The 288,358-nt window shown below is 34.7% G+C and overlaps 16 protein-coding genes, 2 long non-coding RNA genes and 1 other non-coding gene across 35 annotated transcripts in view; 10 read left to right on the top strand and 9 right to left on the bottom strand.

The window, feature by feature from the left end:
- The window catches only part of LOC106669688 (disintegrin and metalloproteinase domain-containing protein 10), a 479,736-nt gene extending 422,428 nt beyond the window's left edge, over window positions 1-57,308 (bottom strand). The window contains exon 1 of one of the 2 annotated variants that reach the window (XM_024224684.1): window positions 57,095-57,308. In XM_024224684.1, coding sequence (XP_024080452.1) covers window positions 57,095-57,296 — 202 coding nt within the window. In that variant the 5' untranslated portion in view covers window positions 57,297-57,308. Of the gene's footprint in view, window positions 1-48,858; window positions 49,162-57,094 lie in introns of those variants that run through there. The other variant, XM_014399328.2, reaches the window with a different exon arrangement.
- Window positions 13,468-13,540, bottom strand: Trnae-uuc. Its single transcript has one exon. It is a non-coding gene; the product is annotated as a tRNA-Glu (tRNA).
- A 137-nt stretch (window positions 57,309-57,445) lies between the features above and the next one.
- LOC106669655 (vacuolar protein sorting-associated protein 13) lies at window positions 57,446-98,884 on the top strand. Of its 4 annotated transcripts, XM_014399281.2 has the most exons (64): window positions 57,446-57,637; window positions 57,726-57,812; window positions 62,565-62,762; window positions 62,817-63,046; window positions 63,112-63,253; window positions 63,331-63,450; window positions 63,514-63,640; window positions 63,702-63,936; window positions 64,019-64,133; window positions 64,197-64,437; window positions 64,494-64,602; window positions 64,674-64,822; window positions 64,885-65,037; window positions 65,100-65,277; window positions 65,334-65,508; window positions 65,573-65,658; window positions 65,725-65,872; window positions 70,451-70,671; window positions 70,733-70,897; window positions 70,974-71,070; window positions 71,128-71,354; window positions 71,458-71,460; window positions 71,523-71,678; window positions 71,750-71,884; window positions 71,946-72,118; window positions 74,276-74,426; window positions 74,486-74,675; window positions 74,750-74,859; window positions 74,939-75,239; window positions 76,611-76,759; window positions 76,825-76,941; window positions 76,998-77,120; window positions 77,179-77,281; window positions 77,343-77,489; window positions 77,550-77,740; window positions 77,794-77,934; window positions 79,540-79,647; window positions 79,733-79,909; window positions 79,962-80,117; window positions 80,179-80,340; window positions 81,410-81,567; window positions 81,629-81,746; window positions 81,810-82,049; window positions 87,090-87,305; window positions 87,429-87,467; window positions 89,262-89,462; window positions 89,523-89,660; window positions 89,722-89,865; window positions 89,930-90,078; window positions 90,134-90,236; window positions 92,388-92,620; window positions 92,679-92,841; window positions 92,912-93,128; window positions 93,186-93,364; window positions 96,078-96,197; window positions 96,256-96,383; window positions 96,438-96,633; window positions 96,689-96,806; window positions 96,862-96,983; window positions 97,039-97,208; window positions 97,266-97,380; window positions 97,441-97,584; window positions 97,639-97,797; window positions 98,019-98,884. In XM_014399281.2, the coding sequence occupies exons 1-64, from the start codon at window positions 57,538-57,540 to the stop codon at window positions 98,079-98,081; spliced, it is 9,729 nt and encodes a 3,242-aa protein (XP_014254767.1). In that variant the 5' UTR covers window positions 57,446-57,537; the 3' UTR covers window positions 98,082-98,884. The 4 variants fall into 4 exon arrangements, with proteins under 4 accessions (XP_014254767.1, XP_014254768.1, XP_014254769.1 ...); XM_014399282.2 differs by lacking the exon at window positions 71,458-71,460; XM_014399283.2 differs by lacking the exon at window positions 87,429-87,467.
- Window positions 98,885-102,458: 3,574 nt separating this feature from the next.
- On the bottom strand, window positions 102,459-108,995 carry LOC106669725 (DNA polymerase epsilon subunit 4-like). Its single transcript, XM_014399399.2, has 2 exons — window positions 108,577-108,995; window positions 102,459-102,746 (listed from the first exon to the last, which is right to left on the bottom strand). The coding sequence occupies exons 1-2, from the start codon at window positions 108,775-108,777 to the stop codon at window positions 102,603-102,605; spliced, it is 345 nt and encodes a 114-aa protein (XP_014254885.1). The 5' UTR covers window positions 108,778-108,995; the 3' UTR covers window positions 102,459-102,602.
- LOC106669724 (TBC1 domain family member 5) lies at window positions 104,713-117,897 on the top strand. Of its 5 annotated transcripts, none has more exons than XM_014399393.2 (15): window positions 104,713-104,850; window positions 107,747-107,803; window positions 113,018-113,098; window positions 113,159-113,423; window positions 115,164-115,337; window positions 115,404-115,492; window positions 115,764-115,814; window positions 115,877-115,979; window positions 116,040-116,167; window positions 116,229-116,371; window positions 116,445-116,551; window positions 116,621-116,712; window positions 116,933-117,023; window positions 117,083-117,232; window positions 117,288-117,897. In XM_014399393.2, exons 3-15 carry the CDS (start codon window positions 113,061-113,063, stop codon window positions 117,513-117,515), a joined length of 1,659 nt encoding a protein of 552 aa, XP_014254879.1. In that variant the 5' UTR covers window positions 104,713-104,850; window positions 107,747-107,803; window positions 113,018-113,060; the 3' UTR covers window positions 117,516-117,897. The 5 variants fall into 5 exon arrangements, with proteins under 5 accessions (XP_014254879.1, XP_014254883.1, XP_014254884.1 ...); XM_014399397.2 differs by having other exon boundaries at window positions 107,747-107,825; XM_014399395.2 differs by lacking the exon at window positions 104,713-104,850 and adding an exon at window positions 105,146-105,231.
- A 28,865-nt stretch (window positions 117,898-146,762) lies between these two features.
- On the bottom strand, window positions 146,763-195,297 carry LOC106669726. 5 transcript variants are annotated; one of them, XM_014399402.2, is made up of 3 exons: window positions 192,585-192,695; window positions 192,119-192,198; window positions 146,763-148,989 (listed from the first exon to the last, which is right to left on the bottom strand). In XM_014399402.2, exons 2-3 carry the CDS (start codon window positions 192,139-192,141, stop codon window positions 146,895-146,897), a joined length of 2,118 nt encoding a protein of 705 aa, XP_014254888.1. In that variant the 5' UTR covers window positions 192,142-192,198; window positions 192,585-192,695; the 3' UTR covers window positions 146,763-146,894. The 5 variants fall into 5 exon arrangements, with proteins under 5 accessions (XP_014254888.1, XP_024080448.1, XP_024080447.1 ...); XM_024224680.1 differs by lacking the exons at window positions 192,119-192,198; window positions 192,585-192,695 and adding an exon at window positions 195,179-195,297; XM_024224679.1 differs by lacking the exons at window positions 192,119-192,198; window positions 192,585-192,695 and adding an exon at window positions 171,192-171,382.
- LOC112126169 lies at window positions 184,649-185,497 on the top strand. Its single transcript, XR_002909820.1, has 3 exons — window positions 184,649-184,720; window positions 184,775-185,246; window positions 185,314-185,497. It is a non-coding gene; the product is annotated as an uncharacterized LOC112126169 (long non-coding RNA).
- A 6,326-nt stretch (window positions 195,298-201,623) lies between the features above and the next one.
- Window positions 201,624-206,078, top strand: LOC106669758 (thioredoxin domain-containing protein). Its single transcript, XM_014399455.2, has 6 exons — window positions 201,624-201,866; window positions 204,951-205,136; window positions 205,219-205,357; window positions 205,424-205,585; window positions 205,648-205,773; window positions 205,839-206,078. The coding sequence occupies exons 1-6, from the start codon at window positions 201,734-201,736 to the stop codon at window positions 206,038-206,040; spliced, it is 948 nt and encodes a 315-aa protein (XP_014254941.1). The 5' UTR covers window positions 201,624-201,733; the 3' UTR covers window positions 206,041-206,078.
- A 3,696-nt stretch (window positions 206,079-209,774) lies between these two features.
- On the bottom strand, window positions 209,775-218,425 carry LOC106669704 (pleckstrin homology domain-containing family G member 5). Its single transcript, XM_024224678.1, has 18 exons — window positions 218,091-218,425; window positions 215,154-215,254; window positions 214,987-215,091; window positions 214,676-214,773; window positions 214,461-214,600; window positions 214,318-214,394; window positions 214,108-214,248; window positions 213,943-214,039; window positions 213,736-213,881; window positions 213,473-213,673; window positions 213,310-213,420; window positions 213,100-213,249; window positions 212,842-212,952; window positions 211,691-211,837; window positions 210,429-210,647; window positions 210,270-210,364; window positions 210,099-210,215; window positions 209,775-210,031 (listed from the first exon to the last, which is right to left on the bottom strand). Exons 2-18 carry the CDS (start codon window positions 215,250-215,252, stop codon window positions 209,827-209,829), a joined length of 2,259 nt encoding a protein of 752 aa, XP_024080446.1. The 5' UTR covers window positions 215,253-215,254; window positions 218,091-218,425; the 3' UTR covers window positions 209,775-209,826.
- Window positions 218,426-220,102: 1,677 nt separating this feature from the next.
- On the top strand, window positions 220,103-223,656 carry LOC106669705 (inositol polyphosphate 1-phosphatase). The gene is made up of 5 exons (XM_014399362.2): window positions 220,103-220,591; window positions 221,948-222,200; window positions 222,254-222,416; window positions 222,472-222,556; window positions 223,116-223,656. The coding sequence occupies exons 1-5, from the start codon at window positions 220,376-220,378 to the stop codon at window positions 223,473-223,475; spliced, it is 1,077 nt and encodes a 358-aa protein (XP_014254848.1). The 5' UTR covers window positions 220,103-220,375; the 3' UTR covers window positions 223,476-223,656.
- A 4,048-nt stretch (window positions 223,657-227,704) lies between these two features.
- On the bottom strand, window positions 227,705-229,007 carry LOC106669750 (ELMO domain-containing protein 2). Its single transcript, XM_014399444.2, has one exon. The coding sequence runs from the start codon at window positions 228,835-228,837 to the stop codon at window positions 227,893-227,895; it is 945 nt and encodes a 314-aa protein (XP_014254930.1). The 5' UTR covers window positions 228,838-229,007; the 3' UTR covers window positions 227,705-227,892.
- A 1,132-nt stretch (window positions 229,008-230,139) lies between these two features.
- On the bottom strand, window positions 230,140-236,338 carry LOC106669734 (uncharacterized protein C05D11.1-like). 2 transcript variants are annotated; one of them, XR_001340978.2, is made up of 18 exons: window positions 235,811-236,338; window positions 235,617-235,757; window positions 234,306-234,406; window positions 234,036-234,242; window positions 233,863-233,982; window positions 233,517-233,677; window positions 233,351-233,450; window positions 233,033-233,296; window positions 232,722-232,976; window positions 232,269-232,436; window positions 231,972-232,208; window positions 231,712-231,892; window positions 231,413-231,656; window positions 231,183-231,357; window positions 230,991-231,128; window positions 230,591-230,747; window positions 230,382-230,534; window positions 230,140-230,310 (listed from the first exon to the last, which is right to left on the bottom strand). XR_001340978.2 is itself a non-coding variant. In XM_014399416.2 (18 exons), exons 1-18 carry the CDS (start codon window positions 236,118-236,120, stop codon window positions 230,250-230,252), a joined length of 3,177 nt encoding a protein of 1,058 aa, XP_014254902.1. In that variant the 5' UTR covers window positions 236,121-236,337; the 3' UTR covers window positions 230,140-230,249. The 2 variants fall into 2 exon arrangements, 1 of the variants encoding a protein (XP_014254902.1); XM_014399416.2 differs by having other exon boundaries at window positions 230,591-230,751; window positions 235,811-236,337.
- Window positions 236,339-238,252: 1,914 nt separating this feature from the next.
- Window positions 238,253-241,587, top strand: LOC106669760 (sorting nexin-4-like). Its single transcript, XM_014399457.2, has 11 exons — window positions 238,253-238,517; window positions 238,673-238,779; window positions 238,835-239,051; window positions 239,112-239,217; window positions 240,341-240,450; window positions 240,503-240,640; window positions 240,702-240,787; window positions 240,847-240,971; window positions 241,034-241,163; window positions 241,243-241,357; window positions 241,417-241,587. The coding sequence occupies exons 1-11, from the start codon at window positions 238,458-238,460 to the stop codon at window positions 241,471-241,473; spliced, it is 1,251 nt and encodes a 416-aa protein (XP_014254943.1). The 5' UTR covers window positions 238,253-238,457; the 3' UTR covers window positions 241,474-241,587.
- A 2,260-nt stretch (window positions 241,588-243,847) lies between these two features.
- Window positions 243,848-257,754, top strand: LOC106669667. Of its 4 annotated transcripts, none has more exons than XM_014399299.2 (6): window positions 243,848-243,972; window positions 249,581-249,834; window positions 255,200-255,363; window positions 256,732-256,971; window positions 257,031-257,187; window positions 257,322-257,754. In XM_014399299.2, exons 2-6 carry the CDS (start codon window positions 249,779-249,781, stop codon window positions 257,482-257,484), a joined length of 780 nt encoding a protein of 259 aa, XP_014254785.1. In that variant the 5' UTR covers window positions 243,848-243,972; window positions 249,581-249,778; the 3' UTR covers window positions 257,485-257,754. The 4 variants fall into 4 exon arrangements, with proteins under 4 accessions (XP_014254785.1, XP_014254788.1, XP_014254787.1 ...); XM_014399302.2 differs by having other exon boundaries at window positions 243,851-243,972; window positions 255,212-255,363; XM_014399301.2 differs by lacking the exons at window positions 243,848-243,972; window positions 249,581-249,834 and adding exons at window positions 250,883-250,957; window positions 253,402-253,681 and having other exon boundaries at window positions 255,212-255,363.
- On the bottom strand, window positions 256,890-261,505 carry LOC112126167. Its single transcript, XR_002909819.1, has 3 exons — window positions 261,284-261,505; window positions 257,025-257,171; window positions 256,890-256,967 (listed from the first exon to the last, which is right to left on the bottom strand). It is a non-coding gene; the product is annotated as an uncharacterized LOC112126167 (long non-coding RNA).
- LOC106669665 (methylthioribose-1-phosphate isomerase) lies at window positions 260,935-264,072 on the top strand. Its single transcript, XM_014399297.1, has 6 exons — window positions 260,935-261,163; window positions 262,585-262,820; window positions 262,884-263,092; window positions 263,145-263,353; window positions 263,399-263,555; window positions 263,631-264,072. The coding sequence occupies exons 1-6, from the start codon at window positions 261,032-261,034 to the stop codon at window positions 263,753-263,755; spliced, it is 1,068 nt and encodes a 355-aa protein (XP_014254783.1). The 5' UTR covers window positions 260,935-261,031; the 3' UTR covers window positions 263,756-264,072.
- Window positions 264,073-264,390: 318 nt separating this feature from the next.
- LOC106669664 lies at window positions 264,391-269,558 on the bottom strand. The gene is made up of 5 exons (XM_014399296.1): window positions 269,394-269,558; window positions 267,871-267,937; window positions 267,679-267,812; window positions 264,918-267,590; window positions 264,391-264,776 (listed from the first exon to the last, which is right to left on the bottom strand). Exons 2-5 carry the CDS (start codon window positions 267,908-267,910, stop codon window positions 264,642-264,644), a joined length of 2,982 nt encoding a protein of 993 aa, XP_014254782.1. The 5' UTR covers window positions 267,911-267,937; window positions 269,394-269,558; the 3' UTR covers window positions 264,391-264,641.
- Window positions 269,559-269,657: 99 nt separating this feature from the next.
- LOC106669668 lies at window positions 269,658-273,223 on the top strand. Its single transcript, XM_014399303.1, has 4 exons — window positions 269,658-270,212; window positions 270,275-270,373; window positions 270,656-270,763; window positions 272,610-273,223. Exons 1-4 carry the CDS (start codon window positions 270,152-270,154, stop codon window positions 272,822-272,824), a joined length of 483 nt encoding a protein of 160 aa, XP_014254789.1. The 5' UTR covers window positions 269,658-270,151; the 3' UTR covers window positions 272,825-273,223.
- A 6,003-nt stretch (window positions 273,224-279,226) lies between these two features.
- Window positions 279,227-287,503, top strand: LOC106669618. The gene is made up of 3 exons (XM_014399201.1): window positions 279,227-279,526; window positions 282,397-282,530; window positions 287,001-287,503. Exons 1-3 carry the CDS (start codon window positions 279,237-279,239, stop codon window positions 287,327-287,329), a joined length of 753 nt encoding a protein of 250 aa, XP_014254687.1. The 5' UTR covers window positions 279,227-279,236; the 3' UTR covers window positions 287,330-287,503.
- The last annotated feature ends 855 nt before the right edge of the window (window positions 287,504-288,358 follow it).

Raw genomic sequence — 288,358 nt, 5'->3', positions numbered from 1 at the left:
TAGCTACCTCGATCCACTCGGACATCAACTTCCTATCTCAACCCCACCTTTTGAATTTTCCCTCCTTTTTGCCTTTTTTTTTGGGGGGGGGGTTGAGATGGGAAGTCAGAATAGCTCAAGTGGTAGAGCAGCGGCGTATCTAGCCGAAGGTCGGGGATCGAATCCCGCTCGTAACATTGACTTTTATATCTCAACTAAAAACCATAACTACATGTTCATGTTGAACCTGTCTGGAAGGCCCAAAATAAAAAACTAAATCTCTTACTTCCATATTAGTCTTTATTTCAATTAATTATTCTTTTTATGTAAGCTCTTGGTTGAGATAAAAAAGTCAGCGTCATGAGCGGGATTCGAACCCACGACCTTCGGTTAATTCACCACTGCTCTAACCACTTGACCTATCGTGACTTCGATCCCCTCGGTCACTAACTTCCCATCTCAACCGCACCTTTTGAATTTCCCTCCTTTTTGCCATTTTTCAAATGTCGTGTAATCGGATTGGATTCTCGACGACATATAAAATAGCCACGGAGAGCTTTAATGAAGTATTCTTCATTTTAAATCATTAAAATCTCTAATTTCGTGGTCCGCTTGACCAATTAATATATTACAATTAATTAAGGTTTTTAGTTGAGATAAAAAAGTCAAAAAGGAGTTGAAAAATGGCAAAAAGGAGGGAAAACTCATAAGGTGGGGTTGAGATAGGAAGTTGATGTCAGAGTGGATCGAGGTCACGATAGCTCAAGTGGTAGAGTAGCGGCGTATCTAGCCGAAGATCGTGGGTTCGAATCCCGCTCGTGCCATTGACTTTTTTATCTCAACTAAAAACCTTAATTAATTGTAATAAATATACAAATTAAATAAAAATAAATATAAATATAAAAGTAATTAAATTTTTGTTTTTAGTTTATTTGAAAAGAGTAAAGTTCGAAGATTAGTAACTTGGGACAAAATTGGGACAAGATACTTCAAAAGACGGGCTTTATAAAAAAGATGGCCACTGTAAAGGAATGAATTATATCCGTCCTTTTCATATCCATTCTCTAAACTCTGATGTTTTTCTGAATCTGTTTCACATTTCTTTACTTTCGATTTGAATTATAATTCGTCATAAACTTATCCATAAGTCCAAACATTCAAAATAACAACTACAGCGTGATTAATACCAGGAGAACAAATGATGCCTTACATCCGTTAAAGGTTCTTCAAGGTTCCCATCTTTTATTTAATTTTAATTATGTGAAAATGTTTTTTTAAACCTTTTTTTCTTTGAGATTTCCCCAGTCAGACGCACATGTTCACTGGCGTATCATACCCGTTTGACTGGAGGCCGAGAAGGGAAAATACCAAATATTTTTTTTATATTGTAGGAATTCCTTTGAAAATTGTATCACTGGTGTTTCTGTTTTATATTGATTAGGTAGAAAAAAATATACCCTGAACAAATAACACACCGGATTTTCCTTAGATTGCCGGTTTTGTTGTTCGGATGAGGTCATTGGAATTGGACAATTTTCAGACGTGAGGCATTGTTTTCCGGCTAGACACCGAAACAGATTCGTTGAAGGAAAGTTTGTGTACCCGGCTAATCCAGGGTTTTAATCAAGAGGGCTAACGCCCATAATTACCGGACCATTGTTATGCTTCGTTCCTTGAGAATTGTATGAAGTCGGTATTGTCCCAACCTAATTGATAATGGCATTGAGGCCACAACTCCTCTTTTCAACTGCGGATTAATGCCCGCCCCGCCCTGCATTGTACATTCAAAATAATTAAATAGTTTCGGGGAGAGAAGGCTAATTTCCTGGAGATATCTCGTCAAATACAAAGGTCGAATATTTGAATTCAAAAATGATACAGCTTCGATACTTCATCCTATTCATCATTCAACCCTTCTTCCTATCTCAAACATCAAATTCCTCAGTGACACCTAAACCAAAGAAAAATATGTTTTCGATCAGAATATTCGAAATGGAGGAATTGTTAATTTCCCAATTTATTTATGCGATATTAAATAGATTTCCAGGTTCCACCTCGATTTAACGTTCCCATCGCTTCGGCAATTATACAGGACGAAGAAAGAGAAACTCTTGCATATATTCACTAATTGTGGTATGGAGAGTGTAAAAAACGGGATGATTTTTTCCTATTTACCATGGCATATACCACGATAACAAAAAATAACTGTTATTCAAATAAAAGAATTCTTTTTTAACCATGTGACCCTACTTAAAGCATAATGTGATATAACCATCCTAACCCGACTCCGAATTGGCCATACTTGGTTGACACACGGACACTTATTTTTGTGCCAAAGCCCGTGAACGTGCCCGGCATGAAGGTGTGCTCAAGTATCCCACTTATTGAAGGGTGTCATAGGAGCGAATAGGAAGGCTGCTCGATATGAGCACGGTAGCGAATCTTTGGGACCTCTTTCCGATTTCTGAAGAAAACTTGAATAATTCTGTACATATGTATAGATGTATAGATTTTTTTTTATTGCAGTCAATCTTAATGTGGTAAGTATCCTAAGTTTGGTGACACATGTTTTAACTGTTTCGTACGAAAGTATTTATATGTACGAATATGTATATAGCACAAGAGTTTCCTTGACGGAATATCAAGTACTTTCCAATTTTTCTGCAAAAACGGTTGAGAAGAAAAAGTAGTGTCACGAGCGGGACTCGAACCCGCGACCTTCGGCTAAATAAAGAGAGGGTTCGAGTCCAGCTCGTGACACTATTTTTTCTTCTAACCGTCTTTGCATAAAAATTGGAAATAATATTACCAATAAAAAGATAAATAATTAAATAAAACTAGGCATTCTACGTATAGTTGTCTATATATATATATATTTTTTTTTTTTTCGAGGGTGCGCAACAGCAGAGGTCATATAACCCCTCAGGGTGCCGGTGTTTTTGAAAAAAAGCCCATTTGTAAATATGTCGGGTTCGAATGCAGGGCCGCTGGATTCGAACCCGGGACTTCACCTTACAGTGATGAGAGACGTGACAACGCCTAAACCGTTACGGCCACCGACGCCCCCCTACAGTTGTCTATATGCGTGATAAAAGGTGATAGAGAAATATCTAATACTTCTGTCACAGAAGCGCCCGATTTGAGACGTACTTTGTACCCCTATATCTACAACCCCTATCTTCTGGAAATCCACCAATCTCCACCTCTGGAAATCCACCTCTCGGGCTCTCTTCTCCGCCAGCTCTCGGAGCGAGCACACGTCCTAACGCCCTATCTCGCTAAGTGTTGCGCCAAAGTAATTCACCTCCGTGTAAGATCGCCGCTTCTTAAAGTTTTCCTCGCCACGCGAATCCCCACGGATTCCCCTTCAAATCGCCAAACGATCTTCACCTCCGCGTGTGTCCCATTTCACGACCGCATGGTCCCCACACCTCTCATCGCTATTTTCCCTTAATATATCTCCTTCTTCCATCTACTATCATTATAATCCCGCGAACGAATCATTCTTTCATTATCCCCTCAATACTCCATCATCTCACTGGCTACTACCTGGATTGCATCGTCTCATTCTCATCGCCACTGGATTGCATCATCAACGACGCTGCAGGAACCAGGTCGGTATACCGGCCTAATCATCGCCGAACATCGCACGATATCGCATTCAGGAGACATTCATCGCTTCCCGGTCTTCATCGCCTTCAGAGGGATTCATCGCCTTTAGACCGTCATCGCCTTCACATCTCCAATACGATCATCTGACATCTTGTAAGCCATAGAAATTTCATTAAAAAGTGAGTCTTCAACTACTACTTTCGTTCATAATTTATTCCTTCATTTAACCATTCCTAAACTAACATCCCCTTTTCAATCGGGAATCTTCCATTCCCGTTGGTGCTGAAACAATCTTCTTATTAACTTCAACTCCTCTCTCCGGCGGTGTCGGCAGCATTTTGATTTGGCTGCTGGCGAACATACGCCAACATCCTAATCGAGTGAACGGTAATAAACAAGAGCGATTTTACTTAAGAATGAGTGATAAGAGAGAAGTTAAGTTTAAAATTGCATGGTTGGTTGCTGAAATGACCTTTTTGTCCTCGGCTACTTGAGCTTCCTCGTGTGTGTACACAGTGCATATATAGGCAAACCCGAGCCTACATAAATATTTCGAAAAATAATAAAATAACTTCCAGTACATCAAAGCCACAAAGTGACGTTAATAAAATTCAGCTACTCCATTAATTATACACAATTTTATCGAAATGAAAAATTTGTGTCACAGGCAGGATTCGAACCCACGACTTTCGTCTTGATACGCCGCTCCTCTACCACTTGAGCTACCGTGCGATTTCGATCGCCCGTGCCACACACTTCTCATTCGACTCTCCGTTTTATACCAATTGTAGTTATGTACATGTAAAATAATTAAAAAGCAAAATTCAGCTGCTTTAAATTTAAACTTCAATAAATCAGCCAATATAGAACCAGAGAGTGTCATTAGTCAAAATAGATCCTTTCAAGATTTAAAAAAAATGTTCAGCCATAAATCGTAAGTTTAACATGCTTAGAAGTCAGAATTATTTGTAATATATAATTATAATTTTGGAAGATCATTTGTACATCCAGAATCTAGAAAAGTATTTTGGTAAGCTAAAAACCCTAAAAGTATCATTGCAAAATGCACGATTTTTTTCCAAAATCTCAATTTCATTATCTCCTAAAATATGTGAGGGCAAGGTAACATTAGAACAAATCTGCACGGTAATTTTATTATTATTGTTAATTTAATTCGTCAAATAAACCAATATTGTACTAAAATCACGGGGAAAATTTTAACTTATTTTTGTTGTTCAGTGTGACTGCTACGGGTTTTTTTCTAAAGATTAAATCATAACCGATACGAGTTTCGTCAAATCCGTTTTGTTCATTACAACGAGATTAAAAGATATTTAGTTATTATATAACTATTGTTCTGAACAGTCGATTTCACACCGCAAGAACAAGGGAGGACAGAAGGACCATCAATACTGATCAAATCATAACTATCTAACTTCCATCAATCCCGTCTCATCTGTTGCTTTCTTGTCAAGACGTTATATATCTATTGTAAATTTATAACTCAAAAATTAAATTCGACTAGTGAAAAGGTTTTTAATTTTTTCGAAAATAGTTGAGAATGTAAGGTCAAATCCGCATAACGTGATGCGTAGATATTAAAAACATGTTAAAATACATGTTATATAAACGATTGCGCGTTTATTTCAATTGAATTAGATCAATAATAGAAAAAATGATTAAATAAATGGACAGGTAGGTCTCGAGGCTATCTTCGACTGAAGTGACAGCAGGTACTCGGGATGGGAATGTATGGTAGGGTTAGGGCAGTAGGGTGATAGGATGGATCGAGAGAATGGTGTGAAACATTTGGAATCGGGAACGAATCATTTCGTTGACAAAAGAAATGTTGAGGTCGTTGTGGATAGAAAGGTTAGTGACGTAGTAAGGAGTTTTGGCTATTTTCTGAGGACTTTGGATTGAAAGGATTGGATGCTCTAGATGTTGGTTGGTTTGACCCAGAGTTCAACTCCGTATGTACAAAGTGGTCGTATTAATCACTAGTGGTTGGTTTAGTTTTGACGGTCAAGGTAGAATTCGACCTAAAAGTATTCGTAGTTGTCTGTGTTGTGTTAAGTTGTGCGGGGATTCCATGACAGTTTGCTGTCTAGACATAGTCCTAAGTATTTGACTTGAATGGAAGTCGGTATCTGTTTGTTGTTGATGTACAGTGTACATACCGAAATTGCGGTATCGTCCGCGTAGGTGGTATGATTGGTATTGGGGTGGAAAGGTAGGCCAGCAATATAAATTATATAAAGGGTGGGACCAAGGATGCAGCCTTCTGGGGCGCCAGCTTGTATCGGTTAAAAAGGATTTCAGGGCAAGATAAAAAGGAGTGAGTGGGTAGGACGGGTTAATAAAATATATAAAATAAAGTCACAATTTTAAATGGAATACTACAGGCTTTTTTTTTAATTTTCAATTGATAGGATATAAGAGCCAAAATCTGTCAATACTAATTAAATCATAATTTATATTGCCTTATTTTTTACATTACAATTAATTAAGGTTTTTAGTTGAGATGAAAAAAAGTTAACGGCACGAGCGGGATTCGAACCCACGATCTTCGGCTAGTTTACGCCGCTGCTCTACCACTTGACTTATCGTGACCTCGATCCACTCGGACATCAACTTCCTATCTCAGCCCTACCATTTGAGTTTTCCCTCCTTATTTTTTACGTTGGTATTGTTAACCAAGACATACAATATATCACTACTATTACAATTTGACCTGAAGGTTTTTAAAAGCGTTTTCTTAAACCTAAAAAAATGATTCACAATAAATTATTTTCCATGTGCGAAATTTGAAGAAAAAATGTGCTGAATTGAGACACAGGTAGTAAATTTTAAGCAAACTGCCCGCCAGGTAGGGAAACATTATTTAAACAAATGCCACAATTGGATTATCCCTGTCTCATATTTCACATACTCTAAGAACACAGCGAGGACGGCGGACTCCGAGGTGATCAATTGTTGTCAAAGACATAGCTAGGATTCATTTTTTTTCCGCAGATCCTAACGTATATTGAGAAAAAAAAACAAGAAAGTACGATTCAAATAGTCAAAAACATAAGCTTTAATTTGACATGAAAGGAACTTTTCAACAATTAAGTAAATTTTAATAAAACGGTTCCCACAAAAAGTCTTCCAGCTCTATGTTAATTATATCAAAACATTTCGTTTGTGTAAGTACAATTATTAAAATAGGTTCATTGTTTATTGATTAAGTTGGGATAAAAAAAATTCCCTTCAGACATGACTTAAACCAGTGGATCTTTCCTTAGTCCTGATTTAATGAATCGCTGTTTAAACCAAAATTTAGATTAATTCATAGACAGAGTTAGTCTGAGGAATAAAACAATGCCTCATTACCGGCTGTGGGAGGCTGAAGAAATTTTCATTGGAAATTCATCCTTAATTGTATGAGAGAAAAAGGGGGAAATCAATTTATTTGCATTAGGTGGAGCACTCTCGTAAGTTTCATTCCTCCCCTTTTGTATAAATATTCATTGTATTCCATTGACGAACCAGTCGGAAAGGTAAATTCAGGTTTCGAGTAATGAGGAAAAGCTCAAGCACAAAGAAAAAAACCAGGGGGATCAATAGAATAACCGCAAGAGACTGAGTTTTTTGAGTTACCTGGAAAACACTATAAAACTAAGTGTGCAACTTTGACATCTAAAGAGTAAATTTTTATACATTTCTAAAAATAAAAGGTTTTTATTCAAAATTTTATCATCCCTGGTCCGCCTATTCTCGCTTTTCTTCATCAGCGATCATTAGTTTTTACCTCGTAGTCATTACATTCATTACAGACCACCCCTTTAAAAGTTTCAAAATAGAAAAAAATATATATTTGTTAAACGGAAAAATCATATTAAAAATTGTTAACAAAAACCTTTTATAATTTTTAAAACCCACCGGTCACAGATGCAAACAATATAAAATTTATTTTTGATCAGTGTATTAGAAAAACATAAAAAAGATTGTAGTTCGGTTGTTTCCCATTATTTATGGCTGCCGGACACTTTTTAACCTTTTAGTCATATCGTGTGGGCCTCACCCTGCTTATAACCCTGGCAAACAACCAGCGAACGACGACAAAGATGGACCAAAATGATAGAAAACGGCTCAATTATAATTTTATAAGCAAGCAGACCCAAAGAGAATATCTTTTTTTTTCTTTTACCCTTCCACCTCCCCGCCGTACCTAAGGGAGACCCCATACCGGCGGACCACGGCCACTAAACTAATTTAAATGGAATGCAAGTTTAGGAGATCTCATTGTGCTTAACGGCTTCCTTCAACCTTTCCCTGAAAGGGAAGACCCAAGGAAGAAGGGAAATATTTTTCTTATTATTAATTTATCTAATCTAATAGGTCTCCCCCCTGCTGGTTAATCCTTTTGAATACACTTTCTAATAAAGATATGTAAACAATATTTTAATAAATAACTAACAATTATGGGTACAAGGAGTAACCAGCTCGGAATTAAATGTTCAGGGAAACGCTAAGATCTAACAAGTAACTTATCATAGGAAGAAAAAAAAAGAAAAAAGAAAGAAAGAAAAAACTAGACTGGTACTTTATCGACTATAGCTCAGCTAACAGGCTTGAGGACCTCAAACGTCCTCTTTTCTTTAACCAGTTCGTTGAGTGTCGGTTGCCAAGTGTGGCGGAAGAGGAGCTTTACAGGTTCCCTCGCACTCTCAAGGAGGGAACAGTTGAATAGTCTGTGTTGGACACTGTCATCAACTCCGCAGTCGGGACACAGTGGACTGTTAGCTCTACGGAATCGGTGCAGGTAAGCGTTGAAATTTCCGTGACCTGTCATTATTTATGTGATCCAGAAATCTGGTTGAAACCACTTTGCTCTTGCTCGGTCCTCAATACTGGGTAGAAACTCGTGGGTTAACCTTCCCTTGGTGCTTCTGTCCCATCTTTCCAAACTGTAAGGATCTCCCGGAACTGCTTTCTAGGTGCAGTTCGTAGCCTTTCCCTATATGACGCATCCAAATTTACCATTGTTGACTTCTTTCCATCTTTTAGCTGCCGGATTGCAATTCTACTGTGGAGGACAACGTCTCTTGGTGCACCGGAATCCAGGACTTGGAGGGCGTGAGTAGGGGCTGTCCTATAAGCATTAGTCGTTCTCAGGAGCGCTATTCTTTGACTCTGCTCGAGGATGGCTCAAAGAGAATATCTCAACTTTTAATTTTAAATTATGAACTTGAATCAAACAATTTGGACAAAATTTTACCGGGCCTGGTCCGCCTAGACTTGTTTTTCTTCCCAATTGACTTTTAGAGTACATCACAGATCAGCTACCACAAAAATAAAATATTATTCCGCTACTTTTGAAAAAAAAAGTATATAAATTATTTTAAAGGTGTAAATTTTTATATATCCTATACTGTTCAATATCAACATAGTTCATATCAACTATAGCATAAAAACAGTCATTACGATATTATGTTGATATTGTGTGATAAGTTTTAAGTCATTTGGTCTAAATGGTTTACCCTGTCTCATCACCCCGCAATTTGGCGTTTATTATGAGCAATGATAGGTTTTCATCTTGTGATCAAAGAATTCATCAGAAACCAATAAGTACATTTCATTGTCGAAATTCTACTTTATAGATAAATGGAACTGGCCCATCATCATATCCATTATTGAAATTCCCCAGTTTAAAAGGGAAAATTGTTGAATCAATATTATTGCGTTAACAAAAACGATTGTTGGCAAAAATCCTTATCGACCGGAATATTTCTGCATTCATTGCCTTCGTCCCACCCTCCTCGGTTACTTTTGCCAAGTCGGGATCGGAAATTTTGCTACGAGGTCCTTTGATATTCAGCCTTATCTTCCAATAGGAGATGGGAAAATTATTTCTGTTTATTTATTGCCAACTTGTATGAATGCCAGGTCAAAAAGGCATTATGGAAATAGAACAGGAGATTGCTTGTAAAGACAAAAGGGATTATTTCAATAAGCAGCACAATTGAAAGAAGCCAAGGAAATAACCGAAGGACAAAAATTGGCCTTTCAACGGTGTAAATCATTAGATCATTGTGCTATTGTTGTATTTAATGTTCTAGGTCTCTTGTGGTATTTATAAATAAAAAATACCGTAAGAATATTAAGTTAATAAATATCGTTTGGGCCGATAGTAATTGATAATAGTAATCTAAAAGCGATTTTCGCATGTTCTAACCGCTAATTCCCTAACCGTTCGGAGGCCTCGGCCAATTGCACTGGTTTGTCGGATGCTGCTGCAATTTGGTTTAATCAGGGTCGTCTATTGATTTGATAGTCGTGTTGATATTGGGACGATTGATTTGTAGGAGGAATAGCAAACTGGATTACAATGTCCCAATGCTGATTTACTATTCACGATCAGGGAATTGTACGGTTGATTTATACAAGACGTCCAGCGAGTAAAACCCCTGGAATATTGTCCTCCGTGAAGCTCAAACTGGGGAGCTAACGGGACATAGTTATACATAGAGGTACCTTTTCAAATCTTAAATTTAATAATGTATTCTTTTATTAATAACATATCAAAATCCCGATGTTTCCTGACAATTAAGAATAGCGAGAAAAAAATTAACTTTTAAATTTATTCTACTTAAATTAGCCTACTGTCACACTAAGTCCACACTGCAAAATTAGCCTACTGTCACACTAAGTCCACACTGCAAAATTAGCCTACTGTCACACTAAGTCCACACTGCAAAATTGATCTAGAAAGCTTCTAAGCGCAACTAGCAAGACATCATACAAATTCCCTTCAAAATAATCACTTTTTCTAATAAGGAGATATGCGTCCTTGGAGCACGAAATTTAGTTTTATTTTAATAAAAGCTCTGCGATGTACAATAAAAAAAGATGTTACCATAAAATCAGAAAAGGAAAGAATCCTCGTTTCACCCGAGTTGGCGGACCACTTCCACTTTCGGTCAGGTCGTTTCCTTCGAGGCTAAACGGTTCAAACCTTGATGAAATTAAACCACGGAGAGCGACAATTTCAAGCACAATGTCGATGAAAAAGAAAAACTGTTGGAATAATTAATTGACGAGTAGTTTTTAACCAACAACGTGTTTTCAGCATGGTGATTCCGTAAATTCATCAGCTTCAATTTCCTAAGCCGTCAACAATAACAAATTCTACTATTTTGTAAACTGTAGTTGACTGCAACGGGGAATTCTATCGTTTTGTGACCTCTCGTTAACTTCAGTAATTATTTATATAATTTTGTCAAATATTTTTAACAGAAACGACCAATTCTATGATTTTGTAAACTGTAGTTGACTGCAACGGGGAATTCTATCGTTTTGTGACCTCTCGTTAACTTCAGTAATTATTTCTATAATTTTGTGAAATATTTTTTACAGAAACGACCAATTCTATGATTTTGTAAACTGTCGTTGACTGCAACGGCAAATTCTATCGTTTTATGACCTTTCGTTAACTTCAGTAATTATTTCTTGAATTTTGTGAAATATTTTAAACAGAAACGACCAATTCTATGATTTTGTAAACTGTAGTTGACTGCAACGGGAAATTCTATCATTTCAAATACTGTTTTCGTTCCCCCACGCATTTCTTTTGTTTAATAAATGTCATCAACCGTAAATTTTCAAATTTTGTAAACTGTTGTTTTTGAAACGCAGTTTCTTTGATATCGTATATTTCAGTTACTAGTACGTTATAGGATGGCGTGCAATATCAAATAACTAGCACAATAAATTAATTATTATATAATTTGGCAAAAACGCCTAACGAACTAGTCACTGATCGTTAATTTTGAGACTAATAATTAATATAATACAGATTATGTTATTATATTGTTTTCATGTATATTTAAAAGAAAAACGTCTAGGTTTTATTAACTTTAACTTGATTTATTAAATGACTTAGACTTTCCTGGACGAATGTGAATGGATCTAAGAGTTTTCGAGATCGATTTTTTTTCTTTTTATTGTATATTATAACTACATGCATTTTGGTATCTAGTAATAATATATGAATAATTAATTAAGAAAACAAGAGTGGAGAAATTACCCACTGGTAGTATTCCTAACTATTCTTTATTCAATTGTCACTGGATAGAAGATCCCGTGGCCGTCGTCTTTTTAGTCGGCGAAGAGGGTTGGATGGAATTCGTCGAGATGAGAGGATTTGAATTTGAGGATTTATAGTGGTTGGAAGGTTTGTGAAAAATTGTTGGTAACGGGAGTGGTTTACATCTTGGACAAAAGGAATATTTAGGTCTTTATGGGTAGTGTCGTTGGACATATAAAAGGGAACATTAAGGATTTTTCTGAGGATGATGGATTGTGGTCTTTGGATGCGTAGGATATTGGAATGTTTGGCTGAACCCCACACTTCCAGTGCATAAGTCCATATTGGCTTCACTAGGGTGATATAAAGTCTTTTGTTTAAGAGAGGAAGGTTAGAACGTCTGTCAAGAAGTCGTGAAAGTGCTCTGTAACGTTTCATAACTTCTTGTCGTTTCAGTCGTGTGTGGGGACTCCACGTCAGTCGTTTGTCAATGTATAGTCCTAGGTAGCGCACTTGTCCGCAATTGGGAAGGGTATTTGATTGAAGTAGACGGGAGGAGGGATCTTTTTACGGAGATCGCTTTTTAAAAAGAGACTTTCTGCCTCGTACATGATATTTCCCAACTTTTTGCCATATTTAATTGGCATCGTTATTAGTTTTGAATTCACAAACATGTTTACAAATTTAAGTTGACGATTGTAGGACAAGAAGCTAACTTTCTTCTTTCTTTAGCTGCTCTAGGAGCATTAATTTTTTTTTTTGTTTTAGGTTATTATTGATTAATTATGTTAATTTGTTATATATAGTTTATAATGAAAAGGGGGTTGATGGTAATTTATTCTATCTGGCACAGATGTCGTAAGAATATGGTAGATATTTATTGTAGTTTTTTAAATTATTTACTATCATCGAGACTATAATAAGGCAATAAATATTAATATTGTTCATGCTGAAAACAAAACTTATTTTAGTTTTTATGAATCTTTTATTTCGTCGTTAGCAATCCTGTTTGCCTGCCCATCCTCGCTGGTTTGATCTGTCAAACGCGTTTCCAAATTTTTCGTCATCTTCAGTGTGTCCGTGCATCTTTTACTATCTTACTTTTATCATTTCTATAAATTTTTAAATACTAAAGTGTCCAATCTGCAGTATATGTAACTAAAGTGCGCCCATTCAAAGCAAAAGGTGTTTCGAAATTGGCATTTGCCCAGAGTGGTCGAGAGTAATTACGCAAAACCAACGGGGGGAGGTCCTTTTTCCGTGATAAATCATGTAAAAACATTAATTCTATCACGGTCGGCGTTTTTTGTCGCAGATTTCCGTACAGCGGGCCGTTTAAAAGGGCCGGGACAAATTGCAGATTCTTTTTCTACGGAGAAATGTTCCGTATCATTTGATAAGAGTATCTTTCAGTACACATCACCCGCAGAAAAACGACATTAACCAAAATCCTCGGGCTCCAGAGGGTAAAAAATGTCAAAGTTTAAAGCCTATAGAAAGATCGTTTATACAAAAATTACACTCTGTATCGAATGTTTGCCATGTTTTAAATTCTCATTTATTGGATAAAATAATTAAAAACGTATGAATAACCTTCCTAACAAATTTAGAAATCAAAATCACGAAATATCGTTCTCTCTTCGTTGAACTAACTTAATAGCAATAATAACACATTTAACACAAGACCTCTCTCGCAGAGAAAAAATAGAAGCTTCTCATGGCTTGGTTCTTTACAGAAAGAGCATGCCGACGTTTTTAAGAATCTTTCAATTAATTAAGGTTTTTAGTTGAGATAAAAAAGTCAGTGTTACGAGTGGGATTCGAACCCACGACCTTCGGCTCGAAACGCCGCTGCTCTACCACTTGAGCTATCGTGCCTTCGACCACTCGGGCACTAACTTCCCATCTCAACCCCACCTTTTTGAATTTTCCCTCCTTTTTGCCATTTTTCAAATATCGTGTAATCAATTTGATTCTCGGCGACAAATGAAATGGTCACGGAGAGCTTTCATGAAGATATACTTCCGTTTAATTATTAAATCCATTGCAGTTCGTGGTCCGATTGACCAATTAACATTTTTCAATTAATTAATATTTATGGGAGGTATTGGTTGGGATAAAATAGATCCGAGCGGATTGTAGTCACGATAGCTCAAGTGGTAGAGTAGCGGCGTATCTAGCCGAAAGTCGTGGGTTCGAATCCCGCTCGTGACACTGACTTTTTTATGTCAACCATAACGCCCTAACATCTTTAGAAATCAAAATCCCAAAAGATCTTTCTCCCTTCGTTGTACTATCTAAATAGCAATAATAACACATTTAACACAAGACCTCTCTCGCAGAGAAAAAGTAGAAGCTTCTCATGACTTGGCTGTTTGCAGAGAGAGAGCATGCCGACGTTTTTAAGAATGACTCTCAAGCACAGTAGGGAGGGTCCTCTTTTTCCGCTTACGATGTGGGTTTTTTTATTGTATATAAATATTTTTTTTTAATGTTGTGTTTTGTCTGAGTGCGTGTATTTATTTGTGTATGTGTTTAAGACCGATGGAGGAATATTTACAAAGTATCCCATCGACCCTCATATAAATAAGCTTAGTACTATTGTATGTAGATCGATGGAGGAATATCGACCAACCAGAATGAGTGTAATATACATAGGTGTGAATGTATTTATTTGTGCGATTATAGGATAGTTTTTAGTTAGCTTGAGGCTAGGGTTATATTTTGCATACGTTGGGTGATGATATGAATCTAGCTGTAATAAGCCCTTGGAACCTAACCCAGGTTGGTCGGGAAGAGACAATCTCCTGAGCATCTGGCTTAAGAAGGATACTAGTGACCCACTCGCATAACGAAGTAGGTGAACACCCATGATGTACAGGACCCTAGGGTCAGCACATCGGGGAGAGACAATCCTTCGGATGGAAGTCCAACACATTACTACTACTGCGATTGAGTTCATCATTCAATCTATTAACTTATATTTATTCAACGGAAAAAAATTTCAAAAAGAATTGATCCTCGGTGATCGCTGATCAGCTCACAGACCAACACCTAAATCTCAAAATATTCAAGTATGTTCGTATTTATAAGCGTAAAATCCACGGTTACGTGAATACCCCATTTCTTTTGTGTCAATAGTGATTTTTGATATTTGACAGCAGTATCAGTCTATTGTGGTTTTGGGACGTTACGTAGGCTGTGGACCTTCCGAGACAAGAAAGCTGTTGCCCAACCGACTTTTACTCCGCCCCACCTTCGCAACACGGCCATGTCTAGCGGACCCCTCTCGCTCGACGAGCCCGTTGTGGGTGTATTTCGAAGGGATCACAAATGAAGGCAAGTCGCTGCCGCACGGACCCAATTTCATGCGCGGAAACAACCGTTGCTGATTTAGAAAGGTCTCCATCCCGCCCTCCTCGAAAGTTTAAGGATCCTTCGATAGAATCTTTAGCCCGTGAATGCACCTTTTACCTCTCACGATCCGTGAATAGTTCATGCGGAGGACGCAATCCAAAATCGGTTACGAAATAAAAAACCTGCCGACAGTGTATGGGAAAAAATACAATCAGAAAGGGAAAAAACAAAGTTGAAAAACGGAAAACTACAGAAAAACTAAGTGTTTTATGTAACATTTAACACCTCCCAATTATGACATATTAGTCGAACATTATTTTCTAAACCCTAAATAATACAACTTAAAAAATTTGTTAAATAAATGAAGTAATTACGAGAATTAGTCATCCAGTAAAACAAAAATCTTGCCTATTTTTAATTGGGCTCGCGGGGTGTCGCGGATTTTACATCATCATGCGCTGTGACGCAGAAACAAATCCTACTACGGCTTGACACAAAATATCATGACGTGACATGTGATCAGCGAGACAGCGTGCGTAAAAAAGAATAATGTGAGTACAGAATAGGAAGGAAAATTAAAAACTTAACTACCAAAGATTAGATTTTTGGTGAAATCTAATTACTAATTTTTTTAACTGATTAATAGCTTTAAATATTCAGCTAAATTGCTTGCTTATATCATATGGTATTTTTGATAAACCCTCTTAATAGAATATCTCTATTAATAAGTTTTACAACTTTTCCCGGGGTTGCAAAGCCAATTTATTTTTTTACAATTTAACTAACCTCGTGTGTAGTTTCTTTTTATTTGTATTTATTTTTAAAGTAAACTTGGCCGAGTCATTAGCCCGTATTCTTGACATTGTACCCGAGATAATTTGACAAAACAACGAGGCTCGTTAAACCCAGTATCTTGCAACAAAACAAATAACACAAAAAAGTCCAAGAACTCAACTTCAAACTATGGCAAGAGCGATAAAAAACTATAAAAACAACTTAAATAACCCAATATTTTACTGTAGTTTTTTCCTTTTGGCGGTTGTTTTATTTTCATTTGGCACTGGTGTTTTATTATTTATTGAACTTCTCAGCGTTTTTGTGAGAAAGGGTTAAAACACAGTCAAGTGAGCTCAGAAGAGCACGAGGCCTTCCCAGCCAAATGAAAAAAAGGAAGAATGTAAGAAGAAAGAATAACAAAACATCCAAATTAGCGAAAAAGAAGATGAGATGTGCTCGAAAAGACTTCGCAGCATAACGAAAAATAAAGAACGTAACGAGAAAGAATAAAAAATAGCTACATTTTATGTGAAGGACCTCAGAAGTAAAGAATGTACGGAAAAAGACTGTGACTGCATGGGAAGGAACTAAGAGAAGCTCCGAACCTTCCCAATCAAACGAAAATTAAAGAATATAACAAAAAGAGATAACAAGACCTCCTTATTTGCTGATAAGGAGCTCAGAAAAGCTCGGAAAGAGCCTTCCCAACCAAATTAAAAATAAATATAGTAGCAAGAATAACAAAGCAGGCAAAGTTGCTAAGAGAAGGCTCGTAAAGTTCTTTTCAACCAACTAAAAATAAATATGTAATACAAGGAGAAAGAATAACAAAACAATCCAATTTTATGTGAAGAAGCTCAGAAGTTCTCAAAAAGGCTTTCCCAATTAATAAATATAAAAAAGTAAGAACAAAGGATAACAAAACAGGCAAATTGGTTGACAAGATCTAAAACACTTTCCCTATCAAACGAAAAATTAAAAGCATAAGAATAAAGAATAACGAAACAGACAAATTGAATGAGACGGATCTCCGAAAGAAGTTTCCAACTAAAAGTACGTAAGGAGAAAGTTTTTTAAAAACCTCCAAATTTTCTAAGAGTGAGCTCAGAGGAGCTTGAATAGGCCTTCCCAATAAAAGAAAAAATAAAAAATGTAAGAAGAAATGGCAAGAAAGCAGCAACCTAATTTGCTGAGAAGCAGCACAGAGGTGCTCGAAAAGTACATCTCAATTAAACGAAAAATAAAGAATATAAGAAGATATAATAACAAAACGGCTAAGGAGTAGCTCGAAAAGGTCTTCCCAACCAAACTAAACATGAAGAATGTAAAAGGATAACAAAACAAACAAATTGAATGCGAAGCTCATCGGATTTCAGAAAGTTAGTCTTTCATTAAAACCTAAATTATAAAAAGACTTATAAAACGTATTATAATATAAATTTTAATAATCAGGATGATTGAAGAATCTTTAAATCCGACTGTGTCAGCAGCTAGCTCAATTTTAATGATTTCCGGATTGTCTTACAACCGAGAACGGCGTGAAGCGGAAATGAGCCTGGTTAAGAGTAAATAGCGAGAAAAGGCGGAGGCACTGATGATCTACTGTAACCACACAGCCTTTCCTTTCCCAACAATAATAAATGCCTACAGAATAGAAAACAAAATTACAATTAATTTCGAGAAAAAACCGTCTGTACCAAACTTTCTATATTTAGATTTAAAGAAATCACAGAAAGGACAAAGGTAAGCCATAACATATTACCATTAAATAGTGAACTCTATCTGGGAAAATATATTCGTACTGTAAAATACTGATATATTTGCGGTTTCTCTAATAGAAGGACACAATGAATCAGAAACAAAACTAAACTATACCAGAAAGAAACTAGCACAGATATATAACAATTACCTTGCTGAAATCTTCAAACCAAATGAAATCTCATCAATGGCAGCTTGAAGTAGCAACCACGCCACAAGAAGAAAATATAAAGTTAGTTTCACCTAAAGAAGTAGCACAAGAAATTAAAAATTTATCTTCTAAAAAGACTCCAGGATATGACCTTATATTTGGAGAAATACAAAAACAATTGTCAAAAAAGGGTATAGTTAAACTAACATACCTATTTAATGCTGCAATCAGACTGAAATATGTTCCCAGCATCTGGAAATTCGCAGAAGTCAGTATGATAAAAAAAAAACAGGAAAACCGGGGAACGAGGTCAAATCATATAGACCAATATCGCTACTACCAACAGTGCCTAAACTCTTCGAAAAGTTATTATTAAAACGAATAAAACAGAAAAAAAGAAAATCATTCCTGACCACCAATTTGGATTCCGAACAAGACATTCAATAATAGACCAAATTCACCGAGTAACGGACGTAATAGAAAAATCTCTTGAAGAGAAACAAATTTGTTCTGCTATCTTCCTTGATGTCTCACAAGCTTTTGACAAGGTCTGGCACGAAGGACTCATCAATAAACTAAAAGGTATGCTACCAAAGCAGTCAATATTATCAGTTCCTACCAACTGACAGACTATTTAGAGTCAAACAAGAAGATCAATATTCAAAATTAAAAACAATAAATTCAGGAGTGCCACAAGGTAGCATATTAGGTCCACTGCTTTATTTGTTATACACCAGAGATTTTCTGAAAATAGATGGAGTAAAAATTGCAACGTTTGCAGATGACACAGTGGTGATATCACTAGGACCGACTATCACCCATTCAACCAAAATCCTCCAAAATGCATTTAATAAGATAAACGAATGGACAAAAAAATGGAAAATCAAGCTAAATCAGCAGAAATCAGTATCTTTACAAACAAAAAGGTAAACCATGTTCCGTCGCTCACTATCGATTGAACTACTATGCCATACGGCGGTACAGCTTTTTTTTTTTTTTTTTTTTTTTTTAATTTNCACCTCATTCTGAAACAGCGGTCAGTTAGGTAGGATTTCATTAAAAGGTAATACAGCTAAATATCTGGGAATGATCTTAGATGCCAAGCTGAGATGGAAAGAACACGTGAAGAAAAAAAGGACAGAAATAGGTTTAACATATAGACAACTATACTGGTTGATAGGACGTGGCTCCAATCTTGCTATACGAAAAATATTATTATATAAACAAATCATAAAGCCTATGTGGACAAATGGTATTCAACTATGGAGTTGCACCAAACTTAGCAATATCAAAATCATACAAACACTCCAAAATAAAATCTTACGTAACATGGTCAATACACCTTCGTACATAAGGAATAAGGACTTACATACGGATCTTAAGATCCCTGAAGTCACGGCGATACAAAGATTTGCCGCCAAACACCAGGCTCGCCTCAGCCAGCACGAGAATGTGGAAGCGACCAAACTCTTACATTACCGAAACATGGTCAGAAGATTAAAAAGAACAAAGCCATATGAACTTGTGTAGTTAAAAATGAATAATGAATAATGAAATGTAAATCTTTTATACCAATGGGTTTATAAGAATGTAAACATTTATTTATTCTATAATATTATTGTAAAATTAATGGTTGGTCTAATAAGACCAGTGTTAATAAATAAATTTAATAAACAAAAAAATATATAACAAAATAATAAAAGAAAACGTAAAATGCGAACATGAGGATGCGAGACCTCAACAACAGATATTTTGATGCGAAATTCCGCCTTCATATGGACTTAAGAATTTGTAATCCTTGGGTGTTTTTTAAAGAACAGTTTTGTGCTTTGTGTTTAATTAATTGAATTAGACAGAAGTTCAAAATTTAGAACAATCTACTTAGGGAAAATATGTATAATAATACTGTCATATTTATATGATTTTTCCTCGATAATTTCAGAAGCTCTCCTGATTTGATTTCTGGTTTGGTTTTTTATCTTTTTTGAGGAAGATATTCGGTCCGAATCTTAACAATTGTGACCGGTAGAAGAGAAAGGCATCCTAGGAAGGACGGACGTAGGCTCGCGTGGGACGGGCGCACCTGGGGCTTTTTCTTCTGGGCAACACTTCTGAGGACCTTCACCTCTTTCGCTCAGGGCAATGTGATTTGGGGGGGGGAGCGGGTTTCCTTTTAGAAGAATAAAACTGCGATAGAAACGATAAACCTCCTCGTTGATTAAACAAATCTAGAAATTAATCAAATAACCCGGGCGAAAATTGCGTGACTTGTCAGATTAGTATGACTCTAATTCGGCAAATCTCTCGTGTCGCCTTGATTTTCAAGGTTTATTTTAGCTCGAATCGGACTGAATTTCACCAAATAATAAAACCGTTTGAATTAGACAATTTACAAAACAAATTCGCTTTTAAGACTAAGATTTTAAAAAATACTAGCATACATCAAAAAGATTGCAAAATGTTAAACTCACATTGAACTTTAAAGCTTTCTTTAAATCTTATATATTTTAACAAGTATATTATTTGTTAAAATATATTTAAAATACTCCTAGACGGAAGAGGCGTCAGGACGTGGGCAGGAGTTTATGTGGGAGGTCAAAATTGCGTACTTCGTTAAGTAAAAACATCGACCACCACAGGAAAATTAATTTTTATGACAAACTGGCATGACCAAAAATCAGTTGTACGTGTTATTTGACCGCTATGTTACTTTAACTCGTGATATTGGTCACAACCGTCCCATTATCCTCGGACCTATCCTAATTAAAAGTCCATCCTTCTTTAAAACAAGAATAAACCGTTGACTGATGATGACAAAACCCCACGAATGCAACTGATTTAATTGAAATAAGCCATTACATTTTATAATTTGCAATGGAATTTTTTAAGGTAGGGCTTTCGTTGTGTGCAATTTAGCGTTAAAAAGCTCCTAAAATGTTTTAATAGTATCAAATCCGCATGAATTAAAAACAAATTAGTATTCAGATATCGTGAGATGCGGTCGGGTGTGATGTAGGTTTCAGAAAAACATTTTCTTTATCGTGCCAACGTTTCGATCTTTATTGAGATCATCTTCAGGGCTCAATAAAGATCCTAACGTTGGCACGATAAAGAAAATGTTTTTCTGAAACCTACATCACACCCGACCGCATCTCACGATATCTGAATAACTATCGATTAACGGTCACTAATCTCTACACATAAAAACAAATTGTAGTTCAAAAATATCCACCAATTACTTTATTTTTACAATTCCTACAAAAATTGATAATACTATATAATCAACAGGTGATTTTAGGACGACCATCACTTAAAATTGTGAACGGTCAATAAAACAACATTTGGGTTATTTTTGTAAGCTCGTTGTGCGTGTATGGGTGAGTCTGAGAGAGAAAGGTGTGTGGAATGTGGAACGGTTCACGATTGCGCGTCACCCGAGTGTTGCAGGATCATCTCTAAACTGGTACGACCTTTGTATACAGCCCCACTGAAGGAATGTATAAATTTCTACATAAAAAATATTTATCTCAGGGGCTATTATACTATGAATAAATTTAGCCTTATGTTGAATTATTGTAATGTACCAACTAACATATTCAATTTGTCTTCACATTTACACTTATAAATACATTCTCCCAAAACAGTTAATACAAGATACATCTATCACCAAACATTTTATACAAACAATAGCAACATTATTTACAAAAATCGATATGAACAAAAACCTCTAAACATGGGAACAATACCGAACAAAAATTTTCGCCGCCGTACTGGAGTACAATTTTTATATCGCTCTCTATACGGAGCTAAGGAATGATACTAAGTGAAATTATTATTGTTTCAGTTGTATTATATAAGCATAACGAGACTTCAACACACACATAAACTCCCGAGCTTGTGCGCACTGAAAATATCAGACATTCCTTAATCAAAACTAGGAACTGGATTTATAGTTTACCATCTGGAAAAATAGCGCTAAGGATTATTTATGAAAGTATTTTTTTTATCTTAACTCACTCTATTCCACAGACCAACCAAAAACACATTTTCATTCTTGTCACAAAGTAGTCTTTATTTATTAACAAGTATCGTTTCCTCCTTTCGATTAATCTTAAAATAATATTCAAAACAAAAAATAAGCAAATAAAATAGAAATAAATAATAATTATAACCAGTAAATAATATTGTGAAAAAAATATATACATATAATGTATTAAAAACATATAAATAGATGGCCTCTCGAGAACCTGAGCCGGAAACAAGGAATCGTCCTTACGCGATTAAGAATAGGCAATACGCGGTGGACCCACGGACACCTCCTCTTCGGCCAAAGCCCGCGCAGGTGCCCCTTATGCAGAGGTTGCTCGATGTGTCCCACATACTGGAAACATGTCATGCCTTGGCTCCCTACATGGAGCGTGTAGGCATGCCATCCAATCTGAAGATGGTACTCGAGCACTGCGGCGAGTTTCAGTCCCCTGTTCCGCTTTTTAGGGGAAAGTGGCGTTTATTTTTTATTTGTCTTATGTGTTGTGTGTATATATGTTTTGTCTGAGTGCATGTATTTATTAGCGTGAATGGCGAGGGGTGAGCGTGAAATATAACATCATCGCCCCTCGAACGTTGAGAGCGTATAAGTGTGTGTTCGGGGTCGATGGCGGAATATTTATAAAAGTACTCCATCGACCCCAATCTAGATTAGTTTGAGTATAGCTCGGTGTAGGAATATCAAGTACCAAACGGAATGAGTGTATTGTACGGATGTATTTATGTGTATGAATGTATTTATTTGTATGAAAGTAGTGTTTGAAAGTGTAAATAGAATATAGACTTAGTTGGGGGCTGAAATTACCTACATGTCGGAAGCCCCAGTCAAAAAAATACTATATAAATAAATTATTAAAAATAAACATAATGTATTGGTATTGGATAACTTTTTGACGACGCATGTTATAAGAAAGTTCTACCCGAAAAGAGAGGGATAAAGAAAGAATTCTACCATACAACACCTAAAATCCAAGAAAGCTCCAGGTTTTGATCTTATTACCCCAAAAATTCTCCAACACCTTCCCAAAAAGGCCATCATATTCATTACATACCTATTTAATTCTTCGTACAACCTACTTCCCTATAGCTTGGAAGCACTAGTATATTCGAATGTTCCCTAAGCCAAAAAAAGCCAACACTGTACTACTTCATAAGGGCAATAAGTCTACTACCTATTTTGGGTAAAATTATAGAAAAACTATTGAAAAGATTTCTTCTGATTCAAAATTCTCAAAACATAATCCCAGACCATCAATTTGGTTTTCGCAACCGCCACTCGACTGTCCAGCAGTGTATCGCGTGGTAGACATTATTTCCTCCTCCTTTGAGATGGGACAGTACTGTTCCGGAGCCTTTCTTGACATAAGCCAAGCTTTTGATAGAGTTTGGGACCCGGGCCTGCTGTTCATGCTCAAGGGCATCCTTCCAACCACATACTATCTCGTACTGCACAGTTACCTCACTGACCGATTCTTCCAAGTCATCGAAGGCATTCCCTCTTCATATTTTCCTATCCATGCTGGTGTTCCTCAGGGAGCGTTCTGGCTTCCACACGATACCAGGTGTTCTCAGCTGACAAGCCATCTCATCCCGAAACCATCACATTCACATTTGCAGAAGATACAGCAATTCTCTCCAGCAACTCCGACCTTGTCATTCCACTCGAAACCTCCAACAACACCTCATACTACTAGAGTCTTGGTGTAAAAAGAAAAGGATAAAATTTAACGCAGATAAATCCACGTGCATTACCTTCACTCTTCGTAAAAAGATCCCCCCCTGTTTTCTTAAATAATATTCCCCTGCGGTACCTCGAACTGTACATTGATAAACGCCTGACGTGGAATCCTCACACACGACTGAAACGTCAGGAGGTTATGACACGATACAGAGTTCTTTTACAACTTCTTGACAAACGTTCTAATTTACCTCTCAAAAATAAAAGGCTGCTTTACAACACCATAGTTAAGCCGATTTGGACTTACGGACTGGAAGTGTGGGGTTCAGCCAAACATTCCAACATCCACCGCAATTAAACTCCCCAGTCTTTAATACTACGAAAAATACTAGATGCTCCATTTTATGTATCGAACCAAACTACACGTACAGATTTACATATCCCTTTCGTACAAGATGAAATACGTTTCCGTTTAACGTAAATTCATAAAAACCTCCCAACTAACGTAAATCAGCACATCAGAAACCTCGCATCCCGACGAATCCCTTCAAACCCTCCCCGCCGACTGAAAAGACAATGGCCGCGAGATCTCCTAGGAAGTCATGGTGATGACAGTGAAAGTGATAATGACACACGTATCAATTAAACAAACAATATTATTGTCACATTGGAGTAAAACCAACGGGTGTTTTCTCTACTCTTGGTTTTAATTTTGTATATACATATTGCCTTGCTCACTGTTACTTGTTACCTACTTTAAGGTAGTTGTAATGTACTACAAATTAAAATATATAAAAAAATAATAAAAAAAGTCATAACAGCTGAAGAGGGGAAGCCTGCAGCACTACGAAATCAATACTTGTTAATAAACAAAGACTACGTTTAATAAAATATGTATTTATTTATCGAAACATATTTTTTAATCCATTAAGTAATAACTTAGTATCCCTGACGTTATTTGTCCAAGGTGGGCTCTTTGTAGGAGAAAGGAAAAGTCCAAAAGAAATAAGGGAAAGAAAGAGAGAGAGAGAACAACAAAGCGAGAGAGAGAGAGAGAGAGAGAGAGAGAGAAAGAGCGTGAGAGAAAGGAAAAGAGAGCGATAGAGGGTGAGAGAGATAGAAAAAAACAAGAGAGTGAGAAAGAGGGGGAAGTGAGAGTGAGTGGGTGTAAGAGAGAAACAGAGAGAGAGAGAGAGAGAGAGAGAGAGAGAGAGAGAGAGAGAGAGAGAGAGAGAGAGAGAGTGAGAAAGAGGGGGAAGTGAGAGTGAGTGGGTGTAAGAGAGAAACAGAGAGAGAGAGAGAGAGAGAGAGAGAGAGAGAGAGAGAGAGAGAAAGGAACAGAGAGAAAGAGAAAGAAAGAGAGAAAAAGGAAGAGAGAGAAAGAGAGGAGAATGTGATGGATGAATAGATACACTAGACATAAACGATGATGTGTTCGTGTCTTTCCAACTGGTTCTATGTTTCTACTTTTAAATTTTTGATTGATTTAATTTTTCACTACTATGATTAAAAAGCCCATAAAGTTTTCAAATTGAAACTAAAAATTACCTTGATGTCTTTTTGCATGTAAACGTGTTAACGAGCAAGTGGAGTGTAATTTTACGGACGAAAAATTTGGTAAAATTAAAAAAAAACACCATTCAGACAATTCCTCAAAGCTCCACGACGAGTTAAAGGGGGAAAGGACAGGGAAAATTGTGATCAGGATAACTTTTACCTCGTTTCCTCGAAAAGCCACTGTCGATCGGTGATCTCGCCAAGGCGATTGCGAAAATTAAAATAAAAGAAGACAACGATTTGCAAACGGCCGATAAGAACGATTCGAACGACAACAACGAACTGTGCAAGGCGGAGAGGACCGAGCGTTAACATCGCCTGACCCCGGGCTCAAAGTTCACGAGAAAAACGAAAAAATGGCGTTAACACCCCCCGACCTGAAGCTCAGTCTTCAGCAAACGAACCTAAAGACAATCGAGTAAAAAAAAAAAAAATGGAAACGAAATAAATTTATCTTTAAAAAAAAATTAAAATAATGGCGTTAACAAAATGTGTACTGGTGTGGGTATATAGCAATTTCAGCCCCTTTTTTCTCTTTTTTTCACGACCAAGTTAACTAATTTATTAATTGTATCAGAACTGTCAGTATGTAGCCGATCTTCTTGAAACGAAATTCACTTTTTAGACTAGCTTTTGGAAATGTGAGAGAAGTCATACTGGGTGCCGTTTAAAATAAAACAAGTTGGGTACGATTTTGACCCTGTATAAATATCCTATTTCCTGGTTATATGCTGAAATAAAAATAAATAGGGGTCACCGTTTGAAATTTTTTCCTCGCTATAAAAATAAGGGAGAAAATTTAGAATGTATGGATGTTTTTAGCGTTTTACATAATTAAATCCTCGAATAGGTTGTCAGACGGCATGAGAAGTGTAAACGAATATGAAATACGAACGACGCTATTCGGGAAACTTTTTCATTTTACTTTTGCAAAGGAATTTCCCGACAGAAACGTAATTCGAGCATACTTTGTTTTAGAAAAGAGGACGGGAGTCCAGTTATGATGTGGGCCGCGGAGGCCTTGGATTCGCCCTGACCCCCATAACAGAAGCATAACGGGGAGGCCACCTTTCCTTTCTCAGTCAGCTTATCCCTCCAATCCAATCTAACCTTCCACACACGTTTTCCAGAGCTTTTAGCAAAAAAGGGAAATATCTTCTTTCCAGAGGCGTCGGCCACGAGAATAAGAACGACCGACGGCAATGCAGCCCCAACCGGAGTGGAATTCGTAAACGCATCGTCTCGAGTGTGGGCCGTCCGGAGAAAGGAGTTCTTCCAGACTTGGAATACCGTCGAATAACACGAGATGTGCTGAAATGTTAACTGCTACAACGACTCGCAACACAAACCTTCGCGTGTTACACATACAAAAAGCTATTAAACATCCAAGGGCGGAGACATTAATTAAAAACAAGGGAATAAAAGTCATATCAATAACATCCAGCTTTTATTGATAAAACCCTGAGATCTTTCAAGTAAAACCTGATATAGCAGGACTCACATAGAGGTCCACACGAAATATATTGGTGATGAACATGTTAGATTAGTAAATAAATACTCAAGGGTTGATATCCCTTAAAACCCATGTCAGATAAACAGTCAAGAGTAAGACAGGATTAAAGCCATCAAAGAACAATCTGTACCCAACAAAAGTAGCAAAAGGAATGCGCATAATTAACTATTTTCAATATAGAAATGTTTAAATTGTGGAACAAAAATTCAAAATTCTAACAAAAAAACAGGAATAAATTTTATATGTAATTTAAAATGGGATTTTTGCATACATTTGGCGTTCAAAATTAAAAATTTTAAATTAAAGCTTTGAACGGCAATAGGATAAATTAGTTCATGAGTGAATGCTTGGAGTCAGAGCTTTATAGCACTCAGAAGGGATATAGCTACCCAAAGATAGAAGGTTTGGATGTCAGGCCGTGAAATGACCTTAGCAGTTAAAACGTCCTTAAAAATTAATAATAATAACAACCGATGGGTCTAAAAATGAAATTGATGTAGGGTGTGGGATATTTGCTGATGAGTATAACCTCAGCTGGTCTCTATGAGGCATTCATGCAATCAGAAGATCATTGAACATTATAAACGAATCGCCAGGAATTTGTTATTATTTGCTCTGATTCGAAAAGTGGTCTCGAAGCAATCAAAAATAATTTCTCGGTTGAGCCTTACATCTTAGAAATTCTCAAATATCTCTATGAAATCAGAACACTCAACAAACATGTTGTATTTGTTTGGGTTCCTAGTCATGTCGGCATTTCTGGAAATGAAAAAGCTGATCAACAGGCAAGGAACGCCGCAAACCAGCCACAAAGAACAGATCAATTTCCTCTCCGTCCAGATGATATAGTCGTTTATGTTAAAAACATTATCAAACGAAAGTGGGCGGCAAGATGGAATGTCTGTAGAGATAGCATGAAAGAAATTAAGCCAGTTGTACATAAATGGCCAACTGAGGAACTTGAGAGAAAAGAACTTGTGATTCTCTCTAGATTGCGAATAGGACATATCAGGCTAATCCATAATAGGATTTTAATAGGCAACAACCTTCCAACCTCGATGTATGCGAAGTGGAGAACGCACCATTTTGACAGTAAAACATATTTTGGTCGACTGCCCCACTTTACAACCCTTTAGGCAAAGGCTCAACCTTTCGAGTGATTTACGGGAGTTACTGGGTCCCCAGTGTTTCTTTCGAAGAGCACTTTTCAGCTTTCTCAAATTTATTGAAATTTATAATGAGATTTAGGCCTATTCCCAAATTGTTATACCATTGACTGCCTGCTAATGTTTGAATGAGAGTTGCAAGATTTCTTTTTTCAGAAGTTTTTGAGGCTGCCGGAGCGGAAAAATGAAATGGAAGAAAATACAAATTGCGGGGTAATGAACTGCAATGCCTAAAATCGCAATTTAAATAAGAAAAATAGCTCCCTCAAAAAAAAAAAAAAAAAAAAAAAAAAAAAAAAAAAAAAAAAAAAAAAAAAAAAAAAAAAGTGTTATTGTGTTTTGTTTCTTATTATTGTTATGCAGAATTAGTTTATGTATCATATTTCAATGGAAGAATAAAAGGATAAGGATGAGCCTATACTCATGCTGAGACTGTTGCTAGTCTGACTCCATTATTATTATTATTAGCCACACAAGCCTATGAGAAATGTTTAAATTATGGAACAAAAATTCACAATTCTAATAAAAAAAGAAACAGAAATAAATTGTATGTGTAATTTAACGTGTGTATGTGCACTCTCAACACGACACGCAAGAATGGCACAATTACACAGAAAACAAACACTTTGAGCCCCGAAGATGATCTCAATAAAGATCGAAACGTTGGCACGGTAAAGAAAATGTTTTCTGAAACCTACAACACACCAGACCGCATCTCACGATTTCTGAATAATCATAATAACAAATTTCAAAAAGAGGAGAGAATTAATGATACGTAAATTACTTACTAATTACTTAAAAAAGGTTCCCTACAGCTTTTGTTTAAGGGGAGTAACCCACTAAACATTTTTTAAAAATCTGTTTTTATTTTTTATTTATTTATTTTTTTTTTTTTTTTGTTAGAAAAATGCTAGAAATCTTCCTGTACTTTAGGTTTAAATAAGTTGTATTTCTGATAAGTAGAAGTATTTTATTTTATGTTTTGAATTTGCATGTTTTAAACTTCTGATGAGACTGTTAACACATAGGGCCCGGTTTGAGATATGATCGTCATCCAGCTAAAAGGAAAATATTTCTGGTTGTCATTAGATTTAATACATTTTGTGACAAAGCCGACACATTTGGTTTCCCGATATTCGTTCTCTTTTTAAAAACGGTCTTTCACCTCGTCATTACAACAATTTATTGTCACAAATTGCCAAACGAAAGGGAAAAGAAAAGCTGACAATGATGGACTAAAATTTTTCACGAAAAATACCTCAAAAACACATCAAGAACGATAAAAACTTACTCTAAACCTTAGAAATTAATTTACATTGACGATAAAGGTTCTAATCGGTTGGACAATCATACAAGGGGACGACCAAGTTGGTGGGTCACGGATTTAGACTAAACTTTTTCTGGTGCTACACTCCAAAACATCGGACACATATCCCAACTTGTGAATAAGCCCCTGGTTTTGCAAAAAAAAAATTTTGAAATTTGAAATTTTCCGTTTTTTAATTATTTTATTTTGTCGTTCTATTACTCAAATCAACTAAGTGAATAGATCATTTTACAGTATGTTTTCTCAGCAACTGGTTGGCATATTTTTTTTCTTCTTTGTAGGTACATAAGACTACGGCGGGGTTTTTAAAAAAATTATTAGGAGCCGAGAAAAATTAAAACTACAGAAAAACGCTATTTTTTCAAAACATTTCTTTTTTCAATTAAATTGAGTTTCCTCCCGTCTATATGTTCAAATTTTTCAAAAACTTCTAAATTTTTTCTGTATGTGTAAATATTATTACGAAACCACCTCAAAAAATGTACCTTCCTAACATCTTACGGTCTTGGGAAATTGGACAAATATAAGAAAATACTTACGGTTCTGGGAAATTGGACAAATATAAGAAAAAACTTACGGTTTTGGGAAATTGGACAAATATAAGAAAATACTTACGGTTTTGGGAAATTGGACAAATATAAGAAAAAACTTACGGTTTTGGGAAATTGGACAAATATAAGAAAAAACTTACGGTTTTGGGAAATTGGACAAATATAAGAAAAAACATCATTTTTCCGGTGTTCGGAAGCAATAACCGACAATACAGTTACAATACAGTTTTTTTAAAGTATTTTAATTATGTCTAAAGTTTTAAAAACATTGAACAAAGGGTGTGAGAGTTATATAATTAAACAGATCCAAGGCGTTACGGCCGGTCGGCCGTTTCCAAGTGGGGCTACTCCCTAATATTTTTTATGCTTATTTTTCTTTATTCGTTCTTATTTTCTGCCTAAAATGCCTTTTTTTAGAGGAGTTGTTTACATTCAATACTTTTCATAATTCAGTTGACGAAATAGTTTTAAATGTGGAATATTAAATGTCTTAAGAGGTAAAATAACGTTTTATAAATTTATATTTTAAATTATTTATGAACCTGCCGTCGACCTGTTCTTAAATATTTGACATTTAGAAAAAGGAACATAATTTACATAAAAAGACCTCTTTAATTATGAATTTAAAAAAATTTAATAAAAACAGTAGATAGAATCAAAATATTTTTTGCACTTTTTTGTTTTTGAATCCCCACGAATCGCGCCAAATTGGACATTGCGTTAGAAGGTGCGAAAATGTGTACGTTGTAGCGCAAGGGTACGTACCAGACAACAACACAGAGATCACAATTCGAATTTAGTGAAGTTTTCGAGTGTTACGAGAACGAGAGAAATGAAATTATGGACACTTCGTTTGAAACTAATTACGCTAAATAAACAACAATTGGTAACAATTCTCTACTGTTCCACCTTTCGGTAGAGAGTACGTGAAAGAAGAAAAAATAAATAAATTCACTTACTTACCTTATCAAATATTTAAATTAAATTGATCTGTTTGAAAGATCTTTTTCAAAAGAAAAAAAGATCTTTTTCTTCCATCTCCAAATTTGAAACTTAAAAATGTTACACTTGTAGAAGACCAGAAAGAAGCTTTACAGAAAAACAACAAAGACGAGAGTCCTATTCAAAGATTTATTTACAAAATCCAATTGTAAACAAGTAGGATATTTTAGTTTTTATTTTATTTTATTATTTATAATTATTCAGAAATCGTGAGATGCGGTCTGGTGTGATGTAGATTTCAGAAAAACATTTTTCTTTATCGTGCCAACGTTTCGATCATTATTGAGATCATCTGCAGGGCTCAAAGCGTCTGTCTTCTGTGTAATTGTGCCATTCTTGCGAGTCGTGTTGAGAGTTTATTATTTATATTAATAATTTTCATTTTAATTTTATTAAATTATTAATTATTTATTTTATTAAGCTTCCCAACCGAATGAAATATCAGTTAAGTATTTATTTCCTCAACAAACCATACCAATACTTTTCTCATATCATTCTCAAGTAAAAAAACCATGGTCTGTCGGGATTCGAACTTAGCGTGGCAAATACGAGTCGGACGCCGAAACCACTCGGCCACCTAACATATCAGTAATTAATTTTAAAATTTACCAATAAACTATTTGAGAAAATAATCGATTTCCATAGATAATCATGCAAACTTCTTTCAGTGTAGTGATTTCATAACGTGTAAATACGCATAAAGCTATACACTTTTATTAATAAATACCCTTCCTTGACATTATTTGTTCAGGGCGACAAACTGTGATTCTAAAAGTTTAAATGAATTGGATATTTTTTATGTGTATATTCATTTTTCATCAGTTGTAAATTTCGAACATATCCGCTTATTAAAATGGCCCAAGCACAGGTCCTGGAAATAAATTCCAAAGATTTTTTTAACGTCGGGTCAAAATGGCTCTCTCGCCGAGGGCTCGTGAACCTTATCAACGCGGAATTGGTTGATAAATATTGATCAAGAGGTTTGTAGGTGTTCTGATGAAGTGCTCGACAAATATGGTGCGTTCAGAATTTCGCCACCCTCGCCTCCCTCACAGAAACGCTACGATTGAAGGGATTCCCGTTTAATTAATTGGCAGAAAAGATTTCCCCGAATTGCTCGTGTTATTATATTTTTAGCAGAAACTTTGCGGCCATGTTTTGAGCAAATTTAAATCGAGATAAAAGCTTTTTGTAAAGGACCTACAGAATCGACTTCGGCAAGCCTGTCTGCTGGAAAAAGAAAAACAAATCATAGCATAGAGAACCATGACGTACAGAAAGAAAACGGAAAATATAAGAAGACAACATCGTTGCAAATAAAGAAATATCTCCCAGGATAAAGAAATATTCAATAAAACAGAGGTATATGCAGAGAAGCAAATAAAAAGAAGCAAGACATAAAAAAATGATAATAAAGAATGTTGTGTGATGAGAAGATCAGATAGGCAGATGAGATAAGAGAACAACAAATAAGACCCCCTAGCCAAATAGACATTATAGCATTTATATACAAGCATTAATTTTATGTTTTTTCATCATTCTTTTTTGAAAGGTTGTACTAGGAACAGGTGTTTTTTATATTCTGTCAGAACAAGAAGAAACTAGTTAAAATAGTTTAAAAACTTTAATAGAGACGCCAAACAAACAAAAAGCGCCAAAAAAACGCAAAGAAATATTAGTAATAAGGACAAGTTGAAGCTTTCACCAAAATTATTATTAACCATCGATTTTGGACAAAAGTGTCAATTAACTTTTGAAAATCAAAAATGTTTATAAACTGTACAAAAAAAACTTGTAATTTTGTTTGATGTTTTGTTCATATTAATTGGTTATTATGGTCGATTCCATTTTAAGATCTAAGTATATATACTTTTTAACGTTTATTAGTAGAGAAAATATATTTTATAAATTTTATATAACGTAAATCGGTTCAAGCACGAAGAAAAATGATGAAACTAACAGTAAAACTAGCTAAACTTGTACTAGGGAAAGTTATAAACAGTCCAGTTTTATCTCAACTAAAAACCTTAATTAATTGAAAGTTATAAACAGTATGGAACTTTTGATTTATAAAGTTTTCCGACAAATTTTTACATTAAAAAGATTTAAGAGCATTTGATTTTCTTTACTATTAAGTAGGTCGTGTTTTTATATTCATTTAGGATTTTTTTAAAGGCAAATTTGTAATTTTAATCAAAATTTTAGTCAACTTTCGATTTTGAGTACAAATTTCAACTTTTAAAAGTCTCAAAGTTTTTGTAGACTGGATAATCAATCCTTTAATTGTAATGATGATTTTGTTAAATCAAATGGTTGATTTCATATTAAAATCTAAGAATAAAATGTTAAAAAATTATTATATTTCCATATAGAATTTGTATAACGTAAATCTGGTCAAGCCTTGCTAGGAATTTTTACCCATGTTTTAGCTAAAAACATTTTTCTAGTAGCCAAAAAGACAAAACAGCTGAAAAGGCAGGTCAACGAATGTTTTGGAAAAAGGATAAAAATATTTATCTAGATAAAACCTATTTTATTGCATAGGTAGCATATTTCTACTCTTTGTGAAAGATTTTTTACATTGAAAACATCTAAGAATATTTAATCAACGCGTTTCTTTAGGAACAGACTACTAGCAATTAAGTAGGTCGTGTTTGTATATTTATTCCGGACAAGGTGTAACTGGTAAAAATATTATATAAAAAGGGTTTAATAATTTTAGCAAATCTGGATAGTTCGGGAAAAAATATCACATTAACCAATTAATTGGTTGAAACAGTTCGCTATTATTTGTGCGAATATATCAAGGAAGAAAAGGCAATCAAAAAAGGAAGAGGAGTAGTAATTTAAAAAGCTCACAGCTAAAATGAACCAGACGTTATGCCAATTTTTAAGTGAGATATCTCTCTGGTAGAAAAGCCAAACGAAAAAAAAAACTAGAATAAGGCCAATTTGAAACTTGAAACTCAAAATTATAACTTTAGATTTTTGGAAAAACTTCTTATTAACTTTTGAAATCTTTAGTAGACTGTATAAAAAGAAACTTTAATTGTAACGATGTTTCGTTTATATAAATTAAGTATTATTCTTGATCTAAGAATTTAATTTTAAAATACGTTTAATAGCGTATAAAGTATATTTTATAGAATTTATATGAGTAAATCCGTTCAAGTACGAAGAAGGATGAACTAACAGTAAACGGATAAGCCAGAGAGGTTTTCCGTTGTTTTAGCCATAAAGATTCTTTACATAATCCTTGTAAAGGTCCAAGAGAACAACCAAAACGAAGAAAACGTGGAAGACCTGAATGTACGATTTTACCAAATTTACTGGAAAAATTTGACCAACATCAGCCAAAGATTAAGAATATTTGAGAGGTCTGTAATATGACAAGGTTGTTTTTATTTTTCTAAAGATAAGTAAATCTATGAAAAAATTACACTTTATTAAAAGAAAATGGGAAATCTCACAATTAAGTTAAAATTGTACGGTTATAATTTTGATATTTTGATTTTCATAATTTTATAAATGTCCCATACATTTTAAAACAAATGGACGTAGACGATAACTCGACTAAAACCTAACTGTTTTCCCAGATTTTTAAATTTATAACCGGCTTATTTGCCAGATAACGCATTTTAAAGCTTCTCATTTTCAATTTTGAATTTCTTATGTCCTTTTGAGGAGAGTAAAATGGATAGCTATCTTAAATACAAAAAAAGGCAAAGGGAAGACCTAACGAGACAGCTAGGTAATTGATATTGATGTTTTTAACAAATTAATTACTAATTTTATAATGTAAACTAAATGACTGTTCTTCTTTTAAAGGTTTTCCTGAAAAAAAGGAAAAACAGCCCGAAACATAGATGTGAAATAACCTAAATCAAACCACGTATTTCTTGGACTAACCTGTCTAAAGAATTTGAAATTTTCCTTTTCGAAAAATAAAAAAAAGGTAAAACGTATATAAAAAATTTTGTATCTTATTTAACTTCAAAAAATGTAAGCCAAATAATCAGTGGTTTTTTTCTTTAATTAATATTAAACTATTTTTTAAATCTGTAGCATGAACAAGAAATACGATCACTGTAGGGTGCAAAGACCTATTTCCTTTCGCATAAATATAATTTTAAGGTGTGCACTGCACTTAATTTTTTATCATGTAAATAAAATTTTAAAAATACTATATGTGTTCATTTTGGAAATCAACGTTCTCAATAAAGTACCACTTAGCCGTAGAAATCATATTGAAAAAATGTTTTTCGTTTGGCCCGCCGTCTGTAGAAAGTGATGTAGTGGTGAGGGAGATTATGTAAGTGTTGCTCTACCTAGTTATTCATCCAGCCATGAGTTTATTAGTTTTGTTTCTGCGGGTTTTCATCGCGATTCCTATTTTCTTTTTGGTCCTCGAATACGTTTTACCACCTTTGGCAACCGCCTAGGGCGAAATTCGGGATTCGCCCGTCCCTAAAGGCCCTTTTCCTTTTATTGCGAGCCGTTCCTTCCGCGAGTAATGCGATTACGGTTTCTTCCCCCGTCGACAACGAGATCGTAATCGCTGATGGCCCGGCGAAACAAAGGAATGCAGGACGAGAAGGCTGGAAACACACTTGAAGACTGAGGATCGGAAAATCGAGATCAACCACGTACAGTTTTGACCTGTCGCGCAACTTCTTACGCCTTTGAAAACGTGGGTTATTATAAACTGCTCAAAAATGAATAGGGATATTTGTAATTTATTCATATTCTATTAATTTTAATTAAATTAACCGATATATTCTTGTTACGTAGATAAAACAAAGTAGAAAATACAAATCAAAAACAAACAAATGTTATCCTCATTTTTAATAACAGATTTACTTAAGAATAGTAAACATGAAGACTACTCATTTTGTAAACAATTACCTTTTCTCGTCTTTTCTACATTTTAATCCTATTCTCTTCTTTTATTCCTACCTATATTAATACATCTCGTAACTTGAGGTTATTTACATATTTAAATTATAAAATGTATAGTCTTGCGGGGAGTCGCCAACCATTGTTGGTCTCCCAGTTTTGTGCAAGGTTAGCCTTGTTGAGGAGGTCCCGAGGCCATCTCCGCTTTAATCGGCGGACAGGATTGTAGGGATGGAATATGTTGGACATGGATTGGGCTAGTGGGTTGGGGTGAGTGGAGAGTTTGTCGTGGAACTGGATGAATTTGGACGGGATTAATTTATTTACAAAGGGTATTTTGAGGTCATTGTGGAGGGTGGCGTCGGAGACATAGTAAGAAGCGTGAACTATAATTCTAAGGACTTTGAACTGGAAGGATTGAATTCGTTCAATTCTCTTTAACCATGGAAAGACATCACCTTGAACCACAGGTTCGCAATATTATTGTGAGAATGTCATCGAGGTCACCGGCAAGTGGATATCCCAGAGGCAGTTGGGGTTTCTCAGAGCGTGGTCTCCCGGGCTTTAGCCCGATTTCGAGGAACTGGAAGAGGCCTGGTAGTGGCTGTGAGACTCATTAAGAGGTTAAGGGAGGGCAGAAATATGATGATTGTGCAAGACAGAACCCTTTCCATAGTGCCCGCCAAATCCTAAATGAAGTACAAGATATTTTGGCAAGGCCTTTATCAACGTGGTAAGTTGGTCTCACATAGTAGTCACCTTGAGGCGACCTGCAGCAACATCCCGCCAACAGCAAGTCAGGAGAATATGGTGCAGCAAGCGCCAAGAAGAGAGCACCAATTGGAATGCCGTTATGTTTACTGATGAGTCGCGTTTCTGTCTGTATAGTGACAGCAGAAGACGAAGAGTCTACCGAGAACAGGAGATGGAAACAATGCCCCAGTGCAGTTTGGAGGAGGCGCTGTAATGGTCTGGGCTGGGATTTTCACTGCAGAACGAACTGTGAATCGTATTGTTGAAGGCAACCTCACTTAACCGCAGTCCGCTATGCCCAAGAAATCATCGAGGAATACATCTCTCAAACCAGGGATCTCATTGGCAGTTGTTATCAGACCTCTTAAAGGCAGTTGTTCATCGATATTTAGAAAACCTGGGAATTTCCCATCTGCCCTTTCCCCCTATTGTCTCCAGACCTCAATCCCGTTGAACACATGTGGGATGCTTTGCAGAGAAGGCTTTTTGATCACCATCCTCAGCCAGTTGACTGCAGCGTTGCAACATCTATGGAATGAAATTCCTTATGAAATTAGTGACCTTATTAATACTATGCCAGCAGGTGTACGTTGGTTTTAGCTAACAGAGGACATTATAGACGGTGTTAATTTTTTAAAAAAATAATGTGTCCAATAAACAAAATTATGGAATTAAAACCTTTTATTTTGTAATTTTTCAAAATCACTTAATTAAATTTTCCTCTAGTAAAAAACAATAATTTCTAAAAAAAATGTAATGCCTATTTTTAATAAAAATTAAATAAAAATGCTACTACAAAATCGGCAATATCCCTATTCATTTTTGAGCACTTTATTATAGAATCGATCCGTACGTTCGTTTACGTCAATTATCCCGACCCACGCAATTATCAGGAATCCTTATTACGGCTTAAAAAGTTGGATTTACCCGTTGTGAGGTATAACACCGTATAAAAAAACATGAGACGTCACAATGACGACAGAAAACCAAGAAACTTTCGTCTAAACTAGTACAAAGAGAACGTAGAGGTTCGTCGTGGATGATACTTAAATAGAGCGTGCTGATGTGCATTCGGCAGAAGAATCGTCCTTTGGTACTCTTCTCCGTTCAACTTTCGACAACTTTCCTTTTTTGTTGTTCTTCTTAAGCTTTTGCGTAATTGTTCGTACTTTACTTTTCAAGCGAGTTAGAAGAATATTTAACGATCCCACTAAGTTTAACGGACGTAGCTTCGTATATGGAAATGTACGTGTTAGCAAGAAAAAGCCGCTGGAAGTGTACAGTGATTTTTTTGTTTTGTAATTTGTCGAAGAAAAGTTATAAAATGGCCCGCCTTAAACATTTACGCCGGTTTCTTAAATTAATCTTTAAGCTTTAATTAACTAAGAATTAGATTAGTTGGCAGCTAAAGAGCAATGCGTCCAACAGGAGCATATGAGGTTAAAAAGGAATAAAAATAAAATAGGGACGCGATTATTAAGTTCCATTTGGATGACATATTCTTGCATTCTTCTGTTAATATCAAAAACATCTTCCAGCCTAAGGCTCAGCACCTTTTCAAATTTTGCTTACGAGAATTCACATGTTTCGATTTGTTGTTAAGACAGCTAAAGCATACTTCCGTAACAGAACTATTCTGGTGACCCACATAATAGTTAATAATATCTGACTTCAGGCTTTTTATTAACCCTACTTATTGTTGAAAATGGCTTCACAGTTAGCTCGAGAGTACCTTAAACTTTTGGTTATCACAGTTACTTATAATACGTACTGCGGTGTGCCCATCGTCTTGGCAGAACTTACGTAGGTTGACTTCTGCCACTATGAATTATTTCATATGTCTATTGAGTCAGCAATGACCATCTAATGGATCTGTAATAATCTTTGCTGCATCTGTTGCACATATAGGCTAGACTTTTAGAAGTCTTTTGCGACTTCCATGAAGTATACTCCTTAAGTTGAACCTTTTTTGGCAGTTGGAAAATTTTCAAAAGGGTTCAAGTCCTACTGGTATTGCTGAAGAACTCTCCATCATTTACTAATAACAAGGACTGCCAGAAAAAAACCAACCCTTCTTAAAAGCAAGCGTCGAGAATTATAAATTGGTAGGCGTGCATTTGACGATTTCACTCTTAATCTTAATAGCCAGGTATCGAGATTATAAATGCGAATGTGGGAGTGGATTAGCGAGTAAGGATTTTATCGAACAGTATCGATCATATCCTGGTCCGCTTATTGCCGCTGTTTGTTCTTGGGGAGCGGAGGCATGGCGTGCAGCCAAAACACGTTTGATCAAGTAAAAAGATCAAGAACACGCGTACTTAATAACGATTAACTGTTTTTACGCCTGTGCTGTTTTTAAACATAAAAATAAATATGTGTATAATTGAAATACTCAATCGTTTTGTTGACCGATTCTGTTCAAAGATTATAGCGATGCTAATAATCCGTGGATCCCTTAATGTAGATATTAAAAAAAAAAAAAACTGAAAGCATTTTTAAATAGAACTGTTGATCAAAAGATAATGAAAACGACTGAAAGAAAAAAAATACAAATTAATTGAAAAAACAGAAAATAAAATCTTTGCCAATAACATAAATTTGGAAAAAAATAAAATAAAAATAATATTTTTGAAAAAATGAGAATCGAGCTAGCTCTTACAGCTAGCTAATATATTGTATAAGTTGTAATAATTACCAAAAAGTATATTACGGTCAAACTAAACAATATTTAGGAAAGAGAATAAGACAGCATAAATATGATTATAAGGACAGAGACAAAATCCTAAATAAATACTGTAGGCTCAGGATGAGTAAGCATGTTACTTTCTAACCTTGTAATTGATAAAATCAAGCATTCCTAATTGTATATATATAATTTTCGAATTTATTTATACACTATCTATTTAGAAGAGTACTTGTAAAAATGAAGTTTTAATAGTGCACCTACCTATACGTATAAATTTAACAACTAGCCAAGGACCTAATAAGAAAATAAAAATGGAAAAATGAGAGCTATTTTAAGTCCAATTATTATTATATTTTATATTGATTATTGTTTATGAATTTAGAGTCCTGAGAGAGGGGTAATAAATGCCAAAAGCTTGCCAGTAGCGCGATAATTGTCATTCTTCGACCACATCCCCACTCTCTAAACATCAATATTCTCAATTATTTCAATTAATAATTCTTTTTATGTAAGGTTTTGGTTGAGATAAAAAAGTCAGTGTTACTCGGCTAATACTTTAGATCATGCTGGCCATATTGTCAATAGAAAAAAAAAGAAACTAACAAACTAGCGGTTCTAGCTGCACAAAACGATCCTAAATCTGTAAAACGACTTGTACTCCATTGTAGTTAATAATAAAAAAAATTACTTTTTGTTGAAGTGGTGAGAAGAGTTAATTTTGAAAAACACCTTTTTCACTTTTTTGCTTTCGTTTCGACCTTTATTCGGGTCATCTTCAGGGCAAAAAGTGTGGTGGTATACTCGTGGTGCCATATTGGCTTTGTATGAAAGTGTTGTGCACAGACAAAACACGCAAAACTTTAACACCAAACCAATATGGCACCACAAGAATAGCACAACACTTTATGCGCTGAAGATGACCCGAATAAAGGTCGAAACGTCGGCAAAATGAAAAAGGTGTTTTTCTAAACTACCTCATTCTTGTCCGCTCTTTACGATTTCAACAAATTATGAAACAACCGGTCACTAAGAAAAATCACTGTAATTATTCTTTCCTATATAAAAATGTCACTTATGGCTTTTTTAAATATAACAATAATTGGCTGAAATGGTTTGACCGGAAGATCCCTGCTAGGTCAACAATCTCGTCTCTTTATCTTAGGGGTTGCATACCTTCACTTTTTCATTTCATGGCAGCGTTCATTCTAATATTAATTTAGCTATGTTATTATCTATGTGTATGAAATATATGTATACATAATTTATCTATACAAGCTACCGTGACTTCGATCTTGTCGGACACCAACTCTCCATCTCAACCTACAACCGTTCGAATTTTCCCTCTCTTTGCCATTTTTCAGATGGAGAGTTGGTGTCCGGGAGGATCGAAGTCACGGTAGCTCAAGTGGTAGAGCAGCGGCGTATTTAGCCGAAGGTCGTGATTTCGAATCCCGCTCGTGACACTGACTTTTTTATCTCAACCAAGACCTTACATAAAAAGAATAATTAATTGAAACAGGTAATTTGGCCCATTGGCCACTAAAAATTAAAAGAATTAATATTCTCAACTATGTTTAAAATATTGCTTCATGTACCATTAAAAATGCAGAATGGGTAAACGATAATGTATTTAAAAAAAACTATCAAATATCCGAGAAACTATAGATAAAATCAACAAGCCATTTACTTATATATAGATAAATTATGTATTATATATTATATTATGTATTATTACATTATGTATATTTCATATACATAGATAATACCATAGCTAAATTAATATTAGAATGGACGCTGCCATGAAATTGGAAAAGTGAAGGTATGCAACCCCTAAGATAAAGAATCGAGATTATTGACCTAGCAGGGATCTTCCGGGCAAACCATTTCAGCCAATTATTGTTATATTTAAAAAAGCCATAAGTGACATTTTTATACAGGAAAGAATAATTACAGTGATTTTTCTTAGTGACCGGTCGTTTCATAATTTGTTGAAATCGTAAAGAGCGGACAAGAATGAGGTAGTTTAGAAAAACACCTTTTTCATGTTTGCCGACGTTTCGACCTTTATTCGGGTCATCTTCAGCGCATAAAGTGTTGTGCTATTCTTGTGGTGCCATATTGGTTTATTGTGAAAGTTTTGCGTGTTTTGTCTGTGCACAACACTTTCACACAAAGCCAATATGGCACCACGAGTATAGCACCACACTTTTTGCCCTGAAGATGACCCGAATAAAGGTCGAAACGAAAGCAAAAAAGTGAAAAATGTGTTTTTCAAAATTACCTCTTCTCACGACTTCAACAAAAAGTGATTTTTTTATTATTAACTACAATGGAGTACAAGTTGTTTTAGAGATTTAGGATCGTTTTGTGCAGCTAGAACCGCTAGTTTGTTAGTTTCTTTTTTTTCTATTGACAATATGGCCAGCATGATCTAAAGCTATTAGCCGAGTAAACAGCGTTCTCGCAGAAAAAATTTACATATTGTCCGAGGCCGTCAACCTTAGAAGGCTCAACTTTCGACACAGCTCGGAAAGTGCGAATCGGGAGGTGTCATTGCCCAGTGGCTCATAGAGAAAATCCTGCTTACATAAATAACTGGCGGGAATTTTTAAAAAAATGGTCGAGTATTATGAATTTTTATAAATTCCTACTTTAACTCTGTGATGGTCATAGGGTTCAAAAAAAACCCGAAGCCTGCAAATTTTTGGAATTCATTAGCAAACTTAGCCAAGCTATAAAAAACAGCATGGCTTCGTTGACTACATTTCAAGAAAAAGATACAATGTAGCATTTAAAGAAAGATGACACTTCAAAGCCCAATTTTACAAAAATTTAAAAAAGTGACTACATTTCAAGAAAAAGATACAGTGTAACATTTAAAAAAATATGACACTTCAAAGCCCAATTTTACAAACATTTAAAAAAGTTCGTACATGGATTAATGATTTGAGGGTTAAAATCATCCACACTAAATTCCGTTTATTGTCCGGCAATATCCAGATCTTGAGATTCCAAAAGGCAGGTTGAACATTTCATTTAAAAAAAGACGATTATGACCTAAACTAGCTTTTTTCGTATATATGTTGTTTTGTAAACGCTGTGTCAAGAGACTTGAAGACTTCGGAAAGATCCCAGTGTATCGTTTGTAATCGTGCCCAGCCGATCATGCTTCCTCATTACAAAACAGGCGTTTACCTTCCTCGGCTTTGCCCGTGTTTTCCAAGTGATAATTTAGTGGGCGATGACCTGAGAAGAGTCCTGGCAGGATTTTCAGGTGCTCAAATCAGATCTTCCTTTTATCTTGGAGAAGGTAATAAACTTCTAGGCTTGCCTTAAGCCTCCGGTGTTATCCCTTTATTGGTGTTTTTCAACACTCGATAACCAAGTTCTTAAAGAAACTTACTGATGTGCTAAATAAGGGTAATAGTAATAAATTTGGGTTTGTACGAATACTAAGTTCGATGAAGATACTACATCACCACCATAGTAAAATTAAAAAAAAAAATTACTCAATACTAAATTTTTGATTAGCGTGCTTACAGCTAATTTATACTTATTAAATATGATATTTTTTGTACTATAAGATTATTTATATATTTATTTATAAGATAAGTGAATATACAAATTTAGTCCATAAATAGAAAACTCCAGTAATCATTTGAGTACGACAGACAACTATTCGAATTGACTACACCAAGTAAATTTTAGAAGAAAAGCCCAGTCTTCTTTTATTTAAAGGCAAATCCGTGAGTATGATAAACAACTTGCACACCTCATTTTCTTTTGGGAAAGTTTAAGAAACATTCAACCAAGTTATTGCAAAAGCCAATTGAAACTTTGTTGAGAGAATTTAAAATGATTATCCCTTTAGTAATTTGTTATTCAGGGCAAAAGTTGATATTAACTTTTCATGGGGGTTTTGCTATTCTGTTGAAACGATGATTAATTTATTAATATTTTAGCCTTTATAATGAGCATTAATTTTGTGGGTTTTTATAATTCTTTTTTTTAACTTGTACTAAGGAAAGTTGTACACAGTAGGAAACTTATGATTTAAAAAGTTTTGCAAAAGATTTTTATATTAAAAAGATCTAAGGGTATTTAATGAATACGTTTCTTTGGGGACAGACGACTAACAATGAAGCAGGTTGTGTTTTTATATTCATTGAGGACAAGATGAAACTAGTTAAAGTACATTAAGGACTTCATAATTTAAGTAAATCTGGTAAAGTCCGGGGGAAACAGAAACAAAAAGCTCATAGCTCAAAGGACCAGATGTTTTGGCCACGTTTCATATGATATTTCTCTCTGGTAGAAAAAACGAAAAAAAAAAAACAGAAAAAAGGCCAATTTGAAACTTTAATCAAAATATTAATCCATTTACGTTTTAGTAGACAATCGACCAAGTTGCTTCTTTCCATTAATTATTATTTTGTGTAAGGTTGAGATAAAAATATTTAATCAAAATTATAATCAACTAATTAAGGTTTTTTTTAGTTGAGATAAAAAAGTCAGTGTCACGAGCGGGATTCGAACCCACGATCTTCGGCTAGATACGCCCCTGCTCTACCACTTGAGCTATCGTGACCTCGATCCACTCGGACACTAACTTCCCATCTCAGAAATGAAATGAGTCGTCGAGAATCAAATAGATTACATATTTGAAAAATGGCAAAAAAGGAGGGAAAATTCAAAAGGTGCGGATGAGATGGGAAGTTGGTGTCCGAGTGGATCGAGGTCACGATAGCTCAAGTGGTAGAGCAGCGGCGTATCTAGCCAAAGATCGTGGGTTCGAATCCCGCTCGTTGCACTGACTTTTGTATCTCAACTAAAAAAACCTTAATTAATTGTAAGATATTAATTGGACAAGCGAGCCACGATACTAGTGAATTATAATCAACTTTCGATTTTGAGGATAAAAGTCTATTAACCTTCGAAATCTGAAGAATCATTATATAGATCTATCATCATCACTATATAAAAAACCGTTTAATTGTTATGATGTTTTCTTTATATACATTCAATATTACGGTTGATTTCGGATTAAGATCTGAGAATAAAACATTTTAAAAGTTTATTTGTGGATAAAACAAATTTTACAGAATTTGTTTAAAATAAATCTTGTCAAGCCCGACGCAAATAGACAAAATCAGGCAAAACAACGGCAGGTCGACGAATGTTTTAGGAAAAGGTCAAAAACATAAATTTAAGTTTTGAAAGTCAACCAGTAGCAATCAGTCATTTTATTAAGTATTACGTTGTTTTGTTTATATAAATTAGTTATTATGGACGATTCCATCGATTTAAGAATATATTTTTTAAACGTTTATTAGCGGATAGCGTATTGTACATTTTATAAAATTTATATAACTCGGTTCAAGCACGAAGAAAAAGGACGAAACTAACAATTAAGTTAACATGTTCTTTATAAAAAAATTTTTAGAAAACTTATATTAGGGGAAGCTATAAACAGTATGGAATTTTTGATTTATAAAGTTTTCTGACAGATTTTGATATTAAAAACATTTAATTTAAATATTTATTATTTTTTACAACAATTAAAAAAAGTTAATTGTATAAATTCACTTTTTTCCACATCCTACATCTATTTGTTAAATTTAAACAATGTTTGTAAATCCCAGGCCCTGAAGATGATCTCAATAAAGGTCGAAACGTTGGCAAGATAAAGAAAATGTTTCTCTGAAACCTACATCACACCAGACCGCATCTCACGATTTCTGAATAATTATGGACTAACGGTCACTATTCACGGCATAAAAAATTTAAAAAGTTTATTTTTGGATAAAACGTATATCATACAATTTATATAACATAAATCTGATCAAACCCTAAGAAAATAGATGAAATCAATAGCAAACGGGTATTATAGGGATTTTTTTAGCCTAGAACGTTTTCCACAAAGGCAAAACAACGGCAGATCGACGAATATTTTTGGAAAAGGGCATAAACATTAACTTAAGTTTTGAAAGTCAATTAGTCAACAATCCAACTTTGATTTTATGAAATATTACGTTCATATTAGATTAAAATGGTCAAAATAGATAAAAACCAAAACGTTTATTTACAGACAAAATTACTCAGTTTTTTAGTCCTAAGAAGATGTAAGAGTAAAAGATTAATAAAGTTTATTATGGGATATTTTATGTCGTTTTAAGGTGTTATGCCAAATTTTAGCCAATATTCCTCTCTTGAAGAAACACGGAAAAGATTTTTTTTATTTCATATTGAAATCGAACAATAAAATTTGTTTAACGTTTATTGGTTGTTAGAGATTAATTTACAACACACATTTTTACTGTTCACTTAAATCTGGTTAAACTCTAGGAAAAAGGATGAAACCTGCAGTGAACGGACTTGCCATAAGACATAAACCTCCTAGGTAGGCACAAAAAAGGACTATTTAAGGCAAAGTCCATAAATAAATAATCAACAAATCTTTTAAATATTTTGAGAAAAAAATTATAACTTTAAAAATCCGAACTATTATTGTACTGATGTTTTGTTCACATAAATTAGTATTATAGTTGATTTAGGAAATCTAAGTATAACATCAAAAGAGGTTTATTAGTGGATAAAACATAATGTCTAACATTTCTAAGACATTTTCAAGAGAAAAACAAACGGTTTATTACAGAATAAAACATTTTTTATTGCGTACATAATGTATTTTCATTATTTATCGTTTCTGATTTCACATTTAAGAAGTTTTAAGAGTAAACATCTAAATTTTTTGTTAAGGGCAAAATATTTTTTTTTTTTTTTTTTTTTTAAAGAAAAACCAAAATGGAAAAATTCAAGGTTTGTACAGTTCAAAAATGTATGAATTTTGATTTGTTTAATTTTCGCCAAATTTTTATTTAAAACAAATTACAGTAATGTGAATGGATAAATAAATAAACAATACTGTGTTCTCTCATAAAGTAAGTACCATGGCAGATTTTACGTTAAAAAGATCTTCATTTATGTATGAAACGTATTTTTTATTTCAAGGGCAATATATTTTCACTGCTTAATGCTTCAATTTTCATGTTTCAGCATAAAAGATGGTTTTGAAGTCAAAAATGCGTAACACGCACTGGCAGGACGACGAGGAACGTTTCAATCCTTTAAATATTCAGATAACGTTGGAATTTTTAAAATCAAAAACCCAGAGTAATCAGTTTAAATTTTGTTTGTGCTAGATTTTATGTAAAATAAAGTTTGTAAGGGTAAAAAAAATTTAAAATTTAATTTTTCTATTTTATAGTATTTATTTCGTAATTTCGCTACTCAGTGATGTTCCGTTTTTGTTCACACGTTCAAGCCCGAAGAAAACAGGTCAAAAGGTTAAAAACGGATGTAATTTGTTTAAAATAGATTATAATTACAAATGACATTTATAAGTAATAATTATAATGGGACATTGTAAACAGCTATGAACTTTTGAACAACTTCTTCGGTGGAATTCGGTTGATTGTTATAGTCGATAAAATTGCTAAAGACACGACTTTTTATTAATTTTGTATTATCTCCAGTGTTGATTGACACGATTAATTCAAACGGTGAATCAATAAAATCAACCGTAATCAGTGGATGGGCAGAAAATTATCCTTTTCCCACCCGTCTCATTTGTATATGTACATCCGCTTTGTATGATTATTGTTAATCACCGATCAGAGTGATGAAACATTGGGACAGAAGGTGACAAAATTTCGAAATTTAAATTTCAGAAAAATATTTTTACTAAATACCTTCCCAATGTTATGCAATCCCTCCTGAAGTTTGGATTTCCTGCAATGCAGTCTTTATTTATTATGAAAAGTTGTTCAATGTTTATGAATTTTTTTTAAAGATCAGCTTTAAATCGTCAGATCTTACAAGCGGTTCAGAGGATTGTCTTTCCCCAATCACTTTATCATCTTCAGTTATTACTTTGTTTTTAAATATTCTTGGCTGTCCGCAAAGTTTCTCGACCCTCTCGTCCCATAATTTTCTCTCAATGAAACAATATAAAATAAAAATATATAATAAAAGATTAATGATATTTTTTTTTACTTGACTTATTGTTTTATGAGTATTTCTTTGCTTTGAGACGGAAATCTCATTTAAAATAGGTTTTCTTCTCTGGAACTCTTTCAGAAAGAAGCAAGAAGAAATAAGCATAATTTCTTTTGAATCTTACAAAGAAAAAGTAACAGAATAATGGTTAGAATTAATGTATAAACTGAATATTGAAGTTTTATCATAGGAGTAAAAGATCTAGTATTATTTTTCCGTTGAGCACAAAACAACGCGAAATGACTGCCCTCAAGAAAGAAAAAAACCTTTGCGGTTGACCCGATGGCCGTTACTTCAGTTGTCTCGAGGTTTTACGGATTTGTGATATTGCCTTATTCGAGCTTTTATTTTATAACAAAGTCCCCCTTGAGTGCGACGAGAAAAGCTGAATATTTCACCGGGTCAAAGAAAGGTTTCCCGGTCTCGGAATCCAGATGGAGCAACGTCTTTCATTGCTGCTCGAAACAGTCACGCGACAAAAGTAATCGCCCTTTGCGTAACGGTTAATCTTACAATATTGCTTAATCGTACATTACATCCGAATAAACCCGGGGAGGTGGAAGTTTTAATTCTGAGAGGAAATCCTTTATGAAACTTTTGAATATTGATGTAGATTGGGACTCCAGAAGATTCGTTAGGGATTTAAAAACCGGGGTTAAAAAGGAACAAATAAAGCTTAGTTTTATCAAAGGGATTTTAAACCACACAGCAATTTCCAAAATAAAAATCAAAACGAAAGTATCTGTACTTTTCTACTCGAACCTGCAAGCAAAATGTTTCCTTCGCCCATAAGGAACTAAATATTTTTGAATTTTAATTCGCTTTCGCCTTCGAGGAAACCGGTTTTGGCCTGGGTTAAAGCGGCGTTCTTACAGAGAATCACATCTGCTTTTCGTGTGTCACGATAAAGGCTCGCGGAAATCAAAGAAGTAACGTGCTAACTTAATTAAGAAGTTCCAAACTATCGATGGCGTCAAGTCCGAACGCGTACAAAGACAAGCGTGCCGATCTTAAGTCATAAACACCTGTTAATCACATTCACAAAGTATTTAGTAATCCTTATTGTACCACATACGACTCGAGTCAAAATCCATGGCAACATCAAGACCAACGGTCCGGAAATCATTCAATTTTGATCGTAAGTTACTGTCAATTCAACGTCGACTCGGAACCTACAGCGTATCGAAAAAATTAGATTTCCCCATAATTTCAAAATCTAGTTTTGATCTTTCTGCTTTGAAATGGGTCCTTATTAGCGAAATACCTGTTAAACCCGCGTTAAACGTTCTATATCATAATGATCTTTTCTTAAAGCTTGCAACATTATTCATGGTCGTTGCTTTTAACGATAAAAAGTTTGTAAATAAAGTGTTAACGAGAAGGAAACAGCGAAAAACTATGTTATGTATCGTTATTGCGAAAAAATATTTCAAAATCAAACTTCTATATTGTTTATTAGAAATATGTTTAGTTGTTCACACAGAATTCGACTTTATTAAGCTTTCTGTGTTTTTCGAAGGGTAAAAGTTTCTTTGACAAGTGTATAAGATAACGACGTTCATCTCTAGAAGCTTTTTGGCTTTCGGAACGGTGATAAATTGTCATAGGATTGTAAAACGTGTCGATTATGAAGAATACACGTCATGGCAGAAGAGTTCGTGGAGAGTTTAACGACCGGATTAAAAGAAAGACGTGACGTTATTCCCAATGCACTCCGTATGCTTGTTTTAGCGTTTCTGTAAGTAAATGTCAACCGGTGTCCCGTCCGGTCGAAACACCTTGAGCCGGAGTAGTTTCAAGGTAAAACAAAAGACGGGAAAGGATCTCGGGCCGGATGGCACCGCGATCCATCCGCTGCAACGTCCGAGGCTGTTGAACCTCGCTCCTGCCTCTTCAGTATTTCCTGCAGTGTTTACCTTGTTTAACGGGCTGGACAGGAGTGAGATCGCCGATCCCGACGAGGCCGACGAGTAGAAAAACGAACGCCGCACCGCTTCCCATTGTTCTTCCTCGGTGCTGAAATTCACTACTATCTCACATCATCACCACTCATCGCCGGCGGACGGTATATACCCGGCAGACGGCACGCGCGGACGACGGACACCATGTGGCTCTAGTCGGTGCGATACGACGGCATGTCTTTCTGGACTGGACGAGAAAAGGGTGCGATACGGTTCCCTTTCGAAAGCCGGGGGTAGACTGACTCCGGTTCAGTCAGTTTTGTTGATGTACACAGAGAAGGGGAAGCCCTTTCGCCAACGGCATCTGTCCGGCTCGGCGCAAACCCGTTCTCCGTCTCCCCTTCACTTTAACGTCACCTGCTGAGGACGTGTTCAACCAGAATCGAACATTGTATTTCTTCATAAGCATCGATATGTGATACACACAACCCCGTGGGAACATCCAAACAAACAGACCAAAGAGGTGGCATCAAGAAACGTATAACAAAAACGACACTTTTTCAACCAATATCATACGTTTGAAATCCCAATTTTGATAAATTTATAATAATAAACAGTCTAGAAATTATTTTATTTAAACAACTATTATGATTAATTAAAATCTTACCCTTTTTCAAAAGATATTTTTGCTCAGTTAACAATAAATTTAAAGATTATTTAGATATCGTGATATGCGGTCTGGTGCGATGTAGGTTTAGAAAACATTTTCTTTATCGGGCCAATGTTTCGATCTTTATTCAGATCATCTTCAGGGCCTGGGATTTATAATCATTGTTTCAATTATACAAACATATATATGTAGAACAATATAGAAATTTTAGGTTTAATCAAATATTTGTACTCACTCAAAGTGTGTTTTTCTGTGTTAAACTACGTCACACTAGCCTGCATCTCACGATTTCTAAATAATCATTAATTAACGGTCAGTAAATTCTACAAATAAATTAAAAAATTTACCACTCTTTTTTTACATTTATCTTCTTAATTTGAGATGTAAGTCAATTTGGGTAGAATAAACATTCTATTTTATTTGGCCGAAGTTTCGAAAAATTTATTTCTTTTTCAAGGCAAAAAGCAAAACGCCAAAGAAATATTCAAAAACTATTACTTGTTAACACATATTATTAACTATAAATTTATTGTTTTTTAAACAAAAAGTAATTCATATTAAATAATTTATTATTCATTTTTTTCACAATACTTTGCCTTTATAAAGTAAATCAATTTTCCGAAACGTTGGCCAAATGAAATCGATTTTTTTCTGTTACGATAATTGACCGCACATCCCAAATTAATAAAATTAATAATAACAACGTAATTTGAGGGCGTCGGGGGCTTTAACAGTTATGGTGGTTCCGGGTTCGAATCCAGCCGCCCTGCGTTTAAAAAAATGACATATCCCGAATCTAGATCAATTTTGTAAAAATGGTAAAAATATTTATGCTGCAATAATTTTTTTCACAGCATAATAATAAATTGAACTAAACTCATTTTCCCTCAGATCTGTAAAATCAGTCAAATATCAAGAAAAATATTGGAAATTATTGGTTAATAATTTATCAATCATATTCATAATTATTAGAACAAGATATAATTGTATTTTTAAATAATCCCAAACAATAATGTAATATAAAAGTAGATAAAAATAAAAATCCAAATAAAGAAAAAGAGAAATGTCAATGTAGCATGATAATTAATTAAAATTGATAATTATTGTCCTACATCATTTAGTTGCAAATCAGGCATAAGAAAATTAAAAAAGCCCGCTTGACACCTAATGAATTAAAACAATAACAAACTAAAAACAGCACGAACCTTTCTAGTATTGTGTATACTTAGTTTGTGTTAACAGTGAATGTATTTATTGGCGTGAATAGGTAGATGGCGGAATATGAAGTATACCATCGACCCTCAATTGGGTTAGTTGTATAATAAGTGTAAAGGTTGTATTGAGAATGAATGTATTTATTAGCGTGAATGTGTGATGTGAGAGGGTCGATGGCGGAATATCGAATACCCCATCGACCCTCAATTGGGTTAGTTGTATAATATGTGTAAAGGATGTATTTATTAGCGTGCATTGGTGGTGTGAGAGAGTAGATGGCGCAATATCGAATACCCCATCGACTCTCAATTGGGTTAGTTGTATAATAAGTAAGTGTAAAGGTTGTATTGAGAATGAATGTATTTATTAGCGTGAATGTGTGATGTGAGAGGGTCGTTGGTGGAATATCGAATACCCCATCGACCGTCAATTAGGTTAGTTGTATAATGTTTGTAAAGGGTGATGGAGGAATATCGAGTTCCACCCTAATAGAATGTAAATAGAAATGAATGTATTTAAAAATTAACGTGAGTACGAATGGGTTTGGAACTGCATCCTTGGGTGCTGAATTGATCTAGCTGTCGATAGCACCTGGAGTCCAACCTCGGTGGCTGGACGGATACTGAGGTCTGCCCCCGGACGCCAACACCGCGGTGGGTGATTCTCGAGTCTGCCCGCAATTCACTTTAAATAGCAAAAGCTGAAATTGCGGGTGGACTACGAAAAGCGAATAGGCTCAAATGATTATATGTACGTACGTACATGTGCGAATTTGAGCCTATATAAATCCAAATCCCATCCTTTTTTAGTAGTTACCAGATACGTTAAGGAACGATATTAATATTTAAAAATAAGTGAAAATAAAAACTTCATTCAAAAAACATCATTAACTTGAGCAGGACAACTTGAACAAGACCATCAAATAATCATCAGGGCTGAAACTAAACATATGACGTTGAGTGTCAGCGACTGTCATGAAAAGGTAGCAAAAAAAAACTTGGACAAGATCATCAAATAATCATCAGGGCTGAAACTGAACATATGACTTTGAAAAAACGACTATCATGAAAAGGTAGCAAAAACATCATATGTAAGTAACGATAATTACTTCTGGACGAAGTCTTATTCTCAGATGATAGTAAATTTAATACTTTTCAGATGTGATGAACCAGGGTCAAAATTGGTTCATTCCAGGCTCAATAATTCAAACAAAAACGGACCACCAAAATTAAATAGTGTGATATTCATAGTCATTCATAATTTTTTGCGAATCAATTTTTATTTAATTTTCGAAAAATTGTATTAACAAAATGTTTTCATTTGATCCACGGTTTAAGCTATTAGTAAAAAAAATTAACTTTCAATAATCCTTTATTATAAAGGACAAGAGAATACTTTTTCCAGGAATATTCAACATTTGAAAAATAATAATAATAAATATATAATATATAATAATAAATCATTATATTTCTGTCAATTTCATTTCGCTGTAGATTTTTAAGAGCAAACTTTCCTATAAAAACGTAACATACCGCCCACCATTATTAACAAATATTTTTGTTTATTATTATAGCGCAATCGAGGAACTTTATTTGCTTTGAGAAAAACAGGAATTAAAATAGAGACAATAAGCCATTAAGAAATAGATTTAACAAGCAAATCCTGATATTGGTCAATCTGCTGGCCAATCTCCGCCTATTCTCGATTATCATTTCTTCTCACACTAAAAAATGCATGCATTTTTTCTCATAATTAACAATAATTAGAGGAAATTCAACAGGGAAAAGTTATTAATTTAAAGGAAGTATTGAAAGTACCTTACGATAATATATAAAACTTCTTCCTGCAAAATATGCACAACCGATAAGTAATCAATTTTAATAATTACTTTAAAATTTTGCCAATAAAGCTAATAACGTTATATTTTATTAATAAGAAAATGGTTTTCTCTTAAGATAATAGATGGGATTTTGTTAAATAGTCTAACGAGTAAGCACGTTGTGTACTCTATCACTTGTAAATTTATCGTAGATAGGCTTTTACCATTTACTAAATTCTCTTCTAGTGTTTAAACTGTAGACACAAGTTGAAATTTATGCTTGTTGCAAGGGAAATAGCCTACCTCCATGTATTTGCCATGTTTCTTGTTGATAAAGAGGGTTTCCTTCTGTCTCTAGTTTGGATCTTAGTCAAAAGAGTGAGAGAAAAAAGTTGTTCCTTGAATTGGTACAAGTTTAACCATGAATCATGATTAAGAATTATTACTAATGTATGTAGTATGACGCGTGATAGAAAGTGAAATTAATTGACCGGAAATTATATCTGAGAGTTGTTTTATTTGTATTTATTGTTAGTGTTTTTTTCTTGTTTATTCTCTATTTTTCATTCAACCGAGAAACCTTCTCTGATAAACTGATTCAGAATTATGAACACAAAGATATTCATTAACGAGATATTTGATTTTTATCGTCGATACTGGACGAACCCATATAGGACAAGATAAAATCAACACTTATGTTATTTATTTATTTTTCTTTTAAGATTGTACATTCTTCATTTGTTTATTTTAAAAAATACAAATTCGTGTACATTTGAAAATAAAATTGAGGTGTAATAGTCGGACCTATTGGACATCATTGACCTTATTGACATCACTTATTACTACTGTATCTTCATGAGAATTTTACTTTGTTTTCTCTCTCTATTTTTTTTTTTTTATTTACTGTTCTTTCTGCCTTTGTACTTTACTTTCAACATTCTCGTATATTGCAAAAATATATTCTGTATTTTCTTCTGTACTTTTTGGATTCAATTTAAAATAAAATATTAAACTTCCATGAATATCTGAGAAAGTCTACCTCTATTTTATAATAAAAATTTAGCTTTCGTATAAACCTGAGAAGACAATTCACCTATGATAGTCGTACTTAATGAACAATTTTGATCGTAATTGATTACATCAATTAGTAATTTCGACCAAAAAAGAGACGTACAAATAGACTGACATGAACCCACGAAAACCAACATTCCAAAATATACAAAAACAAAATACACCAATAAGACAAGACAAACTACAGAGCAGCCCATCTACATATACGTCACAACAACTATCGAACACAGTACAAAAGACAGCAGAACAAAACTAATTTAACTAGAACAAAAATGGAAAAATGGAATAGAAATTAATAACTCAACCTCAACCATACAGAAGAAGTATTTTTACGAATTTATTTTTGTATTTTGAAGAGAAATACTTCTACTAAATTAGTACTTCACTCTTCTCGATAAAATAGACATAAGCAACTGCATAAACCACATTGACAGGCTTGTTCTCCATACACAAAAATATAAAATTCATAGCAGAACTAGAAAATAACAACAGTGTGACGACCTGCCAAACTGCTATTTTGTTTTCAGCCATGAGGGCCAGGAAGGTAATTAATAAAATTTTAAAAAAACAATTTTCCACATGGAGTTATCCCCCCTACGATAAAGTTTAAGTTAAAGTTATAAAGTACATAATTTCTTGGACTTAACAATCGTTCGGTCCGCAACAGCATACACAGCATACACGCCAACTCAAATCACCCCTAGACACAAAATGGCAGTCCTTTTAAAAAGATGGTTCCTGGTCACAGTAAGTTGTTTTCTAACGATCCGGATTTCGAGCTTTTAGCTCATCATCAGGTTGAAGGAGTTCTACGACCAAATGATGAGCTAAGCTCGTAATCCGGATCATTAGAAAACAACTTACTGTGAGTAGGAACTATCTTTTTAAAAGGATTGAACATCGCAGTCACTCCACCATTCATCACTTTTACAAAACGGCAGCACTAAAATACATAAAAAATATACTAAAAACAGTACTTCAAAAGATAGTGAAGAGACAATCACAACACAGACACAGAACAATACAGACAACATGAAACTATACTGCGGACAAAAAGGACGAAAAATGAACATACTAGAAAACTTAGAAATATATAAACAACATATTTAACATTAAAATACGCATAAATATGGAAATTAACATAAATTACAAATTAACAGTTCACGTACGTCAGAGAAAGGTCCAACGATCACAAAGATCAACAATAAAAACATTAATGAATTAATTAGGTATTAGAATTAATGCTCCAAGGTGACAAATAAAGAAAACACCGACACATGCATCCTACCTCCCACGACCCTATAAAAGAGACTTGGGGTATAGAAACTCACAGACATACTGAAAATAGCGAAATGACGAAACGCGTCTGGCAATTAAGCTTTATTTTGGGTGTATTTCTTTCTTATTTTATACCTCTAATACTGTCACTTCATTCTACCTTCTAGATTCAATTTAAAGAGCCGAAGGTCGTGGGTTCGAATCCCACACATGACACTAACTTTTTATCTCAACCAAGAATCGTAAAAAGAATAATTAATTTAAAGAGAAAAATTGAACTTTTTTCAGTTTTGGTTGGGTGCGACCTCTTCAGATCGCTCATTCGAGTATATCTGAGAAGGAAAATCATTTGATTGTTAAAAATGCCAAATCTCTTGTGTTTCTCCTTTTCAGTTGTTTTTATTCTAAAGAATTCTTTCAAATCATTGACGAGGATCATATTTGAGATCATTACAGGGTGTTTTTCGCCTAGTTTTGTAATGCCAGCAGGGTCTTTCATTTTTTCTGAACTAAAGAGAAAAAATAAACTTTCATGAACATCTCAGTAGAAAAATCACGTTAACATTTATCAAACCAGAATGTGATGTCTTTCTTGTCTGATCAGTTATTATCTATAACTTTTTGGATAGTTTCTTACTTATTTTTTATTCCAATACTGTCATTGCTTTGCAATTTTGGGTTTTATCTATTGAGAAGTATTTATGTTTTCAGATGAAAACTGGCTTAATATTTAAAAAATATTTTCAGTGCTTTTATTTTACATTTTGTACTTACAATACATAGTTGTACTTGTTCGAACTTTCTGGATTAATTTCAAAGAAAACATCCAACCTCCTTGCATATCTGAGAAGAAACTTCGCCTAATATTTGAAAATTAACAACTACTGATGCTTTCTCTTGAGTATGCAACGTGTAAGACGTCACTCATTGCTAGTAGCTCTGCATATGTCTTTTTTTATCCCTAATTTTGTTCTTCCAATCATAATTGCAACTTCTATGAGCCTTTCTGGATTAAATTTAAAAAATCCAATTTCCTTGTATATCTGAGAAGAAACTTCTAATATTTGAAAATTAACAACTACGGATGCTTTCTCTTGAGTGTGCAACATTTTTTGAACATTACAGATCATATAAAGCGGCCCATACACGCTCAATATTATTGCGCAATATTTAGGTTTGTGCAATATGGTTGATCGTGTGTAGTCGAAATTGAAAGGTTGTGCAATATATTGTGCTAAATTCAAATCCTTGAAAATATATTGTGCAAACGGGAAAAGGTTGTGCCGTCTGTAGGCAATATTGCGCAAAATCCCATCAGTCAGTATCAACACGTGGTAGAGTACGCGTCGTCATGGCTGCCAAGGAAGCTGATAGGCAATTCATTTTCGAATTGATTGACGTTTATCGTGGCCTTCCANACATCCTAAATGTATTTGTTAAATGTAAACATTGTTTGTAAATCCCTGGCCCTGAAGATGATCTCAATAAAAGATCGAAACGTTGGCACGATAAAGAAAATGTTTTTCTGAAACCTACATCACACCCGTCCGCATTTCACGATATCTGAATAACTATCTGAGAAGAAACTTCTAACATTTGAAAATTAACTGCTGATGCTTTCTCTTGAGTGTGCAACATTTTTGAACATTACAGACCATATAAGACTTCACTCATTGCTAGTAGCTCTGCATGTGTTTTTCTATTTCTTATTTTGTCCTGCCAATGCATAATTGTAACTTCCATGAACCTTCTGGATTAAATTTGTAAAAAAAATCCAATTTCCTTGTATATCTGAGAAGAAACTTCGTATAATATTTGAAAATGAATACCTATTGATGCTTTATGACCGTGCAACTTTTGTCATTACAGACAACATAAGACGTCACTTAAAACTAGTAGTTATGCGAGAGTATTTTTGTTTCTTATTTAGTACGTCCAACACTGGTACTTCTTGGGACTTTTTTAATTTAATTTCAAGGAGAAAAAGTACACTTTCTTGTACTTCTTTGAACTAGAATCTCACTTCAACTTTAAGAAATAAACCCGACTGTGATGTTTCTTCTTTTTTTATCGTTTTTGTTTTATAAATTTGAAAAAAATGTTTTGATTGATCAACAGAGTACAGTGATAACTGACAGACATTTACTTTATAAGATAAACCGCTGATAAAATTATTAAAAACCATTAAGAAAACTTGCCTTTTTCCTTTTCTTTTATACATGCCAATAAAATAATAGTGTGTCTTGTTAACGTTCGGTGAACTGTTGACATATCACCAGAAAATATGCCAAGGCGACTCCTCCCCTCTTCGTTGTAAGTCGTTAGAATCGAGCCACTCGTCGACGAGGAGAGCCCAGTCTGATAATAATATGACAATCTCCGGTCGCTCGTTAACTTCATTTCGTAGTTTTTAGTGGGTCTGTTACAAAATTGTTTGGATTTTTTTTTTTTTTTTTGAGAGAGAGAAAGAAAAATTGTTCTTTTTGACCTAACGTCACGATAAAGTGTAGAAAGGGGGACGGACGTGTTTTCCGATCCTCGACACTGGTGATATCAGCCCGATGACACAATTTCAATTTTTGGCGTAACTTGACGATATCGCGTACGGTGATTTTGGCCGAGACTCGGCCAAATCGTCGAAATGGTCTTCGAATCAATTTTGGTCGACATGCTCAACAAGTACCTGGGTCAGTATGTTGAAAACTTGGACTCGTCACAGCTCAAAGTCGGCATCTGGGGAGGTGAGATTCCCACTTGTTTTGTTTCTTAAAAAAAAATCTTCAGAGGTTTCTTTCGACAATTTTTCAAAATTTAATTTTTATCTTGCAGGTAACGTCGTTCTGCATAATCTCTACCTGCGTGCCAATACTCTCGATGAGCTTGATCTTCCTGTCAAAACACTGTTTGGTTGTTTAGGTAAGTCTCTCTTATCAATAGATAATAAACTGACAAACTCATTCATACCAAACTATATGAAAAGCATAAAATCTTATTTCTACAGATCCCTTAATATTTTAAATGAAAACATCCATCCTGACTGCAATTTTCCAGCTGTATTCTTATGTACATAAAGATTGTTGTCAATATGTCCACAAATATTTTTGTCAATTCCAAAATTATCATTTTAAGACAAAGAACAAATCTGGTCGAACAATACGTCTGTTGAACAGCCTTGATGGCGATTGAAATTAAAAAACAATATTGTGAGACTTTTCTGTGTGATCTGCGGGGTTGAACTTACAGACACAACACTGCAGATGGCAAATTGCTGAAACAGCCCGACACAGCGTGAATAGGCAGAACAGGATAATAATTAACGACCAAATTTAAAATCACTAGGCGTGACTTCCAGGGGGCTGTTTCATAAAACAAGTTACAAGTTTACAATTCTACAGGTACTTATAATGCTCAGTGTGAAAGTATGACTGTTTCACCACAAAAAGTTTACCATTGTAAAAAAAATTTACAGGAAAATGTTACACGTACCGGTGTCAGACATACCTTGAAAGGTTACTATTTGTTAAAATCCTTCTGTCAGAATGATAATATTCAGAAATTTTTTTGTGTGACTTATTAAAACTGACAGACCAGTGAAGATGGCAAAATGCCGAAACACGTTCGACATACGAACTCAACGAGGATAGGCAGACCAGGATAATCGTTAATGTTCAAATAAAGAACAAGTCTGACTTCCAGGCTCTTGTATTAAGCAGTTCCGAAATTTCAGTTATTGGGAACATTCAAGAGAATCTTTGCATTGAAATTTTACTAACTTCGTGAAAAAGTTTACATTTTAAAATTTCAAATAATAAAATCATCATGATGCCTCATGTCTGTGGGTTGATGAACCTACAGCAGGTTTGTATTGCTCATCCTGGTCTATATATTCTCGCCGATTTAGTCTGTCTGCTGACAATTTCAGTAAATGAGAACATTTGAGTGAAACTGTGCAATAAAAATCAAATTCATTGAAAAAGCAGTGCATTTTAATTGGAAAAAATGATACGGAAACCATATTTTTTTTTCTGATTTGACAAATATGACTGAAATCTTTGAGCTGTATTCTTATATTTCTTATGTATATAAACATTTTGTGTAATTTGAGACAGTTGTTACTTCCAGCCATTACCATTGTAAAACATAAAAGAATGAATCAGTAATACACCATATTTTTTCGTTTGATGTGCTTTTTTTAGTGGAACTCCATCATCAGCTTTAGTTCCAATTGATTAGAAATTTATTTTATTTGGGAAGCTTTTAACTTACAATGTAAGCATCTTCAGCCTTATTCTCTTTACGAGGTATTTTGTTGTCGTGGGCTTATGAACCTGTAACATGATCATCTCCGATCACACTGGTCTCTCTATTCAGCCTGATTTTATAAGATTGCTACGGTTGTTTCTTGATTTCAGTTCTTCAATTAAGAGTGCTATAAAAACTGTCTTATATCAATTGTTTTAGTTGCATTAAGTAATCCACCAATTTCAGAAAATTAGGAACACGTAAGATATGCCACAAAAAGCTTTCAAATTCATTGGTGAAAATTTCATAAATGCGATTCCTTGAGCAAAAAATACCATGTCGATGTCTACAATGAAGCCATTTTCATTGGTTTTGCTTGTCAGATAAGTTTTACTGTCTTCAGTGCACGTCACTTTCCGTAAATCTGTGCAATAAAAATTACATTAATTCCTTGAAAAACAACATTTTTATCCTTCAAATAATAAAGTAATTGTGATGCCTTGTTTTGTCTATGGGATTTTATTACGTCAGGCAAGAAATAAGTTATCAGTTGTGTTGTTTAGTTGTATTATCATTTAATACTATAGGTGTCATAAAAATCCATGAAATCCTTGAAATACTTTTGCAAGAGTTTCATACTTAAATCACTGTTACATTTCAAACAGCATGAATAAGATAATTGATTAAAAAGTTTTAAGCAAAGTGGGTGGATCTTCAAATTAATGTGCAGTACATAAATTCCCTTAGAAACTAAATTTTAGTATTTCCACCAATAAATTAATTGTTAAATTTCTCTGTGTAGTCTGCTAGGTGATAAACCTGTAATTTTGAAAGCCGAAGCACATCTGACAGACTAGAATAGGCAGACCAAAATAATTGGCAAACAAATAAATTAACTGCCTGTTAGACTTACTATATATTTAGTTGTTTAGTTACATTATTGCAAACTATTTATGCAAGTATCAGTACTTAAAAAGTGTATAAAACCCTTGAATGTTTATTAGTTTATTTTAAATTTAAGATATGTAGACCAATGTAATAATGTGATAAAAATTGTTTATTTAAAAAAGTTATAACAAATAAAACTATATAATTGAAATGACTAATGAGTAACGAGTTGTAATATTCTTGAACTCAGACATTAACATTAATTGACACTACTACTCTAAAAATTAAAAAAATAAATAAATAAAGCAAAAAGTTTTCTGAGTTCATTTCTAAAGTACGCTACGGTCCTTAGAAACCATAAATTACAGTTACAAAAAATAATAAGAAAATAAATAAGGTGAAGAATAATAAAGTAGGACAATAATTGGCCACAAAATTTCATAATACTTGCATAAGTGATAAATATGATAATTCGCGTAACTGGGCTAATCATTTTCAAGAAATTCAGACAGACATAGCCTAAGGGGGTGGCCAACTTTTATCCAAAGTGCTACCGTCAAAATAATTAACATAATTAATAGCATTATATGAACTAAAATTATCAATGTTCTGAAAAACCATATCCTACATACTACATACATATAAACAATATTTTTCCCAATTAACTAAAATTTTATAATTTGTCTTTTTCAAATATGCCACTCAAGTATGTCTCAGGTTGTCCATCCAGAAAGACCATACGGAATGATACAAGGATTTTACTTTACAAAGTTATAACTTTAAAATTACAATTACCAATGAAGCCATTTTAANTGATATATTTCAAGTAATTATTTTTTTGTAAGATCTTGGTAAGTTAGTGCCACGAGCGGGATCAAACCCACGACCTTCGGCTCAATATGCCGCTGCTCTAACTGTGGGTTTGAATCCCGCTTATGACACTAACTTTTTCATCTCAACCAAGACCTTACATAAAAAGAATAATTAATTGAAATAAGTAATTAGACAGCTAAACATAAATGGATTAATATATACACATATAACCATATAATATGTTTCATATGTTCACAGATAAGTGCATTTTTATTTATATGTATAAGTACAAGTAAAATTTTTCCAAAACACTGCTATTTTATTATTATACCTTTTATTTTCATTTTCTGTTAGGATTTGACAGTCCATATTACTTTCAACGGATGGTCAGTTAAACAAGTTAATCAGTGAATAATCATTGCTATTGATAATTATTGATTAATTCTTATCTTATTTGATGAGTGTTTATTTGTAATTCAGTTTGGAGATGTTATGTAATATATCTTTTGAAATGGATATTTTTTCTTTAGTTAATAGAGCTTATATAGGTTTATATTAATCCTTAAGGTATTCATTGGTAAAATGAAACGAGTGGTTACCGAATGCTTCCGCAACCTGTCTGTTCCCACACGATGGAGTGTGGAAACTGTGGAAATCCTAATTAGGCAGTCAACCGCCTCTTGATTTTCTTTATCTAAATTAAATCACCACTTTGCAATAGCTAAAATAGATAACCTTTTGCATTACAAATTTTCGAACGTCAAAATCACAGAAAAAAAGTGTTTTCCATTTGTTACTCTTAAATAGCCACTTGAATGCTTATTGGCTGAGATAAAGTTTTCATAAACATTGATAACTGTGCAAAATATAAACAGAATAATTTAATTTTAAAACAACTTCTTCACCGAGGAAAGGAATTTATTATTGGCCGAATCTCTTCCAGATAACATAAAAATTTATTATTAGAAACTAATACATATCCAGAATTGCTTATAGTAAAAAACACAAATTTACAGTCATGCTAATTCAATTAATAACCTTCACACTAGTAAATTTGACCAAACCATAAAAATACTGCCATTGATTACAAATTACTGAGACTTTTTTTAAATTATTAAATAATAAATTTGTCAAATGGAAAACAGTGGAAGAAGATTGTACTACGTAGATGGTTTGATGGGTGTGGTCAATGTCTGTTACGGTCAGTGAGCACCACACCACACCCATTTTTAACGTTGGAACTTTCGTTTAACCACGCTATGTTTAAACTGTTTATATTTATTTAATCAAATGTAAATAACATATAAATAATAATTATTAAGATTAACAATTAAGAAAATGTATTATTACATTTGTTTTAATAATTGACCATATTTTTTTAAAGTTTTATAAATAATTAAATTATTTTAAAAATGGAAATATTAAATAATGTTTTTAAGTAAACTCTCCGAATTTCTTATTTTGGCTGGCTTAGTCTGCCTGACACATTTTTTATTTCGTTATCTTCACTGATTGGTCTTTTTATTACATCCTGATAATTTTTGAAACTAGTCTAAATAAGCAGACTGGGATGATCGGTATGACCAAGCTATGAACTTTTTTTAGCCTAAAGGAATTGGAACAAAGGTCTCTACTGAGCCTACCAATGTTTTTCTGTCTTGTGACTTCGGTAGCATAATTTTACATTATGTGTAATATCAAATCACATTCAAAATACCTTTCCAGGCACCCTTACGCTTCAGATACCATGGAACAATTTATACAATGCGCCAGTTGTCGCTTCCATAGACAGCCTGTACATCTTAGCAGTGCCCAACAACGCCATGGTGTACGATCCGGTGAAAGACGAGAAGTACAAGCAAGAAGCGAAACAAGAAGAACTGAAATTGGTCGATTTGGCAAAGAAAAGAGAACTCGCTAATGGTATACTTAAATAAACGATTATTAAAATGTCTTAATTAATTTATGTGATTGTAGAGAAAAAGGATGCCAGTCTCGAACAGGCCAGCTTCATCGAGAAGCTGAGTACTCAAATTATAAAAAATGTAGAAGTTACAATTAAAAACATTCACATAAGGTTTGAAGATAAGATGAGTTGCCCCGGTAGAACTTTTGCTCTCGGCATCACCCTGGACACGTTGTCTGTTAAGACAACCACCAACTGGGAACAAAAACTTCCTGCAGATTCTTCAACTTTTATTTTCAAAGTACTTTATAGTTTAATTCACTATTAAAATTGTCATATGGTTTGTAATGCGATTTGTGCTTTTAGGAATTGATTATTAGCTGTCTGTGTCTTTATTGGAATTCGGATATTAAACAGTTATTTTCTCACATCCCCCCTGATGATCTTTTGAAAAATTTTAAGAATGGAATTGCCATTAAAGATTATATTCCTCAAAACTATCAGTATAGTAAGGATGTGCATTTTATTTAATTTATTTATTTTTGTTTTTAACTGAAAATACTAATTTGTTTTATATTCTTCTAGTGTTGGGACCACTCAATGCTTCTTCCAAATTAAGAATAAACCCCAAACCAGAAAATGATAAGTCTGATTTCACTGTATCAAAAATATATTTAACCAGCGATCTGCCAGACCTGAGTGTCAGTAAGTGAACTCAAATGTTGTATCGCTATAAATAAAACAATGTTTAAACACATTCTTTTGCAGAAATCTCCAAAAACCAATTCCAAGACATATTATGTGTAATTGAAGCCGTAGATTTAATGCAGAGGGCGACCAAATATCGGAAGTATCGCCCCAACCTAACAACATACATTGGGCACAGCAAAGAATGGTACTGACGTACCTTATAACATGCCTTTACCATTCTTACTTTACAAATTTTCATAAATTAGGTGGCAGTTTGCGTACACGTGCATTTTGGAAGAAGAAGTGAGGAGGCGACGCAAGAACTGGAGCTGGGCAAATATGAAAGAACACAGAGACTGTTGCAAAGAATATTTGGCAGTTTACAAGGAAAAACTTCAGGCGGCGAAACAAGATGAAAAAATAATATCCGCTTGTAAACAACTTGAAGAGAAACTGGATGTTTTAAACATCATTTTACTCCGGGAGAGAGTCGAAATGGAGGTGGGCGATAACTTTTTTTCTTTATTAACACTGAACTGTTGATTCGTTTTGAACTGAAATAATTAGATAATAATTTTTCCAGGTTTTAAAAGAAGAGAAAAGAGAGTCGACTCGCAGCAGTGGCAGTGGATGGTTCAGTGGATGGTGGTTCAGCAATAAAGACATGCAAATAAAAGATGATAAAGACAATGACCTGTGTAAGTACAGTACATCATATTTAAACACTACTTCTTTATAACAAGTTTTATTTTATAATAAAGTGATCAAGTTTGAAAATGCGATGACAATAGAAGAAAAGAAAAAGCTCTTCCGAGCCATCGGCTATACAGAAGGTGCCCTACCGACTACATACCCTAAGCACTTTGTGAAAGTGGATATTGAGCTAGTATTACACAAACTTCACTTGCTTATTTGCAACTTCGCTTATGAAGATCCTGTAGTATTGAGTGCCAAATTGCAAGGGATCACACTTAAGACCCAACAAAGGGAAAATGCAATCTTGTATGTGTTAATATTAATAGTGTATAAAATTATTTTGACTGAAAGCTTATATTTAGGTGCTTAGCAAAAGTTGGCTCGTTCAACATAACCGGATGTGCTCAAAAGGCCTATACTCCGCAAATTGTGAATACCATAGGAGACACGAAATCAAAAGATCTCCTGGAGGTGTTTGATTCATCATTTATTATAAATTTATTGATTTATTTTTTCTATTCTAATACAAATTTTTTGTAAAGGTTCTCTTCGAGACAAATCCCTTGGACAGTGCTGTTTGTGATAAAAGATTCAGAGTGTCTGCACAGCCTCTCCATGTTTTGTATGATTTATTCACAATTCAACGAGTTTCTGAAGTTTTTCTACCTGCAAAACCTATAGAAGCTACTTCGTAAGTTATTTATTTTGCACTTATGTTATTACAATGTAATATTATATCTACTCTATTTATAGTCTACAGTCTGCAGTCCAAATGAAATTGACTCAGATTAAAGAAATGTCAACAAGTGGTGTTCAACACCTAATTGAAAAACACGAGGTGCTGGAGCTTGACATTTATTTAAAATCATCTGTCATCATCATCCCAAAAAATGGAATTTTAGACAAGTATTTACAAGAGAATTAATTAATTTTTAAAAAAAGTTTAATGAATGTAAAAATAATTTCAGTCCGTTGAAATCACGGGTGGTCATAAGTCTGGGAACAATCAAAATAAAATCAGTCATTTTGGACCGGTCTGAAAATACTTTTAAGAATTTAAGAGCAAAGTATAAAGACGAACTCGCCCTTAAAACTCTTGAATTGCATAGTTACGACCACTTCAACCTCAAACTGACTGAACTACAGGTAAAAAGAAAAACTGCCTTTTTTGTAACAGCGTTTAATTGTTCATTCCCCGGCAGATAGTGCTCGGTCTTGACGGAGAAAATTTGGAAGGAAAGTTGAAACAAGAGATGTATATTCTGAAACCCCTGTCTATCGGTATTGAGATTCAAAAGTGCATCTTGCCCGACGACCCGAGGCTGCCAAGGTTGAAAGTCAGTGGCACACTTCCAGGCATACATTTAAACATAGCAGGTATTATTAAGAAATAATTTGTTCATTTGTTCATACTTAATCTTTTTTCTTTCTTTTTTTTAAGTCATAAGACTTCAGAAGCTTATGGAATTGTTGCTTACACTTTCGCCAGCGACTGAGACTGGAAAAGTCGAGTCAGAATTTGATCCTGTAAAATATTTTACCATAACATTTGCGTGATTGAATAGGAAGTGTGACAGTAATTTAAAATTTTAGGGCATGAAGAGGTGTGTATCATCAGTATCTGTCTTAAGTTTAGGAAGGACAAAAAGTTTTGATTACCGGAGGAAGTCTATAAGAATAAAACCCAAGACAAAGGATGTTGTACAATTCACTGAATTAGTTCTGGATTTTGAACTCAAACGTAAGTTTTCTATTTTATTATTAAAAATAAATAACGGGATATTTTCTTCCCAATCCTATCATGATCATTAGTGCATGTTAGCCGAAAATCAAGAGTTTTTTGTACATTTGATATATTGTAGATATATAGATTTATTTATTTTTTTAAGATAGTATAAATTTCTGGACTACCTGTCAGCAACACCATTATCTGAAAGGATAGAGACCATACCAAGATTCAGATTATTTGTCTGGAAGAATTCTTCCAGACCTTGGGGAGGTGTCTCTGAGGGGTACTCCCAAAATATATTCTTTTAAATTAAAAAACTGGTTGTTTGAGTTCCATAAAAACATACCCGATGTACAATATTGCATGTTAGGGATGGTTTTAAAAAAAGACTTAAAAATTCTTACTTTGCCTGATATATTTTTCTTCTGCAATAACTGAGAAATAACCAAAATACATACTGTTATGAATGAATTGGTTGACAGCCCTTATATGATCCATCATCATCAAAATACATAATTAGTGTTGACAATTTTTTTTATCGAATTCACTGATGATAATTGTAGTCTTCACTTCTGAAGTACCAGAGTACATTGGCTTATATTGAATCAACAGAACAAAATCAAAGAAGCCAGTAAAAATAGTCAGTGGTGGCCAAAATGCTGATCCATCAAATTATATGTCGTAAATTGGGGGCAGAGAGAAAAACGGGAAATTGATCTGTCAACAGGATTTGACTTTCTTACAAATCTGTCATTGGGGAGATAAATAGTGATCCAAGGCTTCACATTTCTGTTTAGTAATCTGATTGACCAAATTTCTTCTTTTAATTAATTATTTGTTTTATGTAAGATCTTGGTTGAAATAAAAAAGTTAGTGTCATGAGAAGGATTCGAACCCATGACCTTCGGTTCAATACGTCGCTGCTCTAACCACTTGAGCTATCGTGACTTCAAAACAATGTTAAATGTTTAAAAACAATAAAAGAGTTGTCTAAGCCAAAGCCAGACACACCTTCTCTAAAACTCACTCACTTCATAAAAATCTAAAACTGGGCTTCCATTTCATGAAAAAATCACTCGTCCAACTCAACACGAGAATTGCTCACAAAACATCATCTCGAGTTAACCATTTCCACAAGGCGAAGGATTTTGCAACATAGAGGCGAAACAAGGTGAGCCATCAGTTTGAGAGAGACAAGCGTATTGTTTCGTACACACCAACTGCTGCATCAGAGTCTGCTATTATGGCGATACTGTTTGTTGTACTTTTTGTCTTGTTATACTGTTATGATGAGTTTTATCGTTAGCATCCCACAAAAATCAGTTGCTTTGATATATTTGGATAAGTTGAAAGCAGTCTTCCTGGTTTGTTCTCATCCTCGAGACAAGTGTTTACACGGGGAGAAACACTGTGCTCTAAAAAACTGACAGCCGGTTGGCTCACCCTGAAACATCTTCACACCAAAAGTTTCACAGTCCAAGCTAATTATCCTCAACTCAAGACAAATTTCGCAAAACAGTTGTGTGAGTGATTTTTGCGCAGTGGAAACCCAGCTTAACAATTTAACAACCCACTCATCTACATTTTTGCAACCAACAACTATCACATTCAACATCGTACTACGTACTCAACACTGGGCACTTACCAAAGACTAATTCTAAACTGTAACTGAATCAAGACCAACTGTAAAGTGTCAGCTCAACTGACTGACCAGTAACTACCCTTTAGCACCGATCTTTTGCAACCCCCCCCCTTAGGTCTCTTTAAGGTGGTTTTATGTTATCCGATGTGACACGTCATGGATGCGAAGCGGTACCCACAAGACAAATATTATTTCAATTGTTTCTGTAGGTAGTAAGTATACGAGGTGTCCCAGTTCCTTTTGACGAAACTCAGGGAATCGATTCTACTCTTCGTTTGGGGCAAAAAATGTCCAGGAAAAATTTTTCGGAAGGTTCTCTATTTTGAAGATATTCATCAATTTAGGTTTTTTCAACTTTTCACTACCTTACCACATAAAAACGCTTACAACTTCCAAAATGTTGAGACTACAACAAATCCAATTACACCATTTGAAAGAACGCTAAATTTGCGGTAAGATACTTCTATTTGCAGTAATCTGAATGACATAAAATGTTAGCCAATAACAGTTGGAACATGTAAAAATTACAAAATTTAAAATTTTGATCATGAATAGAAATAAATCAATTAGAACGCACTTTGTAAAATAAAAATGACACATCTGTAATCTCACAAAAACCATACCAGAAATCTTCATACAATAAAATGCAATGGTTCTTCTTGTAGCAAGCACCTAACAACAAAGGAGGAACTTTTCAGAGGAAATGCAATGCACAAAGTGTTTTCCTTTTCTTTTTACAAAGCGAGTTCTAATTGATTTATTTCTACCCCCCTTCAAATTTACCTTAGCTCACGTTTTAGAACATTCAATTGTTATTTTTCAACTCTACTTGAACATTATTTAAAAACCTGGATATATCAACATAAAGCATATTAGATGAAGTTTTTGTGAAATTTGACAAGTTGTAGGTATTTTTTTGTAACCTCAGTAGAACGTGACCAAAATTTTAAATTTTGTAATTTTGAAATGTTCCAACTGATATTGGCTAACATTTTATGTCGTTTAGATTATTGCAAATAGAAGTATCTTACAGCAAATTTAGCGTTCTTTCAAATGGTGTAATTGGATTTGTTGTAGTCTCTACATTTTGGAAGTTGTAAGCGTTTTTATGTTGTAAGGTAGTGAAAAGTTGAAAAAACCTAAATTGACGAATATCTTCAAAATAGAGAACTACGAAAATTTTCTCTGGAGATTTTTGCTCCAAACGAAGAGTAGAATCGATTCCCTGAGTTTTGTCAGAAGGAACTGGGACACCCTGTATATAACAGATCCGAACCAGTCAGACACGACACATGTCATATATGACTTTCCAACATTCTCGAGAATAATTTTTGTGTGGTGATTAATGAATAAAGGTGGTGATTTAATATATAAAAAATATATTTTGCATTGTATAAATTCACTTTTCCACATTCAAAATGTAATTGTTATATGTAAACAATGTTTGTAAATCCCAGGCCCTGAAGATGATCTCAATAAAGATTGAAACGTTGGCTCGATGAAGAAAATGTTTTTCTGAAACCTACATCACACCAGACCGCATCTCACAATTTCTAAATAAATAATTTTTGTCTGGCACGATCTGTGCAGGTGCCTGTCTGAACTTGGATAGTTTGCAATAACTTCAACTTTCGACTTCCATAAGGACAACTTTTTCAATTATTCAAGTGTTTTTCTTTTTACATTAATTAAAAAGCTTATTGTTCATCGTCCATTAGATTGGGTAAAATGGTCCAAAATTACCCTTTTTTTCTTCCTTTTGGCATAGGATGAACTCCAAAGTGACAACGATGAACGAGCTGCTCATTGATTGAAAACTGATAACACAATCCCAAAAACAGTCACCACAAACATTTCCATGTAGGAACTTGGTCTTGGCTGAACAGTAAATATATGTACTCTGTAGTCTTGTTGAATTCGCATCACTACGCATCTGGCTTCACCGTTTTGCATTTCTTGTGCTTTTCTTTAGAGGGGATTCTCAAGCGTTCAAAGAAGACACAAAATATTTAATACAACGATTTTTACATAATTAGTCATGAGTTACATGTAATTTATTGGTCGGGGTGTAATTTATTTCGCCCTTTAAGCTATTGTATCCCCCGTTCTGTGCCTATAGCACACCGGTGAGTCCTATTTCATCAAGGAACTTGATTAGTAGTCCCAGTTTCAGTGGTTGAATCTCTTCTACAGTCACATTGTACATCCCAAAGCACTTCCTCCTGCAGGAATTGTAGCCCCATAGTTTGTTAAAGGTGTGTTGATGTCTCCTCTGCCTCTTTGCTCTGCATGTGCCGTCTTGGATTACTCCAATCTTCTTTAAATATCCATTTAGCTTTTAAGTTATTCTGTTAGGATTTGCAGTTTTTTCCTGCTTCGTTTGATAATGGCACTTCTTTCCTTCCGAAATTTGTTAAAAGGTTCCTGGATTGCTTGTGTCTGTCCAATGAGTTAATTCCATTGTTCCTTCATTTTCTTTTTGTCCTTCTGTCTGAGGTACTCGTTGGTAGTGTTGGTTCCTTTGCTGCAGAAGGGCTAATGAGTTACATTATCTAATTATCAAAAAAATAGTCTTCTCACGACAGGAGATGGGCAAGGAGACTGCATTAGCCAAGTGGTTAGTATATCAGATTCTTAGTTTCTTTCATGCTCGCCTTCCCTGCAAAAAAATTTAAAACTCAATCAGCATCATAGAATGTTCTCTGGCTAATATGTAAATCATATAACAAAAAAAAAATTAATAAAATAAAAATGGAAAACTACTGGCAGCATTGATTGATCAGTCAAAATATTGTATTTTCAATATTTCAACTGAGTTTTGATTAGAAATTTTTAATATTGATTTTTCTAAATTTTCTACATTTATACATAATTTTTTGAACACGCACCTATAGGACTTAGAAAACTATTTATATTTCATTCATAATAAGAGTAAATACTTTTTTCAGAGTTAACTTTGTCAGTGTTGGATGAGGGAAAACATTTTCTTGACTTCTCAATGAACACTGTTAACCTCGATGTTACTCTTCAAACATACACTCAAATCTTCAGGTTGAAATTATTCAAGATAGAGATGATTCAGATGTACAAGAAAGAACCGTTGAAAGTTATACAAACGTCTAACTTAGGCATCAACAAAAATTACCTATTTTCAGTGGAATATATAAACGTAAATTTCGGTGTGTCAAGTATACCGTGATGTACTTCAATTAATCTAATCGATCATTCAGGTTGACAAACATTCGCCAGAGTTTCATACAGTCTACGGCTCAGTGATGAGGACGATCAAAGCCGATTTTACCGGATTGCGCTTCTACATGCACTGTGAAGGCTTACTGGAGTTGGTCGCTCTTTCTAAAATAGTGATGCCCTCAGAGTTACCGAGTAAATCTAAGGTACAGTTTATTAAATTTTTATTGACTAATAAATTATTTGAAACCATTGTACATTCATTATTCATTATTTCAATAGTCACAAATACAACCTACTCTCCAGAATATAGAAGAACGAGGTGCAAACGCTGTGAAGAAACCAGTAAAGCATGCATCATCTATACACAAAGCCAATAGTAAAAAATATATATATTGTTATTGATTCAATCTTTAAAAAATTATATGGTTTTTAGTACAAAAAAAAGCATCATTTATAACCAGTGATGCTATCGATCTGAAGATAGAACTTCAAGCTGGAGAAACTTCGATAACCCTTGCTACAGTGAAACAACCAATCATGGATCTTCAGATTTTAGGAGGTCACGCCGGGATCACTCTAAGACCAGCATACACACAATTTACTACTCAATTAAACGGCATTAATCTTATAAATCTTACTTCCACATCTTCATATACCAAAGTGAGTAATTAAATCCAAGATTTTATTTCTGATTTATACTAACCTTTCCATTCTCCTGATGCATCCCCTTAACACTCGGTGAATTCTTTGTGAAATATAAAAGGATGTAAGTTGCATTATACGGCAATAACAAACAAATTAGCTTACTATAAACATGGCATATTTCAGATCATAAGTCTGGTCAGTGATAAGGAATCGTTGAAAGCGACTTTAGTTCTGTTCAATGAACACCCAATGAATGTCAGCAATGTCGATATAAAACTGACGGCCAAGGTTTCTCGCTTGCGTTTTATATTTATTAAAAGTTTCTTGGACCGAGTCGTGGTACGTAATTTTTCTATTCGATAAACAAGACTAATTTTTGAAGATTTATTTTGATCTGAAATGTCTTCCAGAACTTCATGAACCACTTTCAAGATGCCGAACAAGCGTTTATCGAGGCTTCGCAAGCTGCTGCAGAAGCTGCGAAGCAGAACGTCCAAGTGGTCTATCAGAAAGCGACCAAAGTGGAACTTCAAATAGATCTACAGGTTTTATTTAGAATATTATTTATTTAAATTATTATTGTTATTTTTTCTGACAACTTTGTAGGCACCAATTATATATGTTCCTATAAACGAAGAATCAAACGAAACTTTCATACTTGATTTTGGATCTTTAAAAGGTGAAAATTCATTTTTGGAAATGCCGACGAGCAAAGACTTTTCACAACCTGCTATTCTCGATCGAATCCGACTTCAACTGGATAATCTTAAACTGTCAAGGTAAATGGTATTTTCTTTTTTATTAGCTCTGATTAGGGGGCCATGATGGCCAAGTGGTTAAGGAGTCTGACTCATACTTGCCACGTGATCTCTTGTGAGAATAATATGAAAAATGTGTAAAGTGGTTTGACCCCTCATACACGATACCTAATTAAGCCCCCTTGTAAGACAGGAATTACATAACTTACTTATGTTGATAAAGAAGAAATCGACCACGACGATTAATGTGTTGGGGATCTAGTTTCTAGTCAGGTACCAGGACTAGAAACCAGATCCCAAACACATTAACTTACTTAGTCATCTCTGATTATTGAAATGACCACAAATAATTGATTTTACAAACAAAAATTAACAACTTGATAGTCGATGTTTGCTCCGAGTTTGGAAGATAATCATCAAACCTCCACTAAAGTTCATTAACACTTTCAATCCGATGGGCCATAGACTTGACTGGTGTCCCGACCCATTTTGGCGTCCGTCAGTACAGCTGGCTTAACATTGCTTCAATAGCGTTAAATAAAATTTTGTAAATCGGCAAAAACGTTTGCTATTCTGTGTAGAAAAATAATATCCTATTTTCAAAATCAATACAATAAGGTAAAAGGCATGAGTAGGTGCTTAAATTAAAATTCAACATTGTGATTTTTTTTATCACTTAAATAATATAATTTTCTTGTATTTATACTTTAAAAATATTATATGGGCAATTAAAAATAACTTAAATAGCTAAACTGGTTAAATTAATGATTATGCATAGGACCATCCTAATAAAATTTATATTATAAAACAACTAATAAAAAAATAACACGCAATAAACAAAAATCAACAAAATAATGTAACAAAAATATAAAACAAATAACATAATAAAAAATAAAATATATGTTATAAAACAAACAATTTAATAAAAATAGATTACAATTAATAAAAATATTTATATTATGCAAACTTTATATAATATAAAATAATAAAATTAAAGTATAAAATTAATGTAATAAATATGTTATATACACATACAGCACTACCTACATATGATTTAACCAAAATGTCAAAATTAGGAATGTCAAAAAAATATTTTTCAATGTATAAAACTTATTAACTGGGGAAAAATAAAATTATAAATTTTTGTAGTTACTAATTGTTGAAATAGTTTTAGTCTTAGAGTTTTTTTTTTTACTCCATAAAGTTTCTTTTTTCTAAAAAAGCAGGACATCAAGAAGAAACAAGAAATGATAAAACCTATTTTCTAATAAAACACTGTTAGATAAAACATTTAAAATAGTTGAAAGTTTAAAACCATAACTTACATAAACAGAATAAATCAGTTATAAAAAAGTATTTACCAAGCTGTTATTAATTTTTCTATATTTTTTACGTACATAATTATAAATGTGCACTTTGTCACAAATGAAAATTATGGCAACACTTGTTTATTCCCATGATAAACTTTAAAAAACAGAACGCAATTTAGGATAAAGTAGATAATAGAAACAGCAAAAGATTATTTTTAAATTATTTTGAACTAATTCTTAAAGTTATTTGGGATTTTATTTAAGTTTGTATAATGATGAAAGCTGTATTACAAGAAAATTTAGCTTTTTTTTTTTGTTACAACACTTACCTTATTAACAATCTGTGAAATGAGGGTCATTAGTCGAACTCCGCTCTAAAATGAAGCCGGTGGTGATTGGATCTGAAAACAGTGAACACAGATCGAAAACAGACACTCAAATAGACCTAAGTGTAGAAAACGCAGGGAATATGTAAAAACCCAGACGCACCACAAAATAAAGAAAGGGCCAGCGGCTGGTGGGTTTTTGGGCTTGCACTACCGAGCACCCCATCGAGCTGATATTGTTAAAAATTTAACTAAATGATATTAAACAAATGTTTGAGGGGTGTCGGTGGTCGCAACAGTTTAGGTGTTGACACAGCGCTCATCACTGTAAGGTAAAGATCTTGGGTGGTCCAGCAGCCCTGTATTTGAACCGGACATACTTAAATGGGCTTTTTTTTTCAAAAACACCAGAACCCTGAGGGTTCATATAACCTCCTAATTTTTATACCCTTGTAGGAAGGAAAAAAAAAATATATATATATATATATAAAAGTGTTTGAAAATTATTTGACTAATTTTTTTTATTTGTACTATTTTCATAGAGCGACCATAGATGAAAATCTCAGTTGTGTTCAAGAAATTTCAATGATTACTCCTATTACTTTCAAAATGTCAATCCAGAGGAATCTTTCATCAGCGTGGTTTTCCGATATACCAGATCTTGAAATTGCTTGTGTAATTCAGACGATTTGCGTAAGTAATCAAATTGAATAAAATCAATAACACCTATTAATCCAATTTAAACTACTCAGATTTGCATCACACACTCGGACTATGTCAATCTTATGAAAATGATGGATGAAAATATCTTTTCTGTCATGCCGGAAGATACTCCGACAAAGGTTTTTCCTTCAGTAGGAACATTCGGCTGTAATATGTCCACTTCAAGCAAAGATTCTATGTGGCAATACATGGAGAAGCCATCTATGCCTGCCTTAGATGGTAATGTAACAAAAAAAATCTCTTTTCCTAATACTTAACATCATGCAGAAAAATTGAACGTTTTATATTTTTAGATAATGAGAAGATTGTAACGGCTAGCCCTGATGAAAATCTGCGGATGTCAATGAAGTTTCTATGTAATGTAGATGAAGTTGTAGTTAAAATTTTGGATCCGCATGACTCTGTAAGGAAAATTCACAAACTTCTTTAGGAGTACTAAGTAAATAATGTTTCGTTTTTTGTTAATGTTTTTTTTTTTAAAGACTGGTTCAGGCGAGTTGGCGAAGATTTCCTTGAATGTTATTTCATTAAAAGGATCCATGCTTTCTGACAACTCGCTTCAGTTATCTCTACTTCTCCTCGATTTGATCATGGAAGACACTAGGCAGTCCCAGGCGAATAAAATCTGCAGGTACATGCAGCGTAAAAAAGAAGGTCACACAACAGCCGTTCGAACTAAAGTCCCTGGCACTACTGAAACTTCAATAATAGAAAGCACAGAAGAAACTTCTAATAAAAGTATGGTTGACATAATCTACCAGCAGAAAAAAGAAGCAATTTTCGGTAATGATTTTTTATTTTAATGTTAATGTTAAATGTAGCACATGCTTTTTTGATAGGGTCTGGCATTTGGGCTTGCTTTATAAACTTAAACACCTCTTACCCACTCCTTATCCTGATTTAATCAACAGCTGGTTCAGTGAGGTGCAGCAATGAGTTATCATAAATCATACCAATACAAGCCAGTGTGGCACAAGAGAGCATCCTCGGTCCCATCCTTTATATCATTTAGTCAGCTGACGTACACACCCCAATTGCAGCATCACCTCCTACACAGACGATACCGCAATTTTGACCTTTAACTTAATCCTATCCAAGCTATCACGAACATCCAAAAACAGCTTGAACATATCAAAGACAATTGTGAAAAGAAGAGAACAAGTCTTAGAAAAATGTACTGAGTATACTGTTCACATTGAAAAAAGTCTTAACCCCCCCCCCCCAGTGTACATAAACAACATACATCTGATTTTCATTTGAACCAAATATTTCAGAAAACAGACTGTCGTGAAATCCCCAAGACTTAAGAGAGAATAAGGCTTTGATAACTAACACCATTTCTAGAACCAAAATTTTGACCTTATGCAGACTACTGGGACCAACCACTTTGTACATACGGAATGAAACTGTGGGGTTCTATCAAGCCATCCAACATCCAACTCATCCAATACTTCCAATCTAAAGTCCTCGGACAAATCATTAAAGCTCTTTATTGTATCACTAAACTCACTATCCACAGCGACCTCGACCCTTTCTACCGTACTGCTCGAACCCTCTTCACACATTCCCATTCCGAGAGCCTGCCGTCACTCTTGTCGACAATAGCCTCGAGACCTCCCTGTCCATTTATTTAACCATTTTTTCCATTCTTGATCTAATTCAATTGAAATAAACTCACAATCGTTTATATAATATGTAATTTAACATGTTTTTAATATCTCACATCATGTTATGCGGATTTGACCTTACATTCTCAAATATTTTCGAAACAATTGAAAAGCCATCCACCATTGTTGCCTTGACCGATGACCTTTCGACCTTGCTCCTTATTCCCTCACACTGAAGAATTGGCTGGTTTCTCATAGCATGTGTCCTCTTGGTGCAGCGCTGGCCTTAGTCATGCTGAACTGACATTGGGTTTGTTGACATTCACTCGAGGGTTTGTTGAACTACTCAAATGCGTTTAAGTAAGTGCCCCATTAGTACTTCAGCATGAGGCCACTGACTCGCAAATCAGCAGGCCTTAATGTTTGTGTTGTGACCAAATGAAAAACAATTTTGTGATCACATAATATACTAATATTTATTGGCTACAAATAAAAACATTTAAAAAAAATTATATGTTAGATTACTACTTTTTACTCCTTATTACAGCAAATGTTCGAGTGTGTTCATTTGTGCTGATATTGAATGTGGAGCACTTGTTGAAAGTTGCGGCCGTGTTTACACTGCCACCATCTTCTACTCCTGCGCCTAAACCAAAGATTCCATCATCTATACCTGATCCTGGAAAATCTTCGAGAGTGAGAAACTGTTATAAATGTAAAATGAGATTGAAACGAAAATAACAAATTCTATAAAATTTCAGATAATTGAACCAAAAGAAAGTACAAACTTGTTGACTTTCAACTTCAAATGTGAGCATCCTGATATAATACTCGTCGAGCGTTTAGACGACATCGATACGAACGCTTTAGTTATGCATGTATGGATACTTCATTGATAAATTCAGAGTCGATGTTTAACTTGTTTGTGTCATAGTGTGAGGTGCAATTTAAGTGGAGGATATCAGGCAGTCATCAGACAGTATCAGGATCGATAAATGATTTGCAGCTGTTCTCTTGCTGTTACAATCCAGAAAAAAGGAAATCCACAAAAATACCCGTATGTACTATCAATTATAATTCACATGATATATGTCTAACTTGAAATTTATCCAAAGATTATAGAACCAGTTTCGATTATTCTTGCTGGAACTACACCCAAGAATTCAGCACTTCATGTTGATTTGAGTTCTACCAACATCAGAGTGTCTGTCACGCCTGGTATGAAATAGCGTGAAATACACAGTATTAAAAAATTAATTAATTTGAAACCGAACTTTAGGGACAATTCAACTTTTGAGCAGCATTTCATCGGCTATTACCGGCAGTACAATTGAAGAGCAGTCTGAAGTTGTGGCATTCGTTGACCGCACTGATATGTGGGACATACAGAAATTTGAAGACACTGATTACCATTTCTTAAAAACAGGTTTTAATTCAAACAAAAAATTAAATTAATTATTGTTTAATAATTTAATCATGCTTCCAGAGCTCGGTGTCGAAGCAACAGACACCCACACATTTTACAAGAGCATAGAGCCCGAACCGAAATCAGAATTATGTGTAGTTTACTTGCCATCAATTGTCTTTGTTCTCGAATCTGGTGTCGGTATCACGACAATGCCCGTATTACATTTTGAAAGCGCGATCAGAGCCTATGTCCGAAATTGGAGTTCATTGGTAAATTAAATTTACAGTTTTATTGGACACAAACATTTTAATGCAAATTTTAGTTAAACATAGAGAGTAATATACATCTTCAAATATCATATTTCAACCATACTTTGGCCCTGTGGGAACCTATATTAGAACCTGTCGAAGAAACAGATGAAGGAGGAATGACGGAGTTTGCTCCTTGGGGTTTATCCATTCAGGTCAGTCCTTACATATTTTATTTTTAATTTATTAAATAGACATGAAGATGTTATGTAATTTATTAAATCAATTCTTGTTACACCGTTATTCAAACTGGTAGAGGAACTCTGTCATGACAAAACAGGTGAGAGTGTGATGTTGCCCCCATCGGACTGTAGCATTTACATAGTGGGATTGCATGTGATTTAGAATGCATTTGGTGCTCTACCTACTTGTCTGCACCTCCTTCCTCAGCGTGGGTAACAGTCTAGAGGGTAATGAAAAGGCAGACAAGGCGACTAAGGCTAGACCATCCCAAACCACTGTGGTCCAGTCCTCTGATGCTAGAAATGCAATAAATAGCATGAAAATAACAGAATGTGGCAGCGTGAGTAGAACGGATTCTTGGATGAGAGAAGCTCTCATTTATAAAGAGCACTGTGACCGGCGCTCGTAGGATCTGATTCTTATGTCGTCCTTACCCGATTAACAATAGGCCATGAATGGTTGATGCACAGACGTACTTTCAGGGAAAGCTTGCTTGATGTGTCTCACTATTCATTTGCTGCTGAGAAAGTAGGAATGCCACTGGTTAATAGAATTGTCCTTGAGCAAAGGTACAAATACTTGTCTTACGAGTTTTGGAGAAAACAGGGCTGTTTTCAACATAGTACTGATATATTTCTTGTTGTGTGTTCCATTTTTATGGAGACTGAATGTATTTATTAGCATGAATGTATAGCTGAGAGGGCTGAATGGGTTTGGAAGAACTGATTGCATTGGGTGCTGAAATCACATAGCTGTTGTTAGCCCCAGGAGCCAACAGCGGCTGGATGAATAAGACCGAGGTCTGATTCCGGACTGCCAAAACTTGAGGTGGGCGATTTTCAAGGCCTGCCGGTAGTTTATTGTAAATTACAGAAAATCTGGAATTGCCGGAGATCTACGAACACTGTTAGGTCTGGTACACACGGCGGCGATCAGTTTGAGACACAAAAAGTAATCTTGGCGACTAGAGTCAGTCGCCGCCCCTTCATCTCTTCTCGATCCTCTCTGGAATAATGGATGAGTTAGAAGCTGTAGTTTTTTGGCATTTAATTAGACGCAAAACAAGTAAAAATAGAGCATTTTCTTTTTTAACTTTATCCTCATAATCGTGGTCAAAAATGTCACTTTTATCCATTTTTTAAAATTCCTAAGAATGTGTTTGAAAACAAGAGGAGCGATCTGCTTGACACAGTATGAACTGTGTGAATGACATCATCCTGTTCAATGTCCCATCAGTTACCTTCGTACAGAAAAAGTGTCAAAAGACTTTACATCCCAACGAGTAAAAATTGGTATCTCATACCGATCGCCTAGTAGTCTCCCCATCTGAATGGCCATGTAAGTCCCTATGGTACATTGGTCTCCTCGATACCAATCTCTCATACCAATCGCCTCCATTTTAACCGGGCCATAGGCCTAACTCTGCACACACGAGTGCAGATTTGATCTTATTTAATTCAATAATGAGTAATTTAATTAAGTAATTCCAACAATGCTATGGCTTTTTTTCTACCAAAAATATTATCTAGTGTTATGGTCTACTGACAAGTTGCAATTTATCATTTAAAATATTTCAGGTGGAAACTAATAAAATAAACCCGACTGCAATACCCGACCCAACAGACGTGGCACTTGATAACATGGGAAAAACTAAGCCAGCTATGTACATTCATGTTACATCAAAGGTATTTCTTGTTCCTGTGCTTAAAAAAATAAAATTATAACAAAAACAAAAGAAAAAAATCACTGATGAAACGCCATTTTCTATAGGAAGTATTGCCGTTGACACTGACAAAAACATGCCTGAATGTATTAAATGAATTGAGCATCAATTTCAGTGATGCGATTTACAAACCAACAGTTTCTTCGGGAATGAGGCCACAGTATGTCATAGTGAATGATAGTGGCCTCGTAGTCACTGTCAAACTCGATCATTCAGAGTTCAAGGTATTTATTGGAACTATTCTTATTTTGGCTATGGATAAAAGTTTTTATTTAGATCTGGGGAGAGGGAAATGAAGATGTTAAAGAAGTTATACTAGACCCTGGTGCTAACCTTGATTTAGCATTGAGAAACATGGGTTCAGCTGTCTCATCGCCTGCAATCTTTACTTCTACCAAAGCAGAAATGCACGGCCACACCATCGACATATTCGTACGTTACGACAGATTGATAAGCGAAACATTATTTAACTGTATACATTGTCTTCAAACAGGTAAACGATTACAAATGTGACTTGCGCGTCCCGATTTCAAGGGCGGATAAAAGATACTTTTCGCTCAATTATCGCGGCTTGAGTAATGATACCTGGGGTTTAGTATCTGCAGTTGCCATCCAGAACGGCTGTACCACTGCCACCCTTAGAGGAATAATCCAGGTACTTAAATATATTTGGTGTATGCATAAGTTTTTTACCCCCCCCCCACGAATTTCAACTTTCATCCTTTATTACCCACTAGCCCCTTTAGCTCTAGGATGGGAAAAGCCCTACTGAAAGAGATTAAGAAAGGGCAGTTGATTCTAAAAGTCAGTCTAGAATAAACCATGACACGTACGACGTGAACGCAGATAAAATTCATACAAGTTCAATCTCGGGCATAGAACGGTAGTTGTCCATCGAAATTTATGTGGAATTACGATATTATACTAACTGAACGTGTGTGTTAACAGTGGTTCCAAAGTTTTCATAATGAAGAGAGACAAATTAAAGACCAGCCTCATTGTGGTAGGCATAACGATCTTAAAAGCAACGACTTATTAGGTAAATTGTAGGATGAAGACAAATAAACTTTAGTAGAGCTGTCAGCAGTACATCACGCAATAGAAAAAATAATCTGAACTCTGGGTTACGATGTAAAACTCTATGGGGGACCAATAGATCATCCCTTAGGAACAAGGAAGACGACTTGTTGCATTTTCTGAACAGGAATAAATCAGAAGGATTTATTTCCTATTGGTCATTTGGGATGAGAAGTGGGTCACTTACAAAAATGTTCAATGCTGTATGACGTAAGAAAAAAAAATTATTGCCGAGTCGGATTGCCCCCTCGTAATGTCATATTGACTGTTTGGTTGGATATTCAATTGTTACCATCCAACCAAACTATTACGGCAGAGGTACATTGCCTAGCTCGAGTGTCTTGGGGTCAGCCTTAAAGGAAAAACGTCCAGCCATCATGAATAGACGCAGTCTTGTTTCACCATGAAAATGCCTGGTGACACACAGCTGTACTCATTCTGAATAAAATCGCCCAACCTTCTTGCTCTCAAAACCTTGCTTCTTCTTATTTTTACTTGTTCCGCTCTTGTTACTTAAAAGAAAGGGAATTTTTGAAAAAACGCTCTGAAAATCGTACTTGAATTTTTGTTTTAATAAAAACCAAAAAAACTTATGCACACACCCAATAATTTTCCCTCCCAACTAGTACTGATAGAAACTATGTTAGATCAAAAATGGCTTCAACGTCCCAGTTTCCATTTACTACATGACAAAAAAAGGAAATGAAGTCAGCTATGTAACGACCATCAATCCCAACACTAAGCTCAACCTTCCTCTAGAAGCTATATACACACCGACAAGTGAACTGTTTTTCAGTTTTGAAGGGTGAGGACCAAAAATATTTTAAATTTAAAACAATTTTTTAATATAATTTTTTTTTTATTAGATATTCAGTTTCTGTTGTGCCGTTTCTCTGGAAAGATCTACAGCAGTCTCTCCATAAGACAGTCATAATGCAATGTTACCCAAAGAATGTAGAAGATAAGGATCCTCTATTTTTCAGGGTAAGTTTATAATAATAAATTAAAATGCAATGTCTAATGTATCCGTTTATTGAATGATTTCAGGCAACCGGGGAATTGGAGCAGATCTACTATGAGAATACGAAAAAGCATACGATGGCGAGCGCCTGCTATAACATTACCCTGCGACCGACTGTGATATTCAAAAATCTTCTACCAATTAATATAGAAATCATAGTCCAGGGCCATGACCGTCCTTCAGACGCCCCTCCGATAGTTATACCGCCAGGTCAGACCATTCAAGTGCCAACTGCCGAACCAGGATATTCTTCACTCATCGTCACGGTAAATTCAAATTTTCATATTCTGTAACTGTAACATAAACTTAACATATGGTTAATTTTTTCAATCTTTGACTTTTATCTTTTGTTTTTTGTTTTTCTTTTGTTAGGAACAATTGTGTCACTCTAATAAAAATACATTTACCAGCTGTTATGATATAATTAATTGTGCATACAAGCTTTTTTTACTGAAAATAGTAATATACTATTTCACTGTCATGGCACTGACCCTTTATTTAAACTAAAATTAAAGTGAAAAGAAGTGTAAAATAGGTCTATAACCTATAATAATCTATAAATTCAATGGACATACAGTGTCTTTTCTCCTGTGGATAGACCTAATCTCTAATACTCATGAGCCACACCAAGAAAACCTTATTAATAAATAAGAACTTTATTTATTTTGAGATTTCTCCATGGCATATACAGGATGGAACCTGTAGTTTCACCATTTCTAATATTTGGAATGAAAATTGTAATTTGTATTAGCACGATTAGCATCCCAGCACTGTTCCAGTTTCTCAACTGTTGGCTTGATCCGATGGGGTTCCAACAGCCGGTCTTCGCTGGTATGAGCCCTTGGTCTTGACTAAAGCCTTCTCAGGTGGTTGCCTGGGTTTAGTCTTCATTCTTGACTGCTTTTTTTTATACTAGTTTCTCTACTGGAGTAGTAGGGATGGAAATGAAAATCAAAAGTCAGGAGAGTTACTCACTGCGGGTGGACCAGTGAACCCAGGTGTCATGCACCTGGTTGACATGACCCCAGTTTACGCTAGTTCAACATCTCTACATATTTTTGACCTTGTGACAACCTTTCATCACTAAATAAGTCGATGTTAGTTATTTATTTGATCGGTTGTCCAAAATTGCAACTTTGTTTTCCAGATTCGAGGGACACATCACGTTGCTCCCCTATGATCTGTGACACCCTCGACATTCTTATTTATTTGATCAACTGTGGAATTGCAGAGCTGTTTCCCTGGTTTTTGAGGAATGTCATGTCGCTCCCGACTGCTTTGATGCCTTTTGACCCACTGTTTAATTATTGTAGAGTTAAGGTCCGGGACAAAAAGATAGCCCACCCAATATTTTTTCTCTTAATCAATTTTAACCATTGATATAATTATTTTTTTTTATTAATATGTAGTGTATTTTGAACAGATTTTCTCCATTAGGAATTGGGAAAAAATAATTTGTAAGAATTAATAAATAATACTTGATTTTGGGTGAGACAAAAAGATAGCACAGTGAACAATAATTATAAAATTCTTTATTAAAATACAATTAAAATAACACAAATTAAATTTAATATCCTGTATATGCACCATCTTTTTCTAATGCAGCAATCATATGATTTAAAAGCGAGTCAAAATGACGACGAATCACCTCTTGTGGAAGTTTGGCCCACTCCTCCTGAATTGTTTTTTTCAATTCTTCAACGCCCTGTAAACACTCCTAGCAAGATGCCCCCATACATTTTCGATGATATTAAATCTATAATCTATAATAATGATCCTTTCTTTTCTAAAAAATTCTTTTGCAACTTTTGCCTTGTGAACTGGAGCATTATCTTGCTGAAAAATTACGTTCTCTTTAGGAACAAGTTCAAAATATTTTTTTAATTGGTTTTCTAACAAATTAACATATTGTTGGCTGTTCATTCGACCAGAAATAAACACAATATCAGTTTGGTGATCATATGACGCTGCCTCCTCCCATTTGCATCTTAGAAAACACTTTCTCATAGGTCATGGTAATAGTGAGCCAAGCCGTAGGGACCGTCGGATTGAATTTTTTTTCATCGGTGAACAGGACATCCTTCCATTCGTCTTTCCATTGCACATGTTCACGGGCAAACTCCTTTCTTCTTTCTTTATGCGCCATGCTTAGAGGTGGAATGCCTTTCATTTTCATTCTTTTGTTGTGAGGAGCTGCACGAATGATCCTTTGGACGTTTTTCACATTCGTCACTACACCAACTCCCGCAGCAATTTGATGGGCCGTTAAAGTTGAGTTGGATGCAACCCTTAAAATTGCCCGTTTTTGCCGTGTTGTTAAGGCCGGTGGTCTTCCAGGAGATTTCTTCGTCCCATAGATTTCTGGAGACTTCAAAAAATTTACAATTACTTTCCTACTCCTACTGGTATTTTTTGAAATACTGGAAATTCAAAATCCTCGATTTTTCATTCGCTGAATGGTATTTTTTCAGCTGGTGTTAATGGTTTTGCTCGTCCCATCGCTCTAATATATACGAATGCAGAAACTGAACTGAATTAGCCTTGTTTACTCAGAGGGATTTGGTTTTGTTTGTAAATAAACAACAAGTGTGCTATCTTTTTGTCTCACCCTAAATCAAGTATTATTCATTAATTCTTACAAACTATTTTTTTTTTTCAGTTCCTAATGGAGAAATCGGTTAAATAAAAAAAATTATATCAATAAAAAAAATTATATCAATGGTTAAAATTGATTAAGAGAAAAAATATTAGGTGGGCTATCTTTTTGTCCCTTATGTTTCCCAGATTGGATTGTCTGGATGTTCACCCCTTCAGATTCCCCAAATCATTCTAAGACGGGGACCGGCTAACTTCACGAAAGTGTATTACCTCAGCTTGCACTTCTGAAATCAGTTTTGCTGTTGCGATGTAATAATGACTCAAATAGATTTGGCGTTTGTTTTAGCCAGGTTGGTCTTTGCCAACATCGTACATGTAGCCTTAGTAGTGATAAGCACAATTATTAATTATTATAAATTTTAATCTAACAAACAGTTCTCATCAAATATACTATATGATTCAAAATAAGTGGTAGAAATACAGCAATCATATATCGAGCACTTGTTCAGTTTTGACTCCTGATAACTTTTTTTTTTTGGGGGGGGGGGTTTATTAATCTTTTTTTTAATTAGAAACCAATGTTAAAATGAACTATTAAAAAATCATGTTTTGTTATAAACTATTTAATAGACAAAACAAGCATATACACCTTAAGTGAAAACTAGAAACAAACAAATTAACGTGTGTGGTTGAACAATTCTACAAACTTAAATTCACTAATTTCGTGGTCCGCTTGACCAATTAAAAAATGGCAAAAAGGAGGGAAAATTCAAAAGGTGCGGTTGAGATGGGAAGTTGGTGTCCGAATGGATCGAGGTCACGATAGCTCAAGTGGTAGAGCAGCGGCGTATCAAGCCGAAGATCATGGGTTCGAATCTACTAAAAACCCAACTAAAAACCTTAATAAATTGTAAATTCTACAAACTACTACTTAGCACTTGCTGATGCATCTGCAGATTAAATTGGCACAAAATCAATCATTATCTACAACATTTTGTTTTATTGAGAACCATGGTGACGTCTGACTCGTATTTGCCATGCTTGCTGTCTGGGTTCAAATCCCAGCACAGCTCATGAAATTTTAATTGTAAATGATATCTAAAAGTTATTATAAAGTGATTTCATCCCTCATATGCACCCCTGATGGGTTCTGTTCTTAGCTCTATGGGACATGAACTTTGGCTTCCTTGATAGTAGACTGTCAATCTGCTCTATCATTGGCTACCGTTCTTCACCCTCTGACTCCTGACTTTCTAAGGTCCCAACCCACTTTAGCCTCGGCGTTCCTCTAGACAACTTCCACCCTGCATCACTTTTTGGGGAAAATATATCTCTTCATCCTGGTTAAATGTACTAACCATCGTAGCATTCTGGGCTTTATTACAGCACTAAATCAGGCATAAAGTTCCATCAGTTCTGCTTTTGTTTTTTTTCTCCATTCATTTTCTATTTTGACCTGGCCAAAGATTTTTCTTTCCCAGGTTTTTACGTGAAATTCCTCCTTTTAGAAAGCACCCAAAGCTTCTGAGGCTTAAAGCACTTCCTCAGTACTGACTTGTAAATCTAATTTTCAGTCGTTTGGATCTTGTTTTTAAAAAGAATATGCAGGGTTGAATAACACCTCTGCCTGCAAACAATCTTGTGCCAATTTCCAATATTTTATTGGCTTATATGTCCCTTTGACGACTACTTCATCAACATAGTTCAATTACAACATCAATAGCTCCTTCTTATTATTTATCACTTCTATTTTCCTCACTGCCATTTCTAGTGCTATACTGAAGAGGATAGAGGGCATGGGATAATCTTCATGCCTGTGTTTAATCTGTCAGGCGAGATTTTTTACTGCCATCCAGAATGCTTGCTCAGCTTCCTTTTGGGCCATTTTATCAGTGTCTGGTCTTTTTTTGAGTAGCCCACCTCAAACATACATTTTATGGTAGAGTTCCTATTCACGCTGTCATAATCTTGTTTAAAATCTATGTACAAGTGATGAATATTTACATTTTACTCAAAGCACTTTACTAAAATCATCGTTATCGTGAATGTATGATCTAATGTTTATCTGTTGGGCCAGAATCCACACTGATATTCGCCAAGTATGTGTTCCCTTTGAGATGAGGCTTGTGAGAATTTTATAATGGACGCTAAACAATGCTACAGGCCTGTAATTATAACACTACCAAATCACCTTTTTTTATGGATAGGTATTATTAATCAAACCTTTCCAGTCTTCTGGCATTTTTTTCTTTGGTCCACATTTCCAAAAATCATAAATATTTTTACAAGTTCTACACCCATTAGGTAGTTGGATGTTAGTCCTCTTGTATCACATGAATTACTTTATTTATTTTTTATGTTTTATTGAATGAATTTATAATTTTTACCCCATAATTATGCTTGCATTCTGGTTTCAAATTATAAGACATTTTCTACATCTACAAAAATCCTGCAGACTCCATGTCACAATAAGTACATTGACAAAAAACATACTTTTTCTCTTTTTTTTTTCTTTCTTTTCCTTTCAATCTCACTTTTTAAAATAATAACAAAACTAAAACACGTTATAACTATATTATACAAGAAAGTTAATTAAGTAGTAAGTTTTCTTTTCATTAATTTTTTTTGTATATAAATAAATGCATTTCTTTTATGCATAGATAATTCATTTTCTTCTTTACATTTTCAATAGCTTAGATATTTTTCAGTTACCTGATTATCTGGACCGGGACTGGTGCTGTAAGCATAAAATCGAAGATAACGCTGATGACCTGACAGTCTGGACATTTGAATCGTATGAGAACATTCAGAAAGTGACACTCGACCTCGGAATCCACACAACGGACGTCCGCGGTAGCATTCTCATGGAGCTGTACTGCCCGTTCTGGATGATAAACAAGACCGGGCTGATATTGTCGTATAAAGTATGGGGAAAGAAAACAATTTAATTTTATTCATTTATATTAATAGTCTTATAGTTGATAGTTAAATAACACCGATTGGAAATTTTCATATTTATTATACTTTTATCTTTTTTATCTGTATAGCGCTCGAGCAAGGGTGACAAAGATACAACTACAGATGAGGTATTCCTCACCAAAAATTTCATTGCATGAAGGAAGCGGGCTATTTTTATTCACCTTTTTTCTTAGGGTTGCAAGATTTTTTTTAATGACAATTAATCTAGAGAAATTTAAAAAAAAATCATAACAGCTTTACTAAATCATTAGAATTTTTAAAAGTATGGTGATCGTCATTCCTTTTATTCCTTGGCTGATCAGAATGTAATGTCAGTTTTTCCACTGAAATTAAGGTCATCTTGTTCGAGTAAATTTTTATTTATTAATTATTTGTATTTATTATATATTTAAATTAAATCTTTTTAAATATTATATATTTACCATTAAAATTCTTACATTTAATTTTTTGTAAAGAAAAAATAACACACTCATTCGAAACTAATTCTTTAAAAGAAACAAAAATATATTCACTTATATATAAGAACCAAATTATCAGGCTTGGTTTTCTATGTCGCTCTTGATCATCTTGTATGATCTCTTTGAGTCCTCATGAGCCCCTCAGAGATCTCTCTGGCATCCTTCTGGTTCTCAAACTCTTTCGAGATCTTCTGGAGTTCTAACTTGATGAAAACAAAAAATGTCTGGAAAACCAATTTTTCTTTTCGCAAGCTCTCACCATCTCTCTGTCTTGTCTGACTGGCCCTTCTCCTCTCAAGCACTCTGGCTGGGCCCCTGCCTTTCTCTTGTTCTGCGTCCCAATTGGCTGAAGTGTTTCATATTGTCTGCCATCATTGTCCAGCTTTCAGTTTTCTTATGGGGTCCTCTGTCTTGAGATGTCAACACCTCATGAAAAAATTTATATCTTATATGACCTGGCTTTTTTTTCTTATGATACAATGAATAAATTATCTTGGTTCTTTATAAAGTCACCAAGAAAACTTCACAAGCTGATAATGTATTCTAATTTTTAATAAGATTGATATTACAATTATATTTGTTTAGTCAAAACATTGAGCTTCATCGAGCTTGAGTAGGTTTGCATCAAGAAAAAAAATCTTGTAAACTTATTGAAGAATTAATTCTCATATTCCCAACTATAGTGCATTTTTTTAAATGGAAATAGAGATTGTGATTTTTTATTTGTAGCGATATTTTTGTGCAATATTTATGCTGTAATTTTTCATTTTTGTTAAATGTTTTGCTCAAAATATATTACAAACTTTCTATTTGGCTCTTGAAAAGCTACATAACATTAATTCATAATGGAAATAAAGAAGAAAACTAAAAAGTTTTTTTTTTATAGAAAAAAGGCCTGTATGAAAGTATTTTGAGTCCAAACATCACCTCTATAACTCGTGTTTCTTATTTGAAAAAGTATTTAAACCCGTGAGTGTGAACCCAGTAAGTGCCAAAGTGCTGGTTCATTTTAAATGTAGATTTTTACAAGTGCAGCTAATTTTTACCAATATCCAGCCACCAGGAAGAAAGTTTATAATGAATAGTGAAGTTATATTATTAATTGTTTAATTATTTATAATTTGATGTTTATTTTCTTTCATGCCCAAGTTGAGATTGCAAAATGAACGTATTAACATGTTTTGGTTTGCTTTTTTGCTTTAACCACTTAGAATTTTATATTATAGTGTTTGAGTAGTATATTATTTTTCTTAAGTATGTGAATATCTTGTCTTGTATGAGAAATTTAAATTTCAGTTTTGTTTCGTTTAAACGTACTCAAAACCAGAAAAGCATATTGTTTGTTTAAAACTGCATGCTGTGATGTTTTCCTCTTGACAGCTTGAACTTTAAACAAACCCAGTCGAAATATAAATCGGGTTTTAATCGGGCTTAAAATTGCAGCAAGAACAAGGGACGAATATCCTCTACCACCCCAACGACTTCACCGGGCCCATATTATTTTCGTTCAAAGCGAAAAATTTCTTCGCCAAAAAGAAATCACAGCTGAGGGTTTTCGACGGTCAGTGGTCAGAAAAGTTTTCGTTGGACGTGGCTGGAAGTGCCGGGATGGTTTCCTGTGTCTCAGGGGGGAAAATTTACGATGTAAGTCACGTCAAGTCGTATTAGCCAAGTCATAAAATTAAAACATCATCCATTTAACAGATCGGCATCACGATCCAACTGACATACAGTACATTGACGAAACAAGTTATGTTCACGCCGTTCTTTGTAGTCGTCAACCATTGGTCGATTAATCTAGAATTTCAAGAAACAAGTATTAAAAATGATAAATGGCGTGTTGTAAGTAGTTTAAATGTTAAATGCAATATATAATGAAATTTATATGTGGATTTTCCAATAGGTTAAGGAAAAAGATTGTATCCCTTTTTGGCCTGTTAGTAGAGCATCGAATTCTATTAGAGTGAGAGTAGCTGGGACGAAAGAATCAACAGTTGATTTTACTTATAAAACTATCCATCACTCTTTATTTAAACTAGAAAACAAGGTAAAACTATTTATTTATATCTTCTTTTTTTTATATATAAGGATTTTTTTTATGTTTCACACAGTATGGAGCTGTAGTAGTGGATATCCAAGTCTCTGATGGTGGTACATACATCGCTCTATTCCCTTATGAACAAGGGATGGCCCCTGCTTTGATCATCAATCACACAAGTTCAGAAATAGAAGTCGGAGACGCCTCTAGAAATGCCCCCAAGTACGATACCATCTGTATAATTTATTTTAGTAGTGACTAACTTTAATTTGTTTAGCATTAAATTACAAGCGAACGAGCAAGTGCTGTTCTCTTGGCTGCAAGTAGAAGAAAAACATTTACTCATGATTAACGACAAGACATCGATTAGTATACAAGGGGTAAGTGATTTTTCACAATTAATTTTTATTTTTAAAATATTTTGATACAAAAATTTAACTAGGAATGACGAATCACAATTTTAATTCATCGTAGGCAATAGAAGCAGCTTCATTTGAAGATTTTATGCCTTCGTCATCTAAAATTGTAACAGTAAAGTTGTCTAGAGTAAAGCTAAGTACGCACTGGGATTCTTTGAATCTCCGGAGAGTCTCGGCTGCGTCTAGCCTGAGTCCGGGCTGCCCCGACTCATTGTTGTGATGAATCGGTTGTGTTGCGGACTATCATTTTCGGACTCTTTTGAATCCCATCCGATGTGAGATTCTGTGGCTCAATTTTGCACAGTTGCCAGTGCGGACGCGAATCGGAACAAGCGCTCTTGTTTCATTGGTTTAGTTGACGTTCTAGTGAGTGTTTTCTTGAAGATTTTAATAGTCTTGTTTTTTTTTTTTTTTTTTTTTTTTTTTTGCATGCCATGTAGGCATCCGCCACTCCAGAAGTGTCTTGTATAAAGGTATGTTGTGGAGTACCGAGTTGACTTTGCAGTTTATTGAAGACATGCATTCCCATCGGTGTTTGTGGGATGTATCATTTACGGAATACAGAAATCGGGAATTGAAAAGCCAAACATTGAACGGTTTAGCCCAAAAATTCAGTGTTTCTGTCACCGAAATTTAAAAAAAAAATTCACACTTTGAAAGGACAGTTTTTTAATGCACTTCCGATTGGATACACTACGTGCAATGCAAAAGAGCAAGGGAAATTCCCGAGAGAGCTAGTTCCTCCGGCATTTTCGCAGGCACTGATGAATGTGAACTGAATCTTGGTCTGGACACGGTTCTTTGTCGCGGAGCAGAGTCGGGGCTGCGTCACAACAATGAATCTACACAGCCCCGGCTCTGCCCCGCAACATGAATCTATTCAAAGAATCCCAGTGCGTACTAGGCTTTATATGCAGCTTTTGCGACGTTAGGCCCCCTAGGCAGATAAATCTTGCTGTTTTTGGCCTTGTGAATAGTGTGACGCAATACCGTTTAATCTTTTGATAAAGCTTATGACTGGGTCCTTATTTTTTTTTCCCCCCTTAGCATGAGTTTCTTGTTCATGCTAACCACTGTTACTCGTAAATCCTGGGACTGTCGACAATCACCCGGCATTCTGCTGCTTAGGGCTTAGTAGAGATTTCCCCATGGGAGCTTCTCTCTTCCAGAAATTTGGCACTACACTGTTTTTCCCAAGAAACAGTAATATCCCTCAGGGTAATAAATAATAAAAAATGCAATAATAAAAATAAAATAATAATGTCCTCTCTACTGAATGACATTTTGGTCATCATAATCCTTCTGTGTTGCTGGCGATGATTCTTTATCTAGCGTATGCAATCGAAGATGAACTACTTTTCTTTAAGTTTTGACTAAAAAATATTGTGCAATATTAAACCCTACACAGTGTAATGGAAAAATATGGTGCAATAAAAATTAAACTCGCTCAAACTTTTGTTCGATCATTGAACATACTTCAATACTAACCCTAAACTGTTAAAAATATTGTGCAATTTGTAATATTGTGCAATATAATTGATCGTCTATTTCCCCCCCCCCCAAAAAAAATAAGATCCTATTGATTTATGGTAACTAAAATATGATATGAATTATAATTTCTCAAGGTATCTACCAAATAAGGCATCAATGATGCTTCCTGATTTAGTAGACAGGAATTACTTTATTTTTTTACTTTACTTATAGTGATATTTCTTCTTGAAGTCTGAGGCTAGCAAAATAGATAAACCTTTTTAAGATATTTAGAGATTTTCCTAACATTGCTGTTTTAGAAGTCAGACTCATTTCAACTTTTAGCCATCTTCTGGCAGACCAAAACAGTGAGGATAGGTAGGACAAAATGATCAGAAATTACCTAAGCTATAAATATAATATGTGAGACGTTTCCTTCTTCCTCATTCCTGTCTTTTTTTATATGAATGATTCTTTAAATGAATGCTCTCGATCTATTTAGCGAGAAGAACAGTTTAAATTAGAAAGCTGTCCCCACAAATATTTTTTCTCTCTATATTTATGATACACTGTAGTTGTAAAGTTGTCATACGATATAATAATACAGATCACAGTTGTATTTAATATGTTTTTATTCATCAGGATGGCCTGGGTTCAATTCCAAGCCCCACCGGTGAATTTTACTGGACATCGTTCCTCTATGGTCTTCAGAGGGTTCTTCTCTTTACAGAACAGCGACAGATCGCATCTGATGCTCAGAACATTGACGAGCTTCATGTCCCCCTTCTTGAACTTGAAATCGCAATCAGCGGGATTGGATTATCTTTGGTGGATAACATTGCTCGTGCTGAGGTTGTGCATATGGGAATCACAAGGTAACGTTTAAAACAGCTACTAAAAGACAAGTAAATATAAACAAAAAAATTTATTTAGCTCCGGCTTGGTGTGGATGTGTAAAAAAAAGAATAAGAAGCGATACAAGCCTCTTTCAGACAGAGAAAGCACTTTAATAGAGGATGCCTACCAGCGATACCTTTTAGCAACAGAATCCCGAAAAAAAGTCGATCCTCAAATAATAATCGATCAGAGAATCACGGTATGTTTATACATTTATATTTACAATTGATTTAATTTTTACAAATGTGTTCATTAGATATGTATTCCAGGTGGATTTTGTTTTAATGGAAATGCTAAAACCGACTCAAAGGCAGTTGAAGCGAGCATACAAAAACGGTTTTTGGTTCAATTTAATCAAAAGTCAGCACATATTGCAGATGCATGCGAAGATCAACAGGATTCAAATAGACAACCAGATGTTCGACTGTACATTTCCTGTTGTATTCGCTCCTGTTCCTCCTCCTAAGAGCATCGCCACTCAAACGAGTACTTACATTCGTCCATACATGTATTAAAAAATGTTTACAAACTTTTTTTTTATAGGTGAAAAGCCATTTGTGGAAGTGAGCATAGTGAAGAGAGTTAACGAGTACTCATTCGTACAACAGTACAAATACTTTAAAGTCCTAGTGCAGGAATTTGATGTCAGGGTTGACATCGGATTTGTCAATGCGATCGCAAGCATGTTAGAAGCTGAAGAAGACTACGACAAAGAAAAAGAAGTAAAAATTAATTATATATAAATATAAAAGATAATTTCGTATGCGTGTTAATGTAAAAATGAAAACTACTAAACAGATTTCATTGACAGATTTTCATTTTGTTTTTATTAGTGCCATGCGGGTAGAGAATAATAGGCATATAACAAATAATGGGCATCAGGATTTACAAAAAAGAGAAATAATACTTATCTCCCTGGGCAACGGCGGGTTATAAAAAGCTAGTTATAGATAAAAGTAAAAAAATTAAATTTAAATGAAATTAATTTAAATAAAACCAACACACCTTGCTAGTTCTTACAGACATTTTGCCTATAACCGGTAAGATTCTGGAAAAAAAACTGTTGCTCTATCTGTATAACGAAATATCATCCCATATTATTCCTAATCACCAGTTCGGCTTTCGGAGTTTTTTTTATTTCTTTTTTTTCCTTTTTTTTGCATTTCTGTGGAAACTCAACGGCATCCTACCATCTTCTCTCCTTATACAAAAATAATACCTTACAGGCTGTCTCTTCTAAACTGTCCAAACACTTATTTCACCTCCATTTACTTGATACTCACTGGTGTCCCACAGGGAAACATACTCGCTCCCCTCCTTTACACAATTTACACGGCTTATCTACCCACTCAGCTTAACACTTTCATGTTTTACCTTTGCCGTCATTACAGCTTCAACTAATTTTCAAAATCACTTACACACACTCAATTCATGGTTCCACCAATGGAGTGTCAGATAAACGTAACTAAATCTAAATAAATTGTTCTTACCCTAAACAAAAAAATCTCAACAAACAACTTACATGGAATCCTCAAACTAGACTCAAACATAAAAATTTAAATACAAGATTCAGACTGCTAAAAAAGACTAATTGTCAAGCAATCTAAATTTACATTATCGAGAAAGAAAAAAAAAAAAGACTACTCTCCTGCTAGACCCCTTAGGCGAACACTAGACTTGCAATAACATTGCACAATAATTTTATTGTATTGAATGACATTTTGGTCATCATAATCCTTCCGTGTTGCTGGCAATTCTCTATCAACTTATGCAATCGATGATGAACTACTCTTCTTTAAGTCTCAAATTCTTCTAATAATAATGCTCCCTTCTGTCTCTAACCGTACAATTCATTCCGACTTAAAAATCCCAATCGTATTTGACTTTCCATTACAAAAATTGTTATTCTAAATTACCTGGTTGAAGGCTGAAGTGACAGCCACAAAACAACTTATTTGCCTAATATTGTCAAGGGATGTGCCCCCTACTGGTTAACTAAGGGCTCCGCTAGCTTTTACACCTCAGCAGTAAAATATTTATCGCAAAAACATTAGATATACATATGTGGTGATTAGTGACCGTTAATCGATAATTATTCAGAAATTGTGAGATGCGGTCTGGTGTGATGTAGGTTTCAGAAAAATATTTTCTTTATCGTGCCACGTTTCAATCTTTATTGAGATCATCTTCAGGGCCTGGGTTTTACAAACATTGTATACATTTAACAAATACATTTAGGATGTGGAGAAGTGAATTTATACAATGCAAAATATATTTTTTATATTCAAAGTATTTCTACTTCTACATAAAGATATACAAACAGATCCTCCATAACAATCTCTACCCTAAACACATCATTAACAGAATAATAAACAACTACAACTCAACACTAACACCATCCACTGTTACTAATAATACTACATTAAGTCTACCAAATACAAACAAACCAGTATACTTTTCCATGGCATTTATTCAAGACCTATCACATAAATTAAACACATTTCTCTCGTCCGATAACTTCAAAATAGCTTTCAAAAATTATAAAACAATCCAAACACTTTTTTCCAAAATTAAAGATCCCACACCAATAATAAATCTGATGTAATCTACAAGATCAACTGTTTAAACTGTCTGGCAACTTACATCGGTCTTACATCCCAATATCTGGACAAGAGAGTAAAGCAACATATCTATGATTGCAAAAAACCCAAGCAAAATCCTACAGCACTCGCTACCCACCACTTTGAACACCAACACAATAACGACTTCAACAGTCCAAAAATATTTCACACAAAACAAACAAAATGTATTGGGTTGTCCGGAAAATAATGCAGGATTTTAAGTTTTCATTAAAAAAAATCTATATAAAATATTCTGTTTACGTTTACAGGATTACNATATTTTGCATTGTATAAATTCACTTTTCCACATACAAAATGTATTTGTTAAATGTAAACAATGTTTGTAAATCCCAGGCCCTGAAGATGATCTCAATAAAGATTGAAACGTTGGCACTATAAAGAAAATGTTTTTCTGAAACCTACATCACACCAGACCGCATCTCACGATTTCAGAATAATTATTAGATATATAATTTGTATCCTACGATCAGTGAGGGACTGTTCATACCGAAGGGATAAAACGTTCACTGAGTATAGTCATTCTTTCAACATTTTTGCTTGTTGCATATTTAAAGTGTAATTTTACATAAATTAATTAAAAATAAAAATGTAATGGAAAATGAACGTAAATATTGCTCATCTCTGCTTTAAAAACTTTTAACTTTTACATTGTAAAGTTATATCAATGTTGTGTAAGTAAAATCGAAATTATGTTTTAATTGTTCTTTTTTAATCAAATCTTTCTTTTGTTCAGTTTGAAATGCTTCAATAATAGGAATTAGTTTTGAAGCCACGATTATCTCTTTTGTTTTAGCTTCAAGGTTTTACTGAAGATTTGCAATTTAAGGACAAACCTCTTCATTTCCATGTAGTTCAGTCGTCTATACGAGACCAGAAACATTTCTACGATTACCTTCATCTCTCGCCTCTAAAGGTAAATTTATTTTACAGTGTAAATTAATAAATTTAATATTGAAACCCAAAATTTCAAGATCCACCTGAGTTTCACACTTGCTGGCAGTAACCAAGAAAGCAAAGCAAAAACCATCCCGCCTGTAATCAACCTTGCAATGCAGAGCTTAGGCGTCACTCTGACAGACGTCCAAGGAGTGATTTTCAAGTAAATAATAAATAAAAGTATAATCAAGGCCCAGGATTTATTCAAATTTTTCAGGTTGGGCTATTTCGAAAAAGAATATTGCTTTTTGACAGGGAATCAGTTGATACAAGAAGCTCAAATGCACTACTTCGGTCAGCTCGTAAAGCAGCTTTACGTTCTTGTCCTTGGTTTAGACGTAATCGGTAACCCATTTGGTCTCGTCTTGGGTATTGGGCAAGGAGCAGCCGATTTCTTCTATGAACCATTTCAAGTAAGTGATAAATTGCATCAAATATTTTCCAGGAATGTATTTTAATTTTTTTTAGGGAGCGATCCAAGGTCCAGGGGAATTTGCTACAGGTCTCGTTTATGGTGTGAGATCACTAATAGGTCACACTGTCGGAGGTGCAGCTGGTGCCGTTTCAAAAATAACCGGAGCAATGGGTAAGTGAAAATCAAGCCATGTTTGAAAATTTACTAATTGCAAAATGTTTATCAGGTAAAGGGATCGCAGCTCTTACTTTTGACAAGGAATATCAAAGGCATAGAAGAGAATTGATAGGACATAAGCCTTCAAACTTCCAAGAAGGGCTCGCCCAGAGTGGGAAAGGTCTTGTCATGGTGAGATCCACTACAACACAACTGTAGGGCAATACTAATGGAATTTATTCTATAGGGTGTTGTCGACGGGGTGACTGGCGTGATACGTCAACCTATTTACGGCGCTAAGGATGAAGGACTGGGTGGTTTTTGCAAAGGTGTAGGCAAAGGATTAGTAGGCCTTGTGACAAGACCAATTGCAGGGATCACTGATTTTGCAAGCGGTTCCTTTAGCGCCGTTAAGAGGTAAATTTTTTTTTCTTTTTATCAAATTCAATAAGTAATGCTTATTTTTCTTCTCAGGGCTACAGATATGGCTGAGGATGTTTTAAGGATGCGTTCACCCAGATGTATACAGGTGGATGGCCTTGTTAGGCCATTTTCTAAACGAGAAGCTGAAGGATTGAAACTCTTAATGGTAAAACAAACAAAAAAAACTATTAACAACTAAATTTTTAAAATTATTGTATATTTCTAGAGTGTAGAAAAAGGGAAATTTTCTAAAACAGACATGTACATTTACCACATATTGCTTGGGCATACTAAACAAAAAGATGTACTACTTTTGACCGACAAGAGGATTGCCTATATAAGCATAAATGAAATATTCGGCGGGTACCAGGTATTTATGACACGGACGGGCAAAATTATCCAGGCTCACAATTTGAAATTTCAGATGGACTGGGCGTACAGGTGGACTGAAATCAGCACACCGTCCGAAGTAGTGGACAAGGGTGTCATGTTGTTCTTCTCAAAAAAGAGAGGAATGAAAACCTTATTCCAAACTACTGATTCTGGCAAGTTGATACTTATTGATCAAGAAGAAATAAAAAAGGTAATTGTGGGTGTTAAAAAGTTTTAAACTTTTTCGGTCAATCTGAGACAATATTCTTAAAGTGCTTATTCTCGTCAAACATATTTGAACATTCAGCCTGAAACACGTCTTTCAGACAATTACAGATTTAATAAGCAGACGAAAAAGATCTTAGATGATCAAATTGATATGCCTCATCATATGTTAAGCTAAGTATAAATAATAATATATTTTTGTTTCAGACAATTTCCGATATGATAAATGAACTGGTAGAGAAACATTCTAGAATGGATTTGCTTCATTGAAGAGTTTGGGAAATATATAATAAACATTGTAAAAAACTTAAAACTGAAGTAACTAGCTTTATGCTATAATTTTAACGACATAATAGCTTTAAAACAGGTCTGCCTTTAGATTAGAAATTCTCAACTCTTTTAGAAAAAATTCAGATTTAAAACTGACCTAAAACAAAAAAAAAAGTGCCTAACAAAATATTTTTAAAAATTTAGTTTATAAATTTTAGTGTAGAGTAGTAAATTTAAATTATGCATAAACTAAATTTTGTCACTGTGTTTAAGTTGCTATTTTATTTTTTAATTACTGTAAGTTTAATTTCTTGAACTGGTTGAAAGCGGTATTTAAAAATCTAGCACTGTTTTATTTGTTAAAAATACAATTTGTGTAACTAATTAATATGGTGTATTTATTATTCGTAAATTATATTATTTTGTGATCAAATTTAACGCTTTCAATCTGTAAAAATATTCTTTTTTCTTTCTTTGTACTTATAGAAAGGATTAAAAATCAAACAGGCAATTTCAAATTACAAAAATTTATTCTATTAGATATACAGGCAGGTATTACGCATCCAGTATTTATCTATTATAAAATTCTGGAATTTAAAAAAAAATCAAATTAATATATTTCATAATTATAAGTTTTTTTTCTAGTCAACTACAAATTTACTTAAAATGATTCTTAATTCGAAAAGATGGAAAAACGGCAGTAAAGGAAATTTTAGAAAAACGGCATTAAATTAAATTTTTCTATGTGTTGTTGCTTACAAATTGTTCATAGTAATTATAATAGAATAAGTAATGTCATCTTATGTCAGTTACCCATCATTTGTTTTATATTAATTATTTTTGTAAATGCCTACTGTATTTTTCTATTAATTGAAAAAAAAAAAAAATGTATGAGAGATTATTTTGTACTTACTAACCGAGACCGTACCAATTGTTTTCAAATTCTTTGATGTTCTTCACACTTCATAACAAATAGTCGTTTTTTTCCCCTCTTATGTCAATCCGATAAATTGTCCCTCAACTTATGCCTTTAAATTATCTTTTCTCTTAGCATTCCTAATACTTGTTGACTGTCCGACACAAGAACAGCGCAGGGATAATGTTGAGACCACTTCCACAAGGCCCAGGAGTTTGTCCAGGTCACACTGCATCAAATTCTAAGTACCCTTTTTTATTGGGATATTCAACAAGCTTCACTATGAAAATTTTAATTAATTTACCCCATAATTAATTATTTGCCCACTTGGCCTAGGCAATAACAAATCAGTTTTATTTTTATTTTTATTCTTTAAATTCACTAATTAATCACCTTTCTCTTTTATCTCAACTAAAAACCTTAATTAATGTGGTAAAGCAGCGGCGAATCTAGCCGAAGATCGTTGGTTCGAATCCCGCTCGTGCCATTGACTTTTTTATCTCAACTAAAAACCTTAATTAATTGTAATATATTAATTGGACCACAAAATTAATGAATTAAAATGAAGTATACTTCACTAAAGCTCTCCGTGGCCATTTCATTTGTCGCCGAGAATCAAATAGATCATACGATATTTGAAAAATGGCAAAAATGAGGGAAAATTCAAAAGGTGGGGTTGAGATGGGAATGGGAAGTTGGTGTGCGAGTAGATCGAGGTCACGATAGTTCAAATGGTTCGAATCCCGCTCGTGCCATTGACTTTTTATCTTAACTAAAAACCTTAATTAATTGTAATTTTATTTTTATTTTAATTATTAAGGTGGCTCCAGACATGCGGTATTCGCCGAATGCCGTCTACTGCCGAACATTTGCCAAGTCTCAAAATGCTCGCCTCAGCATTTGCCAAATAGCATGCTTATATATACACAACGGTTTGTACAACCAGACAGTTTTTGCAGAAACAGCGAATACATATTTGCCAAGTCACGTACCACAGTGAAACTGACATTGCTGCAGCTGCGGTAATGTTTTGGTAACTAAAAAACTCAGTCGCAGAATATTACTTTCGATCCGTTTCCACGCATTGAAAACCTCATTCCGATTTTTATGATTCGGAAGAGATGCTTTCAAAATTATTAAGTTCAACATGGTACAGATAGAGAAACTCCAAGACTGTTATGTTGGGTCAATCTATTCCTAACTGACAGAAATAACGTTACAACATTCTTTCATTAATACATCTATACTAGTTAGGATTAGATTATTATTGAAAAATAAATAGCAATCCTTTTTTTTAAAGATAGTTCCTACTCACAGTAAATGTCTCAACTTACTGTGAGTAGGAACTACCTTTTTAAAAAAAGCATTGAACACCACACTCACTCCATCATTTATCATTTCTAATAAATAGCAATGTTGAATAATGATTACAATAGATATCTGTTCAGTAAGTTGCTTCCTTAAGTGTGGATGCTTTGAGTTCAGCTACTTAATGAATAATTGTGCACTTTGAAGCAGACAAGGAAACCAAAAATTAGCAAGGCGAGCACCAAATATTGTTGCTCAACAAATAACTGAGCACACTTCCCCACTAGTTGGGATTAGGCAAACCTTTGCTCGGCTGGCAATCAGCAAATCCCGCATGTCTTGAACCACTTTTAGGTTATAATAAAACTTCACTTTTGAAAGGGAGGAAATTATAAGGCCGTTGGAAATATATGCATCTGTGAGGATTTTCGATACTGGATTAGGCAGTTAGGATGAGGTAATCGAGCACTTTACGGAGGTGCCTGCATCAAGCATTCTTGCTGTTTGGAGTAAAAGTGGAATCTGACAGTGCAAAGTAAGGTTAGATATGAAGTAGGGAGCTGGGGCAATGATTCAAAGGGTTTTGGACTGGTTTGAATATATACTTTGGAGATTGGAACACGTTGTTGAACCCCACAGTTCAATTCCGTTCATCCAGATTGTTTGTAATAGTGAAGTGTAAATGAGGCTGTTTTGAACTAAGAGATTTAATCTTTTGTCGAGTACAGGGGTTCCATCTTTTGTCAATGTCCCCAAATAGTGAATGTGTTATAGAAAATTGTAGGTATTTGCTGGGATTTGGTTTTTTTTTTGTATATGATCCTCCTGGGCATGAGGAATAGATAGAAGTGATATAAATGTCTACAGTGTATATTTAATAAAGAATAGTGCAAAGGATGCTGCCATGCGGAACACCTGGTTCAGGAAGTTGTGGAAGGATGTCTTGAAAATGCCTATTGTAGATTTAGGGTTTTAGGATGAGGTAATAAGTGAATGGAAAGATGCTCTGTAAACTCCAGAGAAAACTGGGTCCACACTCGATCAAAGGTTTGCCTCACTTCTAAGGAAATGTGTGTGGTGATTAGTGACCGCTAGTCGATGATTATTTGGAAATCGTGAGATGCAGTCTGGTGTGATGTAGGTTTGAGAAAAACATTTTCTTTCTCGTGCCGTTTCGATCATTATTGAGATCATCTTCAGAGCCTGGGATTTACAAACAATGTTTACATTTAACAAATACATTTAGGATGTAGAAAAAAGTGAATTTATACAATGCAAAAAAATTTTTTATATTTGAGTGAGTAGAAATACTTTGAATATAAAAAATATATTTTTTTTTTCATTGTATAAATTCACTTTTTTCCACATCCTACATGTATTTGTTAAATTTAAACAATGTGTGGTGATTAATGACCGTTAATCGATAATTATTCAGAAATCGTGAGATGCGGTCTGGTGTGATGTAGGTTTCAGAAAAACATTTTCTTTGTCATGCCAACGTTTCGTCTTTATTGAGATCATCTTCAGTGTTTGTCTTCTGTGTAATTGTGCCATTCTTGCGTGTCGTGTTGAGAGTGCCCAATTAAACAATGTTTGTAAATCCCAGGCCCTGAAGATGATCTCAATAAAGATCAAACGTTGGCACGATAAAGAAAATGTTTTTTCTGAAACCTACATCACACCAGATCTCACGATTTCCAGATAATCTAAGCAAACACTCGAGCAGCATTCCTTCCTCCAAGGAATTATACAATGATATGTTGGGTTCAACCATTTCTGGCTTAAACTATGTTAATGCCAATGGAAATCGGACAGGAAGTTACAATGATATGTACCACCTTGTGTCAGTATTGAAAGGTACAGTGTTGTTACTTAATTTGTGGGATGGAAGAACTTGAAACACTGAAGATTGCAAGGATTTTGTTAAATAATGGCAACAAACTGATAAGGCGATTTGGCTAAGGGAGATACTGAGTTTTTGTGTTTTATGAATGATAATTTCCATTGGATTGGGAAGGAGGTAGTTCTAAGGACTGAGTTACAAACGGCGACACGAAAAATTATAGCTTTTTTTAAAGAAGATATTTGTGGTGATAATGTCAAAACTGGAGGGTTTTTATACTAGGAGGTGTAAATATACTTTGAACCACATATGTCACTTAAAAAATTGACTTTATTTACATGTTCTTATATCAAAATTACTTACCAAGATTAACAAGGCAAATATTTATTTATTCTATTCAACATTAGTTAATAATAATAAAAACATATTTTTATCTTGGAAAAGTATATACATATCAGAAATCCAACGCTCCTTCCAAAAACGTCAGTGCATCGGAGGAAGCTATGGCACTGTCGACATGACGTCCGAGTATGGTTTTCATTTTGGTCACAGCCAGGTGCGTATAAGCATCTTTGCTAAGGGATTCGATGAACAGCTCCTATAAAATTTTAAGTTAAAACATTTTTAGTTTGTGGTAAAACAGCCAGGAAGTCAGTTGAGTTTAACCTTGATAAGCAGCTCAATTAAAAATTATGCTGAGGGATGACTGACTTTTAAGACTAAGTACTATAAGAGTTAAGGGTTACAATTAAATTTATTTGATATTTCTTCAAAACGCAAGCACACATATATCAGAAAATTTAATTATTAAATATTATTTAAATATATTTCTTGGCTCCATACAGAGCATGTAGGAATGCCACAGGCAGTGGGTATTTAGGTCTCCTGTTTCAATTCTTGGAGTAATCAGGGTGGACAGTACTGATAGCTTTGTGTCCCTTGCATGGGTTGAGAGTGAACGTATTTATTAGCATGAATTCAGAGGGTGGAATGTTGAGTACCCTATCAACCCTGAAATAGGTTAGTCATAGGTGTAAAGAGTCATAGAGGAATATCAGCATTCGACCACCCGAACTGAGTGAATATTATGTAAATAAGCAAGAATGTATTTAAGAAAGAGTAAGCGTGAATGATTACATTTAAGGCTTTGATCAAATTCAGTGGAGTTGTCCTTGTATTAATTATAATTTTTGGTACTTACACTTTATGGACCGTCATTTCACTTAAGTATAAAAAACCTCTGTCACACCTATAAAATTCCATTTTTGAGTTATCTGAAAAGATGCGTCGTATTCAAAAAGTAAATTGTTTCCTTCCCGACTTAATCAATTACCGAATCAAATCAATTAGTACACACATTCTGTTAGGTCTTGCTGGTATATACACTTATCTCATTTTGTCAAAATTTGACTTATCCAGGTTTGTCCTGAGGGTGCAGATTTTTGCCATGGATCACTTGGATTTTCTTTTCTCTATCAACATCTAAAGTTTAAATTATAATAACATTAAAAATAACAGAACATAAAAATAGCCTTATTTAAAGAACCAGGCAATTATCAACAGTAATAAAGATCAGAGTTGTTTGGCATTCCAGTAATACTGTCAGATATTGGGAAAAACAACCAAATTATCCTTGTCTGGGTATCAGGGCTCAGTGGGCAGAGGGGCAAAGAAGAGGCTGATAAATTGGCCAAGAAAAGTTCGATGAGGACACCTATCGGCCCTGAACACTTTTGAGGCATACCAAACTGCTGCGTTTGAATAACTAAAAAAAAAAAAAAAAAAAAAAAAAACCACGTAGGTGGAGACAGACCCAGTAAGTAGCCCTGTGCCGGTTCAACATGAACACGTTAATGTTATAAATTAAGAGAAATAAAATAATATACGTAATATTTGCTTAACTTATAGACAGAAAGTAAATGTCAAACATCAAAAAAGTTTATAAAAATAAAACCATCATTTTAAAGAAGTTTTGTAAAAACAATTGAAAACATTTAAATTTTTGTTAATTTGGAGATAAAAAAAAATAAAAAAGCATTGTATAAATTCATTCATTTATTTATTTTTCTCTCTTTTTTCTTTTTTTATTTTATTTTATATTTTCCACATCCTACATGTATTTGTAAAATTTAAACAATGTTTATAAATCCCAGGCCCTGAAGATGATCTCAATAAAGGTCGAAACGTTGGCACGATAAAGAAAATGTTTTTCTGAAACCTACATCACACCAGACCGCATCTCACGATTTCTGAATAATCATCGACTAACTGTCACTAATCACCATACATTTAAATTTTTATTTAATATTATAAAATGGATTATATTTATCCATCAATTATAATTATCCAAGTAAATAAAATTTACTTAAATCGATTCAAATAATTCATAAAGATAAGGTTTTTACTCTTTTCCAAAAATCATTGCATGTACAAATTGTAAGCATAGGTTTTATGAAAAACGAATTCAAAGCAAAAGAGAATAGAAAAAAAACCAAGGGCTTTATATATGGACAAAGGTTATTGAATGCTAAGTGATTCAGACGAATAACATCCTTATCAGGTTGAGATGTGGATAATCCCAGCTAGACTCCTTCAATCCAAAAGGAGAAAAAAAATTTCTTGTCCTTTGACAACCTTTCAATGAAAACCAATCAGTCAATTCAAGCGTTATTCAATAGATGGTTTACTACTCTAAAAAGCAGGTAAAAACTTTTATAATAATTTTATTGAAAAACTATTCAGTAAACAAGTTCATTATGTCTAATCTTGTGGCATGTTCAATTCCCTGTTTTCCCAAGCGTTGATAAAAAATTACTTTATTAAAAAAAAAATTCTTTAAACATTTAGCAATTTGTGAAAAAATTGAGTACATAAGATGATTAAAGTAAGATTTTTTAGGTCAAATTTTAATCTTTATTATATCCGCTATGATAACAATGAAGTTTAGTCATTACTGATTATCTTGGCCAGTTCGATCTTCAATGCTGAAAACGACCATAAACAGCAAGAATAGGCGGGCTGCAATAATCTAATTGCTAATATTAAAACATGTTCCATCAAAAACATTAGATGGAAAGAAAACTGTGAGTATGTTGGGATGTTGAAAAATTATATGTTAATGCATATTTTGTTATGACTGTCCTTTTTCATTGACAAACGTAACACTCGATTGTGCACACATGTACTCTCAATAATTTGTAAAACATGGTTTTCCTTCAGTCTTTGCAAAATTTATGAATATAAACTGTTGTTTATCTAAGGCACAGCATACATTATGATACCCTTTTTAATAATTACTATCTATTCCCTTCAATCGTGTTAAATGAATCATCTTGTTAACACAGGCATTTCTGCTACTCCAGTCTACACATATGCCTCCAGAATCTGCAAAAGTCAAGTTCTGGTTAGCATGTAAGGGTCAAGTTAGCAGTCCAACTATTTTCTAGTCCTAACACGTCCTAGATTAGTAGTTATGCCATTAATTTATATGATGGTACTTTGACGAACTTTTTGCATACCTCTGTCCTGTTAAAAGAAACACTCGGCTCATGGACCCCGTGGATGTAGGTTCAATTCCCACTGTCGCCTCTGGCCCTTTTTTCACGATACCCTTCCCCCCAATATGAATATGCATAGTTACATTCCCACTGAATGGAGCTTAGTTTTAATCCATTGTCTTATGGATCCACTTTTTGCCAGTTTGGTATGCCACAAAAGTATTCAGGGCCAATAGGTGTCCTCATCGAACTTTTCTTGTCCGATTTATCAGCCTCTTCTTTGCCCCTCTGCCCAGTAAGCCTTGATACCCAGACAAGGGTAATTTTGTTGTTTTTCCTCATATCTGACAGTGACCTACTGGAATGTCAAACAACTATGAACTTTACTGCTGATGATAATAGCCTTCAGTGTCGCCTGGCTGTTTGAGTATGATTATATTTCTGTTCTGTTATTTTCATTTAAATTTTAGAGGTTGGTGGAGAAAAGAAAATCCAAGTGTCATGGCAAAAATCTGCACCCTCAGGGCAAACCTGCATAAGACAAATTTTGACAAAGTGTGTGCACCAGTAAAGCCTGGTAGAATGTGTGTACAATTGATTAAGTTGAGAAGAAAACCATTTGCTTTTTGAATATGGCCTTTTTAGATGCTCAAAAAGTGAATTGTCTAGGTGCAACAAAGAGTTTTTTTACAAACTTAAGTGAAATGTCAGTGCATAATGTAATAAGTACCAAAAAGTCTAATTAATTCAACGACAACTACATTGGATTTGATCAAATGTTAGCACAACAAAAATTGAATTTTACCAAAGATCTAAACTTTAAAATCACAATCCTAAAGTGTTTCTTTTTAAATTATCCATTTATCCTAGTGTGCAGAAATAGCCATAGCCAATAAACATAAGCCATGTTTTTTTACTTCTGTATAGCCACGTTATAGCCTGTACATACATAGTTACAATGTATTTAAAATTGCCTCTTTTATGGAAACTCAGATTGGAGAATTAGCCCATGGGCTGCTGAGGATGGGCCATTGAGCCCAAACGTACAGAAAAAAAGAAATATTTATGCCATTCTTCCCAATATGCCGACATGAAATAGGTCATGTATCTAGTCTTTTTTTCCCACTGTTTGTTTTTGAGTGTAACCTCAAACGCAAATTGACCCCCAAATCTTCGACTTGCAAACTACAGTACTATCACCCTTAGGGATGACCCTGCCTCCAAGCATCCAGGGAATATGAAGGCCAATATACGTAAATTATTTGATTTTTTTCAACTCAGCAATTTATTTAACAAAATATGAGCTCATGTTATTCATTTTTGTTTCTTTTTTATTAAGATAAATTAAGAGAGATATATTAAGATAAATTAAAAAACAGTGTTGTGAATGGTCTGTGCCCCTGGATAGTGCCCACACATGCACATCATTCCCTAGGTCAGGAAAGTGGGAAAACATGCGGCAATATCATCCGGTACGACTTGCGGAGTCCTACATCTTATGCAATCAGCCATTGGCTGCCTAGGCCCTCTGTTTGCCCTGTATGCCACTGATATGGGGACAATCATGAACCCTGATGATTATGTCCCCAATTTAACAATTACAATTTTTTTAAGTTGTACATCTAAGCTATGTGTGAGAAGTTGTTTGGGTGTATAACTTGATGTGTCCATTTTTTTGGTAGTATATGTTCTGTGATCATTTTTTGTAAGCTTGTTTGGTTGTTTTTTGTGTTACCTTGTACACTTTTGAACACCTTTAAAAAAAGAACGGTGAATTACATTTCAATAGCCATATACAAAATTTCAGCCCTCAACATACAAAAGACCATTAATCATAATTCATCATAAATTGTGCGCTTCATAAGAGTTGTTCTCATATCCCAAGCTTAACAAGTTCTTTTATAGAGCCTTTTTCCCTTATTTTTGAAGATTTCATCTTGCCAGTCATTGTTATTTATAAATTCCTTCTCGTGATATAATTTTACTCTTACTTTTGGATTTTTTAAAGAAATATTTATTTTGAGATTTCTCTAGCAATCTGCAGGATTATGTACCTGTAATTTGACCATTACTGAACATTGTGATTTGCTTTTCATTGCAGACCCAACACTGAAGATGGCGAAATACTGGAACGTATCTGACTGATCAACACAATGAGGTCTGGCTGACTTTAATGATCAGTAATGAGCTAAGATATACAAAAATTAAACAATAGGTTAACACGAGATTCCCTATCCTCAGCTGTGCAATATTTTGTAGTTTTAGTATCGTTAGTGACTGGAACTTTTGGTATCCCCTAACAAGGACTGGTGTTGTGAGTATTGAGCCTGTGTCGTTGAGAGTGCAGAGCCATTGGCCAAGGTCCGGGGCCATGTTTAGATATAGTGAGTTGGTAGACTCAGCAGCGGAAGAAGGGACTCGGGCAGCAGGTGGCCGGTAGCCAAGTCGGCCGTGGAGAAGGCGAGAGCGAGGATGATGCTGCGAGTGCCCTTACTGTTGTCGGCTTGCTCTATTAGTGAGCACTGAGACCTAGTCAGGGTGATGAGTCTCCAGTGTTGACCTCATCTAGGTCTCCACTTTAGTGACAGGGAATTTTGGTGCTGATGAAAGGCCAGTGTTGTGTGTGTTGAGCCTGTGATGTTCAGGACATAGAGCCAATGGTTGAGATCTGTGGCCATGTTCAGTTATAGTGAGTTGGTAGACTCAGCAGAGGATTCATTTTGAGGTATTATTATTGAGCAGTTGAGGTGAATGAAAGCCAAACCTGAACAACCTAAAACTCTGTTTAATTTAAACAAGCTGTCAAAGATTCCTTCAAACACAATATACACCAGACCGCATCTCAAGACCTCCAAATAATCATTCCTTCAAACCTTCACCATGGTAACATGCAAAATCATGCAATTATGTCGTTTTCACATGGGTACTCACGGTGGCTTTGGTGATTAGAAAAACTGATTCAGAGCTGACTAGGGACACGTCTGGGTCCATTTTAATGATTTGCTTTATCCTGCCTAGTGGTAGTCGGGCCGGTTTGTTCCTCGGCGGTGTTTTAAACTTGACAGCTTTCTTCGGGACTTCGTCGCCCTCATCCTGGTTCGGGGTCTGTTCCATCACCTCCTCTTCTTCCATCGTTAATGCAACTATTCGACTATTCTAAGATATCAATGATCAACTTTCCATATCGGTCAAATCATAACAAGAAAGCGGGAAAAGTTAAAAGTGGGAAGGTTATCTTGCTTTATAAGTAATGTTCATGACTACTTTCATATATCACTACATAAAATATTAAAAAATAGTAAACGATAAAAAAAAATCGCAAGCACACTCCCCCTGTGGTTTTTTTAATCTACAATTGTAATATTAAGAGTATTAAGATATAATTAATCACATCAAGATAATTTAAATGTGAACTTATTTTAAATTACAAAGAAGTAAGAACAGATCAAGGTAAATAGACAGTGCGATTTTTATGTTGGGTGTCTGGTCGTCAAACGTCATCAGAATATAGACGTAGAAAATCTTTACAGTTTAAGTTTAAACTCCACCACCAATTTTCAAATTGTTGACACGTTAACATTCGATAAAAAGGGATTTTAATTTAATTAAAGATTAATTAACGTTAGCCGGTTTTTGGAGGAATAACATTTTCAGACGGTTCAATCTCATATTCCCTGTTGTTTACCCCGTTGAAACTTGCGGAGGTTGCACTGAACTGTTGACTCTTTATTTGATTAGTTTATTATTTGTTCTTTATATTGTATTTCTTTTATTATTTTAATGACGTCTGCCAGATTTAGAGCAGATAAACGGATTGACACCTTGTCTGTAATGAACATGCTCTCTTTTAAGAGTAAGGTAGGCAAAAAATATCTAGCTATTTCAATGTTGATTTTACCAATTTTTACTGGATTTTTTAACAATTTTTTTGTTTTTAAAATATACAGATAAAGTAATTATTACTTTCCAGACAAGAGTTTATCTTATAAGGTATCATTTCTCAACTGTACATATTTTTTTAGTGTTATTTCTAACATCTCAACATTAGTTTTATCGGAAATTGACTTCAAGAAAATTAAACGAATAAAAATTATAATTATATTATTAAGGCAGGCTAGATTTTGGGATAATCAATTTTCCTGACCTGCTAAATTTAATATACACTGAGTAGTTCAAAGCAGTTGAGTATTTCGGTGACAATGGACCTGATGAGCCATTCAGCATGATTTGACCGACTCGCAGACCAACCACCAGCATCAACTCTAAATAAACTTAATTAAACCCACTACCGAAGATCACAAAATCAAATGCATCTGAGATTAAACCAGGGAAGATTGGCTTACTGGTACCGGTATGATCGGAAATGTCCAAAGTACAAGATATAGCTGATTTTATTCATACTGCACACCTAGGTCAAGACAGAAACAACTAAAGAAAAGTTTTTTCGAGAGCGTTCATAAACTAATAGCCATGATGTTACTGATTTATATAAGCTAAAATCTGCACATGCACATGAGTTCAGAATTGAGCCTATCACTTATTGCAGTCCACTGCCAATTGCTGATTTTGTAATTTAGAATAAATAGACAACATAAAAAAAAACAGGAACTTTATTTATTTATTTTTTATTTACAGTCCAAACAGGTCAGGTACCCAAGCATAGGACAGTCAAGCAACACAACAAATCAATCATTACGATATAAACTATTAAAAAAGGATACAAAAATAAAAATAATAGCAAAGAAGGGCTAACACTTTTAACAAACAAATCAATATTATAAATAGATTAATAAGTCAACAAAAGTAATTAATAAACCTTCAATAACATTTTAAAGCTCGTTCAATATTTTTTTTAAGATTCAAAGAGATAAGAAGAAGGGATGCACTGATACCGAATTTATTTATGTAATGCTCAGCTGTGAAGATTGAAGACTAACCATGTTTGGTGTGAAGTACCAAATAGTTCATAGGTCTGTAGTTGACGCTGGGGAACCGTAATGTTAATATATGACAATATCTCCAGGGAGTCAATGAAATTATTTAGGATCTTCCACAGAAACATAGCGGAAGCCAAAACTGTTCTATCCAACAGGGAACTTGTTATAAAAGAATCTATTATATATTAGTTCTCAAAAATAAAAAATAAAAAAAACCTTGACGCATCTACAATATAAGGAATACCCTACGTAATTCTAACATTGATCTATTGAAACTGAAGAACAACACAAGCCACCAATATAAGTGAAACATCTTCAACCTTAAAACGACAACTAAATTTCTTGCAGCACAAGCTAACCCAGAAACTGGAATTTCTGCACAAAGAAAAATATCAGAAATATTTAGCATAGATCCGTCCTGCAGACAGCTTACTTTGGAAAGCAATAAAACGAATATTGAAAAAAAACCTATCTCCCTTCCTCTTATAAAATTCAACAGAAATTTGGCCCACTTGGGGTCCAGAAAAAGAAAATTTTTTGTGGAATCTCTGGAGCAGACTTTATCCCAGGTGACAGGAAAAAATGATGTGATAAGCGAGTTCGTCCACACTCCAACCATGGAGCAACAATTGGTCACACTTAAGGAATTGGACATAAAAATGCTAAAAATAAGAAAATTCCAGGTCATGATAAAATTCCTTCCATTGCATACAAGCATCTTCTCAGAAACGTTGTAAAGTTGTTCCTGAGTGTATTCAACAGCTGCTTAAGATAATAATCTTAGCTGTACTGTGATATTAAAATATATAAAGATAATTATGTAAAGCCAAATGCAATATATTCATGTCAGATTAAATCAGCCATTCAAGTCAGTTAAAAATGTGTTTGTATGATATGCACTATTTGAAAACTATGTTGTAGTTGGGCTAGTGAATAAATAATAATAATTACCAGCAGGCTTTGAGAATTACACACCCCTGGGTGTGGGGCAGTGTGAAGTCTTTGGTCTTATCCGTCCAGCCCCAAATCAGTCTCCCATTCACACACTCACTCTTAAATAAAAAATTTCCTATTTAAATTACTCCATCAACCTTTTACACCTAACTTTACACTAACCTAATTGAGGGTCTATGTGGTACTCAATAGTCTTCCATTGGCCCTTTCACACTACACATTCATGCCAGTACTCTCAGCAACATTGGGACACAAACTTACAGTACTTTATATGATAAAACAACCCTATTTCCTAACCCAAAAATTTGCTGCTGTGCTCAGGCACAATTCTTTGCCTAGGCAATCTCTATATGGAGCCAAGGAATTGCACTCTTCAATTATGTGGGACACATTGAGCTGCCTTTCTCTACACGCTGGTCATATACGTGGGCTTTGGCGTTTTTACTATTATGACTTGTTTCATTATTTATATGTTAGTACTTTCGTGCATAAAAGGCTATCTTTGCTGTAAGTAGAGCAATCTTGGGTCATAAGTCTTAATAAGTAACTTATCGGAGATTAATTTCTTTTGAATATCTAAAGGATGCTTGCAATATTCATTCAGTAAAACATCAATAGGGGTGGATTGGTACCTAGGTAATGAAAGGTATAAAGAATGTTCACTCAAAATGTGAGGGGGAAATGGAATTTTTGAATAATTACATTTTTGTACTACACATTTTTTATTTTATTCTCTCCATTATTTGAACTTAATCGCTCAAATTGAGTTCAATTAATGAAGAAAAAACTCAGGACAGCACAGGGAATTTTAATTAGAAATAATATGTAACAGGTATAATTACATGGTGGGTTGATTTGACCACTCGTCTATGACACCCAGTGAGTAATTAGACATCAAGCCTTCCTATTTGACAAATCATTTTACTTAAATGGAGAAAAACTAAAAATGTAATAACTATAATTACTACTTAGTACTATCACTAGAAAACTAATTTACTTTTAACTGGACAAACTCAATAAAAGTGTAGTTTCTCCAACAACAACAAAATATATTTACATTTAAACTCTATTTTTTGTATACATAAGAATAACTTGAGCTGCATTGTTAGCAGTTAGTGGTTAGGGTATCTGACTCGTAATCGCTATGTTAGCAGTTCTGAGTTTGAATCCTGGCAGAGCTCATGGCTTTTTAATTGATAATGGTAAGAAAATGTATTGCAAAATGGTTTGGCCCATTGTGGACACCCAGCGGGTTATTGGATGATGAGCCTTCCTGTATGACAGGAATTACTTTTTTTTAACTTATTTTTATATAAGTTCCCACGGCCACAGTAAACAGAAATTTTTTATTAACTATGAAATAATCCTGTACTAAATGTTGTAGGTTCTGAATTCTTCCACTAATTTAATTTAAAGGTCGTTTCACTACTGTTTTTTAAATGGAATATATTTTTTTTTCTAAATTAGTTTAATTGTTTCAGATGAGAGTTAAATCTTAGCATTGCTTAGGAGTCTCATGCAAGTATGGATCAACCTCATGTTGGATCCGGGTTGGCCTATGAGTGAGTCGTTTGATTTTTTTGTTACGACCGTTTTCTTTACAGTTCTTTCTCATAAAACAGGGACGAATGGAGAAAGGTTTGCCAACTGGATTCGAAAATGGAAAAGCTTAAGAAGGCCGCAAAGCGCGGAGGTCTGCGATGTAGTCAGTTCCGAAGTGTGATATGGAAGCTTTTTTTAGGAGTTTTAACCCCAGGTTCTAGTCCTTCATGGCCAATGGAATCAGCCGATTCAAGGGAGCGTTACATCAAATTGAAAACTGCCTTAGACGTAAACCCCTATGTGCATTCTGAGCCTGACGACAATCCATTATCGCAAAATGACAAGGTATTATTTAAATAAAAAGTCTTTTTACAAAAGACAGTTTTTAATAGTATAAAATGTATATTCAATTGATTTCCCTCTCAGTCTTCTTATGTTATTACTTATTAGTTATTACTGTCTATAATAATAAATCTAAATATCTAATCCTTCCCCAAAATTTATGTACTCCATTAATGAAATGATAAATAGGATGTACAAAATTCTGGTAATTTACAACATTATTACATAAGAAAATTTATAGCTAGTAGAAAAGCGTGCTTTTGATGATGGATACGAGGAAGCAGGGTTTGTGCTCCCCAGGCACCGCAGCCTTCTGGTTTATTGTGCATTTAGTTTGTGGATTAGTGGATAATTAGGGCCGTTGGTGGCTGCAACGGTTATGGTGTTGATACTGCATTTCTAAAGGAAGGTCCTGAAATGGAATTCAGCGGTCCTGAATTTGAACCCAACATATTTACAAATGTTTTTTTTATCTCATCCAAAAACACTGACACCCAGGGATCTTAAAAAATAATAATAATAAAATAATGGACTGTGCAGATATAGCTTGAAAAATTCAAACTATAATGCAAACCTTTGAAGGGAGTTGGTTCAGTTTGACCAAGTTTAACTCCTTATTACCTTTCCTGAAGTCTAATACCGATAAAAGCTAGCATCCCGCAAGGGATCATTCTTGGTCCCATCCTTTACATCATATAACCATCACACTCTTACCATCATCACCACCCACATGCACAACACTGCATTTTTATCCTCTAAACAGAATGCTGATGCAAAAAGTGGAGGGCAAAATTGAATGAAGAAAAATATCCTCAGTGCTCACGTTTAATAATCGTTATCAACAAAAATATTCTCGACTTCCATTCAAATCAAAGACTTAGGATTATACCTAGAGCACAGATTGACATGGAATCTCCACACAAGATTTAAGAGACGACAACAATTTAACAGAAGACTTGGACAACTACAAAGGATAGAAATCTGTCTTGACTGTTAAAAATTAAACTAACCTTATACAAAACTTTGCTGCGACACTTTGAACATACGGAATGAACTACGGTTCAGCCAAGCCAATTCAACATCCAACAAGTTTAATCCTTCCAAACAGAAGTCCTCAGATAAATTGTCAAAGTTCCTTCCTGAATCACTAACCTCACTATCCACAGCGCTCAACATTCCTTTTGTAAATGAGCTGATCCGTTCCCAATTCCAGTAGTTTAAAAAAAAGTTGTATGATCATTTTTGTAATGTGCATTAACATGTATAGAATACAAATAAAAATATAAATAAATACATTAATATATGCCAGTATTCTGCTGATCAAAAAAAAAGCTGTTATTAATCACCATTTACATAATTTGATGAACCTTGAACTATTTCCTCCTTTGAACTCAAATTGACAGGACCTATAGCTACTTTGAAGAAAAAGTAAATAGGGCGATGGATAGACCCCATGCAGTTTACTTTACAATAAAAGTTATATTTTTTATATTTTATTTTGAAGGAATGTTATGCCCAACTTATAGTCCTGACCTTGCTCCTTCGAACTACCACATCTTTCAAGCAATGGCCCACTTCCTTAAGATAAAAACACCCCACAAATATTTAAGTAATAATTAAATACAAATAGTTTTGTGTATCAAGGAAATCATTTTGCTGCCTTGAATATCTAAAATTATTTTAATTTAAATGTTTTAACATTTTGGTGCACTCTAATAAATTTAACTCAATGATAATTTATAGAGTACCTGGCATCAATATTTCTGTGATAAAGAGCTAAAGAGTATAATTAAGCAAGATGTCATTCGTACGCTGTTCTCCGGTGTTGATTTCTTCAAAAATGAATTTATTCAAGAAACGATGATTAACGTCTTGTTCTGTTATGCAAGAGAAAATCCGACTATGTGTTATAGACAGGTTATTATAATAATTGCTGTTTACAATTTAATTTTGGTTTTAACTCAAGTCTTTCCTTGATTTTAGGGTATGCATGAAATTTTAGCACCGATAATCTACGTCGTACACTGTGACCATATGACATTGCTTAACAATCAGCGATACTCACTAGTCCGGTAGGTCCAATTCAAAAACTTGAGTGTGAAAAATCGGGATATAAATACATTGAACCAAACAATTTTTGACTTTTTATTGAATATACAAAATATTTGATTTAATAAATACTCATTGTTTTCAACAAAAGTAAGCCGCTTATAATAGTGAAACATATTTCAGTTATGATAGAGCGTTCTAAGATGTAACTCATGTTTGTTATTAATTGATTAACCAATAAAACTTTATGTATTTATTTGCAGATAGAATAATTAAATAAAATATTTATTCTAGCTCAGATATATTAGAAATAGTGAATCCTCGTTATTTAGAAGCTGATTCTTAGTAAGTAGATCGTACTTTTTATAATATTTGATCTGCTCCTCTAATTTAGTATTTATTCTTAGTGCAATTTTTTGGAGGGTGATGGATGCCATCAAGGGCTCATACCTAATATCAAACTTGGCCCCGACCTCAACAGGGTATTTCCCAACAGTCGACAAAGGCCTGGTAATTTTGTAGAGATTTCAATCAAAATGTGATGTTTTTAAATAAAATTATTTTATTCAGGTCAAATCAGACAATAATCAAGTATTATCCCAGTTGACCTGGATCAAAAATAATTTACTCGCTCCGATAGACTGGGAACTGAACAGGCACCTCGACAATTTAGAAATCATGTTTCCGCTATTTGGAATGTGAGGGATTTTATTTTATTTATTTATTTTTAAGAAAATGAAAAAAAAAATTAATTTTCAGAAAGTGGCTTAGACTTCTCTTTGGAAGAGAATTCCCTCTCAATGATCTTCTTATCTTATGGGATTCCATATTCGCAGAAAATGAAAATTTCGGTTTAGTCAATTATATTGTTGTCTCCATGCTTGTATCGATAAGGCAAACTTGTGAGTTTCACTTTACACTTTATTCATTACAGTACAACAGTACTTTTTTATCCACAGTGACATATTGTTACAGTGCTCTCTGAAGATTACTCAGCTTGTTTAAAAACGTTAATGACGTATCCTCCGACTGGGGATATTTTATGTATAATTCAATATGCACTTCATTTGAAAAATCCTAGTGTAAGTAGTAATTTTTTTTATTTGAATTTTTATTATTATTTATAATAATAATAAAAATATTATGTGCAGCAATACAGTATTCCTGATAAAATAAACTTCCAATTTAACCCACCTGTGGTTGATTTTACATGTGCTAACAACCATGTTAATTACAGACGCCCGTAAGTAATAATGTCACTTGAATATTATCAGTATAATTTGTTTGTTACTGATCATTTTGGGTTAAGTCTGTCAGATATATTTCAGCATTTTGCCATCTTCAGTGTGTCTGACAGACCAACCCATCAGACCAAAATGATCAGAAATGACCAAATTTCAGGTTCATTATCCAGCAGACAACATTGAGAAATTTCACAATAGTAATTTTTGTTTAAATTATAGGCCAATAATTTGTACTGCTATACCAAAGCCACAACCGCCAAAATTGCCACAAAATTCTCGTAACACCATTGAAGACGGCTATGCTTTATACGTAAATTTCATAATGTTAATGTTAAGTTCAAAACTTGTTTATTGTTATAATAATTCCAGGATCCAGAATTGCTTTTAAAAGAATTAAAAGAAGTACAGAATACAATGACGTTGTGCAGGGCGAAGTTGCTCCAGTATCATAAAATCCTTGAACAGTGTGCCTCTTCTCCTGATCCACAAATCCGACAGGCTTTAACCGGCATCCTTGGGGTAAATTATAACGTAAAAAAAATTTTGAACAACCATTAAATAAATTATTCTTCAGCTATCGGTTATGTTGGGAAAGCACATACCCAAGGTGCATTGGCTGCAGCCCGTCGACCAGGCTTATGAGGTGCACGAAATGTTGGTTCTTTCCCCGGTTGACACGCCGTCCTCGAAGGCGAGAAAAAAGAAACCTCCTCTGGTCGATATGACTGTTTTCAGCTGCACAGTGACACCTTTTATTGAAAGTGATAACGAAGATTGTAACCGGATGTGGAAGTCTCTTTAGTCCAAGTCATTCCAATATATTTTCTACAGCGATCTCAATATTTATTTTTTTGTATCTTGGTGCTAGTCAAAATAAGTTTAGATTTTTTCCATATTAGTCAATTTATATCATTGTTAAGCAAATTAATATACAATAAAACTATGAATAATAATAATATATTAAAACTATGATCATGAATTACCATCGATATTATTTAATCTCGGCATTTTATTTAAATATTATTTAATATTTTATTTGTATGTATATTTCAAATTATTTAATCATGAAACTGTATTAAATGCCCAGTAAGTAACGTGTGATATACAAATGTGCATTGGCAATATTTTTTATATCCTTTGTTTATGTACTTGCATGAAAGAAATATATTTATAACTAAATCAAATCTAGTCTTTTATCACTTAACTGCCTTTGTACTATTTTGTTTTATTTTTGTCTACAAAAGGGAACAACTTCAGTAATTTATTAAGCAAACAGCAGAATTTTGAACAAATAATAAGAAATTCTGGCTGTTGTGAGATCTTTATGCTTATAATTTTATTATAGCTATGGCATTAAAAGTCCTACTTAAAAAACTTTCAAACCATGAGATTTCCTCAAGGGTTCTGTGGTCAGGTAATTCTGATTGTTTGTTTTTCAGTTTCTTACCGGTGGGTAGTGCATTGTGTTATTTATTCTATATAAATATCCTTTTAATTTAACCGAAGACGGCGAGAGGCATAAACAATATGCATACCACAATGATTTGAAATGACTAAACTAGTAACCCATTATTATGTGAGCGACTTTCAGGGCTTCACAGACACAAATTATCTGAGTCAATGCTTCAGCTAATCAATACTGTGCAAGACGTGTACAAGTGTTGTTCTAAAACAAAAAAGTTTTATAACAAAATTTCCTCCTGTGATCCACGGGGTGATAAACCTTTATTTTGAGCCTTAACTCACACGGTCTTGGTCTGTCAGACGTCTGTCACATTTCACCATCTTCAGTGTGTGTGTGATTCTGTTCAGTCATGCTCTTTAATAAGATTAATAAGGGTTTGGGATGGGTGATCGGCGTATCCTTTTATATCAGTGCTTTTTTATTTTTATTTCATATGGTGTCTTGATTTGTGTAAAATATATAATATTAACTATTTTTAATTTGTGAGAGTTTTTGTACATATTGGGTAAAATAAAAACAATTAAATAAATGATTTTAAACATTTTTTATTAATTAAAATATTGTCCATCACTCTCAATACACTTCTCTCAGCGGGATGGCAATTTCTCTATACCCTCCAAATAGATTAACAAATTCTGTAAACACATCTAGAAGACGTTAGAAACCACTTTTTATCAATAAATTTTGTCTGTTGTAAAACATTTTCCAGGTGTGAGAAAAAAAGGTAGTCGGTGGGAGAATGGTGAGGGTGAGGCAGAAGTGCAAACCTTCATAACCAAAATCGGCCTTTTCCGACCAAAGTTGGCTTCAATAAGCCAATTTCTGGTGCATCGCTTCAATTTGAGACCAGTACATTTTGGCATTGATTGTTTCGCCATGATTCAAGAAGCTGTAGTAAATCAGATAAAATGAAGCCCACCAAAGAGTCACCATCACATATTTTTAATTATAAGTTGGTAGCTTTGGAAAATGTGATACTGCTTCTCATTTGTCAAGTTACTGTCCAGAACGTCTGCTGTTATAGAATCTAATTATCATCACAAGTAACAATTCTGTCCATAAAATTGTTGTTTCTGTATCGGCAAAGAAGTGGTGCACATCTCTTCATATCCATGATTGATTGGGCGGTGGTTTACTACATGAGGAACCCAACCTGTGAGCTTTTTCACCTCTCCAGTTGGGGATCAGCGACGGTCGATTTGCTAACAGAAAGATTTTTTTTCGATCAATTAGTGCATGAGGAACCCAACCTGTGAGCTTTTTCACCTCTCCAGTTGAGGATCAGCGGCGGTCGATTTGCTAACAGAGAGATTTTTTTTCGATCAAATTAGTGCATGAGGAGCCCAACTTGCGAGCTTTTTCACCTCTTCAGTTGCCTTAAGGTGGTCAGCGACAGTCCATTTGCTAACTGAAAGATTCTCTGCAAATTCTCAAATAGATGCTCTGGGATTTTCTTCGACCAAAACTCGCAGAACATCATCATCTAGGGAAGAAATCTTTCCACGACCTTCTTTGTCTTCAAGGACAATCTTCCTCTCGAAATTTTTTAAACCATTTCTGAACGGTGCTCTCAGCCACTCTACCATCGCCCTAGACTTCATTAATGTTTAATGGACATCGTTCCGACCGAGTTAAAAATCGTAAAACGAAATTACGTGAAAATCACGCGTTGACGTATTAGTAAAGACTGAATTATCCCAAGTAACGAAATGCTACTGAGATAAACAAACATTTTTGTTTGGAAGAGGATCAAAAACTGTCGGCATCCCTACAAAAGAATAATCCGTCAGACGTAAACAGTTCATTGTATAGAGGGGTAGTTGAAAGAAAGCATGAAAACCTACATTATTTTCTGGACCACCCAATATATTTCCAAGTTTTCAAGGATGTTCATTTTTCGTCCTTTTTGTACGTTGGGTAGTTCCACGTTTGTATTGTTGAGGGTCTGTTTTCAGTGTTTTGTATGCCTTTTATTTCTCGTCCCGTCTGTACGATGTATTTGCCCCTGCGTTAGTACGCTTTGGCGTATATTCCATTTTTATCAAGGGGTTCGTTTTGTCTTAGTTGTTTTCCAATTGTGATTGTGATCTTCAGTGCTTTTTTAATACATAATTTTTAAATCAATTTGTTAGTTTGTAGGTTTCTGTCCCTGATGGTGGACTTGTTTAGGGTGACAATTTGTTGATCGCGTTTATTTTATTTATTTTTTTTTTTTTCTAAAGGGTCATTTTCAGCCCGAAACTTTGGCCTAGGCTCCAAACCAGGCGGGCCGACACGGCAGTTATTTTATTTACTTTTTATTACTTTATTTATTTAATTCTTTTTCTTGTTATCAGTATAGTAGATCATATTTTATTTATTAAATTTGCTGCTGTCAAAAAGCTGAATATTTTGCAATATTTTCTTGGTTGTCCCCTAATATTTCATACAGCGTATTCGGTAGAGAATAAAATTTTCTTAAGTCATGATAGTAAAATATGGTTGTTATTATTTTATTGCATACTCCGAATACAGGCGGAAGGTCACGGGCCATTAAGTGACCCTTGGTGGTCGGCAGTGCCCTATTCTCAACCTACTCGATACTACCTCCTCCCTTCTCTTCAACCTAAACGATGAAGGCCATGCCTGTGTGGTAGATTTATTTCACGAATCTTTTTGCTTGTAAATGAATGCCAGGTTTTTTGCCATTGTAAATATATTTTCTCCCTAAAGGCCGAAATGAGGTCATCCAAGCTCACCTTACAACAAGGTTTCCATCTCCAACTGCCTCCTTGGCAGCGTCTATCATTGCCAGGGATACCCGAATGACCAGGAATCCAGAGACTAAATACTTTTTCCTTTGCTGGTCAAGACGTTTCAATGAGTACAATAGATCATGTACCATAGGGTTATTGCTGAAGGATTATTAAATGTTTGCAGGGCAACCATTGAGTCAGATCAAATAACAATTATTTGCTCGTCTGGATTAATAATGTTGAGGGATTTATTTATGGCTATAATTTCGGCGTTATAGTTGCTTGCTAGGGGATTTACTGAAAATAAATATTTCCTTTTTTAACAGATACCTGCAGTACCAACACCCCTAATATCCCTGGAACCATCTGTATGTATGTCGCTGAGGACAGTGCGTTTTTTATTTTTTGAATTTCCTGTTTGTATATATAGGCAGGAGTGGTGGCTTATATTATATTTCGCCTATGATAGTAGAATTTTAGGGTGGGATAAATGCCAGGATAATCGATTCTTTTTGGATTGAAGGTACTGAAAACTGCATAACCTAAGCAAATACAATCAGGCATAAAAAGGTATAGATTTGGTGTCCTGATAATTAGAATGAGATTTAGTGTTAGAAAAGAGATTATTTAGAGGGTGAGTGGGAGTAACTATAATCCTAGTATAGAATTTCAGGTCCAGCAAATTACGTCGAAGGTTTAGGGGGATTGACCAGCATCGACTTGGAGGCTGGATACAGACTGGAACGAAAAGCCCCAGGAACAATCCTCAACCCCATGTTTTAAATTGGATCCAATTGGCCGATTTTCTTTTTGTGTGGCAGAGTTACATACATTGCATCCATAGTCCGAGCGTGATTGTAATAGACCATCTGGCCTAACAGGCGTTTTGATTTCTCTTTCTTCCCCTACACTGGTCAGTTTATATCCGAGGTACTGAACTAATGAGTTTCTGTCTGATATTATTGAATTATTGGGTTGTCCGGAAAATAATGCAGGATTTTAAGTTTTCATTAAAAAAAATCTATATAAAATATTCTGTTTACGTTTACAGGATTACTCATTTGTATGAATGTCAACACTTATTAATCCTCTTCCAAATGATATTGTTTGTTTACCTCTGTAGCATTCCGCTACTTGGAAATAATTCAGTCATCCTTATAATGTCAAAGCGAGAATTTCGTACGATTTTCTTTTACGAGTTTAAACTCGGCCGAAGCGGAGCCCAAACGGCTAGAAACATTAACCAAGTCTGGGGCGAGGGTTGTGTTAATGAGTGCACTGTGCAAAGGTGGTTTAAAAAATTTCGGGAGGGAGATTTCAGCCTTGAAGATGAAGAAGGTCGTGGAAGGCCTTCCTCTCTTAATGATGATGTTCTGCGATCAGTGGTGGAAGAAAACCCCAAAACAACTGTTCGAGAACTTGCAGAGCAACTCAAAGTCAGTAAAACGACCGTCGCTGACCACCTCAAGGCGATTGGAAAAGTGAAAAAACTCGAAAATTGGGTTCCACACTCATTAAACGATCGCCAAAAAATCAGCGCTTTGATGTTTGTGCATCACTTCTTTGTCGAAACAAAAATGACCCATTTCTGGCCAGAATTGTTACATGTGACGAAAAGTGGATTCTCTACGATAACACTAGACGTTCTGGACAGTGGCTCGACAAAGGAGAAGCTCCAAAGCCCCCAACTCATCAAAAAAAGGTAATGGTTACGGTATGGTGGGCTTCATTTGGTTTAATACACTACAGCTTCTTAAATCCTGGCGAAACCATCAATGCTGAATCATACTGTAACCAAATTAATACCATGCATCAGAAATTGGCAGTAATGAAGCCCTCTTTGGTCAATCGGAAAGGGCCCATTTTGTTGCATGACAACGCTCGACCACATGTGTCACGTGTAACGTCACAAAAATTATTGGAGCTTGGCTATGAAACTTTGCCTCACCCACCCTACTCTCCGGACCTCTCGCCTACTGACTACCATTTTTTTAGACACCTGGACCACTACTTACAACACATAATATTCAAAAATCAAACGGAACTGGAAAATGCATTTATTGACTTTATCAATTCTAAAAATTCTGAATTCTACTCAGACGGAATTAATAAGTTACCAACACGTTGGGAGAAATGTATTGAGAGTATGGGAAATTATTTTGATTAAAGAACATTGCTTTAAAGTAACTAGTTTCTTTTTTTTTGTTTAATACCAAAATCCTGCATTATTTTCCGGACAACCCAATATTTACCAGTTGTAGTAATTAACTGAAGTTAATTTTGACGTTTATTACGAAGCTCACAAAGAAATCTGATAAGGGAGAATTGTCCTCTTTCTAATAGACATTCCATGAACCACCTTGACCTGGATGTCTCCATGTTTGAGTACAGATGTTCGAACAAATATATAATTTTTAATGTAATAAAGAATCCCCCAAATTAGGTTCGAAGTGGAATTTTAAAATTGAAACTGATTTGAAAAAGAATGAGAAAACAACAAGACAGCCGACAAAACGTTTCGTGGTCCGCCTATCGAACCGACATGACGCACGATAAACCATAGCGTGTAACACGAAGTAACTGCCTTAAAACGAAGTATCAAACTTAGTTCTTACTTTGTCTTTCCTTTTACACTAGATTAATGGATCCAACATTTTTAACGTATGTACATAACTAACCTTGAGCTTGGGGATAGTTAGGGATGTTACTAAATTTTCTAAGAAGAGTACTCCCCCCCACATGTACAGTCAAGAATTTTATAAAATAATAGATATCTTTTCGAATCCCGCACTATGTTTTACAGATGGCTCAAAAAATGATGTAGGGACAGGAGCTGCTTTTTTGAGTTATAATAATAAGGCACAATATATGTTTACCCTACGCCTATATGTAGCAGCTACACTGCTGAGATTATAGCAATAGCAAAATGCTTAACTACATTAGCCCCATCCAGGGAAACGATTGTCATCTGTACTGACTCTTTGTCAGCGCTATTGGCCCTTAAAAACAACTTTTCTGTACATCCATTGATAAAAGACATCCTATTTACCATTGAATCTCTGCAAAATAAGGGAAATAGAGTAGTTTTCATGTGGATTCCTGGACACTGGAATATTTGGCAATCTAGAAGGTGGACCAATTGATCAGTATATAACAAAGACTGTTTCATTTTTCGTAATGGGTCCATCTGTATACTTAGTTTTGGATTACAGCAGTCCTTTTTCCAAATAAGGTCCAGCTTTTACCTAGTGTTCTATGCTCAACCCTCAATCCACGGAATGACAATGTGGACACCTACTGGCCCTTTCGTGTCTTATCAAACTGCCAAAAACGCGGATCCATTGGACAATGGATTAATAATAAGTCTTCCGCTCAATGGGAACGTAACCTCGGGGATAAGCGAAAAAGTTTAGGAAAGGACCATTGCAGAACTACTAAATCTAGGACGTACTAGGATTAGAATAATAGTTGGACTGCTAACGACAATGCAGACTCCGAAGCCCGTCCTTAATGGAGTTAAAATTACAAAAACACCAAAATCCGATGTGGCAGCTTGGCATAAAAGAAAGTCCTGGCAGTTATGGCAAACGGAGTGGGAAACGACTTCTAATGTCAAACTTAGGGAGATAAAAACAGAGTAAAACCTTGGGCTTCATCTCATAGAGGTTCCAGGCATGAAGAAGTTGTCCTTGCTAGGCTCAGAATTGGTCATTCTAAGCTTACTCATTCTTATCTCATGACAAAAAAAGATGTGATGTTTACGCAGAAAGGATAACAGTTAAACACATTTTGACAAATTGCAAAAAATATGTAGCAGAAAGATATCGGTTGGAAATTCTAACCAACATCAAAGACTCGCTTGGTGACGACTTCGACCAAATAAACAAACTAGTAACTTTCCTTAAAAACACTAAACTAATTTCGGAAATATGAAGATAAAATAATATAATAATTTAATACAAAATCATTCAAGTTCAGTATGCAATAATCTTTAATCCACTCAATGTTGGGAGGTGTCTTGGGGTGCGGTTTGGGTGCCCATCTGGTGGAGGCTGTGAAGGGGTGTCGCGGTTCCTGAGCTGAAAAAACAACAACTTGAGCTTCTTCATATTCCAGGGGATTAGAAACTCCCGCTTTTTTATAAATAAACCATGAATATCACCCTTATTATTGAGAATCAGACAGGGGCCAAGAGTTTTTTTTTCGCATTTTGGATGTAAAAACACCCCAACCATGAAGTTTGACACATTTTTCATGAAACACTATTAATTAAAATTAACTAAAGAACAGGTGCTGCACCGGCATCGGGGTCATTTACCGAGTCTGGCGTCTACACACGCGGGTTTTGGTTTACTCAATCGCGTCTCTACTTTGCGCCATCTTCAGTGAGAGACAGACAAAACAGTTCCGTTGAAGTGATATCAAAACGGACCCAGTATTAACCCAGTGCCGTTTTAAAATACAACTGGTTTAAATAATTTTGTAGGTAGGTTCATTTTGGTCTGGTGCATAAAATCGCGAAGATACTTGTTCATCATGCCACAGAACCCAAGAGAAAAACTCAATATTTAAATAATTTTTCCTTGGTTGCTGGTATTAATAGACTGCTGACATTCCCGGTTTCTTAGCAGTCCAGTGGTACCGAGTTATCATTTACCAACAAGAATAAGAAGATAAAAGACATTATTTTGGCAGATGTAATTGTAATAAATTTTATTTAGCTTAATCGGTTCGACTATAATGGTTTAATAGACTCGATTAAAAAAATAATTTTCAGTTGACTATTATTATAACTTAAAGGGGTATAGTCGGACCTACTGGAATCCGGCCAAATAGTTCGAAATGGAAAGACGGCCAGAAAAGGTGAAGGCAGCAGTTGTAAAAACCACGCAGCGGCCATGGCAGAGTGAAATCGGACGAAACAGCAGTGAAATCCCTGCACATAACGGCAGAGAACCGGTCCTGGAGGACTGCAATCACGTCTGGTCCGTCTGTTTTCGCTACGGCCGAATTAAATTCTTCAGTGTACAACGTACATATTTGTCAATTAATCCTTAAATTTGAGAAGAATTAACAGCCGCTTTATCATATCTTACAAACTCAAGACGTCAAGAAGCGTATAGTAAAAACGTGTCCGAACCAAGATTCACAAGATTACAGCGAGAATAGGCGGACCGGATGACGTCTATCAAGCTTTTTTTTAATAACTCTTTTTGTCCTTTTTTCAATTGTGTCTTCAATTTACCAAATTATGCTAAACCCCACTAGATTTCAACGGATTAGTGTTATTTCAGGATTACAGTTTCATTTGTTTATATTTAAAATTCCCAAATGTTTTTTTTCCCTTTTGACATCTCAATTTGGATCTGAACGATCGTTAGGATTAAATTCTGATGTACTAGAAGATATTTTTATGGCAATTATTTCCACCTAGCTCTACATGAGATCCTCTAAGATTACCCAATGAAAAGTCCCTTTGGGACATTTGAAATTTATCATATTGCCCAAGTCATTACAGGAAGACAAAGCGAGAGCAGACGGACCAGATATAATCTATTTTCATCACATCATATTTATTTAGGATTACTGGGTTACCACTTCACTCGGGGGTTTGAATAGTTCAAAAAACCCACGAGTGAAGACGGACCCAATAGTGACCCAGTGCCGGTTCCGCATGAATTCACCGATTCGGAGACCATGTAATGACATAGGTGTTTTTTTGTTTTTGTTTTTTGTTCTTCCGAATAAGAACAAAGAGATAAACTGATTACAATAACAAAACGGTGAAAATATTTGCCGGTATTGTTACGGATTGTTCTGAACACCTGAGTAAAGAGACTGCACAAGTCATAAAGGAGACAGAAAATCGGTGTAGTGAAATGTTAAATCTGAATTACAAAGGCCAACAAAAATAATGCTACGTTTTAATTAAAAGTATACAAACTTTCTGTTCTCTAATAAGGCAGCATGTACACCGCCGTTCACTATGCGATTTGGAACACCCTTGGGCATTTCAGGTGCATCTCAGGAATATCTCACTGATTCCCTGAGTGAATATAAGGGTGTTTCTCACCCGTCACCTAAGGGACAGTTTCTCGGTGGATCTGCTCGTCATTCTTTTTTTATACACTGAGTTGGAGCGTAGTTGTCTGGGTACACGTCGGGCTGGAATCACAATCGCGATCCGAAGGGTCGCTAACGAACAATTATGAATATCGGTCTGCCTATCCTCACTGATTTTTGCTAATTCAGTCTTGTTTCGCATCTCCAGGCCAATCTTCATGGCGAAACGCGTCTGGTCCAACAACAATCAGCGAATGTAGGCACACCAAGATGATACGTAACTGTCAAACAATAAATTAATCATTCCTCAGACCACAAGAGGGAATCTCACAATAAAGAGTACGATATAGAAAAAGTGGCAGCGTCAGTGGACTGGGTCATCATCTTTCATGCTACGAGCACGAATAGTGGTGGCCCCCGGAGAATCTAAACCATCCTAAGCCGACTCAGAATAGGCCTTAAACGGTTGTCACAAGTACACTCACTTTTAGGCCAAAACCCGCATATATGTTCGGCACAGGAATATTTTACTCAATTCCACATAATTGAATGTAGTTATTCCTAAGCTCCATATAGGGAGCGAGTAGGAATGCCACCCGATGTAAGAAATCGGGCACGGTAGTGAATCTTTGGGCCCTCTATTCCGGTTTCTGTAGGAAACGGGTAATTCTATGTATATAGATCTTTTACTTATTGCAGGTAATCCTTGTATTACACATACAAATGCTAAATTTCGTAACATATGTTTTCACAGTTTCGTGAGAATGTATTTATATGCGTGAATGTGTCTGTAGTACAAGAGTGGGGATGGCGGAGTATCAAGTTTCCCATTGACCCACAATTAGATTAGGAATTGTATGTGTAGTTGAAACTGCAAGCGTTGCGGGCAGAAATGTCCTTATTTTCCTTTGAGCTTTAATTCAAAGTGGTACGGATAAGACCAAGGTTTGTCCACGGACCATCGAAACACCGATGTTGGTGATTATCGCGGAAAGCCAAAGTCGTAGGTTCCATTCTGCACATTTTGTTATATTATATTTTGTTATACAGGGTGAATTGCTACTCGTGCTACAAACTTCTCCAGTAGATTCTTCACCCTAAAATGAACAAAAAAGTTCATATTGTCCATGGTCCGATTCTCAACCATTTCAGAGTAATTTCGCTTTTTATCGATTTTGAAAGATATCACGTCCTGGCGTCGGAAAATCGTGATATCTTTTAATCTAAACATTTCTCTTAAAATCTATAAGCACCGTTGAAATCCCCGTTAATTTTTAGAGAGAATCAAAATCATAATTCCATTGAAATTTTTTAATTTAATTTAATGCCCATTTAGTATGTAATGCTTAAGAAGTTTACAAACAGCTAGAAGGTCAAGGAAGAAAGACCCAAACGTTTTGCCACCTTCATCTTCTTATTGAAAAATTAACGGGGATTTCAACGGTGCTTATAGATTTTAAGAGAAATGTTTAGATTAAAAGATATCACGATTTTCCGACGCCAGGACGTGATATCTTTCAAAATCGATAAAAAGCGAAATTACTCTGAAATGGTTGAGAATCGGACCATGGTCAATATGAACTTTTTTGTTCATTTTAGGGTCAAGAATCTACTGGTGAAGTTTGTAGCACGAGTAGCAAGTCACTCTCAAACATTAGCAATCCTTGAACCACCATTTTTTCTCTTTTTGTCATCAACATCTTGGTCTCACAACCACTAAATAAGAAAATGACGAGTGCGTTGGAAGCGTTATTAAATCAGGTAGTTTTCCTCAAATTTGCTGCCTTCTGAGACTAAAATTAGAAACTCTGGATTACTTTATACACTTTCCGATTTACACAATTTTCCACTCTTTTTGTAGTTCTGGCTGAAATAAAACACAAAAAATTAGCCCAAACATTTTGCCACCGTCATCTTCTTATTGAAAAATTAACGGGAATTTCAACGGTGCTATTAGATTTTCAGAGAAATGTTTAGATTAAAAGATATCACGATTTTCCGACGCCAGGACGTGATATCTTTCAAAATCGATAAAAAGCGAAATTACTCTGAAATGGTTGAGAATCGGACCATGGACAATATGAACTTTTTTGTTCATTTTAGGGTGAAGAATCTACTGGAGAAGTTTGTAGCACGAGTAGCAATTCACCCTGTATAATAACAATAATAATAAGTTATAAGCTGGCTCCGACGCTCTATTCGCTTTTCGTAATCTTTTATGTAAGGTTCTAGAAATTCAATAAACCAGAGAGATATATTCTTAAAAATTTATTGTAACACTATTCCGGCTCAAGAAAAATACAAACAACCGATATTGTCAACCAATCTAGACAAGTCAACCACAACTCCGACTCTGGGATGAGCTATCAACAAAAGGACTTAACCCAAACGAAGCCCGCCAGTACTAGCTTCCACATCATCTTCAGTGGGTCCTGGACAGTCGACTTTTTAGACTGGTCGTAACTGTTGGTCCTTGCTGGCGCTGGATTGCCGAGTCCTCTCGCGGAGTCACATACGGAGTGTGGCTGCCGAGTCCAGACTGGTCTGCCGTTACTGGAATCGACTCCTCCAGTTGACCCGTCTGCCGCGAGGGGTCCGGCGAAGAAGGGTATCACCCACCCGGTTGACGTGACCCAATTTTATGGTGTGCCATTTCGCTGGATGAATTGTTTCTGTGACAACCATCCCACACTAAGCAACACTTCATCGTTATTTAGTGGACAGACTATCCAACTATTGCGCTTCTAAGGTATCCAGGTTTGCGGGAAACAGCATTGTTTATGCCGAAGTGATTGGCGTAACGGTTCATGTTTCCGCTGAAATGCAGCCCACTGCTTCCTTCGTTGCTTACTCCCACCGTAACTTGCTCCGCTCTCTTGCTGCCGAAAGGAACGTGTTCACCATTTGTTTGAAGAATTTTTAGGAGAAAATCTTCAATTACTGAGTGTTTTTAAACCTTTTTGTATTTATTTAATTTATTTACAATCATGAGTGTATTGATTTATGTGCTCATCATAACACGTAACGTTTCCAATTAATCAAATTTTCTCATAGGCTCTGTTTTGAGGTCATTTGTGCTAAATCGAAAATATTCAAGCAAAAAGGTGTTCATAGTATACAAATTTCAATATCATTACGATCTAATTTAATCAATATTTAACACATGGCATGAGTATTTATGTATATAACTCTTTCTGACCTCAGTAACTTTCTTTGTACAATTCTGTGTAAACATATTTTGATCCAGAAATAAAGGTTGACCGGAAAACGTGCAATTGACGCAATTTGAAAGCGCTGACGATAATGGTCAGTGATAGCACGCTTCTGTCCAACTCCAACGCCTCACCATATAAAACTGAACCTTAAGTTATCACAACTCTTTTTTTATTGACTCGTACAAGCGGTTTTTCTTGTAATGTGTACTTATTTGACTTAATTAACACGAGAATTTGTTATTATTTACGATATCTTTCTGAGGAAGTGTTCGATAAAACAGCATCCACATGTTTACTCTACAAATTTAGCAGTTTGGCAGTATATTTGATTGTGATATTCTTGTTTTATTACCTTACACACCTTTTTTTATATAACTGGTTTTGAATAAAACGAAGAACTGATGGTTGGAAGGTGTTATTGGTGTGTGATGTAGCATGGCGTTATCCAACTTCAATAATTTTGGCCGTCTCACTAGAGAAACATGTGCCTTACATTATCACGACTCTATTTCTATTAACTAATACAGGCCATTTCCTTGTTATCTGTACTGTTTGATCTAATTAAGACGATTATTTGTTGGAATTGATGGTCTGGTTCTAAGGAAGTGCTCAATAGCATCCAGCTGGTTAGTCTACATGCTTAGCAGTTAGGCAAGAGGTCGTTTGTTACCATAATTAGTGAAACTTACTTAAGTTTTTATAAATGAATTTGAATTGAAAAACGGAAGAATTGGCATTTAAGCCGCGTTCACACAAAAACAATGACGGCCAACGAAAGACAACCAACCACGTCGTTTGGACATGAACTGCTTAGTGTGCACAGGAAGCGAATCAACCAACGGAGCGATTGACCTTGGTCAAGGTTCGGTTTTCTGGCGGTAACATCCAAATGTTGACGTTTTGACTGCGATTTCACAAGGCCGAATCTTTTGCCCAACCCCTCGGTTTGATGAGGATGAGCCAAGACCAATGTGTTGGCGGCCAACGTTCCGCCCGATGCATTGGTTGCTTTCGTTGGCTGAGATTTGCTTAGTGTGTACGCGTCTTAGTTAGAAGACACAAGGTCTGCGTGATGCTGATTGTCGAGATTTGATGATAACGAGGGTACCATGAAGGTCGGTATTGCCCAAGCACTGCAGCTTTCTGATCTATTGTACATTCTACGCACAGGGACACCTAACCAATGATGGAGGCAAATTTCACCCTTTACCTTCCTATACTCTTCTTTTCCTTTCCTTTCTGTTCCTTACCCCTCTCCGCTTGGTAGAGGCTTCCTGGGTTACTGAACTCAGGCAACGGGTGCATCAGTAGGGGGTTCGTATGAATTCCTTGTGGACGATCAGTCCCACCTTAAACATAATACTGAATCACGGGAGTAGAGTATCCAAGCGGCTCTACTAATTGAGGTTGGACTCGTGGTGGTCATGGTTTGCAAACAAATTGTACCTTAGCTGGAGGGTACCGGCCAACCGGAACGGCGATAGAGTGCCTTCTCAATGTCTCCGGGTGAAAGGCACGGCTGAAAGGCTGTGCTAGAAACCACAAAACTGCCTTTTTCAAGGCACATGTATGGATGTGCCCTTTCAACTTGGATAGCATTGCACCACCTCGCTAGCCAAGGGATGTGACAAGTCCATGCATATAAAATTTTCCTGTGTTCTCTTTGAGAACATGAGAAGTCCTCTCTGAGATAAGTCCGGACGTTAAAGATCCTCATGGGTCTCAACACCCATGAGTAAAGATGGGAATATCTGTCCTATTGTACATTTCCTGCTGATGTTTAGATGTTTCCTCAGAACTCATTACTCCTCCGTGTTTTACCTGTTTAACTGAATCAATGTTTTTGGCAGTTTTAGTGAGGCTTCTTTAATCATAAGTTTACTGTATGTCACCTCCAGAGAGCCTCTGACTTAAACATTTTTGTCACATCGGCGAGTAATACTGTATCTTATCATGGTGTCGATTACAGTTTATTCGCCCATTCCTGAGCACTCGTCTTTTAGAATCCATGAGTAATTTCACCATAAACCACCAAATTTTTACTCCTCCTGTCAATTTTATCTTATCCTTTATACCATCGAACTTTTATCAGTTGAAAAAAAATTATATAAGAAACAAAACTCTCCGTCTTTAGGATCAATGGAGTTAAGCGAACCCGAACACAACTTGATAACGTTTATCTTTGTTTGTGTAACTATCATCAGTATCGGTCCGATAACTTTTTCCATGATTTTTTATCTTATCTGACACAATTAGTATTGATAGATAACAACGTATTATAAACCAATTCATACATTCAAGTCAATCAAAGCACTTTTGACATTATGCTGATTATAAATTAAAAATAGGTGTTTCGCAGCAAATAATACTTAATAATACACTGAATGGTTTATAGATAAAACCCCATGGTTCAACCATATGAAGATGGGATCGGAGGTTGCACATAAAAGTAATCAAGTATATTTCTAATTAAGTTCTAGTAAACAGGTCCATTTCGGTCGAGGAAACAATTGTTTTGTATACTTGTCAAGGATTAATATTGATTGCTGGGCTATGAACGGATCGTTTTCTTGGGTGAGATGGCCAAAAAGTTGGATGAGAGGGAGGTATGTGGGAATGATTAGTTTGTAAAGGAACGAGCCGTCCGCGAGGATTAACCACTCGGCTACCCCAACTTGGGCGCTTCGCGTCGAAGTCACCACCGCAAATGGATCACGAACCAAGGGAAAAGAAGAATTGATCATGATGGATAGTATTGGTGGACAATATACGGCTGCAAATGTATAGGAGTTTGGCTCAGGCAATAGAGAAATCGCAGTAGGTTGAAGGTAATCGCCGGGAGGTGTGAATAAGTAGCGGTTTCACCTTTTTTAATTTCTGCATGTTATATTACACGCGCTTAACCAAAATTTACATTAAATTAGATTAGACAATTAATTTTAATTTAAAATTTTTCATAGTCCAACTGTTAACAAAACGCACAAACATTCCACAAATTTCACTGTCAGTCGCAAGAACAATTTTTTTCTGGAGGCCACTTAAGCCCTCTGGTTACCACTTCTCTTATCAGAGACGCTCTTTCCGTTACAAAAAGTCTTCAATGGAAGATAATACGGCCTCATGACTGCGAGGTTGTTGAATCACAAGGACAACTTTCATCTGGCAGAATATTAAAACGATGAAGATATGCTCTGTTTTTTCCATGGCCTGACAACACTTGAGTCAACTTGTAGCCTATTGCAATGTTACACTTGACTCTGTATATGGAAAAGATTCCTTAGTGAGCATGTCTTTCCCTGCTGTTTGCCAAATTTGTTCCCACTTTTGTAGTTTCCCCTGTTTTCTTTACGTTCTACACAGGCTTTCGGAACAAATTCGAAGGATCCCTGCATTTGCAAGGATTTCCTCATCTTCCGATGCTTCCAATAAATCAGATCTTTCGTTACCCACTTCCCACGTGGTTGTTAGTGTTGGCGATCATATCGAGAGATATTTGACTATCAGTCTCTACAATTACATTTTTCCAATCTGAAGTATCATAAAGAAATACATTCTGAAACTAAAGAAATATAAAAAAAAACACCAAAAAAAATCGAAAAAGTATGTATTTTGCCGGTTTTTCGAGTTTCCCCTACCGGTTGAGGGGCGAGTTGCGAGTTGGGGAAGGAGGTATTCGACATGTTCAACTTGAACTCGTGTACCAATCGGGTCCGAAATTGGGCAAAATGAGTAGAAATACTTTCTGAAATTAACAAAATGCCAAAAGTCAGCCAGTCCAAACATTTCAATATAGCCAAAAGTTCAGCTTGGTCGTTTAAACAATGTTCTGAAAAACGAGACCGTCTCTCCTGCAGTGTCTCTTCATCCCAACAAGCCATGTCCGTTCCACCTTGGTGGTGTGTCCTGTAGGTTGTACAGCCGGTTAAGTAAAATTGAGATCTGTTAGTAAAATGAGCGTGGGTAATTAAAGCAATGTCGATACGTTTGTCATGGATTAGTGTTTCCAGTTCGAGTCTGCGATTGTTTAGTTTAGTCCATTAGCGTTCCAAAGTAAGGGAATCCACAAGTGTATCGTAAAGAGGTACAAATAGAAATAGATAAATTATTAAAAAACAAGATAATCCAACATTCTAATTCCCCCTATAATAGTCCAATTTGGGTAGTTCCTGAAAAAGCTGATGCTTCAGATCAGATGAAAGAGAAAAATTAGAATGGTAATTGACTATAGAAAACTTAATCATAAAACACAGAAAAAATTACTATTAATTACTAATCAAAACACTAATATAATAATTCTATAAACAATTCAAAAATGAAAAAGAAAACATAACACGCAAATTAAATCCAACTCGAGAAAACATTAAATCCGAAAGTAATTACGAGACAAACAATTTGGAAAAGCGAAACCTAAATATAAAATAGCGAACTAGCCTCACGATACAAAACTAGCCACAATTCAAAGAAAACAATGTAAAGTAAACTCCAATCTTATAAAGAAAAGAGAAATTTTCAGGAAACCTTGCATCCGTTACTCGCACCGCTTCTCCAGACCAGAGTTGGGCAAAATCTAACTAATTCAATCATGATTAAGAATTTGGATTGAAGTTTAATCATGATTGAATTAATCATGAGTAAATTAATCATTATATGATTTAATCATAAGTAATTCAATCATGAGGTATGACTAAATCATATAATGATTAATTTACTCATGACTAATTCAATCATGATTAAACTTCAATGAAAATTATTAATCATGAGTAAATTAATCATTATATGATTTAATCATAATTAATTCAATCATGAGGTATGACTAAATCATATAATGATTAATTTACTCATGACTAATTCAATCATGATTAAACTTCAATGAAAATTCTTAATCATGATTGAATTAGTTTGATTTTGTCCAACAATGACCAAATTACCAAAATCCGACCGACTCCGGATAAAAATTTTGAGATGAGAGTCGTGCTCAAGGCCAACCTTCAAAAATTGTTATCATAAACGAAAACCAAAGTTACATAATTATTCTGCATGTCTATTTTATTACAATGAAGACCCCTAGATGGTATATGTTCCAAATAATGTAGAAATCATTCCTTTTAAGTGGAATACATTTTAATTAAAGAAATATTTTTTCCATTGATCGGTTATGGAATTATTATGATCGGTGGCTTGTTCTAGGATTTTTTATTTTATTTTATTTTATTATTATTATTATCATTATTTTTTGGCTTTTCATAACGACGGAGTTTTACTTATAATTGGAAGATTGATTTTTGTTAAATAAGGTGTTGAAGGATTTTCGTTTTGATGAAATTTCTGTTAGAAAATTTTTTAAAAGTGATGAAGTGTATTTTTCATTTTTTGAGCACCCATTTGAACATGATTTATCGAAATTTAGTCATGATTAACTATATTGTGACTAAATTAGTCATGCCTCGTATTTAATTACTAGTCATGACTAATTTAGCCATCGATCACATATGGTCACAAATGACTAAATTAGTCACTTACTACCAATCATGACTAACGGTCTGAGTGATCAATCATTAACCTTATTAGACATGGCTAATTTTTGCCCAACACTGCTCCTGACTAGCGAAACGAGCCAGACCCAAATGTACTGACTTGACGAATGGACTTGGCATTGTCGCTAACCGCAGGCACACATAACAGATAAATACTAGACGTTCATATACGTAATTGGCTTAGACATACTAAAACTTGAATTGTAATAAACACGACCTGAACAAAATAAACAAAACAGAACAAACAAACTCACTTTGGCATTATATCAATACACAAATAAGAAATTTGATCGTTTGATTGAACAGTGAAATAAATACAAAAAGGTCAAAACGAGGGCTTATTAATTAGGAAAAGCCGGAAATATAGACTCCGACGACAAAGATAAACGCCATTCAAACTAATTCTTTTCATTTACAGCATAAATTTTGATAATTTTCAAAATCAGATGGTCATTAACAAAAAAAAATAATAATTGAAGTTTAATCGTGACATTCAGACTATACAAGACAATAATAGAAAAATAAAATCACTAAAACTCCTATATTAAATCAATTTGCAATAAACAAAATTTATAATACAATAGTTGTATATCTAGTATTCTTAGAAAACAAAATTAATGATATCGAAAGTGAGAGATGTGTCTGGTGTGATGTAGGTTTAGAAAAACATTTTCTTTATCGTGCCAATGTTTCGATCTTTATTCAGATCATCTTCAGGGCCTGGGATTTATAAACATTGTTTAAATTATACAATAAAACGTAAGAAGTGAAAATGAGTTTATACAATGACGTACACAATATAGAAATTTTAGGTTTAATCAAAGTGTGTGTTTTCTGTGTAGATGTGACACGGTTGTATGCCGTGTTGAGATGTTAGAAATTAATGTTTTTTTATGTTTATATATGTTTGATTTTGAAGGAGTTGGGAAGGAAGTAGGGATAGAAATTCATTTGTCTAAGAGCAGTCGGCTTCTTTGAGGTGAAAGGGTCTGATAATGAAAAAAATGGGGTAATGGTTTGTCGATCCGGCTTGGTTATCCTTTTATTATAGAAGGGATTATTAGGCAAAGGAAAGATAAATTGTTGGGGATTTAGACTATGTAGAATTGTTTGATGTGTGGAGTGGAATGATTGTTTTTTATGTTTTGCGTGTTATATGTTTGTTATTGATATCGAATTTGATTTATGATATTAGAATCACTGCGGCTGAGTTTACATGTGTCTGTTCTGTAATTGATGCTGTGTTTGATGTTAACCATTTCTAAAAAGTTACCTTTTTTGTACTGTGTTTAATATTTTTGGACTGTTGAAATAGAAATTGCGTGTTCAAAATGGTGGATTTTGTTTGGGTTTTTTGCAATCATAAATATATTGTTCTACCCTTTTATCCAGATATTGGGTTGTGATTCCGAGGTAAGTTGCCGGACAATTTATAAAATTGATTTTCTAAATTAAATCGGACTTATTTGTTACAGGTGTGGGATCTTTAATATTGGGAAAAAGGGTGTGAATAGTTGTATAGTTTTTGAAGGCTATTTTAAAGTTATCAGACGAAAGAAGTTGTAATTTATGTGATAGGCCGTGAACGAATGGAATGGATATGATCTTGTTTTGTCTGTTTGATAGAACTGATGTAATTTTATTAGTAATAGTGGATGGTTAGTGTTCAGTTGTAGTTGTTGATTATTGTATTGATTATGTGTTTAAGGTATTGATTGTTATGGAGGATATGTTTGTATATCTTTATGTTCTTGTGGTGGAACGAATCTTGGCAGTTAAATAGCCGCTATGCCGAAGTTTTTAAAAAGAAAGAAGTTTTATTGTAAAAGATTACAACAATGAGACCGACACTATAACGGACAGAACGAAACAGTAAGAGTGAGCCCCTTTCCTAGTAGATAAAAGGGGTTTTATACATATTTGTCTAATTAGACTAATTGGTCTAAGGGCTGATGTGTTTGGTTACGATGGTAAGAAGGGCGCTTTTTCGTCTCGGGCCCCTAGGCTAATTGGTTCCTAGATATCTGGCTGGCTGATAATCTGTCACCTATGACCCACCCGCTCGACTTATCCGAAGTGCTGTTTATCGACAAGACGTGTAGGTCGTTTCTATAACTTGACTCAGGGTGATAATTCTATGAAGTAGCCTTTTGGCCGTGTTTATTATTGTATGAAGGGGATGGTGTGATGTAAAGTTGAGGTAGCGATCTGTGTTTCTTGGTTGTTGATACCAATATGTGATTAATGTGCTAGTTGTTTTATCGCGAGTGTACCTAAAAATGTTATTTTTTGTTGCTTTCGATTTCATATGTAAATTGTAAGCGTGGCTAAAAGCTGTTAAATATATCAAATATAGTTTGAATCTGATCTATGGGAACTTCTGTCAATATGTTGTAAGCGGACGACGGCGCGGCGGCCGAATTATCTCTCAATATTCGCTTGTTTTTCTCTAAACGACTGGAGATTAGTCGGCGTAAACGCGTCGCTACTTATTCTTGTGTGGGGGAAGGTAAGGTTCTAGAATTCAATAAACCAGAAAGTATATTCCATAACATTTATGGTACACAATTCCTTCTCTTAACGGTACCCAAACAACAGAATCTTAATTAATCTAAAAGTCAGCCACAACTCTAAATCTGGGATGAATCTATCAGCAAAGGGATTACCTTACCCCAAACGACGCTCGCCACGATTAGTGACCACAGCATCTTTTCTCTTGACCGTCGACTTGGCTCGATGGGTCGCAACGGCTGGTCCTCGCTGGCTCTGGCTGGCGGAGTCCTCTTGTTGAATCCCAGACGGAGTGTGGCTGCTTCTCTTCCGGATCGACTCCTGGAGTCGACCGTCCTTGGTCTTGACTGCCTGGGGTGTGTCTTTGATTTTGACTGACTTTTGATTTCCCAGTCATCCCTTTTAAACCGGGTTCTCTACCGGGGTAGGGTTGGAAAGGAAACTCAAAAGTCGGGGGAGTTCTCACGCCGCGGGTGGGCCGGCGAAGACGGATATCGCGCACAGGGTTGACGCGACCCCAATTTACGATGTCTCACGTGGCTACATATTTTTGACCGTGTGGCAATGCTTCAGCACTAAATAACTAGACGATAGTTATTTATTTGATCAGTTGTCCAACTATTGCTACTTTATGTTCTCCAGGTTCGTGGGAAAAAGGACGTGGGTCCAGCCTGGGTCTGCCACACACTTCGACGTTCTTATCTATCTGTCCACCTGGGTAATTATTTTCAAGTTATGTTTGAGAGATTTGAGGGGGACGTCACGTCGTTCCCGTCTGGGTGATTGCCCCTTCAGGTTTGAAACCTTCGTTCCCTTCCATCGTTTACCCTAATTTGTTCTTATTTTAACAAGTAAAACTTAGCCCTAAGACGGGGACCGGCTTACAATATACTCTACGTGAGGAAGGGTAATGTGAAAGGAAGCTGTGGTCTGTTTTTTTTTTTTTTTTTTTTTTTTTGCTTTTTACGAGGGTTGCAACAGCAGAGGTCATATAAACCCTCAGGGTGCCGGTGTTTTTGAAAAAAGCCCATTTGTAAGTATGTCGGGTTCGAATGCAGGGCCACTGGATTCGAAACCGGGACCTTTACCTTACAGTGATGAGCGCCGTGTCAAAGACTAAACCTTGCGGCCACCGACGCCCCTTTTTTTAACTGAGTTTAATAGATGTGTAATAATTATGTCTGCAAGTACGGCTGTGCCATAGTTATTTGTAAAAATTATTGTTGAATGTAAATTATCCGTTAATACAGGAATGTCGAACCATTATCATAAACGTGTTTTTTATAGACTTGTGTGCCGTGTTATATTGGGCCATTTATGTTTAATAATGTATTGGAACGTTGGTGAATATGGTATAATTTAAACGATGTTTATAAATCCCAGGCCCTGAAGATGATCTCAGTAAAGATCGAAACGTTGGCATGATAAAGAGAATGTTTTTCTAAACATACGTCACTCCAGATCTCATCTTACGATCTATAAATAGTCATTAATTTACAGTCACGAAATACTACACCTTTTTTTATGAATGCGGAACATTATTATTTCATTGATGTACTTTTACAAAGCTCCGTCTTTGACACATATTTCCTATTATCCCATCCCGTAAATAAAAAGGGTCATGGAACAGCAGTATATACATACCCATCTTTAATTCTAAAAGCAAAGGATGACCTATTTACTCCTACCAGCATAGATATAAGCAATTAAAATTATTGCAAATGAAAACCTTTTTAATTGTAAATATGTCTGCACATCATCAAATATGTATCATTTATAGACTATTATTTAGTTTTTAAAACTAAAACAATTGTAATTAAAAGAAAGTATGTGAATGATACAATATTCTTATCTAATACTAGTTGAATTAAATTAGACAAAAATGAAGTATTGTTAAATAAAAAAATTGTACCAACATTTAAAAAATCGAAAGTTATGTTTAAACAAACCGCCCTGTTTATAGGGGCGAAAGCTAATATACACTAATAGGCAAAAAATTCCACCCACTTGTAATATAACTTGATTTGTATATATTAATCGAAGTTTCAGAATTTTTTAACGTTTAATAATTGAGTCTGTCTAAAAAAGTATTAAAAAAATGTAAATTGCTAAGGAAAATGAAAAAAAGAGGGAGAGATAAAATTAGTTTTAATTAGATTTTTAATTAACATTTCAATATCGCGTATTTCCTCCTCTTGCCTTAATTACATCTCGAAGACGCCTCTGCATTCTTTCTACCAGTCTGGAAATGTCTCTTTGCTGGAAGTTAGTCCATTCTTCTCGAATAGTCCTTTCAAGTTCGTGGAATGTCTCAGGAAGTGATGGTCTTTTGAGGTTATCCCATAAATGGTCGATGGGGTTCAAGTCTGAGAACGGGCTGGCCAGGCTTAGACCCTGATGTTTAGCTGTTGAAGATATTTGTACTATGCGTGCGACATCTGGATGAGCATTATCGTGCATTAGAATAGGATTGTCGCTGATTTTATCGAGGATAGGCAATGCATGATGTACCAAAATTTCATCCTCACAGCGAGTGGCCGTCAAAGATCCTCCACAACAACCATCTCTGTGCGACTCTCTATCGAAATTCCCGCCCACACCATCACTGAGCTTTGCTGAAAAGGTTGGCTCTGGGAAAAATTACAAGCTTCGTAAATTTCTTTCATTTCGCCTTCTCCACACTCTTTCCTATGTGGGGATCGTAGAGCAAATCAACACTCATCTGTAAAAAGTACAGCAGACCAATCGTCCAAAGACCAATGTGTTCTCGAGCAAATGCGAACCGTGCAACTCTGTGGTTCTGGTCAATTCTGGCCCTCTTAAGGGGCAAAAAGCCATCGTCCATACTGATATAATCTTTCGAGCAGTGCGTTCAGAAATTTGGACGCCTCAAACTTCCAAGAGCTGATGAATCGCTTGAACAACATTAAGGTGTCGGTATCGCAAAATTCTAAAAGGGTCATCCTGTGGTACTGTTACCCTGGGGTGTCCAGAACCGAGCATTCTATGGTAGGACCCAGTTTCTCGAAAACATCTAACGGAGTCTCGCAGTTTCGTAGGTAACGCCGATAGCAACAGCCGCATACTTGATGGAACGTCCATCATCAATAAGTGCCACACCATCCGCACCATACCAAATGGCATTTTTCAGTTTAAAAATTGAAATTAAGAATACAACGATGAAAACTAAACAGTTTATTACCTCGGAATTAAAGGAGACTGAACAAACAATTTAAATTCCGTAAAAAGTAAACATTGAACAATCCTTTAAACTTATTTTGGATTAAGTATTAAGTGTGTTTACCTCTAATTGTTATTCCCAATTTAAAACATACTGTAAGCGGACGACGGCGCGGCGGCCGAATTATCTCAATATTCGCTTGCTTTTCTCTAAACGACTAGCGCGTCGCTACTTATTCTTGTGTAGAGGAAGGTAAGGTTCCAAAATTCAATAAACCAGAGAGTATATTCCTTAACATTTATTGTAACACAATTCCGTCTCTTAACTGTACCCAAACAACAGAATCGATCTAAAAGTCAGCCACAGCTCTAAATCTGGGATGGGTCTATCAACAAAGGGATTACCTTACCCCAAACGACGCTCGCCACGATTAGTGACCACAGCATCTTTTCTCTTGACCGTCGACTTGGCTCGATGGGTCGCAACGGCTGGTCCTCGCTGGCTCTGGCTGGCTGAGTCCTCTTGTTGAATCCCAGACGGAGTGTGGCTGCTTCTCTCCCGGTCCTTGGTCTTGTCTGCCTGGAGTGAGTCTTTGATTTTGACTGACTGGGGTGAGTCTAGGATTTTGACTGACTGGGGTGAGTCTAGGATTTTGATTCAGGCGAGTCTTCCGAGGTGACTCCTGAGAGAGTCCCTGATCTTGACTGCCCGGGGTGAGTCTTGTATTTTGACTCACTTTTGATTTTCCAGTCATCCCTTTTATACCGGGTCTCTCCCGGAGTAGGGGCGGAAAGGAAACTCAAAAGTCGGGGAGTTCTCACGCCGCGGGTGGGCCGGCAAAGACTGTGGTCTAGCTATTGCTATTTTATGTTCTCCAGGTTCGTGGGAAACAAAATGTAGGTCCAGCCTGGGTCTGCCACACACTTCGACGTTCTTACCTAACTGTCTTCCTGGGTAACCATTTCCAAGCTACATTTGCCAGATTTGTCACGTCGTTTCCGTCTGGGTGGTCGCCCGTTCAGAGTACAACCTTGTCCCTTTTCATCGTTTATCCTATTTTGTTCTTATTTTAACAATTTAAACTTATCGCTAAGACGGGGACCGGCTTACAATACCATACACAAAATTTATTGGTAAAAAAATGAGACAAATTAAGGGCAGAATTTTCTTTTATCGAGAAAATGAAAACACAAAATCAATAGGACGGAATTTTCAGTGTATCTTTTGAAGACTTACATATGCTAAATGTAAAAATCCAACCATTGGAAGTATTATATGCCTCCTCGACATTTTCAACTATTTATGTTTATGTTCTAATATGTTAGAGGCTTCTGTCAATACTCTGTTTATTTTCGCTGTCACCATAAAGAAAACCGTCATCGAGGCGACTCGGTCGACTCCTGCGTCTTTTTTTACAGGTCTGCCTTTCTTAAAGTCGGAGGAGTTATGGAATAGCCAGATGCCCCTCAGACGAAACGTCAGGAAAGACTAGCCGCATTTCTTTAGAACAATATAAAAATCCTAATCCCTAAATACCATGCCTTACTCTTGCGATAGCCTTCTCCCCGTGACTCTGTCGGTTTAAACTGAAACATTGTACAGTTTTAACAATAAAGTTTCCTTTTTTTTTTAATACTTCTTCCAGGGAACTTAACTTCGATGATATTTTATTATATTATGTTATTATATGACATAAACTGCTCAAAAATGAATAGAGATATTTGTAATTTATTCTTATTCTATTATTTTTAATTAAATTAATCGATATATTCTTGTTAGTTGGATAAAATCAAAAACAAATGTTAATCCTCATTTTTAATAAAGGATTTACTTAAGAATAGTACAGTGAAGTTTTCATTTTGTAAACAAACACCTTTTCTCATCTTTTCTCCATTTTAATCCAGTTATATTCTCTTTAACCATGAACAGACATCATCTTGAACCAGAGGCTTGCAATATTATTGTGAGAATGGGTCATCGAGGTCACCGGCAAGAGGATATCCCAGAGGCGGTTGGCGTGGTCTCCCGGGCTTTAACCCGATTCCGAGGGATTGGTAGTGCCAATAGGAGGCCTGGTAGTGGATCTCAGCTCATTAAGACGCTACGGGAGGAAAGAAATATGGTCATTGCTGTACGGAATCCTGTCCATAGTGCCCGCCAGATCCTAAATGAAGTACAAGATGTTTTGGCAAAGCCTTTATCAACGTGGTAAGTAGCCCCTTCGAGCTGCAGCAACTCAGGGGAATATGGTGCAGCGAGCGCCTAGAAGAGAGCACCAATTGGAATGTTGTTGTTTATTGATGAGTCTCGTTTCTGTCTGTATAGTCATAGCAGGCGCCGAAGAGACTGCCGAGAACAGAGGATGCGTACAATGCCCTAGTTCGTGTTCCCTTCAGTGTAGTTTGGAGAAGGCGGTGTCTGGGCTGGGATTTACACTCGAGGACGAACTGGACTCTATAATGTTGAAGGCAACCTCACCGCAGTCCGTTATGTCCAAGAAATTATCGAGGAATACCAGGGATCTCATTGTCAGGGATTTCCGGTTTCTGGATGACAATGCCAGACCTCATAGAGGCAGAGTTGTTCATCAATGTTTAGAAAACATGAAAATTTCCCATCTACCCTTTCCTCCATTGTCTCCAGACCTCAATCCCATTGATCACATGTGGGATGCGTTGCAGAGAAGGCTTTTCGATCACCCTCCGCAGCCAGTTGACCTGCAACAACTGACTGCAGCGTTGCAACATCTATGGAGCAGAATTCCTTATTAAATTTGTGACAACCTTTTTAACAGTATACCAGTAACAGTATTATACTTAGTATTAATTGTTTAAAAAAAAATTATTGTGTCCAATAAACAAAATTGTGCCATTAAAACCTTTTATTTTGTTATTTGACAAAATCACCTTAATTAAATTTTTCTTCAGTAAAAAACATAATAATTTTTAATAAATTGTAATAAAAATAAAATAAAAATCGTAGGAAGTAAATAAAAAGTAAATACTACGAAACTGGCAATGTATCTATTCATTTTTGAGCAGTTTATATTATTACCGATAATACCCCCCTACTAAAATCTTAACTAGTGATGTACATAATGTTCAGCTAAGTTTGGATTCCCAGTCCCTTTTTCCCAGGTAATGTTTCTGCCCTTTTTGGAAACGTACTCGTGCACGCTGTAAATCCAAAGATCACCACTCACCAAAGGCACCTACCTGCCTTTTTCTCAAACAATACCGTTGCAGGATGGACTTACCAAATGCACTTCTAAGAATACTAACAGTTTAGTATTGGCAAGTGGCACAGCTGAACATTGATCGCTCACTATTCTATTATTAAACATATCTGCTCAGTGTATTTCCAGATGGTTTCTAGAAGTCAACACCCGACGACGAATTGGATCCTCGGTCGATTGTAGCCTTCGGCTCCTCGAAATGTCTTTCCAAATTGAATCTGTTTAAGATTGAGTAACACTTAAGGACGGGGATATCGAGTCAACAAGTTAAGTGTTTTCTATCAATTTTCCAATTCAGTGAATCCCATGTTGTCTACTGAACCCTCTGTTAATGATTTCTGATGAAGGTTTACGAATGATGATATCCAAGCAATCCATGATTTTCTTTGCCGCCAGTGCCTTTTTCCTTTCATGATTTGTTTTTTGTTTGTTTACGTTTGATTTAAATCCGATTTATTTATACAGGGGTCCTTCAACAAATAAGTGAGCAAATGTTGAAATTCTCATCTTTGTCCTTAAGCAATAAACGCTGTGTTCAGTAGGATCAATGAGGATGTTTTCAAATTTTTTTTATAACACATTTTATTGTTTTGAAATTCATTGGAAGTCTTTACTTCAAAAGATTATTCATGGACTTGTGTTACGCTCTTTTCATATGTTAGGGTAATTCAACCGTATAGCACTCTACCTTGGTTAAACGTCCATCTGCATTTGTGGCCTCGGATTACCAGAAAGTCCAAGGCGGCCTTTCTGTCGCAAAGTGACATTTGTAAAGTCCGTTTGGACTGTATGTTGGGGGCCGATAGCAATTTTAGGAAAAAGGTAAACCATAAGACTTCCACAAAGCAATAGATTCAAAATTGTTAATCGCCACAATAACTGTAAATTGAATTACGTTTCCGTTTTTAAATGTGCCCAAAAAACTGTCATTTTTATTTTTCAATTATTAGATTTGTAAATTGTTTTAAATTCACGCGAATTCAACTGTGCGATCGTATCTCTCTCTCTATTTGCTTGCTTTCTTCTAATCGATAAAAGAGTAGGCGTAAGCGCTTCGCTACTTATTCTTGTGTAGGGGAAGGTGAGGTACAAGAAGTTAAGAAATCAGAGTATATTCTTAAACATTTATTTGAACACAATTCCTCTTTTTACATTTGCACAGCCACAACAAAATCTTAACTAATCTACCAAATGAGCCAAAACTGTAATCTGGGATGGGCTTATTCGCAAAAACACTTACCCCCCAAACGATGCTCGCCAATACCAGTTTCCAAATCATCCCTTCGTCCTCCAGGATCTTCTTCCTACAGCTTCGTGGGTCCTCTAATCGACTTGTCGCAATAGCTGGCCCCTCCTGACTGTCCTCTCGCCGAGTCCCAGAAAGAGGCTGCAGCCTGCCCTTGGTGCTGACTGACTGGTTTGAACTCTTCTTTAGAATATTCGAGCCTCTGAACTAGAAAATTCTAGCCCTTGAACTGGATTGACTTTTGATTTCCAAATCATCCCTTTTTATACCAGTTTCTCTACCGAAGTAGGGTCAGAAAGGAAAATCAAAAGTCGAGGGAGTTCCCACGCGATGGGTGGGCCGGCGAAGACGGGTGTCGCGTACCTGGTTGACACGACCCCGAGTTACGAGGTCCATGTCACTAGTGACAACCTTTCAGCATTAAGTAACTCGACATTAGTTATTTATTTTGATCGGTTGTCCAACTATTGTAACTTTGTTTTTCACAGGTTCGTGGGAAACAAATGGTGGTCTGCGACACACTTCAGATATCCAGCCCTTTTTGTGTGGTCTTTAAACTTTTTTTTTCTTATTTTAACAATTACAACTTATTCTAAGACGAGGACCGGCATACATTTTAAATGTGTAATTTTTCATTAGGAACATTGGATTGGTTGAAAATGAACAAGCTTTGTAAGGAACAATAAATTTATTTAGTGTAATTTTTATGGAATTACAGAACAAAAAAATAAATAAATAAAACAAAATCTCTGTCGTAATCTACAACAAACATGACGAAGATCATTCGGTACGAAACGTCAAAAATATTTTTTGAGAACTATTTGGGCAATAATTTTTTTTAAATTTTATTAAACTTTAAAAACATTATAACGATAATTGTACAAAAATAAAAAAAAGTCTCGTCTCTAATGCATATAGCATAAAATTATACACCTAAAATTAAAATAGTTTACAAAGTGTATAAAACTAAGTGTTTACGAGTATGAAAAAGAGAATTTAATTAGTTTCAGGAACGCATATGTGCTTTGACCAATGTTTGTGCTCAGAAAATTCTTTATGGCACCTAAAACAGGAGTAGATTTTGAATGTGACGGTTTTCAGTTCCATTTCCGTTTTGGCATACTCTTTTTTCACCCGCCGTGCCATCCACCAGAGGTACGTGTCCTCATCACATTTGGGCTTTTTGGTAGGCGGTTCCGTGGGGTCCGAGTCGTCCTTCGGTTCCTCTTTGATTACGACTGAGACGCCCGTTGAAGAAGGAACCGGCCAGGTCATCCGCACTCTCTCCGAGTAGGGTTTATCACAATTTTTCGCAGTTGAGGTTTGGGTCGCAACAACGCCATTTTCTTCGGGAGGATGCGTCGTCCTTTTACCCTGAAAATCCCAGTTCGACTCGCTAGTGAATGGCGGTCCGCCAGACGTCCTCACTCGACAGTTTTCCGTCGACTGTCGTCCGTCTTCTTTACTTTTCGATCTTACTCTTTTCGTTGAGCCTTGATGGCCATTACGACTTGGGATGCCCGTTCTAATTCTGTCTTCTTCGCCGAGGCTATGCCTTCTTAAAATCTGATTTGCTTTTATTTCTTCATGAGGAAATCGATTTTCCAGCGGTTGCATCATTTCTTTTGATATAGAATGAGAAGTACTCGAACTAACAGGTTTTGGAGAACTGGATTTAGTATCAGAAGCAGCTACCTTATTCCTCGTTAATGAGACCTCGCTGTTTGGAGAACTATTTTCGTCTCTTCTTGCCACCCGAGTGGACTGAACAGAATTTTGCTCTAAGAGTTTTGGCGACGGACTGTTCTTATCCCGTCGTAGAGTCGTCTCCTTATCTTGGGATTTCCTAAAGATTTGAATACTGGCTGATGATAAGAGTTTCTCGGGAGATTCAGAGCGGTTTCCGTCAATGTTGGAGGAAGGAGGAGAATCCTTACTATTTTGGTTTATTAAGTAATCCACTGTATGTTTTATCGTCTCTGAATGAGATCCGTTTTTACTCGGTCTGATAGAGTCAGTTTCAGCCAATGTTGGAGTGATGCTCAAAGCGGGAGACTGCGAATTTATTCTCGGTGGGGTTTTTCTTGTCATGGTCACTTCTTTGCAAGGGCTGCTAAGTTCGAGCTCGGGCATACTCAAATTTTCATTTTTTTTAAGATTACCGATTGAATTTGACAACGCCTGACAACCTTCTTTTTCTGATTGTTCTATGTTACTTTTTTCTTCTGGCAGTTGTAGGTTACTGTTTTCTTCTGGTTGTCTTAGGTTACATCTTTCTTCTGGCTGTTTCAAAGTCGGTTCGAAATCATCCGTCGTCGTACCACTTCCATTCTCAAGTCCTGGTGTTTTGTTACCGTCCGTTTTGTCGTCAGTGGGGCAGCTGTCCTGTTCTAATTTATTCGAATAACCTTCCTTCGATTCCTCGTTCAACCTTTCAGCGTTGTACTGGTTTTCCGTTAGTGTAGTGACTTTGTATGATTCTGGCGAAGTGAGTGAAAAATTGTCTGTATAAGGGACTTTGTACATAAAAACGAAGCAGTCCTTGATTTTATAGCGGCGGTAAAGCATCCTGAGGTTTTTCGGGAGATCGTTAAACCGCCTTTTCGAATTGGCCAATATTCTTGGCACGTTGCGTACCTTTCTTTTAGACCTGGAGTTGAATTTTCGAGCCGCGGTGGTGCTGGCCGTCACGTTCGTATCTAACGTTTTATCGGAGTCCAACTGACCCAGGGTCGTCAACGTTGACCCGCTCTGTACAGTCGTCGTGTGCGCTTCGCCTTTTGAGTTGTAAAGAGTGATGGTTTCTCCTTCGTTTCTGTTTCCAACGTTGATCTTGATCTTCGGAGAGACGGTCGGGCGCTTTTTCAATATATATTCGAGCTCGGCGGAGCATTCTTTGAAGAAATCGTCGAAGGAAGGCACTAATTTACAGGCGACAAAAATTTCCGGCACGTAATCGTTCTGACTTTGATCACTGGGCTTTCTCGCCATGTCGAATTTCAGCCACGGCCTTTGGAGAGCCATGGTCAATTCCTCCGATTTGGTTTTGGGTGCCATCACGGGTGGGGCCTGTTGAACCGTCGACGGTGCCCTGAAAAATCAACAAAAACGACTTTGTCAAAAGTATATTCTTAATTAAAATTTTCTAAATAAGATAATAAACATCCAACATAACCCCTTCTACCTTTTGCATCAAAAAACGACTACGTTAAAACCAACAAAAATTAAAACTCCAATTTCGGAGTACGAGAAAATAAACAGACTCTATTAGCTTTTTTGGTAGACTAAACATGTCCAGTACAAAATACATAAAATTAAACGAAAGATGACTTGAAAGAAAAAAAGAAATTACCCTGAGAACCCTCAGATTTAGTGCTAACTCATAGTCGACACATCCTGAGACACAATTTATTTACATGTATTCCTTTGCAAAATTCAATCGAACTTTCTATAAAATAATAACAAATTTTTATCTCAACTTAAAACCTTAATTAAATGAATGTTATTAATTGGTCAAGCGGGCCACGAAATTAGTGAATTTAATGAATTGAAATGAAGTACACTTCACTAAAGCTCTCCGTGGCCATTTCATTTGTCGCCGATAATCCAATCCGATTACATTTGACAAATGGCAAAAAGAAGGGAAAATTCAAAAGGTGGGGTTGAGATGGGAAGTTAGTGCCCGAGGGGATCGAAGTCGCAATAGTTCAAGTGGTAGAGTAACGGCGTATCTAGCCGAAGGTCTTGGGTTCGAATCCCGCTCGTGACACTGACTTTTTTATCTCAACTAAAAACCATATTTAATTGAAAGATATTAATTGGTGAAGCGGACCACGAAAATTAGGGAATTAGAATTAAAGCATTTTCATTCTTTCTTTATTTATTTTTCAACATAAGTTGCCAATTCCAAAGGCAGAATTGCTTGATGATAAAATTAAAAATGTTTGAACAAACAGTTTCATTACAGCGGGTTCGAATCCCGCCCGTGACACTGACTTTTTTTATCTCAACCTAAAACCTTAAGTAATTGAATGTTATTAATTGGTCAAGCGGACCACGAAAAATAGTGAGTTTAATAAAATAATAACATTTTGACATTGCTCGCATGACGATAGCAGTTTCCACCTAATTATCACTGATTCTGGAGGTTTTCAAAGTTAGCATTGGGGCAAAAGAAAAGTTACAAATGGTCGAATTAAAATCAATTTACTCTGATTTCCTTTCTAGCTTTTTATTTACTTAATCTTTTTATATACGGTTTTTGGTTGAAATGAAAAAGTTAGTGCCACGAGCGAACCCCCGACCTTCGGCTAAATACGACGCTGCTCTACTACTTGAGCTACCGTGGCTTCCACTCAGATAACTCCCCATCTCGACCTCTTTCGAATTTTGAAAAATGGCAACAAAAAAAAAGGAGGGGGGATTCGAAAGGTTGTAGGTTGAGATGGGGAGTTGGTGTCCGAGTGGATCGAAATCAGGACAGCTCAAGTGGTAGAGCAGCGGCGTATTTAGCCGAAGGTCGTGGGTTCGAATCCCGCTCGTGGCACTTTTTCATTTCAACCAAAAACCTTACATAAAAAGATTAATTAATTGAATGAAGTAATTTGGTCAGTAAACCACTAAATATAATGGGTTTTTATTTACTGTTTTCCATCTGATCACATATGAACTTAAAATAAGTAATATGTCACTAGAAATACTGAACCCAGTAATTGATTTAGTAATTTTTTTTATTTTTTACACAAAAAACTTGCACTATTATTAGGAATTTTAATTTAGCGTAAACATTTCTTCACCGATTAGATTATATAGGTGCGTGGGTAGGCTCAATTTAAGATACGGCTAAAGGGGGCTTTATTAATTTTTTCCTTATATAAACATATTTTTATGTTAATATCTTGTTTATAAAGGAATTAATTTTTTAAATTATTTTTATCGTCGATTTATCACACTGATCAGCCTGTTCTTCAGTGCTTTTAGTGTGTTAGGTGAGAGTCAATAAAAATCAAAATGTTTGTAAAATTATATTTTAACATTGGGACTAAATTTGCGATAGGATCGCATCTTTTTATCTGGTGAAAATTTGGAAAAAAATTGAAAAAATCCATTGTCAATAACTATCAACAGTACACGTTGTTACTACGTTGGATGTGTTGGAAAAAATAGTATCAAATATTTACACTGTGTTTGAAAAGAATAGTTTGTAAAGGCAGTCTAACTAATCTTAGCAAAGCCTTTGATTAGGCTCCACAACATCCTCATTGATAAATTGCACTCAAATGGAATCAGAGGGAAAACCCTAGACATGTGGATTTCTTTTCTGAAAGGCTACAGCCAAAGTGTTAGATGACATAACAATACATCCATGGGCTAAATTGTAGATTATGAAGTCACCCAAGGGCTTCTATTGTGTCCTAGTCTTTTTATACTATATTTAAACGACGTCAAAAAATTCCCTTACGGACGGAGAAATTTAATCGAGTACATCTATTTCTATTTCTTGACGGCTCGCCAATAGTTTCCATAGGTAAGAATGCGAGGAACTTAATTTCATTACAGTTGTTATGTCATTGGTACACTGAAAAGCATATGCATGTAAACGCAAATAAATCTAACGCACTTGCAGAATTGCCAAAAAATGTAAAAAAACGGATAAAGATTAAAACATAAAACTGCTGGGAGTTTGGTACGAAAACAGACTGTCATGGAGTACTCATGTATCTTACACATATACGAAAAGGTCTTCCGTCTACTTCCTCATGGCCAAAATTAGAAACACTACTTCCTTACATGTAAGAAAAATTATTTACTTTTCTCTTTTTCAAGTAGTTATGTTGGTTTACGTTTGTGGGGAGGATCAGTTCATACCAAAGACATACTGCGTAGGAATAGGGACAATTGTAAGCCACTTTTTGAAGCTAATAATTCGTTTATATTTGCCATATGTTAGAACTTAAATCACTACACCTTGCGTATGCAACAAGATGATTATCACAGAGAAATGGGGATAAGATAGTTCATGATAGTTAAAAGCATTATATTTAGTGGTCTATTGACTAAATTACTTCTTTCAATTAATTAATATTTTTATGTAAGGTTTTGGTTGAAATGAAAAAGTTAGTGTCACGAGCGGGATTCGAACCTACGAACTTTGGCTCAATACGCCGCTGTTCTAACCACTTGAGCTATCGTGAACAAATGGTTAGAACAGCTGCGTATTGAGCCGAAGGTCGTGGGTTCGAATCCCGCTCGTGACACTAACTTTTTCATTTCAACCAAAAACTTACATAAAAAGATTAATTAATGGAAAATAGTTAAAAGTTTTGCAAGACTACGATGTTCAGACAAAATTTAAAAAATATATATAATGATTATGTAGACATCGTGAGCTGCTATCTAGTGTGACGTAGGTTTTAGAAAATATATTTCTTTATCGTGCCAACGTTTCGATCTTTATTGAGATCATCTTTTTTCACAACCTAGATGTATTTGTAACATTTAAACAATGTTTATAAATCCCAGGCCCTGAAGATGATCTCAATAAATATCGAAACGTTGGCACGATAAAGAAAATATTTTCCTAAAACTTACGTCACACCACACCGCATCTCTCGACCTCGAAATGATCATTAACTAACGGTCACTAAACACCACATATTTCTACACGTAGATATAAATAAAATATAGTCTAGTAAAATATAATGAGATATGGAAATGTGCCTGAAATATGTAATGATATAAAAGAAATTTTGAAATTTAAATTGTTATGACGAACTGAAGAACCACGCTTTTCCTTGTTGCGTGATAATTTTGTTTTTTTTTTAGTTCGATCGTTTTAATAAAATATTTTACACATTTCCCTCCTTGCTGGAAAATGCTAGGGTTCATTTTAGCAAATTCAAAAATGAGAGAATGAGTCTAGGAATACTTTTTCGTTTTTTGGGCATATGATTTTTCTCATTTAATCAATTTCGACCTCAAAAATAACTAGAACGGGGCTTCCCAAACTGGTCCGCGGCGAACTTTGAAAAAAATTAATGTTTACAAAAATAAACGTAAAATGATTAAATAACATTTAAAATAAAACTAATAACTAGTTATTCATATATCGTGAGATGCGGTCTGGTGTGATGTAGGTTTGAGAAAAACATTTTCGTTATCGTGCCAACGTTTCGATCTTTTATTGAGATCATCTTCAGGGCCTGGGATTTACAATGTTTACATTTAACAAATACATTTGGGATGTGGAAAAGTGAATTTATACAATGCAAAATATATTTTATATTCAAACGAAGTATTTCTACTCACTCAAGTGTTTGTCTTCTGTGTAATTGTGCCATCCTTGCGTGTCGTGTTGAGAGTGCCTGTAAGATTTTGCTGTTTTATGTTTATATATGTTTGGTTTTGAAGGGGTGGGGAAGGATGTCGGTATATAAAAGACAATTTTGTGTAAGGCGTCGGCTTCTTTGAAGTGAAAAAAGCCGACAAAGGGGAACAATGTGTTGGTAATAGTTCGGCCAGATTATCCTTTCAGGATTATATAGAAAGGGATAAATGGGAAAAGGAAAGCTAAATTGTTGGAAAATTAAACTCTGTGAAAAGTATTTGATCTGTGGAATGTAATGTAATGATATATCTATGTTATCTATATTGTATTTGATTAATGATATTGGCGTAGCTGCGACTGAGTTTACATGTATCTGTTCTGTAATTGATGCTGTGTTTATCTCTGTTGATATAAACCATTTCTAAGAAATTACGTTTATATTTGTTTTGTGCTGTGTGTAATATTTTTGGATTTTTGAAGTCAAAATTGTGTTGGTGTTCAAATTGGTGGGTAGCGAGTGTTGTAGGATTTTGCTTGGGTTTTTTGCAATCATAGATATGTTGCTTTACTCTCTTGTCCAGATATTGGGATGTAAGACCGATGGAAGTTGCCGGACAGTTTAAACAGTTGATCTTGTAGATTACGTCAGATTTATTTGTTATTGGTGTGGGATCTTTAACTTTGGAAAAAAGTGTTTGGATTGTTTTATAATTTTTGAAAGCTATTTTGAAGTTATCGAACGAGAGAAATGTGTTTAATTTATGTGATAGGCCTTGAATAAATGGTATGGAAATGTATGCTTGTTTGTTTGTATTTGATATACTTAATGTAGTATTATTAGTAATAGTGGAATGTGTTAGTGTTCAGTTGTAGTTGTTGATTATTCTGTTAATTATGTGCTTAGGGTAGAGATTGTTATGGAGAATCTGTATATCTTTATGTTCTTGTGGTGAAATGATTCATGGCTCAGGGTAATCATTCTGTGAAGTAACCCTTTGGCCATGTTTATTATTGTATGAAGAGGATGGTGAGATTTAAAGTGTTTGAATATAAAATATATTTTGCTTTGTATAAATTCACTTTTCCACATCCTAAATGTATTTGTTAAATTTAAACATTGTTTGTAAATCCCAGGCCCTGAAGATGATCTCAATAAAAGATCGAAACGTTGGCACGATAAAGAAAATGTTTTTCTGAAACCTACATCACACCCGACCCCATCTCACGATATCTGAATAACTATCGCTTAACTGTCACTAATCTCTACACAAAACTAATAACAATGAGTAGCTCATCATTCCCTGATTCTCCATACAGAAATGAAGTGGCTGTCTCTTGACTGTTCTGTGGCTGTTCTTTAGTCTTATCTTGTTGATGAACCACAATGTCAAATTGACTAACGTTTTCAATGATATAAAAAGGCAATGTATACTGTGGTATTAATCAGATACTTCCATTAAAATGAATAAGATGAATCTTTCTTTTCAGGGGAAGAGTATCACATCTTTCGATGCTAATGACTACGATAACGCCTTCAAAAGAAAAATCTAGTTTTGGGTTTAATCCGTTGAGAAAGAATAGGTGGTGTTATCTTGTGTTAAATGATTTTTTAAAGAAAAATTGTAGCTTGTGTACATTTATCGATGTAATTGTGAACACCAAAGTTTGAAGATGTCCTTTGAGCACTACTTCCCAACAGCTTGAGATACAATACTGCAAGATCATGAGTGGGGAAACCTTTTTCTGTTTCGTCAAAACCAACCAGTCTATCTTCAAGTGAATACGAATTTTTGACATTACTTCAGACTCCACCTTGAAATCTACTGTCGAGTCCGATACTTACCCCCATTTTTGACTGCGACTGGAAAACAAAACAGTTCATCCGCTCGTTGAAAAAGTAAAACTTGTTTTTGTTCCATTTGCCATAAGTTACCTATGCGGATTTTCTATGTATACAGCCACCATAAATAAATACCGAAGTCCTTATGCTGAACCAGACATTCGTCTCCAGATATCAAATATTAAAACCAACATATCCAAATTGTGCAGGCTAAGACAGCCTCACTCTTCCAATTAATTCATTAATCATTCATGTTCAAATTATTTCTTTTGAAATTGGCTCGTGTTTTACATAACTAGTGATTCCAATGTGATTGTGTCCAATATGATTTTTGTGTTCCGGATTTTGTATATAAAGTTAAGCATGTCAATCAAATGTTGTTTTCATAGTCATATCCCCGTCGATCACCTACTTAGAAATGGCCTGGCTAATTTATAAAACTTTAAGTTACTATAACTATAACTATCTACTTTTAAATAGATACTTGAAGGAAAGGGGTCCTCCCTGGATTTGTTTTTGAGAAAGGGGTCCGCTGGCTAACAAGTTTAGGAAGCCCTGATCTTGAAATTTTTTTTCTAATTAATTAATCTTTTTATGTAAGGTTTTGGTTGAAATGAAAACGCTAGTGTCACAAGCGGGATTCGAACCCATTTAATTGAAAGATGTAATTTGGCCAATCGACTACTAAATATAACGGATTTTTTCTAATGGCAAAAAGAGGGAAAATTTGAACAGGTTGTAGGTTGAGATGGAGAGTTGGTGATCGATCCTAGCTCAAGTGGTAGAGAAGCGGCGTATTCGCCGAAGGTCGTGGGTTCGAATCCCGCTCGTGACACTGACTTTTTTATCTCACGGCGTGGGTTTTAATCCCGCTCGTGATACTGACCTTTTTTTTATCTCAACCAAGACCTTAGAAAGAATAATTTTTCCTAATGTTGGTCTCCAAAAAATAAATATATCAATTTTTTCCAAAAGATTTTATAAAAGTTCGGGTTTTATATAATTATGTAGTTCAAAATAATTGACTTAGTTTCTGGCAGGAAGAGACAGAGATTATATTTTAATTGTAGTTCATCGGTGTTTTACAATATTTTTCTCTACATCATCAATGATATTTTCAATAACTCAAATAAAATTGCACAGTCTCAAGCAAATGTATAAATTATTCCGACCACTTTGGCCTCACCCTGACAAACACCAATCCAAATAGTATCCACCGGTTGAATTATTCCGTGCCTTTCAACCTTCATTCCAGCAAAAACAAAGCAAAAGGGAGGATCGCCCCTTAATAATCCAGTAAAGGGTATGAGGGATGAAGGGCGGAACGCGCATGGCAATGACAGCCAGCGGAAAAAAGATGAAATTATCCCGTTGAATCAAATTGGCGAGAGCAGTTTATCAACTTCCATGCCAATTCAAGACGCTTCATACCAATGATCACCACAGCTTCACAATTCTTACCAACTCAGTAAGAACAATAACCTCAAGAAATTAAGGTTAATCGCTGCAACTGTGAAGGTATAACTATAATTGATATCCCGTAGATTTGACATGTTTCGACTTTCATTTTCCGACATACAACATTGAATGATGATTAGAGTCATTAGCTGTCTTGCATATAGAACAGGAATGACCTTAAAACGAGATCGGGAGTTTAATAATGGTTAAACAATATCGAACGGTAGATAAAACCGCCCCCCTTTTCTCCAATACCCTGTGGTAGAGAGCCATTCCAGAGCCCCCTGGAAGTGTCGGAGAAAGGGATTGATCCCAAGTTGGAAGGCATTAGGGTTGAGTGTTGTGCGACCTGGGGGAGGGGGGGAGCCCGGCCCTATCGATCTGAGCAACTTCGTCAGATGTTCTACTCTATGCTCCCCTTTCTATTTTCAAAGGGCCTATCTTGTGTCACCGTAGCCGTCAAAAGCAACGATCAAAAATTTACACTGTTGAAAAATATTCTTTATTTTGCTACAAACAATCATTTATAAATGATATAACAAGATGTTCAAAAGGCATTAAGGAGGTGACATTATCGAGGTCAAAAACTTGCGTGATACTTATTTATCATTCAGATACATACAGATATTACAGGACGATTTTTTTAAACAAACAAGGGAGAAAATTATGTATATTGAATTATACCGTACAGAAACTAAACCTAATCAAGTTGTATCCTTTATGGTTCTTAAAGGATGACATTTTCAGCTCTGCAATTTACAAGTATTTACCAACTTTCTGACTGAAAACTGAAAACTGGATACAAATTTTACAAAGGACTATTTATAAAAAATATATATCGTTTTCCACATGTTTATTGATCAATTAATTACCGGTGAAGTACTCAAGTGCTCAACCTCGCCATGGCCGCCATTAAAGAAATGTTTAACCAAGTTGAGAGGTATAACAGTCACATAAAATTCCGTTTAATTAGCAGTGAAACAAATATTTTAGACATGGCACTTGCTTCGCCAAAAGAACACCTTGATATCTGGCAAGACTGGGGAACTGACTGCGAGCTACACCAAAGAACTGATCCAAATCTACTTAATCAATTTGACTTTGGTGAGAAATTTCAGAAGAAAAACCCTCTTAACAAAGTTTTCCGAGAAAATTTTAAATTTTTTCGATTTTATTTTATATTATACAGATTGTACCATACTGCAGATATATGCCAGAATGTAGAGTAATGGTATAATGTCTTGAATTTCGATTAAGTTAAAATAAGGGCAAAGGAGAAAGGTAGTTGTACAAACCAGAGACTTAAGAAGCCCGGAAGATTGTTAGAATTAAAAAGCAGTTTGACAGTTCTGATATAAACAGTGAAACATTTAAGCCATGGCACTTGCTTCACCAAAAGAACACCGTGATATCTGGCAAGACTGGGGAACCGACTGCTAGCTACCCCAAAGAATTGATCCAAATCTACTCAATCAATTTGACTTTAGTGAGAAGTTTTAGAAGAAAAACCCTCTACTAAGCTTGCCGAGAAATTTTTAAATATTCTCGATTTTCTTTGATATTATACAGATCGTACCATATTGCAGATATATGCCAGCATGTAATGGTATAATGTCTTGAATTTCGATTAAGTTAAAATAAGGGCAAAGGAGATAGGTAGTTGTACACAACTAGATACTTAAGAAGAACTTAAGACTGTTAAGATTAAGAAGCAGTTTGACACAGCAAGTACATAAAAGTCATGGCCTTTGACAAAACAACCGTGAGAAAGAGATTTTTCAGTTCACGACGTTTTGCAGTCGCATTTATAGAATCTAAAAATATAAAACGTCCAGTTATTCTCCGCGATACATTAATCAGTGGAATGACGTTAAACACTCCCAACCTGCTGACGAAGTTAACAAGGGCGATGTCTGGTGTCATGCGCAGTCCATAGGACAACTCAATGCAGTCTTAATTATCCAGTGGCATTGCGATTCTCTCTCGCTTAATCCAGACACAATTATCATCATTTCAAACTTTCAGAAAAAGTTTTGTGTGCGGATATCAATAAAAAAACTATATAAAGGCGCAGTGTTCTGGAATGAAATGAACTGTCAATATTTATCGATGTCGGTTTATTGTTTTAATCAAATATTGGTTATTGACGCTATTTGGACCGAGGTTGATCGCAGGAGGCTTATTGCAAATGTTTATTCTTACAATAAAACCAGAAATGCAAGAAAGTCATTTTCCATTTTACCTTTCAATTTATCGAGTCTGAAACAGACGTCGGATAGTCCTACGAGGTCAGTCAGGCTCAATCCATGAACCACTGTATTCGGCATAGTGGTGGCAGTTATTTAAAATGTATATTTTATTATTAAATAACAAACAGGGGACCCTATATTTAAACTGATTAAGACGGAGCATCGTACAGGTTATCTTAAAAATTGAAACTTTTAAGTTTCTTTTATAGTTTGCCACTTTAACTTCATCGGAAGGGAACTGGTGTCGATTGTAGACAACGCAATGGCAAAACTGTTCAATAGTCAGCCCAACGTTTCTTATTTAGTTTTCAATATTTCTACATAAAAATGTACACTTGTTTCAGGTGAAATGCAAAAACGCCTACGACAGATCGCAGCAGCGAGAAAAGGTGGATCAAAATGATCGTAAACGATCAAACAGGTCATGGCAGACCCCCCGAAGGAAAGCTACAATTCATTTTATTATTTCAACTGTATCTAGAGATACCCTCTGAATCGGAAACGGAACACGATAAGGACCGATAGGAGACAATGAATGAGTAATTTAGGGTCGCGTATTGAGTCACACAGCCCGCATAATGCGAGAAAAAAAGGTTACAAAAATCCCACAAGAATATCCGTATCCTATCTATTGAAAAAAATTACAATTACATACGGGGTGATTCGTCGTATCGTTCTACATTGAGAAATATCTATGTGGTAATTTAAAGTGTATTGTGTTATGAACAATTATATTTTGCCAATTTTAAAATATTTTTGAAAATTAATAGTGGCCTATTGTAAAAAAAATAATGGATTAAAGTGGAAAAAATAGCAAAAATAAAAAAATGACATCGACATAGTGGGGGGAATATACAAGAGTGGGGGTAGCGTTGGTAACAAAACAAAATTAAAAGAACGTTGGATTCTTTAAAATAATGATTATTATTTCAAAATTTAATTATTTTTAAATCGATTAATTTGTAAAAAAATATATATTAATTTATTTTATACCAAACAATTAATATGTATATATAATTGGTTAAAGGAATAACAAAAAAGTGCGTGAGGAGTGATTAAATACATTAAAAACCAGTATATAAAGAAAAAACTATGAAAAATAGACGAAATAAAGGAAAAGAGCAACAAGAAATAAGTTTTAATAACACAAAGGAGCTCGGGAGGAGCGAATGGTAGAGAGAAAAGCCCCACACGAGGCTAAATCAGGTCGTCGACTCAGAAATAGAAGGGGGAGGGTCGTCACGAACGGTCGGACCGCGCCGAGGGGGGAATGACTAATGGACTCGCTCGTTGGTATTTGAGTACCTCGGGGGACTGGAATGAAAGTGGGACGAACCTTGAAAAACGAGGTATAGAAAAGTGGCGGTTCACTTTATTGTCGGGCCGGTCCCGCGGTCCAGTACCTTTCGGATCGAACCTTTGTCCGTCCCCTCATAGCCCTCTTCATTATTTCTGGCAGTTTTAACACCTGGCTATGCCTATTCAACGATTAAAATATAAAAACGTAGTCTCCTTACATCGTGTAGAGAAGCACGCAGTAGTCCACTAGCCAGGAATGATTATTTTACCGAACTATTTTTTTCCGATAACAGTCCAGAGTACATGCTTTAGTCATCCTTACAGATCACGATTCAGTCTTTATAAATAATAAGTAGTAGATGTACAATATTAATTATTTACAAGCATTTGTTCATAATTGTACAGCGTAAATAAATAGTTTAAAGAATAATTATTCCTAGCGTAAGTTGAATAAGTAAGTGATGTACAAGGTTTAAAGCAAGGTGACGTCTATTAGTCAACATCCACCACGTGTTGGACGTTTGACAAATTTACTTTATTAATTTAAATTCAGTATTTCATTATTAGCGAGTGGAACGATATTAATGAAATAGTGCAACGATCATTAATCATCGACGAAATTTAAAAAACACGTTTTAGAAAACATACCGCCCACCAAATTATAACTTTTCAGATGACTCGCTTTAGTCAGCGTATTTCAAAAAACCTAACGGTGAACCTTAGTATTGTTTAAAAAAACAGCCGAAAAAAGTGTTTACCTAATTGTTATCTTGAATAAACCTTTCGCTCTGGGCGTGAGTCAACCTACATCCATTCGAATTTGGATTTGGAGTGTTCCAGGTAAACAAGAGGGGGAGAACATCCGGTCTCAATTATCTTTGAGGAGTTTCTAATTAAGCGTAGTGTAGGTTGTGTGTGGGAAGTTTTTCGATGATGCGACATGTCCGTTGGTTGTACGAATAGCCTATATTCTGTGATTCAGGTGTATTGAATTTACGATTAGTCTTAATATTTTCCAAGTATTCTAAAACTAAATGACTCATTAGTTAGGATGATATTTCTCGTTTAAGTTACATAAGTACAACGTTTAACGCGCAATAAGTCTACTAACCCCACGTGCACTGTGTGACAAACTTACTTTATTAATTTAAATTCAGTATTTCATTATTAGCGAATGAGACGATCTTAATGAAATAGTGCATCGCCCATTAATAATCGACGAAGTTTAAAAACACGTTTTAGAAAACATACCGCCCACCAAATCATTACTTTTCCGATGCTCAGCTTTGGTTAGCGCATTTCTTAAACTAATGGAGGACCTTAGTACAGATTAAAAATACGACCGAAAAAAAAATTGTTTTCCTCATTGTTATCTTGAATAAACATTTCTCTCTGTAATTGGGTGGGAGTCAACCTAAATCGATCCCAATTTGGATTTGGCATGTTCCAAGGTAAACACGTCGAGTAAACAAATAGGGCGAGGTTTAAACATCCGGAATTAATTACCTTTGATTTGAAGAGCTTCTAATTAATCGTGTGTTGTGTATGTGTGTCTATGTTTGTTGAGAGACATGCCCGTTGGTTATACAAGAAATGGATTCAGGTGTATTGAATTTACGATTAAGGTCTTAACATTTACAAGGTATCCATAGCCTGTGACTAATGACTTCTTAAGTTTAGATAGGGGATGCATCCATAGTCATCCAAATACAAACGTCAACGGGATACTGCGATAGTTTAATGAGACGCGGTGATAAAGTATATCGTAAATGAACATTGGCACGTGGTATACCTTTTGAAAATAGGACGCCATTGAGGCGGTCCCTTCGAAGAAGAAGGCACGGGATGCAAAAAATCTGTCATCGTCAAAGACGGCTTCTTCTTTTCCACCGGACAGACGGCGGGCGGAGCCGGCTTTGATCTTTCTTCTCAAAACGGTTCCAAAAAAGGTGTAAATGAAACGATTTAAAAAACCAAACAAAAAAACACGTGGGCTCAGTAAGTACACGCTCTACAGACGAGATCCGTGCCTACCGGTTCGGTCGGTTGGACTGGCGGACTGGTTAGGGAGCCACACTCCTCCCACCACTCTGCCTTTCCGAGGGGCGAGGATCAAGGACGCTTTGATGGCTTTCACCACATTCCACCTCCCAAACCAACTCGGCCCGATGCGCACAAGTTCTAGCGACGTCGAATACTCGGGAACACCCGTATTTATAGGACTGGTACTCGGGCGCCAGTACCCTCCCGACGCACCACCTCCTTTTTTCACGTCATATCCCTCTTTTGAAGGCCACCCCCCGGCAATTAGATAAGCGTTGGGATTGTTATGTAAATTACACTCGGGATAATTAGCCGGATCCATTCAAGGCCGTCTCGTTTTCGACAATAGGAATGCCTGGGAACAACATTGGCAATCGGCATTTTCTTCTTCACCAGTACTCGCCCATAATTTTTTAATTTGTTTTTTTAATTACACTAATACACATTCTTCCCCTTATAATTTATCTTTCTTTACTTTCGATAACAGGTACGAAAAAGTTCTCGGTTTTATTGTTGTATTGTTCCAAACGTAGAATTTCCGCGGCAATCAACATGTACTACAAACACATTATGTACTATTTCGCCAGTACTCGCCTATAATTAATAATTTTAATTGTTTGCTTTTAATTACGCTATGTAATTCTACCAACAATCACCGTTATCTTTATATTAATCCATATATGTTCAGCAGTCGTCATTGACCGACATTATTTCAATTAATTATAATTTTTTTATATAAAGTCTTGGTTTTGATGAAAATATTAGTGCCACGAGCGGGATTCGAACCCACGACCTTCGGCTCCATACGCAGCTGCTCTAACATTTGTTCACGATAGCTCAAGTGGTTAGAACAGCTGTGTATTGAGTCGACACTCCGTAGGTTCGAATCCCGCTCGTGACACTAACGTATTCATCTCAACCAATGCCTTAGATAACAAGTAAAAAGTAGATAACTGAAATCATTTTCAGAGTTTATCCTTCGTCAGTATTAATTATGCATTTCGATTTCGGGAGCGATACGTTGCCAGTATTCGCTTATATTTAATTAATTTATTAGTTTATTTTTAATTGTCTATTATATACCTGCGTACACTTAAGTTCGGCTATAAAAGTATTTAAATGTATGTAAATATGTGTCCAGGGGAATCGTGGTGGCCTCGCATTGTCCAGCTAAGGTCCTGGATCGAATCACGCAGACACCATGGATTTTTAATTATAAATAATGTGTGGTGTTTAGTGACCGTTAGTCAATGATTATTTGGAGATCGTGAAATGCGGTCTGGTGTGACGTAGGTTTAAAAAAAAAATTTTTCTTTATCGTGCCACGTTTCGATCTTTATTGAGATCATCTTCAGGACCTGGGATTTATAAACATTTTTTAAATTATACAAAAACATGTAATTTAGACAATGTTTATAAATCCCAGGATCCCTGCAGATGATCTCAATAAAGATCGAAACGTTGGCACGATAAAGAAAAATTTTTTTCTAAAACTACGTCACTCCAGACCGCATCTCACGATCTCCAAATAATTATAAATAATATAGAGAAAGTATGGTAAACTTTGACCCCTCGTCGCGACATCTAACGGGTAGATAGACGTTCAGCGTGTAAGACAATAAATATTTTTTAATTTGTTTTGATCGTAATCATTGGGTGGAGAATTGGAAACAAGGGGTAAACGGAATGTCATCACTACTCGTGCTAAATCTTTGGTGAATGTTTACCTCCAAATCTATAAAGAGATTAGGTTATAATTGAAGTGGATATGCGAGTTCTGATGAAAACGTGTTCCGACGACTTCGACAGAAAAATCGATCATGGAGTGACTGTGCTTACAGTGGACCTCATCGTCAGAATAGGAAAGACACGTCAGAAGGTCTTTCAAATCGATTTGATAGTGCGTGCATCTGCGTTTTCATTACGTTCTTCACATAGTTTCGTTTTGTTACCCCATTGTTTTTTTGCGATGATATTGAAAGACTAATAAATTTAGTGTTTGATAGTATGTTTTCTTCAATTCGATTATGTACCTCAATGTTTCTTGCGGCGTACGAAAATACTCATAAACTTTGTAGGTTGGTGTGTGTAGAGATTAGTGACCGTTAATCGATAGTTATTCAGATATCGTGAGATGCGGTCGGGTTTGTAGGTTGGCTTGAAAGGCTGAAAACAACGTCAGAAGACCTAAAACAAAACCTTGACTCATCAGAAAACAAAATTTTAGTCCAATCTTGCTCAGGCCAATTGACTGATTTCTTAAACGAGCTGTTCTCAACCTTGTCAGAAGTTCTGAACCAGTAGCAGGCCTTCTCGCACGTAATCCAGCTTCCGAAACTCTTCGCCGTACAATGCTTAAACTATCATTAACGTTTCTAACTTGCTGACATCGTTCGTTGATCTCAACAGTATTAAAATGTCGATTACGGAGAACATTCGAAACAATAAAACGTTCTACTCTCTAAGACAGTTGTTCTGGGAATGTTAAGCACCCTGGCCACATATGCTTTACATCTTCCAACAATGTTATGATTCAAGCCGAATCAGTATCAGTTAAAACCATCACTCAAACAAATTTGAAACTCAAAAATTGTACTACTTAAAAAAAATCACACCACCGGGACGTTAGAAAGAAGCTTTATTGAAAAACCAACAAAAAAAAACTCGACTATACAAAGATTTATTTACAAATCCAATTGCAAACACAAGTGGGAGATTTTATCTTTGTTTTTTTTTTCCTCTAATCCCTTAAAACAGATCAAATATTGTTGTAAGATAATCAATGGCGGATTGTCTAAGAGATAATTGAAAATATTTATGGAGGCACTTTTTTGCCTTTCAATGTAGTAGATAGTTGGAATAATGGAAACGAAGCATTCGGCGTACACAGAACATGCGTCGGACCTATCTGACCTATTATGCTGGAATTTAATTTCTAACCTTAAATAATAAAATATTTACATCTCTACAAAGTATTCATGTTTGTCTCTTTTGTTGTACTTGTGTGAAGGTTCAGATTTCTCTCCTCAGACCCCATTAAAATAGCATTCAAAACACACAAAACAGTACATTCACTTTTTTTTTTTCAAAGTCAATTCAACAAAATGTCAGTATCTGCTTGTTACTGATGCACACTGGAGGGCAAGACCGTTTTTTCAGTGTAAATGTACACTGCGAACATTTTTCCTCATATATTCGTCTTGTCCTCCACAATAAAGAATAAGCATATTATAAAGGATGGGTCTAAGAATGCTCCCTTGTAAGACACTCGTTTGATATGTGAATGCTCTTGTTGCTTACTTTGAAGCAGTCAAGACCATTCAACAACGACAGCCTACAAATCCGGTGTAATTTATAAAATTAATTGTGTGAATTGTCCAGCTACATACATTGGAATTACATCGCAATATCTGGAAAAACGACACATCTATAACTATAAAACACCAAAAACTAAATCCCACCGTATGTATAGGCCATTTTGAAAAAACAACACAACTTTGATTTCGACAAAATACAAATTAAAAAACTTTCTAGAAATGGTTTACTTTAACAGACACAAATAGCATTAATTACAGAACAGATACACGCAGGGGGCTACAGGGGCCGCAACGGTTTAGGCTGTAAGGTAAAGGTCCCGAGTTCGAATCCAGCGGCCCTGCATTCGAACCCGACATACTTACAAATTTGTTTTAAAACACCGGCACCCTGAGGGTTGATATGACCTCTGCTGTTGCAAACCCTCGTTAAAAAATAAATAAATAAGGTCACAAATGTCAAAGCGAACATAGACGGACCAAGCTTCATGTCTCCTGTCTTTCATTGCAATCAAAATTATTCGTCCCTGTAATTATTCGAAAACGGTATTAATTTTAGACTGGCCTGAAAATGACTGGGTTCGTACAACCGCGGGTTTTGATGTCACTCAGGCCCGTTTGGTTTTGCGCCGTCTTCAGTGAGGAACTGAACGGAGAAAAGGAGCACGAGTTTCCCACTAAAGATGGCACAAAGTCGACCCAACATACTTACAAATGGACTTTTTTTCAAAAAACACCGGCACCCTGAGGGTTTATATGACTTTTGCTGTTGCGAACATTCGTAAAAAAAAATACACGAAAACTCAGCCATCATAAACAAATAAACTATCAAACTTTAGTTTTACATTTTCTTTTCCTCCATAATCGTCCATAATAACGAATTTCTTTTCCAATTTTAATAACTGTGCCTTCCAATAGACTCCGACTACAATCCAGAAAATCCCCGTTCACGACTTCCTTTGAGTCAAATAAAGCCGCCCATGATCAAAGAAAATTTCCTGATTTGCCGCGTTCTCCACCCTGTCAGTCATATAAAAACAGAAGAATACAAATTCGTGTTTTTCAACGATTTCACACGAGACAAACATGACACCACAATAATAACATAGCAATAATAACAGCAATGTGAGTACGGAAATTTGTATTATTAACATATCTATTGTATAATGATTATTTCGAGGTCTTGAGATTCGGTCTGGTGTGATGTAGGTTTTAGACCGTGGGCACTCTCAACACGACACACAATAATGACACATCTACAAGGAAAACAAACACTTTGAGACCTGAAGATGATCTCAATAAAGACCGAAACGTAGCACGATAAAGAAAATGTTTTTCTAAAGCCTACGTCTCACCAGACCGCATCTCACGGTCTCCGAATAATCATTGACTGTCACTAAACACCACACACGTGTTTATAATTATTATTATTTCCAATCAGCATAAGTTTTTTATTCTACCCAGGCGCTGAGGATGATCCGGGTCATCAAGGTAGAAACGTCCGAAAAAGAAATAAAAAAATGTTGATTTTCTAAAATAATTCATTCCTGTCCGCTCCTCACTATTTCAGCATAATAGCACGGTCGCAAAATTACAACCCGTTGAAATGTAAGTTAATTATCCTTATTTAAATTTAGTTTCTTATGGTTTTTCATTAAATAAGGTATTTATTTCTGAAACCTGGTGTGGAAGAATGAAAGAGATAATAGATCTAAGTATACTTTTATTTTGAAATAGTTATAACCCAAGAAATCTATCTATTCAAGCAAACAAGAACATGCTAAAACTGATGAATCGGTAGCATCCTTCGCTAACAACAGTGGGCGCTATCGAGGACGATCACCTGTACGCCTTCGAGGACCCACGCTCTACCCCGTACGACTCTGAGAACAAAATCACTCACCGAGGATGACGGCCTGCACACACCGCAACTGCTTTCTTCCGAAATGGGACTGCTCTTCCCTTGCGGTTTTCAATTTTGGTAACCGCTGAACTAGCGACCGTGGTCGGGAAGGAATTGGGGATGAGGTGAGAAACAGCTGATTTGCACTCTGCCTCGTGGCCTAAATATCCCCCCCGAGACGTCGTTTCTTAATTGCAATTACTTTACGTCAATATTCCATGTAAAAATTACTTTAAATGTACCACTAAATACAAGCCATCTACCGGTAAATATGACACAAGGTCCAACAAAACAATCCAATTTCACTGGCCCTCTCCTTACAATTTCATTCTTTCGAGTTAAATAATCGTCCTTTTATTATTATTATATTAAACAAGGTATGTATATAAAACATACAAATTTTATAAAACAGACGCTCGTTTAGGAAACATCTCCTAGACATTAACATAACACCAAATACGTAATCAAAATACGGACGAATTAACTCAAACACAAAAACATACGCAGCACAAACCGCAACAAACCAAACATTAAAAAACATGGAATAAAGCATCAATTAGGATTCTCAACATTAAAAAAAACAAAATAAACAGACTTACTTGGCTTACACTTACAAATAAGTAACACACTATTGCCAACATCAATGACTGAAATTTTACACGGTACACACGAAAACGCAAAAACTAAAGTGCTATGAAAATGCCAAAAGTTAAAAAAAGAAATTCGAAACTCTAATAAAAACGACGAAAAAACAACCCACAACACAAAATAACACCTCGTGAAACTAAAGAAAACCACATTCAACAAACACGAGCAACAAAACACGTCGGCCTCACAGTGAATTGGGGCTTCAATGTCGTTAGCCCGCCATAAGACAAAAAAATATATAAACAAACGAATTAATAGAGTTGAAACAAGCTACAATGTCAATAGATTTTTGTACAAATTAGATCGGCTAAAACTATTGGGTTGTCCGGAAAATAATGCAGGATTTTAAGTTTTCATTAAAAAAAATCTATATAAAATATTCTGTTTACGTTTACAGGATTACTCATTTGTATGAATGTCAACACTTATTAATCCTCTTCCAAATGATATTGTTTGTTTACCTCTGTAGCATTCCGCTACTTGGAAATAATTCAGTCATCCTTATAATGTCAAAGCGAGAATTTCGTACGATTTTCTTTTACGAGTTTAAACTCGGCCGAAGCGGAGCCCAAACGGCTAGAAACATTAACCAAGTCTGGGGCGAGGGTTGTGTTAATGAGTGCACTGTGCAAAGGTGGTTTAAAAAATTTCGGGAGGGAGATTTCAGCCTTGAAGATGAAGAAGGTCGTGGAAGGCCTTCCTCTCTTAATGATGATGTTCTGCGATCAGTGGTGGAAGAAAACCCCAAAACAACTGTTCGAGAACTTGCAGAGCAACTCAAAGTCAGTAAAACGACCGTCGCTGACCACCTCAAGGCGATTGGAAAAGTGAAAAAACTCGAAAATTGGGTTCCACACTCATTAAACGATCGCCAAAAAAATCAGCGCTTTGATGTTTGTGCATCACTTCTTTGTCGAAACAAAAATGACCCATTTCTGGCCAGAATTGTTACATGTGACGAAAAGTGGATTCTGGACAGTGGCTCGACAAAGGAGAAGCTCCAATACATTTTCCAAAGCCCCCAACTCATCAAAAAAAGGTAATGGTTACGGTATGGTGGGCTTCATTTGGTTTAATACACTACAGCTTCTTAAATCCTGGCGAAACCATCAATGCTGAATCATACTGTAACCAAATTAATACCATGCATCAGAAATTGGCAGTAATGAAGCCCTCTTTGGTCAATCGGAAAGGGCCCATTTTGTTGCATGACAACGCTCGACCACATGTGTCACGTGTAACGTCACAAAAATTATTGGAGCTTGGCTATGAAACTTTGCCTCACCCACCCTACTCTCCGGACCTCTCGCCTACTGACTACCATTTTTTTAGACACCTGGACCACTACTTACAACACATAATATTCAAAAATCAAACGGAACTGGAAAATGCATTTATTGACTTTATCAATTCTAAAAATTCTGAATTCTACTCAGACGGAATTAATAAGTTACCAACACGTTGGGAGAAATGTATTGAGAGTATGGGAAATTATTTTGATTAAAGAACATTGCTTTAAAGTAACTAGTTTCTTTTTTTTTGTTTAATACCAAAATCCTGCATTATTTTCCGGACAACCAATATATCGACAGATAAATCGTGTATATGCCCATTTACTAGGAAGGAATCTGTAAATATGGCTGGGTCCGTACAATTAAATATATTCTCATGGCTAAATAAGCTCTCTTGTTAGTATCACTTATTTAACTAAAATAAATACTTTATGGGATAAAAACGTACTATATTAAAAAGGAAGCTGTGAAATACTGCTTTACCATAGAAGAATTTGCGCCAATGAAACATACAGAACAATGTCTTCGTCTCTTGAGTGGGCGCAATGAGAAAAAACACAAACTAAAATATCTTGGGGACACAATTATCGAAGAAAAAAATATTTTATTTAAAAAGTCTAAAATTCTACCACGAGAGCTCACCGTCAAACCATCAACGCAGGAACCAAGCCCTTGCGTCATCAGGTCTTGGCAAATCTATCTACCTCACGTATCTATAATGTATCACAGTCTACATACTGCTGCACATCAAGACATCAACGTCGCATCACATCATCTTCCAGTAGGCAAGAGGTCGGGTGAATATGGTGGGTAAGGTTTCATATTCTAAGTCCTTACGTTTCTGCAGGGTTGGCATTGCGACGTGTCGCCTGGCTTTATCGTGAATAAGAATCGGACCCTTCAACCATTGGTTTTTTTCATCTCAACTTAAAACCTTAATTAATTGTCATGTATTAACTGGTCAAGCGGATCACGAAATTAATGAAAATGATTTAAAAATGAAGTACACTTCACTAAAGCTCTCCGTCGCCATTTCAATTGTCGTTGAGAATCCAAACCGATTACACGACATTTGAAAAATGGCAAAAGGAGGGAAAACTCATAAGGTGGGGTTGAGATGGGGAGTTGATGTCCGAGTGGATCGAGCTCACGATAGCTCAGGTGGTAGAGCAGCGGCGTATCTAGCCGAAGGTCGTGGGTTCGAATCCCTCTCGTGCCATTAGCTTTTTTTCATCTCAACTAAAAACCTTAATTAATTGTCATGTATTAATTGGTCAAGCGGACCACGAAATTAGTGAATTAACCATTTAAAACATTACACAAAAGGACGGAAGATCAAAAAGACCGACCAGAGCAATAAAAAAACCCTACTTAATCCACCAAGCACACTGATAAACAATAATAATACCCGCTTAGCCCTCACGTCATTCACGACCTCGTAAATAAAACTTCAGAGATATCACACTGAAGATGGCGAAACGCCAACTAAACACGTCTGAACTTACAAAAATCAGCGAGGTTAGTCAGGCCAATTTGATAGGCAACTATCAAACAATAAAAAAAAAATGGCTTGATGGAAGTAGTCGATACATTTTTTATGGAATTTAAAAACGTGAATACAGGAATGTTAAATAAAATTATGAACACAGTGATAAATGGTCGGATTACCACTATGTTTACGCCGACTGTGAAATACACAATTTCAAACGTCCTAAGCAACTTAAAGTCTATTAATGATAATAATAAAATTAAAATAAATAAATATTAATATTACGAATAAAAAATTCATTATAATTTTCCGATAGTTTAGGCTCACTGTTATGGCAGGATCGAAACGCTTCTAACAATCATTTCTTCTTTGAAATTTAAATTTAAGACAAAAATTTTAGAAGAAATGTTTTTAGTGTTGAATTGACTCACCGAGGAAGAAACGTGTTAAGACCAGCTACCATATTCATAAGTTTCTCAGAGTAGAAGATGTCCATGAATTCCGGTTTTTCTTTTTCCGGGTTTTTCATATCGAGCCAACTCCAGTCGCAGGTTGTCCAGTCTTCCCACAAAGATCCGCATAGATCGATCACAGTCTCTTGCAACATTGTTTCACTACGGACTTCGGAGATGGACTGTCATTTTACAGCCCAAGCCCCTTTTATATTCGGCTCAGCAAGGGTAGCGTGGAACAAAGGAAAAAAAATCCTGGGTCCTGGCTCACATTTTGGGTTGTAAGTTCTTTTTAGGGTCTTGACCCTTGGACAATCTGGTTGCCGCGTTCCCACTTTCTGTAATTTATAGCATCCTGCTCTGTCGAATCAGTGGACTAGCAGGGCCTAAACCTATGACAATTATTTTCAAACAAAATTATACGCCGAACGTCATTTTGATTAGTTCAAGCTGTCCGAGAGAAAAGTCCCCATACAACAACATACTTCTAACTGTACAAAATTAATCCAGATCAATTTTATTTTAATTTTAAAAATGAAATATCCTGTTATAATACGATTAATTCAAATGATGGAAGTTTCACTAAATTATGAACAGACCGGTTCCATCCAAAGCAAACAATGGGCACGGGTTTGACAAACACCATTAGCGAATGATTATAGATTCAAAAATCATTACGCAAAAACACAACAAATCCTTTTAAATTAGCTTCAGAATTATTACATCTTAAATCATGACTGGTTTATAGAAAGCCTTTCTTTGTAAAAACAAAACTCTTTTGTTCTTGGGCTTGTAAACCTCCTAACTTTTGGGGGGACAATAATTAGATAATAATAATTTACTTTTATGTGATACAAAATGGCCTATACATGACCAATAAACACCTTTTGATAATATTTACTGTTCTCACTAAATTTATCGTTTTGAAAGTTCGTCAACGAATCATCAAAAGATCTTATCAGAATTGTTAAAATAACTGTTACTTTTATCTTATTAATTTTCTTATCCTCCCTGTAGGCTAAGAAGAGAGAAGACAAATGATACGAGATTAACCCTATCACACTGGAAGACATGAGTCGCCTGTCGCCGGTTTTGTTTTAATCTTTGGGGTAATGGCGATTATGTTCCAGATGTCATAACATGATGAAGGGCTGTTGATTTGTGTTCTGAGGGGAAGAATAAAATGTCAAATACGTTTATGGTTTATCCACATTGGGGAAACTCAAACACCCATAAACCGAGTTTAAAATTACCAAAAACGGGCGCGAAACCCCATTATATTTGTTTAAAAAAATATTTCTAGTAAAGATATGATTGGATAGATAGATAGATGGATAGATAAGTAGGAAGGGATAGATAGATAGATAGGTAGAGAGAGAAAGAGAGNTAGGTTTGTTCATATTTTTATTAAGAGGAAAATTATTTAAAAATTGATGATACAACTTTACAAATTGACGTTCTCCCCTAGCGAAATTTTAAATATCAAAATAAATTTGAAACTCGATAAATTAATTTTATTTGTGGATATTGTATTTTGAAAATTTCCGCACGATTAGACCTGAGTGTACGCGCAATCTTAGTACGAAAGTATAATAGTGCCCAAGTACCGACATCCTTCCCCACCCCTTCAAAACCAAACATATATAAACATAAAACAGCAAAATCTTACAGGCACTCTCAACACGACACACAAGGATGGCACAATTACACAGAAGACAAACACTTTGAGCCCTGAAGATGATCTCAATAAAAGATCGAAACGTTGGCACGATAAAGAAAATGTTTTTCTGAAACCTACATCACTCCCGACCGCATCTCACGATATCTGAATAACTAAATTATCAATGAATAACTATTTGTATTTTTAGAAAAAGGTACTCACATTAGTATTTGTCTAACAATCTTAGTCTATATTTATTTCTAAATTTACTGAGGCTTTTTAAAAATATATTTTCGTTTAATTCATTATACAGTCTTATGGATTTCAGATAGAATGAGTTATGATACATCTTTGTTTTACATAAAGGAATAACTATTTTTGAATCAGAGTGCCTGCTTTCATTTCTGAAAAATATATTGTAAGCCGGCCCCCGTCTTAGCGATAAGTTAAATTGTAAAATAAGAACAAAATAGGTAAACGAGGAAAAGGGACAGGGGTTGTGCTTTGAAGGGGCAACCGCCCAAACGGGAACTACGTGACACTTCTGGCAAATGTAGCTTGGAAATGGTTACCCAGGTAGACAGCTAGGTAAGAACGGGGGATTGGGAATACGTCAACCCTGTGCAAGACCGCCGTCTTTGCCGGCCCAGCCGCGGCGTGAGAACTCCCCCGACTTTTGAGTTTCCTTTCCACCCCTACTCCGGGAGAGACCCGGTATAAAAGGGATGACTGGAAAATCAAAAGGCAGTCAAAATCCGAGACTCACCCCAGGCAGTCAATATACAAGACTCACCCCAGGCAGTCAAGACCAGGACTCTCTCAGGAGTAACCTCGGAAGACTTGCCTGAGTCAAAATCCGAGACTCACTCCAGGCAGTCAATATCAAGGACCGGGAGAGAAACAGCCACACTCGGTCTGGGATTCAACAAGCGGACTCGGCCAGCCAGAGCCAGCGAGGATCAGCCGTTGCGACCAATCGAGCCAAGTCAGAGGTCGAGAGAAGAGATGCTGTGGACACTGATCGTGGCGAGCATCGTTTGGAGTAAGTCCCTTTGTCGATAGACTCATCCCAGGTTTAGAGTTGTGGCTGACTTGTAGATTGATTAGATTCTGTGGTTTGGGTACCGTTAAGAGAAGGGATTGTGTACAATAAATGTTACTGAATATGCTCTCAGTTTTTACCTTTACTCTGGACTCCCCAAACACGGGTGTGCAATTGTGACTAAATGATATTAATGACTTTATTTTTTTCTTAGGGGAAAGTTGATTTTTACAACTTCCGTATTGATTCTTTTGTTTTCTTTTGACTGTGTTTAGTGTAGTTATTTTGTCCAAATCTGTTTTGGCTGTTTGCTTTCTTTATTTTCTATGTGTGGTGTTAAGTGGCCGTTAGTCAATGATTATTCGGAGATGGTGAGATGCAGTCTGGCGTGACGTAGGTTTTAGAAAAACTATTTCTTTATCGTGCCAACGTTTCGATATTTATTGAGACCATCTTCAGGGCCTGGGATTTAAACAATGTTTATAAATCTCACGCATCTCACGATCTCAAAATAATATTTATTTTCTAAGTTTTATGTGTTTTAATTCATTTTTCTTTCTTTTCTGCGCTTTTTATTAAGTTAAAGTTGGAAAAGAAATTTTTCCTAGGGCAAAAAGTTGAATTACTACATTAACCCCATTCGCCCTTTTTACACCGACACCAGTTTTTTTCCCATTTAGCATAAAATTTCTTAATTTTGGTTCGATGTAATTAAAGAAAAAAGGCATACCGCTAGAATACATATAAAACGAAGAAGAAGTTACGAAATTTGACAAACTCTACTGTGAACTTGTGATTTATTTATTTAAGGAAATTTCTTTAAGGAAATTGAACGCTATTTTCTATGCTTTTTTATTTCCGTAAAAGTTGAATAGTTCAAGAGCTACGAGTAGATTTATGACGAAAACCGTAGATAGTTGAAAAATTAAATAAAACGTTGGATATCTGCATAGAGTTGAGAATCGGACCATAGTTGTACGAACTTTTTTGATGCATGAGGTGAGAAGTTCACTGGCAAAGTTTGTATCGCCAGTCGCCGACGCCACATTTTGATCAGCATGATGCTTATGGCCTTATGCGTTCGAAAATAACTAACTTCCTGAAATACTGTTTCCGCTTTGATTACCACGGTTCGTTTTTTTAACGCCAACTGTGCATTATATTATTCTACTTGATTGTTTGTAATAAAAGCTGGAGTAAGTTTAAGGAAACGCCAACTCAGCGAAAAGGGGAGAAGAGAAAGGGTCATAGGTCCCGATGTGATCGCGGTGTCGGAGGAAGGGACCGCGCATGCACAACCGCATACTGTGCCCATCGTTCTTCCCGACCCTACTTTATAATGTAATTGGTAAATCGTGAGATTCCTCCTATGGTCGGTTAGGAGATGAACCTATAATTTGATCCTTACTGATCATTTTGGTCTGCCTATCCTCGCTGCGCTGGTCGTCAGTCGTGCTTCCACATTTCACCTTTTTCAATGTGTCGACGTTCACTCTGCCAGCAATGAACGCGATTTATGACTTGAAATAACAAATGTGTATTTATCTTTAGAACTTAATATAAGGAAATAGTATAAGAAAAATTTTCATTCCTAAAATCCTGGAGGGTGTAGAGTAGAAATGCGACGACCTAATAACACCAATAAATAACAAACAATACTGTGAGTTATTTAAGGGAATGTTCGCGTTCAGGTCTCATCAATCTAGGGTCGCCATAAATTTGGGATCGCGGCGACGATTGGTTTTTTGCCCCTTCGATAGAATGACTATGCTGCTCGGGGGCTACGTAATGAAAAGCCCCAGGAATTGCGGGTTGTTGCACGCACATATTTTAGTCGGATGACCTGACCCCAATTTGCAGGTCCAATATATTAAGGGATAACTGGAAAATCAAAGGAATCGACAATGAAGTAACGAGACTAGGGAGGGAGACAGGGATTCAAGACTCAATGACTCGTTACTCGAGATCGTCTCAGAAGGAACGGTGGGTACAGGTCTGAATTTTTTCTTCATTTTGCAAGTCTCCGACTGGAATGGTCGTAACCAATAACCCAAACCAACAACCCAAACCGCCGATACCCGTCTTAGAATAAGTTGTATTTGTTAAAATAAGAACAATGAAAAATTAGTTTAAAACCACACAAAAAGGCAGTAAATCGGGGCGATCACCCGGACAGGAGGGACGTTACGTTTCTCAGAGACCAGGGAAACCTAGCACTGCAATAATTGCACAGTTTGGTCCAATAAATCAGAACATTGAAGGGTTTCGCAGACCCAGATGGGTGTCACGTGATGTTCCTGATATTGAAAACATAAAGTTGCAATACTTGGACAACCGATCACATAAAAAAACTAATGGCGAGGTATCTATTACTGAAGTGTTGTCACAAGGGCAAAAATATGAAGCGACGTTATCGTAAATCTGAATCGCGTCAACCAGGTGCGCAACCACCCGCGGCGTGGGAACACCCCCGAATTTTCATTTTCCTTTCCACCCAGGTAGACAACTGGTATAAAAAGGAATGATATGGAAATCAAAAGTCAGTCTCGTACAAGGGATCAAATCAGTGAGTCTCGTTCAAAGGCTCAAAAGCATAAATTCAAATAAATGTTTGGGAACTCTCTGGTTTATTCAATTCTAGAACCTCACCATCCTCTACACAAAAATAAATAGCGAGGCGTTTACGCCGGCTACTCTCTTATCGCTTAGAGAAAAGCAAGCGAATGTAGAGAGTTAGACTGCCGCTTACACAATTATTGGACATTTTTTGAAGTTGGGCAATTGGTGGTCAAATTTTGGAAACAGTAAGTTAGCTTCGTCCGTGGAAAGACCCAAAACATGGCCAACTATGAAATTTATCTAACTGTTTAAATTTTCCGTTGAATTTGAATTAATTACGGAGAAAACTTGTAGTCAAATTATCAATGTTAAAATCACAGGCGGGCATTTTTAATTATCACTTTTTGCACATCGTAAAAACAAATGATAAGGGACATTAAATCATTAATCATAACATTCATACATGGTACTTTTACGATTAATTTAAACGAATCGTAGAGAAGAATTAATCTCGTTTTAATATATTTACATTCATCAAAGACAACACACTGGCATCAGATCCCACGTCCTGAACCATCCATCTCACATCGAATCACTGATTCCTGATTCCGCCAGCATTCCTCTGGTTGTCGAGTTCTTAAGTTGAATCTATCTTGCCTTAACAGTGAAAACTTGGCTGTAGTTGACAGTCACGTTTTGACACGTGTGTGAGCTTAACTCCCCTCACTTTGGAGTCTCGATCTAAACTCGGTCCTAGTCTGGACTTTCTCTTCATTTTGGAAAGACTTTGACAGGACAAGAAGCCTCGGTTGGGCGTTTTACCTTGGAGTTTCAGTCTCTAAGTAAAATTAACTCCCTGTGTTTTTGAGGCCTTTAAACTAAACTATCGGTGCTTGACATTGGCCTGGATTTTCTCCTCATCTTGCCAGTCCTTGATCAGACATATATTATGGTGACAACGCTTGCTTTGCAGTCAGTCGGAGCAGCCGCTCTCTCTCTCTCTCTCTCTCTCTCTCTCTCTCTCTCTCTCTCTCTCTCTCTCTCTCTCTCTCTCTCTCTCTCTCTCTCTCTCTCTCTTTGTGTACTTGATGATGATGCTCTGATGCTAGCTGTTCTAACTCCACAACTACTCGAGCCAATAAAAAAACGGAAATTGCAAAGTTGAAAAAAGGAGAATCTCGAACCAAAGGAATGACGGCGCAGAACGCGGAGTCGTAAATCTAGACCATTTGAAGAAAGTGAATTTGATTTATTGAGTCAAAAACAAGAGATTTAATTTCATCTAGAGTAGACTGTAACCGAAGCGAAATCGAAAATCCTACGGCTGGAAAGCGAGAGCTGTCATCAAAATATATATCTGATCGAAGACTGGCGAGGTGAAGAGAAAATCCAGACCAATGACAAAAAGCAAGAGTTTTAGTTTGAAGGTCTTAAAATAAGGATTTCACTTATAGGGACACTAAAGAGTCTGTAAACCCAAGGCAAAAGCCGAAAAAGGCGAAGAGGCCACATGACAAGTCTTACAAAATGAAGAGAAAGTCCAGACAGTCAAATGCAGCAAGGTATGTCAAGGCAAGAGAGATTCAACTTAAACATCCGGCAGGCATTTCAGGGCAATCATTTCGTACGTAATGTTCAGGACATGGAAAATGATGCTAACAAGTTAGTCTTTAATTACAAAATCAATATGGGCTGATGGACTTACAGATCACCTCCTGCCATATTACATCTTGACATCAACAATCAAATCACCCGATCTTATCCCAAAAAACTATCACCGCTGTTTTAATTAATTAACATTTTTATGTTTTGGTTGAAATGAAAAAGATGAGAAAATGAAAAAAAAACCCACGACCTTCGGCTCAACACGCCGATGCTCACGTTAGCTCAAGTGGTTAGACCAGCGGCGTGTTGGGCCGAAGGTCGTGGGTTCGAATCCTGCTCGTGAGACTAACTTTTTTCATTTCAACCAATACCTTACATAAAAATGTTAATTAATTGAAAGAAGTAATTTGGTGAATCATACCACTAAATATTCAATCAAAGATTATAGTACTATATAAACCCCAAAGTCCTCACTACCATCTGTTCATAGATCTTACTTATTTGTAAGTAAGTGTTATGCATTGTATTTTCACTTCATTTATTTGTTGTTGATAGTTAGGCACGGTTAGGGCCAAAGTAAGTGGTTTAAGTTCAGGTCGTCATGAAAAAGATCTGTCCATCAAAGACTTACAAAATGAAGAGAAAGTCCAAATCAATGGCAAGCACAGAAAATGCAAAAGCAGGGGGGGATTGTATTTATATAGACTCAAAAGGGACTGTAACTCAAGGCGCAACGCCGAAAGAGGGTCCCCCGCACAGGTCAAGGTTTGTCCTAGTCTTGCAAAATGAAGAGAAAGTCCAGACTCGAACCGAGTTTAGTTTCGAAAGACTCGAAAGTGAAGGAAGGTAAGTTTTCATGCATGTCGAAAAGAGACTCTCAAATACAGCCTATCAAAGGCAAGGTAGATTCAACTTAAGAACTCGACAGCCAGAAGAATACTGGGCAAAACATTTCAAGCGAGGTGTTCAGGACATGGAATGCTTTGTCTTTGATCAATGTTTATGATGAAAGCTGTAGATCTCCCTGATAATTTATTTGTCGATGTAAAAAAGTAAACATTTTAAATGATCTTAACATTAATAATTTTACTACAAAATTTCTTGTGTAATTAATTCAGATTTCTCGAAAAATTCAGACAAAAAGTACATAGTTGACCATGTTCTGCACCGTCCCACGGACGAAGATCACCAATAACCTACGTCAAATTTTGGGCTAATCGGAAGTCAATAACGACATGGGAAAATGAGTGGAGGGAGGTGATAAAGGTAATACACGCCAAAGCATTTATTCCAACCATTGAACACCGCATGAATTTAAATTTAAGTCACACCTTTAAGCCTCCCATGGCACTTAAAGATGATTGATAACCCTCATTGCCCAAGCTGTGGAACACCCCAATCTCGACACATAATCTTCGAATGCAAAATATTCGACCAAGAGATATTCATTGATTCGGCATGTCACTTTGGAAGGAAGCGGCTGACCTACAGAACGGACTTTGTCGACAGAACAATGGACATAGTTTGAACAGTTTATAAATCAAAATGATTTGGAAATGTTATAAAATAAATATTAAATAGTACTTGAGAAAATATACTGACAGGCAAAAAATTCCACCCAACAGATTTTTTCATTTTCTCGATAAAAGAAAATTCTGCACTTAATTTGTCTCATTGTTTTTATTAATAAATATTTATTTATGATATGTTTAAAATTAGAAATATTAATTAGACGTAAACACACTTAATCCTTAATCCAAAACAAGGGTTTTTCAATGTTTAATTTTTACGGAATTTAAAATGATTATTCAGTGTCATTTGAATTCTGAAGCAATAAAGTTTAGTTTAGGAACAAAGGTTGTAAATCTGAAGGGGCGATCACCCAGACGGGATCGGCGTGACGTCCCCCTCAAATCTGGCAAACGTAACTTTGAAATAATTACACAGTTGGACAGATAGATAAGAACGTCGAAGCGTGCCGCAGGCCCGGACTGGAACCACGTCTTGTTTCCCACGTAACTGGAGAACGTAAAGTTGCAATAGTTGACAACCAAGCAAATAAATAACTATCGTCTAGTTATTTAGTGCTGAAGGGTTGTCACACGGTCAAAAATATGTAGCGACGTGGGACATCGTAAATTGGGGTCGAGTCAACCATGCGCCCGACACACGTCTTCGCCAGTTCACCCGCGGCGTGGGAACTTCTCCGACTTTTGATTTTCCTTTCCACCTCTACTCCGGTAGAGAAACTAGAAACAGTCGCTATGAGCAAGTAGAGGAGCAATTACGTGAGCAAGTTAGGGTCGAATGGCTTCGTTCATTGGAGCTCGAGAAAACGCTGATGAAGTCGAACAAAAACATGCAGAAAGCCTCGAGAAAACGGTCAAGGAGGCTGAGTCCAGAATTACTGTTGTGAGGCGTTATCGGCGGGACTTATCTTTACAGGTGATGATCAAATCCTGGGGAGGAGAAGTGACTGCTAAGCCGGTAAGGAGTTCCTAGACAACTTGGAAGAGGTTGCAGCTTGCGGGAACTGGACAGAGGAGGATAAGTACGTAATATGTAAACTTAAACTCCATGGCCCGGCGGCGGCCTTTGTTCGGACCCACCCGAACGGAAAAGGTAGAGCAACATATCAGGCTCTAGCCGATGCGTTGAGGGATCGTTTTAGCGACCCGAGAAATTTTGAACACTTCGAGAAGTTGCTACATGTGGTCGAGCCATGCCCAAACGAGAGTGTTCACGAAATTGCAGAACGGTGTAGCGGATTAGGAGCCAAGATGGGTCGGCCAGGTAAAGAATCCTCTTGGTGGTCCAAGGGGATTGAACGAAAGGTTGTTCAGGCTTTCTCCCGAGGACTTAGGGGAGAAGTAGGAAAACAGGTCGTCATTGGACGACATACTACTCTGAAAGACGCGTTAAGGCATGCGTTGGAAATAGAGCAGGCCTTATCGGAAAGAAAAGAGGTCCGGAGAGAAATATTCAGTCAGTGAAAACGGAAAACGAAAAAAGGAACCAAGTCGATGGTCGACAGAACAGACGGAGCTGAGGATGCTGTGGACACTAATCGTGGCGAACGTCGTTTGGGGTAAGTCCCTTTGTTAATAGACTCATCCCAGATTTAGAGCTGTGGCTGACATTTAGATAGATTCTGTTGTTTGGGTACAGTTAAGAGACGGAATTGTATTACAATAAATGTTAAGGAATATACTCTGACTTATTGAATTCTAGAACATTACCTTCACAAGAATAAGTACCGAGGCGCTTACGCCGACTCCTCTCTTGTCGCTTAGAGAAAAGCAAGCGAATATTGAGAGACTATTCGACCGCCGCTTACATTTTTATCAATAAATATTTATTTATGCTATGTTTAAAATTAGATATATCAATTAAACGTAAACACGCTTAATCCTTAATCCAAAACAAGGATAAGGGATTTTTCAATGTTTAATTTTTACGGAATTTAAAATGATTATTCAGTTTCATTTGAATTCTGAAGCAATAAACAGTTTAGTTTTCATCTTTGTTTTCTTAATTTCAATTTTTAAACTTAAAAATGCCACTTAGTGTCTAGGTTGTTGCGCGTGGTGTGGCACTTATTGATGATGGACGTCCCATCAGGTATGCGGCTGTTACCATCGGAGTTCCCTGTGAAACACTGCGAGACGCCTTTAGACTTTATTGAGAAACTGGGTCCTACCATAGAAGGCCCCGTCCTGTACGCCCTAGGGTAACAGAACCAGAGGATGACCGTTTTTGACTTTGAGAATTTTGCGAAACCGGCACCTTACTGTTGTCCAAGCGATTCATCACCTCCAGGAAGTTCGAGGTGTCCAAATTTCTGAACGCTCTGCACGAAGATTAAATCAGTATGGACTGAAGGCTTTTCACCCCGTAAGAGGACCAGAATCAGCCAGAACACACAGAGTTGCACGGCTCGCATTTGTCGAGAACACATTGGTCTTTGGACGATTGGTCTGCTGTACTTTTTACTGACGAGTGTAGATTTGCTCTTCGATCTCCAGATGGGCGTGAAGGAATATGGAGAAGGCGAATCGAAAGGTACGAAGCCTGTTATTAGAGAGTCGCACAGAGATGGTTGTTGTGGAGGATCTTTGACGGCCATTCGCTGTGAGGATGAAATTTTGGTACATCCTGCGTTGCCTATCCTCGATAAAATCAGCGACACTCCTATTCTAATGCACGATAATGCTCATCCAGATGTCGCATGCATAGTACAAACTACCTTCAACAGCGAAACATCATGGTCTTAACCTGGCCAGCCCGTTCTCCAGACTTGAACCCCATCGACCATTTATGGGATAACCTCAAAAGACACGTCCATCACTTCCTGACACACTTTACGAACTTGAAAGGACTATTCGTGAAGAATGGGCTAACTTCCAGCAAAGAGACATTTCCAGAATGGTAGAAAGAATGCCGAGGCGTCTTCGAGATGTAATTAGGGCAAGAGGAGGAAATACGCGATATTGAAATTTAATTAAAAATCTAAAACAAAATTAAAACAAATTTTATCTGTCCGTCTTTTTTATTTTTTATTTTTTTAATTTCTTTATTTTTTTCATTTTCCTTAGCAATATACATTTTTCACTTTTTTAGGCACAGACACAATTATTAAACGTTAAAAAACGTGAAACTTTGATTTATACATAAAAAATATGTACAAATCAAGTTATATTACAAGTGGGCGGAATTTTTTGCCTGTCAATGTAATTTAGTTAAAAAAATGGATGGATAAAGATCAACATACTGTTTCAGATCGTCTAAATTCAAAAATGACCAATTTTTGTGGTGAGTAGTTTTAGTTTATAGTTTTTCAGGCAGTATTCCATCTGTAGTTGTGCTTCAATGACTAAACACTCGGAAAAGAAGGGTAAATATATTTAATAACAGGATTTGTTACAAATTGGCATATTAATTTAGAAGAGGAGAAAAATAAACCTCCATATTTAATCTCTCATCAGTGGGCGGTTTATCTACCCACTCAACGATCAGATTCTTACCCTTCAATTAAAATGTATTTACATAAATAACAAATCTTCAGAACTTTCTCATCAAGTAACACTTAATAAAAAGTTGTCCGGCAACTTACATCGGTATAACATCGCAATATCTGGATAAGAGAGTAAAGCAACATATCTATGACTGCAAAAAACCCAAACAAAATCCTACAGCACTGGCTACCCACCATTTTGAACACAAACACAATATCGACTTCAACAATCCAAAAATATTACACACAGAACAAAACAAACAAACGTAACTTTTTAGAAATGGTTTACAGCATCAATCACAGAACAGACACATGTAAACTCACTCGCAGCTCCGCCAATATCATTAATCAAATTCAATGTCGATAACATGCATTTATCATCATCACATCACACAAAACATAAAAAACAATCATTACATCAAACATTTCTACGTAGTCTAATTCTTCAACCATTTGGCTTTCCTTTCCCTAATTATCCCCGTCTATATAATCCTGAAAGGATTATTAGGCCGAACCGACCCATTCTTTCCATTGTCGTCTCCTTTTACCTCAAAGAAGCTCCTCCTATAAAAATGTCTTTCTATCCCGACTTCCTTCCCCACCTCTTCAGAATCCAACGTATATGAACATAGAACATTAATTATTATTTGGAGATCGTCAGATGCGGTCTGGTGTGACGTGGGTTTTAGAAAAACATCTTCTTTATCGTGTCAACGTTTCGATCTATTAAATTCAATAGGGAAAATTCAAAAGGTGAGGTTGAGATAGGAAGTTAGTGTCCGAGTGGATCTAGGTCACGATAGCTCAAGTGGTAGAGCAGCGACGTATCTAGCGAAGATCGTGGGTTCGAATCCCGCTCTTGCCATTGACTTTTTTATCTCAACTAAAAACCTTAATTAATTGTAATGTTTCAACCTATATTGAGATCATCTTCACGGCTCAGAAAACGTCATGGCACTCTTAACGACACACAAGAATGGCATATTTACACAGAAAACAAACACTTTGAATGAATACAAATACTTTGATTTAAAGTCTAAAATTTCTTGCATTGTATAAATTCACTTTTTTCACATATAACATATATTTGTATAATTTAAACAATGTTTATAAATCCCAGGCCCTGAAGATGATCTCAATAAAGATCGAAACGATGGCACGATAAAGAAAATGTTTTTCTGAAACCTACGTCACACCAGACCTCATCTCACGATCTCCAAATAATCATTAAATATTCGTTCACTAAACACCACACACTTTAAAAAAGTTATAATTCACATCCACAAGCAACTTTTTAGTAATTTTTTAAACTTATATTCACTAGCCTATATGCGATTATGAAATTAACAAAGTCTGAGAGTAAAAAAACGTTGAGTGTATTTATTAGCGTGAGTAAAAGTTTAAAACAGTCATGATTATATCAAAGCGAGTTGGCAGGTAGAGAAGCTTTATTATTCGAATGCCTAATGCGTGCTGACCCAATTCCCAACCCTTTGTTCAGCTCCCTCCCCCTTTTTCTATTATGGCCCCTTTTAATTCTCTTTACTCGTGTTCTTTATACAAGCTGTTGTTGGCCGGTTCGTGGTGATCTTTTCTTCTTCCTGACAAGCAGAATGCATTCAGTTGAGGTTTTAAAACGTAGTTTCTTTTTTTTACTTGATTGTAATCATTTTTGTTCCCAGCTCGAGGTACTAACAATCGAAATGTTGATTTTTGGCTGAATCGCCGTTTGTCGAGACGGTTTTTGCTGATTGGTGTCATGCCAGTGGAAACGGGCCAGGAAAACTAAAAAGATCTGGCCCCTCTCCGACCCGGACCATCCTGCCAAATCAGAGCCAAAAACTGCTCACCACGATGGGACTTAATATTTGTATTTTAAACATTTCGGCCTCAAACGAGGAAATAATTGTGGAATCACGTGTTCTTCGAAAAATATGCGACTTTAGTTCAATTATTTTTTCATTTAATTTTCTCAGTGCTTAAATAGGAAAAGTCCTTCTACCATTTTCTATTATCAAGGTGTCATACATAAAATCTAGCCTTCAGCATGAGGAAGGAAGAATTTATGCCACACAAAAAATTAATAAAGAACTACCATCATAAATTATTCTTCCCCTGGGGTCAGTTATCGCAACTAAGAACAATATAGCTAAAGTAAAAGTATTTTTAAAAAAACAGACGAGGTTATAGATTGAATTACTACTTACATGCCTTTTCTCAGGTATTGGGTTGCCGCACTGAGTGCAGACGCGACTTCAGCAGATCCCAAGATGAGATTGCTTCGTCGGCAGCCCAGCTGGTTTCTAATTTAATTCCTTTTCGTCAGAACGAACGATAAAAATAACAATAAAATTCATTTCCACCTTGTAATCTTATGACACCGTACAGAATTTCATCCATTGATTTTTTAAAATTTCCCTTTTTTAAAATATAATTGGTTTTAATGTTTCGATAAACGATTTATTTTATTTTAGTATACTTCATTATAGAGGCGTACCCTTAACTTATGCTTTGTTTATATAGGATGAGAATCCGCCCTCCAGGGCTCTGAAATTACTCAGCGGCCATAAACCAGTATTACGTTGCGAAACATGAAACTTCATTAAACCTTCAAGCTTCAAAATGCACACTACATATTATACTGAACTCAAGTTATTGACAGTGTAAGTCTCACCTATGCATTTTTATGGTAAGTATCATCCATGTTTGCAGAGATCTTTCATATATTTTTGTAAAGTGGTAGATGTATCGACCATTTTTTTACTCATGATTAATCTGGATCTCGGTATGGTTTGGATGAAAAATTCAATTGTTATCTGCCAAGCTTCCAATAAGCTACATAAAAGCTGCATAACATAAAAGCTGCCAATTTTAAGGTCATCATCAGGGAAAAACAATCTTACAGATATCTACAAAATTGACTTAATAAAGTTGTTAACAGATGATTTCAAATTTCTTTCAATATAGACTCGGTCCCAACATTTTCAAGAACTGTAACACTACTATTACAATGGAATGTTAATTGGAATAGTGTTACATGGTCTTGAAATAGTATCATATGTTAATTGGAATAGCGTTACGTATTAATGTGGTGTGGTGATTAGTGACCATTAATCGATTTCTAAATAAATAAAGTTACGTATTAATTGGAACACTGATATAGTCCTGGTCAATGTTGGGACTGAATCTATATGGGAAAAAATGTGAAACCATCTATTAAAAACTTATTTATGTTGTAAGCCGGTCCCCGTCCACACAAAAATGGCTGTAAATCTGAAGGGTGTCGCAGTTCCTGACGGGAGGCACCAGGATGTATCCCATGAAGCTGGGAAACAAAGTTGAGTTGGGCAACCGATGAAATAAATAATAACTAAGCCGAAGATCGTGGGTTCGAATTCCGCTCGTGACACTAAATTTTTCATTTCAACCAAAACCTTACATAAAAAGATTAATTAATTGAAAGAAAAAATTTGGTCAATCAGACCACTAAATATAATGGATTTAATAAATAGCTAACGTCCAGTTACTTAATGCTGAAAGGTTGTCATTATTGACGTGGGACCTCGTAACTCGGGGTCGTATTAACCAGGTACGAGAAACACGTTTTCGCCGGCCCACCCACGGCGTGGGAACGAGTCTAAAGAAAGGCACCAACCAGTCAGCCAGCACCAAGGGGAGACAGCAGCCACACTCTTTCTGAGACTCGGCGAAAGGACTCAATCAGGAAGGGCCAGCTATTATGACGTCGAATAGAGTCGACTGTCGAGGCCCCACGAAGCTGAAAGGAAGAAGATCCTGGAGGAGAAAGGGATGATTTGAAAACTGGCATTGGCGAGCATCGTTTGGGATGTCATTTGGCGAATAAGCTCATCCCAGATGGTGGTAGCTTGGTAGATTGATTAAGATTTTGTTGTTGTTTTTGTACATTTAAAAGACGGAATTGAGTTGAAATAAATGGTGTAGAATATACTGGTTAAAGTCATGTTTTAAGAATATTTTGCACTGTTGATGACCTTAAAATAAGTCGAATGCTTAGCAGATAACAACTGAATTTGTTTTTTCATCCAGACCATACCGAGATCCAGATTATTCTTACATACCTTACCACAAAGCAGTGGATTTACATGACCAACAGTTTCAACTCTTTGGGGAACATGGTATGAAAAACAAATGAACTGAAATTATGAAATATGTGGTGTTTAGTGACCGTTAGTTAATGATTATTTAGAGGACGCGAGATGCTGTCTGGCGTGACGTAGGTTTTAGAAAAACATTTTCCTTATCGTGCCAACGTTTCAATCTTTATGGAGATCATCTTCAGGCCGTGGGATTTTTAAACATTGTTTAAATTAAACAAATACATGTGCAAGTGCATAAACAAATGTTCTCGAAGAATCGAGTCGTGCTTTCAGTTTGATTTTCTCCAGTTAAATCCTTGTTGGGTCCCGGCCCCCGTTTGACTATAAACGCCAGATCCCATATTTGAATTATATCGCCTCGATTTAACAGACAATGCTATGCGGACCCTTTGGCACAAGCGTATGGTGGGTCACCAAGGATTGAGGTCGCGTTAGCCCAGTAGAACAAAGAACCAGTGGGCTCCGTAATGAAAAATCCCGAGAATTACAAGTTGTTGCGCGGAAATAAGTCTGAGGCTAACAGTCACATTGTTTGTTTATTTATGCCAACATACAGACGGTCCAGAAAAGTGTCAAAATAAATATTTACGAATGTTATCTCTCTGGTTGTTCTATTATGGAACTTTACCTTCCTCCTTACAAAAAGTGATTAGCGTACTAAATTCCCTCCTAAGAGCTTAACTATTAGTTCGAAGAGCGTCAGAGCCGCTTACAAAACAAATAATCAATTTAGAAAAAACGAATTCTTTCATTAATTCAATTAATAAAAGATAAATCACATAGTAATTCAGAAATAAACATAACAGTTTAGATTAAAATTCAACACAAGAAAGCTTTGCGGGTTTGCATTTCTTGACTCGCAGGGGCGGAGATGATTTAAGAAGATTCAAATTATGAATTTCTGTTCGACTTGTACTTAAATATTTGCTGGATATTTCTCAACTTATTTATGTTTAATTTTCAATGGCTTAAAGAAATATATCGATCGAAAGTTAAAAATCTTCTGGGAACATGAAAAATAATGAAATTGCTTGTAAGTTGTGAGGAGGTTAACTATTGTAATCTAAATAGAGGAATATTATTTAATCATTTTAATACTATTATCACAATAATTAAATAGGTCAATTGAATAAACAATTAAATATTACCTAAGAAATAAGCCATAGTGCTCTGTACAAGGTAGTGCTGAATTGCAGGATCGAGCTAAATAGGTTAGGTACGCAATGCAGAGTTTCTGGTTTCAACTGGGAAACAAATTTCCCCTTGCAATAAGTGCTGGTAAAAATCCATTTGTGAACTAGAGTATATACTTCTTAGAAAAGAAGACAACGTGAGAGTGAAGAAACGACGATTTCTCAATAAAGCGGAAGTAAGATTTCAATTCAGAGAAACCTCCTTGCAATAAGTGCTGGTAAAAATCCATTTGTGGACTGGAGTATATACTTCTTAGAAAAGAAGACAACGTGAGAGTGAAGAAACGACGATTTCTCAATAGAGCGGAAGTAAGAGTTCAATTCAGAGAAACCTCCTTGCGAGCTTTGAAAGGAAAGAAACAGGATACATTACATCAAAGAAATAGTCAACGAATCTTTTCGTGCCCTGCCAAATCTGATTAGGTTGCAACTGCGCAGATTAGCCAAACTGTTTCGTTGGCTGGTGGTGAGCGCTGTCCAATATAATCGGTCGAATACTTCGTGTGTTGCAGGTCAAACTCCAGTGGACAGCCTTTGTCCAGTGGTTGTACAAAATGTCTATCAGTTATTATTGCCAATTTGTAAAGGAGAAGAAAAAAAAAGCGTGAACATCGTGTGCATCCAATTGATGGTCCAATAGATAGTTGCAAGGAACTTTTTACAAGCTCCATCCTAAGCTACTGAAGTATTCGAAAAAGTTTTTTGCTTTTTACAACCGAGGATAGCCAGTTTCACTTTGTTGCTATAATTTGATCATCAATAGCGAAAGAGATTTTAAGACAACAAAGAGTAACTGTTACCTGCGTACACTGGCTGGATCAAACAATTGGTTCAAAAGGTTAATTAAAGTTAATCTCATGGTACACACAGGTCTGCCGATACTAGGCCAACTTATGATAGCGAATTGAACATCCTAGACAGCGATATCGACCAGAATCGCTCGGGTGTGCGCACTCACTTAAAATGAGCTGCTGGTTGCTTGCTTGAACTTAAAATGCTGAACGCTGTGGGGTCTAAATCTGAGAAAGATTGTTTCAAATAAAAACGGAGTATGTAGATTCTGAAAAATGTAGAGAACATAACACGCGAAAAAATTGTTGCGTACACTTTTCGCCAGAAAAATGTGTTCTGTGTGAAAGAAATACTACTGGCAGGTGAACTAATCAAATTCCTTGATAAATTAGGACTCAACGGTCCTAAGTCTGTCTCTTCTCCGACTAAGTGCTTATCAACTGATGGAAATACACAAGATTCGCACAACACCGTACGATAGTTACGTTGGTCTTTTAACTTTAACTCTAGAGAAGAATTTCACATCGTTACAACGACTAACTTAAGCCCAAACCTGCTGACACCATCTTCCAAAAAAAATTCTCCCTCCCAAAAAGGTTATAGAAATGATTAATGTAGGATGAGTATGTTGTTCAACTACTTTAAAAGGTTATCCCTGAGTTTCCCTTTCTCTCTTCTCCGGTCATCTACCCCCGGAGGTTCGAGGGTCTTCCGACTAAGCTTTTCTTGAGTCTCTTGAAAAGAATCTGGATTTTCTGTTAACCCTAAAACGAAGTGTGGAGGGAAAAGAAGGGCAGAATTATCCATTACTGGTTTACAAATTTGTAGGTGGTAGATCTTTCTGGTTGAGACAAGATCTATCGCCCCAAGTACCGCACTTCTCGGAAACCTCTTTTTACCACGAATCACTAATAACCATTCCAAAAAGGAATCTTAAACAAATTTTATTAGGGGTTAAAATTCATAGTAAATATTAAGATGGAAAGAAAGGATATTTCGTATAATTGTTGGGAAAGCGTATTGTGTAAGATTAGGTCATCGGAAGTGCCCCCGATCCTGATAGTCGACTTACTCTTCCACAAAATCCCCAGACACAGCTAAACAAAGCTGGCGAAAAAATAACAACTGGGTTGCGAAAATACAGGTCGTTCCCGGGAAATCGCCACGGAATTATTTACTGTTGTGCTGAGAAGAGGCTTATTGCTCAACCCCAAGGATTAGCCAATGCCCGGAATCACCTGGCAAAGCTCAACAAACTGGGGAAGAAAAATGAGGCAATCGGGCCACCAGGAATAATCGTAACAGTGTTTCCAAAGCTGGACGGGTTCCCTACCTCTACCCACACTGATCGGATTAAATACTATCCCAAAAGAACTAGGAGGCAGTTAAGAAGGCCGGCGTAGAGAAAAGGTAGTCGGTGTAGTCCGTCGGAGTAGAGCTGTCGGGTCGGCCCGTCGCGGGCAGTTGGATCGGCTAGAAGCCATTAGGAGTCGAAGACGAGTCGGCTAGGAGTAGACGAGGAGTAGGCCAGGAGGCGGCGAGGAGTAGGCCAAGAGTAAGGCAGGAGCTGGCCAGGAGTCGGTCAGGAGTTGGACAGGAATCAGTCAGGAGTCGGCCAGGAGTAAACGAGGAGTTGGCGAGGAGTAGGCCAACAGTAAGACTGGAGATGGCGAGGATTCGGTCAGGAGTTGGACAGGAATAGACGAAGAGTTGGACAGGAGTAGACGAGGAGTCGGCCAAGAGTAGGCCAGGAGGCGGCGAGGAGTGGGCAAGGGTAGGCCAGGAGTTGGTGAGGAGTCGGCCTGGAGTTGGACAAGAGTCGATGAGGAGTAAGCAAGGGTAGGCCGGGAGTTGGTGAGGAGTCGGCCTGGAGTTGGAAAAGAGTCGACGACGAGTCGGCCAAGAGTAGGCCAGGAGTCGAAGACTAGTCGGCCAGGAGTTTACCTGGAGTTAGTAGGACCGATGCCAGGAATAAGTTGTGAATTGTTTAGTAGGAATAGAGAATAGTTAGAGAACTAAGTTGGTGTATTTATTTAGATTATAAACATGGAATAGAGAGATTCGTCCATGAATTGATTTGTGTATTAGTTTATAAGTAAGAATTAGGGGTTTGATGCACTGTAAGTGATGGAACGATATGTCGGGGACTTGAATAATGTACTCGAATTGTTGTGCTTTCCCTAAGCCTCCCCCTACAGAGTTAGCGGAAAGTGATGGGCACTTTACCCGTCAGGCCGGACAACCTGACACACCACGCCCTAGCCAAAGGCTTGACGGACTAGATTACAATACCTCACTGACTACTTACTCAGAGCGCCCACAACTCGCTCGAGCCGCTCTTAACGGGGCAGATTTAACAAACAAATTAATTCATTTCAAAAATGAAATAATAATTAACGTAAGTTTGTTAAATATGAGGATATAGATGACTGAATTTATGAACATGACATATCGTTTATTACTAATGACATTTAGTGTACTAGTACTAAATGAAACTACGAAAGCATGAAAATTTTCATGTCATAACGAAACATTAGCTCTTTTTTCAATTAAAAATGCTAATAAATTTATACTAATTTTTCTAATGAATTATCAAGAATCGAACTTATTACCAACAATTTACTATTGTGTCCTATTTATGAATTTAATTTATTCATATGCTTTAAAAAAAAAAAGATTTCTGAATATATGATTTTAAGAGTTTAGGCCAGAAAAAAACTTCCCGCAGCTTGGACATCGGGGATGTTCAGGGACGATCAATAAATGTTCAACGACTCGCAGATCACGAGGGAAAATCGCCTAGCAACTATCCATTTCATTAGATGTTGCTTTTTTTCTCGTCCAATCGTTTTAAAATTTGGTTTAAAAATTTCTAAATTAATATTGAAATTGATTTATTTACATTTTCCCAGCACGCCTCGGCATATTTTAGCTCGATCGATGACCACAAACTGACCAAACTTCAGTTCCAGTATTCTTAGACTGAAAACCAACAATAAAATTAATGAGATTCGGCCGTTCCTTTCAGCTTTGAATTTGAATGTGATTTAAATTTTATAATAAAAACAGAAAAGGAATTAAAATTGTACGATAGAGACGACAAAGATCAAGAAAATTATAAAATGGCGTGGTATTACAAAATTAACTACATCATAAAAATTAAAAAATCGCTAACGTAAGTACATTATTTTTAATATAAAACTTTATATTACAATTATTGTTAAGGTTATAAAGTCTTTCAAAGCCCAACGTCTTATCTTACGATAAAAAGTACTTCGCAGAATGATGATAAATTGATAACACAGCTTTGTCGTATTATCCTAGATCTACGAGGGTTGAATTATTTAAAATTTAAATATAATATTTACCTGTTGAATACACAAAAAAAATTTTTGTCTGAAGAACACTGTTCCAGTCTGGACTCTGAACGACCAACGTATAATACTAAATGAACAATTTCGAAAGAAGACAAATGTAGCCCAGGTCTGATAATCCTCAAAATGAAAACAATTTAAGAAACGCTTGAAACTGCGCTGTTTATAAAATGAATATAATTCCCAAAAATTCAAATCTCTAAGAAGAATCATAATAGATGGAAATTTGAGAAAAAAGAAGAAAACAAAAAGAATTAAATAAGAACAAATTACCTTTTTTTTTTTTTTTTTTGAGCGTGTATATTTGCTTCATTTCAAGAGAGAGTGAGGGCGAGGAGTGAATTAGAGAGAGGACGTGAGAGAAAAAGAAGAAGAGAGAGAATGAAAGTGAACGATAACGAGAGAGAGAGAGAGAGAGTGAGAAAGAGATCACAGTAATGAAAATAATAATTATAATATACAATCGTATGTGTTCGGCATGTAGGTAAAAGTTGCACTCTAATTTCATTCATTCCTTGGCTCCTTATAGAAAGCGAGTAGGAATGCCTCCACACAATGAGAATTGTGCTTGCAACAAAAATATTAGGAAAAGTTCTCCATTGGGTGCCGATTTATGGAGGAAAGAAATGCGGTTTTATTTAGAGTCGCAGAATTTGGTCAAATGATGATCACTTTTACAATCAACGACATGAAGAGAGAGAGAGAGAGAGAGAGAGAGAGAGAGAGTGAGAGTGAATTAGAGAGAGGGCGTGAAAAAAAGAAGAAAAGAGAGAGACAAAGAGAAAGAGATCACCACAATGAAAATAATACTTATACAATACAATACACAATACTTTATTAGAATTGATACAAACAAACAAAAATAGAAATACTGATACAAAGTATAATAAGCATGGCTAATAGCCGTCTGCTGAGTTTACTGCTTAAAAGCTTACAAATACAGAAATATTAAAACAAAAAAAAACTCGAAGATAAAATTAACATATAGCAGGTGTATGAATCATAATAGATGGAAATATGAGAAAAAAGAAGAAAACAAAAAGAATTAAATAAGAACAAATTACCTTTTGAGAACTGACAGAGTACTAAAAAAACAAAGCAGTAAAAGTAAAAGTATATATTTGTACAGGGACGACAATTATTGCATATCTGAAAGCCACTCGTATCTCACTCTCCAGGCGTGCCGAGCAAAGGAAATTAGCGGTAAAGGGGATACTTGGTTAGAAAGATATTCCAGTATTTCAACTCTGGAGATGACCGTCTTACCCAAGTAAGATACCCCCAATTCTGAGAGAAGAGAGCAGACTCCCAAAAAATGATATGAATCTTCCCTGGCGTGGCTGTTACAAAGTGGACAAGTTTCATCTTGAGGATCATTGAAAATCCAGGGTTTGAATTTCAAGTATAACAATTCTCCTCTTAGTTTGAATAGCCAACAAGAATCTCTAATATTAAGGTCCTGGGAAAGGCTCGGTTTATATGAGAGTAGGTGTTCTTTGATCAGTTCCTTATACAAGTAGAACCTCTCTGTGCTTTTCGCCTTATTCACAGCTTCTTCTCGATGAACTTCGATTATTTTGTAAGGAAGCACTAAAAGGTCCGAGAGGTTCTCCCGAACACCGGAGTTTTGCCAGGAGCATGAGTATTTCTGGGCTAAAGAAACCCTTTGATTATACCAGGAGATATTCTTTCTAATTATCTATAGAGCGATTATTTTAGGCAGTCGATCATCTGGGAGGCTCAGTATCTTTGACATATATTTTAGGTGGAGGGAAAAGGTATACGAGAATAGAGGAGGCAAACAGGATTCTAGCGTTAGCATGTAGTTTGGGGAGAAAGATGGTAAGTTGAAAAGTTTTTTAACAAAAAATGTTGAAATTTTTCCACAACCTCGTATGACTGGAAACCCCATACTTGAGCGCCGTAACATACCACTGTGCGCAGGACACTTATAAACTTTTAGTTTCGTTTCATAAGGTACAAGCTTGTTGCGAAAGAGATTTACCCAGACACAGTTCAAACCTGTTTTTGCAGCCGAAATTCTTGCTTCAAAATGGTGAGATAGGGAAATAATACTTATAATATACATAATTATATTTTACATTATACATACACATATTTTCCTTGGCTCTTTATAGAGAGCGAGTAGGAATGCCACCCGATATGAGAATTGTGCTTGAACACGGCAACAAAAATATTATGTTTCTCCATTGGGTGCCGATTTTTGGAGGAAAGAAGCTGTTTTATTTTATATAGTATTTGATAGATATCTCGTTTTGTGTTTCCTTTTGCGTACATTAAGAGTGATTGTATTTATTAGAGTGAATGTGTAATGTGAGAGGGCCGATAGAGGAATATATAATTTATAATTAATTTTATTTAGGCTTTCTTTTAAATAAAGTATTGTGCAGTAAACTGAGTGGCTTCTCCGGTGTCATTTGAATTATTGACAGAGGATTATTTTTTAAATGATACATAATACATTATATTTAACTAGACTTTGGCCGATGTCGTTGATGAAAAAGAAAACTGAATAAATAAAATGGGCATTATAAAACTCCTGTAGCAATATAAAATCAGGATTGTACCTTCTAATGATGAGTTTCAAATCGGACGAAACCCTCTCGACGAACAGGTCCTGTTTGGATTTTGGTCCGCTCTGTCTCCACATTTCTTCAATTGGATGTGCCATAATTGAATCAGTATGTTCTTGATCGACGAATACAGCAATCACGAATGAGAAAAGTTCGGTGCTTTTTAGGTACCCCTCCCGGTTATCTGGCCTCTACTTCAGAAACTAGATACGTTAAGACTTCTTCAACTTACTTCCTTGTCAGCAGAATGGGTCTTGTCTGATAATTACGGTAAGAAGTGGACTCTTTCCTAATAATAACAACTTAAACGGGCCGGTATGAGTACAATCTGGTTTGGTTTGGAAAATACATTTCCTTAAAATCAATAATAAATAATTCAACATATAATTGTTGTAAAGATTAAGGAAAAGCTCTTGTACAAACAACAACGTATAAAAAATAAGAACTTCGACTACAATCAACCATCGCAGAGAAAATTTTCATAAAAAACAAATATAGTTAAATAAATAACAACAGTTATAATTTCTTTTACACAAACATTAATTTTTGTTAACACTTGCTATGTTTACTTTAGCTCAAGAACTAACTAAACTTCGATTAACGAGTTAATTCCACCAGAAAAATGTTCTTAAATAAGTCAAACGTAATTAATGTCTGTACGGCGAACAAAAAGTGCAAAATGTATAACCTACAATTCAATTTTTTTCACATATAGCATACTATATGCAACAAAGCTTCTTTTAGACAATACATACTTTTATATTGTATATGCTATATATAAAACTACGTTTTGCGTCTGAATTTACTAAATAAAAATTTGGATAGCTTAGTTAAAAACAGTTGTAAGGAATAAGTTCTAGTTGTGGGAGTAAGAAAAAATAGATTAAACCACCATATATAAAAGGCTGTATATTCGGACGGGAACAACGTGCGTCCTCTACAAATCTTGAAACATAACCCTGCAATGATTAAGCAGTTGGACGAAGGGTGTCACAGCACAATCGGGAGCGACGTCACATACCTCACAAACGAGGGAAAATAGCTCTGCGAAAATTTCACAGTTTGTCAAATAAATAAGAACTGATTATTCGGAAAACGTGAGATGCGGTCTGGTGTGATGTAGGTTTCAGAAAAACATTTTCTTTATCGTGCTACGTTTCGATCTTTATTGAGATCATCTTCAGGGCCTGGGATTTACAAACATTATTTAAATTTAACAAATACATGTAGGATGTGGAAAAAAGTGAATTTATACAATGCAAAAAATATTTTTTTTATATTCAATCAAAGTATTTCTATTCACTCAAGTGTTTGTTTTCTGCGTAATTGTGCCATTCTTGCGTGTCGTGTTGAGAGTGCCAGTGAGATATTGCTGTTTTATGTTTACATACGGTGGATTTTGAAAGGGTGGAGAAGGAAGTCGGTATAGAAAGACATTTTTATATAAAGAGTCGGCTTCTTTGAGGTGAAAAGAGCCGACGAAGGGAAAAAAGTTGGTAATGGTTCGGCCAGATTATCCTTTCAGGATTATATAGACGGGGATAAATAGGAAAAGGAAATCTAATTTGTTGAAAAATTAGACTATGTGAAAAATGTTTGATGTGTGGAATGTGATGAGATGATATATGTATGTTATCTATAGTAATAACATATATATGATTAAGGATATTGGCGTACCTGCGACTGAGTTTACATGTGTCTGTTCTATAATTGATGCTGTGTTTATCTCTGTTGATGTAAACTATTTCTAAAAAGTTTCGTTTATGTTTGTTTTGTTCTGTGTGTAATATTTTTGGATTGTTGAAGTCGAAATTGTGTTTGTGTTCAAAATGGTGGGTAGCGACTGCTGTAAGATTTTGTTTGGGTTTTTGCAATCATAGATATGTTGCTTTACTCTCTTATCCAGATATTGATTGGGCTGTAAGACCGATGGAAGTTGCCGGACAGTTTAAACAATTGATTTTGTAGATTACGTCAGATTTATTTGTTATTGGTGTGGGATCTTTAATTTTGGAAAAAAGTGTTTGAATTGTTTTATAATTTTTGAAAGCTATTTTAAAGTTATCGGACGAGAGAAATGTGTTTAATTTATGTAATGGGCCGTAAATGAATGGCATGGAAATGTATGTTGGTTTGTTTTTATTTGATAGATTTGAGGTAATATTATTAGTAATAGTGGATGGTATTAGTGTTGAGTTGTAGTTGTTTATTATTCTGTTAATGATGTGTTTAGGGTAGAGATTGTTATGGAGGATCTGTTTGTATATCTTTATGTTCTTGTGGTGAAATGATTCATGGCTCAGGGTAATCATACTGTGAAGTAACCCTTTGGCCGTGTTTATTATTGTATGAAGAGGATGGTGAGATGTAAAGTTGAGTGATCCGTGTTTCTTGGTTTTTGATACCAATCTGTGATTAATGTGCCATCTGGTTGTTTTATTACGTTTTATTACCAAAAATTGTATTGTTTTGTTGTTTTCGATTTCATGTGTACATTGTGCGAGTGCGGCATGTTGGAGACGGTCGAGCAAGTGGCCCTTGTATGCGAAAAGTACACAGTCATCTGGACAAGATGGATGTATGAATCTAATGTTGATAAGGGTAGCATGGACTCCTTACGCCACGTCATATCCAGTCTTGATGGGTACTTGGCTACCAAAAAAATGAGGAAAGCCATCATGAGCCCAAAAGGATGGCCAGCCTAACATGGGCTAGTGCCTTCGCAGAGTGATGCCTCTGATTAAGAGAAAGAAAGAAACATAAAGTAAAGAAAGCCTATTAAAGTCTATTCCTCCTCTTCCTAAAATCCCGAGTGAGCCGCCTCCGCCCATCCTGGATACAGTTCCATTCTGTGACTAAGAGCTCGTCAAGAGGAAGGACATGCAACCGTCTAACTAATGAAAGAAACAACACAGCTTCCGTCTATAAACCAAAAAGCTTTATAGGAATGCAAGCCCAGAAGCTGCAAAGAGCCAAATATGGCTTAGGTGCTGCAAAAAAATAAAGGCACTGTTTCCCACGAACCAGGAAAGCATAAAGTTGCAATTGTAGGACAACCGATCAAATAAATAACTAAAGTCGAATATTTACTGATGAAGGGTTGTCACAAGGGCAAAAATACGTGACGACGTGGGACATCATAAATTGGGGTCGCGTCAACCAGGAGCGCAACACCTGTCTTCGCCGGTCCACCCTCGGCGTGGGAACACCCCCAACTTTTGATTTCCCCTTCCGCCCCTACGTCGGTAGAGAAACTGGTATAATATGGATGATTTGGAAATCGAAAATCAGCCAAGACCAAAGACTCACCCCAGGCAGTCACCATGGACGCTAATCATGGCGAGCGTCGTTTGGGGTAAGTCCCTTCGTTAACAGACTCAATCCAGATTTAGTGTCGTGGCTGACTTTTTAGACTGACAAAGATTTTGTTGTTGTTTTTGTGTATTTAAAATACGGAATTGTGTTGAAATAAATGGTGTAGAATATACTCTGGTTTATTAAATTCTAGAACCCTTAGCTGCCCTTACACAAAAATAAGTAGCGAAGCACTTTCCCCGACTACTATCTTATATATCGTTTAGAGAAAAGCAAACGAATATAAAGAAATTATTCGGCAGTCGCCACTTAAAATATATTGGAAATAAGGTCGTAAATCTGACGGGTCGCACACCCAGTGGGGTTCCCATAAACCTGGACGTCAGAAACGCAGACGAATACATAAAGACAGTCGAGGAGTTATTTACTAAGATAGTGTAATACAATAAATATTTATGAATATATCTGTCTGGTTTATTGTATTTTTGGGACCCTAACTTCCCCTACAAAAAGTAGTTAAGCTCGTACACTGAATGTTCTCTTATCGCTTAGCGATAAGCATACAAAGCATCGGCGACCGCCTACACTAAAAGATTTCGTTTTTCACTTTTACATTGTATACGCTACATATATAAAAATATTTTTTGGGCCTAAAGGAATTCACTAAATAGAAAATTGGCTTGCCTGAAAAAAAGTCATGATAGGCTTTTATATAATACAGCTGATTATTATATCTAATTTTTATGGTAATGATATTATACTGGCTTAAAAACCATTTCTACCCGATTAAATATTATACCACTTGTCCTGCTGCAATATTTATTATTTGATTTAATTTTTGATACTATGTATTGTAATAAAATGACACTTTGTTTTGACGTTTTGGCTATTGTTAGATTCATTCAAAATACGATTTAAGAAAAAGATAAAATTAAAATGAATTGGGAAGGTTGATTCTTTTTAGCCTTCGTTGCTTTCAAGGGAGAGGGATGTCCCTCTTCTTAAGATCTCCACCGTCAGCAGTTCGGGCATCATTATCTCTGAAATGCTTATCTGTTTAATTTTCCTGTCTGGCTGTCAAGAAATTGTTGTCAACATATTGTGATTGAAAAGCTAAAAGCTTCTCAGGAAGTAAATTGTTAGCAATAGAATTTAATGTGTCGATAAAATTTCCGCTTAGGGCCTAAGCCGTAAAGTTTACACCTGAGTGATAAAGATAGTTGGCAAAGGTGGATGGTTGAAGAGAAGTCCGAAATCATATTTATGGATTACACTGCAGGACTTAATTTCACTACAGTGCTAACAGATGGCAATCTGCACCTGCCAAAGCTTTTATACTAGAAGTTTTAATAAATTATCGTAACCAAAAAATTAACTAATCGAAGAATAGAGACTAGAGTCTGGGATAGCCTTGCACTTGGCCATAAGGTCTTTATTTATGCTTTTTAAATCTGAAATGAACAAATAACTTAAATAATAATTAATAAAAGAACGTAATTTCATTCTAAAAAATACATTTTTACCGAAAGATACGTTTCAAACTTAGGAAAGAAGTATAAGTAAATTTATTTAAGGGATAGTAACGTGTTGACTGTTGTTACTTTCTGCAAATGATGTTCAATTGTGTGTTCTTGATTTTTCTGAAGTTCCGGCGGTCTCCAAGAAAAATGGTTAGGGATTATTTAAGGTTTTGAAATGTATAGTTTTCTTTTTAGATGCATTCTAAGGCAGTTTAAGCCATTTTTATTAGCCCCGACAGGCTGTTGTACTGGTTTTGTCATTGACTTTTCGGTAAAAGACGATGAATTGTTATGGTTTGGGTTCTTTCTTTTGGTTATTCTACGGCCTTAGAATTTCTGTAAGCATTTTTTAAAATAAACTTTGGATTGGATTTGTGGACGGATGGCTACGGCGATGAAAGACCCGTAGGGCCGTCCATTAGTCACCACAGACCAAAGGTTTCGTCATGAGCCTATGACCTCACAGACATTGAAAATGTATTAGGAGGAAGATTAAAGTGCCTCGAAATCCTAAATAAAATAGTACATACGTTGGAAAAGTTTAAATAATCGTCTAAACTATTGACATTTTTTAAATGGACAGTACACTTGATTTATACATCCTACTGCAAAGGTTGTTGGATAGTTAAGTCCAAATTCTTTTGGAGTTTCCGCAAAAAAAGTATTAAATAATTAATTGAATAATCTTCACTTATTATCCATTATACTTTTATTTATACACCAATAAACATAAAAATCAATGGTCTATAGGAATCAAAAACATTTTTTTTTACAAATCTTGGACTTAGTTAATGGATTAGTTAATGAATTTTGCCTTCCTTGCAAAGGGTGGGGGATTGTATTGTTGATGGATTTTTCTAGAGGTTCAGAATTTTATGCAAGAAGCATAAATGAACTATTAACTAATTTGTGAGTAATTTCTTCTTCACATTCAAGGAGTTTCAATTATCCTTTTGAACATATAGTTTCACAGAACATAAATTCTGCATGAATTATGAACGCAACATTGACATGGAATATAAGGAAAACATTGGATTTTGCAAAGGACTTTGGATTGTAACGGTCTGTTCTTTCTTCTGGTTGGCCTAGAATTTTTGGAAGAAAGCAAGAATAAAAAATGAAGTAAGTGAAGAGGAGACGTCTCCCTTGAAGATTTTTACTTCACGGACAAAATATTAACTTTTTGAAATTAACTTTAGACATAGGATTTGTGTATGGATCGGCTTTCCTGAAAATAACGATGAATTGTAACAGTCTGGGTTTATCATTCTGGTTGGTTTATAGTTTTTGGATGAAAACATGAATAAAACATTAAGCAAATAAGAGAAGTGCTCTCTCTTGAGGATTTTCTATTCATGGACAAAATATTAGCTTGTTAATAAATAAACTTCGAACACTAGATTTGTGGGTGGATATTGACTTTTCTGGAAACAACGATGAATTGTAACAAACTGGGTCCTTTACCCCGGTTGGTATAGCCAGACCATTTGGGCCTGTGCCCAACCTGCCGTCCAATTGGTCACCAGAGACACCAAACCTGTCGTCATAACCGATGACCTCATACTACATCCAGTACTTATGCTCTAGCTTCGGCAATCTGGCATTGTTACTGGAGGTTTCTCAACGTACAACGAAAGCCGTTGATTAGTGTTACTATTGGCCGTCTTTCGGCCTCCATCCTCCTAACGAAGTCAACCTTTTTGATTATTTCGTTATGAAGTTCCTTTCTATACTTTTTTTAACGCTGGTCGGCACTGCCGTCTGCAAAGAAGACACTCTCGATGAGGTGAGCGAGGAGGAGCTGCTGTCACTCCTTCGCAACGAGAAATATGTTATCGTCCTCTTCAGTGAGTACATGCCACATCGTCATACCGGCTGAAATAATTCATAATTAAAATTATTTCTTATTTAACAATTAACTGGAAAATAGTTTTTAAATTTTGTCAGCTGCTGGATAATTGCTGACAACCGTGTCACACTGTGACATGGCTTCATTGTTTCGGCCATATACGCAATGGATAGCCTTTGACAACAGGACAAAATGATATGCAAAATAAATATTTGATTTGACAAAAGGTTTCATCAAATATTCATGATTTTATATCCTCTTCAGAGTACATGCTACATCATCATTTCGGCTGTAATAATTCATAATTGAAACATTTTCATATCACTTAATTGGAAAATAGTTTTTACATTTTGTCAGCTGCTGCATCATTGCTGACAGCCTGTGACATGGCTTCATTGTTTCGACCATATTCTCAATGGATAGCCTTTGACAACAGGACAAAATGATATGCAAAATAAATATTTGATTTGACAAAAGGTTTCATCAAATATTCATGATTTTATATGCTCTTCAGAGTACATGCCACATCATCATTTCAGCTGGAATAATTCATAGTTGAAACATTTTCATAACAATTAATCAATTGGAAAATAATTTTTAAATTTTGTCAGCTGCTGCATCATTGCTGACAGCCTGTAACATTGTTTCGGGCATATTCTAAATGGATATCCTTTGATGAATGAAATGAAATATTTAATTTGAGAAAAGGTTCCATCAAATATTCATAACTTTATGATTTTAAATAAACAATACGCAATTTAATAGTTAGGAAGAAAATTTATACAAATATGAATATTTATATATAATCAAAAATGAAAAAGAATGCAGTTAACAACATTTTTCTTTATACTGATGAAGATAGCTTTAATGAATGAATAATCAATACATAAAAAAATAATATTTTTTCTCTATTTCTTATGGATGTCCTTTGACAAAGTGATTAAAAATAAACAATTATGTTACCATTCTCTTCAGAGTACATGCCACATCATCATATAGACTGAAATAATTCATAATTAAAATAATTGTAGATTTAATATCAATTAACAAATTAATTTATAAATAGTGAAATTTTGTCAACTGCTGCATCATTGCTGACAACCGTGACATGGCTTCATTGTTTCGGCCATATTCTCAATGGAAATCCTTTGACAACATGACAAAACGATATGCAAGAGAAATATTTAATTTGAGAAAAGGTTCCATCAAATATTCTTGATTCGATGATTTTAAATAAGTAATCTGCAATTTAGGTAGTTTTGAAGAAAAAGTTATTTCAAATATGTAGTTAAACACGTTACTTTGATTGGTAATTGGAAATTAAAAAGTTCAAAGTAAATTTATCAACGTGTTTTATCAAATCCTACAACAAACAATCATTTTTCTTTATACTGATAAAGATAGCTTTAATGAATAATCAATTTATAAGAAAAATAATATTTTTTCTTTATTTCTTATATATATCCTTTGACAAAGGACACAATTGCGTACATTTCAAAAATGTTCTACCATTGCCAGCTGTTGCATCATTGCTGACAACTGTGACCTCTGTGACCTGTCTTGATTGTTTCGGTCATATTCTCAATGGATATTCTATCACGACAGGACAAAACAATATGCAAAAGAAATATTTAATTTCAGAAAAGGTTCCATCAAATATTCATGATTTTCTAATTTTAAATAAACAATCTGCAATTTGATAGTTTGAAGAAAAATATATTTCAAATAGTTAAACGTATTGTTTTGATTGATAATCAGTAATTAAAAAGTTGACAGTAAATTTATCAACATGTTTTATCAAATCCGACAACGAACTATCATTTTTCTTTATATTGATAAAGATAGCTTTAACAAATAATCAATGTATAAAAAAAGAATATTTTTTCTTTATTTCTTATGGATTTCCTTTAACAAAAGACTCAATTTCCAAAATGTGTTACCAAAATTCATATGTATAATGATAACACACAAAATTAAAAAAATAAAATAAACAATTGTATTATCATTTGCTTTAGGGTATTTGCCACATCATCATATTGGCTGACATAATTCATAATTAAAATATTTTATATTTAATATCAATTAGTTTATTAATTGCTAAATAGTTAAATTTTTCCAGCTGCTGTACCTTCCTGACAACCTGTTACATGGCTTTTGGCCATATTCTCAATTGATATCCTTTGACAATACGATTTAACTATATGCAAGAGAAATATTTAATTTGGGAAAAGGTCCCGTACTATTCATGATTTTATGATTTTAAATAAACAATATGCTATTTAATAGTTTAATATAAACATATGAATATTTATATATAATCAAAAATGAAAAATAATGCAGTTATCAATATGTTTTTATAAAATCCTATATCGATCAATCTATTCTATAATCTTTTTTTATATATTTATGAATATGCATTTAACGAAAAAACAATATTTAAAGCAAAGTATTATTTTTCAGTATTACCAATGGATGTCCTTTGACTAGAAGTCACATAAGTTAGTCACTAGAAGTCATATGCATACATACCAAATTTCGCTGTTCAATGATAAAAATAAAACTTGTGAAATTAATCAATCACATACATGCACCATATGATGTCATAATATTCTTATTAAGTTTTTTACCGTATTCTTCAATTATCTATATTTTTTTCTTTTTATCAATAAAGATATCTTTAATAAAAAAAATCAATATATAAACTTTAATTATTTTTTATTGAATGTACTTTGACAACTATGCTTAAATTACAAAAAGGTTTTATGAGTCTCACTGATATTATGTTTATAATATATGTGTGGTGTTTAGTGACCGTTAGTTAATGACGAGATGCTGTCTAAATGTTTTTCTAATACCAGACCGCATCTCACGATCTTCAAATAATTTTTTTTCCCACATATAAAATATGTAATTTTACCAAATGAATAGATTTTGAAAACTTACCATATAGGAGTCAGCTTTGTAATGTGCCTACTTTTTTTAGTATGCATTTTTTACTTACTAACAAAGGTCGTGTTGACTATAATTATTAATAAAGCCAGTAAGACATTACCATGAATTCCATTCTTTCGTTTTTATCTAGGCAAGCATGGTTGTTCAAAATGTGAAGAGCTGGAAACCCTTTTAGCCCATATGCGTGAAGATCTGGTCGAGACTCTCAACCCATGGGTCGTTAAAACTATGAACTCTAACATGGTGAAGCTTTACAGCCCAGCCAAGGAGCCAGCTTTAGTCTTCTTCAGACACGGTGTTCCGCTTCTTTACGATGGTGACTGTTGAGACAACCATATATTTCACAAATAAATTTCACAATGATCTAAAGATTGTTTAACTAAATTATTATTTTAAAGGTGAATACAATGAGGACATAATTTTACACACTTTCACTGAAAGCAGAGAACCGCTTGTAAAAGAGTTGTCAGATAGTAATTTTGAAAGTCTCACACAGGCTTCATCTGGTGCTACTACGGGCGATTGGTTTATCATGTTGTAAGTATTATTTTAAGATATCAAAAGAATTGATTTACTTTTTTTTTTATTTTTTATTTTTTTAAGCTATTCAAATGACTGCATAGACTGCCAAAGACTGCAGGCAAGGTGGGAAGCAGTTGCTGGCAAGCTTAAGACAAGACTGAATGTTGCTAGGATCAACAGGAAAACTCAAGGAAGGAAAACATCAAGGCGATTTGAAATCATAGAAGAGCCTACATTCCTATTGTATGAAAATTATATGGAATTTTATATTTTTAAAAATCACATTTTTTTATTACTTGTTTTAGTTTCCGCCTTGGGAAAATGTATTATTACAATATTCCAAAATACGATGTAGCGTCGTTTGTAGCTTTTGCTTCTGATTGGTACAAGAATGCAAAATCTGTCCGAGTGCCACATCCAAAAACTCCATTGTACGTATTTGTTACATTATTAAACTGTAATTAAAAAATAATAATATTTTTGTTTTGGTTTTTAGTGATGATTTTACTCAAATGATAGCAGATCTTATACGGGAATATGAATTAGCTGTCAAATCTACTGGAATGGTAGTAGCGCTTTGTGTCCTCGTGCTTGTTGTACTTAAGAAGAAAGGAAAAGAGGAAGAAGAGCCAAAGAAGAGTGAAGAGAAGGCCAAGAGCAAAGATAGTTCTGATGAAACCACTAAAAAACTTAAATAAACTTAAAATATATATATATAATTTTCTGAGAAAAAATTACATTTGTTAATATATTTTTTTTTAATTAGTGCTTGTTTTTGGTTTTATTTTCCTCTGTCCATTTATAGCATTAAAACAAGATATCTTATCATGATTACTTGCAGACAAAAATGGAAGTTATAAATAAAATTGTTAATTTTTTTTTTTTAATATTGACCAAAATATCAGTATATCAACCCTCGGGGTGTTGGTGTTTTTAAAAAACTACATTTCTAAATATGCTGGGTTTGAATGTAGAGTCACTGGATTCGAACCCGGGACCTTTACCTTACAGTGATGAGCACTTTGTCAACTCTTTAACCATTATTTTCATCAGTTACTGTTCTGCTGGAATAAGCAGAATTTCTTAATTATGTGCAATGGGAATAGGTAGAACAGAATTATCAGTGATGATCAAGCAGCAAATTTATTTTAAAGCTTCAATTTCATTGTTATGTACAGTGGGAATAAACCGAACCGAAATATCATGCTGCACATTTAACTTTTCAATTTCTTAAGACTGCACAGTGGGAATAGACAGGACCGAATTATCGGTGATGATCAGTTGGCAAATTTATTTTAAAGTTTCAATTTCTTTATTCTGTACAGTAGGAATAGACACCTGAAATATCAGTGATGTTCAAGCTGTAAATTTAATTAAAGCATCAATTTCTTAAGTCCGTTTAGGTGGAATATGCAGACCAGAATGAACAAGCAGCAATTTTCTTGACTAAGTGCTTTCAATATACAAAACTGTGTAAGCTAAATTTCTGAAATAACATTCATCGCAAGTGATGAGTAATTTTTATTACAGGTTTCATTGTAACTTTTAGCAGCAGGGTGAAAGGAAGTAAAGAAAACAAAGTATTGTTGAATTAAATTTTTAATAATTTTGCTCTTTCTCTATAACAATTTGGCGTTACTATTTACAAAACAGAAATAAGCAAAAAGGCACTTTGTCTACAAAATATGTGAAACTTCTATTTAGCCTATTTTAACAGTTTTTTTCTAAATGTAGAACGACTTTTAATTCTAACAGGTACAATTAAGAGAGTACGTTGTAGTCACAATGCGTATACATCACAATAAGCTTATAAGAATTTATTTATTGGTCTTTTTAAATCTAGTACCTGGGTTTTTTCGATGTATGCGTACAAAATGTACTTATCACCATTTAAATTTATAAATAAAATAGTGAGATCTGTAAAAACTATGTTTTATCGACAAGTGAACATTAAGACGGATTTGCGATTAATCAATCCTTAGGCCTAAGAAGCTAAGTAGTAAGTCGGACAATGAGGGAGATCTTTTTTTTTCTTTGTCTTTAGCGAATTAAGCGAAAAAAATTTAAAAATTTGGTCCTCCCACTTGCAATTTCTTAATAATCTAATGTCCACTGGGGTGTAACGGCCGTAAAATTCTCTAAACTTAATCTAAATATCAGCTCAAATCGAAAATTTTACTACAACCTTTTTATACAATAATTAACCCTGACTAGTAAAAGAGATATGCTTTTTTTTCCCTTGAATCTAAATCCAAGTAATTTGAGAATATGAGCTTTCTTTAGGGCAAGGGAGACTAAAGTAGGAAGATTTCAAATCCTAAAGAAAGGCATGTAATTAGGCCTTATGTTTTCTATTAATAACTATATTATTTCTAAAGGACTATTTTATAAAATACTCCTATAATGAAATCTTTAGTCAATCTATGTTTATCCTGGTACTCTAAACGTACCCCTAGTATTCTAGCGACTAACGGCCAAACCTAAATCTGCCAATGATTTTGGTCATAGAAAATGAATTCTAATACTCTGCAAAAGAGTATGCAATTTTATTGATTATTTTTTTTAACGCATGACTTTATGTATTTACATTCTGGGTTTAAATACACAACACTATACAAAGAGTATATACACTTAAACCCAGAAGGCAAAACAGAATTTCTTCTGAAAATTAATATTACCGATTGTACATAGTTACAATTGTTTTAAAAACGAATAATTCTCACTGGTCCACTGATTTCTATAAAGAAAATTGCAAATATAAATATTCTAAGATGTAAATTTGTATTTATATACAAGGATAATTTGTATAGAAGTCAGTCGTTTTGAAAACATCGTTTGAAAATTGACAAAATTATTGTTTCCTTGTTAAGGCGTATGCATTTAATGTGATCCTGAAGGATGGCTTTTTATCTAGGTACAAATTCAAAGTCTTACTACATAATAGAAATATTTGAAGAGTGCTGTACAACAATACAGTAGACTGAGCAAAGACGGCATTTAAAAAACAAATCTAATCGAAAGCAAATCGAATTCATCACAATAAATGTCGAACCCCTTAAATTCATATCATTCTCACTAATTGGTGAGAGCTTCAACTGCCGTAGTTAATGACAGTCACAAACAATTTAAATACCATTTTGACGATTGTCATGACATAGAAAACTTTTAGAGCCATTTTGGTCTGATTTTCCTTGATAACAATAAAATTTTGTGTTTTTAATTGACTTTCGGTCAAAGACGTTAACACTTTGAGGTACAAGATGTAGCAAAAAATACAAATTTGTAAATCCTTTGTACAGGATAAGCGAGCGTTCAGCCATTTCAACGACACTAGATAATAAATATAAAATAATGATAGACATAAACAGCAGTAATAATTTGATAAATCAATCTTAAAATCAATCTTCCTGGCTGAATGTTTGTCCAAATGTGTTTGAAGAAAAATACAATTGAAGATAATCTTCAAATTTTTCCTCTGTATCCTATATTTCTTCAGTTTTAAATTCGATCTGTTGATTTTTTTTCTCCAATCTTATATTTTAAATTTTTAACAGATTTCTTCCTTAAAATACCAATTACAAACGAACACTTGATATCGTCTGATTGTATGCATTTTGGTCTGCCAGTAATTCTCAAATTTTCGATTACGGCATTTATGGTGTTTGATCCTCCAATGAAAAAATAATCAATGCAACTGAGTTCGACAAAAAATAGAAAACCATCCGAGCATTTCGATAGTAAAAGCTGTTATGACATTTACCACAATTTTTACCTTTTTATTATAATTTTTTATTTATTATTATTATTATTCACTGAGCGCAAAACAACAAAGTAAAATGAATGAAATATCCTATCTTGATTTTTTCTTGATTAAATTGGTGTTTTTGTAGAGAATTCAATAGTTTAATACAATTTTGTGATCCAAGAGCAAAACAGTGAACTTTCCTGTATTTCTATACAGTTTAGTCATAAATCCCATCTTACAAAAGCATTAAATTTTAACATTATTATTATTAATATAAGCACTACCCTGTTGAATGATTTTAAAAAACCCCTGTAATGTAATGGTGTGTTTAACTTTGACATTGTAGCAAAAAAAATTGAGTATTTAAATACTCTCGTTTAAAAAGAAGAAAAATGCAGTAGTTGTGTTTATATCGATAAATATTTTATTGTCAAGTTATTAGTGATCCCAGATTGCATTCCTTTCAAATGTGCTAGTCTTAGTGCAGATAAATATATCATTCACTTAAGCTTAATCAGTCGATAGCAAACTTTACAAGTTGAGTAATTATTTATTGTTTTATTTCTTTTCAATGTCAACGTTAAACTTTCACAAAATTTCAAAAAATGCTGACTTGTTGAGCCATTGAACGATCGGTTGATGACAATGCACTAGAAGTGCTCTGTAATTACCAGAGTGTGATTACTCTAGTTTGTTTTGTGGCACCTTGCCATTAAGAAACGAGTAAACGAACAACAGATTACTGTTCAGGGCGATCCATTGTGTTGTGTCTGATGGCTGGAGACCTCCTCAGCGGCGGCGACGGTGGTGGATACGAAGCTCCGCGAGGAGGGGCTGGTGGTGGTACCAACGGTCGAGGCGGCGGAGCTAGCCATCTCCGACTCGCCTCTTTCAAATCAGGTAAGGACTGACCAAGCTGAGGCACCACTACCCTCAGTGTATCACTGGCAAATACAATATCGTTTTCTTAATCCAAATAACTTGGAGCTTTTAAAAATAAAAATGACTCACGTATGAGGTATAGCTTCATCTGAGCTGTGAGAGAATGGCCTGACTTCTGATTCTACGCTAAGCCCCCTTGAAACATTGCTTATTGGTGAACATCCTTCAGCCATTTCAACAGAGCCGCTGAAACATTACTCAGTCATTTTTCATTTGATTATATATGCTGTGTGACATTACCTATTCGAATCAGGCTCTACTCTCCAAGTGTCGTCACTTGCTTGTTTAGCCGCATTGTACAGTCCTTCTGCTCTATGGATGCACATCACGAGATTCTGTACGAATAAAATAAATCAATTGATCTTATTTTTTTTTTCATAAAAAAAAACAATGAGATACCTTTATAACTTTGGAATCTGGAGATATAAGAAGGAATGCCGATATTGGCGTTGAGTATTCTGAAAGGTACACACAGGCCAATGTTGGTGTATCTCTGGCCAGCTCCTGAACTATTAATCTATTCACTTGGAATGGGGGACGGATTATCTTTAACTGGGAGCCTCTTGTGTATTTACACAAAAGGAGCATATCTGTCAGAAGTATGCAGTGGACTTCTATCTACAAAAATTAAACTTTTATGTAAAATTGACAAAAACCAGTTGGTTGGTGTATGCATAAATCTTAAGTTTTTTATTTGAACACACACATTAGCTGTTTATTTTTGCAGTGTTTTATTTGTCAGGGCTGCTGAGTATGAGTGAATGAGCCAAAAAGGTCCAGAATAAATAAAATCTATTTAAAGCCTAAATACTTAGTTTTCATTTCAACGCCAATTAACAAAATTAAAAATTTTCAAATATACCCAATCACAGAAAATGGCAATAAGTTGAAATGCAAAGGCTAAAACATTGAAGATAGGCCGATAAAATGATCAGAAACAACCAAAATACAGTTTTATTTTCCAGAAGACATCTAAAAGAAATCTTACTGTAAGCCGGTCCCCTTTTAGTATAAGTTAGGAATAGTGTTAATATAAGTTAAAAATAGTTGTGAAAAACTTATAAAATATATTCTGATGGGTTAAACAAAGAAACACTTCCCACAAACCTGTAAGGTATAGAAACACAACAGGCGAATAGCCCCAATAAATAACAAAAGTTTGTCACAGGTCACGGAAATGGTTCATCACGCTGAGGGTCATCATGAATTTGGGGAAGGGCTTTGTGAACTCTTCACCAGAGGCCCATCAATACGGGACCAAGGGGCTGCGTAATGGAAACTCCTGTGAATTACGAGTTGTTGCATGGCTAACCAGCTCATGACCAATTCTTGCAAGAAGGGAGTCGACTCCTGGCCCAACAGTTATTGCTTTTTCTTTCCTCCCCTCACTCAGTCAATCGAGGGCTCCCACAGCCAGTTGGTGGTAATATATTATTTTTAAGAGCTTTGGCTGCCTTATTCAGATATATTCTTAAAATGATTTTATCAACTATAAATCCATATAATCAAGAAAATGACAAATATATTAAAGTTTTAAAAAGAAAAATACAACATTATAAAACCTTTTGAAATTAGAAAAATAAAGAAAAATCTTTCTCTTTTGTTCCAAATATAAAATGTATGAATACTTGTCACATTTGTTTTCACTTTTTTTTTCTTACTTTGCTTGTATTGTAGTCTTTGAGCTTGACATCAGCCTCTGCGATGAGTTGTCTCTTGTGAAGCGGGTTGCACCCGGGCATTGATTTTTTGAGATCAAGCTCATTGTGGATTTTTATCAATTTGTCCAAGTCGTCGTCTTTGGTTTCCTGGAATCAAGAGATCTTGTAAAGTTTTTACGATGTGAAATTTAAAACAAAAGTAAAATAATTTCAAAACTGCGAGCTAACTGACTTAATCAGGCAAATTATAAGCATACATTTTAATGTGCTGCTAAGAAAAAAAATAAAACAAGTTACAAAAAACTATTTTAAAGATTTCTCCATTAATTTGTTGTAAATGGTGGATTTTTTTAAAGTCAGAAAGAAGTAGTACCTAAGATTTGGAAAGGGTTATCATTTCAAACCTCAATAATTCTTGAGCATAAAAATTTCAACATTTTCAATTTTCCTACCAAATAAAATTTCATTCAGTTTGCATCATAGACTAATTTGTATTATTTTAAAATCATAAATTCCAAAAGTAAAAGGTTCTTTATAAAAGAAAACTGTATTATTTTCAACTGTTGTATGCTATTGTATATTTCTTTTCTTTATGTGTGTTAAGTGTTAAGCATTACAATCTATTTAAGTAATTCTGGTCATGTTGAAGATTTAAAAAGATAAATTAATACTAAATGACATTTAGACCTACTAGACTGAATAAAATAAATTATTTTAATTTTGATCAATTGGAACAACTTGAAAACAACAATTTTCTGCTATTATAAACATTTATTTCATGATAAGACTGGATATTTTTGATAACTTTGTTGTGAAACATTGTGGTGAAGTCTGCGAGGTGTTTTGGTATTTAACCATTCCAGTGGTTAGCCTATGTGTTATTTTGTCAGTCCAATCCTTTTTTATGAGTTTGTAAAATGCCTGTTTTTCCATTGACGTCTTTGTTTTATTAGAATAAGCAGACCAGGATGATCAGAAATGATGAATATTTTACACTTTTTGACCAGGTTAAAAAATTATGCATAAAAGCATGCACTAAATGTGCATTGAAAGTGTTTTAAGATTTTCTATTCCAAAAATCTACACCACAAATAAAGGGAACATAATACAATAACAATAAAATTTAAAAAATCAGAATAAGTGAAACTAACTATAACATCATATGCTTCAATTCTCGACATCAAACTTCTAAGACATTCCATGTCTTCTTTTTGTCTCAGAGTGGTATTTACGTTGTTTACAAATGAATCCATTCGTTCGATCTGAAAAATGATAATAAGATTTGTCACACCTTTAACTACTGCCTACTGTTTTTGAAATTGCTATGAAACTATTTTAATATCGAAATAATATTGAATATATATTTCGATTTTATCTGAAATAAAACATGAAAAGAACTATTCAGTTACCATAATTTCTAAATTTTCTCTCTGCTTCTCTAAAGAAGTGTGTTTCAATATCGCTTTAAGGAGAAGTGAATATTTAGTGAGACGTTGCATGGGTTTTACGAGCATTTCAATAAGTCGCAATCTGTGACAGTCCTTCTGAGTCTCACACCACTAAAAAGAAAAAAAAATCAGTGTAGAAAATAGTTTAACACCTTTTAAATATCACCATACCGCCAAGTAAGCAGTAAACATTTCATTCGACTGTGTTTTCTCTCTGCAGTATTTTTGGCATTCACTTTGTTCAGAGCAGTACAAAACATAAGGGGCAAAAACTTCCTCACACTGAAAAACAATGTTTTAAAAAATTATAAAAATGAAAAAAGTTTTGTCGTACTTTTAGAAAAGCTTCAAGAAGAAAATTTGGGTCGAGCAGGGCTGACGTTTCTCTAGCTGCCGCCAACATAGGAAGAAGGTATTTTGCCCATAGTACGAGATTGCACTTTGAAATGTCCTCTATGTTGCTGAACAAACGGTTTTTCTCTATGTCAGTCAGTAAATTGCACTTCTGTAGGTTGATCAGACAGGCCAAAAAAAGCTGCAACAATTTAAATTCATAAAAACGTAAAAATTCATAAAATATAAACTGATGATGCTCACATCTGTAACCAGTTTCAGAGTGTGAATATAAGCTACTTCGGTTTGAATCAATTCCCAAATTGCCGCCTGCTGATGACTTTCACTGTCAGTTATGTTAAGTATCTTAGATACAATTTCTCTCCAGTCATCTTCAAGTTTGTAAAGAGCTTTTGAAAAAAAAAAAACTAGATAAATTTTTGAATGTTTTAATTTTAGCTGATCACTTACATTCTTCTAAATCCTCATCGTTTTTATTACTTAACTGAGGGATCCCATATTTGCTGTAGTTGTTAAGTTTTTCAACAAGTAACTCCATCTTGCTATCCTGAAAAAAAAATACCATTAAACGAATTATGGCAAAAGGAAGTTCATTTTTTAATTTAAAACTTGTACTTTGGAGTTTCCAAAAAGGGTGGTCCATCGTTGCTTGGTCCCTCTTAGTTTGCTCTCAACTGACAGTGATCCTGAATCAGAAATCCCTGATATACCATCTTCTGTGCTTACGCTGAAAAAGCTCGTCCTCCCTTTACAACTCTATTGAAAAACAACCATAAATTATAAATACATATATTATTTAAATTTAATTTTACTGAGATTACTCGCCCTGGATGTTTTCCGAGAAGGGTGGCCGAAGAGTTTATTTGATTTTGTATCTGAGATGTCCTTTTCTGAAAAATTACCAACAACAACAAATCACTTGCAAAATTCTGTCCGATAAATTATTTTAAACTTGAACTTTTAAATACCTCTAATAGTTATGTGTTTCCCACCAAGCCAGGCAGTGTCGGTCGTCAAAACTGGCAAAGGAGTTTTGTATTGTTCAAGCATGACTTCCACGTTAAACAATTCAACTCCTCTCCGCGTGCAAACAGGGCCCAACGCTTCCCTGGTAAAAAATGAACAGTTTTAATTTCTAACAATTATAATTATTACAATTTATTCCATTAGAACTGACTCTTACGCAAGAGATACACCTTTGAGAGCGAGCAAAAATTCATGGCCGGATGAATCCTGCCCTCCAATTTCAAATGACACACTGAAATACTCTGAACTGTTCACCTAGAAACATTTTTAAGTTTTAAAATGTTATAAAATCATGTTGGGTGATACATAAAATGAAATTTCGAATTAGTTTTGTATTTCAACTTTAATTAATTGTGTTTTAGGCTACTATTTTAAGTAATAAACACATTTATATTTGAATAATAATTAGTATATAATTATAAGCATAGAATTTTTCTTTTCCTTTAATTCTCCATGATTTTTCCATACCTGGGATCTTGCCAAATTGTGCCGCCTCTGTTGGAGCGGAACATTCAAACAATTATCAGGCCTTAATCCTATCTTGTCCATTTGGTTCAAACTTCGACAACGTTTCTAGAAATAGAGGACAGCCATCCATCAGAACCGATATTTGGACTATTAACGAGATAAATTACATGTAATCTTGAGGTAGTCGTAGGTGAAACGGCCAAGAATATGCTCATGGTGGCAGTGATGAAATTCGGAGGCTCAGCATCACCAGGCTGCGGAGTCATTTCTGAGTGCACATAAATATATGATTTATTCTTGATTAAAGCTCAACTTAAAACAAACGTGGAACATTCATTACGCAATGTGTAAACTACAAGCTAAAAAGTGCTCAGAATTGGTCGCAAAAATTTTTAATTCATCGAAATATTTTTGATTTGAAATCATGAATCATCAATGTGACAACAAAATTACAATTTACTTTCACCCAAGCAGATACCAGTTATTTTTCCACAAACCCTATTGATCATATTAATGTCCATTATGATCTTTACAACTTTGGACCCATTAAAATATATATAGAAGCGTTAAAAATATTTTAATATGATTGTTTCTAAATCACATTTATTCAATTAGTTTGGTCTATATGTGACTAGTATATTTTAAAACCATTGTTACTAATCTAGTACTAAAGTACTTTTTTGGCAACTACTAGATTTGATCTTTGGATCTGAAAATCACCTGAAAATCGATCCTTCATAAAAGTACAAATATTAAAACCTAAAACTAGGGTGTTTTTTTTTACAGAATTTATATCAGAACACGAAAATTGCTCTTTTGACATATTTTTGCTTTCAACTTGCTGTTCAGCACTGATTTGAACCAAAATTTCAAATTTTCTATTTGTATAATTAAAAATTGCTGTTTTATCTAAATATATCAAAACTGATTTAAGCAAACTTTTGTCTATTACGAACTATTTATTAACTAGTCTATAAGCAGAAGTATAAAAAGCCTCAAAAAAGCAATAAATGTGTTTTCATGTGCAAGCAATACTAACAAAAGCTTTAAAAAAAACAAGATAAATAAATAAAATGCAAGTAAAACAACTATATTTTGTGATTTTGTTTTATTATAATTAATTCAGCCTTAAATACATTTATATGCAAGCAGCCATCAATTTGTTTCTTACAGTAAGTGACAAATTACATTTTTATGTTTTACAAAAAATAAAATCAACAATAAATAAATCAAGACAGTACATAACGTGATTACAGTTTATTATATTTTGACTAGATATTTTATTTTATTTTTAATTGCTTATAGTGATTTGCTATTCACCAATGTTTTTTCAAGGTTGATAACTTATTAAACACTTTCAGGAACATTAATCTTTTTTAATTTAGCAATCATTTGAAATTTGGAATTTTATTAAATCTTGCCCTGCTTATTATTATTATTATTATTTTTTTTTTTTTTACGTCATTTTATAGGTAAGTAAGTGAATAATCAATCAGTTTGTTTAAATAAAAAACCATATAAGATATGGTGATGAAGACAATCAATCAACTTCAAACAGGCGTTGATGTTATGGAGATCAGGAATGTAGTTTTTTTTTAAACAATGAAATACTGTTATATCTTTGTAAGCTTTTGATCATTTATTTGATCTTCATTAAAGCGCTACAAAAATTACATTCACAAAAATTAAGTTAAAACTGGACGGATGAATATTTTATTTATACAAATATAAGTAAATAACTATGTTGGCTTACAGTTACAATGTAATGTTACTATGTAAAATTTTGAACTAATAAAGTATTATTATTATTTTTATGTTCTAAATGCAGTACTATCAGCCATAAAATCAGTACATGTGGAACACTCGTTTAGCAGACTTGATTTTCACCTTTTGAAATTAAAAATATAAAATATATCATTCCTCATAATTTAAAAAAATGAAATTAATTTTTTTTTTGTTATATTAAAGATTTTCTTTTAATCGTACCAATGTTATTTTGTTTTAAATACATTTTTTTAGACTCTATATTACATATTTAATCAAATCAACCATACAAGAGTATGAAGAAAATGATAAAACAGAAGGAAAACAAAAATGGACAATAATCACATTTGGAGAAAGCTTTTAATTAGCTGAAAAGTTGAAGACAAAACTATAGAATATCATCCAATAGTGGAACGAAACATCAACATAACATGACTTAACTCAAGCAGTGGACACTCCAACAAAATTTCCACCAGTTGAAATAACTACTAACTGTGGAATTTATCTTTTTTAGGCTCCTTATAATTTTTTCTGTTTTGTATTATTCAAGATATTGTTTCCCTGAGTGTTATTAACTTAATAACTAAATATGTATACTTATGTTCACACATAACATTGACGATAAGCATACACGTTAGTGTCTGGTATGCAGTTAGAAGAAAAAACTTCGATGCCTATAATTCAAGGCATTGGCTATTACCCGCGGTGATGCTCGGTGGTGGATAACAAGTGCCTACTGTACATTACCAAATATAGACATATTTTCACTATTTTAATACATAAAAATCTACTTCCTAATTATTAATAATTGATACTCTCATCTTGATATATGCTATTGAAAAATCTAACACAAATTAGTTAACAGATATAAAAATTTTTTTTAATGCATTAACAAATAATGAACTTAATTGTAACATATTTTCAGTCGATGTTTCGGTCGGTTGGTTCCTTAATTTTTACAAAACATGAAACTGAATATGGTGCAGAACGGCGCCTGTAAACGTGCTTGCTCCAGCTGTAATCATCTTCTCAGATCAAGCCGGTGACACCAAGATGTGCTTTCAACTATCGCATGCCCAAAATACAACAAAAGCTTCTAAAAACACATAATAAGCTGCAAATACTATAGTAGAAGTCTTTCATGGAAACTGCAAAGCCAAGAATTTCAACAAGCGGTTTAATAAATAAGTAAACTACTATTAAAACTTTACAACATATGCTGATATTCTAACACTAATAAAGCTCCCTCGGGTGAAAATTTGTTGCGGAGAGCCAAACAATAAATCCATTCGATATGGTAACAAGTGAGCGCATCACCCGTTTAACTTGGTCATATTTACCTGCTAGGAACAGGCTTAGACATCCGAATCATAATTTAATGTAAAATTATTATTACACCAGAGCATATTTTCTAAAGGGAGGGTAAAAGGGTCAAAAAACGAACGGTGCTCGGGGGAGGGTTTTAAATGTCACATGGAATCAAATTGAACCATCTTCTCGGTGCTTTCATCGTAGAACGGAAGGGATGTGAAACGCATAAAATAATGGTAAACTACAACGGCGAAGGGGTGAAGTGAGAAGCACCGAATGTGGAGAGGTCAGCAGTGAACAGCTGAAAAGTTGGAGAGTGGCCATTTTGCCCTTCACCCGTCATCAATCACCTCCATTGAAATGACAATCGTGACAATACAATGACAAAAAGGTCGATATTGATATATTACTAGTCCCGATTGTTGACAAAACGCATTAGAGAGATTCTAAAAAAAATAATGAAAATGGGGTGAAAAACTCCCTCTGGTTAAGGAAGGATCAGTCTATTGGTACACTGACAGATCTAGAAAGCAAGAAAATACAGGGGACCCTGTACATGGGTCCAAAATCAAACACGGCACCTATGAACATGTACATTTTGCACCAAACTTAACCATACTGATTTTAAAGTTCGGTAAATACGCTACAGTTTTCCAGGCTGAAATTATAGCAATTGAACACTGTACCAAAGAAATAAAAAGGCTAGGAACACATTCCAGGAAGATAGCAATTTTTTTTTAGTCAGGCAGCACTTAAGCCTATGCCTTATGAGAGGTAAAGGCAAAAGTATGGAATTGTAAGGAATCTCTGGCAGAAGTCAGTAACAGAAATGACCTGACCTTGGCATGGGACCCTGTGCATTTAGGACAATGGGAAAGTCGACATGTTGGCCAAAAAAACAATATTAATTCCCTAGAGCCCAAACCCCATTGTGGCCTAGCATCTCACCCACAAAAAAGGAAACAAAAAAACCTTAATGAGTTCAAAACCTGGTGGAACAATAACCCAGGCATGAGGCACCTGAAGATATTCATAGAAGGGCCATACGTAAAACTTACAAAGGAATTACTGAAAGTAAACTGTGACAGTACAAGGATTCTGGTTGGACTCCTGACCAGGGAAATGCCGCCTAAGAAGGCAATCCACCGGATAATAGCACAAATAGAAGAACTACTACCAGGACAAAGAGGATACCACAGAACACATTTATGTTTTTGTGAGGGTCTATATAAGTGTAGATCCTTCAACTAAATAAAGGCTACAAGAAGAATCTGCACTAAGTAGCCACTGACAATGCCCCTTTCTCCAACCACAGTGTGCTGAAATTCTGTTCCGGACCAAAGGATGTGAAACCTGCTCATGTCTTTGCTAGTTTATGAATTAGTGGTATTTGAATTTTATCCTTATATTGAATATGCAAACACTCTACAGAAAAGAAAAAATGATGGATAGGTTGCATGTAAATGGGCAAATGGAATAGAATGGTTGGTAGCTTACAGGGTTGCAAGGTAAGTAGGTAGTTAGAAACATAGACTACCAGAACAAGTCAGAAAAGAAAAAAGTTAAAGTAAAGATTAAGGATTAAGAAAAATGTAGAATAGAAAAAGCAGGATAGGTTGTCAACCTACAGCTAAATATTTGATGTATAGGTATAACTATGTGACATTGGAAATAACAGGGAAAGTCAAGCAAGGAGACAAAAATTGTACCTAAGTGACCTGTACATTTTTATATTCACTTTTATTCCAAGCTTTGAACGGTTTTTTAGATGATTTTTGTAAGAAGAAGAAAACTCAGTTTTTAAATAACAGTTTTACTTTAAAAAATTCGCAAGTCAGTATATGAGACTAAAAAGTACATAGCGAAACCAGGCGACGCAATTTGAAATTTGTACAGCAACTTCCGTTTATACTCAGATAAATAACGACAAATACACAGATTATTTAAAAAAAACGTTAAATAAATAAATTTTTAAATCTATTTTAAGTAAAATTTTAATCACTTTACCTTAGGTTAATTCTTGTTGGAAAATAAACGGCAAAACGTTGTGCTTTCTTCTTTTTTAAGTTTATTCTTCTTGAATTAGGTAGCGTTTCAGATTTGGGAAGTTTTTATATTAAAAATCAACTTTTTCTTTATTAGAAAATAGTAATTTTCATTTCATTCATTTTACTGGAAAATAGTAATTTTCAGTTCACCGACTATTGGGTTTAGTCAATGGTTTTATCACTGATTGACCAAGGAGTCAATGACAGGCCGGCAAGGTTAAAAATGATAACGAAGTGTCAAACTGTCAACTGTCAGTGAGAGGACAATGGTCGAGAATCGTTTGCTTGCTTCGTTGCTTGCTGCGACAAAGCGTGGCACCGTGATAGCTCGTGTCTGCAGGGCCGACGACCGCCTCCTTGCTCTCCTCGTCCAGGAAAAGAAAGACTCCGAACGAAATCCGAGGTTCCAGCACGATTTCAAGACGTTGGTCGACGTATTTCTCCAAGAAGTGGTCAAACACGACCTTTCACTCTGTGATACGGTACAAATCCCTGACTTGAATCTTGTCTGCATGCCGATGAACTGCCAACACCAGTTGGTAGAAAATTTATATTATCTTGTTTTGCAATTTACGATTTTCTAATTGGAAAGAGATGCTCGCTGAAGATGGTTTTAAGTTTAGTTATCAGAGATGACGTTCACTTGTGGAACTTTACAGATCCTTGACTTGAGTCAGGTCTGTATGACAATGAACTACCAACACCAGTTGGTAGAATTTATACTATCTAGTCCTGCAACTTATGATTTTCTAATTGGAAAGAGATGCTCATTGAAGATGATTTTATGCTCAGTGATCAGGGATGACTTTCACTTTTGGAACTCTACAGATCCTTGACGTGAGTCAGGTCTGCGTGACAATAAAAGTTGACAGTACTTGGTACGAAGTAAAATATTCAATTTTAGTTTTTTAAGTTTTATAGATATGCACTTTGAATATGGCATTGTGCTCAAGATTGTAGACCTGTCATGCTTAAATCAAAATTGGTCAAATTTGATCGTACCCAAATCCAATCAGGTTTGCATGACAATGAACTGTTGACGTTACATTGTACAACATTTTTTTCTCTTAGATAATCAGTTTTATTTTATTATTATAACGTTAATAGAGATGTACTTTCAAGGTGGAATTGAGCTCAAGCTTATTGACTTTTCACACTAAAATCAGAGCTGATCAATTTTGTACAATGTATCTGTAAAGTTCCACTTTAATTTGAGGATCTCTACAGATACTTGACTTGAGTCAGTTCTGCATGACATTGAACAGTTGACAGTACTTAGTACAACTTTTTTTTCTGAACCTCCAAGTTTAGTCTTTTTTAAATATAACTGAAATTTACTTAGCATGTGTAATTGAACTCAAGATTGTAAACTTGTCAAGCTAAAATCAGGGATGATAAATTTCGTTCATCCTGAAAGCCACTCAGCATGATTATCATTTATAAAAATTGAATTGGTAAATTTTAAACAAACTCAACAGCTGCCTAGAATGGCCATCGCTTGTGGAACTCTACAGATGCCTGACTTGAGTCATGTCTGCATCAACAATTGAATGTACTTCATACAAAGTTTTTCCCCTTAATACTCCTTTTAGTTTAAAAATTGTATTTTAAAGATGAAATTGAACTAAGACTTGATTTTCCCTAAAATCAGAGATGATAAATTATCATTCTCAATAGCTACACAGACAATTGAATGTAATCAAAACTTCATAGTTATATTACAAACAGTTATTTCATTATTTTTGACAAACTTTTAAAAAGGTTTTATACCAATCATAAAATGTGATTAGTAGTAGTGATATTTCATTTTTTCACTTACATTTACCATTTTTTAACAGTTTACAAATTCAAAAGGAGAGGTGTTTGGTGAAGAGAACAATGAGTTTTTAACTGATGAAGGGACCATACTGGTAGAGGTGAAGCCGACCTTGGAGGAGACTACAAGTTTACTCAACAAAGTTGTTAAAGACCAGGACGCCAGTCGAGTGTTGGCCGAATGTGCCCACAACAATGTCGACGTTGATTTTTACTGTGATATAAACCTGGATGTCATTTTACCAGAGAAGATTGGTGTCTGGATTGACCCAATTGGTAATATTATCTTTAACTTTTTTAAAAATTTATTTTGACATGTAATATTTCAGATTCGACAAGCGAGTATATTCAGGGAAGGAAGGACGATCAAAGCGCATTGGTCAGATCAGGTCTTCCGTGTGTCACCATTCTCATCGGTGTGTTCAACATGGACACGGGAGAACCACTGATCGGTGTTGTAAAACAGCCGTTTTTCAAATTTAGAAATGGAAGGTCAGTTTATCTTTTAAAGCAGTTTCAATTTGATATTAACTCTATATATTTTTAGTTGGTCTGGAAGGCTAGTTTATGGATATAACATCGGAGATCATAGAGGGATAAATCAGGATTTTTCAAATATTCCAGTAAACAAGGTAGGAATCTTTTACTCACAATGGTAATTTTGAATTTTTCAAATTCAAATTTATTTTATATTAATATTAACAACAAATAATAATCTTGGTTGTCAATTGATACGCTCTAGAGGCCAACTGCTCAATTCCTTGGTGGTTCCACCCCTTGGATTTGATTTTTACAGAATCTAAGTTTTTACAAAATCCAATATTTTTGCCTTAAGGAAGTGGGTCATTGCTAGGAAGAGGTGGTAGTCTGAAGGAGCATGGTCTGGACTGGGGGTGGATGTAATAGAAGATTGCATCAATTTTTGAAAGGTTTTGCTTTGCATTTGAAAAGTGTGCAGCCGGATTTGTCTTGTTGAAAAGAGATCGAAAGATAATTTCCCATAATACATAGTTAAATAGAGGTAAGAATTGATGAAACACAAATTTTGGTACAAATTTGTAATAAATAACCTCTTTAAAATAAAATAAAAATCGAATGTGCTTTTTTTTTTTTTTTTTTTTTTTACTTTAAATTCAATCTTATTATAATTTAAAAATTGATATGGATATTACATGAATCTTGAAAATGCAGATTGTTGCAGTCAGCTCATCCGAGGACAACCATATTAAAGAGACACTTCAGAACCATGGATACACGACGGTCGAACTGGCAGGCGCCGGATATAAACTCCTCAGCATAATATCCGGGGACGTCTCCGCTTATGTTCTCAGCAAGCCGACGACTTACTTCTGGGACGTATGTGCCGGCAATGCCATTTTAAATGCATGTGGGGGCGGTGTGGTCGACTTTTCGACCTTGGAGCCAATCAAGTATCGAGGCGGTGTAAGCCTCCAGGAGTGCTGCAATGCCGGGGGTATTCTTGCTTTTAGAAATTCGGAAATAAAAGACGATCTTATAACAATTCTAAATTTAAAAACGTCCAAAACTTAACATTTTTACAAACATTTTAAAACACCTCTAGGGAAATTATACCATTAACAGTTTTTATAAGTTGAAAGTTTGCGTCAAGCTATTATTTGAACTTTTGACGTAAGACTTTGGTTGAAATGAAAAAGTTAGTGTTACGAGCAGGATTTGAACCCACAAACTCATGACACTAACTTTTTCATTTCAACAAAAATCTTAATTAATTGAAAGAAGTTAATAGACCTCTAAATATTTATAATGGATTTATTATTTAAAAATTAACTATTGGGTTGTCCGGAAAATAATGCAGGATTTTGGTATTAAACAAAAAAAAAAGAAACTAGTTACTTTAAAGCAATGTTCTTTAATCAAAATAATTTCCCATACTCTCAATACATTTCTCCCAACGTGTTGGTAACTTATTAATTCCGTCTGAGTAGAATTCAGAATTTTTAGAATTGATAAAGTCAATAAATGCATTTTCCAGTTCCGTTTGATTTTTGAATATTATGTGTTGTAAGTAGTGGTCCAGGTGTCTAAAAAAATGGTAGTCAGTAGGCGAGAGGTCCGGAGAGTAGGGTGGGTGAGGCAAAGTTTCATAGCCAAGCTCCAATAATTTTTGTGACGTTACACGTGACACATGTGGTCGAGCGTTGTCATGCAACAAAATGGGCCCTTTCCGATTGACCAAAGAGGGCTTCATTACTGCCAATTTCTGATGCATGGTATTAATTTGGTTACAGTATGATTCAGCATTGATGGTTTCGCCAGGATTTAAGAAGCTGTAGTGTATTAAACCAAATGAAGCCCACCATACCGTAACCATTACCTTTTTTTGATGAGTTGGGGGCTTTGGAAAATGTATTGGAGCTTCTCCTTTGTCGAGCCACTGTCCAGAACGTCTAGTGTTATCGTAGAGAATCCACTTTTCGTCACATGTAACAATTCTGGCCAGAAATGGGTCATTTTTGTTTCGACAAAGAAGTGATGCACAAACATCAAAGCGCTGATTTTTTTGGCGATCGTTTAATGAGTGTGGAACCCAATTTTCGAGTTTTTTCACTTTTCCAATCGCCTTGAGGTGGTCAGCGACGGTCGTTTTACTGACTTTGAGTTGCTCTGCAAGTTCTCGAACAGTTGTTTTGGGGTTTTCTTCCACCACTGATCGCAGAACATCATCATTAAGAGAGGAAGGCCTTCCACGACCTTCTTCATCTTCAAGGCTGAAATCTCCCTCCCGAAATTTTTTAAACCACCTTTGCACAGTGCACTCATTAACACAACCCTCGCCCCAGACTTGGTTAATGTTTCTAGCCGTTTGGGCTCCGCTTCGGCCGAGTTTAAACTCGTAAAAGAAAATCGTACGAAATTCTCGCTTTGACATTATAAGGATGACTGAATTATTTCCAAGTAGCGGAATGCTACAGAGGTAAACAAACAATATCATTTGGAAGAGGATTAATAAGTGTTGACATTCATACAAATGAGTAATCCTGTAAACGTAAACAGAATATTTTATATAGATTTTTTTTAATGAAAACTTAAAATCCTGCATTATTTTCCGGACAACCCAATACTTGCAGTTTTATTTAAGAAACTCATTTGCTTTAGAAGACTTTATTATTTGCTTGTTGGGAAACTAGATTATATTATTGGTGTTGTTTTAAATAACTTTTTTACTAACATTTGAAAGCATGTTAATTTGTCAAAGAAAAAGTTGTTGTTTTTTCCCCTCTAACTTTAACCAAATGTTAGAATACTTTTGTAACATGTAAAGCACCAGTGGTCCCCTTGTAAACTCTCACACCAACGGCAGTCCCAGGAACAACTTGTGGTTGGGATCATATTCTGGCCGCCGTACCACTTTTCCCATGCATTCACACATGTTTTGCACTGTTCTGGCCTGGAAGAAAACCCCGAACTTGTTAGCCGATGAGATTTCTTTTCGGGCTTTTTTATTTATTTATTTTTTGTAAGCTAATTTTCTCAGCCGAGATACTTTTTTGTAATTACTATCAACTAGTCACGTGCATTTTCTATACCGTATTCCTAATTATTTCATGTAATACATTTTTGAAAAAATTGCCGCCTATTAATGGGGTCTTTTAGGGAAGGTATTAGTTTGAAAAAAAAATCAACAATGAAATATTTTTATTTTTATGTATAAAATGAACACCCAAGATAACTGAACCAGTCTTAAAAAAATTAAAAATATTGTCAATCCCTACAACATTTTGACATGAGCTGCTGAGGTGGGACTGCGCAGTGCCAGGGAGAACAAAATTTAAACAACTTTCTCTTCACACAGGTACCTAACGTTTTTTATAACATTGAGGAAAAGAAAAGATCAATGCTTTTGTTAATTTATACCTTAAGTATACAAAAAAAATCTTGGTTTGAGGGTGAGGTACGCAGGGATCCCATGGCGCTTTAGGTGTTAATAGACAAATAATATGTGTTTTTAGTAGTACATATGTATAGAAATGGATAAAATCAAATGTGCAAAATTAAATTTAGCCAATGCTTAAATCTGAAAATTTTTTAACTCGTAAATTTTATATACTTTTAAATTTAACTTGTATTTTTTTATAGAACTTAAAGATAACAAATTTTCTTTGCAGTATTACATTAATCTTCTTTTTGCAAGATTTTATCATCACTGAAATATAAGAAAATCCAACTTTCTTGAATTTTCAACAATGATTTTTTAAAAATATGTTACTATGTGAAACATTTTGTTCTTTAAACATCACAGTTTATAGCATCACAGATTTGTTGATTTTTTAAAAATTAACTTTGAAAAAGTTGCAAAGTACCTTTAGATGATGTTTTTATCTTGATTGTTAGATAAGCTTAGTAGGCTTGCTTTTTGCCGATAACCAATCTTTTTTTAATAATACGACCAATTGTTAGTTTTTTTAAGCACTGACTGACATTCCATATGCAATTTCATTCCTTGTCAATTTTAGTATTGTCAAACTACTTTTTTTTTACCAATCTTCCAGTCATTTTTGTTGTTGAATGTTTATTTAATATATTCTATTTATTTGTTTTGTATTTAGATATTTATATGAAGTGATAGTCATAAATCAAAAAACAATTTGTTAATAACTTTTTATATAGTTTATTGTTGTGATTTATTCTAAATAAAGAGAAATTTTGAGTGTGAATTTAAATTTTGTCCATTCCTCGAGGCAAAATCCATTTATCATTGCTAGCAGGCATGAACCTGAATGGCAAAAAAAAAAAAAAAATTTGGATCCTTGATTGTCTCAATAACTAGATTTGACTACTGAAGATGGCCAGATACGTCTGAAAGACAAAATAGGATACACATTAAAAACAAATTTAAGGAGAAAAAAAGATGTAAAACTGTTGGGAATGATTTTATTTGAAGAACCTGACAAAATAAATGAGCAATATTCATCACCTAGGCACTATTTTATTTTATTTTTTAAATCACAACTTTATTGCAAGGCTCACATGTGTTTATATTCACCGCCTTAAATTAACTAAAAGAGTAAGAGATCAATGAGAAAGGAACTCAACAGATCAAAAATGGTAGTTTATTCAACCTTCATACTTCGTTGGTTATCCTATCACAAAACTAAGTGAAAACATATTACGCATATTAAATTCAAAACTCAAAAAATGATACCAAATTGTCTCTTTTGAAAAATTTATGTATAACGCATTGCTTATCAACTGGTCTGTGCGGTTTTTCTAGATTATGGTGAATTACATTTGATTTTTTAATAAATTACAGAATTTAATAACTAATTGAATATAGCTAATTTACAATAATTAAATCCACCATCCATTTTTTTTTCACATTTCAACCTATAGTTCAAACTATTGAGCCAATGTGAGAAAATATTTTTTTTAAAGCTTTCAAGCACCCAACCCTGCACTCAATTATTTCAAATAATTTACATAAAAACTAATAAGTGAGTCTAAATAAAAGATAATTTATACAACAAATGAAAATTATGTTTGTTTCTTTATCTTTACCAAAATTATCAAAAAGATTGGTATTTGTACAAAAGGAGTTAGAAAACACAATAAAATATTGTAATAAAAAGAAAAAGTTGAATTTACAAAAACGAGTTGTTTCTAATTAAAAGTGAATTGTTTTAAAAACTTCATCTTAGACGAAATGTATTCTAACATTAAAAAATTGCACACAAATTTAAATATTGGATATGTTTTACTTAAATATTTAAATAAGTGGCACAAAAATTACAAAAAGAAAATAGTCTTAGATAAGATATATTGGTAAATAGATTGAACACAAAGTCTGCATTGAGCTCAGTGAGAATAAAGTCTCAGTGCAGAAGAAGTAGAAACAAATTATCACATTATAGTAATATATGGTATTTTTAAATACAACAGAAAAAAAACAAAAAACGTTAATTGCACTTGAGTAGACGGTACAGCTACGCTAAACCGTGTTGACGACAAAGTTTATGTTGAAAGTTGTCATCGGGTTCTCCAGAAGACGTCTTATGCTTTCCTCGAACTGATCCTTAATGAAGCTGAACTGCATAACGTCCTGAGGCTTTGCCTCGATCCAGAATCTGTCGAACTCGTAGAATAAGTAGCAGTAAAACTGATGGAACACCCTCATCGACGGCATCGACTTGGCAATGTTGTATATGTGCGTTTTAGCCGCTCCGTCTTTCAATATGTGGTATGCAAGACTGGTGAGGTTGATCCCTACTATGGCGAAGGCGTAGCCATACTTGGGGTGAAGGGAGTGTAACAAGACGTGCTTTGCAGCGTTGGAATATTCTTCGGCGAAGAACAGCAGGTTTTCCAGTCCGAGGAGGCCCATGCCTCTGAAGTCGGTCTTCGGATCGTCACCTTGGAAACCAATGTCTTGCCATTGTTTTGTTATCCTGGCTTCGAGAGGGGTCTCCGGGCAAAGGGCCGTCCAAAGCCGTTGCAGTTTCTCCTCGTGTTCTGGGCAAGACGAGTCGTATTGGGTGAGCCTGAGCTCTTCGACTTCCGCGTAGAGTTGTTTGTAGCCCCATATATGCTCCAAACACCTTGTAAATGATTTGACGAACTGCCTGTGCACGTCAGGGTTGATCTTCTTGACTATGATCACAGTCTTCACTGAACGTTCCAGGATCAGTTTCTGGTTACGACCCCCCAACTGCCTGTTCGCCGCTGAATCGTTCAGCACTTTGATCATGTTTTTGATGTGCTCGGACTTGGATGAGAAGAGGGAGAATTCGACGGCCGACGACCTCGGACAGCCGACCTGCTTGCCGTAGCATATCCTCTGCAGCTCGCATAGTTTCGTCGTCTTCCGGAGCACCCACTTGATCAACGAGCGGATGTGCCAGTAGAAAACGAAGTACAAACCGCTCAGGTTGAACATCTTCTACGTCCGACTGGTAGGCACTGGCATCTTTTATGCTCCCACGTCCATCGCCACACGGTTTCCCTGTCAGAAAATTCGTACTTTCAATAATGAACTGTGTACATTCGGTAGTTTACACCGAACGGTACGAGCTTCCTTTTCGAAGGAGGAGATTTGACTGTTATCCACTAAGTGCGTGTCCTCACGTAATGTCGTACATTACGTAACAGTGAAATCCTTTAAAATTCCCCTTGAACATATTCCTAATTCTATTAACTAGTCTACAAAGTATAATCCAAAGACAATTTCTATAAATTTCCAAATATTATGTTATTCAAATATTGTAAATGTTCTCTCATTTTATTAAAAGATAATTTTATAATCTTCTGATTGAGTTGTCAAGAATGAGGTAGTTTAGAAAAACACCTTTTTCATTTTTTTGCCGATGTTTCGACCTTTATTCGGGTCATCTTCAGAGTGTTAAGATTGTGCTATTCTTGTAGCGTCAAATTGATTTTGAGTGAAAGTGTTGACTTATTTATTACTTTTGTTGGTTCATGTTAGCAAACATTTCCATGTGGGTTTTTTAACAAAAAAATTAAGTAAATTACTTATTCACATTTATTTTGGTTGTTACAGGAATTTGCCATCATCATCTTATAATTCAATTAGTTTTATAATTTACTAATATCCATATTGCATTTCAAACAGGATGTCCTGAACGATGATAATGACATCCACTGCTGCCATGGAAGTCCTGAATATACCGTGACTACAAATCTTAATCCAATGGTAGGTCACAATTCCTGTTTGACCTATTACCCGACCTATACCCGACCTGACCTGTCGGGACAGGCTCCAATAGCCTATTTGCATAACTAGGTACAACTAAAGCTTCAGGGGAGCTTTAGGCAGATGGGGTTCTGGGGATGCCTGTTGATGCAATGTCCCCTAAATTCAGATTTGAGAAAAAATTCAAAAGCAGACTGGTAAAAAGGGAATCAACCATATCTGGCATTAGATGGCTCCAAAATTCAATATGAGTCAGGAGCTAGTATTTACAGAAATAAACCAACTGGAATTCATATAAGGCTTGGGCGATATACCACTGTCTTATAAGTTGAGAATTCGTGAGAAGCGGTCAAGAATGAGGAAGTTTAGAAAAACACCTTCTTCATCGCTCCTCTCTAATCCAACAAATTATTAAACCACCAGCCACTAAAAAAAACAAAAACAAAAAACACTAATCCTAATCCTAATACCAACAGAAATATATAAATAAAAATGAATAAAATACTTTAATAAAACAAAATTAAATTAAAGTTTACATAATGTGTGTACTCTGTAGTATATTTATAATTAATGTATATACAAGCGATGCCATTCTTCAGACAGTTTTTTTAATCTTTTTTTCTTTTTCAACAATCAATTCAATAAACTCTTTTCAGAAATTCCTCTACAGTATTGAACAACTTTAACACGGTACCCCACCTGAAATTGGAAACATTTTTCATATAGATGTACACTAACATACCAAATATTAAAATAAATAAATTAAATACTCATAAAACTGAGCTGCAATAGATTCGTAATCATTAACATCACTTAGGATCACAATGCGAGATTTAGTAAAATCAAATAGAGAGGTCAGATACTTTTCAGCCACTATGATAATATCGTTTTTTGTCACATCCATTATATCATTGATCAACTTCCTGGAAAAATGTATAAAATATGTTGTCCAAGTTTGTTTTATTATCAGTATGAGTACTTTTTGTAATCCACAGGCCTGCCGGTCAAATAGCTGACAATAGAATCTAAGCTGACCTCTTTAATATCGCTTTCTGGGCTTATCTTTCGTACGACGGCAAAGTTTATAGCATCCACTACCAAGTCCTCTGACCAAGGATAATCACGTTTTGCACACTCTTCCTTAAAATGCCAAAGACAATGATTTAATCACGTTTATACACTTTTTTATAATTTATTTATTTTTTTAATGGCCTTATGAACTTGCATATTAGCCAGAGTATGATTGTGTTGATTGTTTCATCATACACTGAGAGGCAAAAAAAGTGGCCATTTTTTATGGTACATGTAATTTTGCCTTACAACATTCTGAAATGGAGTAATGTACACAGGCCTAAACCATATTTTGATATGTTACTTACACAGGTTTTTTTACAAAATTTGAGAACTTCAGCAATACTGTTGACATTGTTCAATAAGAAATATATTTTTCCATGCTCAGGACATGCCTCAATTTCCAATGTCCCTCCATATTCCAAGATTGTATTATAAAACGGTCCCTGCAATAACAAAATGAAAACAAAATTTAACAATTTTTTAAATTTCTCTTTTACCTCAGGCTGCATAAGGTATTCAAGGCAAACAATCAAGGCTGGCAAATCGTTGCATGTGAAATCTGAAAAGCAGGGTGAACACAGACAAGCAAATGTTGTTCCTTTCCCTTCTAATACAACACACGAATCATAAAGATTCTCTTTAAGGAGTGTCAATTCATGATTCAATTTACACCTAAAATGATAACTTTTTGAAATTTTGAAAAGGTTCATAATCGGATAATCCGTACAAATATTTATTTGCGTTGATGTTGTTTGGAAGGAAGTTCTGCCAGACTCCTGCCGGGTCGAGGTAATTTGTTGCAAGCATTTCCATGTTGACAACCATGTGTAAGCGAATTGAGTCATCCAGGAAGGCCTGTTTTACGGTTTCCAGCTCTGTAATTATGTCTTCAGGGGTTTCGTCCAAAAATGACAATGTCTCGAATAGAAACTTAACTTGTAAGTTTGTATTTGAGGCCCAGTAGTTGCTGTCTGTTGGAAAATGGTAGACTAGTTTTTGTTCCATGTGTTGAATATTCAGACTCACTTCTTTCATGCGTCATCCCATTCATCAACTGCAATACGATGTCTCTACTGTTGTTTAATTTTGCAACTGCCTCTTCTAGTAGATAATTAACAACTGTTTTGAGGCGGTCAGCAGTAAAGAAAGTGTTAAACAGTGTGTCCTTCAACCACATTATTCCTTTGTAGTATTTTTCAAAATCTACCTGTAATTTAAAAACATAATGACATTTTTTAAAACAACTCCCAAAAAATATTGTATTTGGTCTAGTGTATAAAAATTACCGTAACAGAGACGCAAGCAAAATGCGAGGGATATCCACAAGAAAAAAACCCAGAAGGCTTGCAGCCCAGTGAACATGTTAGCGAGATAAGATCTTCCTGTCTTTCTTGAAAAATTTGTTCTAGGGGAATAGCCGTTCCATTTCTCATTATTGCGGACTGGATCAAACTTTCCAACAAAAGTGGCAAATAAGCACGCATTCCCAGCTCAAGTTTTCTCGTGTCAATCAGAGCATAAATCTACAATGTACCGCTGCTACTAATATTGTCAAAAGATACATGATTAAACCTGCATTTTACAGTTATGAAATGTGTGTAAATATCCGTGATTTGCATGTTGAGGGGGACTTTATCAAAGTTGAACCTTGGGTGTGTCTTTTCTTCTAAACCGTAATGGTTCAAAGGATAATAATTTTCTGGCTTCTGCCATGTCTTGAGGCTATTGAAGATTTCTCTTGGTATTTTTACCTATGAGTAAATTAATAGTGTTATTTAAGTTAATAATATGGATAATAATAAATCATAAATTTATTACATTATAAAGTAATCTTTTTAATAAAATGTAAAATATGAATATCATTGTTATAATGTATTTTTTATTCAAAATATAGTGCTGATGATGGGTATAAATTCCCAAAACATCCAAAAAAATGTAAATAAGTAAAGTATTTATTGTTTTATATAGTAAAATCACATGAAATATTTTCTAACATAAAGTAATCAATTTAAATTAAATTAAAAGATAATGCTCACATTGTTGTCCTCAGCTGCAGCAATGAAATATCTTTTAAATCTAACAAGTCCATCTAGTCCTTGTTTCTTTACTCTGTCTTTTATTGAATCAACTTTTATGTTTGTTTGTTTTATCACCTCGGAATAACTTGGTTGTGCCACAATACAAACGCACTTTCTCAGAACGAAAAATTTGTTTAGCAAAGTAATCCAGAATTTCATTGGTAATTTAATTATATGTTCCAGGAGGGGTAAGAAATCAACTCTCACTTTAAACTAAAAAAGAATAAGTGTTGAACCATTTTTATTTAAAAGCGTTGTTAAGAACCTACATCATATTCATTTTTGCCGTAAATCTGGTAATTGATCATAGTGGAAACAAAGAAATCCAGAGACTTTTTTTCAAGCGCTATAATTGTTTCTTTTCTAATGGTCTTTAAAGTAGCCCCAATCGGTGTAAAAGCTTCTGGTGTTTTAGTTAATGATTTTAGTATATCTACCACTTTATCTTTTACACGGTTCATATATGATTTTGGCACACCACTGAAAGTGATGGCGACAAGAGAGTCTATATACATTTCCACCCGGTAAGTAATCTGAAAATTTGACTTCTGAAAAACTGGTTTTTATGGAAGGATTGTTTCACATACTGAAGTAGCCCATGGTTTGGAAATTTTCAAAAATTCTTGAACAAGGGGGCTATCATTAGATTCTGTCAAGAACCTAAACATCATATCACAAGCAAGAATCCTAGCAAAGAAAAAGATCAAGTGATTTATTCTTTTGTAAAAAATAAAAATTTTAAAGTAAACTTACTTTGGATAATCACGGACAATATTAGGCCCCCGCCATGCCATGGTGATTGTCGCTGTAACATCTTCACTTGAAGGATATTTAACATAACTCATAAAATGGTCTTCAAGAGGTAAAGGGGGAATTGCAGATTGCCACGGCCTGTGAAAATGACTTCTGTGACCCTAAAATGTAAAAGGAAGACATTTAAAAATACAACATTTCTGTGTTAATTATAAATTTTAAAAAAATTCATTAATTTAGATAAATAGGGTTTGGAATAATGAAATCTTTAAATAATAATGTTAGTCGCAACATTTCCAAAGTATTTCTCCATAAATAATATTCATATAATTTGTGTAATTTGTACCTTGTTAATAATTTTTCTCTCTACAGATTCCAAACAGTTTAGCACTTTTTGCAATTGAGAACCAACAACAATAATAAAACAATTTTCCGGCCTGTACGATTTACTGTGAAATCTTCTTACCTGAAAAGGTCAAGGGATAAAATGTAATCATAACAAAAAAATATATAAATTACTTTCTCGTTGGATGCGCTTGTTCGTATGTTCTGCATTTTGCCATAAGGAGAAAAACGGTAGTCGGTGTTGGCATAGACCAAATTCATCACCTCCCTCAGGATGATCTCATTTTTGGAAGACTCCAAGGCATCCAGACTTTGTGCGACATGTCCCGCATCCCTCCCATATTCATCAATGTGATAGATGTCTGTGATATAATTAGTTTTCTGTTGGATAGAACGATAATAAAATGTTATTTAAAATCAGAAATATATTTAAAAATCCAGTACTTTTAGTGTTGGAAATAACAGATGGTCCATAAAAATTGGTAGCATGTTAAAGAAACCACATTCTGATGCTGATGTGTATGTGTAGCATGTGTAGTTGACAGCTAAAATAAAAATAAATTAAAAAATTAGACAAAAGATTTTTATACAAATATTTTTCTTACAAGAAGTAAGATCACCATCACTAGGCACAAAAACTATATAACTTGTCCTTGACCACTATTATTCTTGCTAGTTTTGTTAGGTTATTTGGCATGTCATCATCTTGAATAATTGGTCTGATTTAATGTATACTTTTTATAATAATTATAAGTTTGTAAAATGTGAAGAGGCATAAGGCAAGATGAAACATATCAACCACTCAAGATGATGCTAAACCATATCTAGCAGACAAAATCACCAAGAATACACATATTGGAATGATCAGGAGAGATCAGTGAGGGATGAGACTTCACAATATTTTAATCTATCATCCCAAAACGCAATTTGGAGCTGTGAGATGCGCACAAATACAGTACAAGCTCAAATCTGCATGTATTCACATACTTCCCGCAGTACACTGGCAATTCCAACTTTTGTAATTTACCATAAATTACCAGCAGACCTTGAGAGTTGGGTGTTGGCAGTGCAGGGTAAGACTTCGATCTTATCCATCCAGCTTGAGTTTGGTCTCCAGGAGCTTTTCCTACTAACAGTTAGGTCATTTCAACCCCCAACTTAATCTCTCATTCACACACTTACTCACTCTTAAATAAATCCTTTCCTATTTACATACCATTCACTCAGTTAGGATGGTGGACTTCTCCAAATTCCTCTGTCACCCATTTTACCTATTATATAACTAACCTAATTGAAGGTCGATGTGGCATTTAATATTTCTCCATTGACCTCCAGTGCACATTCATGCTGATAAATTCATTCACTCTGAACACACACTAGGGTGAAAGAGCGAGAACAGGTGGATCAAAGACAATACTAGCTCGAGACTTTTATACTAGATTAGCTCCATCACCGTTTACATGTATTATATAACTAACCTAATTGAAGTACAATGGGGTATTCAATATTCTGCCATCTACCCTCTCACATCACCCATTCACGCTAATAAATACATTCACTCCCAACACATGCTCGAGACATAAAACTAGCAGTTCTCAATTTATTAGTTTATGACAAGGCTTTAATAAATCTAGTATAATAAAGTTGGCGATTAATAAAAATTTAAAAAAAAATTAATTTATATAGTCATATTCTATTTAATATTATAGAAACATATGTTAAAATGTGAAATTTTCAGTTAGTGTTAAATTTTACCTGTCCATGAATTGAAGGCCGTAACATGACAATTTTTGGCAATATTATTAATGACATGTCTATATGGATAATCTTCGCTTCCTAGGAACACTAAGTTCCTTACAATTTCTGGTAAGCCGTCATCACCTAAGCTTTCAGTAGCTAAAAAAAAAATACCTTAATTGATGTCAAGGCAAGAAAACAAGAGTACTCACCAAAAGACACATAAGCAGAAACCATGGGACCGACCATCTCACTGACGACCACCGTCAGGCCAGTCTTGGTGGACCGGTAGACATTGACAGGAAGAGAGCAGTTGAAATAATTGGACAAGATCAATTTGAAATTTTTCACTTGCTTAGGGGGCAAGGGCTTATAGTTGATCCTGCACGTGCTTTTCTTCCGCTTGGAAACAGCGGTCAGCTTTTCCGTTAATTCATACTCATCCGCTGAGTCCTCCTGTTGAGAACATTCCTGCTGGTTGAGTTGCTTGTAACTCATCGAACTATTATCCTGGAACATCATGCTTATATGATTTTTTCATTTACACCATTTGTGATTCCAGAGAATTGAAAGTTTCTTTTCAGTGGGAAGAAGATGGCTGAAACGCCTGGTGTGTCAACAAAAATTTACTCAAATTTTTTTAAAAACGCAAAAGAAAGTGTTTCAAACAAGTATTGTTCACATGTGGCAACAAAATTCAAATAAAAATGTTTAAAATCTGACATATTTATCACTAAAATAGTTAATAAATGTAAATCTATGTTTTAAGACTTTTTTGTAATTCCACCACGAGAAAATTTATTTTTAAAAGTTCAAACAATAGCTAAGCTTTTGTTAAAGGTTGTATGTTATAAATAGAAGTATTTTTCAAAAGAGGAATGATGTAATGTAAAATTTATTCTGTAAAATAATAATTAAAAAAGAAAAAGATCTGACTTTATTTATCTAATAAATAAGGAGTAATTGTAACACAGAAATTGGCTTGTTACTGGAATCAGCCTTTTTTTTAATTGTAATGATAGACATGTGCTTATTGGTCAAGGATTGCAGACCAACAATCACCACCAACTTTAATGTTGCATGTTGCAAAGTAATATGTAAATAGCAGTTTTTAAAATTATTTGTGCTGTTTTAGACAAATATGGTTTAATGAACAAAAAGTATTATTTTTTACAATGAAATTATTAAAAAAAAAAAAATGTTTGAAAGAAACATGAAAAGGAATGAATGGTAAAATATGTGTTTTGCAAAAATGTAATGCAAATGTTCAATTATATGAATATTTCTATGGTGTGGCAGGTATTTACTGTTAATTAAATCAATTTGATTTACTGATTGCTGATTTATATCTATACTATCTTATCTATCATAAATGTATATCTATATAATCATATATAACTATATCTTTCTTATCTACAAATCTGCACATGCATGTACATACATTCATAAATGTACAGAGTTGAACCTAACACTTCTAGGAGTCTGCAAGCAATTCAGCTTTGTAATTTACATTAATTTATTGGCAGTTCTCAAAATTACCCCATACTGGGACCAGACCTTGGTCTTATCCATCCTGCAGGTTCGGCTCCAGGGGCTACCAACAGCTAGGCCATTTCAACTCCCAACAGAATCAGCCTCCAAATCCAAACACATTCACACTCTCATCACTCTTGAACACATTCTTTCTTATTTACATGCCATTCACTCTCTTGGGGGTGTTGGAGTATTTGACATTCCTCCATCACCCTCCACATAACTAACCTATGCAAATGGTTCCGCCATAGGCCCTCTCACACTATTTGCTCTCACATTCATGTTAATAATCAATTAACTCAGTCTCACTAATAATAATAATAATGATTAATAATTCAGTCTCAACAAAAATAAAGAAACATTAGATAAAATATCTATAAAGTACTATGTACAGTAAAACAGTCTGTTTTCACTAACAATGTGAACAAGGACCCTGCCTTCCCCAAGGACAATTCTCATATCGGGTGTCATTCCTACACGCTCTCTATATAGAGCCAAAGAGTTTCCGGCACCCTTCAATTAAGCGGTACCCACTGAGCAACCTTTCTCTACATGCTAGCCATGTACATGCAGGCTTTGGCCCAAAAGTAAATGTCCATGTGTCAACCTTGATGGACTTCTTAATCGGGTGAGGATGTCCTTTCTTCTAAGAATCAAATACTCCAAGGGCTACCTATTGACAGGGCTCTGATGAAAAAAAAATCATAATCCAAATGATTTTAATAATTAAAGGCTATTAGTCACATAAAAAAATCTAATTTATTGTCCTGTCTAATCTTTACATTTTTGTTTTGAAAAATTATGTTAATAGGAAAGATAATAGTGGAATGAGTGTGTTGTTCAATCTTTTTTACACACACTATGAGTAGAAATTATATTAATGTTGTAATTATGTTTATATTGGAATAGGATATGAAAAATATTTCCATATTTAATAGTAAATGTACTGCTCATGCCGAGGTGCACGCCTCATGTCAAGATTGTCAGAAAACAAATTTTTTTACAAAAGTTTTTTTTCTTAACTAGATATTTTCTAATAGGTTTTCGAAAACAATCGCACTGTAGTTTGGACTTTGTCCAATACAAGCTTTAAAAAGTTGTTCCTTTTATTTATAGCTTTTTTTTAAATATTAGGATGACTGTGAAGTCACAAAGTTGACGTGTCAGAACATTGAATTGTAAAGGGATAGATTGGTGACAACTGACAACAGACACTGAATCTGACAACGACCGGTTGGGCGTTGTTACTTGTTTACGGAGTGTACGGTACGGTTATATGCGAGGCCCACTTATTATTTTCCATCTGGGTTCTCAACCTCCTGGAATATGGCAGAATTATGTGGCGAGGGAGAAAATAAGAAGCAAGAAACGGACGTCAATTTGATCGTAAGAGAAAGCTAAATAATCCATATATAATCATAATTTACCCATTATGTAATATAAGCAGTATTAAAATAATTGTCACTGAAAGTGTCAAGGTTTAGCAAGAAAACCATTGACGTTGTCTAATATTTTCTACCTTTTTTCCCATCCAAATATAGGATTGCTTATTGAATCATATGGAGATTAGTGTTTCGGAATCAGAGAAGCGTGCTACATCTGCGTTAAATATCAGGGAGTGCTATATCGTATACCTAATCAAGACGAGGTAGATTATTTTAAGAAAAAGAGTATATTGGTTTTCTAATTTTAATTTTCAACAGGATTACACAGAATGGCTGGAACCTTACTGAGCATGGCCTAGGACAGATATGGAGAAGGTATTCTGAGTTTGAACAGCTTCGATATTATCTGTCCAACACATACCCTTGGGCTGTGATCCCACCTCTTCCTGAGAAGAAGCATTCCTTTCCTGTTCATACGCTGCCAACCGACTCTTTCAATCCAGACTTCATCGATCGAAGGCGTGTCGGCTTGGAGGTACTTATAAGGTATGTTTTTTAAACACCGTTCTATTCACATAAATATTATTCTTTTTAGAATTTTCTTCACCGTGTTGCACAACACCCGACGATCTCGAGAGACCCCATGTTCCTGATATTTCTCCAGCAAGAAGAAGGCTGGAAAAATAGCATGAAAGACATAGGTATTGAAACGTTCAGCATGCCAACCTTTTATAGACCTATAGGCAATAGTTATCTTAATAGTTTAAAATACAGTCATACCCTGCTTAATGTGTGTACTATGTTCCTCGGCAATTACCATAAAACAAAATCAAAGCGTTTTTTTCCTTTTGTTTTAACTGACCAATTCTGGCTGAAGGTCGTGGGTTCGAATCCTGCCTGTGACACAAATTTTTCATTTCGATTTAATTGAATACATGCATAATTAAGAATAACAATAAAAATGTGTGGTGTTTAGTGACCGTTACTTGATGATTTTTTGGAGGTCATGAGATGCTATCTGGTGTGATGTAGGTTTAGAAAAACATTTGCTTTATCGTGCCAAAATTTCGATCTTTATCGAGATCATCAGCCCTGAAGATGATCTCAATAAAGATTGAAACGTTGGCACGATAAACAAAATGTTTTTCTAAAACCTACTTCACACTAGACTGCATCTTACGACCTCCAAATAATTAATAAAAAAATAATAAAAGTTGGTATTAACCTAGAATCACACCTGTGGATCATACATCCTGCTAATGTAGTACAATCGTTAAGAAAATGTGTTTCTAAATTAAGCCGTGATGTGCTTACAACAATAAACGGGGAGTTGAAATGATAAGTTTGTGGCATGGGTGATTGAAGTAATGGTACGAATCCTGCCTGTGACAGAAATTGTTTATTTAAAAAAAAAATTATGTATAATTAATTGAATACAAAACATTTAGCTCTAACTATCTTGTATTATAAGTTTAAAAAACAAACTAAGATTTATTTATTTAATTTTTTTATAGTAAACATACTTTTTTTTACGTATAAGATTCATTGAAATATAGATTATGTGCATATTATATTTATTTTAATTTTAAAAAAATACATAAACCTGAATGAGCACCCTTAATAAAGGCAAAAACACTTATTTCTTGTGTGTTTAGAGGGGTTTCACTATAACACATTATTTTTGATGTAGACATTTATTTGTTTTATGTGAAAGTAAGAATGCTCATTTTTGCATCAGTATCTAGATTTCCATTTTATCTTTCTAATACTTTTATAACAAATATATTATTACAAATAAAAACAACAGGTGAACTATATTGCCAGGATACATGCGGCTGGCCGAGGAAAAAATCAAAACGCTCAACGCTATAGTCAGGACTAAAGAAGTCGACCCTGACTTTGAACAAATAAGGCGCTACAGCGATGGAATTCAAGTGAGTAGCGATTTTTAACAAATCTGATTCCATTGTAAAATTCTTGGTCTAGGGAGTGTTGAGCAGTGTGCTGAGAATCCGCTCAAGGGCTGCGTTAAAACGGTTCAACATTTACAAGTGGCATGCCGGCTACGGTAAAGTATTCAGCGAATGGAGCGCTATCGAAAAAGAGATGGGCGATGGCTTGCAAGTAAGAAATTACAAATTAAAAGTACACAGATACATTTACTTTTAATTTTCTTACCTGTTAGCAAGCTGGACATTATTTCGACTCAGTAGCATCTGGAAGTGAGTCATTTTTAGAAGATGAAGAACTCATAATGGACCAATTAAAAGAGTCAGTCATTGCCATTTTTAGATTGTTTAATTAAATTTAACACATTTCAAATATTATAGGTACCTGCTTTTTGCTTCATCACTCGGTGACGTGTGTAACAAAAGAGCAATGTTACAGTTAGAAATAGAAAAGTTGCATGATCTGATTAAAGCCAAGACTTCAGAAAAAGAAAAGATTACTCAAGGTATTTCTATTAAAATCCTTTATATACAAAAAAAAAGTAAAATAATTTAACATTATTTAAAGGAAAATATGGAATGCTATCTCGTCTTCTTGGTTCACCTGAAAAAGAAGATAAAGACCGCAAAATAGCACAAATTGATCAGAAAATTGCAGCAACCCAGGAGAAAATCGCACAATCTGAAAGAGCTTTAGAGTAATTCAACATAAGATTTATTAAATTCTATAGAGACATTTTTTAAATAAATATATAATAATAAATACTTCTTTTAAAGTGAATTCAAGCAAAAAGCACTTTCTGACTTTGAAAACTTTAAAAAGACAAAGGAAAAAGATCTGAAGGATACGCTAGAAGTGTATATTAAACATGAAATCAAAATGGCCAAGAAGGTAATGATTGACAGTACAAAACTTGAATGATGTATTTAAGGAATGGTTTTCTTTTACAGGGAATGCAAGCTTGGAAAAATATACAAAACTGCATCGATAGTATTTCGACATCATAACATAAATGTTTGGACTTATGGATGATAAATTTTGTACAAATGTAATATAACGGTGCCAACTTGTTTAATATTATGAACTATTTATTTATCAACAATTTTCATACACTTATAAAATGTTTTGTTGTTTTGCTTTAAAAATTCCAACATAAATGTATATATGACTATTTTTTATGCGAATAAAATATAATGTGATATTGATTCTCAAATTTAATTATATGTCTATATTTGATTTTTTAAATTGTATTCCCTTACATGAAATGTGAAAAATAAAAATAACAATATTTGGAAAGGGTGAAAGAGTAAAATATTCTCGTTTAAGGCTATTTAAAGGATAAAAGAGACTAGGGCATCTGACTTGTAATTACCATGCTACCAGTTCTGGGTTTGAATCTTGGCAGAGCCCAGGGCTTTCTAATTGATAATGGTATAGAAAATGGTAAAATGGTTTGATACCTCGTTTGGGTCAGGTAACGGGTATTTGGACTACATTCAGTATGACCAAGATTGTTTATGAATAATAGCATTTAAGGGTTGTTCTCTTTCCTAAGGCCCAACAATTTAAGAAAACACATTTCAAGAAATCATTTTGGCCATAGCCGATTTAGTCTGAGTTGTGGTATAAGTACAGTTTGGCGTAGGCGAGATACCAAGAGACCCCAGCTCTGAAGATGGCTGAAATGTTCTGAGAGAACAAACCAGTGAAGATGGCAGACCAAAATGATCAGAAACGATTTAACAAATCGCAGAACCCATGAATAAACCTTGCACTTAAGGAAAAATCACCTGCACCAAAATTAGTCTTCAATTAACAAAACGATTGTCTCTATAAACAAAAGTTTAGTACTTATTTTAGTGATATTTTTGTTTTTGATATTATATTTAATACTGTGTACTCCATTGTTTTTATGTGCCTTTTCTTCTTTTTCCCAAGTCATAACTGGAACAAATAGTTTATAGCATTTTAAAAAAATTATAAATATTTTTAATCCATACATGTTTAATAGTCATAATTAACCATATTATTTTTCATGGACTTGCTTTTATGACGGCTATGTATATGAATTAATATGTTTAATAAAGTTATGGAATAATTAAGTTATAAAAAAGTATGTACTACCAAGTTCACAGCAACTTCATTATTCTTCACTCTCTATAAAAATTAACAATTTGTAATAATTTTTAATGTGTTTAACTGTATGATAAGGAGTAATAGTAATTCCAATTAATTATTATTTTTATCTAAGATTTTTGGTTGAGATGAAAATTAGTGACACTAGTGGGATTCGAACCCATGACCTTCGGCTCAATACGCCGCTGCTCTAACCACTTCGATCCCCTCAGACACCAACTCCCCATGGCCACTTCATAAGTTGCTGAGACTCAAATCCTGATTACACATTTGAAAATATAGCAGAAAGATAGAAGTCACGATAGCTCAACTGGTTAGAGCAGCGAATTGATACTGCTAATTAAATTTTATGTGCCTTACTGAGAGGAGGACAAAATACAAAATACAACATTGTAAACTACTCTTCATTATATTGACTATAAAAATTAACAATTTATAATAAATAATAATTTTTTAAAGTAGGCCGTTTGATGAGGAAATATTAATGTTTTTGTAAACATTTATTAATGAAATGTTAAGCCCTGTAGAGAATAGGTCAAGGCTATGATATCTGCAACATAGTCATCAATATTCATCAGTACATAAATTATGTGATAGCCTGTAGTTTATTCAAACTGTGCTTATTCATTCCTCAACAGTAATTGATTTTGCTAAAATGTTTGTTGTCATTATTTGTACAAAACTTGGCCCTTCGAGTTATTGAACTGTGAGAACTTTGACCATAACATTAGTCACTTAATGGATTTTTAATAGATGGGTATACCCTATGATGTTGCTCTATTTGCTTGTTTGGTTTTTTTCTCTAGATAATTTCTGAAATTGAATATTTTTCAATTTGACTGAATGTTTTGTTAGGTTTTGAGTCATATAAATTAAAAAGGAAAACCTTTTTCGCTTTGTAGGTACAAGATTTCTTAGAAATGATCCTTTCTTTCTTGTATAATTTTTGGTGTGTCCAATGAATTTTTTCCAATGTTTTTCGCGTTGTCGCAATGGGAAAAGAATGGCAGAAGAGGAAGTTTGACGACAAATCGTTATTGATTGTTTGCAGATGGTCAACAAATTGTTCGTCCGTCGAAGGGTCGTTGATTTGGCCCAAGGCTTGAAATGGAGATGCGTATAATTGGCGAGTCTGTACGAAACCGCCCATTAAAGACTCACGAGGGCCTCCGTGTCTATTTCAGCCGTTGAGACAAATGACGCAGTTGAATTAATGTTTGATTACCAGTCGATATTGTTTTGTAACGTCCGGTTAACGCGCATGTAGCCATCGATTTCATTTCTTGCTTGACAAATGTCCAGTGTCCTCTCAGCATAAGTGCATGTTTTACGAACCGGCCGCTCTGAAAACCGATCGATAATTTGCCCAGGTAGAAATATTATGGAAACTACTTGTTAAAGCGCACCTTAGTTGTTAGTAAAAATGTGAAAACAACAACATATAATTGATGATCACAACAATTTATTATTTATGAGCATCCTCCATTTTGTAATTTTTATTTCAAAGCCAATATTTTGTAATTATTATTTCAATTTTAGCCTAAACTTTAAGGTTTTAATTTTCATCATTAATATTTTTTTAATTATGGCATTTTATTATCCTTTGCACCAGATTAAGGATGATAAATTATTTGTACTAATTTATGTTAGTTCGGGAACAATCGAACAACCCCATTCTTCAGGATTCACTAGTCAAGATCATGGTACACATTTTTCAAAAAAATTATTTAAATATATTATATATAAGACGGATTATCCTTAGAATCAGGGGAAATTAATTAAATTTCAACATGTCAGACAGATGTTCAAGAACTTATAGGAAGTTAATGACACTTTTGAGAAGGAACAAGTATGTATTAATCACTAAACTAAATCTGTTTCTGTTGACAAATCTCTAATGAACTATATTATTCACATTCCATTACCTACAACGAAGGTCCAATAATTTTGAAATATTTTCTACTTGTGAAAATAAAATATGTTGGCGTATATGGATACGGATCGCCGGGCTGTTCTCTTGTTCTCTGTTCGTTATAAACTTTGTTAAAAAAAAAAAGTAATACGAAATTGTCATGATTACATTTTAAAACTTTATTCGTATAAAACTAAATTGTCAAGGTTACATTTTAAAATTCTATTCGTATTAAACGAAATTGTCGTGGCTACGTTTTAATTACGCCTTAAAGTCAAATAAAATTGTCATGGTTACGTTTTAAAATTTCATTCGTATCAAACGAAATTGTCATGGTTACATTTTAAAATTCTATTCGTATGAAACGAAATTGTCGTGGTTACGTTTTAATGCCTTAAAGTCAAATAAAATTGTCCTGGTTACGTTTTAAAATTTCATTCGTATCAAACGAAATTGTCATGGTTACATTTTAAAATTTTATTCGTATTAACGAAATTGTCGTGGTTACGTTATAAATTTTGTTAAACTCATACGAAGTTGTCATGATTACATTTTAAAATTTTATTCGTATCAAACGAAATTGTCGTGGTTACATTTTAAAATTTTATTCATATCAAACGAAATTGTCATAGTTTCATTATGAAATTTTATTCATACGAAACGAAATTGTCGTGGTTACGTTTAAAGCCTTAAAGTCAAACGAAATTGTCGTAGTTACGTTTTAAAATTGCATTCGTATCAAACGAAATTGTCGTGGTTACGTTTTAAAGCCTTACAGTTAAACGAAATTGTCGTAGTTACGTTTTAAAATTTTATTCGTATCAAACGAAATTGTCATGGTTACATTTTAAAATTTTATTCGTATCAAACGAAATTGTCATGGTTACGTTTTAAAGCCTTAAAGTCAAACGAAATTGTCGTGATTCCGTTATAAACTTGGTTAAAGTCAAATAAAATTTGCATGGTTACATTTTAAAATTTCATTCGTATCAAACGAAATTGTCATGGTTACTTCTTAAAATTTTATTCGTATCAAACGAAATTGTCGTGGTTACATTTTAAAATTTTATTCATACCAAACGAAATTGTCGTAGTTACGTTTTAAAATTGCATTCGTATCAAACGAAATTGTCGTGGTTACGTTTTAAAGCCTTAAAGTTAAACGAAATTGTCGTAGTTACGTTTTAAAATTTTATTCGTATCAAACGAAATTGTCGTGGTTACATTTTAAAATTTTATTCATATCAAACGAAATTGTCATAGTTTCATTATAAAATTTGATTCATACCAAACGAAATTGTCGTGGTTACGTTTTAAAGCCTTAAAGTCAAACGAAATTGTCATAGTTACGTTTTAAAATTTCATTCGTATCAAACGAAATTGTCGCGGTTACATTAAAATCTTTGTAAAGCCAAACGAAATTGTCGTGGTTGTTATAAACTTTGTTATAACCAAACAAAATTGTTTCGTAACGATTTATAAAAAAACGTTAAAGCCAAACAAAATTTTCGTGGTTCGTTTCAAAATTTCATTCGTATCAAACGAAATTGCCGCGGTTACTTTTAAAATTTTATTCATATGAAACAAATTGTTGTGGTTACGTTATAAACTTTGTTAAAATCAAGGAAATCGTCCTGGTTACGCTTTATAAAAACGTTAAAGCAAACAAAATTTTCGTGGTTACGTTTTAAAGTTTTGTTCAAACCAAACAAAATTATATTAATTAGTTCATTTAATTAAACCAAAAGGTAATTTAACTAAACCCGAATTTGTAAACATAATGATGAAATTAACTTTATTACTTTATGTGGTTTAGGTGGATTAATATAGCGAAAACAATAGCAACAAAGGACAGGTGGTAATGCGTTGTATTTTTTGTTTTTCAGTAACAAACAATTAAGGTCAATATAAAAATATTGTTATTTATTTACCCCTTAGATAATGATCAAAGAATAATTTTGTCTGATTCGTTTTTTTCCGTTATCGTGACTATCCGTGGCTAATTTTACCGACTGGGCATTGATCTTAATCAATTATCAATCAATTTATTTTAAAAAAACTTGAAACACGTTTCTGAGTGTAACGTGACGATTTTTTTTATATTATAAAATTACTATTCAAAAAAGTTTAAAAAATACAATTTTTTTCTTTTGATCTAAGAAAATCCCGAATGTATTAATAAAATAAATGAGACCTACGGTAAATCCATAAACAAAAATTATCGCCGTTTAGACATTTAATTTTCTTTATATAGGTCAAAGTACATATTGACCAGTTGACCAAAGCCGTGTCCACAAATTATGCTCGTGCTGTCTGATCTGGGAAAACCATTTTTAACGGAAAATAACGATTTATTGCTTTTCCCTCCCTATAAATTCAAACGTAATTAATGAAAGGGCAACCATTTTCACGAGACGCGTGTAATTAAGTGTATTGATATTTTATAAAATTATATTTTTAGATAGACGTTTTTGTTTAATGACAAATGAAAAGTTAAAAATTATCACTTCCTGAAATGGTCTTGGTCTTTATAAATGAACCCATTTATTAATAATAAATTGATCATCTTCAACATCTTTGACTGCTTGTTTTCACTGGTTTTGTATGTAAGACGATTTCGTCTTTTTCCGCACAGACCAATCATAATCTGTTGTTTCTGACAAGCAAACTGACAATATGCATTAAATAGCGACAATAAGCAGACAAGGATGATCTGACATGATTCCATCATCGCAGACTTAAACTAATCCATTTTAAGTTTAACTTCATGCAAGTGCTTGGAAGTTTATCGAAGTTATCAAGCTGCAAAATTTCAATACATCAATAAAAAAATAATATATAAACAAATATTTTTTATTTTTGTTCTTCGATGTTAATTACAACAACCAAAAGTTTGAAAATACTTCGGAACGTCTTACGTCTAAAGAATTGATTTTTCCCCAATTACAAATCGATGAAAATTAGTACATTAAATAATTCAGTCTTTTATAAGAACAATGGTCTCTGAAATAATGTTTTTAAATAAAAATAGCATAGGCCAATGGTAAAACCACTTGTGAATTAAGTTGGGCGTAGTATGATTCAAACACAGCAAGAACTGGCGGACCAGTATGCGTCTTATCCCACATCTAGAAGTTTAACACTCCATTGTTGTACATTTTGACAATGTAATCATTTTGTTAACTTTATGTTTAAATAAGTTACACTGGTTTTTGCATATTTTTTTAAACTAATTTATTTTCTTAGTGTATTTGGACTCAAAGGCTAACAGAGTAATAAAACTATGTAATAATAATAAAAATAATATGGACAATGGACAAATAGACCAGTAAATTTATCGTTACACTGCCGTTTGCCATCTTCCGAGTGTAATTTTCTTCATCTAAACCTTTTATGGATTTTGGTAGCATTCGAATTGCGATGTTTGCAGAGGCGTGAAAGACTGATGGTGATAGGTCCGGTGAATAAAGCTGACGAGACCCAAACGCGTTAAAGCTTTGTTGTATAGTTAATTATAAGGTACTCGTGAGATATAGAAGGATTATTATGTCACCGTGGTCATTAGTTGAAACCCCTCGATGATGATGATTAGGACGCGGGGTTTGGCATTCTCCAAAAACTAAAACCTTCTGGCTTATATTTTATATTTTCCTACTTTTTTTAAATCACCTCAATTGACTCGTTTCATTTAAGAAGTAGAGCAGATCATTTACTGTTATTGCTGCAATTCTTATTCATTTCAAGACAATTTTGCAATTAAAAAATCATCAGAAAGGTGGCCAAATGAATAATACTAGTCACTTGTTGTTAAAAATTGTCTAATTGAAATGAAAGCGATTTTATTGTAATGATTTTTTTAAAAGAAAATTTCATGTTTAATCACATAAATACCTTGAATATATCCATTGTTCATACTTCTCAAAGCAAAAGTGATACGTTTGTATATTTTTTACCAAATAAAGATATGTTTATAATGACCTAAAAAAAGCAGGAGAAAAATGTGTCAGATTGAGCTTATTTTGATATTTTGAGCTTTGATTATTCAGCTCAAGTATCTGAAAAGTGGGCACATCGATGTTTCATTGCTTATTTCCCAAGCTGTGCCTTCCATTTAAATTTGACTAGGTTATTAAAAGTTAATCGTCTGTTCAGAAATCGTCAAACTTATTAGCCTTAGGCTTCGGTTTGTTAATATTCCTGTTATAATGTTTGTTGATTGACCTGCAGATAATCTATGTAGGGTTCCAATCTTCGTAGAGTAGACAGGTGAAAAATGTAGACTAAATGCTGGGTTCACCGAGCTTTCGGCAACTTATAGTGCCATCGTCAGGGCTTTCCCAAGAACGAAGACAACAATTAACATGGAAAAACTATTGAAAAGGCGTTTTGAGTTTAAGGTAATGGAGCACATGGCCAGCATACTACATTTTTAACGGTGAAAAAAAACAACTCGCTAAAAATCCTTATGAGAAGAGGTCCAACTATTTTTTGTTCTGACTACCTTTTTCTTACAGATACATTTGTGCTCACATAGAATTATTTAAAACTAAAATTACAGCTTTTTAAAAAAGTATATACAAAGGATTAAAATTAATAAAGAGAAACTAAGCAGTCTCCAACCGGAGGCGACGGAGATCGTCGCTCTCTCTCTCTCACTCTCTCTCTTTCTCTCTCTCTCATTAATTTTAATCCTTTGTAAATAGCTTCTGTACATAGCTGTAATTTTAGTTTTAAATGTATTCTCTGTGATCACAAATGTACCTGTAAGAAAATGCTAGTCAGAAAAAAGATAGTTGGACCTCTAGTCATATGGATTTTTAGCGAGATGTCTGTTTTCACCGTCAAAAATGTAGTATGCTGGCCATGTGCTCTATAACCTTAAACCCAAAACGCTTTTACAATAGTTTTTCCATGTTAATTTTTGTCTTCATTCTTGGGCAAGTCCTGATGTTGGCACTATAAGTTGCCGAAAGCTCGGTGAACCCAGCATTTAATCTACTTTTTTTCACCTGTCTAATGACCTCTAAGAAGATTGGAACCCTTCATATTCTAAGTTTTGCTCGCAGATGCTGTGATGAAAGAGCAACAGGTACGTGTCGACGTCTGGCGTATGGTAACCACTTCCCTCCTGTACATAGCGCTCGCCTTCACCGCCTGGGTGTTCTTGAGACTTCTGAACGCCTGCTTCTGGCTACCCTCTTTCTTAAGGAACCAGCGGGCCCAGAAGAAAGAAGACTGATTGTATTTTCACACCATAATCATTTATGAGATTATCATGGGTCTGCGTGGACATGGTAGCAATCATAGAGGATTTAATCAGGTAACAAAGGAAATGATCTTAATCTAAGATACGAAAAGTGGTTGTTGTCTTTTCTTGTGTTACTAAACAGAAATTAAATTCACGGAAGGTATTTATCATATTCTCAGTGGAACCGAATAAGTATTCAGTAAATATAAGAAATGTATTGTTATTAAACTATCGATTTGTCATGGAACTATAGTTTGAAAAGCTAGAGTTCGTTGCCTTTCGAGCGATACTAAAAATAGTAACGGATGGAATTTTTGATGACTCGTTGAAAAGCCGTGAACCTTTTAATAATGGGGATCTACAGAAAGAAATTGGCCGTATTAACTATGTAGGAAGTTCGCCGTTGGCTGATGACCTGCTTTTCGTTTAGATGGTTTGACGTAACGCAATTACAAGTTGAGTTTGCCGAATTCAGTAGTAGTGATAATAAAACACTGGATACAAATCAATAAACAATTGTAAGATTCCTCTTGGGGTGCGCGGAGTAATGTTTGGTCTTTTTCGATCATTGGTTTTGCTGATTCTGCATGTCCGGCTTTTGGCCATTTTCAGTGATGGGTCTGTGTGATTTCCTAAACTTGGAAACTAAGAACAATAAGAGATAAAACACAATCCATGCAGCGACTAGGGTCGATCAAATTGCGGCAAAACTCATAAAAAAAATTATGAAGTAGCCCGTTGTCCTCGTGCCGTTGACATCAACGTATTGAGGCGGATTATACGTTTTAAGGATGTTTAAAAGTTGAAATATTTATAACTCAAGATAATGGCTTTATCAGGGATGACTAAAGCGAACAGTACGGTTGAACCGCTTTCAATTCAAAGTGTTAAAACACGGTGCCAGAAGGACGAAATTTCACGCAAGAAATTTACAAAACATAATTTGTCTCTTTATTTCGAGATTTTGGGATTAGCATCGGTCGATAGAAATCTATCATTGTTGTTTTGAATTTTAACTTTTTCCCCGGGAGAAATTAATCAAAGTACTGGATCAAAATTCTAAATCTCATCCATCGAATCTTTTTAAAAGAGGTTTTTATTTTTATTTTTGGCCGTTTCACTCCAAAATTGCGTTCCTTTCTATAAAACCGGCGATCGTTTTCAGCGTAGTCCTCTCCTCAGAAGATATAACTCAGTAAGTTTTCTTCTTTTTTTATACATCTCTTTTTATTTATCAAGATTCTTATAGGTTAAATATTATTGTGTATATGTAATATTTACTGACCGTTACGTAATGATTATTACATATTAGATTATTTTCTCGTTAACACGTCTCACAACGGTGACACATCTACACAGAAAGCACACTGTGTGAGTACAAATACTTTGATCAAACCTAAAAGTTCTACATTGTAATTAATTAAGGTTTTTAGTTGAGATGAAAAAAGTTAATGGCACGAGCAGGATTCGAACCCACGATCTTCGGCTAGATACGCCGCTGCTCTACCACTTGAGCTATCGTGACCTCGATCCACTCGGACACCAACTTCTTATCTCAACCCCACCTGATGAGTTTTCCCTCCTTTTTGCCATTTTTCAAATGTGTAATCGGATTGGATTCTCGACGACAAATGAAATGGCCACGGAGAGCATTAGTGAAGTGTACTTCATTTTAATTCATTAAATTCACTAATTTCGTGGTCCGCTTGACCAATTAATACATTACAATTAATTAAGGTTTTTAGTTGAGATGAAAAAAGTTAATGGCACGAGCGGGATTCGAACCCACGATCTTCGGCTAGATACGCCGCTGCTCTACCACTTGAGCTATCGTGACCTTGATCCACTCGGACACCGGGATCCCGATAAATTCATAGACATATCGTATATGTATTTGTAAATTTAAACAATGTTTATATATCCCTGGCCCCGAAGATGATCTCAATAAAGATCGAAACGTGGCACGATGAAGAAAATGTTTTTCTATACGTGTGTGGTGTTTAGTGACCGTTAGTCAATGATTATTCAGAGATCGTGAGATGCGGTCTGGTGTGACGTAGGTTTTAGAAAAACATTTTCTTTATCATGCCAACGTTTCGATCTTTATTGAGATCATCTTCAGGGCCTATAAATCCCAGGACCTGAAGATGATCTCAATAAAGATCGAAACGTTGGCATAATAAAGAAAATGTTTTTCTAAAACCTACGTCACACCAGACCGCATCTCACGATATCTAAATAATCATAATATAATAAATCACATAATAAGTCAAAACAACTTTACCGACGGTAGAAATAGACGCCCCCCTTCAGGCTGTTTTATCTCTTTATTAACTTATGCTGTACTCTGACGACGTTGCTACACTTCGTCCCGGAGAATGGATGCAATAGCCAGCAGACTTACAAAAGCCATGTCTTGTATTGACAAGTCCCGTAACAAATGGAGGATTAAAATAAACCCCACAAAAATGGAGGCCATCTTCTTTTCCAGCGCAGGCTTGTGTAGTATCGACATGTCTTCGGGGGTCGGATAATACCATGGTCTGTTAAGTACCTTGGGGTAATTTTTGACAGTAAGCTAGCTAACTTTAACAAATCTGCAATTTCAGTTACCCTTACTGTGCAGAATCTCCAAACTGACCCCAGGAAACAAACTTCTCCTGTAAAAAGTAGTGGTTAGACCAATGCATGTATGCTGCCCCTCATGGGGTTTGACATCACGATCGAACATCGCCTCCCTATAAAACAAGCAAAATATGTTTTTGAATGAATTTCTTTGAACGGTGTGGGCTAAGCAGTAAGTCAGTTCGACAAATTGGGGACTTGAACTTAGTGTACAGGTTAGGAGAGTGAAGAACTCTTTCGTTTAAGCCCCGCCTACGCCTTAGGGTTTTTCTTACGATTTTTATCCGTAGATTAGGGATTTTATCCTTAGGGTTTTGTCTTGTTGAAAACTTTTTTTAAAGTTAAAATTCTATAAATGCCGTAATAAAGTACTAACTTATATTCCTTGGTTGAAGTATAAAGTACGAGAATTTCGAGTATTGTAAGAGCTAACACTGTACTTGACCTAACTTTGCGCTTGCTTGAGATTAATAAGATTTAAAAAGAATCGTGTTTGTTTATCGTAGATTTTTTTTTCAATATAGAAAATCTAGAAAGACAGAAATCTACTTCAGGAGTACATTGTTTTATTATTTCTTTTTAATGTCTCATAAACTAATCATGATACTTTTATGAAACTTGGGATTATTGAACTTGGTATTCTAATAATATCATAAACAATTTGTTCTTTATATTACACTTATTACTACGATGCCTTGATAGCAGGAAAGTATCATAAAACTAGCATATAGGTCTAGTATTGAATTAAGCTAAGTAAGGTAACTGGAATTTCCCCTATCCTAGATGTTTGTTCTTTGTTCTTTTGATCTACTATTGCAGTTTTATTTAAGAATATATTTACATTTTGTCTCACTTTTCCCTTTAACATTAGGGTAAATCAATTAGAAATCGGGAAGGGAAAGTTCTGAATTTGGATTGAGGTTGGCTTTTGATTTTTTTTAATAATTGACATTTCAGGTAGGTCGAATATTGTTTAAAAATCCGTTTCGCACAAGTAAAATTGTTTAATAATAGTGCATGTACCGGTGCAAAGTGAGAACTAGTGGCAGTGAACGACAGGGGCCGAGGGGGCGAGTCGATATAACGATTGGCAGAGACTGCTAGCCACGGTGAGCAAACAGTTCCCCAGGGATGTCCGACTGCTAGTTTTCCTCCGTCGAGAAAGACGGAAATGTCGACAATGAATTCGTCGAATTGCTGGGATGAGTGATGGCGTCTTCCAAATCGTGACATAAATGAGATTGGACCCGACTGTGAAGACTCATCCGGGAAGGCCGAGCGTACAACAATGCTGGTATGTTTCGAGTCCGGAATATTTATGTTAAACATTTATTTTTGTGTTTCACTCATACACAGCTGCTTTCGTGATTCAGCTTAAAATTAAATGGGGGTCGTTGAATCTTTATTCGGCCCGAGCTGGCTTTTGTTGTAAATATGAAATAAACCATATAAACCATATCAAACAAGCATTTGATCCTTTTTTTACTAATCGAAACGATATCTTTATTTATTTCAAGAGATTATGTCTTTATTTTGATAGTGGCATTCCAAATAAAAGACAATGGTTTAAGTTTATAAAGTCAATTGTGAAATAAACGCTCTTTAACACTTCAATCGGAAAGCAAACGACACTATTGTTTAAATTTTACATCAAAATTTTCAGTTGCTATTCCATTCGCACTTGTGACTTGAGGAAAAAAGCGAAAACAAGCGGGCCAGAGTGCTATTCTTCAAATGGCCTCAAATATTTATTCAGGCCATCTTTGGTTAGCCTGTTACATTATGAGATCCCAATACATTTCGGTTTTTGATGTATTTTCAATTTCATCTTCTGTCCCAAAAGTTGAAAAAAAAATATATATACTTGAAATAAATGACCAAAACCACCATGACGAGGGGAGAGATAAAGGATAAACACGAAAACTTTAGCGTTATACAGGCATATTATACGCATGTAAATTGATTACATCAATCAGCTCAAAAAATTGCATAAAAAACAACGAGATGATGAATAACATAAAACAACAACTGACGTAACAGGGACATTATTGGCGAAATAACACTTAGACAACACTGAGGATGACGAAAAGCGTCTGACATACCAAACCAGAATATGCAGACCAGGGTGATCAAAGAAAACCAAATTACAAATTCTACAAAAATGGCTGAAATTTTCAAAAACTCTTTTATTTATTGGCATTCAAAAGAGCAGTACAGTCATTAGACAATCAAACATATCCCGTTACTCGTCACATCAAAATTCTATTATCATACCTACAATCATTTTTACTTGTTCTTCATAAACTTTAAACATAAATATATGTGTTTGGTCGTCATAATTGATCTATTAATTTAAAGATAAATAAAATATATCATAAATAACAAAGAGCTGTTTGTGTTCATTCTCACTACCTTCCCAACTTTATTGACTAACTTGTGAGATTTCCTCCTGTGGTCTATGGGATAATAAACCTATTGTTTGAAATTTACCTATACCTAATTTACCATCCTGGTCTGCCTATCTTCATTGATTTTTGTTAATTCAAACGTGTTTCGGCATTTCGCCATCTTCAGTGTTTGGATATTTTTGAAGTGATGTTTTAGAAGAGGTCTAAAGTAGCAGTCTGATGAGTAGTATTAATACTGTTTATCGGTGGTTTGATGTGATGATAGGTATCTATCAAATAATAGGTTTATTGGATAATTGTAAGTTTATATTCGCTAATACTGGGCAACGGTCACTTTTCCGTCTATCGCTTCTTCGACCTATTTTACTATTTTTGAAATAAAACTATTCAAAGATTGAGTTAAGGGGCCGTTTCAGGGGTACTGAGGACGGAAGATGCCCGAAGGCTACGGCACGTAGGAAGCAAGACGCATCGGTGATCGTCGCCGGGGTCGCTGTTGCTTCCAGCTGCCAGATCGTTCTCCCCATCTTCGGTGCACTCTTCTTCATAGTCGGCACCGTACTTACAAGTAAGTGATAAAAATAAAATTTGACACTCAATTGTCCACGAAGGAAGTGTGAAATATGCTGGAATGAAGAAACTTCTAACAATAATCATTCATAATGTAAGCAAAAGAAGCTTGTTAAATAAAGCTACATTCCGAAAATTTTTGCTTTTAGACGCACATTTTCTTTGCGTTCTTCATGAATAAATTTTTCCATGTCGGTCTTTTTAAACGGGAATAATTTTGAAAGTGGTATTGCGCAAATTCAATTGGTCATATCGTTGCAACAATGTTCTTGAATTTACGAGCTTAACAGCAGTTTTCTTATTACCATAATCGATTTCTTAAAAGTTCAAGGGCAAAATGTAATATTTTGCTCTGCTGTAAGTGGTACTAAAAAAGCATCTGAATAAAAAGAAGACATTTATAAGACATTTTATTGATTCAGACTTGACGTTATTCAGCTGAATTCATTCTTTAGGGCGTCAATGCCTTCCATTATGCCTCCATTTTTCACTGTCTTTGGAATAACTTTTTACGCCCTTGAAATTTAAGCGTTTTAATTTCTTACAGAGATATCATTCACCCCGATTTTTGAACGTAAAATAATATTAGAAAAGCTTAAGATTTCATATGCTCAAATTTTTGCTTGAATTCTTCTATAAATTAATAACGTCCTTAAAGACTAAAAATAACTAAAGAAAAATATATATTGAAGAATTTCCAATACAAATACATTTTCTAATGCTTATTTTATACACTCTTTTATTTAAAGTTGGTAGTTTTTTGATCTGCATCAATAAATCAATCAACGGAGTCATAACATTTTACATAAAACAAATAAATGTTAAGGCAAGATTGGTCAACATTTTGCCCCGTTAATAAACATCACGCTAAAACTATAGATTTTACAGCTTATTTTCGTTGACTTAACTTGTATTACGGCTTAAGGAGGGGCGTCAGGTTTCGTGTCAGGTATAAAAGTTGTCAGTTAAATGAATGACGTCATGAATTACTTTGCAAATGCAGTTCTTCATTACAAAAAATGCTTTAATTTCGTTAATATTTAAAAAGAGCTGTAGCAGCTTTAGAATTTTATAAACAAACTTATTTACATTACTTGTTTTCTCGATCTCATCAGCTATAATAGTATAAAATGGTGTTTGTTGGTCTGCAAGTGGATGGATTGAACATGTTGAACTTATCGACACTGATCAGTTTATAGGGTCTGGTTATTCTTACTTGTTAATTTTTCTGAAACATAAACAAGTGAGAATAGGCGACCGGTAAAGTGATCAGTGTCGAAACAATGTAAATTTTCAATTTTAGCTATTCACACAAAACAGAATAATAGAGAATATTACATTAAGTTAAAATAAAACTTTGTTATAGTTGCTTCATATCGTGGGCCTGAAAATGATGAGGACCCAGAACAGTATGCTGACAGGGTCAACCTTACTAGCAACTTGCGGGTCTTAGGACCCTGTTGTCTGGCCATAGGGTTGGCCATGCTATTAGCTGGGCTCGGGCTCTTTCTTCTTGCAAGGAGGAACAAGAACAAAAGCCTCACATTCCATTGTCCACTACATGGTGATTTCTACCCCATATCGTCTAGTCATGCACATATCCTATGTAAGTTTGCCTGTCAAATTCTTGTTTAAATTGTTTTATTTTTCATTGTTTACTTTCAGCGCTGAGCAAAAGGAGCTCCCTGGTTTGTGGGCAGCAGTTGGAGAATGGAGATAATTTTCCTACTCCGCAATGTCCACACAGTAACAGGAGCTCTCTCAGTTATGGCCCACCCCCTCAGTCTTCACCATTGCCACCTGTAACTACCCACAACACGAGGTATTTCATTTATAATTACACCATAATATTTTACATACTAACTTTAATGACAAATCAACAACTTCACAATGACAGCATTAAGTAAAAACATGTTTCATATTTAATATGTACAAATATATAATTTTTGTTGCAAGTGGGTTTCTCACTCCAACCAACCTGACAATGGGAGAAAATTCAGGATCTACCCAGTCGCTAGCGATAAGTTATGATGTAGCTAGCTTTCCTCATTCCAGGAGCTCTTCACCAACAGCCCACATTGAACAGGATAAGCGTAATGAAACAAATGATGAACAGTAATCTTAAACTTAGTGCTCAAAATGTTTTTCTAAAACTTGGTTGAATGGTTTTGAATTTTTCACAGAATATTTCATTATTGTAACATAGTCATTATCCATGTTAAAGTTTTTTAAAACTGTACTATTAAACATGAAGTTTTGTGATCTCAATTAACAAAACTTTTTCATGTAAATCACCAGATCACAATTTAAAGAGTAGATTTTGTTTTTAACTATTTGTTAGAAATAGAAATTATGAATGATGGAGTGAGTGCGGTGATCAGTCCTTTTTAAAAAGATGGTTCCTACTCACATTAAGTTATTAAGTTGTGAAACAACTTAATGTGAGTAGGAACCATCTTTTTAAAAAGGATTTGTTAGAAATGTTCATACATTCTACTTTTTAATAGAAAGAAATATAAATCTGTCTGTATATATTCATTATTGTATTAATTATTTATGGATAGAATTTAGCTTAATGACTGTTATAGTGCCTTTCGTAGAAAACTCTTTAGGAAAAGAATAAGTATTAATAATTAAAAAAAAAGTTACTGTCATTTGAAAATGAATTCACTATTTTATCAAGAATTGATGCAAGTATATAGAAAATGATATCTTTTGTAAACTGGATTGAGATTAATATGTCTTAATTGGACTGAATCATTAAAGTATATTAATTCACCATAAAACAAAGAAGAATGGTATGAAAATATCATAGATGTAATTGTTTTAAATGCACTTAATCTAAAAATAAATAATATTGAAGATAAAAGGTTTATCTTTAATTATAAAAGGTATTGAAACTGGTTTAATTGCACATTTGAAGTTAAGTTATGTTAAAATATTTACACAAAACTTTACTATTTGATAAAAAATTGATTCATGTATGAAGTTATAAAATTATATCTTTGGTAAACTGTGTTGAGGTTATTAGATCTTAATCAGACTGAATCATTAAAGTATATTAATTCAATATAAAACAAAGAAGAATGGTATGCAAATATCTTAGATGTAGTTTATTTTCAAATACTCTTAATTTAACTATAAATAATAATGAAGATCAGACTTGTAAGGAAAAATATAATAAAACTTATTTAAAATATCATTAATTATTGTATTATTGTAATAATTATTGTAAATGTATTGAAACTAAAACCTGCACTTATTTTTGCAATGAAATTAGTTTTTTACTTTGACTTATTTAAAATTTGAATGTTATGAAAACAAAAAGCACAGATAAGCTGTAACAATGTTATTTACTAAGAGACTGACATTTAGTGTCAATGGTGGAAGTAATATAAAAAATTAAAAAATAATTTATAAGGCTTGATTTACTGTTCACTTTTTATTTTCAATAAATGTATTTATATTTTTTTTCTTTTCAGCTGATTAAGCCTTCTCTTAAAATTTCAACTAAATAAATAAACTAAAAATTAAAACACAAGGAAAACTAACCTAACTTGTGGAATTTGTGTGATTAGATATTATTTAATACCAAATATAATTTCATATATTCTGAGTAGCATTTTCCTATAAATAACAATAAATCTTTGGGGTGTGTAATACCATTCATGATCTCAAAAATACTTGCACATTTTTGCTGAACTAGAAAGCCACACTAAGCCATCAGCATAACAAATGCAATGTGCGAAAACTCAAATCCTCCAGTAATGAGGAAAACCAGGAAAAAATACCAGGGTAATATGAAAAACTGTTCATCACAAAATTAACAATTTGATTAAATCTAGTATGGACTTAAAAAAAGGGAAACAATCAATTGGTGGCAATAAATTTAGGTACAATTATAGAAGACAAGACATCATGGTATATGTACCTCCAAATTCAAAAAGGAACACCAAGTGGAATCAGTATGAAAGCAATCAACATTCTGTAAAACTGTCAAATCAGGTTCAAGCTTCAATTTGTAAGGAAATGAATATAGTCAATTAACAAGTAATTATTGTATAAGTTAGGAGACTTCAATGGCCAATTTGTATTTGTCAGCATTGCTTGCAGTTCTAGGTTCAAATCCCATTGCAAAGTAGTTTGTCCCCTTGTCCATGACACCCAAAAATGGCTAATTGGAAGTTAAGCCCTCCTGTATGACAGGAATTACTTTATTTTGATGTGACTTTTTATTATGTAAGTTTTTAAAAAATAAAAATAAAAAGTGCCATTTATTTGTAGTGATATTTCACCATCTTTTGTACAATTTAATTTTGCCTTAAATGATAAATGAATAAACTAGAGGAAATCTTCGTTATAATCCTGACTAGTATGCCAGGGTATAAACCAATTTATACAAACAACAATTTAAAAAAAACAGCAAGCTTTTAGGTCAAAGCAATCTGTTTATATAATGGTATTTATATATGTATTAGCAATATGTTTTTGATATTAGAGATTGGTACTTGATTACTGGGACTGTCTACTCTCTTGTAAGTTTAGGCTTTATGTTTCCATTCTGTGCATAAGTGTGGGGAGTAATATTTGAAAAAAAGAGTTTGCCCGTGGATAACCAGATGTTTTATTTAACTCATGAGCAGTAATTATAATTGTAATATGGGAATCAGGGAATTAAGAATTTTCAGGATATTAAAGTGAAGCTTCAGTGCAGATACCATCAATAGGATGTCTCACAATACAACATATTGCTAGGAATTGAGAATGGGTGGCCCAAATGCTTTTTGATTTAAAAAATTCCACAAATTTCTCAATGTTATAATGTTGGTATCCCCAAAGGGATGCTCAGAACAGCACAGAAATAACATTAAATATGTTGAATTTAGCTTTCATCGAATGTTGTTATTTAACATTAAGCCAGATCTGTTATATCCCATCTTAGCTGTAGATGGCACCTGCCATTATCTATAATTGTGAGATGACTAGATAGATTCTAGTTGTATATGACTGCAGTTTGTGCCATCCTAGACCTTCTGACGTGTGGTCATGGAGAGGTAATCCAAACTCACAGAGGAGATTATGCCAAGCCACAAAAGACACCAATACAGTAAGCTACATAAAGGAATAACTGATCAACTATTTTTTATTCAGCACAGTGACCAAAGGTGGAGTTGAGATGGGAAGTTGGTGTCCGAGTGGATCGAGGTCACGATAGCTCAAGTGGTAGAACAGCGGCGTATCTAGCAGAAGATCGTGGGTTCGAATCCCGCTCGTGCATTGACTTTTTTATGTCAACTAAAAACCTTAATTAATTGTAATGTATTAATTGGTCAAGCAGACCACGAAATTAGCGAATTTAATACAGTGACCAATATTAATTTGCTGAGAATTACATGGTGCTGGTTTTAGTTTTGCTATAATATTGCCTGCGAAGGTTTGTCATAACCAATCCATTATTGGTTGACTAAAAGGCAACCGAAAGATTTTCTCGATTGTCTTCTTTTCTATGTTTATTTCCTGTTATATAGTACATAAAATGACCCATTGGGTATATCAGTGACGTTCTTATTCTTCATTATTCTTAGTGAGGTTCACACATCACACATATTTTCTTTGTATCCTGTGAAGTGTACTGTTGGTTCTAAGTAAACTCGCTGCTTTTCGTTATGCCTTTACAAGCAATAAAATATAAGAACGGAAGGTTGGAAATACTTGACCAGCTGCTGTTGCCCCAATGCTCGAAATATACAGAAATTAAAAACGTTTCGGACGGATGGAACGCCATAAAATCAATGAACGTGAGTCATAACATTTTACATAAAACAAATCTTGTTAAGGCAAGATTGGTCAATATTTTGCTCAGTTAATAAGCATCACGCTAAAACTATAGATTTTACAGCTTATATTCGTTGACTTACTTGTATTACGGCTTAAGGAGGGGCGTCAGGTTTCGTGTCAGGTATAAAAGTTGTCAGTTAAATCAATGACGTCAGTGATTTTTAAATATAGTTATTCCCTACAAAAAGTGCTCTTATTTCGTTATATTTAAAAGACCTGTAGTAACAAGTGCTTTAGAAATTTAAAAACAATCTTCAAGCTTATTACATTTACGTTTAGGTCAAGGCCAGGACTCAGGAGAGGTTTGAAAGTTTAAATTTTTTTTAAGGATGATCTTAGCAGATCCTATTTATGAAGATATGAATAAAAACCGTTTACTACCAAGGGCACAAAGTATCCAATGGCTTACTAATCTGGTGAACCAAACCTCAGCAAAAATAAGTTATCCAAACATTGGGATGTGTAAAAAGATTCACAGGAGCAGAAACACTGCTAATACAAATAGCCTTATTTATTGGTTCCCATGCCATCTCCTTTTCAATCTGGCTAACGAAAATTTTATAGTTGTGAGACAGCCCTTCTCAAATCTCAGATGATATCACCTAGCTATTGATAGTAGATAATAAGCGTACTATTTTTGTTCTACTTGATTTTTTCAATGCATTTTGTTCCATAAATCATAATTTGCTTGTTTTAAACTGATGCATCATTTTGGTTTTTCTTTTACTGCTACTAATCTCATTTCCTCCTATCTGTCTGACTGAACTCAGAGTGTTAAAGCTTCAAATTCTATCTCCTCTTCTCTTTCAATTTCAGCTGGTATATCCCAAGGCTCTATTCTTGGAACTATACTCTTGTACATGTTTCTAGTATTAAGAGGGTATTTTTGTCATGATGAGTCTTTGATTCCAGTCAGAATGCCATGACTGTTGGTGACAATAACTGCTTCTGGTTTTGGTGGATCTGTTACATATTTTAGTGCTTCCAGGATAGCACTGTTCTCTGCAGTAAAGATTGAGCCTATACTACTTACTTTGATCAATCAGACCACAATTTCTCGCTTTATAGCAGCATTTTGTGTTTTTGCACCTTCCCTCCAAGTCATCAGCCTTTGTTATCAAATATGGGGCATGTGTTGTTGGTCCCTATACCTTCTTGCCCTGAATTAGTATTTTTATTTTCATATACATTTATATTAGTATGTATTATATGATATCACATGTCAGGTAGAAAATTCGACAATGAAGTAAAATATTTTGACAATTCAAAAACAAATATGCAAATGCTCTATTTCTGTAAAATTTAATGGATATCAATATTTGATAGATATATTGAAATCTGCAAAAAATATTTGGATATTGATTCATGCTGTTTTTATTAGGTGAGAGGGGCCCCAGCAATTGCAATTGTTGGTTGCTTGAGCTTGGCAGTGGAATTGCGTCAAAAAAATTTTAATGGGAAACAGGAAATGCTAGAAGAAATCACAAAAAAATTGGAATACCAAATAACTTCTCGCCCGACTGCTGTTAACATGGCCAAAGAAGCCGATGGTATAATAAAATTGTGTGAACAACTGAACAAAGATGATAAAGTTGATGTTGAAACTATGAAGAACAGGTATCTTTTGTGTTTTTAATTAAGCATTTGTTTTTCTTTTTATTTCTTCTTGTTTTTTCTCAGCTTATTAGCAAAAATAGAAGCTATGTTGGAAGAAGATATTTTCAAGAATAAAGAAATAGGCAGATATGGTGCTGATGCAATTTTATCTACATGTGACAATAAGAAAAAATTGAATGTGTTAACACATTGTAATACTGGCACACTTGCTACGGCTGGCTATGGAACTGCATTAGGAGTAATTAGAAGACTACACGAATTACAAGCAATTGGTAATAAAATATAATTTTAAAAAAATATAAATTAAATTTTTTAATGTTTCAGAAAGAGCCTATTGCACAGAAACTCGCCCTTATATGCAAGGATCAAGATTAACTGCTTATGAACTTGTTTATGAGAAAATACCATCCACTTTGATTTGTGATAGTGCAGTTGCTGCTCTTTTCAAAGAAGTGAACATTTCAGCGGTGGTTGTCGGTGCTGATCGTGTTGCTGCAAATGGGGACACTGCTAATAAAATTGGGACTTACCAGGTTGGTACTGATAAGTCAGCAGTTGTCTAACTTTAATATTTAAAGCTTGCAGTACTCTGCCATTACCACGGCATACCATTTTATGTCTGCTCACCCCTGAGTACAATTGACTTTACTATGGAGTGTGGTAAATGTATCAAGATCGAGGAACGACCTGATGCTGAAATGACTGATGTTTTAGGAAAAAGAATTGCTGCGCCAGGTTTGTTTAAAAATTGATAATGAATTTGGTTTGGTTTAAATAAAGGGTATAATTGAAGGTTTTTTTCTTTTTCAGGTATAAAATGTTGGAACCCAGCTTTTGATGTTACTCCAGCATCTCTTATAACAGGAATAATTACAGAAAAGGGGGTTTTCAAGCCTGAAAATCTTAAAGAATTACAGGGATCTCACAAAATGTAATAGTCCTGTAACTTTTATCGTTATTTTTTAATTATCTCTGTGGTTATTCATTTTAAATTAGTAGGTAATAATAATGTGTTCAATAATAACCAATTTATATAAAAGTGCACATTTATTTTAACTCACATTATTTTAATATTTGCATATCATACTCTATACACAGAAAGAAAATTGATACAAGTTTATTTTAAACCTTTGTAGAAAAAAGGGCAGATGTCATCAGTATAGAGTATGTAAGACAATCAATGTGAAATAATTTTTGCATCAATAAAAAAAAGAAAAATAATAATAATAAAAGTGATCCTATATTGGTTCAACATGATTTTACTGATTCATAGACCAACACCCATCATTAACTGGTTATACTCTTAAGTATCATCTGTACCAGAACTTTTAGATTTACAAGGGCAATTAATCATTAGGCTTTTTTTTAAATAATCTGTTATGTTTTGCTTTAGGCTGATGTAATTGGATCACCTAATAGCACAGAAGATATATATTTATCTAAACATATGCAGATTTTTTTCTGTTAAAAATAATATAGTAATTACCATTATCAATACCATTTTCTTTAAATTGGGATGATTAATGATAAATGATTTTGTAAATTGAGCGAGACATCTTAAAAACACAACTCATATTTACCACTAATTATTTTATTTTGGCAGCACCCCTAGATCTTCATGGTGTGACTTTTTTTTTCGTATAAGTGCATAGCACAATAATCGTCTGACACTACCAAAGCATGTGATTATCAACATAATTCTCTAACCTGCAGTTTCCATCTAGTCTAAACATTCTCATGAACTATTTCCTGGCCACTTGAAGAAATTACACATCATGGAATTTTGCAATTTCTTCGATTTATAAAATTTGTAGTAGTCACTCATTTGACGAAAGTGTCCTGCAATTTCTGGATGCTCCTGAGGAGTCTTGTGTAGTAGAAAGTGTTATTAGGTCTGTACGGGACAGAAGATTTCTGCGAGTCTGTTACCATTTCTTTTATTTTTTCAACATCTTCCTGAAAGAAAGAGGAAAAACAACATTTAACTTTCTTAAAATAAACATAACTTTACTTTGTAAATACACTAGAGGAATAGTCTTAATTATTTTAAAAATTTACTTAAAATTAACATACCATTATAGTTCAAAAATCAATTACCTCATTTTGTGCAGGGATAGCATTGACAAAATAATTCTGATATTTTGAAAATAGTTTGTTGTCTGACTGGAAAAGCTGGCTGAGAACTTCATGAAAGCTGACCAACTTTTTGGGGAGGCAGTTGCACTGAGAGGTGGCCTGAGTCCTTTGGTCAAAGTTGTCTTTCTGAGGGATTGACCAAGGGTCACCATCTTCATCATCCGAGTCATTAGTGTGCACACAAGCAGGGCAGGATGGGTGCCGGAATTTATCTTGGAGAATGCTTGGAGACGTGAAGATAGTGAACGCGGAAGACCTTTCTGAAATTGCTTTATCAGGGTTTCCTTCGCTCAATGAGATAAGACTCGGTGTAAGTTTGAACAAGGAAAGAGTTTGCTGGATGTTTAGCCCTATGTGGTAACTCTTGTTGGTCGATTGCCCGACAATGAACGGTATCCTGTTGAATTTCACAGATGGTTGAAAGCTTCTTTCAGATCTAGCTTTGCTGATTGTAGATAACTGCAAATTGTTAACTTGAGATTCTGTAATCAGACTATTGTTTGCAGAATGCTTTTGTGGAAACGCACACGCTGTTTTTGGGGGAACATTTAGAGCAGTAGAGACAGGTTTTTTTGTTGCTTGGTTTTGGAATTGTGTTAATATGTTGTTAACTACTGTTTTATTAGCTTCAGTTTTTGGGGGGCCCATAGGTTTTGGAGTTGTGACTTCTTTAATAACTGAATCTGTCTGGTTTGTAATTTCTTTTGGAGGAACATTTGGTTTTACATTTCCCATTATTTTAGGCATTGTGTTACTCCTTTGGTTTCCTTCTTTCACAACAACATTAGGTTTTTGTACTTTTGTCACAGTTGTCTTAACTACATTACCTGCTATATTTTTTTGTTCGAATATACCGACTTTCTTCATAATTTCAGTTTTTCTTTGTATTTGTGGTTGTTTATTAAATTGTTCAGTGTGTGGTGTAGTCTCATTTAATTTTGTGTCCCTTAAAACTTTACTTTGGTTATTTGTAGTTGATTTCAGTTGGGGCGATTTAGGAGATTTATTTTGTGAATTCATTTTTGCTCCTATTTCTTGTTTGAGTTGTTGAACATTTGCTTTAGTTTCCACTTTACTATTAGTACTTTGAAGTTTGTTTTGTTCTTGTTTTGTAACAACGTATGTTTTATTTGAAGTATCATTTTTTGATACAAGAAATTTCGACTTTATTTGACTGTAATTGTGCAATAATTTTCCTTGAGGTGGACCTTTGGAAATAGAAGAAGTATTTTTTTCTACTTTTTTTGTTTGAACCAACTCCACTTTATTGTCTCCAGACTGTACATTTGTTAAAAGAATCCTTTGATCCTGCTGTTTTATGTTTCTTAATTTCTCTACTAGAGATGTTACAAGTTTCTCATGAACATCTTCATCTTCATTAGATTTTTCAGCTTCTTTCCCTGGTGTTATTTGCTTAACTTTGTTTGCATCCTTAATTTGAAGATCCACTAAAGATGGTTTTACAGGGGGAGTTGTGTTTGTTTCCTCTGGTGATTTTTTATTAGTCTCAGTATTTTTTTTGTTATTTTGTTCTGGAGTGTTAAATTTTGTTTGCTGTGTTTTAGGAGGTTGCCTTGCAACAGGTGGAGCAATAGTAGATTTAGACCTCCTAACAGGTTCATTAGTCCTGTATCCAAAAGTCGGAGGTTTGGTAAATGGTACACGCTTTACAAAGTCCTCTTTCCGTTTTCCTGACCTAATAGAGCTTTTATGTCTTGTGGGGCTTTTATCATATTTTCTTATATCTTTTTTATTCATTACCTTTTTCATAAAAGAAAGCACATCATTCATGGGCAGTATATGTTTATCGTCCTTTGACTTTTTAGCCGGAGCCGTTTTCTGAATTGGTTTCTTTGCACCTTTGGTCTTTAGTGTCGATTTACTGGGCTTTTTTGAAACTTTGACCAATGAGGTCAAGTACGGTGAAAGTTTTGCTGGCACTTTGGTTGGGATATTTATAGTCTTTGTTTTTGACCTCTTCTTAGAGACATCATTTTTGTTCTCATTTTTTGGGGGCTTGACTGACTCATTATCATCGTTCTTTGGAGGCTGTGATACAGTTTCAACTTTTTCATCTTTTAATTCTTCTTTAAGCTTTTTATTCACAACAGGCTCATCTACATTAGAGTCTGCTGTATTTCGTTCCTTTGGGTCAATCGAAGAGAAAAACTCACCGATATCATCATCCTCTGCTTCATCATTATAATCATCACCATCATCATAGGAGAAAGTATCAATGTTGTCCAATGCTCCAGATGTGGCACTATGAGCGGAGTTGCTTTTCTCATCTCCATTTTCAATGGTTTCAAGGCGTTTAAAGAAAATATCGATGATGTCTTGCCTAGATTTGCTGCTCTTAGTTGACGAATCGGCTGTTCCGGATTTGTGTTGTTTCTGCTGAGTGTCTGGTGATCCTTCTTGGGCCATCTCTAAGGCTGTTTTCTCTGTCGGTGTTGCATTCTTCCTGAGTATTTCCTTTAATTCTATGTTTAGGCTATCACTCAAATCCTGGTACACATCAGACATATTGTCTATATTGTCTGTCCTGTCATCAAACATATCATCCCCTTCATCGTCCTTTCGTACTACTTTATTATCATCTCCTGTATCTTGTTTATCTGGATCTTGCACTTGCTAATGGACAAAATGAAAACATACAATTTAATTAATTATATTACAATAGGAAAAAAATGTATAAAGTAGGTGGGTTTAGGTTCCTTACTGAACTTTCTTCATCTTCAACCATGTCGAGTAAGTTTGTGCTGCTGCTTTTTCTAACCCTGTCTTTAACTATATCTAACTGCTGCAAAAGTGAACCACATTTTGTTGTGGCTAGCTCCAGTTGTTGTCTCATTTCTGGGAGGAGAAAACATGTTACTCAATGCTTGGTGGGTGAAAAAATTAATTTGCTCACCATTCAGTACGTGTTGGGGAGGAGGTTGAGGTGTGGCCATCGCGGATCACGATCGTCAATTGTTTGCCTATCGATTAAAGATTAAATAGAGATAAAAAATTTAGATTTGGAAAAAGCTTGTTTGTTGGTCGAAAACACTGTTGAATAGCCAACAATTTTATAAATTTACTGCTAATGATTGAGAGAAATAATCCACCCAAATTACACATTTTAGATATTTTTATAATTTAAACCATCCAGTTATCCGATCATTACTAAAGAAAAATGTGAGATTTAGAAAAACGTTCTTGTTCAGTCAAAACTGATGAACTGCCAAAAACATTCCTACCCAAATTGGAATGATGTTTGACAGTAATGATCAACTGTCATAAAAAATATAAATACCTGCAGATTGGACATAAATTGTAGCATGATTTACAAATTCCAGCTATTTTTATAATTCAAAACATCCAAATCCAAAAATCTGATAATTAAAAAATCCGGGATTTGGAAAAACTTGGAGGGTCGGCCAAAAGCACACTGATGAAATTCCAAAAATATTCCTGACCAAGTTGGAATGATGTTTGCCAGTAATGATCAGATATTTTTAAACAAAGATATTTTAAATAAAGATATATTTAATAAAAATATCTTCAGTTTGAACATAAACTGTAGCATGTTGTACACATTTTAGCTATTATAATGCTTTTATAATTTTTATAATACATCCAGTTATTCGATAATTGAAAAAACTGAGATTTGGAAAAAGGTGGTTAGTTGATCAAAAGCACACTGATGAAATTCCAAAAATATACCTGACCAGGTTGGAACGGTGTTTGTCAGTAATGATCAACATAAAAAAAAGAAATATCTCCGTAGCATGTTTTACACATTTTAGCTATTTTTATAATACTTCTATAATTTTTGTAATACAACCAGTTATTTGATAATTGAAAAATTTGAGATATGGAAAAAGGTGGTTAGTTGATCAAAAGAACACTGATGAAATTCCAAAAATATACCTGACCAAGTTGGACCGATGTTTATCAGTATTGATCAACATAATCAAAATACAAAAAATATTTAGTTTGAACATAAACTGTAGCATGTTTTACACAATTTAGCTATTTTTGTAATAATAATACAAATCATGGTTATTTGCATACCATTTCTGCTCTTTCAAATTTAGAATATAAAAAATATAAATTACTCATTTAATTAGCAACGATTGTTTTAAGAGGAGTTTTTGCTCAGTAAGTTCTTTCATTAATGAGTTTTTGGGATTTTTGTTATATTTAACACGAAATATGAGCAATATTTTTTTGCTTATTATAAATATTTAGTTCGTGAAAAACTGAGTTTTGTTTTTAAAAAATCTTCAATAAGAAAATAATTACAATTGTCATAGATTTGTAGCAACAAAAAAGGAGAAACATTTTTAAAAAGTGCAATATTAAAGTTAGCAGTTTTCTCAAGTTCCAAATTTATTTTTTGAAACTAATCTTATTTGTAAGCTTTCTTTTAAAAACAATAAAATCACTTACCTAAATAAAAAAAATGATGAACACCTTTCACGGGAATTCTACGCGCTTAAAAAATAAAAACTCTATCGATCTAGGCCCTGGAAATTTAAATCAGCTATTTTATTCATGTGTGGTCTACAAGAAAATATAAAGTGGCCATAACCTTCGCACCGGATTCTAGACATGTGTTAAACATTTGTTAAAATTTGTTTAAAAATATTTGCGAAAATCACTATTAGCTAAAAGGCGTGTTTTTTTCAAGCGTTTCCAGAGTTTTGGAAACGGAAGGAAGTTATCAAATAAAAGGCAAGAGGATTGTTTAAAATTTCCGACGATATCCTCCTGTAGAAAGGCACAATTTAAGTCGTCATGTTTTTGGAATAAAATAAAAGGCGATTTGTTCATTTGCTTAAGAAAAGTTTTACTGAGATGTAAAGAAATTTTGAAGCAGAAAGTTCTTTTTGACCCAGGGACAAACAGAGGCCTTTGGTTTTTCATAAACCCCATTTCTCTTTAGCAAACCGTTCCTAATTTACTACGTCATTTTCTCTTATAAGATTATTTTCTATAAACTTGTGTTCGTGTTTGTTTGAAAATATTGAATGTTTTTATTAAAAAGCACGTAAGAATCCCTGTATAAAACAATATTTTTAAAACACAAATACTGTTTACACTGACGCCCGCGCGCACCTTGAGATTGTTGTTACAACAAATTGAGTTTGTTAAACGGTGGAATTTCTATAAAATGCTCGCGACGGCAAAACCCGACGTCTTCGAAAATGGCCCACGTGAGCGTTTTGCCGTTCATTCTGTTCGTCTTGGCTTTCTCTCCCTCGTTAGGTGGGTATTCATTTTTTTCCAAGAGTTCTGAATTATGCAAACATAACCGTTTACCATTGTAGGACTGCCTCAAGGAATGACCCTTGAAGAACTCTGCGCCAGGTGCAATGGTACGTTGGAAATTAGAGATGGGGACGTTGCACATTGCATCGTATCGACAGGTATCGTAGATTGAACGTAACACTTTAAATGATAACTATTATGTAAAAAATTATGTTTATAGATTATTAAAAACTTACATTAATTTCTGATCAAATTAAAGGCGTAGTAATTAATGACCTGTTTAAAATTAAACTTTTTGCTCCATTAAAACTTTTAAATTATCTTTCTCTTCTAATCATGCTTTCCTTCAAGGTACAAGGAAAAGTTGTTTTTTTAAATTTATACTCAAATTAAAAACACATCATAGGAATTTTTTAAAATATATTTTTATTTCCTTCAAGATACGGATATGGAAGCAGCACAGAGAGCTTCGGCAGAAGCGTTCGAAGAAGGGCTAACCATGGTGCCCGAACTAAAAGTTGAAAGTGGAGTTCTTGACCGAGATGAAGGTATAATTAAATCAAAACAGAATATTATAATAAACATGTCAAAAATGATATTAAAAATCCATATGCAATACGAAAAGGGCAAAATTTACCTTGAGAAGTGCGTAGAATACTTAGATTTTTTGTAGAAAAGATAGTTCTACTCTCAAACTGCTTACAGCTATTCGGATTTATACTATTGAAAGAATGAAAACTATTTTTTTATCTATTGTTGAAAGTTTTTATACGGATGATTTTTTGTTCTCTATTGTGGGTTTTACTTTTTTGGTAATAACTTTTCGAAAAGCTTATAATCTGTCGGTAGTAGCGATGTGGGTCTAAATTATTTGACTTCCTTTCGTCGGTTTCCCCGGTTGTGATGTATGTCGTGTATCATGATCACTTCTGAGCATTTCCAGATAATGGGAACATAAAATTTTAGCCAGATTGCAGTTAAGTATGTTAGTTTAACTAACCCCTTTTTTAGGAATTTTTTTAAAAATCATATTTCTCCACTGATAAGGTCATATGTTGGAGTCTTTTTAACCAGTAAGCCTATAATTTTTTGCGTTATATCTTTAACTGTAAGTACCTAGCTAAATTTCTGAAGCTGACCGGCGAAAAATTCGGCCTTTTCTATGCTGTCTCTAGCCTTAAACCGTCTTCTTTTTGTAATGGAGAAATTTTGACGATTTGTCTTTTTTTATTGCCTTGGTAGTAGTTAGTAGCTTTGCCTAGTATTTGCTCTGCTAGGCAATTCCTGATCGAATCTTTGCGTATTTTCTATCTCTCTTTTAATTTTTTTGCGCCCTATTACATTTTTGATATCCACTTGTCGAGGTTATTTTGTTCTCGACCAACTTCGGTTATATTCTGATTTTATGAATAGAACCACCCTTTCCAATAAGTGTATTTATATGCTTTCCTCTAATTATTTCTATCTACTTAGTTGAGAAATTATTGATATATTTAGGAATGCTAGCCGATATGAGAATTATGCTTGAGAGGCTTTTGATTATTTTAGATAGATATCTAGTTTCTGCGATACATACTTCAATACAATCGTCATAAATCGACATACATAAATATAAATCTTTCATAAATAAATATGAAATAAGTATGAATAGCCAAGCTGGGTCCACCACAGAATTGGTCTTTACATTTCTACTTCTTTACATTATATTTCTAAACAACATTTAGGTTCGTTGTTCTGGTTTTTCGATTATGTTTCATGGCTGATATATATTTTGTTATTTGTTTCTTTTTTGTGTTTGCTGAGATTCAATGCATGTATTAGTGTGAATATGTAGTGTGAGAGGGGCAATGGCGGAATATTGAACAGCCCTTAGACCCTCAAAGTTAGTTTTCGTAAATGTTGATGGAGGAATATCGAATACTTCACCATCCTAATTGAGTGTATGGCATGTAAATAGAAAAAAGTATTTAATAGTGAATGGGTCTAGGTTTAAAAACTGCATGCGTTGGGGCTGAAATGACAAAGCTTGGATAGCACCTGTAGCACGTCGACATCAGGATAAGATCGAGGTCTGAGCCAGACTGTCTAAACCTGAAGGTCATAAGTTCGATTCTGTATAAGTGTGCATAGTTAAGCTTTTATAAATCAATAATCATATTAATTTTTTTTAAAGAGTTGGAGAGCTATAAATAGTAAAAGCTTTTTTTTTTACTTTTTCTATAAAAAATACTATAGTTTTGTGTAGCAGGGTTAAAGGAATTTTTTTTTATTTGTTCTCTATCTCTAATCACATGAATCCGAATAAAAAACTGCTAGAGGTTTGGAGCTATATTTATTTAATCGGCAATCACATTTTTAAGACAGTTTTTTTAAAAGATTTGCTTTCATGTGCAGAAACCGAGGGCGAGCAGGAAGAACAGGAGATAGTCGTCCCTCTCAACGAAAGGACTTTCATCGACGGAAAAGAGCTCGAAATGGAGCCAGTTCGAGACCATCTCAACGAAGTCGACAGCGTCGATTTGATATCCGCCGGTGACTTGGACAGTGCGATTTTCTACGATGTTTCCACACCCAAAAATATGCTGACCCAGGAAGAAAATACCTTATAAAATAGACCTTTAGCAATCCACCTGAGATTGAAATCAGCACGTGGTATATATGAAATTAGAATTGAATTGGCTGTTAAAAATTCGTCGTTTTCAATATTCAGCACTGGATAAAACCAATGCCGGTTAATTTAAAGATTCTTCGACAATTTCTCTGTCAAGCTATTTATTTCAATCTACTCTTTCTTTACTATTTATTATTACATTTTAATCAAAAATACTTCTTGAGTATATACTTCGAGTAGTTAGATTTACTGTTTTTATCTAATTGAGTATATTCTATCTCTACAAATTGAAAAGTACCTGTGTAGGGAAGATAAGCGAACTATTTAATACATAAGCATAATATAGTTTTATCTTTGTAAAAAAAGTAGAATTTAAAAATATATACTTTTGTATCTATGCATCTTTTATCTGAACTTATTATGCGATTGTCTATTATAAGAGACTTATTTTTGCAGTTAAACCGTGTCAAACAGATCTTTTGAACAAGTACGACATAAACAGTTTGATCGTAGTCGATTTAAAAGTTAAATAAATAATAATATAGTAGTAGGGTGAGACGTATTATTATCAAGTAATTACAAGTAAGCAAAAACTTTGCCAAATCTACCTCCATTGGAAACATTTATGCAAGGAGAAGCTAGGGAAAGCTTATTTAGGATCCAGTAATAATTAAACTGGATGGGAACTCAACACTTCGTTTCCACAGCAATAATCAATAAAATCAGAAAACCATTGTTAGAAATGGGGACTGACTGCATAATATGTACAACCATCTTTACAACATCCTATAAAGTTTAAACATACTACAAACGAGATTAAGAATTCAGGAGAACACCATATACAATGATATAGTATACAGATTAGGTTCTAAAACACTTGAAGGAACCGAATCAGGTGTTTTTTACAAGGCTAAAACGAGCAATCAAACTAATTAGGAAAGTACAACTCGGTTTTTCAAACTGAAACAGAGAAAATCTTAAAAGAGGTTGCACTGACACAAAATAAGATCGGATACCCAAGCAACTATATAACCAAGTAAGAAAAATCACGCCAAAACTAGTCAGTGAATGCATCCAAAATCTCCAAAACCTGATGATATTGTGGGTACCAAGACACAAAGAAATTTAACACACAACCTGTCAGGACAAAAGTACTCATGTATTTAATTATTTAATTGTATTATAATTTTGGTTACAATAAAATCTCAATATATTAACGGTGAAATGTTAACTAAAATAGACGACGTGGATGGTGAAGAAGACGAAGAACGAAAAGAAGTTCTAAATATCAATTCTATAGATTCCAAGAAATTGATAAATTGCGTAATAAATCGTTTATTAACGTGGATGAAAACGTGTTCGGGACAATTCACACTATTGAATTAGCATAATGTTTACAAAAATGTATCAGTGTTTTCAGAAATACATATAAGTACATACATTTATATACAATACAATGAAAAAAAAGAAACTTTCGATATAACTAATCTTTATGTAAGGTATTGGTTGAAATGAAAAAGGTAGTGTCACGAGCGGGATTCGAACCCACGACCTTCGGCTAAATACACTCGGACACACATCGAATGGCAAAAAGGAGGGAAAATTCGAAAGGTAGGTTGAGATGGGAAGTTGGTGACCGTGGATCGAAGTCACGATAGCTCGAGTGGTAGAGCAGCGGCGTATTTAGCCGAAGGTCGTGGGTTCGAATCCCGCTCGTGACACTACCTTTTTCATTTCAACCAATACCTTACATTAATTGAAAGAAGTCATTTGGTCAATCGGATCACGAAATATAAGGGACTCGATATAAGTTTGTTTCATTTTTTTTCTTCGATATACCATAATGTCGAACATGTAGAAATATTGTCCTTATACTTCGTCCCCTTGAAGATATGATACATCGGAATTTAACTGTATTTAATTGCTATTTTATGTAATATTGAAGTTAGATTTTGAAAAAAATATTTTTCTAAACAATAAGTTTATACTTCAAAGCATCAGTAATAAATAATAAATCTAATAATCAATAAATAATAAATCTAATAATCAATAAATAATAAATCTAATTATTTGCTTTTTTTTTTAAATATACTTCTTTGCGATGGAACCTCATCATATTTTGTTTAGGTAAATTCCAAAAGCTTTTAGTTCCAGCAGATTTCACCTAAAGAATTTAAAATTATATTTGCATTTTCGATTGGGAGACAGTTTCTCCTTCCTTTAAATAATTTTCTATTAAAAATACGAAAGGGCGATTGAAATACTATCAAAATTTTGGTATATGACGTATATAATTTTCGTCGATTGCCCTGTACTCGTTTTTCCCTATGAAATAAAAAACCTCAGTAACGATCAGTTAAAAATCGGTTACAATAAACACTATAAAGGTTATTAATTTTATAACAATTTCTCCATCGCAGAAAGCAGAATAAAATATATACTACCGTGGAGTTGGAAATACAACTGGTACTAATTGGGTCGGTAGAGTGCCTCTTAACCTGGTGAAATGTGATATTGCTTCGTACGGTGTAGCATGACAGCGGTCAGTCATGTTATCAAAATGAACAATCCCTCCTGGATAAAACACTGTAATTTGATCCTGAATTCAGTACGATACCGATTTTGTGTTAAAATAGCCCTATCGAATAATATCGCGTTATAAAATATCTTTTCTAAACTGCTCTTTCCTCAAAGCAAATTCCAATTACGAAACGTTTAATTTAAAACGTCTATTGAAATTTAGAGTTACGGTAACGCCAACCTAAATTTAATTATTAAGTAAGCAACCTCTGATGTTCACAAGAAAGATATTTTTATTAGAATTAACAAATGTACGTTAGGTCAAAACGACATGTTATGTAAGCCACCAAGGATTTAATAAGAGCACCGTGATCTCGACAACCCTGAAAAGTTGTAAAGTCTACTTACTGAAGTTTTCACAACAGCATATTGTCTCCCCGACCGCCTTTTTCCCAACCTCTCTAGAAGGTACTAAAAATCAAACCCGAACAAAGACAATATTGTATAAAATCTATTTTATTACATTAGTATTTTTAAAGTTCACTTATACAGGGAAAGTTTAATACTCACCTATATTTCTGTTTTGCTGGGATGTTTTTGGGGAAAAAAACACGTAAAACTCTATTTTTTTACTAGTTTCTCATGAAATGAAAAGTTTGAATCTTGAGTCAGTTAATTTACTTTTTATTTTAATTGTTGATGAGCGTTTAATATTGCTTGTGGTACAGAAAGAAAAAAAACAGAATTTTCACCAGACTGAATCGCGCTTGAATAAGCTACATCCAAAGCTGTAAATCTGTTAATCGATGTTATTTGGGAAAATTGTTGCAAAATTTTTCTTTCGGTACCATGAGCAATTAATTTACCATCGATTCTAGGTCAGAGTCCACGGAGTTGGTACGTATTAAGTTTGACTCTTGTACCTTGAATTATTTTGTCACTTGGAATTAATAAAGTTGTAATCTGATTGGAAAAAAGGTGTAATAAATGTGGTTTTTGCTACAAACTAATTGACAGAATAGTTTTAAGATTGAAGTGTTTTGACAGTGAATGTTATTTTCATGTCTCGTGTGTTCGTCTGACGGAAAATGAAATTGATGTCTTCAATGAGCGGAGATCAACTTGGATGTGCGACGAATGTGTTAATAGATGAAAGGAACGTCGCATATGAATGGGGAGGATTTATTTAAAAATTAATCATGTTTTTGATGTTCCAAATTAAAGATGAATTCGCGGAGAAATTGAATGGCATGAAATCGCACTGTGTGCCTCGGTGAATTCACTTCATGTAAAGCTTGATGAAGTATCGAAAGGACTAAGCTCTCAAGTTCTAATAAATTAATTATATTCTAATTAAAAATAAATGATACTGAAAATTATGAATAACACTGTAATAAAGTAATTTCATTTGCGATTTTTTGTTTAAAAAAACTTTTCTGATTATTGTTTTCGTCATGTTGGTTAATCAATTTTCTGTTACTGTCTGTTATTACTAGGTTATTTATTTTTATTTTTCATTTTATAAAGGTTATCCTTAGTTTTTGCATGCTTCTGAATTTGAAGGAGGGGTACACTAAAAAGTTTCTAATGAGGTGTTTTAAATATTTTTTATTAGACATATTTAACGGCTAGTAATTTTTTTTATCATGAGTTGATTACTTTTGTATTTTTTTCTACTATCAATGTTATTGATTTTTCTGAAATACCTGATTGCTATTTGTCTAATTTGAATTTGAAAATTTTGAATTTTAAGACAAGAAGCTTTTTTTTCTTCTTCTTTTTTTTACGAGGGTATTTCAACTACGAGGTTATTTGAACCCTCGGAGTGCCGGTGTTTTTGAAAAAAGCCCATTTGTAAGTATGTCGGGTTCGAATGCAGGGCCGCTGGATTCGAACCCGGGACCTTTACCTTACAGTGATGAACGCCGTGTCAACGTCTAAACCGTTGCAGCCACCGACGCCCCCGACAAGAAGCTTAAATCAAACCTTATTGGGATATGTTATGTTTTTAATGAGTTTTTGATTCCCTAATTTTTAGTGAAACAGAATTACAATTTTTTAAATGTTTAAACTCCAACTAATATTATCTCTACTAATTCAATTAACAAAGTAGAAGGAATATCTGTCTTTCCTGAAATGATATAAAAGTTATTGATATTCATTATGTCTATTAGATATTGCAACAGTTTAAATATTGAAGCTTGATGAAGTTTCGAAAGGACTAAGTTCTAATTAATAAATTATATTCTAGTTAAAAATAAATAATATTGCAAACTATGATTAATATTGTAGTAAACTATTTTATTTGAATTCCATATTTTTGAGATTTTTTAGTTTAAAAACTTTTCTGATTATTGTTTCGTCATGTAGGTTAATTAATTTTCCCTTACGGTCTGTTATTACGAGGTGATTTGTACAGTACTGAATTTCTCAAGAGGTATTTTAATTATTTTTCATTAGGCAAATTTAATGGCTAGTAATTTTTTTTATCATGAGTTCATTACTTTTGTATTTTTTTCTACTATCAATGTTGTTGATTTTTCTGAATTACCTCATTGCTATTTGTCTAATTTTTATTTGAAAATTTTGAATTTTAAGACAAGAAGCTTAAATCAAAACTTAGAGGAATTTGTTATGGTTTTAACGAGATTTTATACAAATTTGATTTCATGTTTTGCGTGAAACATGGAATTATATTTTTAAAATTTTTAAACCCCTAATTTTACTCATTTTTTCTTTAGTAATTCAATTAACAAAGTGGAATGTATATCTGTCTTTTCCTCAAATGATATAAAAGCTTTTGATATAAACGATATTCATGATGTCATCTATTAGATCTTTGCTACAGCTTAAATATTGAATTTATGTCTAATTAGCAGGTGATAAATCTTACAGCTATTTACAGTTCATTTGATAGGAATGTTTTTAATTTTAAAGATAGATTATTTATTTTTATTTTTTCTTCGGAAGTTCCAAATTATATTATTTGCATCTCCCTTTCTACTTCCTTCAAAAAATTGCCTGAGTAATGAGCAGAAATATTATTTGCATAGGCAGTTAATGATCGCTGCTCAAAATGTCGTTAACAAACAGTAAAAAGAGAAGGGGACCTACCACGACCCTTGTGGAACTACTCTGTCTATTTTTGTGTTTGTACTCAGGCTACTTTCAATATGCACACTTTGATAGCGTTCAGAAACGACTAGAGCAATTTGGGTTGTTGCAAAAGACCCAAAATGGCCTTTTGTTTTATTTTTTCTCAAGCTTGTTGAGCAGACATGAAGAGAGTGGAGTTTTAGTTAACAACAATCAGGCTTATAAAAGTTTTAATATATTTCAAAGACTTACGGGCTTCCTCTTCATACTTTTTGGGGTACAAAAAAGACTGGAGTCGTTGAAATTAAAGCTTGAAGTTATATGAGCCTGGTTGTTTTTGCTTTTTTTAAAACACTCCAAGCTATTGTTTTTAATGTTTCATTTCAATATTATGTACATGATTAACCGTTGTTCGATTAAGTGTACTTTATAAAAAATATAGTTTAGAATCAAGTGCGTATTCAGTGTCCTGTTGTTAATTTGTTTTCCCCGAAAGGCAGTAACGAGTTACTGACCATCTCAAGTCTTAATTGTGTATAATTTTCTACAGGAACGTTATAATTTGAAATGAAAGTTGTAGAAGGGTCACTTTTGTTTGATATAGAAACCAAATCGGACCATGTAAGTATGTTGAGGCCGTTTATTATTTTCACACGAAAATTAACTTTAATAACCAAGCGTTTACGCACCAAATATACCGCACCCATTGATTAAAGTCTGGTGGGAGACGGTTATATACCTCGCCGGTGATATTACCGACGGTTGTTTTATCATGTTCATGGAAAGGACCTGATATGCTCCGTGTGCTATTCGTGTGGTTCGGTTTCTCCTTGGCCCACACCTCGGCGAATTCGTCCTGGTACCGGGACTACTTGAAGATCGGTCAGACTACCCTGGTCGAGTGCAGGAAGGAAACTGGGGCGTTTGACCCTCGCGTAAACGACTACCACGTCTCGTTAGTGCGAATGAAAAATTGTGTCGAAAATAAGTTTCTGTCCTCCTTGGATGCTCTGATCCTATCGAAGGACGTACCTATAAATCCATACGTTACCATGAAAATGGAGGATAATCACATTGCCTCCAAGTAAGTGATTCAACATAAAAATACCATCACAAAACATGTTTCATATGACTGCATTTAAAAACAAAAACTCTCTCATTATTTAAGAAACACACAATTATATTTAACTCATAATGCCAAAGATTTTAATCGACTATCATAATTTACCTGAATTCAGAATATAAAAAAATCTTTTATAAGTGAAGAGCATATAGTAGCTTCAGAAAACATCCATCATGATTATCTTGACAGCAACCAGAATATTTATGTCTGAAATATCATAAGCTGTACAGCATACAATATGTACTTCACAGATGAGTTGTAAACATAGATTTTGAGATTAAGCGTTCAGCTGTAATTACTGTTATAATACAGATTTTATGATAAAAAATGACAAGGCAAATGAAATCGTGGTAAATGTTCAAAAATTAGTATTTCAAGTCAGCGAAATTGTGTGTATTCAATAAGTATTTTTCTAAGTTAAAATAAACATTAATTTGTTTTACGTCCAGATCAAATGTTAAAGAGACACTACATGGTGTATGCCTGTTCCTGTTCAAGTTTTTTTACGTAATTTTTACAACATAAAATTGTCAATATTTCCAATCATAAAAGTTTATAGAACGCCTGATTATTTTTTTAATCAGTATGTTTTTTTCGTTCTTTGCATAAATATAAGCAAAATTAGGCTCGTACAAAAACCTTTCTCAACGGAACCTTCCGTTGTTCAAAATTCACTAATTAATGAAGCTCCTTTTGAAGTTTTGCTTGTTCATTAAAATAACGAGGAAAGGAGGTCTTTTTTTAAGTAAAACCTGTAACAACATTTCTTATATTTTCATGCTTGAAATTGATTCAAAAGTACAATAACCTTTTCAAAAAACAAAAGAAATTAATAAATTAAATTATTTTAAACAGTATTTTTTAAAAGCTTTGTGAATTATTTATGCAGCTAATTCTAACATAAAAACAGGGCGTGTTTATATTATGCTAAATAAAAATTTAAGTATATCCTTCGTTCGTTCTTCTCCGGAAATATAATTGTAATTATATCACCCAGCATATTGCTATCATAAAACTGAATCTGAACAAAAACATGATCATATTATTAAATATTGGTTATGTTATTTCATTTTAAAAGCACAATTACGATTATTATTTCTTAAAGTCATTCCAACAACCTGCTATAATCAATAATAGATATTTTTGTATGACTGTAGGTGCAAGAGTGGGGTAAACCAAAACTCAATCTGTTCTTATAACCTAAATAAGTTTTCATTTTGAAAGAGTTCTACTCATAGAAGTTCGTATAACCAGAACTTCTAGAAGTATCTCTTCGGTGGCCGCAACGGCGTAGGCGTTGACACGGCGCTCATCACAGTAAGATAAAGGTCCCGGGTTCGAATCCAGTGGCCCTGTATTCGAACCCGACACACTTACAAATGGCTTTTTTTAAAAACACCGGCACCCTGAGGGTTTATATGACCTCTGCTGTTGCGAACCCTCGTAAAAAAACTATCTCTTCCAAAAGTGAGTTGCCATAGTCATCCCACTTCAAATCATTTCTATTAACTAATCTTTTGTTGAAATTATTAAAATTAATCCTAAATATACGCGTAAGCCCTTTATGTATATTGTGTGGTGATTAGTGACCGTTAATCGATAATTATTCAGAAATCGTGAGATGAGGTCTGATGTGATGTAGGTTTCAGAAAAACATTTTCTTTATCGTGCCGACGTTTCGATCTTTATTGAGATCATCTTCAGGGCTCAAAGTGTTTGTCTTCTGTGTAATTGTGCCATTCTTGCGTGTCGTGTTGAGAGTGCCCAAACACGCAAGAATGGCACAGTTACACAGAAGACAAACACTTTGAGCCCTGAAGATGATCTCAATAAAGATCGAAACGTCGGCACGATAAAGAAAATGTTTTTCTGAAACCTACATCACACCAGACCGCATCTCACCATTTCTGAATAATTTATGTATATTGTACATATAATACATTATTGACATAAGGTAATGTAAAATTGCTGATATTGCTAAATTTCATATTAAAGTTTGAAAAAAAAATAAACATATGTTACTTTCAAGTCATGTGATGTTCGTAATTTCAAAATTTACTTCGCGTTTATTTGTTTATGCAAAATATTTGATTTCTCGATTTTTTATGCAATTGTTTACATCAAGTATACATTAAATATGTATCTAGATGATCATAACTATGGTCTTTGCGGTATTTTGTCAGTGATTCTTTCAAATATAAATTGGTACCACTCAATATGGCAAAATACCACAACGCATTTGACAGACAAAACAAGCGAAACTAGGTTGACCATGATTATCAGAAACTATTAAGTCCTTCAAAGATCATTATATTTAACAACTTACTTTTGAATGAACTGGCAAGGTCGTGGGGGTAAAAGCACATTTAAAATTAATGTCATCTTCCCATAATTTTTATTTGATTTAAATAAAAATAATTATATCCATTACTCTATGAATAATCTAATATATTATTATTATTTGTATAATCAGAAATCAAACAATGATTTATGAAAAGGCACATGGGAATCTTCAATTATAAAATACATACATTATAAAATAGAGAGACTTGGTGAATGAAAATAGATGGACAATTTATCGTTTTTACATTATAATTTATTAAATAAATTTTCTAGTTTGGATAAGTTGATTTTCTCAATATTTTTTATTGCTTTTTTGGAATCTTGTTTTCTCTTAGCTCTCATGCTTCAGTTTCTATTTTTAATTTTTTTCCAATGCAATCTCGAATCATCTAAATCATCAAATCATCTAAAATATCAAACTTTCACTGGATTGAATGTCTCTTTTATGTGTATATTTAAACTTTCCTTCTGTGTATTTTTCTGTGCAGCCTGACGGAAGAAAGCGATGATCTTTTTACGGAAGATCTAACCACATCAGTTTCCAAGAGGATTTTCAAGCTTTTCGAGACACACACGTTCAAAATCAACCTGGCGGAATTGAGCAAAGGAAACCAAGTCGAAGGTAGGTTGAAGGAAACTTAGTTATGTTTCTACGATATATTTTACACTTTAAAGAATATGTGCAAACGAAATTTAATTGTAATTTCTAATACCAATTTAATTTAAAGTAATTTATTTTATTAAATTTATTTTAAATAAGTTTGGTTCAACTTAGTGAAACTGTATTTGCCAAAACACCAAATGTGTACTGTTGTCATCTAGGATTTGCGGCTGAATTTATTTATGGTTTGCAAGATAAACCCCTGGTTGAAAATTGAAAAAGGCATTGGCCTCTGGCCTGGGGAGGCTGCGTCTAGAAGGGCAAAAGTTAGATCATACTTACCTCACACGATTGCACAATGTGACACACACACAGACATACTAATTGGGGGTGAATTGGGAGTTGCCCGTTGTGTGGAGAGCTTATCACGATAGATCATAAATAACAGACAGCAAAGAACTAAGCCTGTACAGAGAGACATCTGGCACCCAAATGACCTATGCGCGGCCTTAAGGCACCAGCAGACACAGATCGCTGATCCAATATCTCAGGGTTATAAATATGTTTAATTGTATATAGGTCTTTGTACCTTTATGTAAGCGATATGTGCTATTTATTGGAACGAATGTAGGCTTATCCCCCAATTATCCAGAGGAATATCGAGTACACTGGGGTATTGTGAATGAATGCGTGAATGTAATTTATTAGCGTGAATGAAGGAGCTTATCCCCAATTATCCCCGAGTATTCTGAGTTAGTGTTAATGATACCCAGACTGTCATCTTTTTTCTGTGTATTTGTGTGTTTGTTATTTGTGTTACTTTATTCCAAATTGACGAAGCCCTGAGTACAGAGAGGTACAAAAAAGAGTTCGCTACCGTTATATCATGAAAAACGTGGTAAAATATATATTGTTTGTAACTTGGCTCTAGGTCTATCAAACCTGGCGGGCTCACATCCCAAGTAAGACGGTATTAGACAGGTCACCAATATTGTTATTATGTCGGTCTTGTGACTGAGTTTCTTGGTTTTTAAACGGACAAATCTTAAAATTTAAAAAACGATTAATAAAATTGACCAAAAGCATCTTAAACTGGACTTTCGGCTTTTCAGATCGATCATGATAAAAAGATAAAACCCTGGTGAAATTTCAATTATTGACACGGGTTGTTTGGTCAATAGAATCTGGTGGGCTCCCATCACATCCCGGATGCAGTAATTTTTGACGCTTCACTAAAACATTTTCGTCACGTAGGAATGTCAACTGAATTTCTTTGTTTTTAGAATAAATTGTTTAACTTGAATAATTATTTATTACATTAACGTGTGGGTTTTTCTCAATATTCTTAATTGGTCTTTGTTGGCATTCCTGATCGATTAACGAATTCCACGAAAAAATATTTCTTCTAATAATAATAATCTTCTTTCATATAATAATAATCATATTAAATATTTCTTCTAATAATAAACTTTCTTCAAAAATTATAATTGTTTTTAACTGCATTTCTTTGTTATTAAATATTTAAATAAAAAACACAATAATGACCATGATTTTGATGAAAGATTCTCAAATTGGTCTTTCTCAGCGTATTTGATCGATCATCGACTTCTAAACTTGGCAAACCTATGCCAAGAACTGGTCTACAACTAATTAGAAAGTTATTAATAATCTGCAAACAACCCTGAAGTTATTTGTTTCCAAAATCCATACTTTGCATCAAAGAACTAGATGAACAAGATTCGACAATTAATAAACAAAAATTATTTTATTGGAGAACTTATGTATTAATAATGAATGAACATTTGAAGATGATATGGGTAGGTGTTTCTTCCTCTTTGTTTCATAATCTGGGATGGGCTTGTTATTGGATATGCACATGTTGTGAAGATTTTTTTAGATACCAGTGACCGGTTAATATCACTGACTCTTTGAATAATGCCGGGACGTTTCCTGTACTGTAAATAAGATTATAACAATTAAGCAGTTTTCTCGAAATTCACAACCCGAATTGTTTAGTTCACATCCAATTTGATTGCTTCGGGTGCCTAAATGAGCTTTTCCTCGGTTCCCCCTTTTATAAATATTTCCAAGAGAGGTAGGTTTAGCAGAGTTTCCAGTGCAATTGACGTGGTTGCTTTCTTTACCCCTGATACATTTGCTTGCCAATCTTTGTATGTTGCGTAATGTATGAATATGTTTTTGTTGAGCTTTGGTCCACCAGTTTAAGCTATACCACAGTTACTGCCTTATATAGCCAATAGAGCATTTTCAGTTAGGATGCTCAATAAGTATTAAGTAAAACAAAAATCGGTACATGTAGCAAATAAATTTATATTAATATGTTGACTTTAAACAATAGTTAACTTTCGCTAACAACTTCTTTTCTTCAGCTCTCAAAGTCGGACGTCCGAACTTAGCTCCTGTGTTTCTCCTCTTACTGCTAAAAACTACATACTTGAAGCCAAACTAGTCCACAGCAAGTAGCTAAAACTATTTATTTATCAAACTATCAAGCCAAATAGAAGTTATATTATATTTAGCAAAGAATCGTACTCTAACAAGTAAAACTTACACAAATAACAACTGAAAGTGAAATTTTAGGGTGTGTGTGTCTGTAATTTACAAATCCGTCTAGGTCGGCTAAGTGCGCTTAAGACCGTAATGGAAAAAGGAAACGTCAAGAAATTGAATTGCCCAGAGCCTCCGGATGTTTTTCAAGGCTGAAAAAGTTCGATTTTTACCCCTGTGTAATTCAATCATTTGTTTTTCAAGTTTGTCATCGCTAAATGTGAAACGAGGGGTTTCACGGTTTATTGCTCAAGTGTGAAGGAATTCGCGAAGTCCGAAGCCCTCGGGAGCACTTGACAATTTACCTTTTGACACTTTATCTTATTGTTAGATTAAAAAAGTTGTGAAAAGAATAATCGTGTTTCGTCCAAGAAAGTCGTAATTGGCCTAATTAGATTTGTTTTCTTTATGTCGTGGTTTTTAACTAGTTGGTAAGATTCTTAGGCTCACTATTTTTTTAAAATCTTGGATGAATGCTTTGAAACAAGTAATTTTTTAAAGACAAAAACAATTAAAATGCTTTCTCTAAAATTGATAAGGTAATATGTTTAACATTTTCTTTGAAAACATGGGCAGAGTTTCTAATTGTTTCAGTCTTGGCAGTTACAATTTTCACGTTCAGCAGTTTCTAATTGAACATTTAGCCTGTATCCAAGGCTTAGGACTGAAGTTTCATTTGATATGTAAATGTTCGAGTCTTTACGAACATCTTTGTCATCAATAGCCTTCTCTACATTGAAAGGTTCTGCCTGTTGGAGAGAAAAACAAACCCTAGTTTCATCTATTTTAAATGAGAATATAAAACTTGATTTTTGATATATCCAATATCATTGGTCATTAGTCAAAAGTGATTTATAATATTGCTTTTCTAATTTTTCTAATTTAACAAAAAGAAGGAAATCTTTACAATGAGACATTCTCTAAACAAAAAAGTTACTTCATTAAAGTTTGTAACTTGTAGTAGCTGACGATAGTGGGTTGAAGTAGACAAAAATAGTGAATTAAAAAATTATTAAAAATTAATCAAATTAATGAAATAAAAAAGCCAGTGTTACGAGCGGGATTCGAACCCACGACCTTCGGCTAAATACACCGCTGTTCTACCGCGTGAACTATAGAGCAACGGCGTATTTAGACGAAGGTCGTGTGTTCGAATCCCGCTTTTTTATTTCAACCCTTACCTTACATAAAAATTAATTAATTGAAAGGAGTTATTTGGTCAATCGGACAACGAAATCTAATGGATTATTAATCATAGTAAACAATAGGGCTATTGTTACTGAAAATATTGGAATAAAGATTTCTGTGGAAGCCTGCCATTTATGATCGAATCGATTAGTGTTTGGGAATAATAAATGACACCAAGAATTTATAATTGCCAAGTTTTTGTGACCATAATTAGCACATTATTTTAAATTAACATTCTACTTATTGGAACGTCCCAATTGCTTTGATTTTACAATTCATACGAATGGGATATTATTTTAGTATTTTTTTTTAAATTTAGACAATTGGATCGAACTACTTTCTAACAAAAACTGTGCTTTACTCAAGTAAGTGTTTAAATCAAAGTAGACCATCTTGCAAATCATTATGATAATGATATGATTTTTGTCATTGTTCCAAAAAACCAACTCCTTTCGATATTTACTATTATATTCAGCCAACAAAGCATTTGTGTTATTGTGTATATAAATGAGAATATTAGACTTTTGTAAGACTTTTTGTAAGATTACAATTATGCTTGTTGTTAATTATTATTTTTATTTATTTATGCTAATGTCCTAGCTTGAAAACAGACAACGTCCACTTCTGTTCTTAGTTTTCAATCATGTGTTAGTAATGATCATTAAATTGAAAAATAATAATCTTTTTAATTTTTATTACCAGATTTAAGTGATCATTGACTACGTGCTTTTTCAGGCCGGAGGAGACACCATTATCGAAGGGCGTTTCCCATGATGGTCGCCGGATTCATGATGATGACCGCCTTCTTGGTTCCACTCGGGTTCCAGTTCATGGCCATGATCGGAGGTAAGGCGCTCCTCCTCGCCAAGATGGCCTTCTTCATGAGCATGTTCAGCGGTTACAAACGTCTCACGAACGATCTCGACTACCATCATCACCATCCTTCCGGGCACGACCAGCTGCTCCACCACCTAGCTTTCCACCACAGGAGTTCAGAGAATCCAATGACAGTGGCATACTCCCACCAGCATAACGGTCTCATGCCTCTGCACAGAAAAGGATGATTTTGACACAAAAGGCACATATCACGATTTTCGAAGTAAACCATTCAGGGCACTATTAAAAACTCCAAATGTTCATGTTTTTATTCTACCAGGCTTGATTTTTCACAATTCTGATTAAGAAAAAGCTGCATGATCAAGATGATGGTGATAAATCTTCTTTAAAAAAAAGAATAAGCCATGCATATCAATTTGTAGTTTAGAAAAAACTTTATATTGCTCAAAATAATATGTAATATATAGAATAGAAATTTTTAACTTATTTTTAATTAAATTATTTATTTATTTACGATTTTTCTTATTTGAAACCTTGAATGATTCTATTATTAAGTGCAACGAAGATTATAACAGCTAGATTAAATCCGATAATGATAAAATGATAAAAACTTGAAAAGGCAATTTATTGTTTCATTGATATTTTGTTGAAGAGCGTTGGTACGTTTCAACCCTTCGGACCTCCTATATAACTTATTACTTTATGGAATTAAGTCGATGACGAATTATTGCAGGAAAGCAAACAACATTGCCAACGTCATTTTTTAAACAATTAATTTCAACCATTCACGAGGCCAGAGTCTGTAATGAAAGACCGGCCCGGAGGACCATACATTTTCCACAGGTGGTGAACTTCGTGTATCCTCTAATATAATTTATATACAATTAACTGTATTTATATATAAAACGAAAAAGTAATTGCATTGATATTGATTAAATATATATTCATCAATATAAATGCGCAGGAACACATTTACCTGACGCAACGCAACGTGACCTAACGACACCTGACGTCTTATCGCATGTTGGTGGAGTGTGCACAGCACGTCCACCGTTTATATCACAGTTGTCAGTCAGTAATATTACACAACTAACAATTCTAGATAAGCAAGTAGACTTAAAATCATAGATTTTAAGATAATCTAACTTAAACGTTTACGTATTAGGTGAATAACAATCCTGCTCGGAGGATCATACGTTTTCCACAAGTTGTGAACTTCTTGTATCCTCTAATATAATTTATATACAATTTAACTG

This window comes from Cimex lectularius, unplaced genomic scaffold (genome assembly GCF_000648675.2).
Source record: "Cimex lectularius strain Harlan isolate CLEC.00 unplaced genomic scaffold, Clec_2.1 scaffold8, whole genome shotgun sequence".
Lineage (NCBI taxonomy): Eukaryota > Metazoa > Arthropoda > Insecta > Hemiptera > Cimicidae > Cimex > Cimex lectularius.
This window is presented reverse-complemented; position numbering and strand designations above follow the sequence as displayed.

What these genes read in the sequence shown, in the direction of transcription:
- LOC106669655 (XM_014399281.2), top strand. Translation starts at nt 57,538, where the DNA reads ATGGTCTTCGAATCAATTTTGGTCGACATGCTCAACAAGTACCTGGGT. An exon ending in AGGATCCTCTATTTTTCAGG is followed by an intron (nt 81,747 to 81,809) that starts GTAAGTTTATAA and finishes GAATGATTTCAG; the next exon opens with GCAACCGGGGAATTGGAGCA. An exon ending in ATCAAGAAGAAATAAAAAAG is followed by an intron (nt 97,798 to 98,018) that starts GTAATTGTGGGT and finishes TTTTTGTTTCAG; the next exon opens with ACAATTTCCGATATGATAAA.
- LOC106669725 (XM_014399399.2), bottom strand. Translation starts at nt 108,777, where the DNA reads ATGGAAGAAGAGGAGGTGATGGAACAGACCCCGAACCAGGATGAGGGC. An exon ending in TTCTAATCACCAAAGCCACC is followed by an intron (nt 102,747 to 108,576) that starts GTGAGTACCCAT and finishes AAAATTTTATAG; the next exon opens with GAGCTGTTCATCGAATCCCT.
- LOC106669724 (XM_014399398.2), top strand. Translation starts at nt 113,061, where the DNA reads ATGGATCAACCTCATGTTGGATCCGGGTTGGCCTATGA. An exon ending in CGACTATGTGTTATAGACAG is followed by an intron (nt 115,338 to 115,403) that starts GTTATTATAATA and finishes CCTTGATTTTAG; the next exon opens with GGTATGCATGAAATTTTAGC. An exon ending in CAACAGTCGACAAAGGCCTG is followed by an intron (nt 115,980 to 116,039) that starts GTAATTTTGTAG and finishes TATTTTATTCAG; the next exon opens with GTCAAATCAGACAATAATCA.
- LOC106669726 (XM_024224679.1), bottom strand. Translation starts at nt 171,367, where the DNA reads ATGTTGCAAGAGACTGTGATCGATCTATGCGGATCTTTGTGGGAAGAC. An exon ending in CTTAACACGTTTCTTCCTCG is followed by an intron (nt 148,990 to 171,191) that starts GTGAGTCAATTC and finishes TTGATTTTTCAG; the next exon opens with GGCACCGTCGACGGTTCAAC.
- LOC106669758 (XM_014399455.2), top strand. Translation starts at nt 201,734, where the DNA reads ATGAAGTTCCTTTCTATACTTTTTTTAACGCTGGTCGGCACTGCCGTC. An exon ending in GGCGATTGGTTTATCATGTT is followed by an intron (nt 205,358 to 205,423) that starts GTAAGTATTATT and finishes TATTTTTTTAAG; the next exon opens with CTATTCAAATGACTGCATAG. An exon ending in CCACATCCAAAAACTCCATT is followed by an intron (nt 205,774 to 205,838) that starts GTACGTATTTGT and finishes TTTGGTTTTTAG; the next exon opens with TGATGATTTTACTCAAATGA.
- LOC106669704 (XM_024224678.1), bottom strand. Translation starts at nt 215,252, where the DNA reads ATGACTCCGCAGCCTGGTGATGCTGAGCCTCCGAATTTCATCACTGCC. An exon ending in GAAACACATAACTATTAGAG is followed by an intron (nt 214,395 to 214,460) that starts GTATTTAAAAGT and finishes TTGTTGTTGTTG; the next exon opens with GTAATTTTTCAGAAAAGGAC. An exon ending in CTCTGAAACTGGTTACAGAT is followed by an intron (nt 213,674 to 213,735) that starts GTGAGCATCATC and finishes AAATTGTTGCAG; the next exon opens with CTTTTTTTGGCCTGTCTGAT.
- LOC106669705 (XM_014399362.2), top strand. Translation starts at nt 220,376, where the DNA reads ATGGTCGAGAATCGTTTGCTTGCTTCGTTGCTTGCTGCGACAAAGCGT. An exon ending in TGTCTGGATTGACCCAATTG is followed by an intron (nt 222,201 to 222,253) that starts GTAATATTATCT and finishes GTAATATTTCAG; the next exon opens with ATTCGACAAGCGAGTATATT. An exon ending in TTCAAATTTAGAAATGGAAG is followed by an intron (nt 222,417 to 222,471) that starts GTCAGTTTATCT and finishes ATATATTTTTAG; the next exon opens with TTGGTCTGGAAGGCTAGTTT.
- LOC106669750 (XM_014399444.2), bottom strand. Translation starts at nt 228,837, where the DNA reads ATGTTCAACCTGAGCGGTTTGTACTTCGTTTTCTACTGGCACATCCGC.
- LOC106669734 (XM_014399416.2), bottom strand. Translation starts at nt 236,120, where the DNA reads ATGATGTTCCAGGATAATAGTTCGATGAGTTACAAGCAACTCAACCAG. An exon ending in CTGCAGCTGAGGACAACAAT is followed by an intron (nt 232,437 to 232,721) that starts GTGAGCATTATC and finishes ATTTACTCATAG; the next exon opens with GTAAAAATACCAAGAGAAAT. An exon ending in TTGCTTGCGTCTCTGTTACG is followed by an intron (nt 231,893 to 231,971) that starts GTAATTTTTATA and finishes TTTAAATTACAG; the next exon opens with GTAGATTTTGAAAAATACTA.
- LOC106669760 (XM_014399457.2), top strand. Translation starts at nt 238,458, where the DNA reads ATGGCAGAATTATGTGGCGAGGGAGAAAATAAGAAGCAAGAAACGGAC. An exon ending in AGATGGGCGATGGCTTGCAA is followed by an intron (nt 240,641 to 240,701) that starts GTAAGAAATTAC and finishes CTTACCTGTTAG; the next exon opens with CAAGCTGGACATTATTTCGA. An exon ending in AAATCAAAATGGCCAAGAAG is followed by an intron (nt 241,358 to 241,416) that starts GTAATGATTGAC and finishes TTTCTTTTACAG; the next exon opens with GGAATGCAAGCTTGGAAAAA.
- LOC106669667 (XM_014399299.2), top strand. Translation starts at nt 249,779, where the DNA reads ATGAGATTATCATGGGTCTGCGTGGACATGGTAGCAATCATAGAGGAT. An exon ending in ATCATAGAGGATTTAATCAG is followed by an intron (nt 249,835 to 255,199) that starts GTAACAAAGGAA and finishes GATTGAGTTAAG; the next exon opens with GGGCCGTTTCAGGGGTACTG. An exon ending in TAGTCATGCACATATCCTAT is followed by an intron (nt 256,972 to 257,030) that starts GTAAGTTTGCCT and finishes GTTTACTTTCAG; the next exon opens with CGCTGAGCAAAAGGAGCTCC.
- LOC106669665 (XM_014399297.1), top strand. Translation starts at nt 261,032, where the DNA reads ATGCCTTTACAAGCAATAAAATATAAGAACGGAAGGTTGGAAATACTT. An exon ending in ACACGAATTACAAGCAATTG is followed by an intron (nt 263,093 to 263,144) that starts GTAATAAAATAT and finishes TTAATGTTTCAG; the next exon opens with AAAGAGCCTATTGCACAGAA. An exon ending in ATAAAATTGGGACTTACCAG is followed by an intron (nt 263,354 to 263,398) that starts GTTGGTACTGAT and finishes TAATATTTAAAG; the next exon opens with CTTGCAGTACTCTGCCATTA.
- LOC106669664 (XM_014399296.1), bottom strand. Translation starts at nt 267,910, where the DNA reads ATGGCCACACCTCAACCTCCTCCCCAACACGTACTGAATG. An exon ending in TCCCCAACACGTACTGAATG is followed by an intron (nt 267,813 to 267,870) that starts GTGAGCAAATTA and finishes TTCTCCTCCCAG; the next exon opens with AAATGAGACAACAACTGGAG. An exon ending in CTATCCCTGCACAAAATGAG is followed by an intron (nt 264,777 to 264,917) that starts GTAATTGATTTT and finishes TCTTTCTTTCAG; the next exon opens with GAAGATGTTGAAAAAATAAA.
- LOC106669668 (XM_014399303.1), top strand. Translation starts at nt 270,152, where the DNA reads ATGGCCCACGTGAGCGTTTTGCCGTTCATTCTGTTCGTCTTGGCTTTC. An exon ending in GGCTTTCTCTCCCTCGTTAG is followed by an intron (nt 270,213 to 270,274) that starts GTGGGTATTCAT and finishes TTACCATTGTAG; the next exon opens with GACTGCCTCAAGGAATGACC. An exon ending in AGTTCTTGACCGAGATGAAG is followed by an intron (nt 270,764 to 272,609) that starts GTATAATTAAAT and finishes TTTCATGTGCAG; the next exon opens with AAACCGAGGGCGAGCAGGAA.
- LOC106669618 (XM_014399201.1), top strand. Translation starts at nt 279,237, where the DNA reads ATGCTCCGTGTGCTATTCGTGTGGTTCGGTTTCTCCTTGGCCCACACC. An exon ending in GATAATCACATTGCCTCCAA is followed by an intron (nt 279,527 to 282,396) that starts GTAAGTGATTCA and finishes TTTTCTGTGCAG; the next exon opens with CCTGACGGAAGAAAGCGATG. An exon ending in CAAAGGAAACCAAGTCGAAG is followed by an intron (nt 282,531 to 287,000) that starts GTAGGTTGAAGG and finishes GTGCTTTTTCAG; the next exon opens with GCCGGAGGAGACACCATTAT.